General features: G+C 43.9%; 8 protein-coding genes and 1 long non-coding RNA gene across 26 annotated transcripts; 2 read left to right on the top strand and 7 right to left on the bottom strand.

The window, feature by feature from the left end:
- Positions 1–10505: 10505 nt before the first annotated feature.
- On the top strand, positions 10506–55914 carry ZNF433 (zinc finger protein 433). Of its 11 annotated transcripts, XM_054539784.2 has the most exons (7): positions 17820–17956; positions 27050–27092; positions 28761–28875; positions 33413–33539; positions 33755–33815; positions 35135–36879; positions 55676–55914. In XM_054539784.2, the coding sequence occupies exons 4-7, from the start codon at positions 33506–33508 to the stop codon at positions 55897–55899; spliced, it is 2064 nt and encodes a 687-aa protein (XP_054395759.1). In that variant the 5' UTR covers positions 17820–17956; positions 27050–27092; positions 28761–28875; positions 33413–33505; the 3' UTR covers positions 55900–55914. The 11 variants fall into 11 exon arrangements, with proteins under 11 accessions (XP_054395753.2, XP_063576041.1, XP_054395754.1 ...); XM_054539783.2 differs by lacking the exon at positions 27050–27092 and having other exon boundaries at positions 17807–17956; positions 28725–28875; XM_054539785.2 differs by lacking the exon at positions 28761–28875 and having other exon boundaries at positions 17853–17956.
- Positions 55915–62034: 6120 nt separating this feature from the next.
- LOC103893054 (zinc finger protein 763) lies at positions 62035–84220 on the bottom strand. The gene is made up of 4 exons (XM_024237930.3): positions 81008–84220; positions 67873–67999; positions 67607–67667; positions 62035–66916 (listed from the first exon to the last, which is right to left on the bottom strand). Exons 1-4 carry the CDS (start codon positions 81068–81070, stop codon positions 65323–65325), a joined length of 1845 nt encoding a protein of 614 aa, XP_024093698.2. The 5' UTR covers positions 81071–84220; the 3' UTR covers positions 62035–65322.
- An 11264-nt stretch (positions 84221–95484) lies between these two features.
- On the bottom strand, positions 95485–132939 carry LOC103893050 (zinc finger protein 700). 5 transcript variants are annotated; one of them, XM_054539776.2, is made up of 4 exons: positions 132148–132939; positions 98945–99080; positions 98678–98738; positions 95485–97980 (listed from the first exon to the last, which is right to left on the bottom strand). In XM_054539776.2, exons 1-4 carry the CDS (start codon positions 132937–132939, stop codon positions 96003–96005), a joined length of 2967 nt encoding a protein of 988 aa, XP_054395751.1. In that variant the 3' UTR covers positions 95485–96002. The 5 variants fall into 5 exon arrangements, with proteins under 5 accessions (XP_054395751.1, XP_063576039.1, XP_054395752.1 ...); XM_063719969.1 differs by having other exon boundaries at positions 98945–99071; XM_054539777.2 differs by lacking the exon at positions 132148–132939 and adding an exon at positions 118997–119758.
- A 42-nt stretch (positions 132940–132981) lies between these two features.
- On the bottom strand, positions 132982–211883 carry LOC100460710 (zinc finger protein 440-like). The gene is given in 5 exon segments (XM_054539799.2): positions 132982–138929; positions 138931–140208; positions 140892–140952; positions 141159–141285; positions 211209–211883. Coding segments are annotated over 5 exon segments (2478 nt in total). The 3' UTR covers positions 132982–138592.
- ZNF439 (zinc finger protein 439) lies at positions 175688–196062 on the bottom strand (the record flags this gene model as incomplete). Its single annotated transcript, NM_001159802.1, is given in 4 exon segments — positions 175688–177841; positions 178538–178598; positions 178804–178930; positions 195842–196062. A coding segment is annotated over 1 exon segment (786 nt). The 3' UTR covers positions 175688–176884.
- LOC103893049 (zinc finger protein 440) lies at positions 210751–230893 on the bottom strand. 2 transcript variants are annotated; one of them, XM_054539801.2, is made up of 4 exons: positions 230159–230893; positions 214615–214750; positions 214347–214407; positions 210751–213655 (listed from the first exon to the last, which is right to left on the bottom strand). In XM_054539801.2, exons 1-4 carry the CDS (start codon positions 230159–230161, stop codon positions 212188–212190), a joined length of 1668 nt encoding a protein of 555 aa, XP_054395776.2. In that variant the 5' UTR covers positions 230162–230893; the 3' UTR covers positions 210751–212187. The 2 variants fall into 2 exon arrangements, with proteins under 2 accessions (XP_054395776.2, XP_063576049.1); XM_063719979.1 differs by having other exon boundaries at positions 214615–214741.
- Positions 230894–237045: 6152 nt separating this feature from the next.
- LOC103893048 (zinc finger protein 491) lies at positions 237046–247271 on the bottom strand. Its single transcript, XM_054539802.2, is given in 4 exon segments — positions 237046–238485; positions 239935–239995; positions 240202–240328; positions 247116–247271. Coding segments are annotated over 3 exon segments (1416 nt in total). The 5' UTR covers positions 240236–240328; positions 247116–247271; the 3' UTR covers positions 237046–237164.
- Positions 247272–247382: 111 nt separating this feature from the next.
- Positions 247383–267741, top strand: LOC129051884 (uncharacterized). The gene is made up of 3 exons (XR_008516411.2): positions 247383–247740; positions 263411–263521; positions 263943–267741. It is a non-coding gene; the product is annotated as an uncharacterized LOC129051884 (long non-coding RNA).
- On the bottom strand, positions 266443–282493 carry ZNF441 (zinc finger protein 441). 3 transcript variants are annotated; one of them, XM_024236415.3, is made up of 4 exons: positions 282292–282493; positions 272770–272896; positions 272110–272173; positions 266443–270490 (listed from the first exon to the last, which is right to left on the bottom strand). In XM_024236415.3, the coding sequence occupies exons 1-4, from the start codon at positions 282292–282294 to the stop codon at positions 268603–268605; spliced, it is 2082 nt and encodes a 693-aa protein (XP_024092183.1). In that variant the 5' UTR covers positions 282295–282493; the 3' UTR covers positions 266443–268602. The 3 variants fall into 3 exon arrangements, with proteins under 3 accessions (XP_024092183.1, XP_054395764.1, XP_054395765.1); XM_054539789.2 differs by lacking the exon at positions 282292–282493 and adding an exon at positions 281907–282284; XM_054539790.2 differs by lacking the exon at positions 282292–282493 and adding an exon at positions 273119–275693.
- Between the last annotated feature and the right edge of the window lie 5865 nt (positions 282494–288358).

Raw genomic sequence — 288358 nt, 5'->3', positions numbered from 1 at the left:
GTAGATGAGAAAGGAAGAGGCTTGGCTAGAGGTGGACTGTTATGTAGATGATGTCTCCCCCAGAGAATAGACTTTTTTCCTTTTTATGAGACAGGGTCTTGCTCTGTCACCTAGCTTGAGTGTAATGGTGCAATCTCTGCTCACTGCAACCTCCGTCTTCTGGGTTCAAGCAATTCTCCTGCCTCAGCCCCCGGAGTAGCTGGGATCACAGGCGTGTGCCACCAAACCCGGCTTATTTTTGTATTTTTAGTAGAGATGGGGTTTCATCATGCCACCAAACCTGACTTATTTTTGTATTTTTAGTAGAGATGGGGTTTCATCATGTTGGCCAGGCTGGTCTCGAACTACTGACCTCAAGTGATCCACCCGCCTCGGCTTCCCAAAGTGCTGTGATTACAGGCTTGAGCCACGGTGCCTGGCCCTAATCTATTTACTTATCTTTTTAGTAGAGACCTGGTCTCACCAGGCCCGGCCACTTTTTTTTTTTTTTTTTGAGAAGTCTCGCTCTGTAGTCCAGGCTGCAGTGCAGTGGTGCGATCTCTGCTCACTACAAGCTCCACCTCCCGGGTTCACACCATTCTCCTGCCTCAGCCTCCCGAGTAGCTGGGACTACAGGCGCCCGCCACCAGGCCCGGCTAATTTTTTTTTGTATTTTTAGTAGAGACGGGGTTTCACCGTGTTAGCCAGGATGGTCTCCATATCCTGACCTCGTGATCCGCCCGCCTCGGTCTCCCAAAGTGCTGGGATTACAGGCGTGAGCCACTGCGCCCGGCCCGCGCCCGGCCAATTTAAAAATTTTTAAATAATAAAGACAGGGATCGGCGGGCGAGGTGGCTCACGCCTGTAATCCCAGCACTTTAGGAGGCCGAGGAGGGCGGATCACCTGAGGTCGTGAGTTCGAGACCAGCCTGACCAACATGGAGAAACCCCGTCTCTATTAGAAATACAAAATTAACCAGGCATGGTGGCGCATGTCTGTAATCCCAGCTACTTGGGAGGCTGGGGCAGGAGAATCGCTTGAACCTGGGAGGCAGAGGTTGCAGTAAGCCAAGATCGTGCCACTGTGCTCCAGCCTGGACGACAGAGAGAGACTGTCTAAAAAAAAAAAAAAAGACAGGGATCTCGCTGTGTTGATGATGGTGGCCTCAAACTCCTTGCTTCAAGGGATCCTTCCGCCTCAGTTTGCCAATGTGGTGGGATTATAGACATGAGCCACCACGTGCTACCTCTCTTCAGACTTTTAAAGGTGTCAAACTCTCAATAGCTTTTAGATTAGGGAAAGGAAAAGAATGGGGGAGCGGGTAGTGCTTCATTAACGGAGATTCTCTACAAATGTAAATTTCCCCCTCAAAAGACAGTTTTGCAAGGCCACCTTTTGTTTGCTGGCCAAGCAGCAGCCATTTCAAAATTGTCAAAGAAATATATTTTGGCAGGGGAATATCTTGGGGCAAAATATTTTAATGTCTTTCACCTTTTGTGGATACTGAATCTGGAATTCCCTGCACACTTGTGTCCCGTGCAGGATGAAGGAGCAGGGACAGCCCACGGAGTGAGGAAGACGACAGTGCCCCTTCTAGCAGTTCGGAGCAAGTTTGGCCGAAGGCAAACTTGTAAAGGTGGGAGGGAACTTGTAAAGGTGGGAGGGAGGGAGGCAGCTGACCTTGGAAAGTGTGACCAGAACCAGTCACTTCGGCTCCGCAGCGCCCGGTTACCCGGGGCTTCTGCTGTCACTCAGAGAAGGGGGGGAGTCTAGACCCCTATCCAATCAGGGGCGCTAGGGCGGGGCCCTGCCACTGTCCTCCAGGGAAGGGGAGGTTGCATTCCAGCTCTCTTCACTCCTAGGGCTGCTCGCGCTAGTTAAGGTCTGGGTCTTTCCTGCTCCGAGAGGGACCAGTTACTTCCGCCGTCGCTGCTGTTGCTCTGTCGACTACACTGTGACCTGCACTGTTCGCGGGACCTTTAGAGAGGACGCAGGAATACCTGGAAGCCAGGAAATGGTGAGCATGCGGTGCTGGGGAGTCCCAAGGCGAAAGGAGGGACTGGGTGGAACCGAGAGGAACCCGCTGTGGCGAGGCCCGGGCCCCCCTGCAGCGACTCTGGGGTCCAGACACAGTCCCCCTGGCGAAGCTCGGCCCTCGGTGCCCTCGGCCGCTGGGTGGGGCTGGGCCGGCAGCCGGGACCCCGGGCGTCCTGTTCTGTCCCTGCGCGGCGACTGCGGCCCCGGCCCCGGCTCCGGCTCCCTCTCTGAGCAGCTCCGCGCCCGCAGCCCCGCGTCTCCCCAGATTGTGCGTGGACCACGGAAGGGTCATGGGGGGATCCCGCCTCGGGTGTGGGGTTCGTGTGGGAGGAGCTGTGGGCTGTGGGGTCCCCAGTTCCTTTTTTTCTCCGGTTAAAAATTAAACTGAGGCACTGTTAAAAAATGAGAGTTTATTTTAGCAAACAGCGATTAATAAATGAGACACTCCCAGTCCTGGCTTGTGGTTTGGTAACGGAAAAACCCAAACCGTGTAGAATAAGTTTATTCTGAGCCGAATAGGAGAGACCTCGGCTGAGGGAAACACAACCCCACGAAGCCTGGAGTAAGCAATCCCGAGGCAGCTCCTGACAGTTTGGTTTTATTCATTTCAGGGAGACAGGAATTGCAGGAAAATTATGAATCAGTGCCGGGAAGGTGTAAGTTCCTTCGGCCGAAAGGCAGAACACATGGAAGCGGGGTTAGAAGGCACAGGTGGTGGAGGGATTCTGTAGGTGGCAGTTGGTTGAGAGTGTGTAAACTTTGTCTAAAATTTGGAGGCTGTAGGAAGGAGGGCTGTTATCTGCCACGTTATTCCATCCCAGTCCCCACTCCCTTCCCCAAAAGACCTGTTTTTATTTTACCAGATTTTTATATTTTTGAGACGGAGTCTCGCTCCGTCGCCCCAGGCTGAAGTGCTGTGGCGCCATCTCGGCTCACCGCAACCTCCGCCTCCCAGGTTCAAGCCATTCTCTTGCCTCAGCCTCCCGAGTAGCTGGGACTACAAGCGCCAGCCACCACGCCTGGCTAATTTTTGTATTTTTAGTAGAGATGGGTTTCACCATATTGGCCAGGCTGGTCTTGAACTCCTCCTGACTTTGTGATCCGCCCACCTCGGCCTCCCAAGGTACTGGGATTACAGGCGTGAGCCACTGCGCCCGGCCAATTTTTGTATTTTTAGTAGAGACGGGGGTGTCATGATATTGGCCAGGCTGGTCTCGAACTCCTGACCTCGTGATTCACCCGCTTCGGCCTCCCAAAGTGCTGGGATTACAGTGGAATGCCCCACTGCACTCCAGCCATGGTGAAAGAATGAGACTCTGTCTCAAAAAAAAAAAAGTTAAGCTCCTTCTTATATAGGCAAAAAACGAAGAAATTTAATTATCGCAACAATTAGTACAACTAAATTAATTGTACAATTAATACAACTAATTAGTACAACTAAATTAATTGTACAACTAATTTAATACAACTAATTAATACAACTAGATTAATTATACAATTTAGTACAGGTTTGTTTGTTTGTTTTTGTTTTTGTTTTTGAGACGGAGTTTCGCTCTTGTTGCCGAGGCTGGAGTGCAATGGCGCAATCTCGGCTCACGGCAACCTCCGCCTCCCAGGTTCAAGCGATTCTCCTGTATCAGATTACAGGCGTGAGCCACCGCGCCCGGCCCAGGACTTTAAAATTTTCTTCGCAAAAGGTTTTAATTTCTTTTCTTTTCTTTCTTTTTTTTTTTTTTTTTTGTTTTTTGAGACGGAGTCTCGCTCTGTCGCCCAGGCTGGAGTGCAGTGGCGCGATCTCTGCTCACTGCAAGCTCCGCCCCCCGGGTTCACGCCATTCTCCTGCCTCAGCCTCCCCAGTAGCTGGGACTACAGGCGCCCGCCACCGCGCCCAGCTAATTTTTTTTCATTTTTTAGTAGAGACGGGGTTTCACCGTGTTAGCCAGGATGGCCTCGATCTCCTGACCTCGTGATCCGCCCACCTTGGCCTCCCAAAGTGCTGGGATTACAGGCGTGAGCCACCGCGCCCGGCCGGTTTTCAGTTCTTTTCTTATTTAAAAAAATGAATTTAACATTTCCAGCTTCAGAAGATGTGATGGCCATGAAGTCTTTGTGTGAGAAAAGTAAGAGGGAAGTTAGTCTATAATGAAATCAATCCTTAAGAGGGAAGGGGTCTTTCATGACTTGCTTCGGTCATTTAAAATATTTCACAAAACAATATAGGAAGAAAGAAAGCTAATCTGTAATCAGGGAATGGAAGGTTCCCTGGCTGGCTCTGTTACCCTGCCTGTCAGGTGTCTCAACCCCAGAATCGCATTCCTTTAAACCTCAAGATAATTTAGAGTTCTAGCAGCTTAAATTTTTGAATCACCTATTTTCACAGTCTGTACAGGTAAAACTTTTGGTTATGTAATCAGAGATTAATTGACCTATTGTGCCTGGTTAAGCCTAAACGTCATTTACCTATAAATTAGTCATTAGTGATATTGTTTTCTCAGGCCACAGATTAGAAATTTATGTGAACTGGATTTGAATTTGACTTCAGTATGCTTGTGAAGGGTCTTAGTGTTCTATAGCAAGTTCAGTTTAATTGCTTCTTATTTATTTATTTATTTTTGAGGCGGAGTCTCTTTCTGTCGCCCAGGCTGGAGTGCAGTGGCATAATCTCGGCTCACTGCAAACTCCACCTCCTGGGTTCAATCGATTCTCCTGCTTCAGCCTCCCAAGTAGCTGGGACTACAGGCGCATGCCACCATACCTGGCTAATTTTTGTATTTTTAGTAGAGACAGGGTTTCACCATGTTGGCCGGGCTGGTCTCAAACTCCTGATCTCAGGTGATCTGCCTGCTTTGGCCTCCCACAGTGCTGGGATTACAGGCATGAGCCACTGAACCCGGCCAAAATTGGATGTTTTAAAATTGGATGCCATGTCAGTAAGAATATACTCGGGAACACCACCCTGGAAAATGAATAGTCCTTGGGCAGTTGTGGTGTGTTTCTTTGATGTCACCTAACTATGGCACACAAAGGTGGTCAAAATTTTGATTCTTTTGGTTATTCTTTTTTTTTTGGGACGGAGTTTCGCTCTTGTTGCCCAAGCTGGAGTACAATGGCATGATTTCAGCTCACTGCAACCTCCACCTCCCAGGTTCAAGTGCTTCTCCTGCCTCAGCCTCCCGAGTATCTGGGATTACAGGCATGCGCCACCATGCCTGGCTAATTTTTGTATTTTTAGTAGAGACGGGGTTTCACTAGGTTGGCCAAGCTGGTCTTGAACTCCTGACCTCATGCTCCACCCGCCTTGGCTTCCCAAAGTGTTGGGATTACAGGTGTGAGCCATTGTGCCCAGCCTGTTATTCTTTTTTTTTTTTTTTTTTTTGAGAGGGAGTCTGGCTCTGTCACTCAGGCTGGAGTGCAGTGACACCACCTCTGCTAACTACAACTTCTATCTCCCGGGTCCAAGCGATTCTCCTTCCTCAGCCTCCCAAGTAGCTGGGATTACAGGCACCTGCCACCACACCTGACTAATTTTTGTATTTTTAGTAGAGATGGGGTTTCACCACTTTGGCTGGGCTGGTCTTGAACTCCTGACCTCAGGTGATCCACCTCCCAAAGTGCTGGAATTACAGACATGAGCCACTGCACCCAGCCTTCTTTTTGTTATTCTTTGTAGCTGTATTATCTTTTTTTTTTTTTTTTTTGAGATGGAGCTCCCTCTCGCCGAGGCTGGAGTGCAGTGGCGTGATCTCGGCTCACTGCAACGTCTGCCTCCTGGGTTCAAGCGATTCTCCTGCCTCAGCTTCCCGAGTAGCTGGGACTACAGGTGCCTGCCACCACGCCCAGCTAATTTTTATATTTTTAGTAGAGACGGGGTTTCACTATATTGGCCAGGCTGGTCTCAAACTCCTGACTTTGTGATCTGCCCACCTCAGTTTCCCAAAGTGCTGAGGCACCGCGCCCAGCCTTTCTTTCTTTCTTTTCTTTTTTTTTTTGAGACAGAGTCTTGCTCTGTTGCCCAGGCTGGAGTGCAATGAACGATCTTGGCTCATTGTAATCTCCACCTCCCAGATTCAAGTGATTCTCCTGCCTCGGCCCCCCAAGTAGCTGGGATTACAAGCACCTGCCGCCACGCCCAGCTGATATTTGTATTTTTAGTAGAGACGTGGTTTCACCAGGTTGGCCAGGCTGGTCTCGAACTCCTGACCTCAGGTGATCCATCCGCGCCTGCCTCCTAAAGTGCTGGGATTACAGGCGTGAGCCACTGTGCCAGGCCTGCCATATTTTTTCTTTTCTTTTTTTTTTTTTTTTTGAGACGGAGTCTCGCTCAGTCGCCCAGGCTGGAGTGCAGTGGCTCGATCTTGGCTCACTGCAAGCTCTGCCTCCTGGGTTCACACCATTCTCCTGCCTCAGCCTCCCCAGTAGCTGGGACTACAGGCGCCCGCCACCAAGACCGGCTAGTTTTATGTATTTTTAGTAGAGACGGGGTTTCACCGTGCTAGCCAGGATGGTCTCAATCTCCTGACCCCGTGATCCACCCGTCTCGGCCTCCCAAAGTGCCGGGATTACAGGCGTGAACCACCGCACCCGGCCCAGGCCTGCCATATTTTCTTTTATCACAAAGTAGAATTTTGGCTATTTGGAGTTTCCAGTAACTTAGTATTGCAATTAATGTACCTTTCATGTCATACCAAAAGGGTTTGTTTCTGACTTTTTGCCTCATTCTGTTGCAAACGTGCCACTGTGTTGAGTCATGGGTCGCCCAGTTTACTTATGCATTTCACTGCTTAATGGGATTTGGGTTTACAGTTTAGTTTTTGACCTTGGTGACAATGTCATGGTTGGTTTTCTTTGCCATATGAAAATGGAACATAAATTTCTCACATATTGGGGGAAAAGTCACTGGGTTATAGATTATGGATAAATTCCAATTTGAAAGATAATGCCAGTAGAGTGTATGTATGGATCAACCATCTAGCCTTTCATGTGTGTGTCTTTATTTTTGTGGTTTACCAACACTTGGGATTATCTATTAGTGGAGACAGGGTTTCATCATATTGATCAGGCTGGTCTTGAACTGCTGACCTCAGGTGATCTGTCCGCCTTGGCCTCCCAAAGTGCTGGAATTATAGGCATGAGCCACTGTGTCCAGCCCAGTTTAGGTTTTTCTATCCACATACGGTTTCCCAGAAAGGTTTCTTTTCGTGAGTTTTTGTTTTAGTTAGTTATGACTCTCTTATCAATTAGAATTTTTTTTTCTTTTTAACCGATGGAGTCTGGCTCTGTCACCCAGGCTGAAGTGTGGTGGCACATTTTTGGCTCACTGCAACCTCTGCCTCATGGGTTCAAGTGATTCTCCTGCTTCAGCCTCCCAAGTAGCTGGAATTACAGGAGCCCATCACTATGCCTGGCTAATTTTATTATTTTTAGTAGAGACGGGGTTTTGCCCTGTTGGCCAGGTTGGTCTCAAACTCCTGACCTCAGGCTATCCGCCTGCCTTCGCCTCCCAAAGTGCTGAGATTTATAGGCATGAGCCACCGTGCCTGGCCAGACTCTCTTATCAGTTAGATTAATAAAGCCCCTTGCAAAACCCAGTTTTTTTGTTTTTGGCTTCTGCTACTGGAATCAGAACAAAACCCACTTTCTAGTCATCACAAAGGTTAAACTTTGTGAACAGGCGTTTCCAAGAATATGCAGCCTTAGGGCTGCTAACATTAAATTTGTTTTGCTCAGAAATTCAAAGGAGTTTGTTATGACAGGTGCTGCAGATCCACACTTCAGACATTAAGGGCAGTCCAGGCAGCACGCCTTTCTCCCTGGACTCACCAGAAACACACATTTTTCCTATTCTGCTGTTGCTTTACCCCATCCAGAGTTCAATTCTAGCATCAAAATTGTTTTATGGAAGAAAGTGAGTGTAGACAGAGAGTAAGGGATCTGATGACCAAGTCATGGAATAAATGTTTGGAGTCCATACACCACAGCATCCTGAGAACCTCCTAGGAACAGGGTATAGGAACCCAGTGCTGTCAGCCTCACTCATCCTCCTGTCCACATGTGGGATATTTCAGGATTCGGTGGCCTTTGAGGATGTGGCTGTGAACTTCACCCAGGAGGAGTGGGCTTTGCTGGATCCTTCCCAGAAAAATCTCTACAGGAAAGTGATGCAGGAAAGCTTGAGGAACCTGGCCTCCATAGGTAAGAATGACAGTATTACTTCCCTCAGTGAATTAAAGAACAGGTGTTTCTAGCTCATTAGTGCTGTTGAGTGATTCGGAATACGGTCAGGGAATACTTTGGATAAATGAGGCACAGGTGCCATGAGCCATGACATAGAATCAAGTAACTTTTTTTATAATTTTATACTAATTCAGGACTATTTTTCTGGGTCCGCATTTTAGGAAAAAAGTGGAACAACCAGTACATTGAAGATGAGCACCAAAATCCTAGGAGAAACCTAAGGTAACTGGCACTTACAAGAGAAAATAATGTCTCTGTAGACAGAATGGAAGAAAATGTTAAAAAGAAGCAAGCATAAGAAATAAACCTAGTTCCAATGTATTTATTCTTAGAAAAGCTTCCCTAGAAACATATAAAGTGTGACATGGCTTATGTGTATAATCTAGCCCTTTTGGAGGTCAGGATGGTAGATCATTTGAACCTGGGAGTTTTTTGTTTTTTTGTTTTTTTTTTTGAGACGGAGTCTTGCTCTGTCACCCAGGCTGGAGTGCAGTGGCACGATCTTGGCTCACTGCAAGCTCTGCCTCCCAGGTTCACGCCATTCTCCTGCCTCAGCCTCTCGAGTAGCTGGGACCACAGGCGCCCACCACCATGCCCGGCTAATTTTTTGTAGTTTTATTAGAGACGGGGTTTCACCATGTTAGCCAGGATGGTCTCGATCTCCTGACCTTGTGATCCGCCTGCCTCGGCCTCCCAAAGTGCTGGGATTACAGGAGTGAGCCACCGTGCCCGGCAAACCTGGGAGTCTAAGGTTGCACTGAGTCATGATGGCATCACTGGAGGGCAGCCTGGGCCACAGGGTGAGACCCTGACTCAAAAACAAACAGACAAAAAGACAAAGACCATATTTATAAAATAGTTTACTTTAAAATAGCATGTAAAAGCTGGACATGGTGGCTCACACCTGTAATCCCGGCACTTTGGAAGGCTGAGGTGGGTGGATCACGAGCTCAAGAGATCGAGACCATCCTGGCCAACATGGTGAAAGCCTGTTTCTACTAAAAATACAAGAAATTAGCTGGGCGTGGTGGTGCGTGCCTGTAGTCTCTTGGGAGGCTGAGGCAGGAGGATCGCTTGAACCTGGGAGGTGGAGGTTGCAGTGAGCCGAGATGGTGCCACTGCACTCCAACCTGATGACAGAGTGAGACTCGGTCTCATAAATAAATAAATAAATAAATAAATAAATAAAGCATTTAAAATCCCTGTTATCAATATTATCTTTTTTGATAAGAGATATGGCTGGGCCATCTTTTTTTTGTTTGTTTGTTTTTTTGAGACAGAGTCTCGCTCTGTCACCCAGGCTGGAGTACAGTGGTATGATCTCGGCTCACTGCAAGCTCCGCCTCCCAGGTTCACGCCATTCTCCTGCCTCAGCCTCCTGAGTAGCTGGGACTGTAGGTGCCCGCCACCATGCCTGGCTAATTTTTTGTATTTTTTAGTAGAGACAGGGTTTCACCATGTTAGCCAGGATGGTCTCGATCCCCTGACCTCGTGATCCACCTGCCTCGGCCTCCCAAAGTGCTGGGATTACAGGCGTGAGCCACCAGGCCTGGCCTGGCTAGGCCATCTTGTACAGCATGTGTTCCATTCATGTTCAGACAGGACAGAAAGCCTACACTTTGCTGGGCACTGTTAAAAATGCAAGTGTAATACTTGCAAAGGAATTAAAATTAGTGATAAACCCATTATAATGTGCTTTCATTGTTCACAGAAGACTTATAGGAGAGAGACTCTCTGAAAGTAAAGAAAGTCATCAGCATGGAGAAGTTTTGACACAGGTTCCAGATGACACACTGAAGAAGAAAACTCCTGGAGTACAATCATATGAAAGCAGTGTGTGTGGAGACATCAGCATGGGTCTTTCATCCCTTAATAGGCACCTCAGAGCCTTTAGTTATTCCAGTAGCCTTGCAATACATGGAAGAACTCACACTGGGGAAAAGCCTTATGAATGTAAGGAATGTGGGAAAGCATTCAGGTTTCCCAGTTCTGTTCGTAGACATGAAAGAATCCACTCTGCAAAAAAACCCTATGAATGTAAGCAGTGTGGGAAAGCATTCAGTTTTTCCAGTTCTGTTCGTAGACATGAAATAATCCACTCTGCAAAAAAACCCTATGAATGTAAGCAGTGTGGGAAAGCATTCTCTTATCTTGTAAGCTTTCAAACACACATGAGAATGCACACTGGAGAGAGACCTCATAAATGTAACATATGTGGGAAAGCCTTTTTTTCTCCCAGTTCATTAAAAAGACACGAGAAAAGTCACACTGGAGAGAAACGCTATAAATGCAAGCAATGTGGTAAAGCCTTCAATTGTCCCAGTTCCTTTCAATATCATGAAAGGACTCACAGTGGAGAGAAACCCTATGAGTGTACACAATGTAGGAAAGCCTTCAGATCTGTCAAGTACCTGCGAGTACATGAAAGAAAACACACTGGAGAGAAACCCTATGAGTGTAAGCTATGTGGTAAGGGCTTTATTTCTTCCACTTCTTTTCGCTATCACGAAAAGACTCACACTGGAGAGAAACCTTATGAATGTAAGAAATGTGAGAAAGCCTTCAGTTTTGTCAAGGATCTTCGAATACATGAAAGGACACACACTGGAGAGAAACCCTTTGAATGTAAACAATGTGGGAAAACCTTCACTTCTTCTAATTCCTTTCACTATCATGAAAGGACTCACACTGGAGAGAAACCCTATGAGTGTAAGCAATGTGGGAAAGCCTTCAGATCTGCCTCAGTCCTTCAAAAGCACATACGAACTCACACAGGAGAGAAACCCTATGGATGTAAGCAATGTGGTAAAGTCTTTAGAGTTGCCTCACAACTTAAGATGCATGAAAGGACTCACACAGGAGAGAAACCCTATGAGTGTAAGCAATGTGGAAAAGCCTTCATTTATTCTAATTCCATTCGCTATCATAAAAGGACTCACACTGGAGAGAAACCCTATAAATGTAAACAATGTGGGAAAGCCTTCATTTCTTCCAACTCTTTTCTCTATCATGAAAGGATTCACACTGGAGAGAAACCCTATGAGTGTAAGCAATGTGGTAAAGCCTTTAGATCTGCCTCAATCCTTCAAAAGCATGTAAGGACTCATGCTGGCTAGAAACTCTGGTTGTAAGCAATAAGGTAAAGTCCTTAGATGGGACTCAGAAGTAGATGGAAGGACTCACTGCAGAGACACCTGTAATCTCAGCATTTTGGGAAGCCAAGGCAGGAGGATTGCTTAAGCTGAAGAGGTTGAGACCAGCTTGGGCAATATGGTGAGACGTTATCTCTATTACATAATAAAATAAAATAGGCCAGGCACAGTGGCTCACCCCTGTAATCCCAGCACTTTGGGAGGCGGAGGCAGGCAGATCACTTGAGGTCGGGAGTTCGAGACCAGCCTGACCAACATAGAGAAACCCCATCTCTACTAAAAATACAAAATTAGCCAGGTGTGGCAGGCTGAAGCAGGAGAATTTCTTGAACCCAGGAGGCAGAGGTTGCGGTAAGCCGAGATTGTGCCATTGCACTCCAGCCTGGGCAACAAGAGTGAAACTCCGTCTCAAAAATAAATAAATAAATAAATAAGATGAAATATACATATTTATATTCTGTATATAAATATGCATATATATTTTAACGTAACTATATTTAAAATGCATAAGTAAAATATATAGGATATTTATATACATACATACATGTATATATGTATTTGTGTGTGTGTGTGTGTTTTGGGAGACAGGGTGTCCCTCTGTCACCCAGGTTGAAGTGCAGTGGTACAATCATAGTTCCCTGTAGCCTTGAACTCTTGGGCTCAAATGATCCTCTTGCCTTAGCCTTCTGAGTAGCTATGACTACAGACAGGTACCACCATTCTTAGCTCATTTTTCATTCCTTTCATAGAGACAGGTTCCCATTCCATTGCTCAGGCTGGTTGTGAACACCTAGCCGTGAGCAATCCTCCCACCTTAGTTTCCAAAAGTGCTAGGATTACAGCTGTAAGCCACTCTACCTGGCTGATAAACATATTCTGAAAAGTTAACTTTGTGCTGTCCGTGAAGGTACATATCTTGAGGATAAAACAGTTTTGATTTTAAAGAAGGAAGCTACTTCTTTCCTATATGAAAGTAAGAAAGATGTGGGAGAAAGCCTGTCTATTTCCAGCCTTGCGACCAGAGCCCCAGGGGTTGAGGACAGAACTGTGATCCAGTTGCCTTGCCCTGGAAAGCCAGGCATTTACACTGGGGTTTGAAGTCATGTGGAAAAAGCCTTTTATTGCAGAGTCCCAATCAAGGAGGACCACACAGGTATAAAGTCTTTTTTTTTTTTTTTTTTTTGTATTTTTTAGTAGAGACGGGGTTTCACCATGTTAGCCAGGATGGTCTTGATCTCCTGACCTTGTGATCTGCCTGCCTCGGCCTCCCAAAGTGCTGGGATTATAGGCGTGAGCCACTGTGCCCAGCCAAAGTCTTAAATCCTGACCTCCCCCACTGGATTGCAGGCAGGGATTTTTAGAAGCAGGGGTAAGTTTTAGGAATGTAGATGCTACAGGCAAAATAACAAATGAATACATGGAGATTACTCATTGGTTTATGCTTGAAAGGGTGGGATATTTTAAAGCTGGGGCTTACAGGTCATAGGTAGATTTAAAGATTTTCTGATTTGCAATTGGTTAGGGAAGAAAAGCTTTGTTTAAAATTTGGGGGTCAACAGAAAAACGTTACCTGGATAGAGGAAGTGACTTTTCACAAGTCCTTCAGGAAGAAACCTAAAACAAAGGAGGATAATTAGAGTGTAGTCTTCACTTCTGCTTTATCTAGTGTCTAAGTACCAGGGAATTCCTTCAGTGCGGGTCCAAGACTTCGACAACTTAGGGACAAATTCGAAGGTGCTATCCTTAGCTTTTCTGCCTAGTTTGTTTTGTTTGGGACAGTCTCCATCTGTCACTTAGGCTGGAGTGCAGTGGCTTGATCACTGCTCACTGCAGCCTATATCTCCCAGGCCCATGGGATCCTCCCATCTCAGCCTCCCGAATAGCTGGGACTACAAGTGTGAGCCACCACACCTATCTAATTTCTTTCTTTTTCTTTTTTTTTTTTTTTTTTTTGAGACAGTCTCACTCTGTCGCCCAGACTGGAGTGCTGGAGTGCAGTGGTGCGATCTCGCCTCACTGCAAGCTCCACCTCCTGGGTTCACACCATTCTCCTGCCTCAGCCTCCTGAGTAGCTGGGACTACAGGCGCCCGCCACCACGCCCGGCTAGTTTTTTGTAATTTTTAGTAGACATGGGTTTCACTGTGTTAGCCAGGATGGTCTTGATCTCCTGACCTCGTGATCCGCCCGCCTCAGCCTCCCAGAGTGCTGCGATTACAGGCGTGAGCCACTGTGCCCGGCCCATACCCATCTAATTTCTTTTTTCTTTTCTTTCTTTTTTTTTTTTTCTTGAGACGGAGCCTCGCTGTGTCACCCAGGCTGGAATGCAGTGGCACGATCTCGGCTGGGATTACGGGCATGTGCCACCATGCCCGGTTAATTTTGTATTTTTAGTAGAGATGGGGTTTCACCATATTGGCCAGGCTGGTCTCAAACTCCTCACCTTGTGATCTGCTCGCCTCGGCCTCCCAAAGTGCTGGGATTACAGGCGTGAGCCACCGCGCCCAGCCATATTTAGGTACTATTAATTTTGTAAAATATCCAGGTGTGGTGGCATGTGTCTATGGTCACTGCTTGTCAGGAAGCTGAGTCAGGAGAATTAGTTTAATGCTGCACTGTTCCCCAGCCTGGACTAGGTAGGAAGCTCTTGTCTCTAAAAATAAAGAAAAATAAATAAACAAAATTTTAAAATAATAAAAAAGTAGAAATGAAGGCTGGGCATGGTTGCTCACGCCTGTAATCAATCCCAGCACTGTGTGCAAGTCAAGGTGGGTGGATTGCTAGAGCCCATGAGTTTAAGACCAGCCTGGGCAACATAGTGAGAATTTGTGTCTACAAACTAACACAAAAATTAGCCAGGCATGGTGGCATAGGCCTGTGGTCCCAGCTACTCAGGAGGCTGAGGTGAGAGGATTGCTTGAACCCAGGAGGTAGAGGTTGCAGTGAGCTGAGATCATGCTAGTGCACTCCAGCTTGGATGACAGAGTGAGGTTCTGTCTCCAAAAAAATAAAAAATTAAACAAATAGAAGTGAAAATTAAGCTACTGAAAAGAAAACTTGATAAACAACATAAGTCTCCTTTGCCTCTGCGTGACCTCATTGGTCTAGCTATATTCCCATTTATACTCAGTTTTCCATGAGGGAAATAACAATTGCTTAGCTACCTTTGGAGGAGGAAAAAGTGTCAGTGGAAGTACTAATGTACCTGGCAGAACATTACCAGAGGGAAGAAGCAGAGTAGAAAGTTTTTTCGTTTTTTTTTTTGAGACGAAGTCTCGCTCTTGTCCCCCAGGTTGGAGTGCAGTGGTGCGATCTCGGCTCACTGCAACCTCCGCCTCCCAGGTTCAAGCAATTCTCCTGCCTCAGCCTCCTGAGTAGCAGGGATTGCAGGTGCGTACCACCACGCCTGGCTAATTTTTTGTATTTTAAGTAGAGACGGGGTTTCGCCATGTTGGCCAGGCTGGTCTTGAACTCCTGACCTCAGGTAATCCGCCCGCCTCGGCCTCTCAAAGTGCGGGGATTACAGGCGTGAGCCACCGCGCCCAGCCTTTTTTTTTTTTTTTAAAGATAGAGTCTCACACTGTCACCCAGGCTGGAGTGCAGTGGCACGATCTCAGCTCACTGCAGCCTCCACCTCCCAGGTTCAAGCGATTCTCATGCCTCAGCCTCCTGAGTACCTGGGATTACAGGCATGCGCCAGCATGCCCAGCTAATTTTGTATTTTTAATAGAGATGGAGTTTCTCCATGTTGGTCAGGCTGGTCTTGATCTCCCGACCTCAGATGACCTGCCCACCTTGACCTCCCAAAGTGCTGGGATTACATGTGTGAGCCACCGTGCCCAGCCCACACCCAGCTAATTTGTGTGATTTTAGTAGAGATGGGGTTTCGCTGTGTTGTCAAGGCTGGTCTCCTGACCTCACGTGATCTGCCTGCCTTGGCCTCCTAAAATGTTGGGATTATAGGCATGAGCCACTGCACCTGGCCCTCAGAGTGGAATGTTCTTTAGATCACATATTATTGCTGTACTCAGTTTCCATGGCTGAGGAAATAGTGCTGTCAATTAAATCAATAGGGAATGGCACTTCCTCTTGAGGGAACAATTAGTAAACCTTCAACCAATTGTCCTTTTCCAGTCATTTAGTGTCTGTATATGAATTCCAACATCATTCCTGCCAGCAGCTAAAATTATGATTCCATATCTGAAGTCACTTTTGCAAAAAGTATAACATAAGTCTACCTTGTCTCAGAGTGACCCCATCAACCTAGCCATGTTTTCATCTTTGTAGAGTCTTCCATAAGGGAAGTAATTGCTTAGCCACATTTGGAGGAGGAAAAAGTGGCAGTGGAAGTAATAAGGTGTCTGGCAGGACTTCACTAGAGAGAAGCAGCAGAGTGGGAACTTCTTTAGATCATATATCATTGCTATCCTCAGTCTCCATGGCTCAGGAAATAATGCTTTCAGTTAAATCAGTAAGGAGTGCCACTTCTACCTGATGGAGCAGTTAGTAAATCCTCAACCAATTATCCTGTTCCAGTGATTTAGTTGCTGTATATGAGTTCCAACATAAATGTTGCCAGGAGCTAGAAGTATGACGCTACATCTGAAAACCCCTTTGCAAGAATTATAACAGTGAGAAAATTATGACAGTGAAAGAGATCAGATCTAAGCGAACTCCATCTTTTCTTTAGCCTCCAACCTACCCTTGTTTATTCCTGGATATAGGTCTTACTAATGTTGGAAGGAGTTTAGTTTAGCTTTAAAGCAAAAGTCATAACTGCTGCTTCCCTAAAGAAATTGTCTCCTTGCTTGGGAACCAGATTGCCTTTGTAAAACTAAGAAATTAGCCACAAGATTAGAAATTATGGTTCAGGAAATATTCGACCAGAGGAGACAAGATTCCCAACCTTCCCACTTGCTCCTGTGGATAACATTATTGTTGTAACACCTAAGATTGGTGTTTGAGGTATTTTTGAGACCCTTCATTCTGATAAATTTGCTAGCATCACACAGACCAATAAACTGGCTCACCTGCTCCAGTGGCCCCTAGCCAAGAACTGACTCAGTGCAAGAAGACAGCTGAGACTCCCTATGATATCCTTTTCGCGACCAATCAGCATTCCCCATTTTCCAGCCTCCTGCTCACCAAATTATCTTTAAAACCCTAGCCTCGACAGGGTGCCGCCGCTCACGCCTGTAATCCCAGCACTTTGGGAGGCTGGGAGGCCGAGGCGGGCGGATCATGAGGTCAGGAGTTTTGAGACTAGCCTGACCAATATGATAAAACCCCGTCTCTACTAAAAATACAAAAATTAGCTGGGCAGGGTGGCGCATGCCTGTCATCCCAGCTTCTCAGGAGGCTGAGGCAGGAGAATCGCTTGAACCCGGGAGGCGGAGGTTGCAGTGAGCCGAGATTGCGCCACCGTACTCCAGCATGGGCGACAGCGAGACTCCGTCTCAAAAAAAAAAAAAAAAAACAAACAAAAAAACAAAACCTAGCCTCCCATTTTTTAGGGAGGCAGAATTGAATAAAAATAAAACTCCTCTCTTTCATTTAGCCGGCTGTATGTGTATTAAACTCCATTGCAATTCCCTTTTTTTTTTTTTTTTTTTTCGGAGACGGGGTCTCACTCTGACACCCAGCCTGGTAAAATCACAGCTCACTGTGGCCTCGACCTCTCTGGGCTCAGGCGATCCTCTCATCTCAGCCTTCCAAGTAGCTGGGACTACAAACATGCACCACCACGCCCGACTAATATTTGGATTTTTTGTAGAGGCGGGGTTTTGCTATGTTACCCAGGCTGGTCTTAAGTTCCTAGGCTCAAGCAATCTGCCTGCCTTGGCTTCCCAAAGTGGTGGGGTTACAGGCATGAGCTACCCCCCACCCCCACGCCGGATGAGCTAAAGTTTCTATTCAACAGTACTCTATGGCAGGGGTTCCCAAACCCCGGTCCATGGCCTGTAAGGAACCAGCCCGCACAGCAGGAGGTGAGCGGCTAGTGGGCGAGCCAGCGGGCATTATCGCCAGAGATATGCTTCCTGTCAGATCAGCAGAGGCATTAGTGTGTCATAGGAGCCCGAACCCTATTGTGAGCTGCGCATGCGAGGGATCTAGGTTGGGTTCGCCTTATGAGGATAAAATGCCTGATCTGAGGTGGAAGTTTCATTCCGAAACTATCTGCCCCCGTAGGAAAACTGTCTTCCACGAAACCGGTTCTGGTGCTAAAAAGGTTACAGACCTCTGGCTTAAAGAATCTATCGCTGGATCCGGTCAAACGGGTTCTCAGAGCCCCGTTACCAAGGGCTTCTAATGTCACTCACGGCTGAGGGGGCGGGGCCCGGCGCTTCGTCCAATCAGGGGCGCCGGGCGGGGCCTGCCAAGTGTCCATCGGGGAGGGGAAGGCCCTGCTCTCCTCAGTCCCTGGCAGCGGGAGGCGAGCTGAGGTTGGGAGCCTGGTTTTCCCCTCCGAGAGGGTTCAGGTGCCTCTGCCATAGCTTCTGTCACCTATGCTGTGACCCGCACTGGTCGTGGGAGTCACCTGAAAGGCAAGAAATGGTGAGCTTGGGGGCCAGGGGTCCCGAGACGGGGGAGGAGCTGGTTGGAACCGGCCGGAACCGGTTGTTCCGGGGTCTGGGACCCGATTCCCCGTGGGACAGCTCGGCCCTTGGTCCCCTTGGCCCCACGGTGGGGCTGGGCCGGCAGCCGGGACCCGGGCGTCTCGTCCTATCACTGCGCAGTGATTGTCACCCAGTTCCCAGAGCCCTCTCTGGGCAGCTCCGCGCCCGCTGCCCCGCGTCTCCCCAGATTGTGCGGGGACTACGCGAGGGTCATGGGGGGATCCCGCCTCGGTTGTGGGGGTTTGTGTAGGAGGAGGGTGGACTGTGGGGTCCCCAGTAGCTCCTTTCTCCTCTTAAAAATTAAACTGAGACACGTTAACAATTAGAGTTTTGCTTCTCAGAATAGGGTTTTAAAAATATATATTAATAATTAGAGTTCCTTTGAGATTCCTGAATGATAAACACTCAGTCCTGGCTTGTAATTTGTTAACGGAAAATGCCAAACGATGTAAAATAAATAAGTTTATTCAGAGCCGAATAGGAGGCCTCGGCTGAAGAAAACACAACCCCAGGAGGCCTGGAGTAAGTGGTCCCGAGGCGGCTCAAGACAGTTTGTTTTTATTCATTTCAGGGGGACAGGAATTGCAGGGAAAATCATGCATCAATGCCTGGAAGGTGTAAGTTCCTTTGGCAGAAAGGGCAGGACCTGTGGAAGGGGGGTTAGAAGGTGCAGGTGGTTGAGAGATTTTGTAGGTGGCCGTTGGTGGAGAGTGTGAAGCTTTGTCTAAAACTTCGAGGCGGTAGGAAGGATTGCTTAAGTGAAGAGGGTCTGGTATTTCTCATATGATTTCATCCCACCCAAAACAAAAGACCTATTCTTTAGATTTTATGAATTCTAAGATTTGACTTACCTCTTGCCTTGCATGGCCTTAGGTCTTGTTTGTAATTTGGTTTCTTATTGTCACAGAGAGTCTGCGTTTCCAGTCGGTTGATGTCTGTTTTAACATGAAGGTGGGTCAGTGGCTGTGTGTAAACTCCTAAAGGAAGCGGGTATAATGAGGCCTGTCCAGGTATAGTGAAGCCTGTCTGATGGTTAATCTGTAGTCAAGTGTGGGAGGGTTCCAGCTGGCTCTTTCCAGTGTCAGGTGACTCAATTCCAGAATCACATTACTTTAAACTTCAAGATAATTTAGAGTTCCAACAGCTTAAATTTTTGAATTATTTTCACAGACCATACAGCGGAAAATTTTTGGTTGTATAATCAGAGGTTACTCGACCAATTGTACCTGGTTAAGCCCATATTTCATTTCCCAATAAATTAGTAACTTGTTATTGTTTTCTCAGGCCACATACTGTCACATAAGTTAGTACTTTATATGAATAGCATTTGAATTTGATTTCCATGTTCTTGGCGAAGATCTTAGAGTACTGTAGGCATTAAGTTTAATTACTTCTTATTCAAAATTTTCAACACTCCCCAGTTGACTGGTACTTCTCTGCATTTTCCAAATATATAGGAAGCGAGATCTCAAACCCTCCACGCTGTGACCCTGGCCTACCTCTGGAGAGCTTGCGGTACAATACTAAAATTTCAGTTCCTTTGTAAAATTTCCAGACACCAACTCTCCTTCTTCAATTTGTAATATCAACTATTTTTGTTTTTTTTTTGGAGACAGAGTCTTGTTCTGTCGCCCAGGCTGGAGTGCAGTGGCACCATCTCTGCTCACTGCAAGCTCCACCTCCCTGGTTCACGCCATTCTCCTGACTCAGCCTCCCGAGTAGCTGGGACTACAGGCGCCCACCACCACACCTGGCTAATTTTTTGTATTTTTAGTAGAGACGGGGTTTCACTGTGTTAGCCAGGATGGTCTTGATCTCCTGACCTCGTGATCCACCCGCCTCAGCCTCCCAAAGTGCTGGGATTACAGGTGTGAGCCACCGCGCCTGGCCCGTTTTTTTTGTTTTGTTTTGTTTTTTTGAGACGGAGTCTCGCTCTGTCGCCCAGGCTGGAGTGTAGTGGCACGATCTCCGCTCACTGCAAGCTCCACCTCCCAGGTTCATGCCATTCTCCTGCCTCAGCCACGTAAATGAAAATGCACTGGCCAGGTGCAGTGGCTCATGCCTATAATCCCAACACTTTGGGAGGTTGAGGTGGGTAGATCACTTGAGGCCAGGAGTTTGAGACCAGCCTGGCCAATATGGTGAAACCTTGACTCTACTAGAAATACAAAAGAAATTAGCCAGGTGTGGTGGCACACACCTGTAGTCCCAGCTACTCCAGAGGCTGAGGCCCGAGAATTGCTTGGACCTGGGAGGTAGATTCTGCAACGAGTGGAGATCGCACCACTGCACTCCAGCCTGGGCAAGTGAGTGAGACTCTGTCTCAAGAAAGGAAAAACAAAAAAAAAAACAACAACAAAAAAAAAGGAAATGCACTTGGGGCACACAGGGGCACAGTGCAGTGTTGTTGGAAAATAGTCATTCAGCACTTCAGTGAGCAGGATGGGCATAGAGAAATGTCCCATGTGATAGGATGGCCTGTGCTGACACTTGAGTCAAACATCACTGTGTTCTTTCTAGTCAGCATTGCCCCTCTGTGGGTTTGTCTTTTTGTAAATAATTGTTCACTTATTGCAGCTTCAGGGTTTTTATTAATTGTAAATTGAATTTTTCACTAGAGCTTGCAAAATAAGAAAATTTTACACACAGGCCAGAAAGAGGTAGATTTCAGAAAAATGGCTGGATGTGGTGGCTCACACCTGTAATCCCAGCACTTTGAGAGGCCAAGGCAGGTGGATCACCTGAGGTCAGGAGTTCAAGACCAACCTGGCCAACATGATGAAACCCTGTCTCTACTAAGAATACAAAAGTTAGCTGGGTATAGTGGCGCATGCCTATAATCCCAGCTACTTGGGAGACTGAGGCACAAGAATCCCTTGAACCTGGGAGGTGGAGGCTGCAGTGAGCTGACATTGCATCATTGTATTCCAGCCTGCGCTACAGAGTGAGTCTCCATCTCAAAAAAAAATCACTATTTAGTCTTATATTCCATTTCTTAATATGTTTTTTTCTTCTCTACGGACAGTGTAGTACATTTCTCAGGTGTATCCTTTTGTTGTGGGTGATTTCCAATTGTGTTATAGGGACTAGTTTTAGGAATGCTACTGGAGAAAAATAGGGAAAGTTTACTATTTTAACTGGAGAAAAATGAAATAATTTCCACAAGAAAGTATGGTAGATTGGTGAATTACAAAGAGTACCCAAAATATCAGTTCTGGCCGGGCGTGGTAGCTCACGCCTGTAATCCCAACACTTTGGGAGGCCGAGGCGCACAGATCACCAGGTCAGGAGATCGAGATCATCCTGGCCAACATGGTGAAACCCTGTCTCTACTAAAAATACAAAAAATTAGCTGGACATGGTGGCACAAGCCGGTAGTCCCAGCTACTCGGGAGGCTGAGGCAGGAGAATGGTTGAACCTGGGAGGCAGAGATTGCAGTGAGCCGAGATTGCGCCACTGCACTCCAGACTGGGCAACGGTGAAACTCCATCTCAAAAAAAAAAAAAAAAAAAACAGAGAAAGAAAGAAAAAAAAAAAACAGTTCTTTGCAGGATGGAGGACTGGTTTTTTTTTGTTGTTTTTTTTTGTTTTTAAAGGGTCTTGCTGTCACCCAGGCTAGAGTGTACTGGTGTGATCACAGCTCACTGCAGCCTTGACCTCCTGGGTTCAAGCAATCATCGTGAGCCTCCCGAGTAGCTGGGATCACAGGTCCATGCCACTCTGCCCAGCTAGTTATTTTTTGTAGGGATGAGGTCTTCCTATATTGCCCAGATTTCATGTCTTATTTCCACAAAGAGTCTGTTTTGTCTTTTGATATTACTTTATTTTTTAGACAGAGTCTCACTGTGTTGCCTAGGCTGGAGTGCAGTGGCACGATCTTGGCTCACTGCAACCTCCACCTCCTGGGTCCAAGCGATTGTTGTGCCTTAGCCTCCTGAGTAGCTGGTGACTGCCACTACGCCCAGCTAATTTTTTTATTTTTTTTTAGTTGAGACGGGATTTCGCCATGCTGGCTAGGCTGATCTTGAATTCCTAACCTCAAGTGATCCGTCCCCTCTTGGCATCCCAAAGTGCTGGGATTACAGGTGTGAGCCACTGTGCCTGGATTGATATCTATTTTAACATGAATGTTGGTCAGTTGCTTTGTCTTTTTTTTTTTTTTTTTTTGAGATGGAGTCTCACTCTGTCAACAAGCTGGAGTGCAGTGGCGCAATCTCGGCTCACTGCAACCTCCGCCTCCTGGGTTCAAGTGAATCTCCTGCCTCAGCCTCCCAAGTAGCTGGGACTATAGGCGCACACTACCACATCCAGCTAATTGTTGTATTTTTAGTAGAGACGGGGTTTCACCGTGTTGGCCAGAATGGTCTCAATCTCTTGACCTTGTGATCCGCCCACCTCAGCCTCCCAAAGTGCTGGGAGTACAGGCGTGAGCCAGCCACACCACTGCAACCTCCACCTCCCAGGTTCAAGTGATCTTCCTGCTTCAGCTTCCCAAATAGCTAGGACTACAGGTGTGTTCCACCACACCCAGCTAATTTTTGTATTTTTCATAGAGACGGGGTTTCACCATGTTGCTCAGGCTTGTCTCGAATTCATGAGCTCAAGTAATCCTCCTGCCTCCACCTCCAAAAGTGCTGGGATTACAGGCATAAGCCAGTATGCCCAGCTCTTTTAGTTATTTCAAAATGTACAGTATATTATTTTTTACTATAGTCAATCTGTTGTGCTTGCAAATTCTTAGTCTTATTCATTCTTTCTGTGTTTTTGTACCCATAGACCCTCTCCATTGGTCTATATTTCCATCTCTCTGTTATTATCATTTTCTCTTTATTAGTATAGATCTCAAAGCTATGATGTATTCTAGGGCTAGTGCCTGTCTATCTTAGTCATCTTGGACTTTGATATCAAATTCCCATAAACCGGGTGACTTAAAGAATAAACATTTCTAGGCCAGGCGTGGTGGCTCACGCCTGTAATCCCAGCACTTTGGGAGGCTGAGGCAGGTGGATCACGAGGTCAAGAGATCAAGACTATCCTGGCCAACATGGTGAAAGCCCGTCTCTACTAAAAATACAAAAAATTAGCTGGGCATGGTGGTGCACACCTGTAGTCCCAGCTACTCAGGAGGCTGAGGTAGGAGGATCACTTCAACCTGGGAGGCAGAGGTTGCAGTAAGAGATCATGCCACTGCACTCCATCCTGGCAACAGTGAGACTCCGTCTCAAAAAAAAAAAAAAAAAAAGAATCCACATTTCTTTCTGACAGTTCTGGAAGTCTGGAAGTTGTGAAGTCCACGTTCAAGGTGCTGACAGATCTGGTGCCTGGTAAGAGCCTGCTTCCTGGTTTGGAGATGGCTTTTTTTTTTTTTTTTGAGATGGAGTCTTGCTCTGTCACCCAGGCTGGAGTGCAGTGGTGCGATCTCGGCTTACTGCAACCTCTGCCTCTGGGGTTCAAGCAATTTTCCTGCCTCAGCCTTCCGAGTGGCTGGGATTACAGGTGCCTGCTACCATGCCCGGCTAATTTTTTGTATTTTTTAGTAGAGACAGGGTTTCACCATCTTGGCCAGGCTGGTCTCGAACTCCTGACTTCAAGTGATCCACCCACCTCAGGCTCCCAAAGTGCTGGGATTACATGCATGAGCCACCGTGCCCGGCCAGCTATTTTTTTATTTTTTCACATGACAGAGAGAAAGAGAAAACAAGCTATCCTGTGTCTCATAAGAGTACTAATCCCATTCACGAGGGATCTACTCTCATGCTCTAATCTAATTCTAATGACTTCTCAGAGATGCCATCTTAATTCCATCGTATTACAGGTTAGGGTGTCACTGTATGATTTGGAGTGGGAAAATGCAAACATTTATGTCATAACATCCCTTAGTCATATTTTATACAACATCGTGGCTATTCTTTTTTTTTTTTTTTTTTGGAGACAGAGTCTTGCTCTGTCACCGAGGCTGGAGTGCAGTGGTGCAATCTCAGCTCACTGCAACTTCCGCCTCCCAGATTCAAGTAATTCTCCCTGCCTCAGCCTCCCCAGTAGCTGGGAACTACAGGCACATGCCACCATGCCAGGCTAATTTTTGTATTTTTAGTAGAGAGGGGTTTCACCATGTTGGCTAGGCTGGTCTTGAACTCCTGACCTCAGGTGATCCGCCCACCTCCACCTCCCAAAGTGCTGGGATTATAGGTGTGAGCTACCACACCCAGCTTATCCTGGCTATTCTTAGTCATTGTCTTCTATTTCAGTGTTTAGAAGTAGTTTTTCTTAATTTCAATGGAAAAACAAACCTGCTTATGCATTTCATGGAATATAATAAAATACTAGATGTATTTCAGAGAGATTACATCACAGTGATAATCAGTGTGTGTTTAAGGACATATGACATCTTTACATTTATTACATTTTCCATTGATATCTTTCCATGGGTACTTTTTGCATAATAATCATTTTATATCCTTTCTGAGAGTTTTTGGAACTTCAAGAAAATTAATTGCTTTTGGAGGCCGAGGTGGGAGAATGGCTTGAGCCGGGGAGTTTGAGACCAGCCTGGACAACATAAAGAGACCCCGTCTCTACAAAAATTAAGAAATTCACCGTGTGTGGTGGCAGGAGCCTGTATTATCATCTACTCAGGAAGGTAGGGATAGCTTGAGCCTGGGAAGTCAAGGCTACAGTGAGCTGTCATCATGCCCCTGCATCATAGCGTGGGTGACAGAGCAAGAACCTGTCCCTAAACAAAACAAAAATAATAAAAACATTTTTAAAAAGAAAATTAACTGTAATACAAATTTGTTTTAATAGGCTATGTTGTCTTTTTAAAAATTATATTCAACAGGTTGTTGCTGGTATTTCCATGTGCACTGATAGTTATTTCTGCACAGAGTTTCCACTCTAGAAACTAAAAATATTACATATGGTCAAAACACATAAAACAATTTCATAGTGAACCAAAATATTGATGGAGCCAGTATTGCGAATGATAATTATTGTTTTCTTATTTTCTTCATAGTTTCACAACCTGGGTATGCATCCCTATCAGTATATTTTATTTTTACATGTTTTTTATGCAGTTGATATCTGATATGTGATATTTTATATCATGTTTTATTTTTACTTAGTAACGAACCTTCCATGGAATGGTAGTTCACTTTCTTGATTAATGGATTTTGTTTTTTACAGCAGTAGTCATTTGACCATAACATTGAGCAGATAATCTACACGGGTCCCACTTTTTTTTTTCTTAGGTCACAGTTCTTCCTGTGGTACTTCAGTCCTACGTACTGGGGAGGCTGTGGTGGGAGGATAACCTGAGCCCAGGTGGTTGAAGCCACAGTGAAATATGATCATGCCACTGCACTCCAGACTGAGTGACAGCGTGAGACCCTGTCTCAAAAAAACAAAATTGAAAAAAAGCAAAAAAAGATAAAAGGGTATATGGTCATGCCACTCTGAATGCATCTGATCTTAGCAGCTAAGCAGGTTCAGGCCAGGTTAGTAAATGGTTTTCAGAATTCCTGGGAATACTGGTTGCTATAGGCTTAAAAAACAGAAATTGCAAGAGAATTCACCAAATGGAAGAAAGACATGCAAATTCTATACCTGGTCCTGACATATATCTGTATCAGCTGAAGCCTGATACAGGCTTGGTCATGGAGACCCTAACCCAGTGGCGCTAGAGGAATTAAACACACACTCAGAGAAATAATAGAGTGTGGAGTGGCAAAACAGGGGGCTGATGGCCTTTGGAGCTGAAAGCCATGAAAAGAGATTTACCCACATTTATTGACAGCAAGCCAGTAATACGCATTGTTTCTGTAGATTATAGATTAACTAAAAATATTCCTTACGTGAAACAAAGGGATGGGCTCTGGCTAGTTATCTGCAGCAGGAACATGTCCTTAAGGCCCAGATCGCTCATGCTATTGTTTGTGGGTTAGGAACACCTTTAAGCGGTTTTCTGCCCTGGGTGGGCCAGGTGTTCCTTGCCCTCATTCCAGTAAACCAACAACCTTCAGTGTGGGCATCATAGCCATTATGAACATGTCACAGTGCTGCAGAGATTTTGTTTATGGCCAGATTTGGGAGCCTGTCCCCAACATGTTCCCCCTTTTTGTTTTTGCAAGACAATAAAAGCAAAGGTGGCTTTATCATGGTGAGCTACATCTTGCAGGAGTCAGGATCCGCATCTGCAGACTATACAAAGACAACACAGATTAAAAGCACAATCATCATTGAAATCACAGAGCTTCCAAGTGTTTTTATCTATTTTAATGGGTTAATAGCTGCTAATCCATCTGCAGCTCCTCCAAGCACTCCAGTTCCTGGCATTAAGGTCAGGTGTGCCTGGGATGCTTTAAATATTTGTTCTTTTAATTTTGCAATATCCAAGTTTCTAGAGTGTCCTTCTAGATGCTTTTTTATCCTTTCCCAAATTTTGATCTTATTAAGAGCCATTAATAGTTTCCACAAATCCTTATGTTTAGCTCCTACAGTGGGCCATATCATTTGAGGTTGAGGTGCCACTATACCACCATGTTTCCAGATAACTTATCATTTCTACCATCTGACCATTTTGTTCAGACCAGCTGAACATAGTGTGGCCGTGGCAGGCAGACTGAGAGGTGCAATTCAAGCTAAACATCCCCTTAGGGGACCAATCAATAATGACTCCATAGGAATCATTGCATAGCACCTTGCCTGTTCTGCAATGCAATCTTCCCAAAGAAGTACGTTCATTTTTTCTGACTAGGTCTAATCCTGTTTATAAGTAGGTTTTTGAGGGCAGTATGCCTTAATTATAGGAGCAGATTATTATGATAAATACTGAGACCAGAAAGCACGTGTAACTGTGTCATAGAGTGATCACATCCAGGCATTGTTGCCAGCCAAGATTGATAAATATGCCCAATAAGTGTAATTGTTCTCTGTGTCAGCCCTTGTTGAAGGAATACTCATGACAATGGTGATCACTGCTATCATAGCTATCATTAAATTACTCATTGTGACTGGTTGTCCCACTTTTCTCAGGTTTTTCTCCACCATCTGTGACAGCTTCTTGATCTGTCCCCAGGTAGGTGGCTGTGTTCAACAGGTGTTGCTCGTGACAGTTGGGGTCCCCCTCAGCATCAGTCTTGACATGGCTGCAACCAGGGAGTCTTTGGGATCCTCCCAAAACCTCTTCCTGGGTATCCGGCTCATAGTAACGCTTTAGATGTCTCAATGGCACCCAGATTGGCTGTTGATTTGGTCCTGGAGAAACACAAGCATAACCTCTACCCCAAGTTATTATTTCACCTATTTCCCAACTTTTCGTTATCAGCTCTCTCCACCAAACCAGTTGTTCTGCTTCTGTCTTTGCAGCTCGTTTCTGTAGATATTGTTCAGCTGCTGATAGCATCTGGCCTTTAGGCAGGCTCAAAAAATTTAAAGTCAATAATTCTAGATTCAGTTGCATATGGCTGTAACGTCCCCATAGGTTATATAACTGAATTAATGGCTCTTAAGTCAGTTAACATTCTCTGTTTATCTGATTTTTTCTTAATTATGAGAACTGGAGAATTCCAAGGGGGAAATGTTGGAGCTATGTGTCCTTTTTCTAATTGTTCAGTAACTAAGTCCTCTAAAGCCTCCAGTTTTTCTTTACTTAGCTGCCATTGTTCTATCCAAATTGGCTTATCTGTTAACCATTTTAAAGGTATAGTTTCTGGAGGCTTAACAATGGCCACCATCAAAAATGATATCCTAAACCTTGGTGGGAACTTTGTCTTTCTGCTTGGAGCAGTTCCTTCAAACCCTGCAAATTTTTTCCTAGTCCAATACCAGGGACATACCCCATTTCATGCATCATATGTTGACTTTCAGGGCTATATAATTGCTCTGGAATTAGAACTTGTGCTCTCCATTGCTGTAGTAAATCTCTCCCCCATTAATTTATAGGTACAGAAGTTACAATTGATCGAATAGTCCCAGGTTGTCCATCGGGCCCTTCACAATGTAAAATATAGCTACTTTGATATACTTCAGGGCTTTACCAACTCCAACTCTGTTAAATTGAGTGGGTTGAATTGGCCATGCGGACAGCCAGTGGTGTAGAGAAATGATTGAAATGTCTGCTCCTGTATCTACCAATCCTTTAAATTTCTTTCCCTGAATAGTTATTTCACAGGTAGCACATTTATCAGTACTTTGATTCACCCAGTAAGCTGCTTTGCCTTGTTTATTTGTGCTTCCAAATCCTCCTGTTCGTTTAATTTCACTTTTCCCCATTTCCACATATGGCACAATCAGGAGTTGTGATTTCCAGGGAACAGAAGTAGCTATAACAATTTGAATTTCCCATTGTAATCTGAATCAGTGACTCCTGTATGTACTTGCACTCCTTTTAAATTTAAACTAGATCTACCTAGAAGTAATCCGATTGTCCCCACTAGCAAGTGTCCACAGACCCCTGTTGGAAATTTTTGCGGGGGTTCCCCAGGCAGAAGACTCATAGCTTTTGTGCAGCATACATCTACTGTGGCACTACTGGCTGTGGCGGGGGATAGATATTGTACAGGGGTGAGGGAATGGCCTCAGCCGGAAATGCCTTGGTTTGGAAGGGGGCCTGGGACGGGCCCCTCATGCTGTTTCCCAAATTTAAAAGGAAAAGGCTCAAATGTAGCTATAATATTTTCCTGTTGATCTGGGGGTTGTATCCTAACAGGGAACTGCCAAGCCTCTATATCACCCTCTCGTCTAGCTTGGTGAATTCCCGCCTGAATAGAACTGAGAGCCGTTGCTCAAGGTGCTGCTCGAACAGTCATTGGGGAAACTACTTTTCGCCCAGTGTCCTCCAGAAAAGAAAGATCTGGCAGGTCAGGTCACTCTTTTTCTTCAAAATAAGGAGGGGGTGCAGAAGGGTAGGGATGGACTCTTCCTCCTTTGCCGCTTTAGCTTTAGTTGGCAAACAAACCTGCTCTGTCATCTCTTCTGTTACTTCGTTATACTCTCCTTCCTCCTCATCATCAGTGTGAAAAGGTTACAAGATGGAAGGAACCAGAGCCCACACTTGTCCCATTGTTACCCTGATGCTTCCTAGCTCCCCTTCTTACTCACCACGGGCATTGCTTTGGAGTACTCGGGTGTCCTCCAGCTTAGTTCCACGTTCTCCAACTGTTACTCCGGTGACACTTCGACCCAGATTCGAGCCCCACATATGTACACCACTTGCCAAGACCATCCCGGTCGTGGAGACCCTAACCCAGGGGCACTAGAGGAATTAAAGATACACACAGAGAAATATAGAGTGTGGAGTGGCAAATCAGGGGGCTGACAGCCTTCAGAGCTGAGAGCCACGAACAGAAATTTACCCACATATTTACTGACAGCAAGCCAGTGATAAGCATTGTTTCTGTAGATTATAGATTAACTAAAAGTATTCCTTTCGGGAAACAAAGGGATGGGCCGAAACAAAGGGATAGACTCTGGCTAGTTATCTGCAGCAGGAACATGTCCTTAAGGCACAGATCACTCACACTATTGTTTGTGGTTTAGGAACACGTTTAAGTGGTTTTCTGCCCTGGGTGGGCCAGGTGATCCCTGCCCTCATTCTGGTAAACCAACAATCTTCAGTGTGGGTGTCATGGCCATCACAAACATGTCACAGTGCTGCAGAGATTTTGTTTATGGCCAGTTTTGGAGCCAGTTTATAGCCATATTTGGGGCCCTGTTCCCAACACCTAAGTCTCTATCACAGCGTGATGGTTGAATTGGTAGCCAGTACCGCCAGGCATCCTGCATCATCACTGCAGGAGGTAAGCTCTACCCTAGTACCCTGTAGGGGAAATAGTGCACCCACAGTCCCCTATCTTACTAAGTTTGTGGGGTAACAGCAGGGAGTGGTCTTCAGGAGAGAAATCTGACCTGGTGTTTTGGTTTTGTGAGTGGGAGGTATTCTCAGCTGTCTCCCCACAGGGAGAGAGCCTCTTACCCCCTATGCATTCTAGATTTCTGAAGCAGGGTCTCCAGCTTAAGTCCCTATCCCTTAGAGAGATTGTATTGAAAATGTGTTTAAAATATCAAGGAAGGCTTTATTCAGCACAATTGTAATATGTGTCATGAGAACTATAATATGGAGTGAGATTACAGTTCTGTATATTATATTACAGTTCTCACGACATGTAATAGGCTGTCTCCCTGAGTTTAATCTCCCTCCTATATTACAGGGCAAAGCAAGGGAAAGGAAAGGATGGAACTTGGTGAGGTGTCAGCAGTTAGGGAAGACAAAGTTGTTGGATTATCATGAGTGAGGGAAATTGAACTTGATTGGAAATACTAAGTTTTGGTCGGGGGGGATTCTCTGTGCACTGCCTTAAAAGGCTTTTTGCTGTAACTGGGCTCTTCAGAAGAAGGCCAAAGCCTAGACAAGAAGAGGGCTGTGAGCTCAAATTTGGTCAAAGAAGGAGTCCTGGCCAGGTGCAGTGGCTCACAGCTGTAATCCCAGCACTTTGGGAGGCTGAGGTGGGTGAATCATGAGGTCAGGAGTTTGAGACCAGCTTGGCCAACATGGTGAAACCCCCATCTCTACTAAAAATACAAAAAAATTAGCCGGGTGTAGTGGGGGTGCCTGTAATCCCAGCTACTTGGGAAGCTGAGGCAGGAGAATTGCTTGAACCCAGAGGCAGAGGTTGCAGTGAGCCAAGATTGCGCTACTGCTCTCCAGCCCGGGCGGCAGAGTGAGACTACTCCGTCTCAAAAAAACAGAAAAAAAAAAAAAGAAAAAGTAAAGCAGGAGTCCTTAAGACCCCTGTAGCTTAGTGCTGGTTTTTTTTTGTTTTGTTTTGTTTTGTTTTTGAGACAGTCTCACTCTGTCGCCTAGGCTGGAGTGCAATGGCTCAATCTCAGCTCACAGCAACCTCCACCTCCCCAATTCAAGCGATTCTCCTGCCTCAGCCTCCCCAGTAGCTGGTATTACAGGCACCCATCACTACACCCAGCTAATTTTTGTGTTTTTAGTAGAGACAGGGTTTCACCATGTTAGTCAGTCTGGTCTCGAACTCCTGACCTCAGGTGATCTGGCCACCTCTGCCTCCCAAAGTGCTGGGATTACAGGCGTGAGCCACCACGCTCAGCCACCTCTTCTTAGGAATGACAATAAATCCCTAAATTTCTGCTTTCCTCGCTACATTCCAAAACACTCACTCCTCTCTTGAAAGGATGTCTTCAATTATGTGTTTCTCATGATACACTTGAAACAGCTGCAGTATTTATTATTTTTTACTTTAATAAATGGCTATATTTAAAATTTTATTTTATTAATACTTTTCATGAGAGAAAGTGCTCTACACTGTGTAAAATACTTATGCCTGTTGACTCCTGATGTTGAGCACCACTTCATATACTTATTGGTCATTTCTATGTATTGCAGAAATGTCATTCAAATACTTTTCCTCTTTTTTTAATTTTTTTGAGACAGAGTCTTGCTGTCTTGCCCTGGCTGGAGCGCAGTGGCACAATCTCGGCTCACTGTAGTCTCTGCTGCCCAGATTCAAGCGATTCTCCTGCCTCAGCCTCTTGAGTAGCTGGGATTACAGGAATGTGCCATCATGCCCGGCTAATTTTTGTATTTTTAGTAGAGATGGGGTTTCACCATTTTGGCCAGGCTGGTCTTGAGCCCCTGACCTCAAGTCATCCGCCCACCTCGGACTCCCAAAGTGCTAAGATTACAGGTGTGAGCCATCATACCTGGCCTATGCCCATCTTTTAATCAATATCAATTAGTTTTTTTTTTTTACTTGGTACTGTGATTATTTTTAATTATTGTAAAATAATAATCTTCAATTTTACCAGCTTAAGCAGTTTTAAGTGAATAGTTGCACAACACTACATAACTCATCTAAGGTGAATTATACTGTAATTTTCTTTTTGTGACTAGCTTTTTGCAATTACCATAGCATCCTGAAGTTTTGTGATTGTTGTATCATGAGACAGGATAAGATTAATATTTCAATGTATATATATGCCTAGCATATTTTCATTATGCATGCAGCCATCAATGGACATGTGGATTGATCCAGCTTTTTGATTTTGTGAAAAATGGTTTTCAAATATGTCTTCAAGGTTCAGTTTTCAATTTTTTCGAATTTAATATAACTAGACCCAAAAGTGGGATGCTGGAAAATAATTTTATTTTTTTAGGCACTACTGTACTGTTTCCATAGAAGCTGAGCCATTTATTATCCTTTAAACAGAGCACAAGGAGTCCCTTTTCCCTCTGTTGATGGTGTCATTTCATGCACAAAAGTGGTTTTTTTGAGATGGAGTTGTGCTGTTGCCCAAACTGGAGTGCAGTGGCATGATCTCAGCTCACTGCAACCTCCCACTTCTGGGTTCAAGTGATTCTCCTGCCCCAGCCTCCCAAGTAGCGGAATTACAGGTGCGCACCACCACACCCGGCTAATTTTTGTATTTTTAGTAGAGACGGTGTTTCACCATGTTGGCCAGGCTGGTCACCAACTCCTGGCCTCAGGTGATCCACCTGCCTCAGCCTTCCAAAGTGGTGGGGTTACAGGCATGAGCCACCATGCCTGGCCACAAAAGTTTTTAAAAGTTTGATAAATATTTGCCTTTTTGTTGAGACTAGGTGCCTGGAAATTTTTTTTCTTTTTTTTTTTTTTTAAGATGGAGTCTTGCTCTGTCACTCAGGCTGGAGTGTGGTGGTGTGATCTTGGCTCACTGCAGCCTCTGCCTCTCGGATTCCCGCAATTCTCCTGCCTCAGCCTCCCGGATTACAGGCACGCACCACCACACCTGGCTAATTTTATTTTATTATTTTGAGACCGAGTCTCAATCTGTTGCCCAGGATGGAGTGCAGTGGCATGAGCTCATGAGTTTTTGTTTTAGTTATTTATGACTCATCATTTAGATTGATAAGACCTCTTGTAAAATCCAGTTTTTTGGTTTTTGTTTTTGCTGCAGTACTCAGAACAAAATTCACTTTCTAGATAACATCAAAGGTTAAACTTTGTCGATAGGCATTTTTTTCAAGGATATGCAGCCTCAGGACTGCTAATGTTAACTTTTTCTGCACAGGAATTTGGAAGACTTTGTTATGGCAGGTGCTGTACTCCCACTTTACAAACAAACATTAGGGGCAGCCCAGGCAGCACACCTTTCTGGATTTACCAAAAATACACATTTTTCTATTCTCCTGTTGCTTTACCACATGGTTCAATTGTAGCCTCAGAATTACTTTATGGAAGAAACTGAGTGTAGACAGAGAGTATGAGGTCTGATGGTCACGGAATAATTGTTTTGAGTCCACGGCATGATGGGAACTTCTTGGGAATAGAGTATAGGCTCCCAGTGCTGTTAGTCTTATCCATCCTCCTCTATACATGTGAGATATTTCAGGATTCAGTGGCCTTTGAGGATGTGGCTGTGACCTTCACCCAAGAGGAGTGGGCTTTGCTGGATCCTTCCCAGAAAAATCTCTATAGAGATGTGATGCAAGAAACCTTCAGGAACCTGGCCTCTATAGGTAAGGGTGACAATATTACTTCCTTCAGTAAATGAGAGAACAAGTATTTTTTTTTTCTGAGAACAAGTATTTTTAGCTTATGTATTTACAGTGTGGACAGGGAATATTTGATAAATAAAGGAAGCATGCTTGCAGTGTACCATGAACATAGAATCATGTATTTTTAAAATAATTTTATACTAATTTGAGATTATTTTCCTTGTTGTGTGTTGTAGGGAAAAAATGGAAAGCCCAGAACATATATGTAGAGTATGAAAATCTAAGGAGAAACCTAAGGTAACTGGCACTCACAAGACAAAGACATGTCTCTAGAAAATCTTAGAATGGGAGAAAATGTTTAAAAAAAAAAAAAAAGGAAACGAAATAAGCACAATTTTCAATCTATTTATTCTTAGAAAATTTTCTCTAAACACATATTGAAGTGTGATGTAGGCTTGACACAATGGCTCAGGCCTATATTTCAGCCCTTTGGGAGGTTCAGGCTGGAGGATCACTTGAGCCCAGGAGTTTGAGGCCATACTAAGCCATGATGGCATCACTGCACTCCAGCCTGGGCAGGAGTGTGAGACCCTGACCCAAAAACAAATTTAAAAAGACAGATATTTAGTATTTGTAAAATAGTTTACTTTAAAATAGTATTCAGAGGCCAGGCGCGGTGGCTCACGCCTGTAATCCCAGCACTTTGGAAGGCCGAGGGTGGGTCACTTGAGGTCAGGAGTTCAAAAGCAGCCTGGCCAACATAGTGAAACCCCATCTCTACTAAAAATATAAAAATTAGCCAGGCATCCTGATGGACACCTGTTATCCCAGCTACCTGGGAGGCTGAGGCAGGAGAATCGCTTGAACCCAGGAGGTGGAGGTTGCAGTAGCCGAGTTTGCCCCACTGCATTCCAGCCTGGGCAACAGAGTGAGTTTCCATCTCAAAAAAGCAAAACAAAACAAAACAAAACAAAACAAAAAACAGCATTCAGAAGCCTTCTATCATCTTTTTTGATAATAGATATGGCTGGGCCATCTTGTAGAGCCTGTGGTCCGTTCATATTCAAACAATTCAGACAGGGCAGAAAGCCTACAGTTTGCTGGGTGATGTTAAAAATGGAAGTACAGGCCAGGCACGGTGGCTCACACCTGTAATCCCAGCATTTTGGGAAGCCGAGGCAGGTGGATCACCTGAGGTCAGGAGTTCGAGACCAGTCTGGACAACATGGTGAAACCCCGTCTTTACTAAAAATACAAAAATTAATTTTAATCGCAGCACTTTGGGAGGCTGAGGTGGGTGGATCACCTGAGCTCACGAGTTCAAGACCATGCTGGGCAACATGGTGAAAATCCCGTCTACTAAAATACAAAAAATTAGCTGGGTGTGGTGGTATGCACCTGTAGTCCAAACTACTTATGAGGCTGAGGCAGGAAAATTGCTTGAACTCAGGAGGTGGAAGTTGCAGTGAGCCAAGATCGCATCACTACACTCCAGCCTGGGCAAGAGAGTGAGACTCCATCTCAAAAAAAAGAAAAAATGCAAGTGCAATACTTGTGAATGAATATAAAATCACTGATAAGCAAACTCATTATAATGTACTTCTCATTGTTCACAGAATTGTGGGAGAGAGACTCTTTGAAAGTAAAGAAGGTCATCAGCATGGAGAAATTTTGACCCAGGTTCCAGATGACATGCTGAAGAAGAAAACAACTACTAGAGTAAAATCATGTGAAAGCAGTGTGTATGGAGAAGTAGGCAGTGCTCATTCATCTCTTAATAGGCACATCAAAGATGACACTGGACACAAGGCATATGAATATCAAGAATATGGACAGAAACCACATAAATGTAAATACTGTAAAAAACCTTTCAACTGTCTCTCCTCTGTTCAGACACATGAAAGGGCTCATAGTGGAAGGAAACTCTATGTTTGTGAGGAATGCGGAAAAACATTTGTTTCCCATTCAAGCCTTCAAAGACACAGGATAATGCACAGTGGAGATGGACCTTATAAGTGTAAATTTTGTGGGAAAGCCTTGATGTTTCTCAGTTTGTATCTTATCCACAAACGAACTCACACTGGAGAGAAACCATATGAATGTAAACAGTGTGGTAAAGCGTTTAGTCATTCTAGTAGCCTTCGAATACATGAAAGAACTCACACTGGGGAGAAGCCTTATAAATGTAATGAGTGTGGGAAAGCATTCCATAGTTCCACATGCCTTCATGCTCATAAAAGAACTCACACTGGGGAGAAGCCATATGAATGTAAACAGTGTGGGAAAGCCTTCAGCTCTTCCCATTCCTTTCAAATACATGAAAGAACTCACACGGGGGAGAAGCCATATGAATGTAAGGAATGTGGAAAAGCATTCAAGTGTCCCAGTTCTGTTCGTAGACATGAAAGAACCCACTCTAGGAAAAAACTCTATGAATGTAAACATTGTGGGAAAGTATTATCTTATCTTACCAGCTTTCAAAACCACCTGGGAATGCACACTGGAGAGATATCTTATAAATGTAAGATATGTGGGAAAGCCTTTTATTCTCCCAGTTCACTTCAAACACATGAAAAAACTCACACTGGAGAGAAACCCTATAAATGCAACCAATGTGGTAAAGCCTTTAATTCTTCCAGTTCCTTCCGATATCATGAAAGAACTCACACTGGAGAGAAACCTTATGAGTGTAAGCAATGTGGGAAAGCCTTCAGATCTGCCTCACTCCTTCAAACGCATGGTAGGACTCACACGGGAGAGAAACCCTATGCATGTAAGGAATGTGGAAAACCATTTAGTAATTTCTCTTTCTTTCAAATACATGAAAGGATGCACAGAGAAGAGAAGCCATATGAATGTAAGGGTTATGGGAAAGCATTCAGTTTGCCCAGTTTATTTCATAGACATGAAAGGACTCACACTGGAGGGAAAACCTATGAATGCAAGCAGTGTGGCAGATCCTTCAACTGTTCAAGTTCCTTTCGATATCATGGAAGGACTCACACTGGAGAGAAACCCTATGAATGCAAGCAATGTGGAAAAGCCTTCAGATCTGCCTCACAGCTTCAAATTCATGGAAGGACTCACACTGGAGAGAAACCTTATGAATGTAAACAGTGTGGGAAAGCCTTTGGATCTGCCTCGCACCTTCAAATGCATGGAAGGACACATACTGGAGAGAAACCCTATGAATGTAAGCAGTGTGGGAAGTCTTTTGGATGTGCCTCGCGACTTCAAATGCATGGAAGGACTCACACTGGAGAGAAACCGTATAAATGTAAGCAATGTGGGAAAGCTTTTGGATGTCCCTCAAACCTTCGAAGGCATGGAAGGACTCACACTGGAGAGAAACCCTATAAATGTAAGCAATGTGGTAAAGTCTTTAGATGTTCTTCACAACTTCAAGTGCATGGAAGGGCTCACTGCATAGACACCCCATAACCCCAGGCTTTAGGAGGCTGAGGTGGGAGGACTGCTTAAGCCCAGGAGTTCAAGACCAGCCTGGGCAACATGGTGAGACTCTATTCTAAAAATTAAATACATAAGTAAAAAGAGTTGCAGTTGGTGGTGCTGGCAGTTGAGAAATCCGTGGCTGGGATACAATGGCATCTGCTGGGCAGGGCAAAGTCACCGAGGGAGAATGGCTGGGCAGGGGGCTACTGGAACAAAATGGTGGTCCGGGTCTCACAGCAGCCGTGACTTTAAAGGTGAGGGAGAGGTAGGAAAAGGTGAGGGCTCCCAGGATGCAATGCCAGAGACATGGTGATGTCCTTAGGTCCAGGACTGCTGGGGGCGATGGCACCTGAGGGAGGTAGGTGTGGAGCATGAAGGAGCACAGGGTGAAGTTCAAATCATGGCTGAGGCCAGTTCAAGCTGAGGGTAAAGGTGCCTGGGGGAGGGCATGAGAGTCAAGCCAGGTTTGGGGGACAGGGGAGAGAGTTTCTAAGTTGTATGGGTCTGCTGAGGGATCCAGAATGACTGGGTCCAGTCAGGGAGTTAGGAGGATTCAGAGTGAAGGGCTGGATCCTGGACATCTGTGCAGACCAGGAGGGAAGAGGAAGGCAGTGGCAGGGAGCATACAGTCCATGGGTATTGGGTGTGTGTCCCATCAACCTCACATCATGCAAAAACGTAGGACTGAGTTGTGATGAGTTTATTCAAGTGAAAAGCTGGGAATGGCCCTTCAGGAAAACACACACGCCAGAGAAATGGGCACAGGACTCCAAAGACAAGAGTTCTTCCTTAGATTTTCAATGAATCATTTTCACCAGTCCTAACAGTCTTCAGGTCACCTTTCCTTCTGTTCTAACTGCTCTCCTTGTACCCTTGGGAGGGTCTGTGATGCTGTCCTGTTTGGAAAAGCCATGCTGCTCTCTTTACACTTCACAGTAGTTTGGTTTGGATCATTTCTGTGCTGTGCTCAGATGCTCCTTCCTTCATATAAGGTTGAGGAAAAGGAGACACATCTGACCCATCCATGTGTGTTTGTGAAACAGGCAGCAGCAAATAATTATTCAGTTTTAGGAATTAGGCTCACACTGGAGGGAGAGGTCAGAGCCCTTCGGGGGAATATTTATGAACAAATAACAGATGATTAAATTCTCCAAAGCAAACAACTTTTCTACTTGAGAATAAAGTGTTTCTAGTTAAATTATGCAATTCATTCAGCAATCTAATGTTTCATGTAATATTGATGATCCTACTAATTATCCTGATGTTCTCTACTTAATGCTTAATGAAAAATATGGCACTTCAAAATAGCTTCTGCAGCAAGGGAAGATACATTTTAAGACCCTTTTCTGGGGTGGGCACAGTGGCTCACACCTGTAATCCCAACACTTTGGGAGGCCGAGACAGGCGGATCACGAGGTCAGGAGATCAAGACCATGCTGGCTAACATGGTGAAACCCCGTCTCTACTAAAAAAATACAAAAAAATTAGCCAGGCATGGTGGCGGGCACCTGTAGTCCCAGCTATTCGGGAGGCTGAGGCAGGAGAATGGCGTGAACCCGGGAGGCGGAGCTTGCAGTGAGCCAAGATCACACAACTGCACTCCAACCCGGGCGACAGAGCAAGACTCCATCTCAAAAAAAAAAAAAAAAAAAAAAAAAAAAAAAAAAAAAAAAGACCCTTTTCCCCAAAGCATACTGGAATTCACAGTTATAAAGAAATTCACTATTATAAAGAAATGTGGGTCAGGTGCGGTGGCTCATGCCTATAATCTTAGCACACTGAGAGGCCAACCTGGGTGGATTGCCTGAGCTCAGGAGGCAGCCTGGGCAACATGGTGAAACCCCATCTCTATTAAAAATACAAAAAAAAATTAGCTGGGCATAGTGGCGGACACCTGTAGCCTCAGCTACTCAGGAGGATGAGGCACAAGAATTCCTTGAACCCAGGAGGTGGAGGTTGCAGTGAGCTATGATTGCGTCATTTCACTCCAGCCTGGGTGACTGAGCGTCTTGCTCAAAAAAAAAAAAAAAAAAAAAAAAAAGAATGTAGAACAGAACTACAGAACTGAGGTCCACTCATGTTACCCAGGAAAACTGGATATTTACACTGAGGTTTGATGGGCTAGAAAGAAAGGCTTTTATTGCAGAGCCCCAGGCAAGAAGGACCAGGAAGATAAAGGTTCAAATCCTGGCCTCCCCGAAGGCATGGTGGATCATGCCTGTAATCCCAGTGCTTGGGGAGGCTGAGGCAGGTGGATCACCTGAGGTCAGAAGTTTGAGACCAGCCTGGCCAACATGGTGAAACGCCGTCTCTACTAAAAATACCAGATTAGCCAGGTGTGGTGGCGTGCACGTGTAATCCCAGCTACTCAGGCGGCTGAGGCAGGAGAATCACTTGAACCCAGGAGGTGGAGGTTGCAGCGAGCCAAGATCGCGCCATTGCATTCCAGCCTGGGCAAAAAGAGTGAAACTCTGTCTCAAAAAAAATAAAAGATAAAATAAAAAAAATGGTATGCTTTGTTTGTTGTGTGTTTGAGAAAAGATCTCACTCTGTTGCCCAGGCTGGAGTACAGTGGTGCCATCATGGCTCACTGTAGCCTCCAACCCCTGGGCTCAAGCGATCCTCTCACCTCAACCTCCCCAGTAGCTGGGACTACAGGTATTCACCACCACTCCTGGCTAATTTTAATTTTTTTTTTTTTTTGTAGAGATGAGGACTCCCTATGTTGCCTAAACTGGTTTGGAACTCCTGAGCTAACGCGATCTTTCTGGCTAGGTCTCACAAAGTACTGGGATTACACTGGGACCTGATAGCATTCAGAAATATGCCAACAGTGCAAGAGCAAAATTTTTTGGGGGGCAGAGGGAGAAGGGCTATTTTCAATTTCGTTTCAGAGTTAAACTATAAGCTAAATTCCCTCCCAAGGTTAGTTTGGCCTATGCCCAGGAATGAACAAGGACAGCTTGGAGGTTAGAAGCAAGATGGAGCCGGCTGGGTTCGGTGGCTCATGCCTGTAATCCCAGCACTTTGGGAGGCTGAGGCGGGCGAATCACGAGGTCAGGAGTTCGAGACCAGCCTGGCCAACATGGTGAAACCCTGCCTCTACTAAAAATACAAAAAATTAGCTGGGCATAGTGGCGGGTGCCTGTAATCTCAGCTACTCGGGAGGCTGAGGCAGGAGAATCTCTTGAACTTGGGAGGTGGAGGTTGCAGTAAGCTGAGATCATACCACTGCACTCCAGCCCTGGCGACAGAGTAAGACTCCGTCTCAAAAAAAAAAAAGTAAGGTGGAGTCAGGTCGGATCTCTTTTCACTGTACTAACTGTCATATTTATAACTTTTGTAAAGGTAGTTTCAATCTCCCTTTGGGTTTCATAACACCTTATTCTTAAGGTGTGGGCTATAAGGATGGAAAAAGGATGAAGACCACTTTAACTTCTTCCTGTTGACAGGGGATGTAGTGGGGGTAGGTGCTTACCCCAAAGTGTGAGGAGTGGAACCACTTTGCAGCCATCTGAGCATGCTCACATAGGCTGGGTTGGGGTTCGAAGGCTTGCATGACAAAGGCATTAGTATTCTCATCTATAGTTTTAGTACAGTATTAATATTTATGCATACAGCATACTATAGTTTTAGCACAGAACAGTGAACTATAAGGTAAATAATGAGTCCCAGGATAAAGAGTGAAAGTCTTAGCTTCAGAAGCCTTTGTAGAATTGATCTTAAGCTCTGAGGGATATAGGTAAAAAGCCCTGAGAACCGGCCAGGCATGGTGGCTCATGCCTGTAATCCCAGCAATTTGGGAGACCAAGGTGGGTGGATCACCTGAGGTCAGGAGTTCGAGACCAGCCTAGCCAACATCATAAAACCCCGTCTCTACTAAAAATACAAAAAATTAGCTGGGTGTGGTGGCAGGTGCCTGTAATTGGAGCTACTCAGGAAGCTGAGGCAGGAGAATCGCTTGAACCCAGGAAGCGGAGGTTGCAGTGAGCCGAGACCCCACCACTGGACTCCAGTCCAGCCTGGGCAACAAGAGCAAAACTCAATCTAAAAAAAAAAAAACAAAAACAGCTTTGAGAACCAATCAGACATGGGGTCATTAGCAGCGAGAGATTTGGGTCAGAAGTTGTTAGATTGGGATAGACAGAAAAGGGCAAATTTAAATATCTTCTCCCATATCTTTTTAGTCAATTTCCTAGTTCTGAGACTAAATTCTTTTTAAAAATTGGCTTTGTTGAAACTTTGTTCGCTAAGGAATCTGATTATACTTTTTAAAGCCTTGAAGCCCAGCCACAGACTTATCTATACTGCAAATATCCATATGAGTTGAGTGAATTTTCCTCCTGTCAAGGTCCCAAGATAACTTGGGGCTCCTGGGCCTGTCAGAAAGTGACATTCTTTTTTTTTTTTTTTTTTGAGACAGAGTTTCACTCTCGTTGCCCAGGCTACAGTGCAGTGGCATGATCTTGGCTCACTGGAACCTCCACCTCCCAGGGTCAAGCGATTCTCCTGCCTCAGACTCCCAAGTAGCTGGGATTACAGGTGTGCGCTACCATGCCTGACTACTTTTGTATTTTCAGTAGAGACAGGATTTCACCATGTTGGTCAGGCTGGTCTCGAACTCCTGACCTCAGGTGATCTGCCCGCCTCGATCTCCCAAGGTGCTGGGATTACAAGTGTGAGCCACCACCACGTCTGGTCTTTTTTTTAAGGTAATTCAGTTTTATTTTCATCACTTTTTCTTCATAATCCAGATATTTTAAAATGCAAAGAAAATTAACTTTCAATGATATGTTCAGGGACTGGCACTAAAAATTTTAAGACTGCAAATGAGTTATACAAATGAGACTATCAAATGGAGATCCAGTTATCACAATGAAAGCACTCAACATATTAAAAGTTCACAAGTATTTGTATTGAGCACATTAAAAAAGTCAGCTTGCTAACTGCTGTGATTTTAAAGAACTAATGCAGAAGTTTGAAGAAAATAGATTAGTAAACTTATAAAGAGATTAAAGAGCCTGAAACAAGTATTAAAAAGAAATCTGTGCCTTTATTAGAATGTTGTCAGTCTTTATATGCCAATTTTGATAAATTATTGTTGTTTTGTTTTTTATAAGAAATGATACTACAGAACTGCAATACTGGTCCAACACTCTTGTCTTTACTGTTCTTTTAAAGCAAGAAACAGTGGCGTGATCTCGGCTCACTGCAACCTCTGCCTCCCAGGTTCAAGCGATTCTCCTGCCTTAGCCTCCAGAGTAGCTGGGATTACAGGCATGTGCCACAATGCACGGCTAATTTTTGTATTTTTAGCAGAGACAGGGTTTCACCATGTTGGCCAAGCTGGTCTCGAACTCCTGACCTCCAGGACGCCTCCCAGGTTCAAGTGATCCACCTGCCTCTGCCTCCCAAAGTGCTGGGATTACAGGCGTGAGCCACCATGCCTGACCCTATACGGAAATTTTTTTTTTTTTTTTTTTTTTAATACAAAGTCTCGCTCTGTTGACCAGGCTGGAGTGCAGTGGCACGCACGGCTCACTGCAACCTCCGTCTCCTGGGTTCAAGCGATTCTTGTGCCTCAGCCTCCCAAGTAGCTGGGACTACAGGTGAGTACCACCATGCCCAGCTAATTTTTACATTTTTAGTAGAGATGGGGTTTTACCATACTGGCCAGGCTGGTCTCGAACTCCTGACCTCGTGATCCACCCACCTTGACCTCCCAAAGTGCTGGGATTACATGCATGAGCCACTGTGCCTGGCCTGGAAATTCTTAATACTATTTTCCCATAGAGTACTTTACAAATACTAAACCTCTATCATTTTTCTTGAATGGGGGTCATCCTGTTGCCCAGGCTGGAGTATAGTGTCATCATTGTGGTTTACTGCAGCCTCAAACTCCTAGACTGAAGTGATTCTGACTCAGCCTCCTGAGCAGCTAGAACTACAGGTACATGCCACAATGTCTAGCTAGTTCTTTGTTGTTATGAAGTCTTGCTGTTTTGCCCAGGCTGTTCTCAAACTCCAGGCCTCTAGCAATCCTTCCACCTCCACCTCCAAATAGTTGGATTACAGGTGTGACCCACTGTGCCCAGTTTATGTCACACTGAAATACAGGATTTTAGATAAAATGTTTTAAGAGTAAATAAATGTGGCAGCGAGGCACGATGGCTCACACCTGTAATCCGGCACTTTGGGAGGCCAAGGCAGGCGGATCAACAAGGTCAGGAGATCAAGATTGCGCCACCACACTCCTGCCTGAGTGACAGAGCAAGACTGTCTCAAAAAAAAAAAAAAAAAAAAAAAGAAAGAAAAAGAAAAAGTGGCCAGGCGCGGCGGCTAATGCCTGTAATCCCAGCACTTTTGAGAGGCCAGGCCAGGAGTTTAAGACAAGGTGATGAAACCCTGTCTCTACTAAAAATACAAAAATTAGCCAGGGGTAGTAGCGCACTCCTGTAATCCCAGCCACTCAGGAGGCTGAGGCACAAGAATTGCTTTAATCTGGGAAGCAGAGGTTGCAGTGAGCCGAGATCGTGCCACTGCACTCCAGCCTGGGCAACAGTGAAACTCTGTCTCAGAAAGAAAAAATAATTATTATTATAAATAAACAAATTTGATGCTGGGCTTATTTCCTTCATTTGCTTTTCTTTTTTTTTTTTTTTTTTGAGACGGAGTCTCACTCTGTCGCCCAGGCTGGAGTGCGATGGTGAGATCTCGGCTCACTGCCACCACTGCCTCCTGGGTTCAAGCGATTCTCCTGCCTCAGCCTCCCAAGTAGCTGAGACTACAGGTGTGTGCCACCATGCCCAGCTAATTTTTAGTAGAGACGGGGTTTCACCGTGTTAGTCAGGATGGTCTCGATCTCCTGAACTTGTGATCCGCCCGCCTCAGCCTCCCAAAATGCGCTATGAGCCACCGCACCCAGCCTTTTTTTTTTGAAACATAGTCTCACATTCTAAGATTTTCTAGAAAGACATTGCTTTGTTTTGTAAGTGTAAATTACCTTAGAGTTCTGTAGTGATCTTCAATATTCTGGTCTTTCCATTTATTTCCTAAAATACAGAATCAGGAAAATAGTCTTAATTAGTATAAAGCTATAATAAAAATAATATTCTATGTTCATGGTACACTGCATCCATGCCTCATTTATTCACTGACATATTCCTTGTCCATATTCCAAATCACGGAACAGCATTAATGAGCTAAAAACATGTTCTCTGCTGGGTGCGGTGGCTCACGCCTGTAATCCCAGCACTTTGGGAAGCTGAGGCGGGTGGATCACGAGGTCAGGAGATTGAGACCATCCTGGCTAACACAGTGAAACCCTGTCTCTACTAAAAATACAAAAATTAGCTAGGCGCGGTGGCGGGTGCCTGTAGTCCCAGCTACTCGGGAGGCTAAGGCAGGAGAATGGCTTGAACCCAGGAGGCGGAGCTTGCAGTGAGCCAAGATGGCGCCACTGGACTCCAGCCTGGGCGACAGAGCGAGACTCCATCTCAAGAACAAAAAAACAAACAAACAAAAAACAAAAAAACATGTTCTCTAATTCGCTGAAGGAAGTAAGTAATATTGTCACCCTCACCTAGAGAGGACAGGTTCCCGAAGGTTTCCTGCATCACATCTCTGTAGAGATTCTTCTGGGAAGGATCCAGCAAAGCCTACTCCTCCTGGGTGAAGCTCACATCTACATCCTCAAAGACCACTGAGTCCTAAAACATCTCACACGTGTAAAGAAGGATGGGTGAGACTGACAGCACTGGGGGCCTAGACTCTATTCCTAAAAAGTTCCCATGATGCTGTGGACTCCAGACATTTATTCCATGACTTGGTTATCACTTGGTGTACACCCACTTTCTTCCATAAAGCAATTCGGATGCTAAAACTGAACTAAGCAATACCAACAGCAGAACAGGAAATGTCTTTTCAGTGAATCCAGAAAGAAAAGCACGCTGCCTGGGCTGTCCCTAATGTCTGTCTGTAGTGTGTGTCTACAGCACCTGTCATAACAAAGTCCTCTGAATTCATATGCAGAAAAATGTTAACATTAGCAGTCCTGAGAGTGTGTTTCCTTGAAAATGCCTCTTCACAAAGTTTAACCATTGAGGATACCTAAAAGGGAGATTTTGTTCTGATTCAATTAGCAAAAAGAAAAAACAAAAAAGCACAACAACTCGATTTTTGCAAGGGACTCAACCGACCTAACTGACGAGTCATAACTAACTAAATCAAAAACTGAAGAGCAGAAACCTTTGTGAGAAACAGTATTGTGGTAGAAAAACTTAAATTGTAATTGATGAACTGCTGAAGGCTGAATGGGGACAAGGTTCAGAGGTAAAACCTCCAGGGAGCTCAGTCTTAACAAAAAGCAAATGTTTATCAAAATTTAAAACTTTTGCCCATGAGAGGACACTACAAACAGAGGGAAAAGGCACCCTACCGAAATGTGAAAGTTTCCCTCATTCCCCTAGCAGGTGTGTGTTGGGGTTGTGGCTCGCTTCTACAGTGCCCCGTTGCTCAAACCTCTAGGGGAGCATACAGACAGGCAGGCTGTGGGGCTCCGACCCCACAGCAGTGTCAAGGGGTGAATGTTTATAGCTCCTGAAGCCCCAGTGGGCGCGTGTTACAGGTGCTCTCTTAGTTTGCCTATAGGCAGCTTGTGTTAATGAGCTCAATGAGACCCTCTACCTTGTCGCAGGGACAGAAGGCTTTCTGTATCCTGGGTTCTTGCCTTAGTGTACTGGAAGAATCAGATCACACATGGGCTTGGAGAATGAGTGAATAGTTTTATTGAGTGGAAGTGATAGGGGAGCCAGAAGCAAGATGGTCTTCCTGGGAGCTGGGCTGCTCGATGGCCCTGGCTCAGCCAAACTCTGCCTTGTCCTGCCAGTCCCGCCAGTTGACGGGCTGCCTCATCTGCCAGTTGATGGCCTGCTGGCGTGCCAGTGCCTATCGTGTGCTCTTCTGCTGGTGTGCTCCTCTTGACAACCAGCTGTTTGTGTGTCTGCCCACTAGGGTCTGGGGTTTTTATAGGCCCAGGATGGGGCACGGTGGGCCAGGGTGGTCTTGGGAAATGCAACATTGGGGCAGGAAATGACTGTCCTCACCTAGGTCTGTGGGGGTGGAGCCCTAGCCAGGGATCACACCCTCCTCTACCCAGCACTTCCCTTACCCACTTCGGTATTATTTAAAGGGACCACGCTCTTCCCTTCCCGACACGTCCGTATCACCATGACATTGGAGCAAATATAAGTAAGTCATGCATCTGGCAAGGTCTTAATATTCAGAAAATATAATCAACTCCTACACTCAACTACAAAGAAAAAAATTCAAACACCCCAAATATAAAGTTTTGGAAAGAATGTTGAAAAACTGGAACCCATGTGCTCTGTCCAAAGGATTGTAAAATGGTTCAACCTCTATGGAAAACAGTATGGTGGTACTCAAAAGCTAATTTAAAAAATGTTATCTTCCAGCAACCCATTTCCAGGTCTATTTTTATTCAATTCAAATAAATTGAAAATAGGATCTTGAAGAGATATTTGAAAACCATGGTTCACAATAGCCAAGAGGTGGATCAATCCATCAATGTCTACTGATGGCTGAATGGATAACCAAAATGTGGTAAGCATATACATACAATGGGATATTATTTAGCCTTAGAAAATAACATCCTGTTCCATGGTATAAGCAATGGTATACTAATTGCAAAAAGCCAGTCACAAAAATAAAAATACAGTATTATTCATCTTAGAGAAGTAGATTTGTCAAACTATCTTAACTGTACATGTAAAATTCCTTCAGCTGGTACATCTTAAGATTTCTTACAATACTTAACTATAATAAATTATTGTACCAAGTAAAAAACTAATTCCTTAAAAGATGGGAAAGTATCTGAATGACATTTCTGCAAGATACATACAAATGGCTAGTAAGCACGCGAAAGACTGTTGCCATCAGGAGTCATTAGGCACAAGGATTTACACAATGTAGTTGAGTGGTTATTGAATGTTTTCCCCTCATGAAAAATATTTATAAACAAAATTTAAAAATTTACATACAAGTCAGGTGCGGTGGCTCACACCTGTAAATTCCAGCACTTTGGGAGGCTGAGGCAGGTGGATCACTTGAAGTCATGAGTTCAAGACCAGCCTGGCCAGCATGGTGAAACCCTGTCTCTACTAAAAATACAAAAAATTAGCCCAGTATGGTGGCATACATAGGTAATCCAGCTACTCAGGAGGCTGAGGCAGGATAGCAGCTTGAACCCAGGAGGTGGAGGTTGCAGTGAGCCCAGATTGCGTCACTGCACTCCAGCCTGGGCGACAGAGAGAGACTGTCTCAAACTTACACAGAGCCACTTACTGCTGTCAAAAAATAAACAATATTGCAGCAGTTTCAAATGTATCATTGGGGACACATAGTTGATAATGTCCACTAGAGAGAGGAAATGGGTGTTCTGGAATGTGGGGAGGAAACCAGAAATTTAAGGATTTATCATCAGCCCTAGCAAGAATTAGGCTGGGGGAATCTCAAGACTCCTTCCTTGACCAAAGTTGAGTCAGGCTCCTCAGAACCCTCTTCTTGACCAGACTTAGAGCTTAGAATGCCCTCAAACTTGGTATCTAATCAAGTTCCATTTCCCCCATCTATGATAATTAATCAGTCTCCCAACTCTTGACACCTAACCAAATTCCATCCTCTCCCTCACCCTGCCCTTTAGCTATAATTCTCTTGTTGATGCATTCAAGATTGAGTTCAATCTCTTTCCCATATTACAGTTCTCCCAACACATATTGCAATTGTGTTGAATGAAGCCTTCCTTGACATTTTTAACAAGTTTTCAGTGCAATCTCCCTTTGCATGGAATAAGGACTTAGACTTGAGACCCTGCTTCCTATGACTGGAATGGTTGGTGATAAAAAGCTGCCTTTCTTTGGGGAGGAAGGAGGGTGTCCTGGGAGTGTCTGTACTCATAAATCCAAACACAAGGTCAGATTTCTCTCCGGATGACCACTTTGTTGTCATCCCATAAACTGGGAGAGACTGGGGACTGTGGGCACACCACTGCCAGAGAGAACTGCAGGGTAGAGTTCATTTCCTGCAGTAATGGGCCACGATGCCTCAGAGTGCTGGCTACCAATACAGCGTCTACCCTGTGTCATGAAGGGGAATGAACAGATTTTCAATATGGAAGGTTTTCTCTCATTTGGGGAATTCTCTTGTCAAATTCCCCACCCTCTTCTTCTCTTTCTTTGTTTTTTTTTTTTTTTTAAAGCATATAGCACCCAGTATTCCCAGGCATTCTCCATCCATTTACTAACCAGGCCCAATCCTGCTTAGCTATGGCGAACAGATGCGTTTAGGGTGGCATGGCCACACAGGCTTCAATTTCTTGATGGTGTTTTTTGAAGCACAAAAGTTTTTTGTTTTTGTTTTTAGACGGAGTCTTGCTCCGTTGCCGAGGCTGGAGTGCAGTGGCATGATCTCGGCTCACTACAACCTCCACCTCCTGGGTTCAAGCGATTCTCCTGCCTCAGTCTCCTGAGTAGCTGGGATTACAGGCGCGTGACACCACGCTCAGCTGATTTTTCTATTTGTAGTAGAGACGGTGTTTCACTGTGTTGGCCAGGCTGGTCTTGACCTCCTGACCTCGTGATCCACCCACCTACGCATCCCAAAGTGCTGGGATTACAGGTGTGAGCCACCATTCCTGGCCAGATGCACAAAAGTTTTAAATTCTGATGTAGTCTAAATGACATACTTGTTCTTTGATCCTAGGGCTCCTGGTGTCATGTCATAGAATCTTTTTCCTAAGTCCAAGATTATTAAGATTTTTGGCGCCAGGTGTAGTGGCTCACACTTGTAATCCCAGCACTTTGGGAGGCCAAGGTGGGAGGATCGCTTGAGGTCAGGCGTTGGAGACCAGCCTGGCCAACATGGTGAAACCCCAAATCTACTAAAGATACAAAAATTAGCTGGCAATGATGGTGCACGCCTGTAATCCCAGCTACTCGGGAGGCTGAAGCATGATAATCACTTGAACCTGGGAGGCAGAGGTTGCAGTGAGCAGAGATCATGCCCTTGGGCAACACAGCAAGACTCTGTCTCAAAAAAAAAAAAAAAAAAGAAGGCTAGGTGCAGTGGCTCATGCCTGTAATCCCAGCACTCTGGGAGGCCAACGTGGCGGATCACGAGATCAGGAGATCAAGACCATCCTGGCTAACACAGTGAAACCCCATCTCTACTAAAAATACAAAAAAAATTAGCCAGGCATGGTGGCGGGCGCCTGTAGTCCCAGCTACTCGGGATGCTGAGGCAGGAGAATGGTGTGAACCCGAGAGGCGGAGCTTGCAGTCAGCCAAGATTGCACTACTGCACTGCACTCCAGCCTGGGTGACAGAGCGAGACTCTGTCTCAAAAAAAAGAATGTATTCCAATATCAAACAGCAAATTTCAACAATGCAAAGACCACAATTACTTTTGTACCAACTTTTTCCGTTTGTTTTGTTTCCTCCCACACGTTTTGAGTTTTCTCCCTTGGAATGCGTGGGAAAGGCAAAAAAAAAAAAAAAAAAGTTTTCTTTCTTTACATTTCTGAGACAATCCAGAGGACAGGAATCATTTCTCTTTCCTCTCAGGAGCAAAATCCAATTGGCTGACCAGCCATGTATCTCCAAATAATGGAAACTGGGGTTGAGGGAGAAAAGCTGAGCACCCCAAGGGGATTGGTTATCTAGATGAAGAGTATACCAAGAGTCTCCTCCCACCACAAGGCATTCAGCTGCTCCCTTGGGAGGCCCCACTCCTCTACTTCAGGCTGTTCTCTTGGAGGCATGACTCAGGGGCTGATATGCACTAGGCTCTCCAAGAGACATGGCAGTGGTGGGCATCTTGGCTCAGCCTAGGCAGTTCTGAAACCCAGGACCAGGAAAAATTGGAGGGGGAACGGAAGACAGATCATTCTGTAAAGTTTCCAAAAAGGAACCTCAACCCAAAGACATTCTGATGTCTGTGCCTAGGAAAAACAAAAGGAGAGGCACAAAGATTTTGTTCACTGAGATTGTGTGGTGATTTTTCTCTGCCTTCTTCTCATGTGAAATTTTCAGAAATAGCAAACAAATACTTTAAAAAGAATCATCTATTGCTCTGTGATAAAATAATAAACAATTAAAATACACTGCATCTGTTTTAAACAGAATGAATAAATACAATGTTGTACTATAAAGAAGAAATAGTTGATAATATTGTGAACTGGAGAATGGAGTTGATGTTGGAAATGTGGGAGAGAAACTGAACATTTAGGATTTTTACTGCAAGCCCTTGAAGAGTTAGCCTCGGATACAGGGTGGAGAATAGGAGACACTGCATCCAATCTATTTGGAAAGTGTAGGGGGAAACCAGTCCCCAAGGGGAGTGTTAAAAAATTTAAATAGGCCGGGCACGGTGTCTCACGCCTGTAATCCCAGCACTTTGGGAGGCCGAGGTGGGTGGATCACTTGAGGTCAGGAGTTCTTGATCAGCCTGGCCAACATGGTGAAACCCAGTCTCTACTAAAAATACAAAAACTAGCGGGGCGTGGTGGTGTGTGCCTGTAATCCCAGCTACTGGAGAGGCTGAAGCCGAAGAATCACTTGAACTCGGGAGGCGGAGGTTGCAGTGAGCCGAGATCACACCACTGCACTCCAGCCTGGGCAACAGAGCTAGACTCAGTCTCAAAAAACAAAACAAACAAACAAAAAATTAAACGAGGCAATGCACTGTGGCTCACACCTGTAATCCCAGCACTTTGGGTGAGACACAGAGGCAGACGGATCACTTGAGCTCAGGATTTTGAGACTAGACTGGGCAACCTGGCACCTACAAAAAATACAACAATTAAGTCAGGTGTGATGGTGCATGCCTGCAGTCCTGGCTACTCAGGAGGCTGAGGTGGGAGGACTGCTTGCACCCAGAGCCCAGGATGCAGATGTTGCAGTGAGCAAGACCCTGTCTCAAAAATAAATAAATAAATAAATAAATGAGAAACAATAAGACTGAACTGTGTATAGTGCCCTAGGACCTACCTAAGGACCCTGAAATACAACTCAAATACAATTCTGATAAAATAATAATTTATAGGGAAATGAAATTTAGGCTTAACCAACCCAAATCCCCCAATTAACCTGATTACATAACCAGAACATTTTCTACCTGTACAGTCTGTGAAACTAAAGCCAAAAATTTGAGCTGTTCCATCTCTAAATTATCTTGAGCCTTAAAGCAATGTGATTAAGATGGCATTGAGTCACATGACAGGCAGCTGGAACTTTCCTTTCCCAGACTGTGGATCTGCCTTTTTGTCTTCACTCTTACCTATATTGTTTCATAAAATTATGTAAATGTTGAAATGTAAATGTTGAAGGGACCCAGGGAAGACCCTTCCCTCTTCACTCTTGATCTCCATTATAGATGAACTTTCATCTTGCCCTTTCTCACACAAAGACTTCATGGCTATCACACTGTCTTAAGCTGGAATGTTCAACTCACTCCTTTTTTTTTTTTTTTTTTTTTGAGACCAACTCTTGCTCTGTCACCCAGGCTGGAGTGCAGTGACACGATCTCGGCTCACTGCAACCTCCACCTCCTGGGTTCAAGCAATTCTCCTACCTCAGCCTCCCTGAGGCAGAAATTTAAAAAATAAACATGCATTCATTCACTCCAAGAAAAGTAACAGGCAAGGCAAAGGTTAAAAAGAAAAGAACAAGTTTTCCTCTGCCTAGCAAGCTCACTTCAAAGACAGTTATAATGCTGTTTGAGAAGTCAAAGCCAAAAGAATAGGTTCCAGACATCCTCCCTCCAGAATGAAGGTGAAGGAAAAAAAAAAAAGGAAAGAAGTCTGTATTTAGTCAGTTCTTGTTTTTCTTTAAATGCAGCTACAAGGCCACCAGCTATGCAAGGCCACAAGTTATGCTATGCTATCGATTACATGACCTATCACTGTATGATTAACTACTTTTGTTTTGCTTCTGTAAGTTTGCTTATAAAAACCTCGCTCAGTCTTTGTTCAGTGCTCAGCTTTTTAGATGTGAATCCACTGAGCCGGTGCATACCTTAAATAAACAATTCTCCTGTTCCTTGTATCAGTCTCTCTAGTCCTTTATTTCCCACAACATCCCAAGTAACTGGGATTGCAGGTGCACGTTGCCACAGCCAGCTAATTTTGTATTTTAGTAGAGATGGGGCTTCATCGTGTTGCCCAGGCTGGTCTCAAACTCCTGAGCTAAGGCAATCCACCCACCATGGCCTCCCAAAGTTCTAGGATTACAGGCATGAGCCACCGCACCTGGCCAAACTCATTCTTTTAAATTGGGAAAGAAATGAAAATCAGCTGTCAAGAAAATAAAGGCCTAGGAGGAAAAAAGCAAACTGTAACAAATTAAATTGTTGTACCTCATACATCAGCCTTCTATGGAAAATGTAATACTGTTCAATTTCTTTGCCTTTTGCCTATATAGGGAAGAATTTAACATCTGACTTCAGAGCACTGAGCCATTTCTCTGGAGTCTGTGTTTTCCCAAATAGGCCATTCTCAGCTTACTACTTGAATAAATGTTTCAAAACTGGAATCTGATCTTTTCAATTACTTCAAGCTGACAAGTCCAAAGAAGGCGACTGCATCACTGTAACCACTCTAGTATTTAATATGGTTTGGCTCCTCATGCAACATATTGTAAACCAAAAATATTGGAGATGCTTCTGGATCAACTTAGAAGTTTATTTTCCCAAGGTTAAGAACAGACCCAGAAGAAATCAACATGGAATCACAGAAACAGTCTGTGACTTTCTCCAAGGACAATTTTGAGGACTTCAATATATAAAGGGGAAAAGTGTGCTGGATAGGTAAGAGGGAGGGTTAGTATGTAATCCACATATTGCAACAGAAAAGAAGCAGGCAAGAGAACAGTCAGTTAGATATTTGTGTCTCACCCAGTAAATCAACACTTTACATGAGATACAGTTTCCTGTGGAGATATATAACTTTTTTTTTTTTTTTTTTTTTTAGATGTAGTCTCGCTCTGTCACCCAGGCTCGAGTGCAGTGACTCGATCTTGGCTCACTGCAACCTCCGCCTCCCAGGTTCAAGTGAGTCTCCTGCTTTAGCTTCCTGATTAGCTGAGATTACAGGCACAGGCCACCATGCCTGGCTGTTTTGTATTTTTAGTAGAGACAGGGTTTCTCCATTTTGGTCAGGCTGGTCTCAAACTCCTGATCTAGTGATCCGCCTGCCTCAGCCTCCCAGAGTTCTGAGATTACAGGCGTAAGCCACTGTGCCCGGCCCGAGATACATAAATTTTTATCTGTAGCTATTCACTTAGCAACAAAAAGAAAGGCAACTTCTTGCTTGACTCAGCTTTTAGCTTAATATTTTCCTTTTGGTATAAAAATTGGGGTCCTGAGGTTTTATTTTCCTTTCACATTATAAAAGCCTGTCCTCCAACCTATAAGCCGTTAACAAAATTAAGCAGCCCCCCACCAACAACTAAGTGAACTGACCTGCTCTTGGCCAAGATCACCAATAAAAACTCTCAAAATGGAGTTCCCCGTTGTGACGGGAAGATCGGAGTAGCCTCCTTATACTGTCTCCCTTTTAGAATCTATACACAGCAACTGATCTACATTCATGTTCATTAGACATCGATAGACTCACAAAACAGATTCTGTGGCAGTAAGACACGAAATTACAAACATCGTCTAAAGGGACTTAAGAAAAAGTGTAATTCATGTCTCAGAATTCATAAAATCTGGTGACACAGGCCTGTTTTTTGGGCAGGGATGGAATCATGTGACAAATAACAGCGCCTCTTCCTACAGCACTCCTTCCTACCGCCTCTAAAAATTTTAAAAATATATATATATATTTCCATAGGTTTATGGGGAACAGGTGGTATATGGTTACATGAGTAAGTTCTTTAGTGGTGATTTGTGAAAATTTGGTGCACCCATCACTGGAGCAGTATACACTGAACCTAATTTGTAGTCTTTTGGTTTTTGGGTTGTTTTTGAGATGGAGTCTCGCTCTGTCGCCCAGGCTGGAGTGCAGTGGCAGGATCTCGGCTCACTGCAACCTGTGCCTCCTGGGTTCATGCAATTCTCCTGTCTTAGCCTCCCGAGTAACTGGGACTACAGGCATGTGCCACCATGCCCAGCTAACATTTGTATTTTTAGTAGAGATGGGGCTTCACAATATTAGCCAGGCTGGTCTCGAACTCCTGACCTCAGGTGATCTGCCCGCCTCAGCCTCCCAAAGTGCTGGGATTACAGGCGTGAGCCACCACGCCTGGCCCAATTTGTAGTCTTTTATCCCTCACACCCACCTTCCCACCCTCCCCATTCCCCACCGTCCATTGTATCATTCTTAGGCCTTTGCATCCTCATAGCTTAGCTCCCACTTATGAGTGAGAACATAAGTGATGCTTGGTTTTCCATTTTAACGAGCTACTTCACTTAGAATAGTCTCCAATTCCATCCAGGTTGCTGCAAATGCCATTAGTTCGTTCCTTTTTATCCACCTCTAAATTTTAGACCAAAACTTCACACTCTCAACCAACTGCCACCCACAGAATCCCTCAACCACCTGTGCCTTCTAACCCCATTACCACAAGTCCCGCCTTTCGGCCAAAGGAACTCATACCTTCCAAGCACTAAGTCATGATTTTCCCTGCAATTCCTGTCTCCCTGAAATGAATAAAACCAAACTGTCATGAGCTGCCTCGGGACCACTTACTCCAGGCTGCTTGGGGTTGTTTCCCTCGGCCAAGGTGTTTCATAACACTGCAACCTTCATCTCCCAGGTTCAAGCGATCTTCCTGCTTCAGCCTCCGGAGTAGCTGGGATTACTGGTACCCACCACCATGCACAGCTAATTTTCATATTTTTAGACACAGGGTTGTGGGCAGCAAGCCACCCGGGTGCCAAGGCAAGAGACCGAGGGCACAAGCTGTTGCAGTATAATAAAGAAAATATATAGAATGAGAATAGTTATACTAGAAATAGATTATAGATATGATTATATATGAGTATCATTAATCATTAGTTTGTAGCATTGCTCTTTACTCCAATATTATAATAATCTTTGTTCTACAATTATAACCTGGGAAAAACCAGGCCATACAGAGATAGGAGCTGAAGGGACACGATGAGAAGTGACCATCGTGGGGCTTAATTCTTGTCTTCTAGCTTCTAGCTGTATTCCTAAACAGTGATAAGGAGAAGAAATCTGGATTTGCTTGTTCATAAGCCATAAGTTCTACAACAAGTCGTTGGCCATGGCTATCAGGGATAGCTTTTTCTGCTGCGTCTTGAAGATGGGCAATAAAGTCTGCATAGGGTTCATGTCGTCCCTGTCTGACGGCCATAAAAGATGGGCATACCTTGCCATCATCTTGAATCTTATCCCAAGCATCTAGGCAACATTTTCATAATTGTTCAATAACCTCATCATTTAGAATAGGATGATAATTTAACCTTAGATATTTCAAAACTTAAAGAACAAATGTTTGAGGCCTCACAGGCTCATTTAACTACTGTTCCTGATTCAGACATTTTTGAGGGAATAACTAAAGGACTGTCTGATCTTAATGCCTTTAAATGGATCAAACCCCTCAGAGGATCACTGTTGTCACTGGCATTATTAATATTGGTATGTTTATGTTGTCTACTTCTAGTTTGCAGATGTCTCCAAGGAGTCCAAGGACAAGTCCAAAGACAGAGACAAGCAATGATGGCGATGACGATCCTAGTCAATAAAAACGGGGCAGATGTCGGCGGCAAGCCACCCAGGTGCCAAGGCAAGAGACCGAAGGCACAAGCTGTTTCCAGTATAATAAAGAAAATATATAGAATAAGAATAGCTATACTAGAAATAGATTATAGATATGATTATATATGAATATCATTATCATTAGTTTGTAGCATTGCTCTTTATTCCAATATTATAATAATATTTCTTCTACAATTATAACCTAGGAAAAACGAGGCCATACAGAGATAGGAGCTGAAGGGACACGGTAAGAAGTGACCAGAAGACAAGTGTGAGCCCTCTGTTACGCCTGGACAGGGCCACTAGAGGGCTCCCTGGTCTAGCGGTAACGCCAGCGCCTGGGAAGGCACCCGTTACTTAGCAGACTGGGAAAGGGAGTCTCCCTTTCCCCGGGGGAGTTAGAGAAGACTCTGCTCCACCACCTCTTGTGGAAGGCCTGACATCAGCCAGGCCCACCCGCAGCCATCCGGAGGCCTGACCGTCTCCCTGTGATGCTGTGCTTCAGCGGTCACGCTCCTGGTCCGCTTTCATATTCCACCCTGTACACCTGGCTCCGTCTTCTAGATAGCAGCAGCAGAAATAGTGAAAGTACTAAAGTCTTTGAAATGCATAGAAGAAATAATGACATAAGCTGTCCTCTCTCCCCATCTTAGCTACCAAACAGGGAAGGGCCCCCTGTGTGGCGGACACGTGACTCACGTGACTTTACCTATCACTGGAGATGACTCACACTCCCTACCCTCCCCCCTTGTCTTGTATCCAATAAATAACAGCGCAGCCAGGCATTCGGCGCCACTACCGGTCTCCACATCTAGGTGGTAGTGGTCCCCGCGGACGGTCTTTTTTTCTCTTTGTCTTGTGTCTTTATTTCTACGATCTCTTGTCTCCGCACACGAGGAGAAAAACCCACAGGCCCAGTGGGGCTGGACCCTACATAGGGTTTGTTGGCCAGGCTGGTCTCAAACTCCTGACCTCAGGTGATCCACCCACCTCGGCCTGCCAAAGTGCTAGGATTACAGGTACGAGCCGCCAGGTCAAAATAAAACTTCTTTAAGTTATTTTACAGTTTGGCTTTTTTTTTTTTTTCCGTTAACAAACAAGTCATGACCCGGTGTTTCTCCTTCATGATTGGCTGTTTGCCCAAAATAATCTTTACTTGTTAACAGCGTCTCAGTTTAATTTTTAACAGAAGAAACGTGTGACTGGGAACCCCACACATGAGGCGGGATTCCCTCCATGACTTCCGCACAGTTTGGGGAGACGCGGGGCTGCGGGCGCAGAGCTCCCCAGAGACAGCTCCGGGGCAGGGGCCCCAGTCGCCGCGCAGGGACAGCAAGACGCCAGGGATCCCGACTGCCGCCCAGACCCACCCTGAGGCCAAGGGGACCCAGGGCTGAGCTGCGCCAGGGGAACTCGGGCCTCAGACCCCCGAGTCGCAACATGGAGGCCCGCATTCCGCCACAGCCGATTCCGCGGTTCTCACCAGACCGTCCCCTAACCCCCAAGCCCACCTCGGGGTTTCCGGCTCCGCACACTCACCATTTTTCAGCTTCCAGATATTCCGGCGTCTCCTGCAGAACTCCCGTGAGCAGTCCAGGACACGCGCAGGCAACAGAAAGACAAAAGCTACGGAGGAGGCACCTGGTCCCTCTCAGAGCAGGAAAGAAGGAATCCCGACCTCTGCTTGCCTCCAGCAGCCAGGCAATGAGAAGACTGGCAATGCGGAGCCCTCATTCCGGCGGATAAACAGTTGTCAGGGCCCCGCCCCAGCACCCCGATTGGATAGGGCATCCTAACCCGCCCCCTCAGCCCTGAGTGACAGCAGAAGCCCTGGGTAACAGGGCCCTGCAGAGCCGGTCGCTGCTGTTCCAGCCGCAGGTTCTCTAAATGAGCTCACTTTCAGCTCCCTGTTCTTCGGATACTGGCATTTGAGCCAAACTCGCTCCTAACTGCTACAAGGGACACTGTTGTCTTTTTCACTCAATGGGGTCCTTCGTCTTGCACAGGGTCACAAATGTGTGTAGGGAATTCCAGACTCAAGAGTCCAATGGAGGTGAAGGAAATTAAATTTTTTTACCCCAAAATATATTTCTTTGACTTTTTTTTTTTTGACACTGGGTCTCACTTTGTCACCCAGGCTGGAGTGCAGTGGCGCTATCCTGGCTCACGGCAATCTCCACCTCCTGGGTTTAAGCGATTTTACTGTCTCAGCTTCCCTAGTAGCTGGGATTACAGGCGTGCTCCACCACCCCTGCTAATTTTTGTATTTTTAGTAGAGACGGGGTTTCAGCCAGGCTGGTCTCGAACTCCTGAGCTCAAGTGATCCGCCCCAGCCTCCCATAGTGCTAGGATTACAGGCGTGAGCCACCGCGCCCGGTCACTCCTTTGACGTATTTTGAAATCGTGGCCGCTTGGCCAACAGTGTGGTCTTGCAAATGTGCCTTTGGGAGGAAAATGTGCATCTGCGGAGAATCTCCGTTAACAAAGCCATGGCCCCCTCCCTGCTTATTTCCCTTCACCGGAACTAGTAGAGATTCGGGGTCTGACGTCTTTAAAACCTGAACACAGGTAGGAAGCTGTGACTCACGCCTCCAATCCCAGCAATTTCGGAGGCCGAGTCTGGAGGATCCCTTAAAGCAAGCTTGTCCAACCTATGGCCTGTGGGCTAAGGACGGCTTTGAATACAGCCCAACGCAAATTAGTAAACTTTCTTAAAATATTAAAAACTTTTTTTTGCGATTTTCTGCCGTGCACTGTGGGTCACGCCTGTAATCCCAGCACTTTGGGAGGCCGAGGCAGGCAGATCACAAGGTCAGGAGTTCAAAACCAGCCTGGCCAATATGGTGAAACCCCATCTCTACTAAAAATACAAAAATTAGCCAGGTGTGGTGGCAGGCGTCTGTAGTCCCAGGTACTCAGGAGGCTGAGGCAGGAGAATCGCTTGAACCCGGAGGCGGAGGTTGCAGTGAGCCAAGATTTACGCCACTACACTCCAGTGTGGGTGACAGAGTGAGACTCCAGCTAAAAAACAAACAAAAAAAAAAACAAAAACAAAAAAACAGAGTTTTTTGCGATTTTTTTCCTTTTCTTTTTTTTTTTTTTTTAGCTCATCAGCTATCATTAGTGTTAGTGTGTTTTCTGTGTGGCCCAAGACAATTCTTTCAGTGTGGCCCAGGGAAGGCAAAAGATTAAAAGATTGGACATCCCTGCCTTAAAGCAAGGAGTTGAAGGCCTGGTCAACACAGGGAGACTCCCATCTTTATTATTTAAGTATCCAAATAAAAAGAAAAACGTTAAAAAGTTGGAAAAGAAGCATTTCTCTTCTCTCTGTGAGAGCCTTCATTTATATAACAGTCCATCTTTGCTAGCCAAGCCCCTTTCTTTCCCTCTCTCAGAAGATGTCTTGCCACTAAATCCGATTTGCCAACATAACGTGTGATTTTTGGACCATACTGAGTCTGCATTCTTTGCTGTCCTCAGGATGGTATATAAGCTTTTCTGTGTTACTGTTGAGGAGTCTTCATTCTGAAGGCTCTTGTGTGTACATACTAAATAAATTTGTATGCCTTTTCAGAGTTAATCCAACTGCCTCATGTCAGTGAGTTTTCAGCAAACCTTTAGGACAGACACCAAGGGCCTATTGCGCCCACAAAGCCACCCCCTTTGCCTCAGAGCAGGAGGGGAACCCAGACCCGGCCAAGAATGACCGCACCAGGAGGGAGAAGCAGATGTCCTCCGGGGAGCCAGAACTGGAGATGAGGCAAGACCAAGGCTTCCTCATCTTCGCTCCCCTACTCCCACCCCACGCCCCCTCACAGTGTAGAAATGCTCTCTCCTTCCAGATCTTCATTTTCCGCAGCAGGAAACTCTCACCTGGTGACAATTTAAGCTTCTGACCTAAATAAACTGTCAACTTCATAAACCCTTTGTTATAAGACAAACCCAACAAGTCTCACTGAGGCTGACCTTCACAGATTTTCTTCATATGTAATAATTAGTCTGACCCCAGCGACTCTATACATGTCAAAACCAAAACACTTCCCAGAAAATGGCCCCAGGCTCCAGAGGGGCAACCTCAGAAAGGATGGAACCCCCTAAGTACACCTGCACGAGGGTCTCCTGCTTTCCAGGGCCCTGCAGCTTCTCAGAATCCACACTCTGCAGCTGTTCTGGGCAGCTGGAGGCCACCTGCAGGGGAAGGCAGGGGGCCCCGGAAGCCCCCAAGGAGCTCCCTTTCCCTTCCTCTGCAGGCTCCACACTGGCCTCAGGCTCTGCTGCCCCCCTGCAGGTTATTCAGCTGCTTCTCACTTCACTGATCAGTTTCATGAGACAAACACCCTCAATCCCACTGTGTGAATAAGACACCAATAGGGTCCCTGCTCTCCTCATGATTGTGTGTATAAAGTGGGGAAGCCAAATTCTAAGATATTTAAATGCATTAAAAGACTTCTAAATCGCAACGTCGGTAGTGGCAGCTGAAGGCCCTGCAGCAGCAGCTGTTCTAAAGCACAAGCCAGGCAGTGGGACGGGGGCTTCTGGGATGTGGTGCCTGAGGTGGAGAGAGGCAGCAGTGCCCACAGAGCTCGGGCATGGAGGATCTGATGCCCGCCAAAATGGTAGTACCCAAAGTAGAAAGTTCGCATTTTCGGCCGGGCACGGTGGCTCACGTCTGTAATCCCAGCATTTTGGGAGGCCTAGATGGGTGGATAACCCGAGGTCAGGAGTTCCAGACCATCCTGGCCAACATGGCAAAACCCCATCTCTACTAAAAGTACAACGATTAGCTGGGCGTGGTGGCAGGTGCCTGTAATCCCAGCTACTCAGGAGGCTGAGGCAGGAGAATCACTTGAACCTGGGAGGTGGAGGTTGCAGTAAGCCGAGATCAGGCCACTGCACTCCAGCCTAGGCGACAAGACTGAGACCCTTTCTCAAAAAAAAAAGGAAAAAACTTGCACTCATTCTCCAAGCCCACGTGTGATACCATTCTTCCAGTATACCAAGGCAAGAAATTTAGGATACAGAAAGCCCTCTGTCCTTGTGATAAGACAGGGGTCTAACTGAGCATGGTTCATGGTAGCTTGGAATTCCTGGGCTCAAGCCATCCTCCTGCCTCAGCCTCCCAAGTAGCAGGAACTACAGGCAAGTGCCACCATGCGCAGCTAACATTTTTTGTTAATGAGGTGATGTATCATTATGTTGCCTAGGCTGGTCTCACTCCTAGCCTCAAGCAATCATCTGGCTTTGGTCTCCCAAAGGGCTGGGAGTAGAGGTGTGAGCCACTGTGCCTAGCCTATGTCACATTTAAATATTATGTTTTTAGAGAAAATTTTCTAAGAGTAAATAAATGTGATGCTGGTCTTATTTCTTTTATTTGCATATTTTAAACATTTTCAGCCGGGCACAATGGCTCACTCCTGTAATTGCAGCACTTTGGGAGGCCAAGCCGGGCGGATCACCAGAGGACAGGAGTTCGAGACCAGCCTGACCAACATGGAGTAACCCCATCTCTATTAAAAATTCAAAATTAGCCGGACGTGGTGGTGGGCGTCTGTAATCCCAGCTACTCGGGAGGCTGAGGCAGGAGAATCACTTGAACCTGGGAGGCAGAGGTTGCGATGAGCCAAGATTGAGCCATTGCACTCCAGTCTGGGCAACAAGAGTGAAACTCTGTCTCCAAAAAACCAAAACATTTTCAGGCAGTATAAGATTTTCTAGAGAGAGAATGCTTTATTTTGTGAGGGAAAATTACCTTAGATTCTTCCTGAGATTTTTGTACTGATCTTCAATGATCTGGTCTTTCCATTTTTTTCTTAAAATACAGATCCATAAAAAATTGTCCTGATTGCCAGGCACGGTGACTCACACCTGTAATCCCAGCACTTTGGGAGGCCGAGGTGGGCAGATCACAAGGTCAGGAGTTCGAGACCATCCTGGCTAACATGGTGAAACCCCATCTCTACTAACAATACAAAAAAAATTAGTCGGGCGTAGGTGGCGCACGCCTGTAGTCCCAGCTACTTGAGAGGCTGAGGCAGGAGAATGGCGTAAAACCTGGGAGGTGGAGCTTGCAGTGAGCTGAGATCCCGCCACTGCACTCCAGCCTGGGAGACAGAGTGAGACTCCATCTCAAAAAAAAAAAAAAAATAGTCCTGATTATAAAATTATGAGTTTTTTTTTTTTTGGAGATGAGGGTCTCACTCTGTCACCCAGGCTGGAGTGCAATGGCATGATCACAGCTCACTACAGCCTCAAACTCCTGGGTTCAGGTGATTCTCCTACCTCAGCCTCTCAAGTAGCTGGGATTACAGGTGCATGTCACCATTCTGGCTAAAAAGTTTGTAGAGATAGGGTTTCACCATGTTGCCCAGGCTGTTCTCAGACTCCTGGGTTCAAGTCATCCACCCACCTTGGCCTGTCAAAGTGCTGGAACTACAGGCATGAGCCACCATGCCTGGCTATTATAAAATTAGTTTAAATTATTAGATTCTATGTTCACAGCTCACTGCAGCCATGCCTGATTTATCAAAGTTTTCCCTGTCCACGTTCCAAATCACTGAACAGCACTGAAGAGCTAGAAACACTTGTTCTTTAATAAACTGAGGGAAGTAATATTGTCACGTGATAGTTTAAATGTATGTTCCCACCCAATGTCATGAGGAACTGTAATCCCCAATGTTGGAGGTGAGTCCTGATGGGAGTTGTTTGGGTCAGGGGGACCTATGGCTTGTTTCTCTCATGGCTTGTTGCTGTCTTTGTGATAATCAGTGAGTTCTAGTGAGCTGCACCTTCCTACACCACTCTCTCTGTCTCACTCCTGCTTTCGCCATGTGACTGCCTGTTCCCCGTTCACCTTCCGCTATGATTGAAAGCTACCTGAGGCCTTCACCAGAAGCTGAGCAGATGCTGGTGCCATGCTTCCTTTATAGGCAGATGCCAGGCAGACGTCACTGTGAATCACTGTGCCCAGCAATGAATAATTCTTTACAAGGGGACAAACCCTGTCTGGACATGGTGGCTCATGCCTGGAATCCTAGCACTTTGGGAGACTGAGCTGGGAGGATTGCTTGAGACAAAGAATTAGAGAACAGCCTGGGCAACACAGCATAATCCTGACTCTATTACTTAAAATTCTAAATAAAAGTCTGAAAAGCAGCATTTCCCACCTATTCTCTCATCTACATAACAAGGTCTCCTTTGCTAGCCAAGCTTCTTCTTTTCCTATAGCATAATCTGTCTTGCCATTAAAAATGACTTCCCCACCAAACCTGGAATTTTTTTGGCCATGCCAAGTCTGCATTTTTCCTGGCCTCAGAATGGTATGTAAGCTTTTTTGTCTTATTGTTGGGTGGGTCTTCATTCTGAAGGCTCCCATATATACATGTTAAATAAATTTGTATGACTTTTCTCCTATTAATTCGCCTAAGTTCCTTGATCTGAAAATTTTTTTCCTGTTTTCTCACCTTGTTTTATTAAAAAAAGTTCAAAAACAAGCATATCTAAAAATGAGCATTTTCATATCCCAGAAATCAAGGTATTTTCCATATATAACCAGAAAATGCTATTTAGTGATTGCCTAACATCAACACAGAGTGATATTAAAACTTTATTGTGTAAAGTGGAATTCTGGAAGCTTAGCTTTGAATACATTTCACTTTGTCTGTGAAACATTGGAGAGAGTGTGGTGTTATGGTATGTACTGGTTTTCATCCAGGGTAATGTTGGGTATGTTAGGCCTCTGGGGAAGGCCCCTGACCTTCTGCTGCCCTCCTTCCACTCTAATGTTTCCCCACCTTTTTGACTGTGGGTCTTAAAACCCTCCCATGAGAGAGTCCCACTGACTTCATGAAGAGTTTCAGCCTTGGAAATACTCATGATATTCCCTATCTGTAGCTGTGTGTCTGAAGTTAGCTCAGAATAAACCACAAATGTGTAGACTGCTAAAATAACTTACTTCTAAATACTGAAACTCAAAAATTGCAGATTTCTTTGTCTAAGCGGATGCAGAAAAGCATAAGTTATAAAGCATCTGGACTTAAACAGGCACCAACATCACTGCCTTCTAAAATTAGTGGCCTTCCTGGCATATGAACACCCTTTGGGCCTGTGCTCCAGTGTCCTCTTTGGGGTGCTCCTTGGGCTCTTTGTGAAGCATCAAGACACCCCCATAGTCTAGGCCGATGTCAGGCTCTCCAGTGTGTCCTGTTCATCACCCTCAGCCTGCACTTTCATTGTCACTGTCATTGGCCATTCCAACACTGTGTTTGCATCCTGTGGAAAGTCCCATTTGGGGTCAAGTGGATGGTGTTGTTTCTACTCTTTGGTGAAAAGTGTCAGGGTGTATTTGGCCTTCAAGGGAGGATAAGGCAGGGCTGGATTCAGGTGCACCCAACTCTTGTTTTTTTCATTTTGAGACAGAGTCTCGCTCTGTCGACTAGGTTGGAGAGTGCAATGGTGTGATCTCATTTCAGTGTACCAACCGCCTCCCACGCTCAAGCGATTCTCCTGCCTCAGCCTCCTGAGTATCTGGGATTACAGGGATACACAATGATGCCCAACTAATTTATCTATTTTTTAAGGTTTCACCATGTTGGCCAGGCTGGTCTTGAACTCCTGACCTCAAGTGATCCACCCTCCTCGGCCTCCCAAAGTGCTAAGATTACAGGTGTGAGCCACCATACCTGCTCAGGTGCCCCCACCTCTGTCACCGCCCTGTCTTCCCTGCTGTGAGTCATGCTGTGTGATCTGACAATCAATGATTCCACCCTTCACTGATGTGGATACATTATCTGAGACTGGGTATGTCATCTCCACACACAGACAGGGTTTGGTCAGTGATTGATGCTGCATTCTGTGATGCCTGGACTTTGACCTTAGGGAGTTTTAAATAAGCGTTTCTGAAGAGCAGCTTCATTGGAACCTTAATGAAAATGAATTTTTCCATGCCATTGCATAATATATAAAAGTGACTTTTCCATGTTGCAATTAACTTTACACGTCTGAAATAAGCAGGCTGTTGACAAGTTAGTATCAACAGCACATTATCAGAAAAAGAAAAGGCCGTACTTAGACAATTACACAAATTTATTAGCTTCCTGTGACTCACTAAACCAACCTGAAAAAAAAAGCTTTATAAGGCATAAATGAACTTCTATGTTTTAACTAAGGTACTTTCTGGTAAACAGCGCCCATAAATTTTAGGAAATATTTTAGTCTTTAGAGAATAAGTAAGGCAAAAACAGGTCCAGGAGTCTAGAGCTGACATCCTCTCACCACAAGGCCAAGTCTCTTTTTTTTTTTTTTTGAGACGGAGTTTTGCTCCTGTTGCCCAGGCTGGAGTGCAATGGCATGATCTCGGCTCACTGCAACCTCTGCCCCCCAGATTCAAGCGATTCTCCTGTGCCAGCCTCCCAACTAGCTAGGATTACAGGAGCAGCCCACCACACCTGGCCAATTTTTGTATTTTTAGTAGAGACAGGGGTTTCATCATATTGGTCAGGCCGGTCTTGAACTCCTGACCTCAGGTGATTCACCTGCTTTGGCCTGCCTCGGTTTCTATCCAGTGTGAGTCCTACCATGCTTTCGAAGGTGTGAGGTAGATCTGAAGGCTTTTCCACATTGCTTACACTCATAGGGTTTCTCTCCAGTGTGAGTCCTTTCATGATATCGAAAGGAAGTGAAAGAAACAAAGGCTTTACCACATTGCTTACACTCATAGGGTTTCTCTCCAGTGTAAGATTTTTCATGTATTTGAAATGACTTGGCAGAATAAAAGCCTTTTCCACATATCTTACATTTATAAGGTCTTTCTACAGAGTGCATTCTTATGTGTGTTTGTGTCCTTTCATGAATTCGAAGGTTCTTGGCAGATCTGAAGGCTTTCCCACATTCCTTACACTCATGGGGTTTCTCTCCAGTGTGAGTCCTACCATGCATTCGAAGGTGTGGGGCAGATCTGAAGGCTTTCCCACATTGCTTACACTCATAGGGTTTCTCTCCAGTGTGAGTCCTTTCATGGTACCGAAAGGAACTGGAACTACTGAAGGCTTTACCACATTGCTTGCATTCATAGGGTTTCTCTCCAGTGTGAGTTTTTTCATGTCTTTGAAATGACTTGGGAGAATAAAAGCCTTTCCCACATGTCTTACATTTATAAGGTCTTTCTCCAGAGTGCATTCTTACGTGTGTTTGAAAACTTATAAGATAAGATAATGCTTTCCCACATTGCTTACATTCATAAGGTTTTTTCACAGAGTGGGTCCTTTCATGTCTGCGAAGGGAACTGGGATACGTGAATGCTTTTCTACATTTCTTACATTGATAAGGCTTCTCTCCCGTGTGACTCCTTTTATGTCTAAGATAGGATCTGTGACTATGGAATGCTTTATTACATTTGCTACATTCATAGGGCTTCTCCCCAGTGTGAGTTCTTTCATGTATTTGAAAGGAATGACACCAACAGAAGGATTTGCCACACTGTTTACATTCATACGGCTTTGCCCCAGTGTGGGTTCTTTTATGTGCTTGAAAGGAACTGGAATTATGGAATGCTTTCCCACATTGCTGACATTCATAAGGCTTTTCTACAGTGTGAGTTCTTTCATGTACTTGAAGGGTAGCAGAATAACTAAAGGATTTACCACATTGTTTGCATTCATACGGGTTCTCTCCAATGTGAGTTCTTTCATGGATAAGATATAATCTGAGACAATGGAAGGCTTTCCCACAAAACTTACATTTATAAGGTCCATCCCTACTGTGCATTACTATGTGTCTTCGAATGCCTGAATGGGAAATAAAGGTTTTTCCACATTCTTTACAAGCGTAGGGTTTCTCTCCGGTGTGATTCCTTTCTTGTGTTCTAAAGGAGGGGCGATATCTGAAGGCTTTCTTAGGTTGTTGACACTTATATGGCTTTGGTGCATAGTCCTGATACTCGTATGCCTTGTGTCCAATATCACCTCTGATGTTCATATTAAAAGATGAGTTACCTACGCCAACTTCTCCACACACAAAGTTGTCACATGATTTTACTTCAGGAGAAGCTTTCTTCTCCTGGAAGTTCAGCCTGTCATCTGGAACCTGGGTAAAAGTTTCTCCACAATGACTGTCTTCTTTAATTTCATTGACATTCCCTTCTATGAGACTCCTGTCAAAAGTGAGAAGCACATTATGAAGGGTTTATGAGTAATTTTATATTAATCAACAAGTATTGCACTTGCATTTTTAACATGGTCCATCAAAGTGTAGGCTTTCTGCCCTGGCTGAATTGTTTGAAGGTAAATGGACAACATGTTCTACAAGGTTACAGAGTCATACCTATTGTTTAAAAAAATATTCATAAGGGGCTTAATGCTATCCCATGTAAACTATTTTACAAGTACTAAATACTCTGTGTGATTTTTCTTATGAGTCAGGGTTTCGTCCTGTGACCATCCTGGAGTGCAGTGATATTATCATTGCTTACCGCAGCCTTTAACTCCTGGGGGATCGAGTGATCCTTCTGATTCAGCCTCCTGAGTAGCCGGGACTACCGATGCATACCACAATGCCCAGCTAATTTTTTGCTGTTGTTGATTTGTGGTCTCATTATGTTGCACAGGCTGTTCTTGAACTGCTGGCCTCAAGCTATCCTCCTATCTCCACTTCTCAAAGGATTGGGATTACAGGAGTGAGCCCTCAGACTTAGTCACATGTAAATATATGATTTTGAGAAAATATTCTAAGAAGAAATGAATTTGATACTGGACTTAGTTCTTTGTTTTACTTCTCTTCAACATATTCTCATATTCTAAGATTGTGCAGAGAGACACTGCTTTGTCTTGTAAGTGCCAATTACCTGAAGCTTCTTCTGGGGTTTTTGTACTCATACTCAATGTTCTGGTCTTTCCACTTTTTCCCTAAAATACAGACACAGAAAAATAGTCCTGAAGCAATATAAAACTGTGAAAAAATTATTAGATTCTATGTCTATGATTTACTGCAGCCATACCTCATTTATTCATCAAAGTATTTCCTGTCTATGTTCTAAATCACTCAACAGCATTGATGAGCTAGAAACACTGGTTCAGTAATGGACTGAGGGAAGGAATATGTCATCCTTACCTATAGAGGTCAGGTTCCTGAAAGTTTCCAGCATCAGTTCCCTGTAGAGCTTCCTCTGGGAAATATCCAGCAAAGCCCACTCCTCCTGGGTGAACTTCACAGCAACATCCTCAAAGGCCACTGGGTCCTGAAACATCTCACATGTGTAGAGGAGGATGGGTGAGAGTGACAGCACTGGGGGCCTAGACTCTATTCCCAAGAAGTTGCCGTGGACTCCAAACACTTATTCCCTGCTTTGGTCATCACATCCCTTTCTCTCTTTCTATAATTTCTTCCATAAAGCATTTTTGTTGTTGTTGTTTTGAGATGGATTTTCAAAACAACAACTTGTTGCCCAGGGTGGAGTGTAATGGTGTGATCTTGGCTCACCACTGGCGTTCAAGTGATTCTCCTGCCTCAGCCTCCCAAGTAGCTGGGATTACAGGCATGTGCCACCACACCCGGCTAATTTTGTATTTTTAGTAGAGACAGGGTTTCTCCATGTTGGTCAGGCTGGTCTTGATCTCCCAATCTCAGGTGATCTGCCCGCCTCGGCCTCCCAAAGTGCTGAAATTATAGGCGTGAGCCACTGCGCCCGGCCTGCAATTTTTTTTTTTTTTTTTTGAGACAGAGTCTCGTTCTGCTGCCCAGGCTGGAGTGTAGTGGCACGATATTGGCTCACTATAACCTCTTCCTCCTGAGTTCATGCAATTCTTATGACTCAACCTCCTGAGTAGCTGAGACCACAAGCATGTGCCACCATGCTTGGCTAGTTCATAAAGCAATTGTGATGCTAGAACTGAACAAGGGATAAAGCAACAGTAGGTTGGGAAAATGTGTGCATTCACTGAATCTAGGGAGAAAAGGAAGTTGCCTGGGCTGTCCCTAATGTCTCTTTGGTCTGTGGGACTGTAGCACCTGTCATAATAGAGTCCTATGAATTAATATGCAGAAAAATGTTAACATTAGCAGTCCTGAGGCTGTGTATCCTTGAAAATGCCTGTTCCCAAAGTGTAATCTTTGATGACACTGTTAGAGAAGGCAGATAGCTACCCAAGAGCAGGAGGGAGAGCCCCTGGGAAATCCCACACCCCAGGGACCACCCAAATCAGGCATGCTAGATATAAGCAGAGAGGAGGGGAGACACCTAAGTTGAAAGAAACATCCACTATGATGCCCAGGAATCATTCAGTTTGCAGTTATCCTGTCAGAGTGTAGCTAGATAGATGCTGGTAACAAGGGCAGATGGGACATTCCTAAGAAAAACCTGGCATTGTAAGTACACAAGAGGGCAAACAAGAAACTCCTGGTTTATATCCAGGTGTATATATCCAGGTGTAATAAGCATAGATTTAACCACTATACAACCTTCCTGGGGTGGCAGTAATGAGCAGTGCAGCCACCCACATATCCACTGATGACTGAATGGATAAACAAAATGTGGTAAGCATACATATACAATGGGATATTATTTAGTCTTAGAAAGTAACAACTTAAAGGCCGAGCGCGGTGGCTCACACCTGTAATCCCAACACCTTGGTAGGCCGAGGCGGGCGGATCATGAAGTCAGGAGATCGAGACCACGGTGAAACCCCGTCTCTACTAAAAATACGAAAAATTAGCTGGGTGCAGTGGCGGCTGCCTGTAGTCTCAGCTACTCAGGAGGCTGAAGCAGGAGAATGGCATGAACCTGGGAAGCGGAGCTTGCAGTGAGCCGAGATTGCGCCACTGCACTCCAGCCTGGGCGACAGAGCAAGACTTACGTCTCAAAAAAAAAAAAAAGAAAAAAGAAAAAAGAAAATAACATCTTGGCTGGGGCGGTGGCTCACGCCTGTAATCTCAGCACTTTGGGAAGTAGAGGCGGGTGGATCATGAGGTAGGGAGTTTGAGACCAGCCTGGCCAAGATGGTGAAACCCCGTCTCTACTAAAAAATACAACAATTAGCCGTGTGCGGTGGCGGGGTCCTGTAATCCCAGCTACTCGGGAGGATGAGGCAGGAGAATCACTTGAACCCGGGAGGAGGAGATTGCAGTGAGCCGAGATTGTGCCACTGCACTAGCGCCACTAGCCTGAGTGACAGAGCAAGACTCCATCTCAAAAAATAAAAAAACAAAACAAAACAAAAAAAAAACATCAATAACATCTTGGCCGGTCGCGGTGGCTCATACCTGTAATCCCAGAACTTTGCGCAGTGGGGGTGGGGCGGAAATCACCTGAGGTTGGGAGTTCGAGACCAGCCTGACCAACGTGGAGAAACCCCATCTTTACTAAAAATACACAATTTGCCAGGAGTGGTGGCACATGCGTTTTATCTCAGCTACTCGGGAGAACTGAGGCAGGAGAATCGCTTGAACCCGGGAGGCGGAGGTTGTGGTGAGCCTAGATTCCACCATTGCACTCCAGCCTGGGCAACAAGAGTAAAACTCCATCTCAACGAAAAAAAAAAAAAGAAAATAACATCTTGGCCCGTACTATGACGTGCAGGAAACATCAGGATAATTGCAAAAGGCAGAATACAATAGAATTGATCTTAGAGAACTTATGTAGATTTCTCCAACTATCTCAACTGTATATGTAAAATTCCTTAAGCTGTTAGGTTTTAAGTTTTGTTTCACAGTAAGTAATGAAAATCAATCATGGTAGCAGCCAGGTGTGGTGGCTCATGCCTGTAATCTCAGCACTTTGGGAGGCCGAGGCAGGTGTGTCACTTGATGTCAGCAGTTTGAGATCAGCCTGGCCAACATGGTGTAACTCTATCTCCACTAAAAATACAAAAATTAACTAGGTGTGGTGGCGTGTGCCTGTAGTCCCAGTTACTTGGGGGGCTGAGGTGGGAGAATTGTTTGAACCTGGGAGGCGGAGGTTGCAATGAGCCGAGATCATGCCACTGCACTCTAGCCTGGGTGACAGAGTGAGACTCCATCTCAAAACAAAACACAAAAAACCACAAGAATGTCCTAAGAGAGGCAGAAAAGGCATGTGACAAGCCTTAACCTACTTATGCCTAGTGTTCCATTTTTGGAACGCTAAGCATGTGGGAATTATTTATATCCTACTGCTCAAGGTCATCGCCAAAGTCTGATTTTTCACATGTCTGCAATTCAAAAAGTTGAAACCTCCAGCATAAATGGGTTAATATTTCCTCATGATTAAAAACACTCAATAAACTAAATATACCAGAGAAGATTCCATAAGATAAGAAAGGCACTAGGAACATAGAAAAATCTACTACAAAGACATGTATTAAAAACGTAAAACCAGAGGCCAAGGCGGAAAGATCATTTGAGCCCAACAGTTCGAGACCAGCCTGGGCAACACAGGGAGACCCCGTCTCCATAATAAAACAAAACATTAGTCAGGCACGGTGGCGAAAAACAAATGGTACTGAAACACCTGGATTAGCAAATGCAAACAAATGAACTAGACACAGAACTTCACCTTTTTAAAAACTACCTCCTGATGAATCATTTACTTAAATGGAAAATGCAAAACTCACAACTTCTAGAACATAACAGTTGTGAAAACCAAGACAACCTTGGATTTGGCAATAACGTTTCACACACACAAAAAGCATGATCTGTGAATGAGAAAATCAATAAATTGGACTTCATTCAAAATAAAACTGTTTTGGAAAAAACTCAACAGAATAAAAAGACAGGTGGCAGACTGGGACAAATATTTGCAGGACACCTGTCTGATCAAGGACTGGTACCCAAATGGTAGGAAGAACTCAAAATCCTATAAGAAAAAAAATCAACCAATCAAAAAAGAAGCAAAAGACTGGGTGCAGTGGCTCATGCCTGTAATCCCAGCACTTAAGGAGGCTGAGGCGAGTGGATTACCAAGGGCAGGAGTGCCCCTGCACTCCAGCCTGGGCGACAGAGCCAGATTCCAACCCCCCCGAAAAAAAAAGGCAAAATATTTCCAACTATACCTCCCCCTAAAAAATGTAATTATGTCAAACAAACATATGACGGGATGCTCAACATTGCATGTTATTAAAGAGTAAATGAAAACAGGCCGGGGGCAGTGGCTCACGCCTATAATCAAGCATTTTGGGAGGCCAAGGCGGGTGGATCACCTGAGGTCAGGAGTTTGAGACCACCCTGGCCAACATGGTAAAATCTCGTCTCTACTAATAATACAAAAATTTGCCAGGAGTGGAGGCCCACGCCTGTAATTCCAGCTATTTGGGAGGCTGAGTCAGGAGAATTGCTTCAACCCAGGAGGCAGAGGCTGCAGTGAGCTGAGATCATGCCATTGCACTCCAGCCTAGGTAACAAGAACTAGACACAAAACTCCATCTCCAAAGAAAAAAAAAAAAAGAAAGAAAGAAAACAATGAGGCACCAGCAAACACCTGGTGGGGTAGCCTAAATCCCAAACACTGACACTTCCAAATGCTGGAGACAGTGAACTCTCCTTCACTATGGATATGAATGGAAAATTCTACAGCCAATTTGGAAGACAGTCTGTGGAGCTCTGAAGAAAATAAGCATGGTCTTACTGATTCAGAAGTCTCATTCCTACATATTAACCTAAATGAACTGAAAACTGATGTTCACACAAAAGTCCTCCCACAAACATTTTTAGCAGCCTTACTCATAACTGCCAAAAACCAGAATCAAACAAGGTGAGTCTTTAAAAAAAAAAAAAAAAAATTAACGAGGTTTCTCACTGTATCTACCAGGCTGGTCTCTAACTGCTGGCCTCGAGCAATCTTCTCACTTCAGTCTCCCATATGCTGGGAATTCAGGGATGAGGCATCACACCAGGCTCAGGATGAGCCTTTCAATAGGTGAATAAAGAAACAAACTATGGTAACACCCATACAATGGAATGTTAGTGATGAAAGAAAATGAGTGGCCAGACATGGTGGCTCACAAGTGGAATTCAGGCACTTTGGGAAGCTGAGGCGGGAGAATCACCTGAGCTGAGGAGTTTGAGACCCCATCTCTCACAAAACAAAAATTTTTTTAGATAAATAAAAATAAAAAATAAATGAGTCATCAAGCAACAAAGGTATCGAGAGACCTTCAATGCATATTTTCACATGAAAGAAGCAAGTCTGAAATGGCCACTTACAGCATCATTCCAAATATGTGATATTCTGGAAAATGCAAAACGCTAGAGGCAGGAACATCACCATTTGTTTCCAGGGATAAACAGGGGTGGCAAATGAGGGAGGGGAGAGGTATGATTAGGAGGAGCACAGGGGATTTTGAGGGCAGTGAAACGCTTCTGTATAAGACTCTGATGGTGGACACATGACACATGTAGTTGTCTTAAACCACAGAATGAACACAGAGAGTGAAGTTTAAGGTAAAAGATGGACTTTAGGTAATAATGATATTGGCTTCTTCAATTTCCATCATGTTCACATGTAATATATTCTTGCATCAATTGTGGAATACACTACACACAGACAATATGGTTTAAAACAATTTTTTGTTTTTGAGACAGGGTCTTGTTATGTTGCCTAGGCTGGCCTCCAACACTGGAGTTCAAGCTATCCTCCTGCTTCAGCCTCCCTAAGTGGTAGGATTACAGGTATATAAGACACAGCACCTGGCCAGTCAAGATGTTTAAAACAGGGGGAACTATGAGCTTGGAAGAAAAATGTGGGAACTCTGTGGATTATCTGCTCAATGTTTTGGGAAAACAACCACTGTTCTAAATAATAAAATCAACGAAATAAGAAAGTGAATTAACTATCATTCCATGTAAGGTTCATAACTGAGTTAAAATCCGATATAAAATATCACATATTGGTTATCATTTGCATAAAAAACATGCAAAAATAAAATATACTGATGGGGATGCATACCCAGGTTGTGAAAGTATAAAAAGTAAGGCAATTATCTTATTCCCAGTACTGGCTCCATCAATATTTTGATTCATTGTGCAATTCTTTTATGTATTTTGTGCATATGTAATATTTTTACTAAGTTTCTAGAATGTACACTTTATACAGAAATAAATCTCAGTGAATTCCAATTATCAGCAACAACCTGTTGAATGTAATTTTTAAAAGACAGCATACTCTATTGAAACTAATTTTTTTCTTTTTTCTTTTCTTCCCTTTTTTTTTTTGAAACAGGGTCTCAGGCTCATTCTGTTGCCCAGGCTGGAGTGTACTGGTGCAATCATAGCTCACTGCAGCCTCAAACTCCTAGGCTCAACAGATCCTTCCACCTCAGCCTCCTGAGTAGCTGGGACTACAGGTACACATCACAATGACCAGGTATGTTTTTGTATAGACAAGGTTTGCCACGTTACCCAGGCTGGACTAATTTCTTTCTTTCTTTTTTTTTTTTTGAGACAAAGTTTTGCTCTTGTTGCCTGGGCTGGAGTGCAATGACACCATCTTGGCTCACTGCAATCTCTGTCTCCCGGGTACAAGTGATTCTCCTGCCTCAGCCTCCTGAGTAGCTGGGATTACAGGCCTGCGCCACCACGCCTGGCTAATTTTGTATTTTTAGTAGACATGGGGTTTCTCCATGTTTGTCAGGCTGGTCTCAAACTCCTGAACTGAGGCTATCCATCCACATTGGCCTCCCAAAGTGTTGGGATTAGAGGCGTGAGCCACGGCGCCTGGCCACAGATTTCTATTAAAACTAATTTTCTTGAAGTCCAAAAAAGTCTCAGGAAGGATATAAAATGATTATTATGCAAAAAGCCTATACTGAAAAACATCAATATAAAATGCAATAAATGGAAAAATGTCATATGTCCTTAAAAGGAGATTAAATATCACTATGATGTAACCTCTTTGAAATATGACTACAGTTACATTTTATTCCATGAAATTTATAAGGCAGTTTGTTTTTTTCACTAAAATTAAGAAAAAAGTACTTCTAAAAACTGAAATAGAAGACAATGACTAAGAACAGCCAAGATGTTCTATAGAATATTGTTGGAGGGTGTTATGGAGTGAATGTTTGCATCACTCTAAAAAAATCATACATTAATAACCTACCCCCCAATATAGTATTAGAAGTTGACATTTCTGGGAATTAATTAGGATTAGATGACAGCATAAAGGTAGACGCTTTCTGAATGAGATTAGTGCTCTTATAAGAAGACACAGGACAGCCGGCTTCCTCTCTTTTCTGTCATGTGAAGAAACCACAAGAAGACGATCATCTGCAAACCAGGAAGCGGGCCCTTGCTGGACACTAGATCTGCCAGCTCCCTGAACATGAACTTCACAACCTCAAGAACTGCCAGAAAGAAATGTTTATTCTTTAAGTCACCCAGTCTATGGTAACTTGATATAGCAGCCCAAGATGATTAAGATAGAGAAGCAATATCCCTACTACACACTGAAGCTTTGAAGTCTATACTAAGTAAGAGAAAATGGTATTAACAGAGAAATGGAAAGATAGACCAATGGAAAACAGCAAATTGCGAGACCAGGGCATCTAGTTTTTTAGTTTAATTTTTTGAAATGAGGTTTCACTCTTCTTGCCCAGGCTGGAAGGCAAAGGCGGGATCTCGGCTCACTGCAACCTCCACCTCCCAGGTTCAAGCGATTCTCCTGCCTCAGCCTCCCAAGTAGCTGGGATTACAGCCATGTGCTGCCACGCTCAGCTAATGCTGTATTTTCAGTAGAGATGGGGTTTCACTATATTGGTCAGGCTGGTCTCAAACTCCTGACCTTTGGTGATCTGCCAGCCTCAGCCTCCCAAAGTGTGTGAGCCACTGCGCCTGGTCTGGATATCTATTTAAGGTAATATGAAACTATGACAAACCAGGTATTGTCAGCCAATGATACAAGTGGTGAACACTTAACAGAAAAAGCAGGGACAAATGGTTATCTACAGGAGAATAATCAATCTACTACCTATCATCTCCATATACAATAATTTAATTAATTCTAGAGTTACCTGTTATAGTGAGTTATTATATTTATGTTACCTTAGCATGCATTTTCTTTATGGATTTAACGTTGTCATAACAGAAGAAAACTTTACTCAAACTCTGAACAGAGTTTCTAGTTCTCCACCTCCTCCCAGTTCCTCCATGTGGTTAACTCACATATAGGACTTACTTGGCTGCATTCTGGTGACCACCTCCCTGTGGGATAGCTAAATACATCCTTGTTGGGGTGGCCTTTCCTTGTCTTTTGGGATATTTCTCTTTTCACAGTTGAGACAATCCAGAGGACAGGAATCATCTCTGTTTTTCCTCATTAGCAACATCCGATTGGCTGAACAGCCATGTGTCTCCAATTAATGGAAAGTGGAGTTGGGAGAGAGAAGCTGAGCACCCCAAGAATTGGTTATGTAGATGAAGAGTATACCAGGTATCTCCTCCACCATAAGGCATTCAGCTGCTCCCATGGGAGGTCCCACTCCCCTAAGGCACTGATACCCCATGAGACCCTCCAGGAGACATGGCAGTTGTGGGGATCTTGAGGCAGCCCCAGGCAGCTCTAAAACCCCAAACCAGGAAAAGATAGGAGGGTGTACTGAAGACACATCACCCTGTAAAGTTTCCAGAAAGGAACCTCATCCCAAAGACATCCTGATAAAGTATCTGTGTCTAGGAAAGATTAAAAGGAGGAGAGGCAGAAAGGTTTTTTCGGGAAAATGTCTAGCGGTTATTCTCTGCTTTCCTCTCATATGAGATGTTCATAAACAGATTTTACTGCAAGCCCTTGAAGAGTTAGGCTGTGGTATGAGGGTGGGGGATTTGAGACGCTGCATCCCATATATTTGGAAAATGTAAGGGGAAACCAGTTGCCCTGGAGAATGTGAAAAAATTTGAATAAGAAGCAACGAGGCCAAACTGTGTGTAGTGTCCTAAGGTCCTACCTAAGGATCCTGAAATCATATTTAAATACAACTCGTGAAAATTACTAATGTATAGGGAAATGAAATTTATGCTTAATCAGGCACAATCTACCAATTAACCACTGATTACGTAACTAGAAATTTTCTACCTATATAGGCTGCGTGAACAAGTAAGTCAGGCCCGGTGTGGTGGCTCCCACCTGTAATCCCACCACTTTGGGAGGCCAAGGTGGATGGACCACTTGAGGACAGAAGTTTGAGACCAGCCTGGCGAACGTGGTAAAACCCTGTCTTTACTAAAAATAGAAAAATTAGCCGAGTGTAGTGGCACACACCTGTAATCCCAGCTACTTGAAAGGCTGAGGCCAGAGAATTACTTGAACCCAGAAGGCAGAGGCTGCAGTGAGCTGAGATCGCACTGCTGCACTCCAGCCTGTCCGACAGAGTGAGACCCTGTCTCAAAACAAACAAACAAGCAAAAACAACCACGTAATTCTAAGATTTAAACTGATGGATCTCTAAATCATCTTGAAGCAATGTGATTATGGGGTTAAGTCACGTGACACACAGCTTTCACATAGCCAGCTAGAACCCTCCTTTCCCTGATTACAGATTTGCCTTCTTTCTTACCTATAGTGTTTTGTAAAATGTTGCAAATGACTGAAGGGAAACAGGAAAGACCCTTCCCCTCTTCACTATTTTTTTAAATTTAATATGATTTTTCACAATTGAGATGGGGTCTCACTCTGTTGCCCAGGCTGGTCTTCAACTCCTGAGATCAAGCCATCCACCTGCCTCGGCCTCCCAACGTGCTGGGGTTACAGGTGTGAACCATCCCGCCAGGCCCCTCTCTACTACTGATCTCTATAGTAGACTAATTTCCCTTTTAACTTTCTCACATGAAGACTTCATGGCTATCATGTTGTCTTCAGCTAGAATATTAAATTCACTTTTTTAAATTGAAAAGGAAATATAAACCAGCTAGAAAGAGAAGAAAACAAGCTCTGGGGGAAAAAAGCAAACCACTACAAATTAAGTTGTTATCCATGTGCAATTGCTCATGTCTGTAATCCCAGCACTTTTGGAGGCCAAGGAAGGAGGACTGTTTGAGGCCAGGAGCTAGAGACCAGCCTGAGCAACATATCGAGACCCCATCTCTGTAAAATACAAAAAATTAGCCAGGTGTGCTGGTGGGAAACTGTACTCTCAGCTACTGGGGAGGCTGAGGTGCTTGAGCTGGGAAGGTCAAGGCTGCAGTAAGCCGTGACGGCACCACTGCTCCAGCCTGGGCCACAGAGCAAGACATTGTCTCAAAGAAAAAAAAAATTAAATTATTGTACCTCATACATCAGCCTTCTATGGAAAATGTAATCCTGTTATATTTATTTGCCTTTTGCCTATGTAAGTGTCAGGGAAGCAAGTGCCTAGGGGAGCCAGAGAAAGACCAATCAGCTCCATCTTGAGACTAACAAGAAACACTCCGTGCCAGTCACAACCCATGGTCATAAAATGTTTGACATTAAGAAAACAGCCTGAAGATACCTGCAAGTATCCTTACACTCCCACAACAACAGAACATCCGGATGTCCCAATACTCATAATAGTATGTGCTTTCAAGATAATTATAGTTATGTTTTAATGCACTTGTGTGCTAAAAGGTAAAGGATTGTTTTCTTTAAATCAACAGAGTAATAAATTTTGTGACTCTGTCAGCCCACATGAACGTAGGCACAGCTTAGTTTAGTCTTTACATAGACAAGATCCCTACATAAGAAAAACTTAGACAGTACATTCCTCCACTTGCTTTATGAGGATGCCCTACTCTGTAACAGAGAACCTTCCTTCCTTTTCTTTCTTTTTTTTTTTAATAGAGACAGGGGCCGGACACGGTGGCTCATGCCTGTAATCCCAGCACTTTGGGAGGCCGAGGCGGGTGGATCACGAGGTCAGGAGATCGAGACCATCCTGGCTAACACGGTGAAACCCCGTCCCTACTAAAAATACAAAAAATTAGCCGAGCGTGGTGGTGGGTGCCTGTAGTCCCAGCTACTTGGGAGGTTGAGGCAGGAGAATGGCGTGAACCCAGGAGGCGGAGCTTGCAGTGAGCTGAGATTGTGCCACTGCACTCCAGCCTGGGCAACAGAGCGAGACTCCGTCTCAAAAAAAAAAAAAAAAGACAGGGGCTTGCTGTGTTAGCCAGGTTGGTCTTCAACTCTTTCTTGTTTATTTTGTTTTTGTTTTTTGAGATGGGGTCTCACTCTGTTACCCACACTGGAGTGCAGTGGCGAGTCCTCAGCTGGGCTGCAACTTCTGCCTCCCAGGTTCAAGTGATTCTCCCACTTAAGTCTCCCAAGTACCTGCGACTACAGGCACAGGCCACCACACCCGGCTAATTTTTGTTATTTTTGGAAGAGAGGGGGTTTCACTAAGTTGCCCAGGCTGGTCTCGAACTCCTGATCTCAAGTGATCCTCCCGCCTGGGCCTTGCAAAGTGCTTGAATTACAGGCCTAAGCCATCATGCTGGCCCAGAGTTGCTTTCAATAAACTCTCTACACACTGTACATTGCGACTCGTCTTGAATTCCTTCCTATGCGAGATCCAAGAACCCTCTTGGGGTCTGATGAGGACCTCTTTTCCTGGTAATATAAAGCCAGAACTTAACTTCCAATTTTGGAGGACTGAGTCCTTTTCTCTAGAGTCTGTGTTTTTCCTGTTTGGGCCATTGCTATCTTTCTGCTTGAATAAACTCTTCCAACTGAAATCTGAACCTTTTGATTATTTCAGAGTGACAAGTCCAAATAAGGTAACTGCATCTCTGCAACCAATCAAGCATTTATCTCATTTGTCTCCTCATGTACCTTATAAAAGCCCAGCCTTCAACCTGCAAACTTAAAAACATACCTTGCGGCCAGGTGAGGTGGCTCACATCTGTAATCCCCGCACTCTGGGAGGCCGAGGCAGGTGGATCACTTGAGGTCAGGAGTTCGAGAACAGCCTGGCCAACATGGTGAAGCCCGATCTCTACTAAAAATACAAAAATTAGCCGGGCATGGTGGTGTGTGTCTGTAATCCCAGCTACTCAGGAGGCTGAGGCAGGAGAATCACTTGAACCCAGAAGGCAAAGGCTGCTGTGAGCCGAGATCCAGCCATTGTACTCCAGCCTGGGCGACAGGATACTCTGTCTCAAACAAAAACAAAAACAAAGTACCTTCCCAGCTAAGTGAAGTGACTGGCTCTTGGCCAAGGGAACCCCCAAAAAACCCTGAAAATTGAGTGCCTCTGTATGACAGGATGGGAGGTGAGACAGGTCTCCTTATACCCTCTCCCTTTAGGAGTTTAGATGCAGCAACTGACGCACATTCATGTAAAAACAGACATTATCAGACTGGAAAAACAGACTCCTTGTGGCAAGAAGATACCAAATTACAAACAAGACCTAAGGCCACGCAAGGCAAGGGTAAGTCATGCCTTAGAATTCATAAAATCTCGAGAAACAGGTCTGTTTTTTGGCTGGGATGGAATCAAGTGGCAGATAACAGACCCCCTTCCTTCAGCATTCCTTCCTACCTCCTCCAAACTTTAGACAAAGATTCACACTCTCAACCAACCGCCACCTACAGAATCCCTCAACCACCTGTGCCTTCTAACCCCCCTTCCACAGGTCCCGCCCTTTCTGCCAATGGAACTTACACCTTCCAGGCACTGATTCGTGATTTTCCCTGCAATTCCTGTCTCTCTGAATGAATAAAACCAAACTGTCTTGAGCCGCCATGGGACCACTCACTATAGGCTTCTTGGGATTGTGTTTCCCTTGCCAAGGTCTCTCCTATTTGGCTCCGAATAAACTTTATTTTACATTGTTTGGCTTTTTCAGTTGACAAACCACAAGCCAGGACTGGGTGTTTCTCATTACTGAATTGCTGTTTGCTCAAATGAACTCTTTAATTGTTAATGTACTTCAGTTTAATTTTTAACAGGAGAAAGTGGGGACTGGGGGCCCCACAGACCACTGCTCCTCCCACGCACGAACCCTACACCCGAGTCGGGATTTCCCCCATGACCCTCCGGTGGCTTCCGCACAATCTGGGAAGACGCGGGGCTGCGGGCGCGGAACTGCTCAGAGAGGGCTCCGGGGCGGGGCCGCAGTCGCCGCGCGGCGACAAGACAGGACATCCGGGGTCCCGGTTGCCAGCCCAGCCCCAACCAGCGGCCGAGGGGACCGAGGGCCGAGCAGCTCCAGGACTCGGTCCCAGACCCTGGAGTCGCCCGCAGGGAGGCCCGGGTCCCGCCGCAGCCGGTTCCGGTCGGTTCCAGGCAGCCTCTACCCCGTCTCGGGACAACCGGCCATGCACACGCACCATTTCCTGGCTTTCAGATGTCCTGGGGTCCTCTCTACAGCTCCTGTGACTACAGCAGGGCATAGCGCAGGAGACAGAGCGACAGAAACCTGGGTAGAGGCACCAGGTCCCTCTCGGGGATGGATACAGCAGATACCAACCACCAGCTGCGCAGGGACAAAGGTGAGGACAGGAATGCGACCCACTCTGTGCCTGGATAAACAATGGGCAGGGCCCTGTCCCAGCACCTCTGATTGGATGGAATGCTAGGCCCCGCCCCTCACTTCTGAGTGACAGCGGAAGCGTTGGGTATCAGGCCCGGCAGAGCCAGACTGACTTGACGGATTCTAGCCACAGCTTCTCTTAAGGGCGAGGTGCTTCCTGTACTCTGGTTATTGGATATTTGCATTTCAGCCAGACTTGCTACAGATATAAGAGAACACTAGCGTCTTCCTCACTCAAGGGATTTTCCCCGCTCCTTCGTTCTGCACGGGGTCACAGGAATGTGCAGGGAATTTCAGGCTCAGTGTCCATAGAAGCCATCTGCTGGCCTCAGAGCAGCAGGGGAACCGAGACCAGGCCAGGCACGACTGCACCAGGAGAGGCACATGTCCTTGAGCGGGCCGGAATTGGGGATGAGGCATGGCCAAGCCTTGCTCACACACCCCCATCCACTCCTCACAGTGTGAAAATGCTCCCTCCTTGCAGAGCTTCATTTTCACCAGCAGGAAACTCTCACCTGGGGTTAATTTAACCTTCGGACCTAAATAAACTGTCAACTTCATAAACCCTTTATCCAGGTGACGCCACCAAACAATTGTGTCTCTAGCCTGATTTTCACACATTTTCTTTATATATACAAATAACTCTGACCCCAGCGACCCCATGTATGTCAAACCCCAAACCCTGCCCAGAAGACAGCCCCAGGCTCCAGAAGTACACCACCAGAAAGGACAGAACCCCACAAATGCGTCTGCACGTGTCTTCTGCTTTCCAGGGCTCTGCAGCTTCTCGGAATCCACACTCCTTCTGGAGCTGCTCTGAGCGGCTGGAGGCCACTTGTAGGGGAGGGCGGGCTGCCCGGGAAGACCCCAGGGAAACTCTCTTTTTCTTCCTTTGCAGGAACCACACTGGCCTCAACGTGGAGTCACTGGCCTGGGGCTCTGCTGCCCCCTGCAGGTTATTCAGCTATTTCTCATCCCACTGATCAGTCCATGAGACAAACACCCTCAAACCCCTGCTCTCCTCCTGTTTATGTATAAAATGGGGGAGGAAAATTCTAAGATAACTTAAATGCATTTAAAAGACTTTCAGATCGCGGTGGAGGTGGCAGCTGAGGGTCCCCTGGTCAGTGACACTGCAGCAACTCCAGGCCTGGCTGGTCGGAGAGAGGGTGGAGAGCTGGAGCTGGATGTGGACAGGTGGAGGGAGCTGCCCTGGGAACTTGGCTCTACAGCAGCGCGGCTCTAGGGCCCGGAGCCCGGGAGAGCAGAGATGGGGGCTCCTGGGACAGGACGCTTGGGGAGAAGAGAGTCGGGCGGTTTCCATGGGACAGGGGTGCTGTGGCAGCTGGTGTGGGCCTGTGGCTATCATAACTAAGCCCGATTGGGACGTGAAAACTTGGATTCCGTGGGAATTTATGAAGAGGAAGGCTCTGATGACAAATAAGTCATTGATGAGGAGGGGGAAGAGGATCACTGGCAAGCTCGCCCCTTTATGAAAAGAAAAGTGAACACTCAACCACTGCTGCAAAATGGGGTCAAAGGATGAGAGTATCGCTGTCAGAGAATAAACTGCTGCATAACTCTGAGAGATTGCAAAGACCTGTCAACAACAGCCTGGGAGGCCGGGTACCATGGCTCACGCCTGTAATCCCAACATTTCGGGAGGCCAAAGTGGGAGGAGCACTTGAAGACAGAAGCTGGAGATCACCCTGAGCAGTGAAGTGAGACCCTCCCAACTCCATACATTTTTATTTAGAATTAGCCTGGAGAGGTGGTGTGTACCTATAGTCTCAGCTAGTCAGGAGGCTGAGGCAAGAGGATCACTTAAGCCTCAAAGTTTGAGGCTGCTGTGAGCTATGATCAGGCTACTGCACTTCAGCAAGACACTGTCTCTCTCTCTCTCTCTCACACACACACACACACACACACTCTCTCTCTCTCTCTCTCTCTCTCACCAAACTACCTGGGGAAACCCTGACCCCCTTGGATGGTCTAATTGTAAAACACAACAGGTGGTGATATTTCCTCATGGACCAGATCATTCTAGCCACGTAAGAGGCTTGGCCTACTGAGGATTTACCAGGAGGGATGACCTCCTTGCCGTCAATGGAAAAGGCCCCTGGTGAAACCATCCCTTTAAACTTTATCAAATTCATCAGAGAGGAAGGGAGGAGGAAAACTTAAACCAAGCTTGCAGCACCTTCAGCATTAATCATTAAGTCAGTTTGTTCTCTGACCTTCCTCATATTTGTTTCATACCTAGTGTCTTAGAATCCCACAGACCCTAAATGATAGTTCCGGTTAACTGCTCTATAGATATCAACTTGAACATTAGATGTTCTCCCTCTGAAATATATCTGTTTCAGGGCTGGGAGTATTGGTCCATGACTGTAATGTCAGCACTTTGGGAGGCTGAGGTGGGGGGGATCACTTGAGCCTGGGAGTTCAAGAACAGCCTGGGCAATATAGTGAGACTCCATATGTACAAAAAATTTAAAAACAGTCGGGCATGTTGGCATGTGCCTTTATTCCCAGCTACTTGGGAGGCTAAGGCAGGAGGATCCCTTGAGCCCAGGAGTTTCTGCAGTGAGCTATGATCCCACCACTGCACTCCTGCCTGGGAAACAGGACATGGAGATGAAACCAGACAGTCTTGTATTGAACAAGTGCTGGCAGTATATAATGCTTTCCAGCAGGTAGAATCCTTAAGAAAGAACTTTCACTATGAGAGTGGGAGTATCACGCCCGGCTAATTTTTTGTATTTTTAGTAGAGATGGGGTTTCACCATGTTGTCCAGGCTGGTCTTGAACTCCTGAGCTCGGGTGATCCACCCCCCTCAGCCTCCCAAGTGCTGGGATTACAGGTGTGAGCCACTGCGCCCACCCTCCCACTAAGCTTCGTTCGTTTGGCCTGGCACAGTTTCTTACACCTTAATCCCAGCACTGGGGTGGCCAAGGCGGGTAGATCACTGGAGCCCAAAATCTTGGGCTATGACCACCCTGGGCAACATAGTGAGACCTAGTTTCTATTTATTTTTATTTAAAAAAGAAAAAAATATATATGTGTGTGTGTGTGTGTGTAAAAGAGGCCAAGCATGGTGGTTCACACCTATAATCCTAACACTTTGGGAAGCCGAGGCAGGTGGATCACCTGAAGTCAAGAGTTTGAGACCAGCCTGACCAACATGGTGAAACCCCATCTCTAACTAACAATACAGAAATTATCCAGACGTGGTGGCACGCATCTGTAATCCCAGCTACTCTGGAGGCTGAGGCAGGACAATCTCTTGAACTCAGGAGGCAGAAGTTGCAGTGAGTTGAGATCGCGCCATTGTACTCCAGCCTGGGCAACAGAGCACAAACTCCATCTCAGAAAAAGAAAAAAAAAAGTTTCCTTTTTGTCCCTAGTTGTTAGGCTATCACTACTATCACCAGCAGTTTCCTATGAAGCACACCTATTCTCACAATGGGTCCAAGAGGAAAAGCAGAAAATTTGGAGACATTCCAGGTAGATCCAAATGCAGCACTTGTACAATAGTATATGGTTAATGTGAGGACTCTTGGGGTGACTTAGCTCAGGCTGGTATAACAAAATACCATGGACTCAGTTTCTTAAACAGCAGAAATTTGTTTCTCACAGTTCTGGAGCTTGGGGAATCCAACATCTTGCTGCCAGCAATTTTGTTCCTAGTGAAGGCTATCTTCCTGGTTTGCAGCTAGATGCCTTCTTGCTTTGTCCTCACATGCTGGACAGACAGAGTTCTCTCTCTCTTACTAATCCCATTATGAGGGCCCTCCTTTATAAATGTTATATGATATCCTAAAAGGTTCGTGTCCAGATATGACCGTGTTGGGGTTTAGGGCTGGTACGTATTAATTTTGTTTTTGAGACAGGGTCTCCCTCTGTGGCGCAGGCTGGTTTTAAACTCCTGGGCTCAAGGGATCCTCCTGCCTCGGCATCCAAAAGTACTGGGATTACAGGCATAAGCCACTGTACCCAGCCTCTAAGTATATATTTTGAGGAGAGTAAATGCAAGACATGCCAAGGGGCAAATGGAAGTCTATAAAAGAGGCTTTGGAGATGATGTAATAAGACAGGACTTTATCACATAGCAGATGGGGAGTCAAGGAGTGAGGTCCAATTTCAGAATGGCAGAAACAAGGGACATCGAGGTAGCTGTACGACTGCATGAAGCAGCAAAATGCATGTCAGGGCCACTACATGGTAAATTATTTTAATTATCTAGGTAAAAAATGAGAATAAGAAAGAAAAACAAGTAGTCATAATGAAAATGAAAAACAGAATAACCTTGGTTAGTATGCAGTTGTTAAAGATTTTAAATAAAATATTTGTCAGAAACATGTGCGGATATCTTGGTTTAAAAAAAAAAAAAACGCTCATTGCTGAGCGTGGTGGATCATGTCTGCAATCCTAGCACCTTGGGAGGTGAAGGCAGGAGGATTCATTGAGCCCAGGAGTTTGAGACCAGCCTGGGCAAAACACTGAGACCCCTGCCTCTACAAAAAACTTTTAAAAATTAGCTGGGCAGAAAGCTGAGGTGAGAGGATTGCTCAAGCCTAGGAGCTTAATGCTGCACACACTGCACTCCAGCTGGGCTACACAGCAAGGTTGTCTCAAATTAAAAACAAGAAAACAAGAGACGGGCGCGGTGGCTCACACCTGTAATCCCAGCACTTTGGGAGGCCAAGGTGGGCAGATCACGAGTTCAAGAGATTGAGACCATCCTGGCCAAATGGTGAAACCCCATCTCTACTAAAAATACAAAAATTAGCTTGGGGTGGTGGTGTGCGCCCCGGGATGCTGAGGCACAAGAATTATTTGAACCTAGGAGGCAGAGGTTGCAGTGAGGTGAGAACACGCCACTGAACTCCAGCCTGGGCAACAGAGCCAAACTCTGTCTAAAAAAAAAAAAACAAGAAAAAAAATAACTACAAATTAGTCAAATGTAAGGGGATGACTGGAAACTGCTACACAGAAGATGAAAGATCACATAGGAAAAATGCTCAACCAATGGCAACCAGTAAAAAAATACATAATCATACAGAGATTCTATTTAAGAGTAGATGGGCAACAAAAAGTGAGTTAGATAATTCAAAATGTTGACCAATCACAAGAATAAAGACACGTGCATGAAAGGTGAAATGGTTAATTCAGAAGTTACATTCACGCTCTATTGACATTTTGTAGTAAATTTAAATTTATCCATAATCTACAAGCCAGCAATTATTTCCAATTAGGGACAAAAACAAGAAGAGTACTGTCAATAAGATCAAAAGACTTGATCTTATTGACTTGAACAACTCAAGTCCCATTAAACAGTGAAATAAGAGAATCAATTACATGACCCACAACTTCACAGAGCAACATGTTTGCAACAGGCTCAGGCAAAAAACCCAGAAATACACCCTCTCAGCATAATACTAATGGTGTATTAATGGTAAAATTATGTTACTGAGAATTCAAAAGTGGGAAAATTCTGCTTTGTGACAAAGAGATGACAAAGATACAAAGAATAACAAAAAGAATCAAAACTTTGATCACCTTTGCGTATCAAAAATAAGTGAGACCAAGGAGACACACCAGAAATGCCCAAGGCCTATTTATTTTTTGGGGTGGTATGTCTCTGATTATTCATATTGTTATTATTTTGACTTGGCATAAAACAGCTTATTAAAAAACTATTTCCTTCTTCAAAGGTTACCAAACTACTCATTAAGGTTCCAACCAGCTAATTAAAATCCTAACATCCAAATCATAGAATAAAATTCTCAGATGTGGCCAGGTGCAATGGCTCATGCCTGCAATCCCAGAACTCTGGGAGGCCGAGGCAGGTGGATCACTTGAGGTCAGGACTTTGAGACCAGCCTGGTCAACATGGTGAAACCCCGTCACTATTAAAAACACACACAAAAATGAGCAGGGTGTGGTGGCATGTGCCTGTAGTCCCAGCAACTTGGGAGGCTGAGCAAAGAGAATCGCTTGAACCTGGGAGGCAGAGGTTGCAGTGAGCTGAGATCGTGCCACTGCACTCTAGCCTGGGCCACAGAGTGAGATTCTGTCTGAAAAATAAATAAATAAGCAAACAAACAAATGAATTATCAGATGCATGCGGAAAGAGCAATTCCATGGTAGCAAGATTCTATAAAAGAAACAAAATGGAGGCAGCTCAGGGTAGGCAGCCTGCCTCACCCACAGCTCACAAGGAAACCCACACTCCAATAGTTACACATTCCCAAGCTTACGAACCACTTGGACTGTGGAGACCCAGGCCAGGCTGGCCCACTCCTAGGCAGTGTGTGAGGCAAATGTGAGCAGTCAGAAAATTAATTCTGGGACTTCTACTAACACCCTTGTAGCCCCTCCCCACAGTGTGGACACAGTCCTTCCACCAGGGTCTCAATGCCCAGCAAAGACCACTCGCTCACTGTGAGTCAGCGGAAGGTTCTGACCTAGGCTGTCTTTTTTTTCTGACACCAGATGTGTGGTGCTTTCTGAACACCAACCAATTCTCCAGCACTAAGCAGTTATGCAACCACTCAATTCAGAAACCACCCAGAGTTAGCAGGGACTCCATGAGTTCCTGGCTCACCCAACACAGCCCCACTCAGCAGATGCCACTCAAAGCCCCAGGGGACACCTGTACTTCTCAGCAACTGCATCTAGACCTGGGTCCTGTACAACACCTTACTCAAGTTCCATAATTTGATAGAACTACCCACAGTTCACTTACATTTACCCACTTATTATGAAGCATACAACTCAGCAGCAGCCAAATCAAAGACATGGATAGGGACAGAGTGAGGGGTGTAGAAAGGAGATGGGGGTAGGTGGGTAATCCTGAGAATAGCTGTGATTCAAGAAATCCATCCTTTATGTTGTGCAAGGGCACCTTACTGCAATGAAACACCCTTCCCACAATGACTTAGATGATGCCACGTTTGTTATCTATGACAAACCAGACACAGACTAGAAATTGCAGTATTTACTTCACAAACCGTTAGGTGAAAAGCTTTGTCTTTAGTGTTCAGTCAAAATGAAATATCTATTAACCAAAGCATGCTTCAGTTTCTCTCCTTCCTCCAGGTCCCTGAACTTTGTTTTTTTGAGACAGTCTTGTTCTGTCATCCAAGCTAGAGTGCATTAGCACGATCTTGACTCACTGCAACCTCCACCTCCCTGGTTCAAGTGATTCTCATGCCTCAGTCTCCAGAATAGCTGGGGTTACAGGTGTGTGCCACCATGCCCAGCTAATACTTGTATTTTTTGTACAGATGGTGTTTCACCATGCTTGCCAGGGTGGTCTTGAACTCCTGACCTCAAGTGATCTGCTCATCTCAGCCTCCCAAAGTGCTGGGATTACAGGCATGAGCCACCACACCCAGCCACCCCTGAATTTTTGACTGACCCCTTCTAGGCTTATATGCAACACCACTTTATGTATTTATTTAATATTTTTATTTTTACTTGCAAGTTCAGTACCTAGACTCTTTTTATGACCTCTCCTAATGACAAGCTGATTTCAAGGTCTAAAATTAAAAGTTATTTCTTGGCTGGGCACGGTGGCTCACGCCTGTAATCCCAGCACTTTGGGAGGCCGAAGCAGGTGGATCACAAGATCAGGAGATCGAGATCATCCTGGCTAACACGGTGAAACCCCGTCTCTACAAAAAAAAAAAAAATAGAAAAAATTAACCCGGCATGGTGGCAGGCGCCTGTAGTCCCAGCTACTCAGGAGGCTGAGGTAGGAGAATGGCATGAACCCGGGAGGTGGAGGTTGCAGTGAGCTGAGATCGTGCCACTGCACTCCAGCCGGGGTGACAGAGCGAGACCCCATCTCAAAAAAAAAAAAAAAAAAAAAGTTATTTCTTACCTAAACCTACATTTGTTTCACTAGAAACGTCTAGAAAAAGCTCCATGACAAAAACTGTCACTTGCAGAGGGCATCACTGAGTACTGTATCTGCCTGTGGATCCCTAGCTTTCCAGGGATCTGAGGTTCTCTCAGTATAAAGCGCTCCTCCCATGGTCAATTTGAGCAGCTGAAACACCTACAGTGGTGGGGGTACCATGGGAAGAACCAGGTGAGCTTTATTTATTTTTTTGGAGAGAGAGTCTTGCTCTGTCATCCAATCTGAAGTGCAATGGCGTGATCTTGGCTCACTGCAGCCTCTGCCCCGAGTTCAAGCAGTTCTCATGCCTCAGCCTCCCAAATGGCTGAGATTACAGGCTTGAGCCACTACACCTGGCTAATTTTTGTATTTTTAGTAGAGATGGGGTTTTGCCATGTTGGCCAGGTTGGTCTCAAACTCCTTACCTGAGATGATCCATCTGCCTCGGCCTCCCAAAGTGCTGGGATTACAGGTGTGAGCCACTGTGCCTGGTGTGAGCTTTCAATGACCTCTTTTTGTAGGTTTCTCATTGGCCTTAGCTTGCAGTCAGTGGACTCAGGCCTCTGTTTCAATGAGAAAATACCCAGTGTTTGAAGAATCCAGTAAAATCTCTCAAACTCGGTTTATTATAGGCTGGAAGGAAATTATAAGACACTTACCTATCACCCCTCATCAGGGAAAGTATCTAACCCTTTCACTCAATAAACATATTGAGAAATGTGTTTACACTACCATGTAATTGCTCCTTCCGTGTGCATGTCAAAAAGATTAACTCTCTTCCTTGTTCTTGGGCTATAAGTGATTAGAAAACACTGAGAAGTGCCAGAGGTAGGATCCTTTTGACACCACTACCCCTCCTTACAAAAAGTTAAAGCAATCATCCTTGAAATTTGGTAAGCTGCAATTTGGCAAGCGGCAACCAATGAAATCACTGAAATATATGCATTGGCCTTGTATGGAAAATGTAACCCTATTAAGCATCTTCATTTTGCCCTACAGAAGTGAAGACTTAACTTCTCCAGTTAAGAGTGGGAGCAGTGACCCCACTCTTCAGGATGTCTGTTTCCCCAGTGGCTACCCTCAAACTTTGTGTTCACATAAACTCAATATTTAATCATATTCTCTGAATCTTATTATCTTAAGGTGGACATTATTACTTATGATTTCCATAACAAAGTACATACTACACATTAACCATATGTGAACACAAACATATCACAACAGTTGCCAGCCAGGTCTTACCCCATAGATAACAGGAAGAGAAGAGTTATCCACCGTTACAAGTTCTCCAACCTGCAAAGGAGGACTGATATTTTTCTGAATCTTTGTAATTCACTGATTATCTACTATACTTTGTTGTGGAAGTTTATTCATTTTCTCCAGCTGTGATAAAAGATTTTCCCTATTTCTTTTCCCAAGCAGCATTCCCAAAGCTAAGCCCTGAAACTGTTAGAAATGATGCATGAACGTCTAGGCACGGTGGCTCACACCTGTAATCCCAGCACTTTGGGCATGGTGGCGTGCGCCTGTGGTCTCAGCTATTAGGGAGGCTGAGGTGGAAGTATAGCTTAAGCCTGGAAGATGAAGGCTGCAGTGAGCTGAGCTGAGATTGTGCCACTGCATCCCAGCCTGGGCACCAGAGCCAGACCCTGTCTCAAAAAAAAAAAAAGAAAGTAAGAAAAAGAAAAAGAAATCATCCACGAAAAAGGACAGACCAAGAAATGTACTACACGGCCTCTAAGGAAGAAAAAAATTAAACAAGAATTTTCAGGCTGGGCACGGTATCTCACACCTGTATCCCAGAACTTTCGGATGCTGAGGTGGGCGGATCACAAGGTCAGGAATTTGTGACCAGCTTACCCAACATGGTGAAATCCGGTCTCTACTAAAAATACAAAAATTAGCCAGGCATGGTGGCGTGCACCTGTAGTCTCAGCTACTCAGGAGGCTGAGGCAGGGGAATCACTTGAACCTGGGAGGCAGAAGTTGCAGTGAGCGAAGATTGAGCCATTGCATTCCAGCCTGGGCAACAAGAGTAAAACTTTGTCTCAAAAAAAAAAAAAAATTTTTTTTTTTTTGAAACAAATGCTGTATAACACAAATGATATTTTCCTGAAATCTGTCTTTATCTGGGCTCTGTGCAAAATTTTCTTATCTGTCCAATTGTAATGAAAATGCAATTTACAATTCATTTAAAAAATCTGAAGCTGCAATAAGTGAACAATTTTTTTTGTTTTTTGTTTTTTAACAAAGGCTCTCACTCAATTGCCAGGCTGGAGTGCGGGGGCACAATCACAGCTCACTGCAGCATCAACCTCCCAGGCTTCGGTTATCCTTCTGCCTCAGCCTCCTGGATATGGTACGTGCCACCATATCCAGCTAAGTTTTTGTATTTTTTGTAGAGAGAGGGAATCGTCATGTTGCTGTGGCTGGTCTTGAGCTCCTGGGCTCAAGTGATCCTCTTGCCTTGGCCTCCCAAATTGTTGGGATTACAGATGTGAGCCACTGTGCCCAGCAATGAATAATTCTTTATAAGGAGACAAACCCTGTCTGGGCATGGTGGCTCATGCCTAGAATCCCAGCACTTTGGGAGGCTGAGCTGGGAGGATTGCTTGAGACAAACAATTAGAGAGCAGCCGGGGCAACATAGCATAATCCTGTCTCTATTACTTAAAATTCTAAATGAAAGCCTGAATGAAAATCAGAATTTCCCACCTATTCTCTCTGAGGGAGCCTTCATCTACATAACAAGGTCTGCTTTGCTAGCCAAGCTTCTTCCTTTCCTCTTGCAGAATCTGTCTTGCTATTAAACCTGACTTACCCATCAAATCTGGGATTTTTTGGCCATGCCACGTCTGCATTCTTTCCTACCCTGGAATGGTATATACGTTTTTGTCTTATTGTTGGGTGGGTCTTCATTCGGAAGGCTCCCATATACACATGTTAAATAAATTTGTATAACTTTTCTCCTATTAATCTGCTTAACTTCCTTGATCTGAAATTTTTTTCCTCTTTTCACCTTGTTTTATAACAAAGCACAAAAGTAAAACATGCATATGTAAAAATGAGCATTTTCATACCTCATAAATCAAGGTATTTTCCATATATAACCAGAAAATGCTGTTCATATTTAATAATTCCTTAACATCAACACATAGAGTAATATTAAAACCTTATTAATTGTGTAAAGTGGAATTCTGAAAGCTTACCTTTGAATACATTTCATTTTCTCTGTTATACATTGAAGAGACTGTGGTGTTATGGTATGTATTTGTTTTCATCCAGGGTAATGTTGGGTGTGTTAGGCCTCTGGGGAAGGCCCCTGACCTTCTGCTGCCCTCTTTCCACTCAATGTTTCCCCACCTTTTTGACTGTGGGTCTTAAAACCCTCCCATGAGAGGGTCCCACTGACTTCATGAAGAGTTTTAGTCTTGGAAATACTCATGATATTCCCTATCTGTAGCCATGAGAGGGTCCCACTGACTTCGTGAAGAGTTTTAGTCTTGGAAATACTCATGATATTCCCTATCTGTAGCTGTTTGTCTCAAGTTAGTTCAGAATAAACCACGAGTGTGTGGATTGCTAAAATAACTTATTTCTGAATGCTGAAAGTCAAAAATTGCAGATTTCCTTGTCTAACCAGATGCAGAAAAGCATATGTTATAAAGGATCAGGACTCCAACAGGCACCAACATCACTGCCTTCCAAAATTAGTGGCCTTCCTGGCATATGAACACCCTTTGGGCCTGTGCTCCAGTGTCTCTGGGTTGCTCCTTGGGCTCTTTGTGAAGGATCAAGACACCCCCATAGTCTAGGCCAATGTCAGGCTCTCCAGTGTGTCCTGTTCATCACCCTCACCCTGCACTTCTATTGTTACTGTCTTTGGCTATTCCAACACTGTGCTTGCATCCTGTGGAAAGTCCCATTTGGGGTCAAGTGAATGGTGGTGTTTCTACTCTTTGGTGAAAAGTATCAGGGTGCATTTGGCCTTCAAGGCAGAAGGATGAGACAGGGGTTAGATCCAGGTGCACCCAACTCTTTTTTAATTTTTTTTTTGTTGTTGTTATGGAGTCTCGCTCTGTTGATCAGGCTAGAGAGTGCAATGGCATGATCTCAGTTCAGTGTAACATCCGCCTCCCAGGCTCAAGCGATTCTCCTGTCTCAGCCTCCTGAGTAGCTGGGATTACAGGCACACACCATGATGCCCAGCTAATTTTTGTATTTTTACTAGAGATGGGGTTTCACCATGTTGGCCAGGCTGGTCTTGAACTCCTGACCTCAAGTTATCCACCCACCTCAGCCTCCCAAAATGCTGGGATTACAGGTGTTGAGTCACTGCACCTGATCAGGTGCCCCTATTTCTGCCACTGCCCTGTCTTCCCTGCTGTGAGTCACTTTGTGTGATCTGACAATCAATGACTCCACCCTTCACTGATGTGGATACATTATCTGGGACTGGGTATGTCATCTCGACACACAGATAGGGTTTGGTCAATGATTGATGCTGCATCCTTTGGTGCCTGGATTTTGACTTCAGTGTTTTTTAAATAAGGGTTTCTGAAGAGCAGCTTCATTGGTACCTTAAGGGAAGTGACTGAATTGTTCTATGCCATTGCATAATATATAAAAGTTACTTTTCCATGTTGCCGTTAATTTTACACTGCTGAGATAAGCGGGCTGTTGACAAGTTAGCATCAACAGCACATTATCAGAGAAAGAAAGGCTTGTATTCAGACAATTTACACAACGGTATTAGCTTCCTATGACTTAGTAAAGCAATTTGAAAAAATATAGCTTTATAAGGCATAAATGAATTTGTATGTTTTAACTAAGGTAATTTCTAGTAAACAGTGTCCATACATTTTAGGAAATATTTTAGTCTTTAGAGAATAAGTAAGGCAAAAACCAGTCCAAGAGTCTAGAGCTGACCTCCCCTCATCACAAGGCCAAGTCTTTTTTTTTGAGACGGAGTTTCACTCCTGTTGCCCATGCAGGAGTGCAATGGTGCCATCTTGGCTCACTGCAACCTCTGCCCTCCCCCCGGATTCAAGCGATTCTCCTGTCTCAGCCTCCTGACTAGCTAGGATTACAGGAGCATGCAACCATGCCTGGCTAGTTTTTGTATTTTTAGTAGAGACGGGGTTTCATCATATTGGTCAGGCTGGTCTCAAAGTATTGACCTCAGGTGATCCGCCTGCCTCACCCTCCCAATGTGCTGGGATTACAGGTGTGAGCCACAGTGTCCGGCCAAGGCCAAGTCTTTTACCATTGGAGAGACACAAGTCACACATCGGGCATATGAGATGATGCTCCTCAGTGACCATGATGGATCAGGACAAAAAGAGAGAACATTTTATAACTATATTTCTAAATGTGATAAAAGAAAACATATTTCAAATCATAAACATGACCAAAATTTTTCTCTTCTTACTAATGTGACTTGTAATTCCCATACATCCCACAGTCATTTATGACTTGTGGTCATATTTACCACTACAGTATATTACACCCTTGCTGACAGCAGGTATGGCACTGGTGGTTTTGGGGAAGAAGGCACTCAGAGGTATACGAGATAACTTTTGGTATAATGAGTGAATGAAAAATTAGGGTTGAAGCCAGGCCCAGTAGCTCATGTCTGTAATCCTAGCACTTTAGGAAGCTGAGGTGGGCAGATCACAAGGTCCAGAGTTTGAGACCAGTCTGGCTAATATGGTGAAATCCCGTCTCTACTAAAAAATACACATACTAGCTGGGCGAGGTGGGGCATGCCTGTAGTCCCAGCTACTCAGGAGGCTGAAGCAGGAGAATCGCTTGAACCTAGGAGGCGGAGGTGGCAGTGAGCTGAGATTGCGCCACTGCACTCTATCCTGGGCGACAGAATGAGACTATCAAAAAAAAAAAAAAAAAAAACCAGCAAAATTAGGATTGAGATAAAAAATAAGTACATAAGCATGAAAAGTAAAATTTCTTTTTTTTTTTTTGGAGACGGAGTCTTGCTCTGTTGCCAGGCTGGAGTGCAGTGGTGTGATCTCTGCTCCCTGCAACCTCCGCCTCCCAGGTTCAAGCGATTCTCCTGCCTCAGCCTCCCAAAGCTGGGACTACCGGTGCATGCCACCATGCCCAGCTCATTTTTGTATTTTTAGTAGAGACAGGGTTTCACCATGTTGGTCAGAATGGTCTTCATCTCTTCACCTTGTGATCCGCCTGCCTCGGCCTCCCAAAGAGCTGGGATTACAGGCGTGAGCCACTGCACCCGGTGCGAAAAGTAAACTTTCCATGAGGAAAAAGATGCCTGGCATTTTATCCACATGGTAATACTGACTGACAATGTCCAAATAATAACAATGTAACATTATAAGCTTGATCTAATACGTAAAACCAATGGGATATTTTATTATAGCTTCTTATTTAAAAAGAATAACGTTAGTATACAGTTATGATAAAGTTAATTGTTTACATTAATTATCTGTACTCAAAGAATCTTGGCAGATCTGAAGGCTTTCCCATACTGCTTGCATTCATAGAGTTTCTCCCAAGTGTGAACGCTTCCATGCCATTGAAGGTGCGAGGCACATCTGAAGGCTTTCCCACATTGCTTACATTTATAGGGTTTCACTCCAGTGTAAGTCCTTTCATGATATCGAAGAGAACTAGAATACACTCATAGGGTTTCTCTCCTGTGTGAGTCCTTTCATGACGCTGAAAAGAAGTAAAAGATATGAAGGCTTTCCCACACTGCTTACATTGATAGGGTTTCTCCCCAGTGTGAGTCCTTTCATGATATCGAAAAGAACTGGAAAATGTGAAAGCTTTGCTACATTGCTTGCATTCATAGCGTTTCCTTCCAGTGTGAGTCTATTCATGTCCACAAAAGGAACCAGGCTAGCTGAATGCTTTCCCACAATCCTTACATTCATATGGCTTCTCTCCCATATGAGTCCTTGCGTGTATATGCAAGGAAGAAAAATAATTGAATGCTTTTCCGCATTCCTTACATTCATAGTGTTTCTCTCCAACGTGTGTTCTTGCATGTATTTGAAGAATCTTGGCAGATGTGAATCCATTCCCACAATGCTTACATTCATAGGGCTTCTCTCCTCTGTGCTTCCTTTCATGTATTTGAAAAGAAGAGAATTTACAGAACGTTTTTTCACATTCCTTACATTCATAGGGTTTCTCTCCAGTGTGAGTCCTTTCATGCATCTGAAGGTTTGAGGCAGATCTGAAGGCTTTCCCACATTGCTTACACTCATAGGGTTTCTCTCCAGTGTGAGTCCTACCGTGCTTTCGAAGGTTTGAGGCACAACTGAAGGCTTTCCCACATTGCTTACACTCATAGGGTTTCTCTCCAGTGTGAGTCCTTTCATGCATTCGAAGGTGTGAGGCAGATCTGAAGGCTTTCCCACATTGCTTACACTCATAGGGTTTCTCTCCAGTGTGAGTCCTTTGATGATATCGAAGGGAATTACAACATCTGAAGGCTTTACCACATTGGCTGCATTCATAGGGTTTCTCTCCAGTGTGAGTTTTTCCATGTGTTTGAAATGACTTGGCAGAATAAAAGCCTTTCTCACATATATTACATTTATAAGGTCTTTCTCCAGAGGGCATTCTTATGTGTTTTTCTGTCCTTTCATGAATTTGAAGGTGCTTCACATATCTGAAGGCTTTCCCACATTCCTTACATTCATAGGGTTTCTCTCCAGTATGAGTCCTACCATGCACTCGAAGGTGTGAGGTAGATCTGAAGGCTTTCCCACATTCCTTACATTCATAGGGTTTCTCTCCAGTGTGAGTCCCACCGTGCACTCGAAGCTGTGAGGCAGATCTGAAGGCTTTCCCACACTGCTTACACTCATAGGGTTTCTCTCCAGTGTGAATCCTTTCATGATATCGAAAGGAACTGGAAAGATTGAAGGCTTTACCACATTGCTTGCATTTATAGCGTTTCTCTCCAGTGTGAGTTTTTTCATGTGTTTGAAATGACTTGGCAGAATAAAAGCCTTTCCCACATATCTTACATTTATAAGGTCTTTCTCCAGAGTTCATTCTTATGTATGTTTGAAAACTTATAAGATAGGATAAGCCTTCCCCATACTGCTTACATTCATACGGTTTTTTCCCAGAGTGGGTCCTTTCATGTCTACGAACAGAACTGGTATATGCAAATGCTTTTCCACATTCTTTGCATTGATAAGGCTTCTCTCCCATGTGACTCCTTTCATGTCTATGATAGGAACTGGAACTATGAAATGCTTTATCACATTTGCTACATTCATAGGGCTTCTCCCCAGTGTGAGTTCTTTCATGTATTTGAAGGGTAGCAGAATAACTAAAGGATTTACCACATTGTTTACATTCATATGGTTTCTCTCCAGTGTGAGTTCTTTCATGGATAAGATATAAACTGAAAGAATGGAAGGCTTTCCCACAAAATTTACATTTATAAGTTCCATCCCCACTGTGCATTACCATGTGTCTTCGAATGCTTGAATGGAAAATAAAGGTTTTTCCACAGACTTTACAAGCATAGGGTTTCTCTCCAGTGTGATCCCTTTCTTGTGTTCTAATGGAGTGGCGATACCTGAACGCTTTCTTATTTTTAGGTTGTTGACACTTATATGGCTTTGGTCCATATTCCTGATACTCATATGCCTTGTGTCCAGTGTCACCTCTGATGTTCATATTAAAAGATGAGTTACCTACGCCAACTTCTGCACACACAAAGCTGTCACATGATTTTACTTCAGGAGAAGCTTTCTTCTCCTGGAAGTTCAGTCTGTCATCTGGAACCTGGGTAAAAGTTTCTCCACAATGACTGTTGTCTTTAATTTCATTGACTTTCTCTTCTATGAGACTCCTGTAAAACATGAGAAGCACATTATGAAGGGTTTGTTTATAAGTACTTCTATATTAATCAACAAGTATTGCACTTGCATTTTTAACACTGTCCATTGAAGTGTAGGCTTTCTGCCCTGTCTGAATCGTTTGAAGGTGACTGGACATGTTCTACAAGATGACCCAGCCATACCTATTGTTTAAAAAAATATTCATAAAGGGCTTCTTAATACTATTCCCATGTAAACTATTTTACAATTACTAAATGCTGTATGTCATTTTTCTTTTGAGTCCGGTTCTTGCCCTGTTGCCCATGCTGGAGTGCAGTGATATCATCACAGCTTACTGCAGCCTTTAACTCCTGAAGTCTCGAGTGATCCTCCTGCCTTCACCTCCTGAGTAGCTGGGACTACCGATGCATACCACGATGCCCAGCTAATTTTTTGCTGTTGTTGATATGTGGTCTCAATATGTTGCACAGGCTGTTCTTGAACTGCTGGCCTCAAGCTATCCTCCTATCTCCACTTCTCAAAGGATTGGGATTACAGGAGTGAGCCCTCAGCCTCAGTCACATTTAAATATATGTTTTTTGAGAAAATATTCTAAGAAGAAATGAATTTGATGCTGGATTTAGTTCTTTGTTTTACTTCTCTTCAACATATTCTCATATTCTAAGATTGTACAGAGAGACACTGCTTTCTCTTGGAAGTGCAAATTACCTGAAGCTTCTTCTGGGGTTTTGGTACTCATATTCAATGTTCTGGTCTTTCCATTTTTTTCCTAAAATACAGACACAGAAAAATAGTCCTGAAGCAGTATAAAATCGTGAAAAAATTATTAGATTCTATGCCCATGATTTACTGCAGCCATGCCTCATTTATTCATCAAAGCATTTCCTGTCTATGTTCAAAATCACTCAACAGCATTCATGAGCTAGAAACACTGGTTTGCTAATGCACTGAGGGAAGGAATATTGTCATCCTTACCTATAGAGGTCAGGTTCCAGAAAGTTTCCAGCATCACTTCCCTGAAGAGATTCTTCTGGGAAATATCCAGCAATGTCCACTCTTCCTGGGTGAAGTTCACAGCCACATCCTCAAAGGCCACTGGGTCCTGAAACATCTCACATGTGTAGAGGAAGATGGGTGAGAGTGACAGCACTGGAGTCCTAGACCCTATTCCCAAGAAGTTCTCACGATGCCATGGACTCCAAACATTTATTCCCTGCTTTGGTCATCAGATCCCTTTCTCTCCATCTATACTTACTTTCTTCCATAAATCAATTTTTTTTTTTTTTTGAGACAGAGTTTCGCTCTTGTTGCCCAGGCTGGAGTACAATGGCGTAATATTGGCTCACCACCAGGGTTCAAGCGATTCTCCTGCCTCAGCCTCCCAAGTAGCTGGGATTACAGGCATGTACTGCCACGCGTGAGTGACCTTTACCATTTCCCTCTTGTAGTGTGAGTGTTGTCTTGTCTCGAAAGAAAAATGGGTCAGACACAAAGTAAGCCTACCCCACTAGGAACTTTGTTAAAAAAAATTTCAAAAAGGGATTTAAGGGAGACTATGGAGCTACTATAACACCAGGAAAACTTAGAACTTTGTGTGAGACAGACTGGCCAGCATTAGAGGTGGGTTGGCCATCAGAAGGAAGCCTGGATAGGTCCCTTATTTCAAAGGTATGGCACAAGATTACCTGTAAGCCAGGGCATCCAGACAAGTTCCCGTACATAGACACTTACTTACAGCTGGTTTTAGACGCCCCCTCCAGTGGTTGAGAGGACAGGCAGCAGCAGTGTTAGTGGCAAAGGGACAGATAGCCAATGAGGGATCTCTCCCCACCTGCCAAGGGAAGTCAGCCCCTAAAGTTCTATCTGACCCAATGTCAGAGGACCCATGGCAGGAAATGGCACAGCAATGCCCCCCGCCCTTACCTAGAAGAGAGACTCCCCACTCCTGAGCCCACAGCACCTGTGCCTCCTCCGGACAGATACACCCCTAGACCACCCAGAGCAGACAAGAGAGAATGTGAAGCTGTGGGAGAAACCCCTCCCTTGGCAGGTCATTTACGACCTAAGACTGGAAAGACAAATGCCCCCAGTTAAAGAAGAAACAAAATGGCTCCAAGCCAGAGGTCTCAGGCAAGGACGAAAGGGCCTTGTTTAATCTGGCAGAAGGGTTACTGGACTAAGGGGGACCGGGCTCAGGTGCCCCTAACAAGCCCATGGTCAGGACGACAGTCAGGGACAAGGACGTTGAGTTTCTTGTCGATACTGGTGCTGAACATTCAGTAGTAACCACTCCGGTCACCCCCTTATCCAAAAAGACCATTGATATAATCGAAGCCACAGGAGTCTCGGCAAAACAAGCTTTCTGCTTGCCCTCGACTTATACTGTAGGGGGACATGAAGTAATTCATCAGTTCTTGTACATGCCCGACTGCTCCTTGCCCTTGCTGGGAAGGGACTTGCTTAGCAAGCTGAGAGCCACCATCTCTTTTACAAAGCACAGCTCTTTTACAGCTAAAGTCACCTGGAAAGGGAGTCATCACGGCCCTTGCGGTCCCCCAGGAGGAGGAATGAAGACTTTTCTTAACCGAGCCAGGTCAAGAGATAAGACCAGCTCTGGCTAAGCGGTGGTCAAAGTTGTGGGCAGAAGACAACCCTCCAGGGCTGGCAGTCAACCAAACCCCCATACCTATAGAAATTAAGCCTGGGGCCCAGCCGGTGAGGCAAAAACAGTACCCGGTTCCCCAGAGAAGCTCTTGAAGGAATCCAGGTCCATCTCAAGCACCTGAGAGCCTTTGGAATTATAGTCCTTTGTCAGTCTCCATGGAACACTACCCTCCTGCCTGTTCCCAAGCCAGGAACCAAGAACTACAGGCCAGTACAGGACTTGTGCTTGGTCAATCAAGCTCAGAAAGAAAGCAAGTCATCTGCAGCCTACTGCAACCTAAAACCAGAAGGCAGGTGAGAGAATTCTTAGGAACAGTAGGGTTCTGCAGACTGTGGATCCCAAACTTTGCAGTACTGGCCAAACCTCTATATGGGGTCACAAAGGGGGGTGCTGGGAACCTTTTGAATGGAAATCCCAACAACAGTGAGCCTTTCATGAGTTAAAGGAAAAACTTATGTCAGTCCCAGCCCTGGGGCTACCTGATCTGACAAAGCCTTTTACACTGTGTCAGAAAAAGAAAAAGATGGCAGTCGGAGTTCTAACCCAGACTGTAGGGCGCTGGCCAAGGCCAGTGGCCTACCTTGTACCCACTTATTCTAAAGAAGAAAAGGACTTTCTCCAGGCAGAGGGAGGACAGGTGATGGAAGAAGGATGGATCTGGTTACCGGATGGGAGAGTAGTTGTGCCACAGCTGCTGGGAGCCACAGTCATACTGGCTGTGCATAAAACCACCCATCTAGGCCAGGAGTCACTTGAAAAGTTGTTAAGCCGGTACTTCTACATCTCACATTTATCAGCCCTTGCCAAAACAGTGGCACAGCGATGTATTACCTGCCAACAACACAATGCAAGGCAGGGTCCAACCGTCCCACCCAGCATACAAGCTTATGGAGCAGCCCCCTTTGAAGATCTGCAGGTAGACTTCACAGAAATGCCAAAATGTGAAGATAACAAGTATTTACTAGTTCTTGTGTGTACATACTCTGGGTGGGTGGAAGCTTATCCAACGCGAACTGAGAAAGCTGGTGAAGTAACCCGTGTGCTTCTTCAAGATCTTATTCCTAGGTTTGAACTGCCCTTACGAATCGGCTCAGATAACGGGCCAGCATTTGTGGCTGACTTGGTACAGAAGACAGCAAAGGTATTGGGGATCACATGGATACTGCATGCCGCCTACCAACCTCAGAGTTCCGGAAAGGTAGAGTGGATGAATCGGACTATCAAAAATAGTTTAGGGAAAGTGTGTCAAGAAACAGGATTAAAGTGTGTACAAGCTCTCCCTATGGTACTATTTAAGATTAAATTTACCCCTTCTAGAAAAACAGGATATTCCCCTTATGAAATATTATATCATAGCCCTCCTCCCACACTATGGGGACTTCCAGGCACTCCCTGAGAATTAGGTGAAATTAAGTTACAGCGACAGCTACAGGCCTTACGAAAAACTACATGAACAATCTCAGCCTGGGTAAACGAGAAATGCCCCATTAGCTTATTCTCCCCAGTTCACCCTTTCTTCCCAGGTAATCGAGTGTGGATCAAGGACTGGAACGTAGTCCCCTTGTGCCCATGGTGGAAGGGAACCCAGACCACTCACACCACCATGAAGGTAGAGGGAATCCTGGCCTGGATCCACCACAGTCATGTAAAACCTGCGGCTCCTGGGAGGCAGGACCAAGCCTGGAAAACCCCTGCAAAGTGACTCTGAAAAAGACGACAAGCCCTGCTCCTGTCACACCTGGAAGCTGACTGGTCTATGTGCGGCCAAAGCATGAGGAAACTCATCATGGGACTCATTCTCCTTAAAATTTGGACTTGTAGAATAAGGACATCAACTGATTTTCCCCACATGGAAGATTGTTCCCAGTGTATTCATCAGGTTACTGAGGTAGGGCAACAAGTTAAAACAATCTTTCTGTTTTCTAGTTATTATGAATGCCTAGGAACTTTAAAAGGAACTTGCCTGTGTAACACCACTCAGTACAAAGTGCGTAACCGAGGAAATGCCTGACCTGATGTGTACTATAACCCATCTGGGCCTCCCATGATCATAGTCTTTGAAATAAGATTAAAAAGCTAGTTCTTTTCTAGGTAATAGAAGTAAAAAAAAATAGCTAAAACAGAAAAAAAAGAAACCCCCATTTACATGCTCAACCGGATCATATAGTTACAAGCTATCTTAGAAATAATCACTAATAAAACTGGCAGAGCTTTAACTGTTTTAGCCTGGTAAGAAACCCAGATGAAAAATGCTATCTATCAAAATAGATTGGCCCCTAGACTACTTGCTAGCAGCTAAAGGAGGGGTCTATGGAGAATTTAACCTAACCAATTGCTGTCTGCATATAAATAATCAAGGGCAAGTAGTCAAAAATATAGTTACGGACATAACAAAGTTGGCACATGTGCCTGTACAGGTTTGGCATGGGTTTAATCCTAAATCTGTATTTGGAAAATGGTTTCCAGCACTAGGAGGATTTAAAACACTTATAATAGAAATAATAATAGAAACCTGCTTGTTACTCCCCTGCTTGCTACCTGTGCTCCTTCAAATAATGAGAAGCTTTGTCACTACCTTGGTCCACCAAAATGTTTCAGCACAAGTGTATTACATTAACCACTACTGATCTGTCTTACAGGAAGATCTAGGTAGTAAGGATGAAAGTGAGAACCCCCATTAATAAGTGAGATTCTCAAAGGGGGGAATAAGGAAGGAGACCACCTCTCTTATTGTCTCATACCTCAGAAAAAGAAAGACGAAGCAAAAGTTAAAAGAAGGCAGAAATGAGATCAATAGACAGTCTGGTGCCACACTCCAGGCCTGGTAGTTAAAAATCAACCCCTGACCTAACCACTTGTATTATCTATAGATTCCAGACATTGTATGAGAAAGCATTGTGAAAGTCTCTTTTCTGTTCTGCTCTGTCCTGTTACCGATGCATGCAGCCCCAGTTACACACCCCATCCTTGTTTAATTGATCACGATCCTTTCACATGGACCTCCTTGTAAGTCTTTAAAAGGGACAGGAATTTCTCTCTCTCGGGGAGCTCAGTTTTTAAGATGCAAGTCTGCTGATGCTCCCGGCCGAATAAAGCCACTTCCTTCTCTAACCCAGTGTCTGAGAGGTTTTGTCTGCAGCTTGTCCTGCCACAAATCCAGGGAGAAAAGTGAGCTGCCTGGGCTGTCCTTAATGTCTCTTTGGACTGTGGGTCTGTAGCACCTGTCATAACAGAGTCCTATGAATTAATATGCAGAAAAATGTTAACATTAGCAGTCCTGAGGCTGTGTTTCCTTGAAAATGCCTGTTCTCAAAGTGTAATCTTTGATGACATTGTTAGAGAAGGCAGATAGCTAGTCAAGAGCAGGAGGGGAAGTCCAGGAGAAAGCCCACACCCCCAGGGACCACCCAAAACAGGCATGCTAGATATAAGCAGAGAGGAGGGGAGACACCTAACTAGAAATAAACATCCATTATGATGCCTAGGAATCATTCACTTTGCAGTTATCCTGTCAGAATGTAGTTAGATAGATGCTGGTAAGAAGGGCAAAGGAAAGGGGACATTCCTAAGCAAAACCTGGCACCCTAAGTACACAAGAGGGCAAACAAGAAACTCCTAAGAGATACCAGGGTGTAATAAGCACAGATTCAACCACTATACAACCTTCCTGGGGTGGCAGTAATGAGCAATGCAGCCACCCACATATCCACTGATGGCTGAATGCATAAACAAAATGTGGTAAGTATATACATACGATGAGATATTATTTATACTTAGAAAGTAACATCTTGGCCAGGCACTGTGGCTCATGCCTGTAAGCCCGGCACTTTTGGAGGCCGAGGCGGGTCGATCACCTGAGGTTGGAGCTGGAGACCAGTCTGACCAACACGGAGAAACCTCGTCTCTACTAAAAATACAGAATTAGCCAGGCATGGTGGCACATGCCTGTAATCGCAGCTACTCAGGAGGCTGAGGCAGGAGAATTGCTTGAACCTGAAAGGCAGAGGTTGCAGTGAGCCGAGACTGCACCACTGAACTCCAGCCTGCTGTCTCGAAAAAAAAAAAAAAAAGAAAATAACATCTTGTTACATACTACAACATGCATGAAACCTCAGGATAACTGCAATAAGCAAAATACAATAGAATTCATCTTACAGAACTTATGTAGATTTGTCAAACTATCTCAAGTGTACATGTAAAATTCCTTAAGCTGATAAGTTTTAAGTTTTGTTTTCCAATAAGTAATGATAATAAATCATGGTAGCAGCCAGGCGTGGTGACTCATGCCTATAATTCCAGTACTTTGGGAGGCCAAGGCAGGTGCAATTATGGAGGTCAGCAGTTTGAGACCTGCCTGGCCAACATGGTGGAACTCCATCTCTACTAAAAATACAAAAATTAGCCAAGCACAACAGCGTGGTACTGGTACCAAAACAGAGATATAGACCAATGGAAAAGAACAGAGCCCTCAGAAATAATACCACACATCTACAACCACCTGATCTTTGACAAACCTGATAAAAACAAGAAATGGGGAAATGATTCCCTATTTAATAAATGGTGCTGGGAAAACTGGCTAGCCATATGTAGAAAGCTGAAACTGGATCCCTTCCTTACACCATACACAAAAATTAATTCAAGATGGATTAAAGACTTAAATGTTAGACCTAAAACCATAAAAACCCTAGAAGAAAACCTAGGCAATACCATTCAGGACATAGGCATGGGCAAGGACTTCATAACTAAAACACCAAAAGCAATGGCAACAGAAGCCAAAATTGACAAATGGGATCTAATTAAACTAAAGAGCTTCTGCACAGCAAAAGAAACTACCATCAGAGTGAACACGCAACTTACAGAATGGGAGAAAATTTTTACAATCTACCTATCTGACAAAGGGCTACTATCCAGAATCTACAAAGAACTTAAACAAACTTACAAGAAAAAATCAAACAACCCCATCAAAAAGTGGGCAAAGGATATGAACAGACACTTCTCAAAAGAAGACATTTATGCAGCCAACAGACACATGAAAAAATGCTCATCATCACTGGCCATCAGAGAAATGCAAATCAAAACCACAATGAGATACCATCTCACGCCAGTTAGAATGGCGATCACTAAAAAGTCAGGAAACAACATGTGCTGGAGATGATGTGGAGAAATAGGAACACTTTTACACTGTTGGTGGGACTGTAAACTAGTTCAACCATTGTGGAAGACAGTGTGGCAATTCCTCAAGGATCTAGAACTAGAAATACCATTTGACCCAGCCATCCCATTACTGGGTATATACCCAAAGGATTATAAATCATGCTGCTATAAAGACACATGCACATGTATGTTTATTGCAGCACTATTCACAATAGCAAAGACTTGGAACCAACCCAAATGTCTGTCAATGATAGACTAGATTAAGAAAATGTGGCACATATATACATGGAATACTATGCAGCCATAAAAAAGGATAAGCTCATGTCCTTTGTAGGGACATGGATGAAGCTGGAAACCATCATTCTGAGCAAACTATCTCAAGGACAGAAAACCAAACACCACATATTCTCACTCATAGGCGGGAATTGAACAATGAGAACACTTGGACCCAGGGAGGGGAACATCACACACTGGGGCCTGTCGTGGGGTGGGGGGAAGGGAGAGGGATAGCATAAGAAGATATACCTAATGTAAATAACGAGTTAATGGGTGCAGCACACCAACATGTCACATGTATACATGTGTAACAAATCTGCACATTGTGCACATGTACCCTAGAACTTAAAATATAATATTAAAAAAGAAATCAGCCAGGTGTGGTGGTGTGTACCTGTAGTCCCTGTTACTTGGGAAGCTGAGGCAGGAGAATCATTTGAACCTGGGAGATGGAGGTTGCAGTGAGCCGAGATCACACCACTGCACTCCAGCCTGGATGACAGAGTGAGACTTCGCCTCCAAACAAACAAACAAACAAAAAACGACAAGAATGAATAAATAGAGGCAGAAAAGGCATCTGACAAGCCTTAGCCCATTTATGAGTAGTGTTCCATTTTTGGAACGCTAAGCATGTGGGAGTTATTTATATCCTACTGTTCAAGGTTATCGCCAAAGTCTGATTTTTCACACATCTTCAATTCAAAAAATTGCAATCTCCAGCATAAATGGGTTAATATCTCCTCATGATTAAAAACACTCAACGAACTATACAAGAGAAGATTCCATAAGATGACAGAGAGGCACAAGGAACACAGAAAAATCTATAGGCCAGGTGCAGTGGCTCACACCTGTAATCCTAGCACTTTGGGAGGCTGAGGCAGACGGATCACGAGGTCAGGAGATCGAGATCATCCTGGCTAACATGGTGAAACCCCGTCTCTACTAAAAATACAAAAAATTAGCCGAGCGTGGTGGTAGGCACCTGCAGTCTCAGTTACTCGGGAGGCTGAGGCAGGAAAATGGCTTGAACCCAGGAGGTGGAAGTTGCAGTGAGCCGAGATGGCGCCACTGCACTTCAGCCTGGGTGACAGAGTGAGACTCAGTCTCAAAAAAAAAAAAAAAAAAGAAAAATCTACTATAAAGACATGTATTAAAAATTCAAAACCAGAGGCCAAGGCAGACAGGTCATTTGAGCCCAGCAGTTCGAGACCAGCCTGGACAACATAGGGAGACCCCATCTCTATAATAAAATAAATAAATAATTAGACATGGTGGCACACAACAAATGGTACTGAAACACCTGGATTAGCAAATGCAAAGAAATGAATTAGATACAGAACTTCACCTTTTACAAAACTACCTCCTAATGAATCATTTACTTAAATGGAAAATGCAAAACTCACAACTTCTAGAACGTAACACTTGTGAAAATCAAGACAACCTTGGATTTGGCAATAAGGTTTCACACACAACACAAAAAGCATGATCTGTTAATGAGAAAATCGATAAATTGGACTTCAAAGTAAAACTGTCAGTACTGGGACCAAAACAGATATACAGACCAATGGAACATAACAGAGGCCTCAGAAATAACACCACACATCTACAACCATCTGATCTTTGACAAACCTGATAAAAATAAGAAATGGGGAAACGATTCCCTATTTAATAAATGGTGCTGGGAAAACTGGCTAGCCATATGTAGAAAGCTGAAACTGGATCCCTTCCTTACACCTTATACAAAAATTAATTCAAGATGGATTAAAGACTTAAATATTAGACCTAAAACCATAAAAACCCTAGAAGAAAACCTAGGCAATACCATTCAGGACATAGGCATGGGCAAGGACTTCATAACTAAAACACCAAAAGCAATGGCAACAGAAGCCAAAATTGACAAATGGGATCTAATTAAACTAAAGAGCTTCTGCACAGCAAAAGAAACTACCATCAGAGTGAACAGGCAACTTACAGAATGGGAGAAAATTTTTGCAATCTACCCATCCAACAAACGACTAATATCCAGAATATACAAGGAACTCAAACAACCTTCCAAGAAAAAAATCAAACAACCCCATCAAAAAGTGGGCAAAGGACATGAGCAGACATTTCTCAAAAGAAGACATCTATGCCGCCAACAGACACATGAAAAAATGCTCATCAACACTGGTCATCAGAGAAATGCAAATCAAAACCACAATCAGATACCATCTCACACCAGTTAGAATGGCAATCATTAAAAAGTCAGGAAACAACATGTGCTGGAGAGGATGTGGAGAAACAAACAGGAACACTTTTACACTGTTGGTGGGACTGTAAACTAGTTCAACCATTGTGGAAGACAGTGTGGCGATTCCTCAAGGATCTAGAACTAGAAATACCATTTGACCCAGCAATCCCATTACTCGGTATATACCCAAAGGATTATAAATCATGCTACTATAAAGCAATATTCACTATTCACAATAGCAAAGACTTGGAACCAACCCAAATGTCCATCAATGATAGACTGGATTAAGAAAATGTGGCACATACACACCATGGAATACTATGCAGCCATAAAAAAGGATGAGTTCATGTCCTTTGCAGGGACATGGATGAAGCTGGAAACCATCATTCTCAGCAGACTATCACAAGAACAGAAAACCAAACACCGCATATTCTCACTCATAGGTGGGAACTGAACAATGAGACCACTTGGACACAGGGCAGGGGACATCACATACCGGGGCCTGTCAGGGGGTGGAGGGCTGGGAGAAGGATAGCATTAGGAGAAATACCAAATGTAAATGACAAGTTGATGGATGCAACAAACCAACATGGCACATGTTATACCTATGTATCAAACCTGCACGTTGTGCACATGTACCCTAGAACTTAAACTATAATTAAAAAACAAAACAAAGTAAAACTGTCTGTTTTGGAAGTGACTTTGTTAACAGAATAAAAAGGTGACAGACTGGGACAAAATATTTGCAGAACACCTATCTGGTGATGGACTGGTATCCAAAAGGTATGAAGAAGTCCTAAAATTCTATAAGAAAAAAACCAACCAATCAAAAAAGAAGCAAAAACCAGGCACGGTGGCTCACGCCTATAATCCCAACACTTTGGGAGGCTGAGGTGGGTGGATCGTCGAGGTCAGGAGTTCAAGACCAGCCTAACATGGTGAAACCCAGTCTCAACTAAAAATACAAAAATTAGCTGGGCCTGGTGGCGTAAGCCTATAATCCCACCTACTCTGGAGGCTGAGGCAGATGAATCACTTGAACCTGGGAGGCAGATGTTGCAGTGAGCCGAGATTACACCACTGCACTCCAGACTGAGCCAGACACAGTCTCAAAAAAAAAAAAAAAAAAAACAAGATCTTTCCAAGTATACCTCCCCACAAAGACTGTAATTTTTTTTTTTTTTTTTAAGACGGAGTCTCGCTCTGTCGCCCCAAGGCTGGAGTGCAGTGGTGAGATCTCGGCCCACTGCAAGCTCTGCCTCCTGGGTTCATAACATTCTCCTGCCTCAGCCTCCCAGTAGCTGGGACCATAGGTGCCTGCCACCACGCCTGGCTAATTTTTTCTATTTTTAGTAGAGACGGGGTTTCACCATGTTAGCCAGGATGGTCTTGATCTCCTGACCTCGTGATCCGCCCGCCTCATCCTCCCAAAGTGCTGGGATTACAGGCGTGAGCCACCGCGCCCGGCCAAAGACTGTAATTATGGCAAACAAACATATGACAGGATGCTCTATATTACGTGTCATTAAAGAGCGAAATGAAAACAGGCTGGGCGCAGTGGCTCACGCCTGTAATCCACCACATTGGGAAGCCGAGGCAGGAGTTTGAGACCTGCCTGGCCAACATGGTAAAACCTCATCTCTACTAATAATACAAAAATTGGTCAGGAGAGGCAGCGCATGCCTGTAATCCCAGATACTCCTGAGGCTGAGTCAGAAGAATCGTTTGAACCTGGGAGGCAGAGGTTGCAGTGAGCTGAGATTGCGCCATTGCACGCCAGCCTGGGAAACAAAAGCAAAACTGCATCTCAAAAAAAAAAAAAAAACCAAAGAAAAAAGAAAACAATGAGGCAGCAGCAAATACCTGGTGGAGTAGCTAAAATCCAAAACACTGACACTTCCTAATGCCAATGACAGTGAACACTCATTCACTATCGATGTGAATGGAAAATTCTACAGCCAATTTGGAAGACAGTCTGCGGAGGTCTGAAGAAAATAAGCATGGTCTTCCTGATTCAGTAGTCTCAATCCTACAATATTGACCCAAATGAACTGAAAACTGACGTCCACACAAAAGTCCTCCCACAAACGTTTTTAGCAGGCTTACTCATAACTGCCAAAAACTAGACTCAAACAAGGTGAGTCTTTTTTTAAAAAAAAATAGATGAGGTCTCACACTGTATCTACCAGGCTGTTCTCTAACTCCTGGCCTCAAGCAATCTTCTCACCTCCGTCTCCCATGTAGCTGGGAATTCAGGGATGAGGCATCACACCAGGCTCAAGATGAGCCTTTCATTGTTTCAGGTGAATAAAGAAACAAACTATGGTAACACCCATCCAATGTAATGTTACTCAGTGATGAAAGAAAATGAGTGGCCGGACATGATGGCTCACAAGTGGAATCCCAACACTTTGGGAAGCTGAGGTGGGAGGATCACCTGAGCTGGGGTGTTTGAGACCCTGTCTCTAACAAAACAAAAACAAATTTTTTTTTTTTTTTTTGAGATGGAGTCTTGCTCCGTCGCCCAGGCTAGAGTGCAGTGGCGTGATCTCAGCTCACTGCAAGCTCCGCCTCCTGGGTCCACACCATTCAAAAACAAAATTTTTTTTAGATAAATAAATAAAAATAAAAAATACATGAGTTGTCAAGCAACAAAGGTATCGAGAGACCTTCAATGCATATTTTTACATCGAGGAAGCAAGTCTGAAATGGCCACTTACAGCATCATTCCAAATATTTAATATTCTGGAAAATGCAAAACCGAGGCAGGAACATTATCATTTGTTGCCAGGGATAAACAGGGGTGGCAGAAGAGGGAGGGGAGAGCTATGATTAGGAGGAGCACAGGGGATTTTGAGGGCAGTGAAACGCTTCTGTATAAGACTGTGATGGTGGATACATGACACACGTAGTTGCCTTAAACCACAGAACAAAAAGAGTGAAGTTTCATGTAAAAGATGGACTTTAGGTAATAATAATATTGGCTTCTTCAATTTTCATCGTGTTCACATGTAATATATTCTTGCATCTATTATAGGATACACTACACACAGTCAATATGGTTTCCTTGGTTTAAAACATTTTTTTTTTTTTTTTGAAACAGGGTCTTGCTATGTTGCCTAGGCTGGCCTCCAACTCCTGAGGCCAAGCTATCCTCCTGTTTCAGCCTCTCTAAGTGGTAGAATTACAGGTATGAGGCACAGCACCTGGCCAGACAAGATGTTTAAAATAGGGGGAACTATGAGCTTGGAAGAAAAATGTGGGAACTCTGGATTATCTACTCAATGTTTTGGGTAAACAACCACTGTTCTAAATAATAAAATCAACTAAATAAGAAAGTGAATTAACTATCATTCCATGTAAGGTTCATAACTGAGTTTAAATAAAATCCAATATAAAATATCACATATTAGCTGGGCGCAGTGGCTCACGCCTGTAATCCCAGCACTTTGGGAGGCCGAGGCGGGCGGATCACGAGGTCAGGATATAGAGACCATCCTGTCTAACAGGGTGAAACCCCGTCTCTACTAAAAATACAAAAAATTAGCCGGACGGGGTGGCGGGCGCCTGTAGTCCCAGCTACTTGGGAGGCTGAGACAGGAGAATGGCATGAACCCGGGAGACGGAGCTTGCAGTGAGCCGAGATCACGCCACTGCACTCCAGCCTGGGCGACACAGCAACACTCTGTCTCAAAAAAAAAAAAAAAAAAAAAAAAACCACACATTGGTTATCATTTGCATAAAAAACGTGCAAAAATAAAATATACTGATGTGGATGGGTACCCAGGTTGGGGAAGTATAAAGAAAAGTAAGGCAGTTATCGTTCACAGTACTGACTCCATCAATATTTGGATTCATTGTGCAATTCTTTTATGTATTTTGTGCATATGTAATACTTTTAGTTTCTAGAATGCACACTCTATACAGAAATAAATCTCAGTGAATTTTAATTATCAGCAACAACAGCATAGCATATTGAAACTAATTTTTTTGTTTGTTTTCTTTTCTTTTTTCTTGAAACAGGGTCTCGTTCTGTTACCCAGGCTGGAGTGTAGTGGTGCAATCATAGCTCACTGCAGCCTTGAACTCCTAGGCTCAACAGATCCTTCCACCTCAGTCTCCTGAGTAGCTGGGTCTACAGGCACACATCACCATGACCAGGTAAGTTTTTGTATAGACAAGGTTTGCCATGTTGCCCAGGCTGGACTAATTTCTTTTTTTTTTTTTGAGACAAAGTTTCACTCTTGTTGCCTGGGCTGGAGTGCAATGGCATGATCTTGGGATCTTGGCTCACTGCAACCTCCGCCTCCCAGGTTCAAGCGATTCTCCTGCCTCAGCCTCCTGAGTAGCTGGGATTACAGGCCTCTGCCACCACGCCTGGCTAATTTTGTGTTTTTAGTAGAGATGGGGTTTCTCCATGCTCGTCAGGGTGATCTTGAACTCCTGAACTCAGGCTATCTGCATGCATTGACCTCCCAAAGTGCTGGGATTACAGGCGTGAGCCACCGTGCCTGGCCACTAATTTTAAAACTAATGTTCTTCAAGTCCAAAAAAGTCTCAAGAAGGATAAAAAATGATTATTATGCAAAAAGTTTATACTGAAAAACATCAATATAAAATGCAATAAATGGAAAAATGCCATGTGTCCTTAAAAGGAGATTAAGTATCACTATGATGTAACCTCTCTGAAATATGCCTACAGTTATATTTTATGAAATTTACAAGGAAGTTTGTTTCCCTCACTAAAATTAAGAAAAAGGTACTTCTAAAAACTGAAATAGAAGACAATGACTAAAAATAGACAAGATCCTCTATAGAATATTGTTGGGAGGTGTTATGGCATGAATATTTGCATCAATCCAAAAAAATCATACACTAATAACCTACCCCCAATATAGTATTAGAAGTTGACATCTCTAGGAAGTAATTAGGATTAGATGAGAGCATAGGAGTAAATCCTTTCTGAATGAGATTGGTGCTCTTATAAGAAAACACAGGAGAGCCGGCTTCCTCTCTTCTGTCATGTGAAGAAACCACAAGAAGACGATCATCTGCAAACCAGGAAGTGGGCCCCTGCTGGACACTAGATCTGCCAGCTCTCTGAAGATGGACTTCATGACCTCAAGAACTGCCAGAAATAAATGTTTATTCTTTAAGTCACCCAGTCTATGGTAATTTGATATAGCAGCCCAAGATGACTAAGATAGAGAGGCACTATCCCTACTACACACTGCAGCTTTGTACTCTATACTAATTAAGAGAAAATGGTATTAACAGAGAGATGGAAAGACAGACCAATGGAAAACAGCAAACTGTGAAACGAGGGCATCTATGTTGTTGTTGTTTTTTTTTTTTAGACGGAATTTTGCTCTTGTTGCCCTGGCTAGAGAGCAATGGCACAATCTCGGCTCACCGCAAACTCCACCTCCCAGGTTCAAGTGATTCTCCTGCCTCAGCCTCCCCAGTAGCTAGGATTACAGCCATGCACCACTATGCTTGGCTAATTTTGAATTTTAATAGACATGGAGTTTCACCATATTGGTCAGGCTGGTCTCAAACTCCTGACCTCAGGTGATATGCCAGTCTCAGCCTCCCAAAGTGCTGGTATTACAGGTGTGAGCCACTGCACCCAGTCTGGGCATCTATTTAAGGTAATGTGAAACTATGACAAACCAGGTATTTCAGCCAATGATACAAGTGGTGAACACTTAACAGAAAAAGCAGGGACAAATGGTTATCTACAGGAGAATAATCTACTACCCATCATCTCCATATACAATAATTTAATTAATTCTAGAGTTGCCGGTTATAGTGAGTTCTTATATTGATATGTTACCTTAGCATGCATTTTGATTATGGATTTAACATTCTCATAACAGAAGAAAACTTTACTCAAACTCAGCAGAGTTGCCAGTTCTCCACCTCCTCCCAGTTCCTCCATGTGGTCAACTCACATATATTTGTTACACAACTGCATTTTGGTGACCACCTCCCTGTAGGACAGCTAAATACAACCCTGTTGGGGTGGTCTTTCCTCGTCTTTTGGGATATTTCTCTCTTCACAGTTGAGACAATCCAAAGGACAATAACCATTTCTGTTTTTCCTCAGTAGCAACATCCGATTAGCTGATCAGCCATGTGTCTCCAATTAATGGAGACTGAAGTTGGGAGAGAGAAGCTGAGCACCCACGAACTGGGTATCTAGATGAAAAGTATACCAGGCATCTCCTCCACCACTAGTCATTCAGCTGCTCCCTTGGGAGGCCCCACTCCCCTAGGCACAGATACCCACTAGACCCTCCAAGAGACATGGCAATTGTGGGGGTCTTGGGTCAGCTACAGGCAGTTCTAAAACTCAAAATCTGGAAAAGATAGGAGTGTGTACTGAAGACATATCACCCTGCAAAGTTTCCAGAAAGGAACCTCATCCCAAAGACGTCCTGATAAGGTGTCTGTGTCTAGAAAAGATAAAAGGAGGAGAAGCAGAAAGGATTTTTCAGGAAAATGTCTAGTGGTTATTCTCTGCTTTCTTGTCATGTTAAATGTTCAGAAACAGATTTTACTGCAAGCCCTTGAAGAGTTAGGCTGTGGTATGAGGGTGGAGGATTTGAGATCCGGCATCCCATATATTTGAAAAATGTAAGGGGAAACCAGTTGCCCTGGAAAAGCGTGGAAAAATTTAAATAAGAAGCAATGAGACCGAACTGTGTGTAGTGTCCTAAGGTCCTACCTAAGGACCCTGAAATCAAATTTAAATACAACTCTTGGAAATTACTAATTTGTAGGGAAATAAAATTCATGCTTAACCAGGCACAATTTACCTACCTTGTAATTACATACCTAGAAATTTTCTACCTACATAGGCTGTTTGAACAAGTAAGTCAGGCTGGGCGCAGTGGTTCACACCCGTAATCCCACCACTTTGCGAGGCCAAGGTGGGTGGATCACTTGAGGACAGGAGTTTGAGACTAGCCTGGCCAGCGTGGTAAAACCCTGTCTTTACTAAAAATACAAAAATCAGCTGAGTGTGGCAGCACATGCCTGTAATCCCAGCTACCTGGGAGGCTGAGGCAGGAGAATTACTTGAACTCAGGAGGCGGAGGCTGCAGTGAGCTGAGATCGCGCCTGCACTCCAGCCTGGGTGACAGAGTAAGACCCTATCTCAAAACAAACAACAAAAACAACAAAGTAATTCAAAAATTTAAGCTGGTAGATCTCTAAATTATCTTGAAGCAATGTGATCATGGAGTTGAGTCACCTGACACACAGCTTTCACATAGCTAGCTGGAATCCTCCATTCCCTGATTACAGATTCACCTTCTTTCTTACCTGTAGTGTTTTGTAAAATGTTGTAAATGACTGAAGGGAAACAGGAAAGACCTTTTCCCTCTTCACTATTTTTTTTAACTTATATTAATATGATTTTTCACAAATGAGATGGGGTCTCAATATGTTGCCCAGGCTGGTCCTGAACTCGTGAGATCAAGCCATCCACCTGCCTTGGCCTCCCAAAGTGCTGGGGTTACAGGTGTGAGCCATCCTGCCAGACCCCTCTTCACTACTGATCTCTGTAGTAGACTACAGAGACCACTTTCTCACACAAAGATTTCATGGCTATCAGATTGTCTTCAGCTAGAATGTTAAATTCACTCTTTTAAATTGAAAAGGAAACAAAAACCAGCTAGAAAGAAAACAAGCTCTGGGAGAAAAAAGTAAACCATTACGAATTAAGTTGTTAGCCAGGTGCAGTGGCTGATTATCTGGATCTGTAATCCCAGCACGTTTGGAGGCCAAGGAAGCAGGACTGTTTGAGGCCAGGAGCCAGAGACCAGCCTGGGCAACATAACGAGACCTAACCTCTGTAAAAAATAAAAAATTACCCAGGTGTGCTGGTGGGCAACTGTAGTCTCAGCTACTTGGGAGGCTGAGGTGCTTGAGCAGGGGAGGTCAAGGCTGCAGTAAGCCATCATCGCTGGGTCACAGAGCAAGACATTGTCTCAAAAAAAAAAAAAAATTAAATTGTTGTATCTCATACATCAGCCTTCTATGGAAAATGTAATCCTGTTACATTTATTTGCCTTTTGCCTATATAAGTGTTAGGGAAGCAGGTGCCTAAGGGAGCCAGAGTAACACCAATTTAAGTTTAGCTCCATCTTGAGACTAACAAGAAACATTCCTTGCCAGTCACAACCCATGATCATAAAGTTTCCCATGAAGAAAACAGCCTGAAGATGCCTGCAAGTATCCTTACACTCCCACAACGACAGAATGTCCCGATGTCCCAATACCCATAACAATATGTGCTTTCAAGATAATTACAGTTGTTTTAATGCACTTGGGTGCTAAAATGTAAAGGATAGTTTTCTTTAAATCAACAGAGTAATAAATTTTGTGATGCTGTCAGCCCACATGCAGGTAGGCACAGCTTAGTTTAGTCTTTACATAGACAAGATCCCTACGTAAGAAAAACTTAGTGCGTTCCTCCACTTGCTGTATGAGGATGCCCTACTCTGAAACAGAGAAGCTTTTTCTTTCTTTTTCCTTTTCTCTAAATAGAGAAAGAGTCTCGCTGTGTTGGTCAGGTTGGTCTTGAACTCTTTCTTGTTTTGTTTTTTGAGATGGGGTCTCACTCTGTTACTCACACTGGAGTGCAGTGGTGCATTCTCGGCTGGGCTGCAAACTCTGCCTCCGGGGTTCAAGTGATTCTCTCACCTCAGCCTCCTGAGTACCTGGGACTACAGGTGCAGGCCACCACACCCGGCTAATTTTTGCTAGTTTTGGAAGAGATGGGGTTTCACTATGTTGCCCAGGCTGGTCTCGAACTCCGGACCTCAAGTGATCCTCCCACCTTGGCCTCCCAAAGTGCTTGGATTACAGGCCTAAGCCATCATGCTGGCCCACAGTAGCTTTCAATAAACTCTCTTCTCACTGCACTTTGTGACTCGTCTTGAATTCGTTCCTGTGTGAGATTCAAGAACTCTCCTGGGGTCTAATCAGGACCTCATTTCCCAGTAATACAAGCAAGAACTTAACTTCCAATTTTGGAGTACTGAGTCCATTTCCCCAGAGTCTGTGTTTTTCCCAAACGGGCGATTGCTATCTTTCCACTTGAATAAACTCTTCAAACTGAAATCTTGACCTTTCGATTATTTTGGAGTGACAAGTCCAAATAAGGCAACTGCATCTCTGCAACCAATCAAGCATTTATCTGGTTTGTCTCCTCACGTAACTTATAAAAGCCTACCCCTAAACTGGTAGACTAAAAATAAAAACATACCTCTGGCCTGGCGAGATGGCTCACATCTGTAATCCCAGCACTTTGGGAGGCTGAGGTGGGTGGATCACTTGAGGTCAGGAGTTCGAGACCAGCCCGGCCAACATGGTGAAACCTCATCTCTACTAAAAATACAAAAATTAGGAGGGCATAGTGGTGCATGCCTGTAATCCCAGCTACTCAGGAGGCTGAGGCAGGAGAATCACTTGAACCCAGAAGGCGGAGGTTGCAGTGAGCCGAGATCAGGCCATTGCACTCCGTCTCAAACAAAAACAAAAACAAAAACAAAGTACCTTCCCAGCTAAGTGAAGTGACCGGCTCTTGGCCAAGGAGACCCCCAAAAAACCCTGAAAATTGAGTGCCTCTGTATGACAGGATGGGAGGTGAGACAGGTCTCCTTATACCCTCTCCCACACATTCATGTAAAAATAGATATCATCAGAATGGAAAAACAGACTCCTTGTGGCAAGAAGATACTAACTTACAAACAAGACCTAAGGCCACGCAAGGCAAAAGTAAAGTCACGCCTCAGAATTCATAAAATCTCGAGAAACAGGTCTGTTTTTTGGCTGGGATGGAATCAAGTGGCAGATAACAGACCCCCTTCCTTCAGCATTCCTTCCTACCTCCTCCAAACTTTAGACAAAGATTCAACACTCTCAACCAACTGCCACCTACAGAATCCCTCAACCACCTGTGCCTCTAACGCACCTTCCACAGGTCCCGCCCTTTCTGCCAATGGAACTTAACACCTTTCAGGCACTGATTCATGATTTTCTCTGCAATTCCTGTCTCTCTGAAATGAATAAAACCAAACTGTCTTGAGCCGCCTCGGGACCACTTACTCCAGGCTGCTTGGGGTTGTGTTTCCGTCGGCCAAGGTCTCTCCTATTCGGCTCTGAATAAACTTTATTTTACATAGTTTGGCTTTTTCCGTTGACAAACCACAAGCCAGGACGGGGTGTTTCTCATTCGTGAATCGCTGTTTGCTCAAATGAACTCTTTAATTGTTAACGTACCTCAGTTTAATTTTTAACAGGAGAAAGTGGGGACTGGGGGCCTCACAGACCACTGCTCCTCCCACGCACGCACCCCACACCCGAGTCAGGATGCCCCCATGACCCTCCCGTTGCTTCCGCACAATCTGGGGAGACGCGGGGCTGCGGGAGCGGAACTGCCCAGAGAGGGCTCCGGGGCCGGGGCCGGGGCCGCAGTCGCCGGGCAGGGACGGGACAGGACGCCCGGGTCCTGGCTGCCGGCCCAGCCCCATCCAGCGGCCAAGGGGACCAAGGGCCGAGCTGCTCAAGGAGGACTCGGTCCCAGACCCCGGAGTCGCCCACAGGGAGGCCCGGGTCCCGCCACAGCCGGTTCCCGCCTGTTCCAGGCAGCCCCTCCCCCGTCTCACGACACCTGGTCCCGCACACGCACCATTTCCCGGCTTTCAGATGTCCCGGGGTCCTCTCTACAGCTCCTGTGACTACAGCAGGGCATAGCGCAGGCGACAGAGCGACAGAAGCCTGGGTACAGGAACCAGGTCCCTCTTGGGCTGGACAGACCGGTTCCCAACCGCCGCCCGCGCAGCTAGGAAGGTGAGGAAAGCGACCCCCTTCATTTCCGGATGAACTGTGGGCAGGGCCACGCCCCAGCACCTCTGATTGGATGAAATGCTAGGTCCCGCCCCCCACATCTGAGTGACAGATGAAGCCCTGGGTATCAGGCCCCGTAGAGCCAGACTGATGGATTCTAGCCACAGCTTCTCTAAGGGCGAGCTGCTTTCTGCACTCTGGTTATTGGATATTTGCATTTCAGCCAAACTTGCTATTGATATAAGAGAACACTAGCGTCATCCTCACTCAAGGGACTGTCCCCGCTCCTTCGTTCTGCACGGGGTCACAGGAGTGTGCAGGGAATTTCAGACTCAGTGTCCATAGGAGCCATCTGCTGGCCTCAGAGCAGCAGGGGAACCGAGACCAGGCCAGGCACGACTGCACCAGGAGGAGAGGCATGTGTCCTCGAGCGAGCCGGAATTGGGGATGAGGCGTGGCCAAGCCTTGCTCACACACCCCCATTCCCTTGTGAAAATGCTTCCTCCTTTCAGATCTTCATTTTCACCAGCAGGAAACTCTCACCAGGTTTTGTTTCTGACCTAAGTAAACTGTCAACTTCATGAATCCTTTATCCAGGTGACGCCACCAAACAATTCTTTCTCTAGCTCTAGCCTGATCTTCACACATTTTCTTTCTTTTTTTTTTTTTTTTTTTTGAGACGGAGTCTTGCTCTGTAGCCCAGGCTGGAGTGCAGTGGTGCGATCTCGACTCACTGCAAGCTCCGCCTCCCGAGTTCACGCCATTCTGTTACCTCAGCCTCAGGAGTAGCTGAGATTAAAGGCGCCCGCCAACACGCCCGGCTAATATTTTGTATTTTCAGTGGAGACGGAGTTTCACCGTGTTAGCCAGGATGGTGTCGATCTCCTGACCTCTTGATCCGCCCGCCTCGGCCCCCCAAAGTGCTGGGATTACAGGCGTGAGCCACCGCGCCCGGCCACACATTTTCTTTATCTATACAAATAACTCTGACCCCAACGACCCCATGCATGTCAAACCCCAAACCCTGCCCAGAAGACAGCTCCAGAGGTACAACACCAGAAAGGACAGAGACGCCACAAATGCATCTGCACGTGGGTCTTCCGCTTTCCAGGGCTCTGCAGCTTCTCGGAATCCACACCCTTTCTGGAGCTGCTCTGAGCAGCTGGAGGCCACTTGTAGAAGGGGGTGGGCTGCCCGCGAAGCCCCCAGGGAAACTCTCTTTCCCTCCCTTTGCAGGCTCCAGAGACTGTCCTCAACGTGGAATCACTGGCCTTGGGCTCTGCTGCCCCCTGCAGGTTATTCCGCTACTTCTCACCCCATCGATTAGTTTCGCGAGACAAACACCTTCAATCCCATTGTATAAATAAGACACCAGCAGAGTCCCTGCTCTCCTCCTATGCTTATGTATAAAGTGGGGGAGGAAAAATCTAAGGTAACTTAAGTGCATTTGAAAGACTTCCAGATCGCAGTGGAGGTGGCAGCTGAGGGACTCGCAGTCAATGACCACTGCAGCACCTCCAGGCCAGGCTGGTGGGAGAGGGTGGAGAGCTGGAGATGGATGTGGATAGGTGGAGGGAGCTGCCCTGGGAACTGGGCTCTGCAGCAGCGCGGCTCTAGGGCCCGGAGCCCGGGAGAACAGAGATGGGGGCTCCCAGAACAGGAAACTCAGGGAGGAGAGAGTCTGGTGGCTTCCATGGGACGGGGTGCTGTTGCAGCTTTTGTGAGTCAGTAGCTATCATAACTAAGCCCAATCGGGACGTGAAAACTTGGATTCCGTGGGAATTTATGAAGAGGAAGGCTCTGATGACAAAGAAGTCATCGATGAGGAGGGGGATGAGGGTCACTGGCAAGCTCGCTTCCTTATGGAAAGAAAAGTGAACGCTCAACTACTGCTGCAAAATGGGGTCAAAGGATGAGACTCTCGCTGTTACGGAATAAACTGCTGCAGAACTCTTAGAGACTGCAAAGATCTTTCAATAACAGCCTGGGAGGCCGGGTGCCATGGCTCATGCCTGCAATCCCAACATTTTGGGAGGCCAAAGTGGCAGGATCACTTGAAGCCCGAAGTTGAAGACCACCCTGAGCAGTGAATTGAGACACTCCCATCTCCATAAATTTATTTTTTAATTAGCCAGGAGAGGTGGTGTGTACCTATAGTCACAGCTACTCAGGAGGCTGAGGCAGGAGGATCACTTGAGCCCCAAAGTTTGAGGCTGCTGTGAGCTGTGATCAGGTTACTGAACTTCAGCAAGACACTGTCTCAAAAAAAAAAAAAAAAATCAAAAACAAAAAAACCCATAAAAAGCCCACCAAACTCCCTGGGGAAACCCTGACCCCCTTGGATGGTCTAATTGTAAAACACAACAGGTGGTGATATTTCCTCATGGACTGGAGCATTCTAGCCACGTTAAGAGGCTTGGCCTACTGAGGATTTACCAGGCGGGATGACCTCCTTGCAGTCAATGGAAAAGGCCCCTGGTGAAACCATCCCTTTAAACTTTATCAAATTCATCAGGGAGGAAGGGAGGAGGAAAACTTAAACCAAGCTGGCAGCACCTTCAGCATTAATCATTAAGTCAGCTTGTTCCCTGACCTTCCTCATATTTGCTTCATACCTAGTGTCCTAGAATCCCATTGTTGCGGTAAACTGAGGAAGGAGAGACCAATATGGAGTACAGGAGGATTTGCTTATATTTTAGGTACGCACCGGCTCAGACGATTTATATCCAAAAAGCTGAGCATTGAACAAAGACAAAGCAGGGTTTTTATAAGCTGCCTTACAGATGCAAAACAAAAGCAGTTAATCATAGAGTAACAGGTCATGTAATCTATAGCATAACATAATTTATGACCTTGCATAGCCAGTGTCCTTGTAGCTGCATTGAAAGAAAAACAAGAATTGGCTAAATACAGACATTTGTAAAACATAATAATGCTTAAGAAGACTTGGAAAAGAGTAACAGTAAAAGAGTCTCTTTTTTTTTTTTTTCCTTCAACCTTGCTCTGGAAGGGAGGGGTGCCTGGAGCTTATTCCTTTGGCCTTGGCTATTTGGACATCGTTATCTTCTTGATAAGGTCCTGGAAGTGAGCTGCTAGGCAGAGGAAAACTTGTGCTTTTCTTTTCTTTTTAACCCTTGCCTTGCCACACTCTGGGCCTTAGCTTTTACTTTTCTTGGAGTAAATAAATTCAGTACTTATTATTTTTAAATTTCTGCCTCACGATGGACCCTAAATGATAGTTCCTGTTAACTGCTCTGTAGATAACAACTTGAACGTTAGAGGTTTTCCCTTTGAAATATTTCCATTTCAGGGCCGAGCGCAGTGGCTCACGCCTGTAATCCCAGCACTTTGGGAGCCCGAGGTGGGTGGATCACCTGAGGTCAGGAGTTCAAGACTAGCATGGCCAAGATGGTGAAACCCTGTCTCTACTAAAAATACAAAAATTAGCCAGGCATAGTGGCGGGTGCCTGTAATCCCAGCTACTCAGGAGGCTGAGGCAGAGAATCGCTTGAACCCGGGAGTTGGAAGGTTGCAGTGAGCCGAGATCATGCCACTGCACTCCAGCCTGGATGACAGAGTGAGACTCTGTCTCAAAAAACAAACGAACAAACAAAATAAATATTTCCATTTCAGGGCTGGGAGCATTGGTTCATGACTGTAATCTCAGCACTTTGAGAGGCTGAGGTAGGGGGATCACTTGAGCCTGGGAGTTCAAGAACAGCCTGGGCAATATAGTGAGACTCCATCTGTACAAAAAAATTTAAAAACAGCCAGGCATGGTGGCATGTGCCTTTATTCCCAGCTACTTGGGAGGCTGAGGCAGGAGAATCCCTTGGGCCTAGGAGTTTCTGCAGTGAGCTATGATCCCACCACTGCACTCCAGCCTGGGAAACAGAACCATACTCTGTTTCTTAAAGGAAAAAAGAAATCCAGACATTTGTTAGTCTTTGGATTATTGGAGAGCATTTATCTGACACTTAGTCCAATGTTTGAGACCAATATATAGACTTATTAGAAAGGGGCACTTTGGGACTGGGACACAGCTCTGCAGGAAGCTTTGGACATATTAACATGTTAGTATGGCAGGCACAAGCCTCAGGCACATCTTTAGAGGGTAGAGCTGTAACTTGGGATGTTACAGCTGCTGCTGAGGGTAAAAATTGGGCCTTATGGCAACCACAATGTGGTAAATCAGTCCCTTTAGGATTTTGGTTGTAATTATGACATGGAGATGAAACCAGACACTCTTGAATTGAACAAGTTCTGGTAGTATATAATGCTTTCCAGCAGGTGGAATCCTTAAGAAAGAACCTTTCTGTGACTGTGAGAATGGGACTACCATGCCTGGCTAATTTTTTGTATTTTTGGTAGAGACGCGGTTTCACCATGTTGTCCAGGCTGGTCTTGAACTCCTGAGCTCAGGTGATCCACCCCCTCAGCCTCCCAAAGTGCTGGGGTTACAGGTGTGAACCACCACGCCCGGCCTCCCACTAAGTCTCTTTCATTTGGCCTGGCACAGTTTCCCATGCCTTAATCCCAGCACGTTGAGTGGTCGAGGCAGGTAGATTGCTTGAGCCCAAAAGTTTGGCCTATGACCACCTTGGGCAACATAGTGAGACCCAGTCTCTATTTTATTAAAAAGAGAAATACACACACACACACACACACACACACGCACACAGACACACACACACGCACACAGACACACACACACACACATTTATATACATAAAACAGGGTGAGCATGGTGGCTCATGCCTGTAATCCAAGAACTTTGGGAGGCCAAAGTGAGTGGATCACCTGATATCAAGAGTTCAAGACCAGCCTGGCCAACATGGTGAAACCTTGTCTCTAACTACCAATACAAAAATTATCGGGACGTGGTAATGCACACCTGTAATCCTGGCTATTCGGGAGGCAGAGGCAGTAGAATCGCTTGAACCCAGGAGGCAGAAGTTGCAGTGAGCTGAGATCACGCCATTGCACTCCAGCCTGGGCAAAAGAGCACAAACTCCATCTCAGGAAGAAAAAAAAAACAAAAAGTAAAAGTTCCTTTTTTGTCCCAGGTTGTTATGGGCTATCACTACTATCACCAGTAGTTGCCTATGAAGCAAAACCTATTCTCACAGTGGGTCCAAGAGGAAAAGTAGAAGATTTGGAGACATTCCAGGTAGATCCAAATGCAGCACTTATACGATAGTATATGGTTAATGTGAGGACTCTTGGGGTGACTTAGCTGAGGCTAGTATAATAAAATACCATGGACACAGTTTCTTAAACAGCAGAATTTGTTTCTCACAGTTCTGGAGCTTCGGGAGTCCAACATCTTGCTGCCAGCAATTTTGTTCCTAGTGAAGGCTATCTTCCTGGTTTGCAGCTAGATGCCTTCTTGCTTTGTCCTCACATGCTGGACAGACAGAGTTCTCTCTCTCTCTCACTAATCCCATTATGAGGGCCCTCCTCTATAAATGTATGTGATCTCCTAATGGGTTCGTGTCCAAATATGACTGTGTTGGGGTTTAGGGCTTACAAGTATAAATTTTGTTTTTGAGACAGGGTCTCCCTCTGTGGCGCAGGCTGGTTTTAAACTCCTGGGCTCAAGGATCCTCATACCTCAGCCTCCCAAACACTGGGATTACAGGCGTGAGCCACCACACCTGGCCTCCAAGTATATATTCCGAGGAGAGTAAATACAGGACACGCCAAGGGGTAAACAAAGAGGCTTTGGAGACAATGTAATCAGACAGGACTTTATCACATAGCAGATAGGGAGCAAGAGTCACAAAGGAGTGAAGTCCAATTTCAGAATGGCAGAGAGAAGGGACATCGAGGTAGCTGTATGACTGCATGAAGGATGAAAATGCATGCCAGGGCCACTACATGGAAAATTATTGTAATTATCTAGGAAAAAATGAGAATAAAAAAGAAAAACAAGGAGCCGGGTGCGGTGGCTCACGCCTGTAATCCCAGCACTTTGGGAGGCCGAGGCAGGTGGATCACGAGGTCAGGAGATCGAGACCATCCTGGCTAACATGGTGAAACCCCATCTCTACTAAAAATACAAAAAATTAGCCGGGCGTGGTAGCAGATGCCTGTAGTCCCAGCTACTCAGGAGGCTGAGGCAGGAGAATGGTGTGAACCCAGGAGGCGGAGCTTGCAGTGAGTGGAGATCGCACCACTGCACTCCGGCCTGGGCGACAGAGCGAGACTCTGTCTCAAAAAAAAAAAAAAAGAAAAGAAAAACAAGTAATCATAATGAAAATGAAAAACAGAATAACCTTGGTTAGTATACAGTTGTTAAAGATTTTAAATAAAATATTTGTCAGAAACATGTACAGATATCTTGGTTTAAAAAAAAAAAAAACCCTAATTGCTGAGCATGGTGGATCATGTTTGCAATCCCAGCACTTTGGGAGCCCAAGGCAAGAGGATTGATTGAACCCAGGAGTTCGAGACCAGCCTGGGCAAAACCGTGACACCCTTGTCTCTACAAAAAATTTTTAAAAATTAGCTGGGCAGAAAGCTGAGGTGGGAGGATTGCTCAAGCCCAGGAGCTTGATGCTGCAGTGAGTGACCAGACCACTGCACTCCAGCTGGGCTACAGAGCAAGGCTGTCTCAAATTAAAATAAAAGAAAACGAGGAAAAAAAAAGAGAAATAACTACAAATTAGTCAAATGTAAGAGGATGACTGGATACTGCTACACAGAAGATGAAAGATTATATAAGAAAAATGCTCAACCAATGGCAACAAATAAAAAGCAATACATAATCACACACAGATTCTGTTTAAGAGTAAATGGGCGACGAAAAGTGAGTTAGATAATTCAAAGTGTTGGGTCACAAGAATAAAGACACATGCATGAAAGGTGAGATGGTTAATTCATAAGTTACATTCATACTCTATTGACATTTCCTAGTAAATTTGAATTTATCCATAATCTACAACCCAGCAATTATTTCCCAATGTGTAAAACTTTGTGTTGTATTTCCAATTAGGAATAAAAACAAGAAAAACATTGTCAATAAGATCAAGAGATAGGCTGGGCATGGTGGCTCATGCCTGTAATCTCAGCACTTTGGGAGGCCGAGGCGGGTGGATCACCTGAGGTCAGGAGTTCGAGACCAGCCTGGACAACATGGTGAAACCGTCTCTACTAAAAATGCAAAAATTAGCTGGGTGTGGTTGCAGGTGCCTATAATCCCAGCTACTCAGGAGGCTGAGGTAGGAGAGTTGCTTGAGCCCAGGAGACAAATGTTGCAGTGAGCCGAGATCCCGCCACTGCACTCCAGCTTGGGCGACAGAGCAAGACTCTGTCTCAAAAAAAAAAAAAAAAAAAAAAAATCAAAAGACAGAGTTGAACCAACTCAAGTGCCATTAAGTAGTGGAATGGGCGAGTCAATTACATGACCCATAACTTCACAGAGCAGCATGTTTGCAACAGGCTCAGGCAAGAAAACCAGAAAGACACCCTCTCAGCATAATACTAATGGTGTATCATGGTAATATTCTGTTACCAAAAAATTCAAAAGCGGCAAAATTCTGCTTTGTGACAGAGATGACAAAGTTACAAAGAACAATAAAAAGAATCAAAACTTTGATCACCTTTGCATAGCAGAAATAAGTGAGACCAAGGAGACACACCAGAAATGCCCAAGGCCTATTTATTTTTTGGGATGGTATGTCTCTGAGTATTCATATTTCTATTATTTTGACTTGGCATAAAACAGCTTATTTCAAGAACTCGATTTCCTTCTTCAAACATTATCAAACTGTTGACTAAGGTTCCAATCAGCTAATTAAAATCCTAACACCCAAATCACAGAATAAAATTCTTAGATGCGGTCAGTGCAGCGGTTCATGCCTGTAATCCCAGAACTTTGGGGAGGCTGAGACAGGTGGATCACTTGAAGTCAGTACTTTGAGACCACCCTGGTCAACATGGTGAAAACTTGTCATAACTAAAAATACAAAAAAAAAAACAACAAAAAAAAAACGAAAAAACAGGGCGTGGTGGCATGTGCCAATAGTCCCGGCTACCCAGGAAGCTGAGCCAGGAGAATCTGGGAGGCAAGTTGCAGTGAGCTGAGATCGCGCCACTGATCCAGCCTTGGCCACAGAGTGAGATTCTATCTGAAAAATATACAAACAAACAAATAAATAAATTCTCAGATGCATGGGGAAAGAGCAATTCCATGGCAGCAAGATTCTGTAAAAAAACAAAAGGGAGGCAGCTCAGGTAGGCAGCCTGCCTCACCCACAGCTCACAAGGAAACTCACACTCCAATAGTTACACATTCCCAAGCTTAGGAACCACTTGGACCGTGGAGACACAGGCCAGGCTGGCCCACTCCTAGGCAGTATGTGAAGGAAATGTGAGCAGCCAGAAAATTACTTCTGGGACTTCCACACACACCCTGCTGGCCCATCCCCACAGTGTGGACACAGTCCTTCTACCTGGGTCTCAATGCCCAGCAAAGACCACTCGCTCACTGTGAGTCCGTGGAAGGTTCTGACCTAGGCTGTCTTTTTTTCTGACATCAAATGTGTGGTGCTTGCTGAACACCAACCAATTCTCCAGCACTAAGCAGTTATGCGACCACTCAATTCAGAAGCCACCCAGAGTTAGCAGAGACTCCACAAGTTCCTGGTTCACCCAACACAGCCCCACTCGGCAGATGCAAGTCAAAGCCCCAGGGGCCACGTGTACTTCTCAGCAACCGCATCTAGATCTGGGTCCTGTACAACAGCCTCCTCAAGTTCCATAATTTGATAGAACTACCCACAGTTCACTTACATTTACCCACTTACTATGAAGGATACAACTCAGGACCAGTCAAATCAAAGACATGGATAGAAAAAGAGTAAGGGGTGTGGAAAGGAGATGGGGGTGGGTGGGCAATCCTGAAAATGGCTGTGATTCATGAACTCCCCAATCCTTTGTGTTGTGCAAGAGCACCTTACTACAATGAAACAAGCTTCCCATGATGACTTAGATGGTGCCACGTTTGTTACCTATGACAAACCAGACACAGACTAGAAATCGCAGTATTTACCTCACAAACCATTAGGTGAATAGTTTTCTCTTTAGTGATCAGTCAAAATGAAATATCTATTAACCAAAGCATGCTTCAGTTTCTCTCCTTCCTCCAGGTTCCTGAACTTTTTTGTTTTTTTGAGACAGAGTCTTGTTCTGTAGCCCAGGCTGGAGTGCAGTAGCACGATCTTGGCTCACTGCAACCTCCGCCTCCCTGGTTCAAGTGATTCTCATGCCTCAGTCTCTGGAGTAGCTGGTGTTACAGGTGTGTGCCACCACGCCCAGCTAATTTTTATATTTTTCATAGAGATAGTGTTTCACCATGCTGGCCAGGGTGGTCTTTAACTCCTGACCTCAAGTGATCTACCTGCCTCAGCCTCCCAAAGTGCTGGGATTACAGGCATGAGCCAATCTGCCCAGCGGCCCCCGAATTTTTGACTGACCCCTTCTAAGCCTATATACAAGCACATTTTATGTGTTTATTTAATATCTTATTAAATATTTATTTAATATTTTTATTTTTACTTGCAAGTTCAGTACCTAGACTTTTTTGCTATGAACTGTTTTAATGACAAGCTGACTTCAAGGTCTAGAATTAATTTCTTACCTAAACCCACATTTGTTTTACTAGAACGTCTGGAAAAAGCCCCATGACAAAAACTATCACTTGTGGACGGCATCACTGACTACTGCATCTGCCTGTGGATCCCTAGCTTTCCAAGGCTCTGAGGTTCTCTCAGCATAAAGGGCTCCTCCCATGGTCAATGTGAGTAGCTGGTACACCTGCAGTGGGGGCACCAGGGGAAGAACCAAGTGAGCATTTTTTTTCTTTTTTGGAGACAGTCTCGCTCTGTCACCCAGGCTGAAGTGCAATGGCGCAATCTCAGCACACTGCAACCTCCGCCTTGTGAGTTTAAGCTATTCTCGTGCGTCAGCCTCCCGACTGGCTGGGATTACAGGCATGAGCCACTACACCCAGCTACTTTTTGTATTTGTAGTAGAGATGGAGTTTTGCCATGCTGGCCTGGTTGGTCTCAAACTCCCAACCTCAGATGATCCACCCACCTCAGCCTCCCAAAGTGCTGGGATTATAGGCGTGAGCCACCCCGCCTGGTGTGAGCTTTCAATGATCACTCTTTGTAGGATCAGGACTCAAACAGGCACCAATGTCCCTGACTTCCAAAATTAGTGGCCTTCCTGGCATATGAACACCCTTTGGGCCTGTGCTCCAGTGTCCTCTTTGGGGGTGCTCCTTGGGCTCTTTGTGAAGGATCAAGACACCCCCATAGTCTAGGCCGATGTCAGGCTCTCCAGTGTGTCCTGTTCATCACCCTCAGCCTGCACTTTCATTGTCACTGTCATTGGCCATTCCAACACTGTGCTTGCATCCTGTGGAAAGTCACATTTGGGGTCAAGTGGATGGTGTTGTTTCTACTCTTTGGTGAAAAGTATCAGGGTGTATTTGGCCTTCAAGGGAAAGGGATGAGACAGGGGTTGGATTCAGGTGCACCCAACTTTTTTTTTTTTTTTCTTGAGACAGAGTCTCGCTGTGTCGACTAGGCTGGAGAGTGTAATGATGTGATCTCAGTTCACTGTAACCTCTGTCTCCAGGCTCAAGCCATTCTCCTGCCTCAGCCTCCTGATTAGCTGGGATTACAGGCACACACCACGATGCCCAGCTAATTTTTCTATTTTTAGTAGAGACAGGGTTTCACCATGTTGGCCAGGCTTGTCTTGAACTCCTGACCTCAAGTGATCCACCCACTTTGGACTAGCAAAGTGGTGGGATTACAGGTGTGAGCCACCATGCCTGGCCAGGTTTCACTGCCCTGTCTTCCCTGCTCTGAGTCACTTTGTGTGATCTGACAATCGATGACTCCACTCTTCACTGATGTGGATACATTATCTGGAACTGGGTATGTCACCTCCACACACAGACAGGGTTTGGTCAGTGGCTGATGCTGCATCTTGTGGTGCCTGGATTTTGACCTTAGGGAGTTTTAAATAAGCGTTTCTGAAGAGCAGCTTCATTGGTACCTTAAAAGAAATGACTGAATTGTTCTATGCCGTTGCATAATATATAAAAGAAACTTTTCCGTGTTGCTGTTAACTTTGCACTGCTGAGATAAGCAGGCTGTTGACAAGTTAGCATCAACAGCACGTTATCAGAGAAAGACAGGCTTGTATTTAGACAATTTACACAAATTTATTAGCCTCTTATGACTCAGTAAAGCAATTTGAAAAAATATAGCTTTATAAGGCATAAATGAATTTGTATGTTTTAACTAAGGTACTTTCTGGTAAACGGTGCCCATACATTTTAGGAAATATTTCAGTCTTTAGACAATAAGTAAGGCAAAAACAGGTCCAGGAGTCTACAGATGACCTCCCCTCACCACAAGGCCAAGCCTTTTTTGTTTTTTTGAGATGGAGTTTCGCTCTTGTTGCCCAGGCTGGAGTGAATGGTGTGACCTCGGCTCACTGCAACCTCTGCCTCCCATATTCATGCGATTCTCCTGTGTTAGCCTCCTGAATAGCTAGGATTACAGGAGCATGCCACCACACCCTGCTAATTTTTGTAATTTTAGTAGGGACGGGGTTTGATCATATTGCTCAGAATGGTCTCTAACTCCTGACCTCGGCCTCCCAAAGTGCTGGGATTACAGGCGTGAGCCACCATGCCCAGCCAAGGCCAAGTCTTTTACTGCTGGAGAGACACGTGTCACATATCAGGCATATGAGACGCTCCTCAGTGACCATGATGAATCAGGACAAAACCAAGGGCATTTTGTAACTATATTTCTAAATGTGATAGAGGAAAACATATTTCAAATCATAAACATGGCCAAAATTTTTCTCTTCTTACTAATGTGACTTGTAATTCTCATACATCTCACAGTCATTTGTGGCTTTTGGTCATATTTATCACTATGGTATATTACACCCTTGCTGACAGCAGGTATGGCACTGCTGGTTTTGGGGAAGAAGGCACTCAGAGGTACATGAGATAACTATTGGTATTATGACTGAATAAAAAATTAGGGTTGCGGCTGGGCATGATGGCTCATGTCTGTAATCCCAGCATTTTGGGAGGCCAAGGCAGGGGAATCATGACGTCCGGAGTTCAAGACCAGCCTGGCCAATATGGTGAAACCCTGTCTCTACTAAAAAATACAAAAAATTAGCCTGGCATGGTGGTGCATGCCTGTAGTTCCAGCTACTCAGGAGGCTAAAGCAGGGGAACTGCTTGAACCCTGGAGGCGGAGGTTGCAGCGACCCGAGATCATGCCACCGCACTCCAGCCTGGGTGACAGAGTGAGATTTTTTTCTGGAAAAAAAAAAAAAAAGATAAGAAAAATTAGGGTTGAAATAAAATTTTAAGTACATAAGCATGAAAAGTAAAATTTCTGAAAAAAAAGATGCCTGGCATTTTATCCACATGGTTATACTGACTTACAATGTCCAAATAATAACAATTTAACAGTATAAGGTTGATCTAATACATGACACCAGTGGGATATTTTATTATAGCTTTTTTTTTGAAATGGAGTCTCACTCTGTCGCCTAGACTGGAGTGCAGTGGCACAATCTTGGCTCACTGCAAGCTCCACCTCCTGGGTTCACGCCATTCTCCTGCCTCAGCCTCCCGAGTAGCTGGGACTACAGGCGCCCACCACCATGCCTGGCTAATTTTTTGTATTTTTAGTAGAGACGGGGTTTCACCATGTTAGCCAGGATGGTCTCGATCTCCTGACCTCGTGATCTGCCCACCTTGGCCTCCCAAAGTGGTGGGATTACAAGCGTGAGCCACGGCACCCAGCCTTACTATTATAGCTTCTTCATTATTTAAAAATAACATTTGTTAGTATACAGTTATTATAAACAGTTAATTGTTTACATTCATTATCTGTATTCAAAGAATCTTGTCAGATCTGAATGCTTTCTCATACTGCTTACATTCATAGGGTTTCTCTCCAGTGTGAGTCCTTCCATGCATTTGAAGGTGTGAGGCTGATCTGAAGGCGTTCCCACATTGCTTATATTCATAGGGCTTCTCTCCAGTGTGAGTCCTTTCATGATATCGAAGGGAACTAGAAGAAATGAAGGCTTTCCCACATGGCATACACTCATAGGGTTTCTCTCCCATGTGAGTCCTTTCATGATATTGAAAAGAAGTGGAAGAAATAAAGGCTTTCGCACATTGCTTACATTGATAGGGTTTCTCCCTAGTGTGAGTTCTTTCATGATATTGAAAAGAACCGGAAGAAGTGAAAGCTTTGCTACATTGCTTGCCTTCATAGGGTTTCCTTGCAGTGTGAGTCTTTTCATGTCTATGAAAGGAAGTAGGCAAGCTGAATGCTTTTCTGCATTCTTTACATTCATAGGGTTTCTCTCCAGTGTGTGTTCTTGCATGTATTCAAAGGACCTTGGCAGATATGAATGCTTTCCCACAATGCTTACATTCACAGGGCTTCTCTCCTCTGTGCATCCTTTCATGTATTTGCAAAGAAGAGAAATTGTGGAACGCTTTTCCATATTTCTTACCTTCATAGGGTTTCTCTCCAGTGTGTGTCCTTTTATGAATTCAAAGATTTTTGACAGATCTGAAGGCTTTCCCACATTGCTTACACTCATAGGGTTTCTCTCCAGTGTGAGTCCTTTCATGATATCAAAAGGAAGTGAAAGAAACAAAGGCTTTACCACATTGCTTACACTCATAGGGTTTTTCTCCAGTGAAAGATTTTTCATATATTTGAAATGACTTGGCAGAATAAAAGCCTTTCCCACATATCTTACATTTATAAGGTCTTTCTACAGAGTGCATTCTTTTTTTTTTTTTTATACTTTAAGTTCTAGGGTACATGTGCACAACATGCAGGTTTGTTACATATGTATACATGCGCCATGTTGGTGTGCTGCACCCATTAACTCGTCATTTATATTAGGTGTATCTCCTAATGCTATCCCTCTCCCCTCCCCCTATCCCACGACAGGCCCCAGTGTGTGATGTTCCCCTTTCTGTGTCCAAGTGTTCTCATTGTTCAGTTCTCTCCTATGAGTGAGAACATGCAGTGTTTGGTTTTCTGTCCTTGTGATAGTTTGCTCAGAATGATGGTTTCCAGCTTCATCCATGTCCCTACAAAGGAAATGAACTCATCCTTTTTTAAGGCTGCATAGCATTCCATGGTGTACATGTGCCACATTTTCTTAATCCAGTCTATCACTGATGGACGTTTGGGTTGGTTCCAAGTCTTTGCTATTGTGAATAGTGCTGCAATAAACATACGTGTGCATGTGTCTTTATAGCAGCATGATTTATAATCCTTTGGTTATATACCGAGTAATGGGATCGCTGGGTCAAATGGTATTTCTAGTTCTAGATTCTTGAGGAATCACCACACTGTCTTCCACAATGGCTGAACTAGTTTACAGTCCCACCAACAGTGTAAAAGTGTTCCTATTTCTCCACATGCTCTCCAGCACCTGTTTTTTCCTGACTTTTTAATGATTGCCATTCTAACTGGTGTGAGATGGTATCTCGTTGTGGTTTTGATTTGCATTTCTCTGATGGCCAGTGATGATAAGCATTTTTTCATGTGTCTGTTCACCGCATAAATGTCTTCTTTTGAGAAGTGTCTGTTCATATACTTTGCCCATTTTTTGATGGGGTTGTTTGATTTTTTCTTGTAAATTTGTTTAAGTTCTTCGTAGATTCTGGATATTAGCCCTTTGTCAGATGGGTAGATTGTAAAAATTTTCTCCCATTCTGTAGGTTGCCTGTTCACTCTGATGGTAGTTTCTTTTGCTGTGCAGAAGCTCTTTAGTTTAATTAGATCCCATTTGTCAATTTTGGCTTTTGTTGCCATTGCTTTTGGTGTTTTAGTCATGAAGTTGTTGCCCATACCTATGTCCTGAATGTTACTGCCTAGGTTTTCTTCTAGGGTTTTTATGGTTTTAGGTCTAACATTTAAGTCTTTAATCCATCTGGAATTTAATTTTTATATAAGGTGTAAGGAAGGGATCCAGTTTCAGCTTTCTACACATGGCTAGCCGGTTTTCCCAGCACCATTTATTAAATAGGGAATCCTTTCCCCATTTCTTGTTTTTGTCAGGTTTGTCAAAGATCAGATGGTTGTAGATGTGTGGTATTATTTCTGAGGGCTCTGTTCTGTTCCATTGGTCTATATCTCTGTTTTGGTACTGGTACCATGCTGTTTTGGTTACTGTAGCCTTGTAGTATAGTTTGAAGTCAGGTAGCCTGATGCCTTCAGCTTTGTTCTTTTAGCTTAGGATTGTCTTGGCAATGCGGGCTCTCTTTTGGTTCCATATGAACTTTAAAGTAGTTTTTTCCAATTCTGTGAAGAAAGTCATCAGTAGCTTGATGGGGGTGGCATTGAATCTACAAATTACCTTGGGCAGTAAGGCCATTTTCATGAATTGATTCTTCCTATCCATGAGCATGGAACTTTCTTCCATTTGTTTATGTCCTCTTTGATTTCATTGAGCAGTGGTTTGTAGTTCTCTTTGAAGAGGTCCTTCACATCCCTTCTAAGTTGGATTCTTAGGTATTTTATTCTTTGAAGCAATTGTGAATGGGAGTTCACTCATGATTTGGCTGTTTGTCTGTTATTGGTGTATAGGAATGCTTGTGATTTTTGCACATTGATTTTGTATCCTGAGACTTTGCTGAAGTTGCTTATCAGCTTAAGGAGATTTTGGGCTCAGATGATGGGGTTTTCTAAATATACAATCATGTCATCTGCAAACAGGGACAATTTGACTTCCTCTTTTCCTACTTGAATACCCTTTATTTCTTTGTCCTGCCTGATTGCCCTGGCCAGAACTTCCAACACTACGTTGAATAGGAGTGGTGAGAGAGGGCATTCCTGTCTTGTGCCAGTTTTCAAAGGGAATGCTTCCAGTTTTTGCCCATTCAGTATGATATTGGCTGTAGGTTTGTCATAAATAGCTCTTATTATTCTGAGATACATCCCATCAATACCTAGTTTTTTGAGAGTTTTTAGCATAAAGGGCTGTTGAATTTTGTCAAAGCTTTTCTGCATCTATTCAGATAATCCTGTGGTTTTTGTCTTTGGTTCTGTTTATATGATGGATTACGTTTATTGATTTGCGTATGTTGAACCAGCCTTGCATCCCAGGGATGAAGCCAACTTGATCATGGTGGATAAGCTTTTTGATGTGCTGCTGGATTTGGTTTGCCAGTATTTTATTGAGGATTTTTGCATCGATGTTCATCAGGTATATTGGTCTAAAATTCTTTTTGTTGTGTCTCTGCCAGACTTTGGTATCAGGATGATGCTGGCCTCATAAAATGAGTTAGGGAGGATTCCCTTTTTTTCTATTGATTGGAATAGTTTCAGAAGTAATGGTACCAGCTCCTCTTTGTACCTCTGGTAGAATACAGCTGTGAATCCATCTGGTCCTTGACTTTTTTTGGTTGGTAGGCTATTAATTATTGCCTCAATTTCAGAGCCTGTTATTGGTCTATTCAGGGATTCAACTTCTTCCTGGTTTAGTCTTGGGAGGGTGTATGTGTCAAGGGATTTATCCATTTTAGCTAGATTTTCTAGTTTATTTCCATAGAGGTGTTTCTAGTATTCTCTGATGGTAGTTTGTATTTCTGTGGGACCGGTGGTCATATCCCCCTTATCATTTTTTATTGCATCTATTTGATTCTTCTCTCTTTTCTTCTTTATTAGTCTTGCTAGTGGTCTATCAATTTTGTTGATCTTTTCAAAAAAACAGCTCCTGGATTCATTGATTTTTTGAAGGGTTTTTTTTGTGTCTCTATCTCCTTCAGTTCTGCTCTGATCTTAGTTATTTCTTGCCTTCTGCTAGCTTTTGAATGTGTTTGCTCTTGCTTCTCTAGTTCTTTTAATTGTGATGTTAGGGTGTCAATTTCAGATATTTCCTGCTTTCTCTTGTGGGCATTTAGTGCTATAAATTTCCCTCTACAAACTGCTTTAAATGTGTCCCAGAGATTCTGGTATGTTGTGTCTTTGTTCTTGTCGGTTTCAAAGAACATCTTTATTTCTGCCTTCATTTTGTTATGTACCCAGGAGTCATTCAGGAGCAGGTTGTTCAGTTTCCATGTAGTTGAGTGGTTTAGAGTGAGTTTCTTCACCTGAGTTCTAGTTTGATTGCTCTGTGGTCTAAGAGACAGTTTGTTATAATTTCTGTTCTTTTACATTTGCTGAGGAGTGCTTTACTTCCAACTATGTGGTCAATTTTGGAATAAGTGTGATGTGGTGCTGAGAAGAATGTATATTCTGTTGACTTGGGGTGGAGAGTTCTGTAGATGTCTATTAGGTCCTCTTGGCGAAGAGATGAGTTCAATTCCTGGATATCCTTGTTAACTTTCTGTCTCATTGATCTGTCTAATGTTGACAGTGGGATATTAAAGTCTCCCATTATTATCGTGTGTCAGTCTAAGTCTCTTTGTAGGTCTCTAAGGACTTGCTTTATGAATCTGGGTGCTCCCGTATTGGGTGCATAAATATTTAGGATAGTTAGCTCTTCTTGTTGAATTGATCCCTTTACCATTATGTAATGGCCTTGTCTCTTTTGATCTTTGCTGGTTTAAAGTCTATTTTATCAGAGACTAGGATTGCAACCCCTGCTTTTTTTTTTTTTTTTTTTTTTTTTGGTTTCCATTTGCTTGGTAGATCTTCCTCCATCCCTTTATTTTGAGCCTATGTATGTCTCTGCACGTGAGATGGGTCTCCTGAATACAGCACACTGATGGGTCTTGATTCTTTATCCAATTTGCCAGTCTGTGTCTTTTAATTGGAGCATTTAGCCCATTTACATTGAAGGCTAATACTGTTATGTGTGAATTTGATCATGTCATTATGATGTTAACTGGTTATTTTGCTCGTTAGTTGATGCAGTTTCTTCCTACCCTTGATGGTCTTTACAATTTGGCATGTTTTTGCAGTGGCTGGTACCAGTTGTTCCTTTCCATGTTTAGTGCTTCCTTCAGGAGCTCTTGTAAGGCAGGCCTGGTGGTGACAAAATCTCTCAGCATTTGTATCTGTAAAGGATTTTATTTCTCCTTCACTTATGAAGCTTAGTATGGCTGGATTTGAAATTCTAGGTTGAAAATTCTTTTCTTTAAGAATGTTGAATATTGGACCCCGCTCTCTTCTGCCTTGTAGAGTTTCTGCCGAGAGATCCGCTGTTAGTGTGATGGGCTTCCCTTTGTGGGTAATCCGACCTTTCTCTCTGGCTGCCCTTAACATTTTTTCCTTCATTTCAACTTTGGTGAATCTGACAATTATATGTCTTGCAGTTGCTCTTCTTGAGGAGTATCTTTGTGGCGTTCTCTGTATTTCCTGAATTTGAATGTTGGTCTGCCTTGCTAGGTTGGGAAAGTTCTCCTGGATAATATCCCGAAGAGTGTTTCCCAACTTGGTTCCATCCCTGTCACTTTCAGGTACACCAATCAGACATAGATTTGGTCTTTTCACATAGTCCCATATTTCTTGGAGGCTTTTTCATTTCTTTTTACTATTTTTTCTCTAAACTTCTCTTCTCACTTCATTTCATTCATTTGACCTTCAATTACCGATACCCTTTCTTCCACTTGATCGAATTGGCTACTGAAGCTTGTGCATGCGTCACGCAGTTCTCGTGCCATGGTTTTCAGCTCCATCGGGTCATTTAAGGTCTTCTCTACACTGTTTATTCTAGTTAGCCATTTTGTCTAATCTTTTTTCAAGGTTTTTAGCTTCTTTGTGATGGGTTCGAACATCCTCCTTTAGCTTGGAGAAGTTTGTTATTACCGATCATCTGAAGCCTTCTCTCAACTCCTCAAAGTCATTCTCCATCCAGCTTTGTTCCATTGCTGGCGAGGAGCTGCGTTCCTTTGGAGGAGAAGAGGCGCTCTGATGTTTAGAATTTTCAGCTTTTCTGCTCTGGTTTCTCCCCATCTTTGTGGTTTTATCTACTTTTGGTCTTTGATGATGGTGACGTACAGATGGGTTTTGGTGTGGTTGTCCTTTCTGTTTGTTAGTTTTCCTTCTAACAGTCAGGACCCTCAGCTGAGGTCTGTTGGATTTTGCTTGAGGTCCACTCCAGACCCTGTTTGCCTGGGTATCACCAGCGGAGGCTGCAGAACAGCAAATATTGCAGAATGGCAAATGTTGCTGCCTGATCCTTCCTCTGGAAGCTTCATCACAGAGGGGCACACGGCCGTATGAGGTAGTTGGCCCCTACTGGGAAGTGCCTCCCAGTTAGGCTACTTGGAGGTCAGGGACCCACTTGAGGAGGCAGACTGTCCGTTCTCAGATCTCAAACTCCATGCTGGGAGGACTGCTACTCTCTTCAAAGCTGGCAGACTGGGACATTTAAGTCTGCAGAAGTTTCTGCTGCCTTTTGTTCAGCTATCTGGAGTGCATTCTTTTGTGTGCTTGGGTCCTTTACTGAATTCGAAGGTTCTGGGCAGATCCAAAGGGTTTCCCACATTCTTTACATTCATAGGGTTTCTCTCCACTGTGTGTCCTACCATGCATTCAAAGGTGTGAGGCAGATCTGAAGACTTTCCCTCATTGCTTACACTCATAGGGTTTATCTTCAGGGTGAGTCCTACCATGCATTCGAAGGATTGAGGCAGCTCTGAAGGCTTTCCCACATTGCTTGCATTTATACGGTTTCTCTCCAGTGTGAGTCCTTTCATGATATCGAAAGGAACTGGAACTACTGAAGGCTTCACCACATTGCTTGCATTCATAGAGTTTATCTCCAGTGTGAGTTTTTTCATGTCTTTGCAATGATTTGGGACAATAAAAGCCTTTCCCACATAGCTTACATTTATACGGTCTTTCTCCAGAGTGTATTCTTACGTGTGTTTGTGTCCTTTCATGACTTTGAAGGTTCTTCATAGATCTGAAGGCTTTCCCACATTCCTGACATTCATACGGTTTCTCTCCAGTGTGAGTCCTACCATGCAATTGAAGGTGTGAGGAAGACCTGAAGGCTTTCCCACATTGCTTACACTCGTAGGGTTTCTCTCCAGTGTGAATCCTTTCATGATATCGAAGGGAACTGGAATGAATGAAGGCTTTACCACATTGCTTGCATTTATAGGGTTTCTCTCCACTGTGAGTTTTTTCATGTCTTTGAAATGAATTGGCAGAACAAAAGCCTTTCGCACATATCTTACATTCATAAGGTCTTTCTCCAGAGTGCAATCTTATGTGTGTTTGAAAACTTGTAAGAGAGGATAATGCTTTCCCACATTGCGTACATTCATAGGGTTTTTTCCCAGAGTGGGTCTTTTCATGTATACGAACATATTGGGGACACGTGAATGCTTTTCCACATTCCTTACATTGATAAGCCTTCTCTCCCGTGTGAATCCTTTCATGTCTACGATAGCATCTGGGACTATGAAATGCTTTCCCACATTCCTGACACTCATAAGGCTTTTCTCCAGTGTGAGTTCTTTCGTGTATTCGAAGGGTAGCAGAATAACTAAAGGATTTACCACATTGTTTACATTCATATGGTTTCTCTCCAGTGTGAGTTCTTTCATGGATAAGATATAAACTGAGACAATGGAAGGCTTTCCCACAAAATTTACATTTATAAGGTCCATCCCCACTGTGCATTACCATGTGTCTTTGAATGCTTGAATGGGAAATAAAGGTTTTTCCAAATTCTTTACAAGCATTGGGTTTCTCTCCAGTGTGATCCCTTTGTTGTGTTCTAAAGGAGGGGTGGTATCTGAAGGCTTTTTTAGGTTGTTGACACTTACATGGCTTCGGTCCATATTCCTGATACTCATAGGCCTTGTGTCCAGTGTCACCTCTGATGTTCATATTAAAAGATGAGTTACCTAGGCCAACTTCTCCACACACAAAGCTTTCACATGATTTTACTTCAGGAGAAGCTTTCTTCTCCTGGAAGTTCAGCCTGTCATCTGGAACCTGGGTAAAAGTTTCTCCACAATGACTGTCTTCTTTAATTTCATTGACTTTCTTTTCTATGACACTCCTGTCAAAAATGAGAAGCACATTACGAAGGGTTTATAAGTAATTTTATATTCATCAACAAGTATTGCACTTGCATTTTTAACACTCTCCATCAAAGTGTAGGCTTTCTGCCCTGTCTGAATCGTTTGAAGGTGACTGGACAACATATTCTACAAGGTGACCCAGCCATAACTATTATTTAAAAAAATGTTTATATGGGGTTTCTTAATACTCTTCCCATGTAAACTATTTTACAAATACTAAATACTCTGTGTCATTTTTCTTTTATTTCAGGGTCTTGTCCTGTTGCCCACACTGGAGTGCAGTGATATCATAATAGCTTACTATAGCCTTTACTGGTTCAAGTGATCCTCCTGCCTCAGCCTCCTGAGTATCTGGGACTATAGACCACAATGCCCAGCTAATTTTTTGCTGTTGTTGATATGTGGTCTCGTTATGTTGCCCAGGCTGTTCTTGAACTGCTGACCTCAAGCTATCCTCCTATCTCCACTTCTCAAAGGATTGGGATTACAGGAGTGAGCCCACAGCCTAGGTCACATTTACATATATGTTTTTTGATCAAATATTCTAAAAATAAATGAATTTGGTCCTGGACTTAGTTCTTTGTTTTACTTATTTTTAATATATTGTCATATTCTAAGATTGTCTAGAGAGACACTGTTTTGTCTTGTAAGTACAAATTACCTGAATTTTCTCCTGGGGTTTTGGTACTCATATTCAATGTTCTGGTCTTTCCAACTTTTTCCTAAAATATAGACACAGAAAAATAGTCCTGAGGCATTATAAAATTGTGAAAAAATTATTAGATTCTATGCCCATGATTTATTGCAGCCATACCTCATTTATTCATCAAAGTATTTCCTGTCTATGTTCTAAATCACTCAATAGCATTCATGAGCTAGAAACACTGGTTCACTAATGGACTGAGGGGAGGAATACTGTCATCCTTACCTATAGAGGTCAGGTTCCTGAAAGTTTCCAGCATCACTTCCCTGTAGAGTTTCCTCTGGGAAATATCCAGCAAAGCCCACTCCTCCTGGGTGAAGTTCACAGCAACATCATCAAAGGCCACTGGGTCCTGAAACATCTCACATGTGTAGAGGAGGATAGGTGAGAGTGACAGCACTGGGGGCCTAGACTCTATTCTCAAGAAGTTCTCAGGATGCTGTGGACTCCAAGTGTCATCAGATCCCTTTCTCCCTGTGTATACTTACTTTCTTCCATAAAGCAACATTTTTTTCACGCTTGTTGCCCAGGCTGCAGTGCAATGGCGTAATCTCGCCTCACTGCTGGGGTTCTAGCACTTCTTCTTCCTCAGCCTCCTGAGTAGCTAAGATTACAGGCATGTGCCACCATACCTGGCTAATGTTATATTTTTAGTAGAGACAGAGTTTCTCCATGTTGGTCAGGCTGCCGACCTCAGGTGATCTGCCTGCCTCAGCCTCCCAAAGTTCTGGGATTACAGGCATGAGCCACCATGCCCGGCTAGCAGTTGTTTTTTTTTCAAGACAGCGTCTCCTTCTGTTACCCAGGCTGGAGTGTAGTGGCACCATCTTGGCTCACTACAACCTCTTACTCCTGGGTTCATGCAATTCTCATGCCTCAGCCTCCTGAGTAGTTGAGACCACAGGCATGTGCCACCACACCTGGCTAGTTCATAAAGCAATTGTGATGCTAGAACTGAACAAGGGGTAAAGCCACAGCAGGATAGGAAATGTATTACTCATCCCAGGGAGAAAAGTGAGTTGCCTGGGCTCACTTTTGTTAACAAAGTTAACATTAGCAGTCCTGAGGCTGTGTATCCTTGAAAATGCCTGTTCCCAAAGTGTAATCTTTGATGATATTGTCAGAGGAAGCACATAGGTAGCTAAGAGCAGGAGGGGGAGCACCTGGGAAATCCCACACCCCCAGGGACCACCCAAATCAGGCATGCTAGATATAAGCAGAGAGGAGGGGAATCACCTAGGTAGAAAGAAACTTCCATTATGATGCCCAGGAATCATTCACTTTGCAGTTATCCTGTCAGAATGTAGCTAGATAGATGCTGATAGGGCAAAGGGGACATTCCTAAGCAAAACCTGGCACCGTATGTACACAAGAGGGCAAACAAGAAACTCCTAAGAGATACCCAGGTGTCATAAGCACAGATTTAACCACTATACGAACTTCCTGAGGTGGCAGTAATGAGCAATGCAGCCACCCACATATCCATTGATGGCTGAATGGATAAACAAAATGTGGTAAGCATATACATAAAATGGGATACTATTTGCTCTTAGAAAATGACATCTTAGCCAGGCATGGTGGTTCACGCCTGTAATCCCAGCACTTTGGAAGGCCGAGGTGGGCGGATCACCTGAGGGTTGGAGTTCAAGATCAGCCTGACCAGCATGGAGAAACTCCATTTCTATTAAAAATACAAAATTACCCGGGCATGGTGGCGCGTGCTTGTAAACCCAGCTACTCGGGAGGCTGAGGCAGGAGAATTGCTTGAATCTGGGAGGTGGAGGTTGTGGTGAGCCAAGATTGCACCATTGCACTCCAGCCTGGGCAACAAGAGTGAAACTCCTATTCAAAAACAAAACAAAACAAAAAAAAAGAAAAAGAAAAAGAAAAAGAAAAAATAACATCTTGGCCTAAACTACAACATGCATGAAACCTCAGGATAATTGAAAAAAGCAAAATACAATAGAATTCATCTTAGAGAACTTATGTAGATTTGTCAAACTATCTCAACTGTACCTGTAAAATTTCTTAAGCTGATAAGTTTTACATTTTGTTTTAAGATAAGTAATGATAATAAATCATGGTAGCAGCCAGGCATGGTGGCTCACGCCTGTAATCCCAGCACTTTGGGAGGTTGAGGCGGGCAGATCACTTGGGGTCGGCAGTTTGAGACCACTCTGGTCAACATGGTGGAACTCCATCTCTAAAAAATACAAAAATTAGCCAGGCATGGTGGCATGTGTAGTCCCAGTTACTTGAGAGGCTGACGCGGGAGAATCATTTGAACCTGGGAGGCAGAGGTTGCAGTGAGCCGAGATCATGCCACTGCACTCCAGCCAGGGCAACAGAGTGAGACTCTTAAAACAAACAAACAAAACACCATAAGAATGTCCTAATAGAGGCAGAAAAGGCATCTGGCAAGCCTTAACCAATTTATGCCTAGTGTTCCATTTTTGGAACGCTAAGAATGTGGGAGTTGTTTATATCCTACTGCTTAAGGTCATGGCCAAAGTCTGATTTTTCACACGTCGGCAATTCAAAAAAGTGCAACCTCCGGCATAAATAAGTTAATATCTCCTCATGATTAAAAATGCTCAATAAACTAAATATACAAGAGAAGATTCCATAAGATGACAAGAGAGGCACTAGGAACATAGAAAAATCTACTATAAAGACATGTATTAAAAATGCAAAGCCGGAGGCCAAGGTGGACAGATCATTTGAGCCCCACAGTTCGAGACCAGCCTGGGCAACATAAGGAGACCCCGTCTCCATAATAAAATAAAAAATTAGGCATGGTAGCACAAAACAAATGGTATTGAAACAACTGAATTAGCAAATGCAAAGAAATGAATTAGACACAGAACTGTACCTTTTACAAAACTACTTCCTAATGAATCATTTACTTATATGGAAAATGCAAAACTCACAATTTCACACTTGTCAAAACCAAGACAACCTTGGATTTGGCAATAAGATTTCACACACAACACAAAAAGCATGATCTGTGAATGAGAAAATCGATAAATTGGACTTCATTCAAAACAAAAATGTTTTGGAAAAGACTCTGTTAAAAGAATAAAAAGACAGGCAGCAGACTGGGACAAAATATTTGCAGAACACCTATCTGATCAAGGACTGGTACCCAAGAGGTATGAAGAACTCCTAAAATTCTATTAAAAAAACCAACCGATCAAAAAATAAGCAAAAGGCCGGGTGCGGTGGCTCATGCCTTAATCCCAGCACTTTGGGAAGCAAAGACGGGTGGATCACCGACGTCAGGAGTTTGAGACCAGCCTGACTAACAAGGTGAAATCCCTTCTCTAGTAAAAATACAAAAATTAGCTGGGCCTGGTGGCGTGAGCCTGTAATCCCAGCTACTCAGGAGGCTGAGGCAGGAGAATCGCTGGAAACCAGGAGACAGAGGTTGCAGTGAGCCGAGATCGCGCCACTGCCCTCCAGCCTGGGTGACATAGTCAGACTCAGTCTCAAAAAAAAAAAAAAAAAAAGCCCAATCTTTCCAAGTATACCTACCTCTAAAGAATGTAATTATGGCAAACAAACATATGACAGGATGCTCTATATTACATGTTATTAAAGACCAAATGAAAACAGGCCGGGCGCAGTGGCTCACGCCTGTAATCCAGCCCTTTGGGAAGCTGAGTCAGGTGGATCACCTACGGTCAAAAGTTTGAGACCAGCCTTGCCAACATGGTGAAACCCTGTCTCTATTAATAATATGAACAGCGGCCATGCGTGGCAGCGTACACCTGTAATCCCAGTTACTCGGGAGTCTGAGTCAGGAGAACACTTGAACCCAGGAGGCAGAGGCTGCAGTGAGCTGAGATTGCGCCACTGTACTCCAGTCTGGGCAAAAAGAATATGAAACTCTGTCTCCAAAGAAAAAAAAAAGGAAAAAAAAAAAAAAGCACTAGTAAGTATCTGGTAGAGTAGTTAAAATCCAAAACACTGACACTTCCAAATGCTGGAGACAGTGAACTCTCCTTCACTAGGGATGTGAATGGAAAATTCTACAGCCAATTTGGAAGACAGTCTGAGGAGCTCTGAAGAAAATAAGCATGGTCTTACTGATTCAGTAGTCTCATTCCTACATATTGACCCAAATGCACTGAAAACTGATGTCCACACAAAAGTCCTCCCACAAATGTTTTTAGCGGCCTTACTCATAACTGCCAAAAACTAGAATCAAACAAGGTGAGTCTTAAAAAAAAAAAATAGACAAGATCTCACACTGTATCTACCAGGCTGTTCTCTAACTTCTGGCCTTAAGCAATCTTCTCACCTCAGTCTCCCATGTGCTGGGAACTCAGGGATGAGGCATCACACCAGGCTCAAGATGAGTCTTTCAATAGATGAATAAAGAAACAAACTATGGTAACATCCGTACAATGGAATGTTACTCAGTAATGAAAGAAAATGAATGGCCGGACATGGTGGCTCACAAGTGGAATCCAGGCACTTTGGGAAGCTGAGGCGGGAGGATCACCTGAGCTGGGGAGTTTGAGACCCCATCTCTCACAAAACAAAAATCTTTAGATAAAGAAAGAAAAATTAAAAATAAATGAGTTGTCAAGCAACAAAGGTATCAAGAGACCTTCAATGCATATATTTACATGAAAGAGGCAAGTCTGAAATGGCCACTTACAGCATCATTCCAAATATGTGATATTCTGGAAAATGCAAACTCTAGAGGCAGGAACATCATCATTTGTTGCCAGGGATAAACAGGGGTGGCAAAAGAGGGAGGGGAGAGCTATGATTAGGAGGAGCACAGGGGATTTTGAGGGCAGTGAAACGCTTCTGTGTAAGACTGTGATGGTGGATACATGACACACGTAGTTGTCTTAAACCACAGAACACAAAGAGTGAAGCCTAATGTAAAAGATGGACTTCAGGTAATAATAACATTGGCTTCTTCAATTTTCATCATGTTCACATGTAATATGTTCTTGCATAAGTTGTAGGATACACTACACAAATTCAATATGGTTATTTTGGTTTAAAACAATTTTTTTTTTTGAAACAGGGTCTTGCTATGTTGCCTAGGCTGGCCTCCAACTCCCGAGTCCAAGCTATCCTCCTGCTTTGGCCTACCTAAGTGGTAGGATTACAGGTATGAGGCTCAGCACCTGGCCAGTCAAGATGTTTAAAATAGTGGGAACTATGCTGGGCGCGGTGGCTCACGCCCGTAATCCCAGCACTTTGGAAGGCTGAGGTGGGCGAATTACGAGGTTGGGAGTTCAAGACCAGCCTGGTCAATACGGTGAAACCCTCTCTCTACTAAAAATACAAAAATTAGTTGGGTTTGTTGGTGTACGCCTGTATTCCCAGCTAATCGGGAGGCTGAGGCAGAAGAATTGCTAGAACCCAGGAGGCGGAGGTTGCAGTGAGCCGAGATCATGCCACTGCCCTCCAGCCTGGGCAACAGAGCGAGATTCTGTCTCAAAAAAAAGAAAAAAAAAAAAAAGCTGGGGGGAACTATGAGCCTGGAAGAAAAATGAGGGAACTCTGTGGATTATCTGCTCAATGTTTTGGGGAAACAACCACTGTTCTAAATAATAAAATCCATTAAATAAGAAAGTGAATTAACTATCATTCCATATAAGGTTCATAACTGAGTAAAAATAAAATCCGATATGAAATATCACATATTGGTTATCATTTGCATAAAAAACATGCAAAAATAAAACATACTGATGAGGATGCGTACCCAGGTTGTGAAAGTATAAGGAAAAGTAAGGCAGTTATCTTATTCCCAATACTGTCTCCATCATTATTTGGATTAATTGTGCAATTCTTTTATGTATTTTGTGCATATGTAATATTTTTAGTAAGATTCTAGAATGCACACTTTATACAGAAATAACTATCAGTGAATTTTAATTATCAGCAACAATCTGCTGAATATAATTTTTAAAAGACAGCATACTTAATTGAAACTAATTTTTTTCTTTTTTCTTTTCTTTTTTTTTTTTTTTGAGATGGAGTCTCGCTCTGTCACCCAGGCTGGAGTGCAGTGGCGCCATCTCGGCTCACTGCAACCTCCGCCTCCCGGGTGCACGCCATTCTCCTGCCTCAGCCTCCCGAGTAGCTGGGACTACAGGCATCCGCCACCACGCCCGGCTAATTTTTTATATTTTTAGTAGAGGCGGGGATTCACCATGTTAGCCAGGATGGTCTCGATCTGCTGACCTTGTGATCCCCCCACCTCGGCCTCCCAGAGTGCTGGCATTAGAGACGTGAGCCACCACACCTGACCCTTTTCTTTTTTTTTTTCAAACAGGGTCTCATTCTGTTGCCCAGGCTGGAGTGTAGTGGTGCAATCATAGCTCACTGCAGCCTCGAACTCTTAGGCTCAACAGATCCTTCTACCTCAGCCTCCTGAGTAGCTGGGACTACAGGCACACATCACAGTGACTAGGTAATTTTTTGTATAGGCAAAGTTTGCCATGTTGCTGATGCTGGAATAATCTCTTTATTTTTATTTTTATTTTTTTGAGATGGAGTTTCACTCTTGTTGCCCAGGCTGGTGTGCAATGGTGCGATCTTGGCTCACCGCAACCTTGGCCTCCCGGGTTCAAGTGATTCTCCTGCCTCAGCCTCCCAAATAGCTGGGATTATAGGTATGTGCCACCAGGCCTGGCTAATTTTGTATTTTTAGTAGAGACAGGGTTTTTCCATGTTCATCAGGCTGGTCTTGAACTCCTGACCTCAGGTGATCCACCTACCTTGGCCTCCCAAATATTGGGATTACAGGCATGAGCCACCATGCCCAGCCACTAATTTCTATTAAAACTAATTTTCTTGAAGTCCAAAAAAGTCTCAGGAAGGATATAAAATGATTATTATGCAAAAAGTCTACAAAGAAAAACATCAATATAAAATGAAATAAATGGAAAAATGTCATGTGTCCTTAAAAGGAGATTAAATAGCACTATGATGTAGCCTTTCTGAAATATGACTACAGTTATATTTTAGTCCATGAAATTTACAAGGCAGTTTGTTTTATTCACTAATATTAAGAAAAAACTACTTCTAAAAACTGAAATACAACACAATGACTAAGAATAGCCAAGATGCTCTATAGAATACGGTTGGGGGAGGTTATGGCATGAATATTTGCATCACTCCAAAAAAACACACGTTAATAACCTACCCCCCAATATAGTATTAAAAGTTGACATCTCTGAAAAGTAATTAGGATTAGATGACAGCATAAGAGTCGATCCTTTCTAGATGAGATTAGTCTTTCTAGATGAGAAGACACAGGAGAGCTGGCTTCCTCTCTTTTCTGTCACGTGAAGAAACACAAGAAGATGACCATCTGCAAACCAGGAAGCGGGACCTTACCATACACTAGATCTGCCAGCTCCCTGAACATGGATTTCACAACCTCAAGAACTGCCAGAAATAAATGTTTATTCCTTAAGTCATCCAGTCTATGGCAATTTGATATAGCAGCCCAAGATGACTAAGATAGACAGGCAATATACCCACTAAACACTGCAGCTTTGAACGCTATACTAATTAAGAGAAAATGGTATTATTAGAGAGATGGAAAGATAGACCAATGGAAAACAGCAAATTGTGAAACCAGGGCATCTTTTTTTTTTTTTTTTTTTTTTTTTTTTAATGGAGTTTCGCTCTTGTTGCCCAGGCTGGAGAGCAATGGTGTGATCTCGGCTCACTGCAACCTCCACCTCCCAGGTTCTCGTGATTCAGAGAACCTGTTTCAGCCTCCCGAGTAGCTGGGATTACAGCCATGCGCCACCATGCTTGGCTAATTTTGTACTTTTAGTAGCGACGGGGTTTCACCATATTGGTCAGGCTGATCTTGAACTCCTGACCTCGGGTGTTCCGCCCGCTTCTGCCTCCCAAAGTGCTGGGATTAAAGGCATGAGCCACCGTGCCCAGTCTGGGCATCTGTTTAAGGTAATGTGAAACTATGACAAACCAGGTATTGCCAGCCAATGATACAAGTGGTGAACACTTAACAGAAAAAGCAAGGACAAATGGTTATCTACAGGAGAATAATCAGTTTACTACCCATCATCTCCATATACAATAATTTAATTAATTCTGGAGTTGCCTGTTATACTGAGTTCTTATAATCATATGCTACCTTAGCATGCATTTTCTTTATGGATTTAACTTTCTCATAACAAGAAGACTTTATTCAAACTCAACAGAGTTTCTAGTTTTCCACTTTCTCCCAGTTCCTCCATGTGGTCAACTCACATATCTTTCTTACACGACTGTATTCTGGTGACCATCTCCCTGTGGGACAGCTAGATATAACCAATTTGACTTGTTCCACTAACCCTTACACCCCATACGGATGGCACAAACCACCTCTTAATCACAGTACGACTTCACAGAACTAGTGCCTGCTTGCTCTAAATCCACCAGAAACAACTCCCTGAGCGACATCTCCTTGTTCCATTCCCTGGACCCTGAGAAAAGCTTTGGCCCACAGGTCCCTATCTGTCTTGCTCCCCACCTGCTGGTTGAATGTGCATCCTGGATGTTCCCCCCCACTCTGTGTTGCTCTCATCTCAGCACAGCTCAGCAGTGCTGCCCTCATCTCCTAGGATTGTGAGCCATGCACTGTATGTCATGGGCTTTGTTGAGTTGCCTCTTCCGTGTCTTACCTGATCTATGCAATCATTCTTGGATTTGGCTCTAGTGACAAATGCAATGTAAAGTTAACTTGAAACACTCAAGCGGCAATCTATGAACAATTTTTTACAAGGGACAAGCCCACAGAGGGGCAATACTGGCTGGAACACAGTGATGTCTGACTCGTGTGTCAGCACAGGTCACCCTATCACATGAGACATCTCTCTACCCCCATCCTGCTCACCAAAGCGCTCATGACTACTTTCCACCAACACCACACTATGCCCCCCTGTGAACCTCAATTTCATATTTCTGATTTGCAGGCTACTGGTCCACCCCATTGGGGTGGGCTTTCCTTGTCTTTTGGGGTTTTGTCTTCCTTCACAGTTGACACAATCCAGAGGACAGGAATCATTTCTCCTTTCCCTCAACAGCACCATCCAACTGGCTGACCAGCCATGTGTCTCCAACTTATGAAAACTGGGACTGGGAAAGAAAAGCTGAGCATCTCAAGGGGTTGGCTATCTAGATGCAGAGTATACTAGGAGTCTCCTTCCATCATAAGGCATTCAGCTGCTTTCTTGGGAGTCCCCATTCTCCTACCTCAGTCTGTCCCCTGGGAAGAGTGACTCAGGGGCTGATACTAGACCCTCCAAGAGACATGGCAGCTGTGGGCATATAAGGTCACCCCAATTCTGCCACCCAGGACCAAGAAAACATAGGAGAGTGTGCTGAAGACACAATACTCTTCGAAGTTTCCAAAGGGGAGCCTCAACCAAAAGACAATCTGATAAGATCTCTGTTTTTAGGCCAGGTGCGGTATCTCACGCCTGTAATCCCAGCACTTTGGGAGGCCAAGGCGGGTGGATCACGAGGTCAGGAGATGGAGACCATCCTGGCTAACATGGTGAAACCCTGTCTCTACTAAAAGGCGCCTGTAGTCACAGCTACTCCAGAGGCTGAGGAAGGAGAATGGCGTGAACCAGGGAGGCGGAGCTTGCAGTGAGCCGAGGTCGCGCCACTGCACTCCAGCCTGGGCGACTGAGCAAGACTGTCTCAAAAAAAGAGATCTCTGTTTTTAGGATAGATGAAAGGAGGAGACGCATACAAATTTTCACACGGGAGTGTCTGGTGGTGATTCTCTGAACATTTCACATGAGAGGAAAGGAGAAGTGCTCAATGACTATTTCCCACCAATACGGCATTGTGTCCCCTGTGTACCCCCATGTATATCTTGCTTTGCAGGCTATTGCTCCACTATGTTGGAGTGGCTTTTCCTTGTCTTTTGGGATATTTCTCCCTTCACAGTTGAGACAATCCAGAGGACAGGAATCATTTCTCTTTTTCCTCAATAGCAACATCCGATTGGCTGACTGTCTATGTGTCTCCAATTAATGGAAACTGGAGTTGGGAGAGAGAAGTTCAGCATCCCAAGAATTGGTTATCTAGATGAAGAGTATACCAGGCATCTCCTCCACCATAAGGCATTCAGCTGCTGCCTCGGGAGGCCCCACTCCCCTAAGGCACTGATACCCACTAGACCCTCCAGGAGACATGGCAGTTGTGGGGATCTTGCGTCAGCCCCAGGCAGTTCTAAAACCCCAAACCAGGAAAAGATAGGAGGGTGTACTGAAGACACATCACCCTGTACAGTTTCTAGAAAGGAACCTCATCCCAAAGACATCCTGATAAGGTGTCTGTGTCTAGGAAAGAAAAGGAGGAGAGGCAGAAAGGATTTTTTCGGGAAAATGTCTAGTGGTTATTCTCTGCTTTCCTCTCATGTGAAATGTTCAGAAACAGATTTCACTGCAAGCCCTTGAAGAGTTAGGCATGGTATGAGGGTGGAAGATTTGAGGCCCTGCATCCCATATATTTGGAAAATGCCAGGGTAAAACAGTCTCCCTGGAGATTGTGGAAAAATTTAAATAGAAAACAATGAGACTGAACTGTATGCAGTGTCCGAAGGTCCTACTTAAAGACCCTGAAATAAAATTTAAATACAACTCTTCAAAATTACTAATTTATAGGGAAACAAAATTTATGCTTAATCAGGCAGAATCCACCAATTAACCTCTGATTACATAACTAGAAAATTTCTACCAAAGTCAGGCCAGGCAAGCTGGCTTATACCTGTAATCCCACCACTTTGGGAGGCCAAGGTGGGTGGACCACTTGAGGACAGGAGTTCGAGACCAGCCTGGCCAACGTGGTAAAACCCCATGTTTACTAAAAATACAAAAATTAGCCGAGTGTAGTGGCACATGCATGTAATCCCAGCTACTTGGGAGGCTGAAGCAGGAGAATTAGTTGAACCCAGGAGGCAAAGGCTGCAGTCAACTGAGATGGTGCCACTGCACTCCAACCTGGGCTACAGAGTGAGACCCTGTCTCAAAACAAACAAACAAACAAAAACAAAGTAATTCAAATATTTAAGCTGGTGGATCTCTATCTTGAAGCAATGCGATCATGGGATTGAGTCACATAACACACAGCTTTTACATAGCCAGCTGGAACTCTCCTTTCCCTGATTACAGATTCGCCTTCTTTCTTACCTATACTGTTTTGTAAAATGTTGTAAATGACTGAGGGAAACGGGAAAGACCCTTTCCCTCTTCACTTTTTAAAAATTTATTTAATATGATTTTTCACAATTGAGATGGTGTCTCACTATGTTGCCCTGGCTGGTCTTGAACTCCTGAGATCAAGCCATCCACCTGCCTCAGCCTCCCAAAGTGCTGGGGTTACAGGTGTGAGCCATCCCACTAGGCCCCTCTTCACTACTGATCTCTATAGTAGACTAACTTCCCTCTTAACTTTCTCACACAAAGACTTCATGGTTATCACATTGTCTTCAGCTGGAATGTTAAATTCACTCTTTTACATTGAAAAGGAAATAAAAACCAGCTAGAAAGAAAAGAAAACAAGCGCTGGGGGAAAAAAGCAAACCCTAACGAATTAAGTTGTTAGCCAGGTGCACTGGCTAACGTCTGTGATCGCAGCACTTTTGGAGGTCAAGGAAGCAGGACTGTTTGAGGCCAGGAGCTAGAGACCAGCCTAGGCAACATATCAAGATGCCACCTCCGTAAAAAAAAAAAAAAATCAGCCAGGCGTGCTGGTGTGCGACTGTAGTCTCAGCTACTTGGGAGGCGGAGGTGCTTGAGCCAGGGAGGTCAAGGCTGCAGCAAGCCATGATCGCACCACTGCTCCAGCCTGGGCCACAGAACAAGACATTAGCTCAAAGAAAAAAATAAAATTAAATTATTGTACCTCATACATCAGCCTTCTACGGAAAATGCAATCCTATTATATTTATTTGCCATTTCCCTATACAAGTGTTAGGGAAGCAGGTGCCTAGGGGAGCCAGAGTAACACCAATTTAAGTTCAGCTCCATCTTGAAACTAACAAGAAACACTCCTTGCCAGTCACAACCCGTGATCATAAAATGTTTCCCATGAAGAAAACAGCCTGAAGATGCCTGCAAGTATCCTTACACTCCCACAACGACAGAATGTCCCGATGTCCCAATACCCATAACAATATGTGCTTTCAAGATAATTACAGTTGTTTTAATGCACTTGGGTGCTAACATGTAAAGGGTAGTTTTCTTTAAATCAACAGAGTAATAAATTTTGTGATGCTGTTAGCCCACATGCAGGTAGGCACAGCTTAGTTTAGTCTTTACATAGAGAAGACTCCTACATAAGAAAAACTTAGTGCGTTCCTCCACTTGCTTTATGAGGATGCTGTACTCTGTAACAGAGAATCACTCTCTTCCTTCCTTCCTTTCTTCTTTCCTTCCTTCCTTTTCTTTTTCTTTCTTCCTTCCTTCCTCCTTCCTTCCCTCCCTCCTTCCTTCTCTCCCTCCCTTCCGTTCTTTCTTTTCTTTTCTTTTTTTTTAAAATAGAGACAGGGTCTCACTGCATTGGCCAGCTGGGTCTTGAACTCTTGCCTCCCGAGTACATGGGACTACAGGTGCAGGCCACCACAACCGGCTAATTTTTGTTATTTTTGGAAAAGATGGGGTTTCCCTATGTTGCCCAGGCTGGTCTCGAACTGCTGACTAGAAGTGATCCTCCTGCCTTGGCCTCCCAATGTGCTCGGAAAACAGATCTAAGCCACCATGCGGGCCCAGAGTAGCTTTCAACAAACTCCCTTCACACTGCACTTTGTGACTCGTCTTGAATTCCTTCCTGTGTGAGATCCAAGAACTCTCTTGGGGTCTGATCAGGACCTCTTTTCCTGGTAATATAAGCAAGAACTCAACTTCTAATTGTACAGTACTGAGTCCATTTCTCTGGAGTCTGTTTTTTTTTCCTGAATGGGCCATTGCTATCTTTCTGCTTGAATAAACTCTTCAAACTGAAATCTGAACCTTTGAATTACTTCGGGTTGGCAAGTCCAAATAAGGCAACTGCATCTCTGCAACCAATCAAGCATTTATCTGGTTTGTCTCCTCATGTACCTTATAAAAGCCGAGCCTTCAACCTATCAACTAAAAATAAAAATATACCTTCTGGCCTGGCGAGGTGGCTCACATCTGTAATCTCAGCACTTTGGGAGGCCAAGGCGGGTGGGTCACTTGAGGTCAGGAGTTCGAGAACAGCCTGGCCAACATGGTGAAACCCCATCTCTACTAAAAACACAAAAATTAGGCGGGCGTGGTGGTGCATGTGGGGAAAAGAAAGAGAGATCAGATTGTTACTGTGTCTATGTAGAAAAGGAAGACATAAGAAACTCCGTTTTGGTATGTACTAAGAAAAATTGTTCTTCTTTGAGATGCTGTTAATCTGTAATTTTAGCTCCAACCCTGTGCTCACAGAGACCTGTGCTGTATTGAATCAAGGTTTAATGGATTTAGGGCTGTGCAGGATGTGCCTTGTTAACAATATGTTTGCAGGCAGTATGCCTGGTAAAAGTCATCGCCATTCTCCACTCTCTGTTAACCAGGGGCACAATGCACCGCGGAAAGCTGCAGGCACCTCTGCCCAACAAAGCCTGGGTATTGTCCAAGGTTTTCCCCCCACTGAGACAGCCTGAGATCTGGCCTCGTGGGAAAGGAAAGTCCTTACCATCCCCCAGCCTGACACCTCTAAAGGGTCTGTGCTGAGGAGGAGTAGTGAAAGAGGGAGGCCTCTTTGCAGTTGAGATAAGAGGAAAGCGTCTGTCTCCTGCTCGCTCCGGGGGAATGGAATGTCTCGGTGTAAAGCCGACCATTCATTCTATTCTGAAATAGGAGAAAACCGCCCTGTGGGAGGCGAGATATGCTGGCAGCAATACTGCTCTGTTATTCTTTGCTACGCTGAGATATTTGTGTAAAGTGAAACATAAATCTGGCCTACGTGCACATCCAGACACAGTAACTTTCCTTGAATTTATTCATGATACAGGTTCCTTTGCTCACATGATTCCCTGCTGACCTTCTCCCCATCACCCTGTTGCTCTGCCACACTCCCCTCGCCAAGAGAGTAAAAATAGTGATCAATAAATACTGAGGGAACTCAGAGACCAGCGCCGGTGCAGGCCCTCGCATGTTGAGTGCCGGTCCCCTGGGCCCACTGTTCTTTCCCTATACCTTGTCTCTGTGTCTTATTTCTTTTCTCAGTCTCTTGTCTCTACCTGACAAGAAATACCCACGGGGTGGAGGGGCAGGCCCCCTTCAGGTGCGTGCCTGTAATCCCAGCTACTCGGGAGGCTGAGGCTAGAGAATCGCTTGAATCTGGAAGGTGGAGTTTGCAATGAGCCGAGATTGAGCCACTGCACTCCAGCCTGAGTGACAGAAGGAGACTCCGCTTCAAATAAAAACAAAAACCAAGTACCTTCCCAGGTAAGTGAAGTGACTGGCTCTTGGCCAAGGGAACCCCCAAAAAACCCTGAAAATTGAGTGCCTCTGTATGACAGGATGGGAGGTGAGACAGGCCTCCTTATACCCTCTCCCTTTAGGAGTTTAGATGCAGCAACTGACGCACATTCATGTAAAAACAGACATTATCAGACTGGAAAAACAGACTCCTTGTGGCAAGAAGATACCAAATTACAAACAAGACCTAAGGCCACGCAAGGCAAGGGTAAGTCACACCTTAGAATTCATAAAATCTAGAGAAACACGTCTGTTTTTTGGCTGGGATGGAATCAAGCGGCAGATAACAGACCCCCTTCCTTCAGCATTCCTTCCTACCTCCTCCAAACTTTAGACAAAGATTCACACTCTCAACCAGCTGCCACCTACAGAATCCCTCAACCACCTGTGCCTTCTAACCCCCCTTCCACAGGTCCCGCCCTTTCTGTTTTTCGTTTTTGTTTTGTTTTTTTTTGAGACAGAGTCTCACTCTGTCGCCGAGGCTGGAGTGCAGTGGCACTGTGTGGGCTCACTGCAACCTCCGTCTCCTGGGTTCAAGTAATTCTCTTGTCTCAGCCTCCCGAGTAGCTGGGATTACAGGCGTCCACCATCAGGCCCGGCTAGTTTCTTTTTTATATTTTTAGTAGAGACGGGGTTTCACCACGTTGGCCAGGCTGGTCTTGAACTCCTGACCTCAGGTGATCCGCCTGCCTTGGCCTCCCAAAGTGCTGGGATTACAGGCGTGAGCCACCGTGCCCGGCCAGGTCCCGCCCTTTCTGCCAAAGGAACTTACACCTTCCAGGCACTAATTCATGATTTTCCCTGCAATTCCTGTCTCTCTAAAATGAATAAAACCAAACTGTCTTGAGCCGCCTCGGGACCACTTACTCCAGGCTGCTTGGGGTTGTTTTTCCCTCGGCCAAGGTCTCTCCTGTTCGACTCCGAATAAATTTCTTTATTTTACATAGTTTGGCTTTTTCCTTTGACAAACCACAAGCCAGGACTGGGTGTGTCTCATTCGTGAATCGCTGTTTGCTCAAATGAACTCTTTGTTAACGTTCCTCAGTTTAATTTTTAACAGGAGAAAAAGTGGACACTGGGGGCCTCACAGACCGCTGCTCCTCCCACGCACGAACCCCACACCCGAGTCGGGATCACCCATATGACCCTCTCGTGGCCCCCGCACAATCTGGGTAGACGCGTGGCTGCGGGCGCGGAGCTGCCCAGAGAGGGCTCGGGAACCGCAGGCGCCGCGCAGGGACGGAACAGGACGCCTGGTGTCCCGGCTGCCGGCCCAGCCATACCGAGCAGCCGAGGGGACCGAGGGCCGAGCGACTCCAGGAGGACTCGGTCCCAGATCCCAAAGTCGCCCGCAGGAAGGCCCGGGTCTCGCCACAGTCGGTTCCGGTCGGTCCAGGCAGCCCCTCCCCCGTCTCACGACACCCGGCCCCAGACACGCACCATTTCCTGGCTTTCAGATGTCCCGGGGTCCTCTCTACAACTCCTGTGACTACAGCAGGGCATAGCGTAGGTGACAGAGCGACAGAAGCCTGGGTAAAGGAACCACGTCCCTCTCAGGGCTGGAAAGACCGCGGCCCGCGCAGGGACAAAGGTGCGGGAAGGAATGCGACCCGCTCCGTGTCTGGATGAACAGTGGGCACGGAACCGCCCCAGTGCCTCTGATTGGATGGAATGCTAGGCCCCGCCCCCTATGTCTGAGTGACAGCGGAAGCCCTGGGTATCAGGCCCTGCAGAGCCAGACTGACGGATTCTAACCACAGCTTCTCTAAGGGCGAGCTCCTTCCTGCACTCTGGTTATTGGATATTTGCATTTCAGCCAAACTTGCTATTGATAGAGGAGAACACTAGCGTCTTCCTCACTCAAGGGACTGTCCCTGCTCCTTCGTTCTGCACGGGGTCACAGGAGTGTGTAGGAAATTTCAGACTCAGTGTCCACAGGAGCCATCTCCTGCCTCACAGCAGCAGTGGAACGGAGACCAGGCCAAGCACGACTGTACCAGGAGGAGAAGCATATGTCCTGGAGCGGGCCGCAACTGGGGATGAGGCATGGCTAAGACTTGCTCTCACACCCCCATCCCCTCCTAACAGTGTGAAAATGCTCCCTCCTTCCAGATCTTCATTTTCACCAGCAGGAAACTCTCTCCAGGGGTTAATTTAAGCTTTTGACCTAAATAAACTGTCAACTTCATGAACCCTTTATCCAGGTGACGCTCCCAAACAATTCTGGCTCTAGCCTGATATTCACACATTTTCTTTTCTTTTTTTTTTTTTTTTGAGACAGAGTCTCGCTCTGTCCCCCCAGGCTGGAACGCAGTGGCACGATCTCTGCTCGCTGCAACCTCCGCCTCCTGGGTTCAAGTGATTCTCCTGCCTCAGCCTCCCCAGCAGCTAGGATTACAGGCACATGCCACCGCGCCCGGCTAATTTTTTGTATTTTTAGTAGAGACAAGGTTTCACCATGTTGACCAGACTGGTCTCGAACTCCTGACCTCAAGTGATCCACCAGCCTGGGCCACCCAAAGTTCTGGGATTACAGGCGTGAGCCACCGCGCCCGGCCCACAATTTCTTTATATATATGAATATCTCTGTTGGATATAAAATGCTTTAGGAATAAATTCTTGGTCCCACGAAGTAAAACTAGCACTTAGGGAAAAGTTTAATTTGTTTAGCAAGGCAATTTACTTCTGCAGAAGGGTGCCACTTGTGTCAATCAAGATTACAAGAGCACAGAGAACAAAGGTCACCAGGGGGTTTTTATCCTTAACGCAGTCCCTATCTCCGTGTCACTCCTTCATGGGCTGGGGTTCGACCACACAGTCTGAGCTGACCCGATTGGCTGCTTGTACATATTTTTCTAAATATAGAAGGAGAGGGGAACGTGAGGTACAGAGATGGAGAGTGTGAGACGTGCAGTTTCGGGGGAACAATGGGTACAGCTAACCAAGGGAACAGATGTGAGTTATTGATTAGAGCTGACGGGAAGGGGGTAGGCTGTTTTACAGTAACTAGGGGCAAGGAGGAACAGGAAAGTTGAGCTTGAGAACAAAAGACAAGGAAGTTAGCAGGCTAAGTCTTTGAAGAGAAACTCAGAGAGGCCAGGCACGGTGGCTCACGCCTGTAATCCCAGCACTTTGGAAGGCCGAGGCAGGTGGATCATGAGGTCAGGAGATCGAGACCATCCTGGCTAACACGGTGAAACCCCGTCTCTACTAAAAAATACAAAAAATTATCCGGGCGTAGTGGCCGGTGTCTGTACTCCCAGCTACTTGGGGAGGCTGAGGCAGGAGAATGGCATGAATCCGGGAGGTGGAGCTTGCAGTGAGCCGAGATCGCGCCACTGCACTCCAGCCTGGGTGACAGAGCGAGACTCCGTCTCAAAAACAAACAAACAAAAAGAAACTCGGAGAAATTTACTGTATGTTACAATTCCTCCCTTTTAATTTTCTTACGATTTTTTCTCTTTAAACTTTTTTAACATGTTTTGGCTTTGCTGTTTGATTTGATCTTTTAAAAGGAAAAGCTTACTTGAACAAGGTGGAGGAGAACTAAGGGAGGTTTCAGTAAGTGCTGTTTGTACAGTCCTTTGTATTAGCCTATGGATGCATGGTATGACACAATGCCTAACAGGAATAAGTACACCTGTTACGCCTGTAAAAGAAAGAAGTATTGAGGCTATGATTCTTTACTGACTGAACTCCTTTCCTAGCCATCTTGAAATAGGGTCATTGACTCCAGAATTTTTAGCTAATTCATTGGATAAAGCAGAAGTCCTTTGTTATGCTCTCACTGGGGGCACTGTTGTTTGGGATGAAGGTACAACATTGGGTTTTAATCATAACACAAACTCCACCTTTTTCGGCTAATAATATGTCTAGAGCCATACTGGTTCTTTTTTTTCATTTTTTGAGATGGAGTCTCGCTCTGTCGCCCAGCCTGGAGTGCAGTGGCGCAATCTCGGCTCACTGCAAGCTCCGCGTCCCGGGTTCACGCCATTCTCCTGCCTCAGCCTCCCCAGTAGCTGGGACTACAGGCGCCCGCCACCACGTCCGGATAATTTTTTTGTATTTTTTAGTAGAGACGGGGTTTCACTGTGTTAGCCAGGATGGTCTCGATCTCCTGACCTCGTGATCCGCCCACCTCGGCCTCCCAAAGTGCTGGGATTACAGGTGTGAGCCACCACGCCCAGTCAAGCGATTCTGTTTTCTTAAGCCATTTAGCTAGTAGGCCTTAATTGGTCAGCTATTTTTTGATAAGATCCTTGGTGTAATTCATAAACTGCTGCTAATTATAATAGATGTAATTTATCTAAGCTACATTTTTATTAATAGTTATTCAGGGAAATATGGATTTAAATCTTGCAGTTATTTGGTCTCAGGTTTTGAACTTGTTAGGCACTCCCCATGGGACTCTAATGGCCTTTATGTAAACTTGAGAGTCAAAAGACTTATAAGGGGCTTCTCTTATTTTTTGGTGTTGTGGCTTTTCTTTTTTTTTGGTTGACGAAATGCCAGTGTGAAAGAGATCGCCAATTGGACAAGAGTGCAAGTGCCGCTCCAGTTACTTGGCAGAGTATCCAGTAAAGGTCCACTATAATACCACCATACATCTGCTTGAGGATGACTAAGGGCAGACTGATGGGTACGTTTTTGGAAGGGCTTAAGCTTATTCCATCTTGTTAAGCTTCTTAGGAACACTAGATTCTCCTCTTGTCGTGAGAGACATGAGGTGAAATTGACCTCAGGAGAAGGAAGCTGAATGGCATTTGGGGGCTGGCCTGCAGTTGTTGGACTTCGGGATATAGCAGAGAGAGAGCTTGGCATGATTTGCTGCCCCAGGCTGTGGAATTTTGGAAAAGAGCTACCATACAGCCTATGCCTGGTCGACTGAAGGGCTATCCTAGTGGAAAGGAAACAGTCTGGGTCTCTGGTCTGCCATGCATACAAGCGTAACAATTGCTTTTGTTCAATGCGCAGGCGGAATATTGAATCCATTCCAACCAGGCATTTATATCTTGATATCCTGTTTTAATTGCTAGGGTTTGTCTTAAATCTTTTACTTTTACAATATTTACTTTAGTATTATCATTAGGTAGAAAAGAGGTGGCAGTCTGATTAGAAGAAAGCTTAGAAGGTGAAGAGAAGGAAGGGAGTGAAGAGAATGAAGGATTAATAAAACGCATTTCAAAAGATCTTATGAGGTCTGTGCTGGCCAAGTTGGCTCCTGTGCCATAGAAGTGACTTAAAGTAGGTTTAGGGTCAGTAGAGGTGGAAATTTGTATGAGATTACATTGATTATACTGGCAATTGGGGGAGGTGCTTTTTTTAGTGAAACGAATGTATGGTTTTAAGGATATACAGCCACCTGCTGATGAGGTCTAGCCTTGATATTTGGTTGTCCATAGGACATCATTCTAGCTATGACAGACTTGTTTTCTTATATTTGTTAAGGAACAAGAGTCTTGGTAGGGGGAGCCTTTCACCTTAAAGGGGCAGAGATACTTTTCTGAGGCTGAGACTTGTCTTTGACTTTGGAGATCTTTACAGGGTATGACTAGACATAGCATTAAATGTGATAACTTGGGGTGAGTTTGATTGAGTTACATTAATGACAAGGTGGTCAGCATTGCAAGGGGAAAAGAAGAGAGTAATAGAATAGATGGAAGAGAGTTAAATTTTTCTTAGCTTTAGTTTGAGGGGGTTTTCCCCTGGAATAATGGTCTATGACTTTGGGGGTGGCGGTGTTTTCTTGACTTGGGTGTGATGGGTCTATCCTTTCTCTGCTGTCTGGACTGCAGTTTCAATGGTGGGAAGTACTAGGCCAGCTCCTCAGGCCGGTGTTGATGTACTGGGAACTCTAGGGGTGGCACCTGTACTGGAAAATTATGAGTTTTGAGGGAAGAGAAAGTGGAAGATAAACCAAGTACGTAGGAATATTGGCAGTGGATTGTTTTGAGAGGTAGTTTGGATTAATAGGAAGACAGAAGACATTTGAGTTATGGCAACTAAGTTTCTAGACTTGTTTGGCTAAGGGTATACATTTTTATACACGTATAAACTTTAACTGTGCTATACATAGCTTGAGGTCTTTAATGGGTCCTCTAATGTAGGTGGGATAGGACTTCTTTCATAAGAGGTTTAAATAACATTTGAGTTCCCTTCAGCCCCTACAGGAGAAACGGCAGCTGGTTCGGATTATCTGATTTGCTAGGTTATTTTCTTCACTCTTGAAAGACAGGCTTTTTTGGTGCCTGGGGACATGGAAAATAGCTTTTTTTTTCTGGTAACTGAAGATTATTTAACACTTGGGTTATTAACTCTTCATGAACAAGGGTTTGACCTTTATTATTGTCTGAAATTTTCTAAATGTATGAGCCACTATAAAGGTGTATTTAGAACAATATAGATTAGTATAGATGGTTCCTTTGCAGTTACTTTAAAGCTTGACTAAGTGCAAACAGCTTACAAATTTGGGTAAACTAATTATTATACAATTTTTTAAATTTTATTTCTCTAGGAACTTCTCTATTATTGAACATCTGTTGAATCCTTTTTCCTTTAATCGTTTTTGAAGGGGGTTTCTCTTAAGTTTGGCCGGACATTTGTATGGTAATCAGTTAAATCTAAACATGTGTGCTTCCTTTTTAGATTTGGATCTTTCGTTAAGAAACTTGTTAGGTTAAGCAAATTACTAGTAATGTTAAACTATCTTTTTTTTTTTTTTTTTTTTTTTGAGACGGAGTCTGGCTCTATTGCCCAGGCTGGAGTGCAGTGGCGCCATCTCGGCTCACTGCAAGCTCCGCCTCCGGGGTTTACGCCAGTCTCCTGCCTCAGCCTCCCAAGTAGCTGGGACTAACAGGCGCCCGCCACCACGCCCGGCTAATTTTTTGTATTTTTAGTAGAGATGGGATTTCACCATGTTAGCCAGGATGGTCTCGATCTCCTGACCTCGTGATCCATCCGCCTTAGCCTCCCAAAGTGCTGGGATTACAGGCGTGAGCCACTGCGCCCGGCCTAAACTATCATTTTTAACAGAATAGCCTCATATTTATATACATGTAATTCTTTTTTGGTGGCACATTTTAATATAGGTGACTTTAAAGAATCAGAGTTCTTTTCTGGTGGATATTTTCACTTTTAACACTGGCCTGACTATAATAAATGCTAATGGATATATCCGCTGAAAGATTATCTACTTCTTGCTCAGAAAACTTAGCTGCGGGGATGCCAGGCTGCTTGGAGCCATCGCTGAAGCCCCGTATTACTTGGCCTCGGCAAAGTAAGGCAGATATCCTATAATGTAGTTTGCACGGGGCATAGGCTGGGGCCTGGCTTGCATGTCATGCAGAGCCGCCGTCAATACAGTGCCAGGACCTTGGACCAGCCAGTGGGCAGGAGCATGGGCTTTGCCTGCTGCGGGGGTGCACTATGGGCCAGACAATGCTGACAACATGTTGCGGTGGATCCTTCATGTTGCTAGCCTGGCAAAAGCCATCTGGTGAATTAGGAGCTTGAAGTTCTTTAGGGGAGGGGGACTTAGGCTGGGGAAGAACAGACTTACTGAGCGATGCCTGAGGGGAAGGGTTGGGTATATTAGGTGGGGAATGGTCTAGGGGATCTTGCATGCTGTTCTTTTTGCTAGGATCCCCCGAGCCCCTTCCTTCACTGTCTTTTTCATTCAAGATGGTTCTATCTTAATAAGGCACGTGTGCAACTCATTTTCCTCCAAAGATTAGTTTTTGACTTGCTCCTTTCAATCCTTGGAGGAGGGGAAAGGACAACTCCTTGCCACTAACATAGAGCATAATTTATTTCTTCTTGGGAGGCAGATCTTCTACTAGCAACATTTTCTATTAGAAGTTCACAAATCCGTCCCTCATTCGACTTAAATTCTGGCCAGAAAACTAAGGGTTCAAGGATTGGTTCTTGAGTCTAAATGGAGCAGCAATATTTTATCACTAATTGCTTTTTCTTATGTTTAGTCTTTTCATTATCTTTCTAATGTTTTCACATGAGACCTAGGGGACTATTAGGGGGGATATCTTTGTTGCTAACTTTGTCTTTTTTGCTTGTAATATTTCCTATTCTGGGTCCTGGCTAGGCTCAATCCCTCGTAATAGGAATTTCTTGCCTAGGGGGGCTTGCTGTGGCTCAACCCCTCATATTAAGGATCTCTTGCCTATTTGGGGGGTTCCTTGTGGCTCAACCCCTCATATTAAGGATCTCTTGCCTATTTGGGGGGTTCCTTGTGGCTCAACCCCTCATATTACGGGGTCTTTTGCCTATCCCTCACTGGAAGCGTTGCTAAGGTTCCATTCGACTATCCTTTAGCTCCACCTGCTGGAGGTTCCTTGAACCCTTCTTTCGCTTCATCCACTCTGGCCGCTTCCCTCGCAGGTTTGTTTCAGGTTCCTCTTAGCATTTATGGCAGGTCAGTATAAACCTGTGACAGGACCCCCGAAGGGCTGCCCTAAGCCGTGTGAGGTGACCACAGAACCGCAGATTGGACTCACTCGCTCCGCACAGCAGTAGTGCTTGTTACCATTCATGAGCTTTCAACCCCCAGAATGCCCTGACACACCCCTCCGACTACCAAAGAATTACTTAGTTGCCCCTGCGACGTTTCCCACCTTGGTCTGTGTACAGAGTTTACCTGTTGGCCACGGTATTGCAAGCCTGTCTTCCCCGCGTTGCTGAGAGTCCGAGTTTATTCGTCAAAATGGGTGGGTCTCGATATCCTGTCCCTGAGGCCACAGCAATGGGGCAGTGGGACGCATCTCCCCAGGGTAGGGTGACTGAAGAACCCTTCCAAAAGGAGCATGGGGATCTCGGACGATCCCCCAGAATTGTTGGATATAAAATGCTCCCGGAATAAAAGCTCGGTGCCGTGAAGTAAAACCAGCACTCAGGTAAAAGTTTAATCCTCTCAGCAAGGCAATTTACTACTGCAGAAGGGTGCCACTTGGCGTCAATCAAGATCACAAGAGCACAGAGAACAAAGGAGACCAGGAGGTTTTTATCCTTAACGCAGTCCCTATCTCTGTGTCACTCCTTCATGGGCTGGGGTCGGACCACACAATCTGAGCTGACCCGATTGGCTGCTTGTACATATTTTTCTAAATAGCTGAGGTACAGAGGTGGAGCGTGAGACGCGCAGTTTCAGGGGAACAATGGGTACAGGTAACCAAGGGAACAGATGTGAGTTATTGATTAGAGCTGACGGGAAGGGGGTAGGCTGTTTTACAGTAACTAGGGGCAAGGAGGAACAGGAAAGTTGAGTTTGAGAACAAAAGACAAGGAAGTTAGCAGGCTAAATCTTTAAAGAAAAACTGAAAGAAATTCACTGTATCTTACAAATCTGATCCCAGTGGCCCCATGCATGTCAAACTCCAAACCCTGCCCAGAAGACAGCCCCAGGCTCCAGGGGTACAACACTAGAAAGGACAGAACCCCCACACGTACGTGTGCATGTGGGTCTTCTGCTTTCCGGGGCTCTTCAGCTTCTCGGAATCCACACTCCTTCTGGAGCTGCTCTGAGCAGCTGGAGGCCACCTGTAGGGGAGGGCGGGCTGCCAGGAAGCCCCCAGGAAAGGTTCCCTTTCCCTTCCTTTGCAGGCTCCAGACTGGCCTCAGCGTGGAGTCACTGGCCTCGGGCTCTGCTGCCCCCTGCAGGTTATTCAGCTACTTCTCACCCATTGATCAGTTACACAAACACCCTCAATCCCACTGTGTGAATAAGACACCAGTAGCGTCCCTGCTGTCCTCCTATGTTTACGTATAAAGTGGGGAAGGAAAATTCTAAGATAACTTAAGTGCATTCAAAAGATTTCCAGATCGTGGTGGAGGTGGCAGCTGAGGGACCCACGTTCAGTGACACTGCAGCATCTCCAGGCCTGGCTGGTGGGAGAGAGGGTGGAGAGCTGAAGATGGATGTGGATACGTGGAGGAGCAGCCCTGGGAACCGGGCTCTGCAGCAGCGTGGCTCTAGGGCCTGGAACCCGGGGGAGCAGAGATGATGGGGACTCCCGGGACAGGACACTTGGGGAGGAGAGAGTCGGATGGCTTCCATGGGACGGGGGTGCTGTGGAAACTGGTGTGGGCCAGTAGCTATCATAACTAAGCCCGATTGGAATGTGAAAACTTGGATTTCATGGGAATTTATGAAGAGGAAGGCTCTGATGACGTAGTCATCAATGAAGGGGGGATGAGGGTCACTGGCAAGCTCACCCCCTTATGGAAAGAAAAGTGAACACTCAACTACTGCTGCAAAATGGGATCAAAGGATGAGACTCTCACTGTCACGGAATAAACTGCTGCAGAACTCTTAGAGATTGCAAAGACCTTCAAACAACAGCCGGGGAGGCCGGGTGCCATGACTCATGCCTGTAATCCCAACATTTTGGGAGGCCAAAGTGGGAGGATCACTTGAAGCCCAAGGTTGGAGACCACCCTGAGCCGTGAAGTGAGACCCTCCCATCTCCATAAAAAAATTTTAATTACCAAGGAGAAGTGTGTGTACCTCCAGTCTCAGCTACTCAGGAGGCTGAGACAGGAGAGTCACTTGAACCTCAAAGTTTGAGGCTGCTGTGAGCTATAATTGGGTACTGCGCTTCAGCAAGACACTGTCTCAAAACAAACAAAAAAAATTAAAATCCCACCAAACTCCCTGGGGAAACCCTGTACCCCTTTAATGGTCAAAGTGTAAAATACACCAGGTGGTGACATTTCCTTATGGACCGGATCATTCTAGCCACGTAAAAGGCTTGGACTACTGAGGATTTACCAGGAGGGATGACCTCCTTGCCGTCAATGGAAAAGGCCCCTGGTGAAACCATCCCTTTAAACTTTATCAAATTCATCAGGGAGGAAGGGAGGAGGAAAACTTAAACCAAGCTGGCAGCACCTTCAGCATTAATCATCAAGTCAGCTTGTTCTCTGAACTTCCTCATATTTGTTTCATACCTAATGACCTAGAATCCCATAGACCCTATATGATAGTTCCCGTTAACTGCTCTATACACAACAATTTGAACATTAGATGTTTTCCCTTAGAAATATTCCTTTTTGAGGTCTGGGTGCATTGGTTCATAACTGTAATCTCAGCAGTTTGGGAGGCTGAGGTGGGAGGATCACTTGAGCCTTGGAGTTCAAGAACAGCCTGGGCAATGGAGTGAGACTCCATCTGCAAAAAAATTTAAAAACGGCCTCGCATGGTGGCATGTGCCTTTATTCCACGCTACTTGTGAGGCTGAGGCAGGAGGATCCCTTGAGCCCAGGAGTTTCTACAGTGAGCTATGATCCCACCACTGCACTCCAGCCTGGGAAACAGAGCCATACTATTTCCCTTAAGAAAAAAAAAAAGAAATTCAGACATTTTTTGGTCTTTGGATTATTGGACAGTATTTACCTGACACTTAGCCCAATGTTTTAGAAAGGGGCACTTTGGGACTGGGACACAGCTCTGAAGGAAGCTTTGGACAGGTTAATGTGTTAGTATGGCAGGCACAAGCCTCAGGCACACCTTTAGAGGGTAGAGCTGTGACTTGGGATGATACAGTTGCTGCTGAGGGCACAATTTGGGCCTTATGGCAACCACAGTGTGGTAAATCAGTCCCTTTAGGATTGTAGTTGTAATTATGACATGGACGTGAAACCAGACACTCTTGAATCAGTGCAGGCAGTATATAATGCTTTCTAGCAGGTGGAATCCTTAAGAAAGAGCTTTTGCATGACTGTGAGAGTGGGAGTACCATGCCCAGCTAATTTTTTTGTATTTTTAGTAGAGATGTGGTTTCACCATGTTGTCCAGGCTGGTCTTGAACTCCTGAGCTGAGGTGATCCACCCGCCTCAGCCCCACAAAGTGCTAGGATTACAGGTGTGAGCCACCATGCCTGGCCTCCCACTAAATTTCTTTCATTTGCCCTGGCACAGTTTCTCATGCCTTAATCCCAGCATTTTGGGTGGCTGAGGCGAGTAAATCACTTGAGCCCAAAAGTTTGGGCTATGACCACACGGGGCAACATAGACCTAGTCTCTATTTTTTTAAAAAACAGAAAATATATATATATCTGTATGAATGAGAGGCCAAGTGTGGTGGTTTACGCATGTAATCCTAGTGCTTTGGGAGGCCAAGGCAGGTGGATCACCTGAGATCAAGAGTTCGAGAGCCACCTGGCCAACATGTTGAAACTCCATCTCTAACTAACAGTTCAAAAATTATCCGGATGTGGTGGCACGCACCTGTAAACCCAGCTACTTGGGAGGCTGAGGCAGGAGAATCATTTGAACCTGGGAGTCAGAACTGGCAGTGAGCCGAGATTGCATCATTGCACTCCAGCCTGGGTAACAGAGCAAAAACTCCATCTCAAAAAAAAAAGCAAGAAAAAAAAAAAAAAGAAAAACTTTCTTTTTAGTCCCTAGTTGGTAGGCTATCACTAATATCACCAGCAGTTGTCTATGAGGCAAACCTATTCTCACAATGGGTCCAAGAGGAAAAGTAGATCTGGAGACATTCCAGGTAGATCCAAATGCAGCACTTGTACGACAGTATATGGTTAATGTGAGGACTCGGGGTGACTTAGCTCAGGCTGATATAACGAAATACCGTGGACTCAGTTTCTTAAACAGCAGAAATTTGTTTCTCACAGTTCTGAAGCTTGGGAAGTCCGAAATCTTGCTGCCAGCAATTTTGTTCCTAGTGAAGGCTATCTTCCTGGCTTGCAGCTAGATGCCTTCTTGCTTTGTCCTCACATGCTGGACAGACAGAGTTCTCTCTCTCTCACTAATCCCATTATGAGGGCCCTCCTCTATAAATGTGTGTGATCTCCTAAAAGGTTCGTGTCCAGATATGACCCTGTTGGGGTTTAGGACTTGTAAGTATAAATGTTTTTGAGACAGGGTCTCCCTATGTGACCCAGGCTGGTTTTAAACTCCTGGGCTCAAGGATCCTCCTGCCTCGGCATCCAAAAGTACTGAGATTACAGGCGTGAGCCACCGCACCTGGCCTCTAAGTATATATTTTGAGGAGAGTAAATGCAGGGCACGCCAAGGGGTAAATAGAAGTCCATAAAAGAGGCTTTGGAGATGATGTAATCAGACAGGACTTTATCACAATAGCAGATGGGGAGCAAGAGTCACAAAGGAGTGAGGTCCAATTTCAGAATAGCAGAGAGAAGGGACATCGAGGTAGCTGTATAATTGCATGAAGGATGAAAATGCATGCCAGGGCCCCTACATGGAAAAGTATTGTAATTATCTAGGAAAAAATGAGAATAAAAAAGAAAAACAAGTAATCATAATGAAAATGTAAAACAGAAAATGAAAAACAGAACAGAATAACCTTTGTTAGTATGCAGTTCTTAAAGATTTTAATAAAATATTGGTCAGAAACGTGGTTTAAAAAAAAGAAAAAACCCTATTGCTGAGAATGGTGGCTCATGTCTGCAATCCCAGCACTTTGTGAGGCCAAGGCAGAGGGCTGATTGAGCCCAGGAGTTCAAGAGCAGCCTGGGCAAAACAGTGAGACCTCTGTCTCTACAAAAACAATTTTTTAATTAGCTGGGCAGAAAGCTGAGGTGGGAGGATTGCTCAAGCCCAGGAGCTTGATGCTGCAGGGAGCAGTGAGTGACCACTGCACTCCAGCTGGGCTACAGAGCAAGGCTGTGTCAAATTAACAAAAAAGAAAGAAAGAAAGAAAAATAACTACCAATTAGTCAAATGTAAGAGGATGACCGGAAACAGCTACACAGGAGATGAAAGGTCATATAGGAAAAATGCTCAACCAATGGCAACCAGTAAAAAGCAATACATAATCACACAGAGATTGTGTTTCAGAGTAAATGGGCAACAAAAAGTACGTTAGATAATTCAAAGTGTTGGAAAATCACAAGAATAAAGACACATCCATGAAAGGTGAGATGGTTAATCCATAAGTTACATTCATACTCTGTCGACATTTCCTAGTAATTTTGAATTTACTCATAATCTACAACCCAGGAATTTTTTCCCAACGTGTAAGAATTTGTGTTGTATTTCCAATTTGGACCAAAAACAAGAAGAGCATTGTCAATAAGATCAAAGATAGACTTGAACCAACTCAAGTCCCATTAAGCAGGGAAATAGGCAAGTCAATTACATGACCCACAACTTCACAGAGCAGCATGTTTGCAACAGGCTCAGGGAAAAACCCAGAAATACACCCTCTCAGCATAATACTAATGGTGTACTAATGGTAATATTCTGTTACTAAAAATTCAAAAGTGGCAAAATTCTGCTTTGTGACACAGAGATGACAAAGTTACAAAAAATAACAAAAAGAATCAAAACTTTGATCACCTTTGTGTATCAAAAATAAGCGAGACCAAGGAGACACACCAGAACTGCCCAAGGCCTATCCATTTTGGGGTGATGTGTCTCTGAGTATTCATATTGTTAATATTTTGACTTGGCACAAAACAGCTTATTTCAAGAACTCGATTTCCTTCTTCAAAGATTATCAAACTATTCACTAAGTTTCCAACCAGCTAGTTAAAATTATAACACGCAAATCATAGAATAAAATTCTTAGATGTGGCCAGGTGCAGTGGCTCATGCCTTTATTCCCAGAACTTTGGAAGGTTGAGGTGGGTGGATAACTTGAGGTCAGTACTTTGAGACTAGCCTGGTCAACTTGGTGAAAATTGCCATAACTAAAAATACAAAAAAAAAAAAAAAAAAGAAAGAAAGAAAAGAAAAAAAAAAAAAAGAGCAGTGTGTGGTGGCATGTGCCTGTAGTCCAACTATTTGGGAAGCTGAGCCAGGAGAATTGCTTGAACCTGGAGGGCAAAGGTTGCAGTGAGCCGAGATTGCGCCACTGCACTCCAGCTTTAGCGACAGAGTGAGATTTTGTCTGAAAAATAAATAAATAAATAAAGTAAGTAAATAAGTAAATAAAATAAAATAAATTCTCAGATGCGTGGGGAAAGAGCAATTCCATGGCAGCAAGATTCTGTAAAAGAAACAAAAGGGAGGCAGCTCAGGTAGGCAGCCTGCCTCACCCACAGCTCGCAAGGAAACCCACACCCCAATCGTTATACATTCCCAAGCTTAGGAACCACTGGGACTGTGCAGACACAGGCCAGGCTGGCCCACTCCTAGGTAGTGTGTGAGGGAAACGTGAGCAGCCAGAAAATTACTTCTGGGACTTCCACACACACCCTGCTGGCCCATCCCCACAGTGTGGACACAGTCCTTCCACCAGGGTCTCAATGCCCAGCAAAGACCACTCGCTCACTGTGAGTCAGTGGAAGGTTCTGACCTAGGCTGTCTTTTTTTCTGACATCAAATGTGTGGTGCTTGCTGAACACCAACCAATTCTCCAGCACTAAGCAATTATGCAGCCATTCAATTCAGAAGCCACCCAGAGTTAGCAGAGACTCCATGAGTTCCTGGCTCATCCAACACAGCCCCACTCGGCAGATGCCACTCAAAGCCCTAGGGGACACCTGTACTTCTCAGCAACTCCATCTAGACCTGGGTCCTGTACAACACCCTCCTCAAGTTCCATAATTTGATAGAACTACCCACAGTTCACTTACATTTACCGACTTATTATGAAGGATACAACTCAGGAGCAGCCAAATCAAAGACATGGATAAAGAGAGAGTAAGGGTGTGGAAAGGAGATGGGGGTGGGGGGGTGGGTCATCCTGAAAATAGCTGCGATTCAAGAAATCCCCCATCCTTTGTGTTGTGCAAGAGCACCTTACTACAACAAAACACCCTTCCCCTTATGACTTCGATGATGCCATGTTTGTTACCTATGACAAACCAGACACAGACTAGAAATTCCAATATTCACCTCACAAACCATTAGGTGAATAGCTTTGTCTTTAGTGATCAGTCAAAATCAAAGATCTATTAATCAAAGCATGCTTCAGTTTCTCTCCTTCCTCCAGGTCCCTGAACTTTTTTAAAATTTTTTTATTTTTTTATTTTTGAGACAGAGTCTTGTTCTGTAGCCCAGGCTGGAGTGCAGTAGCATGATCTTGGCTCACTGCAACCTCTGCCTCCCTGGTTCAAGTGATTCTCATGCCTCATTCTCTGGAGTAGCTGGGGTTACAGGTGTGTGCCATCACGCCCAGCTAATTTTTGTATTTTTTTTTATAGAGATGGTGTTTCACTATGCTGGGTGTTTCACCCATGTTTCAAGGGTGGTCTTGAACTCCTGACCTCAAGTGATCTGCCCAAAGTGCTGGAATTACAGGTATGAGCCACCACACCCAGCGGCCCCTGAATTTTTGACTGACTCCTTCTAAGCCTATATACAACCCCATTTTAGGTATTTAATCTTTTTATTTTTACTTACAAGTCCAGTACCTAGACTTTTTTTTTAATGACCTCTTTTAATGACAAGCTGACTTCAAGGTCTAGAATTGAAAGTTATTTCTTACCTAAACCCACATTTGTTTCACTAGAAGTGTCTAGAAAAAGCCCCATGACAAAAATTATCACTTGCGGACAGCATCACTGACTACTGCATCTGCCTGTGGATCCCTAGCTTTCCAGGATTCTGAGATTCTTGTATTATAAAGGGCTCCTCCCATGGTCAACGTGAGTAGCTGGTACACCTGCAGTGGGGGCACCATGGGAAGAACGAAGTGAGCTTTTTTTTTCTTCTTTTTTTTGGAGACAGAGTCTTGCTCTGTCACCCAGGCTGAAGTGCAATGGCGCGATCTCGGCGCACTGTAACCTCTGCCTCCTGAATGGCTGGGGACTGCAGGCATGAGCCACTACACCTGGCTAATTTTGGTGTTTTTAGTAGAGATGGGTTTTGCCGTGTTGGCCAGGTTGGTCTCGAACTCCCGACCTCAGATGATCTGCCTGTCTCAGCCTCCCAAAGTGCTGGGATTACAGGTGTGAGTCACTGCCTGACGTGAGCTTTCAATTACCTCTCTTTGTAGGCTTCTCATTGTCCTTAGCTTGCAGTCACTGGACTCTGGACTCTGTTTCAACGAGAAAATACCCAGCATTTGAAGAATCCAGCAAAATCTCTCAAACTCGGTTTATGTTTATAGGCTAGAAGGAAATTATAAGGTACTTACCTTTCATCCCTAATGAGGGAAAGTAGAAGTATCTAACCCTTTCAGCCAATAAACATATTGAGAACTGTTTACACTACCATGTAATTGCTCCTTTCCTGCGAATATCAAAAAGATTAATTCTTTTTGTTGTTCTTGGGCTGTAAATGATTAGAAAAGACTGAGAAGTGACAGAGGTAGGATCCTTTTGAGACCACTACCCCTCCTTACAAAAAGTTAAGGCAATCATCATTGAAATTTGGTAGCTTCAACCAACCAAATCACTGAAATGTGTGCACTGGCCTTGTATGGAAAATGTCACCCTGTTAAGCATCTTCATTTTGCCTTATAGAAGTGAAGACTCAACTTCCCTGTGTTAGAGCACTGACCCCCCTCTTCAGGATATCTGTTTCCCCAGTGGCTATCCTCAAACTTTGTGCTCAGATATACTCAATATTTAATCATCTTCTCTGAATCTTATCTTATTAAGGTGGACAATATTATTTCATTATGATTTCCATGATAACAAAGCACAAACTACACATTAATCATATGTGAACACAAACATATGACAACAGTTGCCAGCCAGGTCTTACTCCACAGATAAGAGGAAGAGAAGAGTTATCCACTGTTACAAGTTCTCCAACCTGCAAAGGAGGACTGATATTTTGCTAAATCTTTGTAATTTACCGATTCATCTACTATACTTTGTTGTGGAAGTTTATTCATTTTTCTCAAGCTGTAAGAAAAGATTTTCCCTATTTCTTCTCCCAAAGCTAAACCCACCAACATCACTGACTTCCAAAATTAGTGGCCTTCCTGGTATACGAAGATCCTTTGGGCCTGTGCTCCAGTGTCCTCTTTGGGGCGCTCCTTGGGCTCTTTGTGAGGGATCAAGACACCCCAGTATCTAGCCTGTCAGGCTCTCCAGTGTGTCCTGTTCATCACCCTCACCCTGCACTTTCATTGTCACTGTCATTGGCCATTCCAACACTGTGCTTGCATCCTGTGGAAAGTCCCATTTGGGGTCAAGTGGATGGTGTTATTTCAACTCTTTGGTGAAAAGTATCAGGGTGCATTTGGCCTTCAATTCAGAAGGATGAGGCAGGGGTTGGATTCAGGTGCACCCAACTTTTTTTTTTTTTTTTTTTTTTTTTTTTTTTGTGTGTGTGTTAGAGTCTCACTCTGTTGACTAGCCTGGAGAGTGCAATGGTGTGATCTCAGTTTACTGTAACCTCCACCTCCCAAGCTCAAGCGATTCTCCTGCCTCAGCCTCCTGAGTAGCTGGGATTACAGGCACACACCATGATGCCCAGCTATTTTTTGTATTTTTAGAAGAGACAGGGTTTCACCATGTTGGCCAGGCTGGTCTTGAACTGCTGACCTCAAGTGATCCACCTGCCTCAGCCTCCCAAAGTGCTGGGATTACAGGTGTGAGCCACCATGCCTGGCCAGGTTTCACTACCCTGTCTTCCCTGCTCTGAGTCACTTTGTGTGATCTGACAATCAATGACTCCACCCTTCACTGATGTGGATACATTATCTGGGACTGGGTATGTCATCTCCACACACAGACAGGGCTTGGTCAGTGATTGATTCTGCATCCTGTGGTGCCTGGATTTTGACTATAAGGATTTTAAATAACTTTCTGAAGAGCAGCTTCACTGGTACCTTACAGGAAGTGACTGAATTGTTCTAGCCATTGCATTATATATAAAAGTGACTTTTCCATGTTACCGTTAACTTTACACTGCTGAGATAAGCAGGCTGTTGACAAGTTAGCATCAACTTTACCAGCACATTACCAGAGAAAGAAAGGCTTTTATTTAGACAATTTACACAAATTTATTAGCCTCCTATGACTCAGTAAAGCAATTTGAAAAAAATATAGCTTTATAAAGCGTACATGAATTTATATATTTTAACCAAGGTACCTTCTAGTAAACAGTGCCCATACATTTTAGAAAATATTTTAGCCTTTAGAGAATAAGTAAGGCAAAAACAGGTCCAAGAGTCTAGAGCTGACCTCCCCTCACCACCAGGCCAAGTTGTTTTTGTTTTTGCTTTTTTCAGAAAAAGTTTCGCTCTTGTTGACTAAGCTAGAGTGCAATGGTGGGATCTCAGCTCACTGCAACCTCTGCTTCCCAGATTCAAGTGATTCCCCTTTCTCAGCCTCCTGACTAGCTAGGATTACAGGAGCATGCCACCATGCCTGACTAAGTTTTGTATTTTTAGTTGAGACAGGGTTTCATCATATTGGTCAGGGTGTTCTTGAACTCCTGACCTCAGGTGATCTGCCTGCCTCAGCCTCCCAATGTGCTGGGATTACAGGCATGAGCCACTGCACCCAGCCAAGGCCAAGTCTTTTACTGTTGGAGAGACACATGTTACATACAAGCACATGAGATGGTGCTCCTCAGTGATCACAACGGACCAGGACAAAAACAAGGGCATTTTGTAACTGTACTTCTAAAACTGATAGAAGAAAATATATTTCAAATCATGAACATGACCAAAATTTTTATCTTCTTACCAATGTGACTTGTAATTCTCATACATCCCACAGTCATTTATGTCTTTGGGTCATATTTATCACTATGGTATATTACATCCTTGCTGACAGCAGGTATGGCACTGCTGGTTTTGGGGAAGAAGGTACTCAGAGGTACATGAGATAACTTTTGGTATTATGAGTGAAAGAAAAATTAGGGTTGCGGCTGGGCACAGTGGCTCATGTCTGTAAATCCAGCACTTTGAGAGGCCGAGGCAGGAGGATCACAAGGTCCAGAGTTCGAGACCAGCCTAGCCAATAGGGTGAAATCCCGTCTCTACTAAATAATACACAAAATTAGCCGGGTGAGGTGGTGCATGCCTGTAGTCCCAGCTACTCAAAAGGCTGAAGCAGGAGAATTGTTTGAACCTGGGAGGCAGAGGTTGCAGCAAGTCAAGATCACACCACTGCACTCCAGCCTGGACAACAGAGTGAGCCTCTTTCTAAAAAAAAAAAAAAGAAAAAAGAAAAAGGAAAAAAAAAGAAAAATTAGGGTTGAAATAAAAATTTAAGTACTTAAGCATGAAAAGTAAAATTTACATAAGGAAAAATATGCCTGGCATTTTATCCACATGGTAATGCTGATTCACAATGTCCAAATAATAATCATGTAACATTATAAGCTTGATTTAATACATGACACCAATGGGATATTTTACTATAGCTTCTTAATTATTTAAAAAGAATAACATTTGTTAGTATACAGTTATTATAAACAGTTAATTGTTTACATTCATTATTTGTATTCAAAGAATCCTGGCCAATCTGAAGGCTTTCCCATACTGCTTACATTCATAGAGTTTCTGCCAAGTATGAGTGCTTCCATGCATTTGAAGTCATGAGGCTGATCTGAAGGCTTTCCCACATTGCTTACATCGATACGGTTTCTCCCCAGTGTGAGCCCTTTCATGATATTGAAAAGAACTGGAAGAAGTGAAAGGTTTTGCCACATTGCTTGCATTCATAGGGTTTCCTTCCAGTGTGTTTTTACATGTCTATGAAAGCAACTAAGCAAGCTGAATGCTTTCCCACAATCCTTACATTCATACGGATTCTCTCTCATATGAGTCCTTTCATGTATATGCAAGGAAGAAAAATAATTGAATGCTTGTCCACATTCCTTACATTCATAGGGTTTCTCTCCAGTGTGTGTTTTGCATGTATTCAAAGGATCTTGGCAGATATGAATGCTTTCCTACAATGCTTACATTCTTAGGGCATCTCTCCTCTGTGCACCTTTCATGTATTTGAAAAGAAGAGAAATTACAGAATGCTTTTCCACGTTTCTTACATTCATAGGGTTTCTCTCCAGTGTGTGTCCTTTCATGAATTGAAAGGTTCTTGACAGATCTGAAGGCTTTCCCACATTGCTTACACTCATAGAGTTTTTCTCCACTGTGAGTCCTTTTAGATATCGAAAGGAACTGGAACAATTAAGGCTTTACCACATTGCTTGCATTTATAGGGTTTCTCTCCAGTGTGAATTTTTCATGTGTTTGAAATAACTTGGCAGAATAAAAGTGTTTCCCATATATCTTGTATTTATAAGGTCTTTCTCCAGAGTGCATTCTTATGTGTTTGTGTCCTTTCATGAAATTGAAAGTTCTGGACATATCTGAAGGCTTTCCCACATTCCTTACATTCATACGGTTTCTCTCCAGTGTGAATTCTACAATGCATTCGAAGTTGTGAGGCAGATCTGAAGGCTTTCCCACATTCCTTACATTGATACGGTTTCTCTCCAGTGTGAGTCCTACCATGCAATTGAAGGTTTGGGGCAGATCTGAAGGCTTTCCCACATTGCTTACACTCATAGGGTTTCTCTCCAGTGTGAGTCCTTTCATGATATCAAAAGGAACTGGAACGAGTGAAAGCTTTACCACATTGCTTGCATTTATAGGGTTTCTCTCCACTGTGAGTTTTTTCATCTCTTTGAAATGACTTGGCAGAATAAAAGCCTTTCCCGCATGTCTTACATTCATAAAGTCTTTCTCCAGAGTGCATTCTTATGTGTGTTTGAAAACTTGTAAGAGAGGATAATGCTTTCCCACACTGCTTACATTCATAAAGTTTTTTCCTAGAGTGGGTCCTTTCATGTCTACGAACATAACGGGGACACATGGATGCTTTTCCACATTCCTTACATTGATAAGCCTTCTCTGTCGTGTGACTCCTTTCATGTCTGTGACAGGATCTGGGACTATGGAATGCTTTCCCACACTCCTGACATTCATAAGGCTTTTCTCCAATGTGAGTTCTTTCATGTATTCGATGGGTAGCAGAATAACTAAAAGATTTACCACATTGTTTACATTCATATGGTTTCTCTCCAGTGTGAGTTCTTTCATGGATAAGATATAAACTGAGACAATGGAACACTTTCCCACAAAACTTACATTTATAAGGTCCATCCCCACTGTGCATTACCATGTGTCTTTGAGTGCTTGAATGGTAAATAACGTTTTTTCCACATTCCTTACAAGCATAGGGTTTCTTTCCAGTGTGATCCCTTTCTTGTGTTCTCAAGGAGGGGTTATATCTGAAGGTTTTTTTAGGTTGTTGACTCTTACATGGCTTCAGTCCATATTCCTGATATTCATATGCCTTGTGTCCAGTGTCACCTCTGATGTTCATATTAAAAGATGAGTTACCTAGGCCAACTTCACACACAAGCTTTCACATGATTTTACTTCAGGAGAAGCTTTCTTCTCCTGGAAGTTCAGCCTGTCATCTGGAACCATGGTAAAAGTTTCTCCACAATGACTGTCTTCTTTAATTTCATTGACTCTTTCTTCTATGACACTCCTGTCAAAAATGAGAAACAAATTATGAAGGGTTTGTTTATAAGTAATTTTATATTAATCAACAAGTATTGTACTTGCATTTTTAACACTGTCCATCAAAGTGTAGGTTTTCTGCCCTGTCTGAATTGTTTGAAGGTGACTGGACAACATATTCTACAAGGTGACCCAGCCATACCTATTATTTAAAAAAATGTTTATATGGAGCTTAATACTCTTCCCATGTAAACTATTTTACAAATACTAAATACTCTGTGTCATTTTTCTTTTCTTTCAGGGTCTTGTCCTGTTGCCCACGCTGGAGTGCAGTGATATCATCATAGCTTACTGCAGCCTTTAACTCCTGGGGGCTCAAGTGATCCTCGTGTCTCAGTCTCCTGAGTAGCTGGGACTACGGATGCATACCACAATGCCCAGCTAATTTTTTGCTGTTGTTGATGTGTGGTCTCGTTATGTTGCGCACGCTGTTGTTGAACTGCTGGCCTCAAGCTATCCTCCTATCTCCATGTCTCAAAGGACTGGGATTACAGGACTGAGCTCTCAGCCTTGATCACATTTAAATATATATTTTTGATAAAATATTGTATGAATAAATGAATTTGGTCCTGGACTTAGTTCTTTGTTTTACTTATTTTTAACATAGTCTCATATTCTAAGATCATGTAGAGAGACACTGCTTTCTCTTATAAGTGCAAATTACCTGAAGTTTCTCCTGGGGTTTTGGTATTCATATTCAATGTTCTGGTCTTTCCACTTTTTTCCTAAAATACAAACACAGAAAAATAATCCTGAGGCAGTATAAAATTGTGAAAAAATTATTAGACCTATGCCCATGATTTACAGCAGCCATGCCTCATTTATTCATCAAAGTATTTCCTGTCTGTGTTCCAAATCACTCAACAGCATTGGTGAGCTAGAAACATTGGTAAACTAATGGACTGAGGGAAGGAATATTGTCATCCTTACCTGTAGAGGTCAGGTTCCTGAAAGTTTCCAGCATCACTTCCCTGTAGAGATTCTTCTGGGAAATATCCAGCAAAGCCCACTCCTCCTGGGTGAAGTTCACAGCTACATCCTTAAAGGCCACTGGGTCCTGAAACATCCCGCATGTGTAAAGAAGGATGGGTGAGAGTGACAGCACTGGGTGCCTAGACTCTATTCCCAAGATGTTCTCAGGATGCCGTGGACTCCAAACATTTATTCCCTGCTTTGGTCATCAGATCCCTTTCTCTCTGTCTATACTTACTTTCTTCCATAATGCATTTTTTTTTATTTTTTTGAGACAGAATTTCACTCTTGTTGCCCAGGCTGGAGTACAATGGTGCAATCTCGGCTCACCACCGGGGTTCAAGTGCTTCTTCTGCCTCAGCCTCCCAAGTAGCTGGGATTATAGGCATGCGCCAGCATACCCGGCTAATTTTGTATTTTTAGTAGAGACAGGGTTTCTCCATGTTGGTCAGGCTGGTCTCAAACTCCCAACCTCAGGTGATCCACCTGCCTCAGACTCCCAAAGTGCTGGGATTACAGGCATGAGCCACCATACCCAGATAGCAATTGTTTTGTTTTGTTTTGTTTTGTTTTTGAGATAGTGTATCGCTCTGTCAGCTGCCTGGGCTGTCCCTAATGTCTCTTTGGACTGTGGGTCTGTAGCACCTGTCATAATAGGATCCTATGAATTCATATGCAGAAAAAAGTTAACATTAGCAGTCCTGGGGCTGTGTATCCTTGAAAACGCCTGTTCCCAAAGTGTAATCTTTGATGACATTGTTAGAGAAGGCAGATAGCTAGCCAAGAGCAGGAAGGGGAGCCCCTGGGAAATCCCACACCCCCAGAGACCACCCAAAACAGGCATGCTAGATATAAGCAGAGAGGAGAGGAGACACCTAAGTAGAAAGAAACATCCATTATGATGCCCAGGAATCATTCAGTTTGCAGTTATCCTGTCAGAATGTAGCTAGATAGATGCTGACAAGAAGGGCAAACAGGACATTACTAAAAAAAAACGAGACCGTAATTACACAAGAGGGCAAACAAGAAACTACTAAGAGATACCCAGTGTAATGAGCACAGATTTAACCACTATACGACCTCCCTGGGGTGGCAGTAATGAGCAATGCAGCCACCCACTTATCCATTGATGGCTGAATGGATAAACAAAAAGTGGTAAGCATATACATACAATGGAATATTATTTAGTCTTAGAAAATAGCATCTTGGCCTGGCGCGGTGGCTCATGCCTGTAATCCCAGCACTTTGGGAGGTGGAGGCAGGCAGATCACCTGAGGCTGGGAGTTCAAGACCAGTGTGATCAACATAGAGAAACCTCGTCTCTACTAAAAATACAAAATTAGCTGGGCATGGTGGCTCATGCCTGTAATCCCAGCACTTTAGGAGGCCAAGGCAGGCGGTTCACTTGAGGTCAGCAGTGTGAGACCAGCCTAGCTAACATGGTGGAACTCCATCTCTACTAAAAACACAAAAACTAGCCAGGCATGCAGCGCGTGCCTGTATTCTCCGTTATTTGGAAGGCTGAGGTGGGAGAATCCTTTGAACCCAGGAGGCAGAGGTTGCAGTGAGCCAAAATCCCACCATTGCACTCCAGATTGGGTGACAGAGTGAGACTCTGTCTCAAATCAAACAAAAAATGAAAAGAATGTCCTAATAGAGGCAGAAAAGGCAAGTGACAAGCCTTAACCCATTTGAGCCCAGTGTTCCATTTCTGGAACGCTAAGCATGTGGGAGTTATTTGTATCCTACTGTTCAAGGTCATTACCAAAGTCTGATTTTTCACACGTCTGCAATTCAAAAAATTGCATCCTCCAGCATAAATGGGTTGATATCTCCTCATGATTAAAAACACTTAATAAACTAAATATACAAGAGAAGATTCCATATGATCACAAGAGGGGCACTAGGAACATAGAAAAATCTACTATAAAGACATGTATTAAACATGCAAAACCAGAGGCCAAGGTGGACAGATCATTTAGCCCAGCAGTTCGAGACCAGCCTGGGCAACATAGGGAGACCCCGTCTCCATAATAAAATAAATAATTAGACATGGTGGCACAAAACAAATGGTACTGAAACACCTGGATTAGCAAATGCAAAGAAATGAATTAGACACAGAACTTCACCTTTTACAAAACTACCTCCTGATGAATCATTTACTTAAATAGAAAATGCAAATCTCACAACTTCTAGAACTTAACACTTGTGAAAACAAAGACAACCTTGGATTTGGCGATAAGGTTTCACACACAACACAAAAAACATGATCTGTGAATGAGAAAATCGATAAATTGGATTTCATTCAAAATAAAACTCTGGGAAAAGAGTCTCTTAAGAGAATAAAAAGACAGGTGGCAGACAGGGACAAAATATTTGCAGGACACCTATCTGATCAAGGACTGGTACCCAAAAGGTATGAAGAACTCCTAGAATTCTATAAGAAAAAAACCAACTAATCAAAAAATAAAAAGGCTGGGCATGGTGGCTCATGTTTGTAATCCCAGTACTTTGGGAGGCTGAGGAGGGTAGATCACCGGGGTCAGGAGGTTGAGACCAGCCTGGCTAACATGGTGAAACCCCACCTCTACTAAAAATACAAAAATTAGCTGGGCGTGGTGGCATGAGCCTGTAATCCCAGCTACTCGGGAGGCTGAGGCAGGAAAATCGCTTGATCCCGGGAGGCAGAGGTTGCAGTGAGCTGAGCCAAGACTGTGCCACGGCACTCCAGCCTGGGCCAGAGAGCCAGACTACATCTCAAAAAAAAAAAAAAAAAAAAAAGCAAAATCTTTCCAAGTATACCTCTCTCTAAAGAACATAATTATGGCAAACAAACATATGACAGAATGCTCTACATTACATGTTATTAAAGAGCAAATGAAAACAGGCCGGGCACAGTGGCTCATGCCTATAATCCAACACTTTGGGAGGCCGAGGCGGGTGGATCACCTGAGGTCAGGAGTTTGAGACTAGCATGACCAACAAGGTAAAACCTCGTCCCTACTAATAATACAAAAATTGGCTGGGCATGGCAGTACATGCCTGTGATCCCAGCTACTTAGGAGGCTGAGGCAGAAGAATCACTTGAACCGGGAGGCAGAGGCTGCAGTGAGCCGAGATCACGCCATTGCACTCCAGCCTGGGCAACAAGAGCGAAACTCCGTCTCCGAAAAAAGAAAAAAAAAAAAAAAGAAAAGAAAATAACAATGAGGCAATGTTGCAGTAGATGAAATCCAAAACACTAATACTTCCAAATGCTGGAGACAGTGAACTCTCATTCACTATGGATATGAATGGAAAATTCTACAGCCAATTTGAAAGACAGTCTGTGGAGTTCCGAAGAAAATAAGCGTGGTCTTACGGATTCAGTAGTTTCATTCCTACATATTGACCCAAGTGAACTGAAAACTGATGTCCACATAAAAATCCTCCCACAAACATTTTTAACGGCCTTACTCATAACTACCAAAATTAGAATCAAACAAGGTGAGTCTTAAAAAAAAAAAAATAGAGGAGTTCTCACACTGTATCTACCAGGCTGGTCTCTAACTGCTGGCCTCAAGCAATCTTCTCACCTCAGTCTCCCATGTGCTGGGAACTCAGGGATGAGGCATCACACCAGGCTCAAGGTGAGCCTTTCAATAGGTGAATAAAGAAACAAACTATGGTAACATCCGTACAATGGAATGTTACTCAGTGATGCAAAAAAATGAGTGGCCGGACATGGTGGCTCACAAGTGGAATCCAGGCACTTTGGGAAGCTGAGGCGGGAGGATCACCTGAGCTGGGGAGTTTGAGACCCTGTCTCTCACAAAACAAAATTTTTTTTTAGATAAATAAATAAAAATAAAAACTAAATAAGTTGTCAAGCAGCAAAGGTATCAAGAGACCTTCAATGCATATTTTTACATGAAAGAAGCAAGTCACCCCGATTCTGTGCACTAAAGACACAATACTCCTTTATGTTTCCAAAGGGGAGCCTCAACCAAAAGACAATCTGATCTCTGTTTCCAGGATAGGTGAAAGGAGGAGCAGCACACATACTTTTACAGGAGAGTGTCTGGTGGTGATTCCCTGAACATTCCACATGAGAGAAAAGGAGAAGCACTCAATGACGATTTCCCACCAACACTGCATTGTGTCCCCTGTGTACCCCCATGTATATTTTGCTTTTGCAGGCTATTGCTCCACCCTGTTGAGGTGGCCTTTCCTTTTCTTTTGGGATATTTCTCTCTTCACAGTTGAGACAATCCAGAAGACAGGAATCATTTCTGTTTTCCCTCAATAGCAACATGGGATTGGCTGACTGGCCATGTGTCTCCAATTAATGGAAACTGGAGTTGGGAGGGAGAAGCTGAGCACTCCAAGAACTGGTTATCTAGATGAAGAGTATACCAGGCATCTCTGCCACCATAAGGCATTCAGCTGCTCCCTTGGGAGGCCCCACTCCCCTAAGGCACTGATACCCACTAGACCCTCCAGGAGACATGGCAGTTGTGGCGATCTTGCGTCAGCCCAAGGCAGTTCTAAAACCCAAAACCAGGAAAAGATAGGAGGGTGTAGGGCCGGGCACAGTGGCCAGATTACACCTGTAATCCCAGCACTTTGGGAGGCCGAGGCGGGCGGATCACGAGGTCAGGAGATCCTCCAGGAGACATGGCAGTTGTGGGGATCTTGAGTCAGTCCCAGGCAGTTCTAAAACCCAAAACCAGGAAAAGATAGGAGGGTGTACTGAAGACACATCACCCTGTGCAGTTTCCAGAAAGGAACCTCATCCCAGAGATATCCTGATAAGGCCTCTGTGTCTCGGAAAGATAAGCGGAGGAGAGGCAGAAAGGTTTTTTCAGGAAAATGTCTAGTGGTTATTCTCTGCTTTCCTGTCATGTGAAATGTTCAGAAACAGATTTTACTGCAAGCCCTTGAAGAGTTAGGCTGTGGTATGAGGTTGGAGGATTTGCGGCCCTGCATCTCATATATTTGGAGAATGCAGGGGCAAACCAGTCGCCCTGGAGAGTATGAACAAATTTAAATAAGAAGCAAGGAGACCCAACTGTGTGTAGTGTTCTAAGGTCCTACCTAAGGGTTGGGAGTCGAAGGCCTGAGGGTCGTGACCAACTCAGCATTCCACTGGAGGTTATATGATCATACAGTAAACTGTTTATCATCAGTGCAGAATGTGGGCAAACTCGCATCTGCACCTGCCGCCAGAAGGTACACTGAGGACAATCACTCCCTGGTGCCGTGCTGCTTGAGGTTATCTACTGGGACATCTGGAGCCTATTGTTCAAAGAATGCAGTCATGCAGGCCTGCTCTAAATCAAGCAGCTGACCTACAACTATCCCCTTCTAACTCCTTTAATCAGTAAATACGAAGGGCATTAGAAGCTCAGGGCCCTTGTTCACTAGAAGCAAGGTGCTCCTGACCCCTTGTTCCAAACATATTATTTTGTCTTTGTCTTTATTCCCGCATTCGTCCTCCTTTGTTCAGTACAGTAGGGTCCATGGCAAAGTGGTGCCCGTGAACAGGGACTTGAGGACGTGAACAAAGAAAGCCTGCTGGAGCAGAGGAAGTGAAATTCACCAGACGAATGGGGACCCTGGGATGAGTCTGCCGGCAGCCGATATAAGGTCTGTGCTCTAAAGAGATACTGATCAGTGCCCTAAAGAGGTACTGGGAGCAATTATAAGGTAGGTGTTCTAAAAAAGTACTGGGAACAGGAAGTTTCTGAATCAGGGTAACATGGGGCAGTATTTGTCTATTGAGGAGCAATAGACAATTTTTTTTGTTTTTTTTTATATTTTTAGTAAAGACGGGGTTTCACCATGTTAGGCAGGATAGTCTTGATCTCCTGACCTCATGATCCACCCGCCTTGGCCTCCCAAAGTGCTGGGATTGAGGAGCAACATTATGTGCAGTTGTTTAAAGTTTTACTTAAACAATCTGGTGCTCAGGTTAGTTCTCAGACACTAACTAAGATGCTGCAGGAGGTTATTATGCATAACCCATGGTTTCCACAGACAGGCACTTTTGATGTGGAAAACTGGGACACAGAAGGTGAAGGATTAAAATGGGCTCATCATTTTAATTTTAAAGTTGATCCTTCTGTTTTCTCCACTTGGAGTTTAGTCCATACTGTCCTTCTGCCATTATCTCCTTCTTATTCTGCTGGACAGCTGGAATCATGCTCTGAGTCTAAAAATCTGAAAGAATCTTTTGTCCCACCCATGGTACCAACTGAAAATAATAAACAGGAGAAGGCGGATAAAAATTGGCCTATACTGCCCCCTCCAATAGGAGAAAGATCTGTACCGCCTCCTTCGGTAGCAGAAATAGAGACCCCAAAACAAACAATTTTACACTCTGCTGCCATAGCTGGAGAGCCCTTAGGACCTTGCGTTTTTCCTATTTCCATAAGGCCTGATTCAAATAATCCACAACAGTTTATTCATGAACACACCCCCACTAGAGTTTAAGTTGTTGGAGGAATTAAAAGCTAGTGTAGTTAATAATGGAGTACAGAGCCCACTTACTTTAGGATTACCAGAATCTGTATTTGGTGCTATGTGCCTTATACCCTTTGATGTAAAGCATTTGGCTCGGACTTGTTTGTCTGCTAGTGCAAACCTAACATGGAATTTAAATTGGCAAGAAATGTGTGCAGACCAGGCTAGACAGAATCGTGCTACTTGACATGGAGACATTACAAAGGATATGCTGTTGGGTAATGGCCCTTATTCAGACCTGGAACATCAAATGGCACTCCCAGACGCTGCTTATAAGCAGTGTGCACTGGCCGCTAAACGCGCCTGGGCCACAATTCCAGAGAAGGGGTTCCAGTACAATCCTTTTTACATATCACGCAAGGGTTGCAGGAGTCCTGTGCACATTTTCTTGGAAGATTACAAGAGGCAGTGAAGCAACAGATTCCTCAAACCCTGGCTGCAGAGATGCAAACCTTAACTTTAGCTTTTGAGAATGCAAATGTGGATTGTAAATGTGCATTAGCATCTGTGAAGTACACAAAAGAGTTGGGAAATTTTCTCAGAGCTTCTCAGGATATAGGAACTGAGCTTTATCGTTCTACAATGTTAGGTCAAGCAATGGCTAATTTAGTAGTTGACAAATCTAAAAAGAGCCAAGGGTCAAACCCTAAAATGGGATATCAGAGCAGGAAAGGCTTAGGAATGTCCCTACAGGGAAACCCTGATCCTATATCAATAAGTGGGCAAACAGATAGAAAAGAGCTAGGAGTCAGGATTTCTGATGGGGGTCATTGATACTTCTCCTTCACCTATGGCCTTACCGTTAGAATGGCTCAGTGACAAACCTGTGTGGGTGGATCAATGGCCCCTATCACAGGAGAAACTAACTCAACTTCAGCACTAGAAAAAGAGCAATTGGATGCAGGACATAAAGAGGAGTCAGTGAGCTACCAGAATTCACCAGTGTTTGTAATTCCAAAGAAGTCAGGAAGATGGCGACTGCTGCATGATTTGAGAGGTATTAATGCACAAATTAAACTGATGGGTGCATTACAACAAGGCTTGCCATCTGCAGCAGTCATTCCTAAGACTGGCCTCTTGTAGTAATAGACCTTTCTTTTTTTTTTTTTTTTTTTTTCAAGACGGAGTCTCGCTCTGTCACCCAGGCTGGAGTGCAGTGGTGCGATCTCGGCTCACTGCAAGCTCCGCCTCCCGGGTTCATGCCATTCTCCTGCGTCAGCCTCCCAAGTAGCTGGGACTACAGGTGGCTGCCACCACGCCCGGCTAATTTTTTTTTTTTTTTGGTATTTTAGGTAAAGACGGGGTTTCACCATGTTAGGCAGGATGGTCTTGATCTCCTGACCTCATGATCCGCCCGCCTCGGCCTCCCAAAGTGGTGGGATTACAGGCATGAGCCGTCATGCCCGGCATAGACCTTTCTTTACTATACCCTTACACGAGAAGGATAAGCCTGGATCTGCCTTCTCTGCGCCTTCTATTCATCCAAGAGAACCTGTTTCTCGTTATCAATGGAAAGTTTTACCCCAAGACATGCTTAACAGTCCTACGCTATGTCAGCATTTTGTAGGACAAACATTGAAGGAGCCTCTGAATATGTTTCCTACGGCTCACATCATTCATTTCATGGATGACATTCTTTTGGCCACTCCTACAGATCAAATCTTACATCAGTTATTCAGAGAAAGAAAGCAGGCTTTGACTAAATGGAATCTCAAAATTGGTCCAGAGAAAGTACAAACAACTTCCCCATACCATTACTTAGGCACTATTGTTACTGAAAGAAGTGTACGGCCTCAGAAAGTAGTTCTCCCTAAAGACAGGTTACAGACTTTAAATGATTTTCAACAGTTGTTAGGGGATATTAATTGGCTGCACCCAATGCTAGGTATTGCAAATTATCGACTCAAACATCTTTATCAAACCCTGCAAGGAGATTCTTCATTAGATTTCCCCGCAGCAATTGACCAAAGAGGCAGAAGCTGAGTTGCAACTTGTAGAACAGATGCTTCAGCAGAGACACGCCTCGTGGCTGTAGCCGCAAAAGCCTTTGCTTATTCTTCGTATCCCTCATTCTCCAGCAGGACTCCTGGGCCAGTGCTTAGACACGTCTGTATCAGTAATAGAATGGCTCTTTCTACCTAATCAAACAGTAAAAACCTTGCAAGTCTATCTTCCTTTAATTACACAACTTGTGCCTATAGGTAGGCATAAATTAAAAGTGCTTATGGGATATGATCCAGACACAATTATTGTTCCCTTGGATTCCCAACAACAGGCCACAGCGTGGGAAATATCCACTGTGTGGCAAATTGCTCTTGCAGATATTGTGGAAATAATAGACAACTACTCTCCATCAGACAAAGTTTTACAATTTTATAATGTCCATTCTTTTGTCTTCCCTGTGATTACTCATCACGAGCCTATTCCAGGTGGTCAGACCTATTTTACCGATGGCTCTTCCAAAGGGCGTGCAGCTATGTTGGGACCTAAACATACTCAAACAATAAGGATCCCTGGACTTTCAGCTCAACGCTCAGAGTTAATTACAGTCATTCTAGTTTTAGAGCTCACAGCTTCAACTCCTATTAACATTGTCTGTGATTCAGCCTATGTTGTAAATGTAGCCAGTAGCATAGAAACTGCTACAATTAAAAGCACACTAGAGCCAGAACTGCTTACCTTATTCCTAAGATTTCAACAAGCTGTTCGCTCTCATGCTGCTCCTTTACATATTTCTCATATTCGCTCTCACACACAATTCCCTGGACCACTATCTCTAGGTAATGATAGAGCAGATAAACTGATTGGTTCTGTATTTCAACAAGCTCAAACTTCTCATGCAATACTGCATCAAAACACCTCGGCCCTTACTCGTATGTTTCACCTACCTCACAGCCAGGCTCGAACTATAGCGCAAGCCTGTCCCACTTGTCAGCAAGTCCCTGGTGTTATACCTGTGGAACGATGCAATCCACAAGGCTTGGCTCCAAATGAAATTTGGCAGATGGATGTTACACATATAGCAGCCTTTGGCAAGCTTAGCTATGTTCATGTAACTATAGACACTTAATCTCATATGCTGCATTCTACACACCAAACAGGTGAGACAGCTGGTCATGTGCGGTGACATTGTCTGTCGTCATTTGCTCATATGGGGATCCCTAAATAATTAAAAACTGACAATGGACCTGCTTATACTTAGTCATGTTTTTCAAAAATTTTACAGTTATGGGCAATCACCCACAAAACAGGAATACCTTACAATCCCCGAGGACAAGGCATTATAGAGCGGGCACATTAAACATTACAATGCATGTTGAAAAAACAGAAAGGGGGTATAGGAGACCAGCTACCACCTCAAACAAAATTACATTTACCCTTATTTACTTTAAATTTTTTGACTCCTGGTCCAGATGGTAAGACTCCAGCAGAAAGACATTGGCAAGTGTTAGAGGAAAAGAGGAAAGTTTATCTGAAAGTGTTAAGGAAATCCCCAGAAGAAGGACAGTGGAAGGGTCCGGTGAATTTACTGACATGGGGATGAAGTTATGCTTGTGTTTCTACAGGAGATGGGCACACCATGTGGGTGCCCTCAAGGTGCATGCGACCATGGAACGGGAGACTGGAGGGACCCATGGTGGCCAACAATGGGCTTGGTCCCTCCGGTACAACCCATGAGCCAGCTGAGCCTGAGTGTGAGAGAAGGCTGACCAGAGTCACAACAACATCAACCCCCATAACCTGGGGACAACTCAAGAAAACCATGCAGGACGCTGAGAAACTACTGGAGCGTCAAGGACAGGCAAAAACCCCTGATTCCATGTTCTTGGCCTGTCAGCCATAATGTCCTGTGCGGTATGTTTTCCCGGTACAGAGGTAAAAACATATTGGGCATATGTTCCCAATCCCCCAGCAGTACAGCCTATACTTCAGAGTGACACTCTTTCTGAAATCTATCGTGATCAGGGAGCGTGGGCTCCAGGACCCCTAACTCCCCATGACATAGAACAGTTAGACTCTTAGAACAATGTCATCAGTTATACCACCCCACTAGAAGGACTCCCTTTGTGTACCACCACAGAGATGTCACTCAACAGTAGCTGTCTTATAATTCAAGCTCAAGCATGGTGGAATCACTATGGAAAAGTTATGTACTTATTATGTCTTGGTTCCATCGTGTAACTGGTGTGCTAACCAACCATTCCCAGCCCAATCGCCCCAACTGTGCTGACTATATGGAATGGATTCCCTTCCATAGTTCCTACCCACCTCCATGGACCCAGTGTCTTGGCCCATAGAAAACAATCTATGTTAACTGCAGACACTGTGGATTGAGGACCTAAAGGTCAACTAGATGGAAAAGATGAAAATCAGAAATCATGGCACAAACTTGGCTGGCATTGGTGGTAAGCTTTTAATGCTTCTTCTTTATACCACACCGGGATCCAATCCCAGTCTGCTGCCCAGATTGCTTGGCATGAAGCAGGCTTTAGCTCGCCTCTTCCTCAGTGGCATTATCTAGGGAGGCAAGGACCAATCCAAAAGACGTTATGGAAGGCAGCACCTTCATTTATGAATGGCAGCATTGGGGTTGGGATACTATCCAATAATAGCAATAGTAAGCAACACAGTTTTAATGCTACACTTGTAAAGAATATCACCACTCAATTTACGGTTTGTGTTTTTAATCCTTATGTCTTTTTGGCAGCTAAGAAGGACTAGCTCCTGGTAAACAATACCCAGTTGACCTGTAAATCTTGTCAGTTATATCACTACATTAATCATAGCACATTGCAGACACATAATATCTCTCTTTTTTTTTTTTTTTTTTTTTTTTGAGACAGAGCCTTGCTCTGTTGCCAGGTTTGAGTTCAGTGGCGCAATCCCGGCTCACTGCAACCTCGCCTCCAGGTTCAAGCAATTCTCCTGCCTCAGCCTCCTGAGTAGCCGGAATTACAGGCACCCGCCACCACACCCAGCTAATTTTTGTATTCTTAGTAGAGACGGGGTTTCACCATGTTGGCCAGACTGGTCTCAAACTCCTGACCTCATAATCCGCCCGCCTCGGCCTCCCAAAGTGCTGAGATTAGAGGTGTGAGCCACCGTGCCCGGCCACGAACACATAATATCTCTACTTTGATGATTTTGGGTTGCATCCCTGGGCTATGGATTCCCGTTAATCTGTCCGAGGCTTGGGCTGCCACCCCTGCTTTGCACTTAGTGAAACTTCTTCTAACTCAGCTTACTCATCGTGCCCATACAGCCTTAGGCACGATAATTTTGGCTATTGTTTCCTTGGTCACACTAATAACTTCTGTTGTGATGTCCTCCCTCACTTTGCATAGTTCTATTCAAACAGCTCAGTACGTGCAGAACTGGATGCGTACAGCCAAGTGTGGCTACTTCAGAATAGAATTAACACTGAGTTACAAACTGAAGTGGCAATGTTGAAATCCATAGTTCTATGGTCAGGGGAGCAACTACAAAGCTTACAATTGCAACAGCAATTGTACTGTCATCTTAATCCCACTCATATTTGTGTAACCAACTTAGAATATAACCAAAGTGAGCATCCACAGGATCTTTGACATTGGTGAACTGCAAAACAAAATTCTTGACTTAAATAAGCAAACTCAAGAGTTTCAGCCTTCCTTAGAAGTCTGGACTGAATTCCTGCAAGGCCTAGAGAGCCTCAATAGTTGGACCTATCTAAAACACTACATTAACATCTCATATGTAGTTATTGGAATGATGTTTAGACTGTTTTTTGTTCATAGTCTGTAAAATCAGATGGACTGCCAATCAGAGAATGAAAGCCGCCCAACCTGGCTTTACGTTCATTCAATTAATGCATAAACAGAAAGGGAGAGATGTTGGGAGCCCAAGGCCTGAAGGTCGTGACCAACTCAGCATTCCACTGGAGGCTATATGATAAACAGTGAACTGTTTATCATGAATGCAGAATGTGGGCAAACTCACATCTGCGCCTGCTGCCAGAAGGTATACTGAGGACAATCACTCCCTGGTGCTGTGCTGCTTGAGGTTATCTACTGGGACATCTGGAGCCTATTGTTTGAAAAATGCAGTCATGCAGGCCTGCTCTAAATCAAGCAGCTGACCTACAACCACCTGCTTCTCTCTATCCCCTTTACTCAATAAATATGAAGGGCGCTAGAAGCTCGGGGCCCATGTTCACTACAAGCAAGGAGCCCCCTGACCCCTTGTTCCAAACATATTATTTTGTCTTTGTCTTTATTCCCGCATTCATCCTCCTTTGTTCAGTCCAGTAGGGTCTGTGGTACCTAAAGACCATGAAATCAAATTGAAATACAACTCTTGAAAATTACTAATTTAGGCCGGGGGTGGCTCACACCTGTAATCCCAGCACTTTGAGAGGCCAAGGCGGGTGGATCACAAGGTCAAGAGTTCAAGACTAGCCTGGCCAACATGGTGAAACCAAGTCTCTACTAAAAATACAAAAATTAGCCAGGCGTGGTGGCAGGCACCTGCAATCCCAGCTTCTCAGGAGGCTGAGGCAGAAGAATCGCTTGAAACAAGAAAGCAGAGGTTGCAGTGAGCTGAGATTGCACCACTGCACACCAGCCTAGGCAACAAGAGTGAAACTTCACCTCAAAATAAATAAATAAATAAAATTACTAATTTATAGGAAAATGAAATTTATGCTTAATCAGGCACAACCCACCAATTAACCACTGATTACATAATTAGAAATTTTCTACCTATATAGGCTGTGGGAAGAAGTAAGTCAGGCCAGGCATGGTGGCTCACACCTGTAATCCCACCACTTTGGGAGGCCAAGGTGGGTGGACCACTCGAGGACAGGAGTTCGAGACCAGCCTGGCCAACGTGGTAAAACCCCGTCTTTACTAAAAATACAAAAATTAGCCGAGTGTGGTGGCATGCACCTATAATCCCAGCTACTTGGGAGGCTGAGGCAGGAGAATTACTTGAACCCAGGAGGTGGAGGCTGCAGTGAGCTGAGATCACGCCGCTGCACTCCAGCCTGGGTGACAGAGTGAGACCCTGTCTCAAAACAAACAAAAACAACCAAGTAATTCAAATATTTAAGCTGGTAGATCTCTAAACTATCTTGAAGCAATGTGATCATGGGGTTGAGTCATCTGACACACAGCTTTCAAACAGCCAGCTGGAACACATCTTTCCCTGACTATAGATTCACCTTCTTTCTTACCTATAGTGTTTTTTTTGTTTTTTGTTTGTTTGTTTGTTTGTATTTTTAGTAGAGACAAAGTTTCACCGTGTTAGCCAGGATGGTCTTGATCTCCTGACCTTGTGATCTGCCCGCCTCGGCCTCCCAAAGTGCTGGGATTATAGGCGTGAGCCACCATGCCCAGCCACCTATAGTGTGTTGTAAAATGTTGTAAATGACTGAAGGAAAACAGGAAAGACCCTTTCCCTATTCGCTATTTTTTATTTATTTAATATGATTTTTCACAATTGAGATGGGGTCTCACTATGTTGCCCAGGCTGGTCTTGAACTCCTGAGATCAAGCCATCCACCTGCCTCAGCCTCCCAAAGTGCTGGGGTTACAGGTGTGAGCCATCCTGTCAGGCCCCTCTTCACTACTGATCTCTGTAGTAGACTAACTTCCCTCTTAACTTTCTCACACAAAGACTTCATGGCTATCACGTTGTCTTCAGCTGGAATGTTAAATTCACTCTTTTATGTTGAAAAGGAAATAAAAACCAGCTAGAAAGAAAAGAAAACAAGCTCTGGGGGAAAAAAAACAAACCATAACGAATTGTTAGCCGGGTGCACTGGCTAACGCCTGTAATCCCAAGACTTGTGGAGGCCAAAGAAGGAGGACTGTTTGAGGCCAAGAGCTAGAGACAAGCCTGGGCAACATATCCAGACCCCACCTCCATAAAAAATAAAAAATTAGCCAGGTGTGGTAGTGGGCGACTATAGTCTCAGCTACTTGGGAGGCGGAGGTGCTCGAGACAGGGAAGTAAAGGCTGCAGTAAGCCGTGATGGCACCACTGCTCCAGCCTGGGCCACAAAGCAAGACATTGTCTCAAAAAAAAAAAAAAAAAAAAATTAAATTGTTGTGCTTCATACATCAGCCTTCTATGGAAAACGTAATCCTGTTACATTTATTTGCCTTTTGCCTATATAAGTGTTAGGGAAGCAGGTGCCTAGGGGAGCCAGAATAACACCAATTTCAGTTCAGCTCCATCTTGAGACTAACAAGAAACACTCCTTGCCAGTCACAACCCATGACCATAAAATGTTTCCCATGAAGAAAACAGCCTGAAGATGCCTGCAAGCATCCTTACACTCCCACAACAACAGAACATCCAGATTTCCCAGTACCCATGACAATATGTGCTTGTTTGTTTGATTTTTGGTTTTTGAGATGGGGTCTCACTCTGTTACCCAGGTTGGAGTGCAGTGGCGCATCCTCAGCTGGGCTGCAACCTCTGCCTCCCAGGTTCAGATGATTCTCCCATCTCAGCCTCCTGAGTAACTGAGACTATAGGCGCAGGCCACCACACTTGGCTAATTTTTGTTATTTTTGGAAGAGACGGGGTTTCGCTAAGTTGCCCAGGCTGGTCTCGAACTCCTGACCTCAAGTGATCCTTCCACCTGGGCCTTGCAAAGTGCTTGGATTACAGGCCTAAGCCATCATGCTGGCCCAGAGTAGCTTTCAATAAACTCTCTTCGCACTGTACTTTGTGACTCGTCTTGAATTCCTTCCTGTGTGAGATCCAAGAACTCTCTTGGGATCTAATCAGGACCTCTTTTTTCAGTAATATAAGCAAGAACATAACTTCCAATTTTGGAGTACTGAGTCCACTTTTCTGGAGTCTGTATTTTGGTCATTGCTATCTTTTTGCTTGAATAAACTCTTCCAACTGAAATCTAAAGATTTCGATTATTTCAGGTTGGCAAGTCCAAATAAGGCGACTGCATCTCTGCAACCAATCAAGCATTTATCTGGTTTCTCCCTCATGTGCCTTATAAAAGCCTAGCCTTAAACATGTAAACCAAAAATAAAAACATACCTTCTGGCATGGCGAGGTGGCTCACATCTGTAATCCCAGCACTTTGGGAGGCCAAGAGGGGTGGATCAATTGAGGTCAGGAGTTTGAGAACAGCCTGGCCAACTTGGTGAAACCCCATCTCTACTAAAATTACAAAAATTAGCTGGGGGTGGTGGTGTGTGCCTGTAATCTCAGCTACTCAGGAGGCTGAGGCAGGAGAATCGCTTGAACCCAGAAGGCGGAGGTTGCAGTGAGCGGAGATCGAGCCATTGCACTCCAGCCTGGGCAACATAAGAAGACTCCGTCTCAAACAAAAACAAAAACAAATAAAGTACCTTCCCAGTTAAGTGAAGTGACTGGCACTTGGCCAAGGGAACCCCCAAAAAACCCTGAAAATTGAGTGCCTCTGTATGACAGGATGGGAGGTGAGACAGGTCTCCTTATACCCTCTCCCTTTAGGAGTTTAGATGCAGCAACTGACGCACATTCATGTAAAAATAGATATCATCAGACTGGAAAAACAGACTCCTTGTGGCAAGAAGATACCAAATTACAAACAAGACCTAAGGCCACGCAAGGCAAGGGTAAGTCACGCCTTGGAATTCATAAAATCTAGAGAAACAGGACTGTTTTTTGGCTGGGATAGAATCAAGTGGCAGATAACAGACCCCCTTCCTTCAGCATTCCTTCCTACCTCCTCCAAACTTTAGCCAAAGCTTCACACTCTCAACCAGCTGCCACCTACAGAATCCCTCAACCACCTGTGCCTTCTAACCCCCCTTCCACAGGTCCCGCCCTTTCTGCCAATGGAACTTACACCTTCCAGCCTTGATCTATCATTTTCCCTGCAATTCCTGTCTCTCTAAAATTAATAAAACCAAACTGTCTTGAGCCGCCTCGGGACCACTTACTCCAGGTTGCTTGGGATTGTGTTTCCCTCGGCCAAGGTCTCTCCTACTCGGCTCTGAATACACTTCTGTATTTTACATAGTTTGGTTTTTTTCCGTTGACAAACCACAAGCCAGGACTGGGTGTTTCTCATTCGTGAATGGCTGTTTCCTCAAATGAACTCTTTGTACCTCAGTATAATTTTTAACAGGAGAAATTGGAGGCTGTGGGCCCCACAGACCGCTGTTCCTCCCACGGACGAAATCCACACCCGATTCGAAATCCGCCCATGACCCTCCCGTGGCCCCCGCACAATCTGGGGAGACGTTGGGCTGCGGGCGCGGAGCTGCACAAAAGGGCTTCGGGGCCAAGGCCGCAGTCGACGGGCAGGGACGGGACAGGACTCCCGGAGTCCCGGCTGCCGGCCCACCCACATCCAGCGGCCGCGGGGACCGAGGGCCGAGCAGCTCCAGGAGGAGTCGGTCCCAGACACCAGAGTCGCCCACAGGGAGGCCCGGGTCCCGCCAGTTCCAGGCAGCCCCTCCCCCATCTCACCACTCCCGGCCCGCACACGCACCATTTCCCGGCTTTCAGTTGTCCCGGGGTCCTCTCTACAGCTCCTGTGAGTACAGCAGGGCATAGCGCAGGTGACAGAGCGACAGAAACCTGGGTAGAGGCACTAGGTCCCTCTCGGGGCTGGAAAGGCCAGATCCCACTCGCCACCCGCGCAGCGACAAAGGTGAGGGCAGGAATGCGACATCCTCTGTGCCTGGATGCACAGTGGGCAGGGCCCCGCCGCAGCGCCTCTGATTGGATGGAATGTTCGGCCCCGCCCCCCCCCCACGTCTGAGTGACAGCCGAAGCCCTGGGTATCAGGCCCTGCGGAGCCAGACTGACAGATTCTAGCAACAGCTTCTCTAAGCTTACACGAGCTGCTTCCTGCACTCGGGTTATTCGATAGTTGCATTTCAGCCAAACTTGCTATTGTTAGAAGAGAACACTAGGGTCTTCCTTACTCAAGGGACTGTCTCTGCTCCTTCGTTCTGCACGGGGTCACAGTAGTGTGCCGGGAATTTCAGACTCAGTGTCCACAGGAGCCATCTCCTGCCTCAGAGCAGCCGGGGAACCGAGACCAGGCCGGGCACGACTGCACCAGGAGAGGCACATGTCCTTGAGCGGGCCGGAATTGGGGATGAGGCATGGCCAAGCCTTGTTCACACACCCCCATCCCCTCCTCACAGCGTGAAAATGCTCCGTCCTTGCAGAGCTTCATTTTCACCAGCAGGAAACTCTCACCTGGGGTTAAGCTTCTGACCTAAATAAACTGTCAACTTCATAAACCCTTTATCCAGGTGACGCCACCAAACCATTGTATCTCTAGCCTGATTTTCACACATTTTCTTTATATATACAAATAACTCTGACCCCAGCGACCCCATGTATGTCAAACCCCAAACCCTGCCCAGAAGACAGCCCCAGGCTCCAGAGGTACAATACCAGAAAGGACAGAACCCCACAAATGCGTCTGCACGTAGGTCTTCTGCTTTCCAGGGCTCTACAGCTTCTCGGAATCCACACTCCTTCTGGAGCTGCTCTGAGCAGCTGGAGGCCACCTGTAGGGGAGGGCGGGCTGCCAGGAAGCCCCCAGGAAAGGCTCCCTTTCCCTTCCTTTGCAGGCTCCAGACTGGCCTCAGCGTGGAGTCACTGGCCTCGGGCTCTGCTGCCCCTGCAGGTTATTTAGCTACTTCTCACCCCATCGATCAGTTCCATGACACAAACACCCTCAATCCCATTGTGTGAATAAGACACCAGCAGAGTCCCTGCTCTCCTCCTATGTTTATGTATAAAGTGGGGAAGGAAAAAGTAAGATAAGTACATTTAAAAGACTTCCAGATCGCGGTGGAGGTGGCAGCAGAGGTACCCACGGTCAATGACACTGCAGCACCTCCAGGCCTGGCTGGTCGGAGAGAGGGTGGAAAACTGGAGATGGATGTGGATACATGGAGGGAGCAGCCCTGGGAACTGGGCTCTGCAGCAGCGCGGCTCTAGGGCCTGGAGCCCAGGAGAGCACAGATTGGGGCTCCTGGGACAGGACGCTCAAAGAAGAGTCAGGTGGCTTCCATGAAATGGGGTGCTAGGCAGCTGGTGAGGGCCTGTGGCTATCATAATTTGGGACGTGAAAACTTGGATTTCATGGGAATTTATGAAGAGGAAGGCTCTGATGACAAAGAAGTCATCGATGAGGAGGGGGATGAGGGTCACTGGCAAGCTCGCCCCCTTATGGAAAGAAAAGTGAACACTCAACTACTGCTGCAAAATGGGGTCAAAGGATGAGACTCTCGCTGTCAGGGAATAAACTGCTGCAGAACTCTTAGAGATTGCAAAAACCTTTCAACAACAGCCTGGGAAAGTGAGGCCATGCCTCACACCTCTAATCCCAACATTTTAGAAGGCCAAAGTGGCAGGATCACTTGAAGCCCGAAGTTGAAGACCACCCTGAGCAGTGAAGTGAGACACTCCCATCGCCATAATTTTTTTTTTTCTTAGCCTGGAGATATGGTGTGTACCTATAGTCTCAGCTACTCAGGAGCCTGAGGCAGGAGGATTACTCAAGCCCCAAAGTTTGAGGCTGCTGTGAGCTTTGATCAGGCTACTGCACTTCAGCAAGACACGGTCTCAAAAAAAATAAAATAAAAAAATCCCACCAAACTTCCTGGGGAAACCCTGACCCTCTTGGATGGTCTAATTGTAAAACACAGAGGGTGGTGACATTTCCTTATGGACTGGATCATTCTAGCCATGTAAGAGGCTTGGACTACTGAGGATTTACCAGGAGGGATGACCTCCTTGAAGTCAATGGAAAAGGCCCCTGGTGAAACCATCCCTTTAAACTTTATCAAATTCATCAGGGAGGAAGGGAGGAGGAAAATTTAAACCAAGCTGGCAGCACCTTCAGCATTAATCATTAAGTCAGCTTGTTCCCTGACCTTCCTCATATTTGCTTCATACCTAGTGTCCTAGAATCCCACAGACCCTAAATGATAGTTTCCGTTAACTGCTCTGTAGACATCAATTTGAACATTAGATGTTCTCCCTTTGAATTTCCATTTGAAATATTTCCTTTTCAGGGCTGGGTGCATTGGTTCATGACTGTAATCTCAGCACTTTGGGAGGCTGAGGTTGGGGGATCACTTGAGTCTGGGCATTCAAGAACAGCCTGGAAAATACAGTGAGACTCCATCTGTACAAAAAAATTTATAAACAATCGGGCATGGTGGCATGTGCCTTTATTCCCTGCTACTTGGGAGGCTGAGGCAGGAGGATCCCTTGAGCCCAGGAGTTTCTGCAGCCAGCTATGATCCCACCACTGTACTCCAGCCTAGGAAACAGAACCATACTATGTCTCTTAAAAAACAAAAAAGAAAAAAGAAATCCAGACATTTGTTGGTCTTTGGATTATTGGAGAGCATTTATCTGACACTTAGCCCAAAGTTTGACACCAGTATAAAGAATTATTAGAAAGGGGCACTTTGGGACTGGGACACAGCTCTGCAGGAAGCTTTCGACAGGTTAATGTGTTAGTATGCTGCCATACTAACTTCAGCAAGACCTGGTCTCAAAAAAAAAAAATCCCACAAAACTCTCTGGGGAAACCCTGACACCCTTGGATGGTCCAATTATAAAACACAGCAGGTGGTGATATTTCCCTATGGACTGGATCACAAGCCTCAGGCACACCTTCAGAGGGTAGAGCTGTGACTTGGGATGGATGATACAGCTGCTGCTGCAGGTACAAATTGGGCCTTATGGCAAACACAGTGTGGTAAACCAGTTCCTTTAGGATTTTGGTTGTAATTATGACATAGAGATGAAACCAGACACTCTTGAATTGAACAAGTGCTGGCAGTATATAATGCTCTCAAGTAGGTAGAATCCTTAAAAAAGAACCTTTCTATGACTGTGAGAATGGGACTACCATGCCCAGCTAATTTTTTGTATTTTTAGTAAAGACAGGGTTTCAACATGCTGTCCAGACTGGTCTTGAATTCCTGAGCTCAAGTGATCCACCCACCTCAGCCTCCCAAAGTGCTGGGATTACAGGTGTGAGCCACTGTGCCAGGCCTCCCACTAAGTTTCTTTCATTTGGCCTGGCACAGTTTCTCACGCCTTAATCCCAGCACTTTGGGTGAGCAAGGCGGGTAGATCGCTTGAGCCCAAAATCTTGGGCATGACCACCCTGGGCAACATAGTAAGACCTAGTTTCTATTTATTTTTATTATAAAGAAAAAATATATATACACACACATACAAAGAGGTCAAGCGCAGTGGTTCACCTATAATCCTTTATAGGACCTATAATCCTAGAGCTTTGGGAGGCCAAGGTAGGTGGATCACCTGAGGTCAAGAGTTTGAGACCAGGCTGGCCAACATGGGGAAACCTCGTCTGTAACTAACAAAATGAAAATTATCCAGGCGTGGTGGTGCGCACTTGTAATCCAAGCTACTCGGGAGGCTGACGCAGGAGAATCGCTTGAACCCAGGAGGCAGAAGTTGCAGTGACCCGATATCGCACCATTGCACTCCAGCCTGGGCCACAGAGCAAAAACTCCATTTCAAAAACAGAGACAGAGAGAGAGAAAGGAAGTTTCTTTAACTCCCTAGTTGTTATGGGCTATCACTACTATCACCAGTAGTTTCCCATGAAGCAAAACCTATTCTCACAATGGGTCCAAGAGGAAAAGTAGAAGACTTGGAGACATTCCAGGTAGATCCAAACGCAGCACTTGTACAACAGTATATGGTTAATGTGAGGACTCTTGGGGTGACTTAGCTCAGGCTGGTATAACAAAATACCATGGACTCAGTTTCTTAAACGGCAAACATTTGTTTCTCACAGTTCTGGAGTGTGGGAATCCAAAATCTTGCTGCCAGCAATTTTGTTCCCAGTGAAGGCTATCTTCCTGGCTTGCAGCTAGATGCCTTCTTGCTTTGTCCTCACATGCTGGACAGACAGAGTTCTCTCTCTCTTACTAATCCCATTATGAGGGCCCTCCTCTATAAATGTATGTGATCTCCTAAAAGGTCCATGTCCAAATATGACCCTGTTGGGGTTTAGGGCTTGTAAGTATACATTTTGTTTTAGAGACAGGGTCTCCCAATGTGGCCCAGGCTGGTTTTAAACTCCTAGGCTCAAGGGATCCTCCTGCCTTGGCCTCCCGAAGTACTGGGATTACAGGCATGAACCACCGCACCCAGCCTGTAAGTATACATTTTGAGGAGAATAAATGCAGGACACGCCAAGGGGTAAATAGAAGTCCATAAAAGAGGCTTTGGAATCAATGTAATCAGAGAGTGTTGGAGGCTGAAAGGATGGGGGTCCTGATCAACTCAGTGTACCACTGGAGGCTATATGAGCAAACAGCAAACTCTTCTCATGAATGCAGGTTGTTGGCAAACTGACAGACTACGTCTGCCACGCCCCAAGCGCAGTGTTTCTTGTGATTATCTACAGGCACATCTGAAGCCTGTTGTACAAAGAAAGTAATCATGTGAACCTGTGATAAATGAAGCGGCTGACCAACTGTTACCTCCTCCTCCCTGCTCTTTCTACCCAATAAAAACAAAGGGCTATAGAAGCTCAGGGCTCTTGCTCACTAGAAGCAAGGAGCCCCCTGATCCCTTCTTTAACATAGATCTTTTGTCTTTATTTCTGCATCTGTCCTTCTTCGTTCAGTCCCATAGTAACCATCACAAGACAGGACTTTATCAATAGCAGATGTGGAGCTAGAGTCAAAAAGGAGTGAGGTCCAATTTCAGAATGGCAGAGAGAACGGACATCGAGGTAGCTATATGATTGCATGAAGGATCAAAATGCATGCCAGGGCCACTACATGGAAAATTATTGTAATGATCTAGGAAAAAAATGAGAATAAGAAGGAAAAACAAGTAGTCATAATGAAAATGGAAAACAGAAAATGAAGAACAGAATAACCTTTGTTAATATGCAGTTCTTAAAGATTTTAAATAAAATATTGGTCAGAAACATGTACAGATATCTCGTTTTAAAAAAAAAAAAAAAAAAACCCTCATTGCTGAGTATAGTGGCTCCTGTTTGCAATCCCAGCACTTTGGGAGGCCGAGGCAGGAGAATTGATTGAGCCCAGGAGTTCAAGAGCAGCCTGGGCAAAACAGTGAGATCCCTGTCACCACAAAAAAATTTTTAAAAATTAACTGGGCAGAAAGCTGAGGTGGGAGGATTGCTCAAGCTCACGAGCCTGATGCTGCAGTGAGCAGTGAGTGACCACTGCACTTCTTCTGGGCTACAGAGCAAGACTGTCTCAAATAAAAAAAAAAAGAAAAAAGGAAAAAAAAACCCTACAAATTAGTCAAATGTAAGAGGATGACTGGAATCTGCTACACAGAAGATGAAAGATCATATAAGAAAAATGCTCAACCAACGGCAACCAGTAAAAAGCAAAAAGAAACAGAGATTCTGTCTAAGAGTAGACAGGCAACAAAAAGTGAGTTAGATAATTCAAAGTGTTGGCAAATCACAAGAATAAAGACACATGCATGAAAGGTGAGATGGTTAACTCATAAGTTACATTCATACTCTATCCGCATTTCCTAGTAAATTTGAATTTATCCATAATCTACAACCCAGCAATTGTTTCCCAATGTGTAAAAATTTGTGTTGTATTTCCAATTAGGAATAAAAACAAGAAGAGCATTGTCAATAAGATCAAAAGATAAACTTGAACCAACTCAAGTCCCATTAAGCAGTGGAATGGGCAAGTCGCTTACGTGACCCACAGCTTCACAGAGCAGCATGTTTGCAACAGGCTCAGGCAAGAAAACCAGAAAGACACCCTCTCAGCATAATACTAATGGTGTATTCATGGTAATATTCTGTTACTAAAAATTCAAAAGTGGCAAAATTCTGCTTTGTGACAAAGAGATGACAAAGCTACAAAGAATAACAAAAAGAATCAAAACTTTGATCACCTTTGTGTATCAAAAATAAGTGAGACACACCAGAAATGCCCAAGGCCTGTTTATTTTTTGGGGTGGTATGTGTCTGAGTATTCATATTTTTATTATTTTGACTTGGCATAAAACAGCTTATTTCAAGAACTCAATTTCCTTCTTCAAACATTATCAAACTATTCACTAAGGTTCCAACCAGCTAATTAAAATCCTAACACCCAAATCATAAAATAAAATTCTTAAATGTGGCCAGATGCAATGGCTAATTCCTGTAATCCCAGAACTTTGGGAGGCCGAGGCAGGTGGATCACTTGAGGTCAGGACTTTGAGACCAGCCTTATCAACACGGTGAAACTCCGTCACTACTAAAAACACACACAAAAATGAGCAGGGTGAGGTGGCATGTGCCTGTAGTCCCAGCTACTCAGGAGGCTGAGCAAGGAGAATCGCTTGAACCTGGGAGGCAGAGGTTGCAGTGAGCCGAGATTGTGCCACTCTACTCCACCCTGGGCAACAGAGCGAGACTCTGTCTCAAAAAAAAGAAAAAAGAAAAAAAAAAAAAAGAAATCCCCCATCCTTTGTGTTGTGCAAGAGCACCTTACTGCAATGAAACACCCTTCGCATTATGACTTAGATGGTGCCACGTTTGTTACCTATGACAAACCAGATACAGACTAGACATTCCAGTATTTACCTCACAAACCATTAGGTGAATAGCTTTGTCTTTAGTGATCAGTCAAAATGAAATATCTATTAACCAAAGCATGCTTCAGTTTCTCTCCTTCCTCCAGGTCCCTGAACTTTTTTCTTTTTTTGAGACAGTCTTGTTCTGTAGCCCAGGCTGGAGTGCAGTAGCATGATCTTGGCTCACTGCAACCTCCGCCTCCCTGGTTCAAGTGATTCTCATGCCTCAGTCGCCAGAGTAGCTGGGTTTACAGGTGTGTGCCATCATGCCCAGTTAATTTTTATATTTTTCATAGAGATGGGGTTTCATCATGCTGGCCATGCTTGTCTTCTGACCTCAAGTGATCTGCCCACCTCAGCCTCCCCAAGTGCTGAGATTAAGGGCATGAGCCACCACGACCAGTGGCCCCTGAATTTTTGACTGACCCATTCTAAGCTTATATACAATCCCATTTATTTATTGATTTTATTATTTTTTTTTTCGGGGGTACGAAGTCTAGCTCTTCTCCCCAGGCTGGATTACAATGGCGTGATCTTGGCTCACTGCAACCTCCACCTCTCGGGTTCAAGCGATTCTTCTGCCTCAGCCTTCCGAGTAGCTGGGACTACAGGTGCCCGCCACCACACCCAGCGAATTTTTGTATTTTTAGTAGAGACAGGGTTTCTCCATGTTGGCCAGGATGGTCTTGAACTCCTGACTTGGGGTGATCTGCCCGCCTCAGCCTCCTGAAGTGCTGGGATTACAGGTGTGAGCCACTGGGCCTGGCCTTATTTAATATTTTTATTTTTAGTTACAAGTTCAGTACCTAGACTCCTTTTATGACCTCTCCTAATGGCAAGCTGACGTTTTTTTGTCTTTTCTTTGATACAGAGTCTCGCTCTGTCGCCAGGCTGAAGTGCAGTGGCATGATCTCGGCTGACTGCAACCTCTGCCTCCCATGGTCAAGCGATTCTCCTGCCTTAGCCTCCCGAGTAGCTGGGACTACATGCATGTGCAACTACACCCAGCTAAATTTTGTATTTTTAGTAGAGACAGGGTTTCACCATGTTGGCCGGGATGGTTTCAATCTCTTGACCTCGTCATCAACCTGCCTGGGCCTCCCAAAGTGCTGGGATTACAGGCATGAGCCACCGTGCTCAGCCCCCAGGACAAGCTGGCTTCAAGGTCTAGAATTAAAAGTTATTTCTTACCTAAACTCACATTTGTTTCACTACAAATGTCTAGGAAAAGCCCCATGACAAAAATTATCACTTGCGGAGGGCATCACTGACTACTGTATCTGCCTGTGGATCCCTAGCTTTCCAGGGATCTCAGATTCTCTCAGTATAAAGGGCTCCTCCCATGGTCAATGTGAGTAGCTGGGGCACCTACAGGGGAAGAACCATGGTAAGAATCAAGTGAGCTTTCTTTTTCTTTTTTTCCTTTGAGACTGAGTCTAGCTCTGTCGCCCAGGCTAGAATGCAAAGACGTGATCTCAGCTCACTGTAACCTCCGCCTCCCGAGTTCAAGCCATTCTCATGCCGCAGCCTCCTAAGGGATGGGATTACAGGCGTGAGCCAATACACCTGGCTAATTTTTGTATTTTTAGTAGAGATGGGGTTTCGTCATGTTGACCAGATTGGTCTCGAACTCCTGACCTCAGATGATTTGCCCACCTTGGCCTCCCAAAGTGCTGGGATTATAAGTGTGAGCCAATGCGCCTGGTGTGGGCGTTCAATGACCTCTCTTTGTAGGCTTGTCATTGGCCTTAGCTTGCAGTCGCTGTGTACATTTGAATGAGATATTGATGTAGAAATGGATCTCACTAACTTTATAAACATGAAAGATATAGTGTGATTTTGGGGTCTCGGGTGTGATTTAGAGGTTTAATTTGAATGAGATATTTATGTAGATACAGATCTTATTAACTTTGTAAACACAAAAGATATAGTGTGATTTTGGGGACTTTTAATCTGCTTTTTAAAAACAGCTTGTCGAAGTATAATTGTCAAATAAAAACTGCATATATTTAAGGTGTAAAACTTCACATCTTGATATACATATACGTTATGAAATGATCACCACAATTTAGCTAATTAACATATCCATCACCTAACATACTTAATATTTTAGTCCCTGGACTCAGGCCTCTGTTTCAATGAGAAAATACCCACTGTTTGAAGAATCCAGCAAAATCTCTCAAACTCAGTTTATGTTTACAGGCAGGCAGGAATTTATAAGGCACTTACCTTTCATCCTCATCAGGGAAAGTAAAAGTATCTAACCCTTCCAGTCAATAAACATATTGAGAAATGTATTTACACTACTATGTAATTGCTCCTTCCCTGTGCATGTCAAAAAGATTCTCTTCCTTGTTCTTAGGCTGTAAATGATTAGAAAAGACAGAGAAGTGCCAGAGGTAGGATCCTTTTGAGACCACTACCCCTCCTTACAAAAAGTTAAAGCAGGCCGGCTGCAGTGGCTCACGCCTGTAATCCCAGCACTTTGGGAGGCTGAGGCAGGCGGATCATGAGGTCAGGAGTTTGAGACCAGCCTGACCAACATGGTGAACTCCGTCTCTACTAAAAATACTAAAATTAGCCGGGTGTGGTGGCACGTGCCTGTAATCCCAGCTACTCAGGAGTCTGAGGCAGGAGAATTGCTTGAACTCGGGAGGTGGAGGTTGCAGTGAGCTGAGATTGCGCTATTGCACTACAGCCTGGGTGGACCAAACAAGACTCCGTCCAAAAAAAAAGTTAAAGCAATCATCCTTGAAATTTGGTAGCTGCAACCTATCAAATCACTGAAATGTGTGCACTGGCCTTGTATGGAAAATGTCACCCTGTTAAGCTTCTTCATTTTGCCCTATAGAAGAGAAGACTCAAATTCCCCGTGTTGGAGCACTGCCCCCACTCTTCAGGATATCTGTTTCCCCAGTGGCTATCCTCAAACTATGTGCTCAGATAAACTCAGCATTTCCTCATATTCTCTGAATCTTATTATCTTATTAAGGTGCACAATATTATTTCATTATTATTTCCATGATAACAAAGCACATACTACACATTAATCATATGTGAACACAAACAAAACAGTTGCCAACCAGGTCTTACCCCACAGGTAACAGGAAGAAGAAGAGTTATCCACCATTACAAGTTCTCCAGCCTGCAAAGGAGGACTGGTATTTTGCTGAATCTTTGTAATTCACCAATTTATCTACTATACTTTGTTGTGGAAGATTATTCATTTTCTCAAGCTGTAATAAAAGATTTTCCCTATTTCTTTTCCCAATCAGCATTCTCAACGCTATGCCCTGAAACTCTGTTACAAGTCATCCACAAATGGCCATGCACTGTGGCTCAAACTTGTAATACCAGCACTTTGGGTGTGGTGGCATGCACCTGTGGTCTCAGCTACTACAGAGGCTGAGGTGGGAGGATAGCTTGTGCCTGGAAGATGGAGATTGCAGTGAGCTGAGATTGTGCTACTGCATCCCAGCCTGGGCAACAAAGCCAGACCCTATCTTAAAAAAAAAAAAAAGGAAAGAAAGAAAGAAAAAGAAATAATCATCCACAAAAAAGGACAGACTTAAGAAATGTACTACACCACATCTGAAGAAGAAAATAATTAAGAATTTTGAGTGAGGTGCGGTGGCTCACACCTGTAATCCCAGCACTTTGGGAGGCCAAGGCTTGTGGATAACAAGGCCAGGAGTTCGAGACCAGCTTGGCCAATATCGTGAAACCCCATCTCTACTAAAAATATAAAAATTAGCCAGGTGTGGTGGCACGTGCCTGTGATCCCAGCTACTCAGGAGGCTGAGGCAGGAGAATCACTTGAACCCAGGAGGCAGAGGTTGCAATGCCCCGAGATCACACCACTGCATTCCAGCCTGGGTGAGAGAGCAAGATTTTGTCTCAAAAAAAAAAAAAGAAATTTTTTTTTTGGAAACGAATGCTATATAAGACTAATGATTTATTTCTGACATCTATTTTTATCTTGGCTCTGTGCAAAATTTTCTTATTTTTCCAGCTGTAGTGAAAATGCAATTTACAATTAATTTTAAAAATCTGAAGCTGCAATAAGTGAACAAATATATATATATATATGTATATATTTTTTAGAAGGGCTCTCACTCTGTGACCCAGGCTGGAGTGCAGTGGTACAATCACAGTTCACCGCAGCATCAATCTCCCAGGCTCAGGTTATCCTTCTGCCTCAGCCTCTCGGATAGCTGGGATTACAGGTACATGCCACCATCTCCAGCTAATTTTTTGTATTTTTTGTAGAGAGGGGGTTTCGTCATGTTGCCATGGCAGGTCTTGAGCTCCTGGCCTCAAGTGGTCTTCCTTCCTTGGCCCCCCAAAGTGCTGGGATTATAGTCATGAGCCATTGTGTCCAGCAATGAATAATTCTTTACAAGGGAACAAACTCTGTCTGGGCATGGTGGCTCATGCTTGTAATCCTAGCACTTTTGGAGACTGAGCTGGGAGGATTGCTTGAGAAAAAGAATTAGAGAACAGCCTGGGCAACATAGCATAATCCTGTCCCTATTACTTAAAATTCTAAATAAAAGTCTGAAAAGCAGCATTTCCCACCTATTCTCTATGAGGGAGCCTTCATCTACATAACAAGGTCTCCTTAGCTACACATGAGGCCAAGCTTCTTCCTTTCCTCTTCCCTAATCTGTCTTGCCATTAAACCTGACTTACCCACCAAACCTGGGATTTTTTGGCCAGCCAAGTCTGCATTCCTTCCTGGCCTCAGAATTGTATATAAGCTTTTTTGTCTTATTGTTGGTTGGGTCTTCATTCTGAAGGCTCCCATATATAAACGTTAGATAAATTTGTATGACTTTTCTCCTATTAATCCAAGTTCCATGATCTGAAAAAATTTTTCCTGTCTTTTCACCTTATTTTATTAAAAAAGTGCAAGACCCTGTATATCTAAAAATGAGCATTTTCATATCTCAGAAATCAAGATATTTTCCATCTGTAACCAGAAAATAGCATTCATATTTAAAAATGAGGGATATTAAAACATCATTAATAGTGTAAAGTGGAATTCTGGAAGCTTAGCTTTGAATACATTTCATTTTGTCTGTTAAACATTGAAGAGAATATGTGGTGTTAGGATATGTATTTGGTTTTCATCTAGGGTAATAATGTTGGGTACGTTAGGCCTCCGGGAAAGTCCTTGACCTTCTCCTGCCCTTCTTCCACTCTAATTTAGTTTCCCCACATTTTGATTTTGGGTCTTAAAACCCTCCCATGAGAGGGTCCCACTGACTTCATGAAGTTTTTTCCTACAGAGTGTAGCCTTGGAAATACTCATTATATTCCCTATCTGTAGCTGTGTGTCTGAAGGTAGTTCCAGAATAAAACATAAGTGTGAGGATTGCTTAAATAACTTATTTCTAAATGCTGTAACAAAAATTTCAGATTTCCTTGTCTAACCAGATGCAGAAAAGCATATGTTATAGATAAAGCATCAGAACTCAAACAGGCACCAATGTCCCTGACTTCCAAAATTAGTGGCCTTCCTGGCATATGAACACCCTTTGGGCCTGTGCTCCAGTGTCCTCTTTGGGGTGCTCCTTGGGCTCTTTGTGAAGCATCAAGACACCCCCATAGTCTAGGCCAATGTCAGGCTCTCCAGTGTGTCCTGTTCATCACCCTCAGCCTGCACTTTCATTGTCACTGTCATTGGCCATTCCAACACTGTGCTTGCATCCTGTGGAAAGTCACATTTGGGGTCAAGTGGATGGTGTTGTTTCTACTCTTTGGTGAAAAGTATAAGGGTGTATTTGGCCTTCAAGGGAGAGGGATGAGGCAGGGGTTGGATTCAGGTGCACTCAACTCTTTTTTTTTTTTTTTCTTGAGACAGAGTCTCGCTGTGTCGACTAGGCTGGAGAGTGCAATGATGTGATCTCAGTTCACTGTAACCTCTGTCTCCAGGCTCAAGCCATTCTCCTGCCTCAGCATCCTGATTAGCTGGGATTACAGGCACACACCACGATGCCCAGCTAATTTTTCTATTTTTAGTAGAGACAGGGTTTCACCATGTTGGCCAGGCTTGTCTTGAACTCCTGACCTCAAGTGATCCACCCACTTTGGACTAGCAAAGTGGTGGGATTACAGGTGTGAGCCACCGTGCCTGGCCAGGTTTCACTGCCCTGTCTTCCCTGCTCTGAGTCACTTTGTGTGATCTGACAATTGATGACTCCACCCTTCACTGATGTGGATACATTATCTGGAACTGGGTATGTCACCTCCACACACAGACAAGGTTTGGTCAGTGGCTGATGCTGCATCTTGTGGTGTCTGGATTTTGACCTTAGGGAGTTTTAAATAAGCGTTTCTGAAGAGCAGCTTCATTGGTACCTTAAAGGAAATGACTGAATTGTTCTATGCCGTTGCATAATATATAAAAGAAACTTTTCCATGTTGCTGTTAACTTTGCACTGCTGAGATAAGCAGGCTGTTGACAAGTTAGCATCAACAGCACGTTATCAGAGAAAGACAGGCTTGTATTTAGACAATTTACACAAATTTATTAGCCTCTTATGACTCAGTAAAGCAATTTGAAAAAATATAGCTTTATAAGGCATAAATGAATTTGTATGTTTTAACTAAGGTACTTTCTGGTAAACGGTGCCCATACATTTTAGGAAATATTTCAGTCTTTAGAGAATAAGTAAGGCAAAAACAGGTCCAGGAGTCTACAGATGACCTCCCCTCACCACAAGGCCAAGCCTTTTTTGTTTTTTTGAGATGGAGTTTCGCTCTTGTTGCCCAGGCTGGAGTGAATGGTGTGACCTCGGCTCACTGCAACCTCTGCCTCCCATATTCACGTGATTCTCCTGTGTTAGCCTCCTGAATAGCTACGATTACAGGAGCATGCCACCACACCCTGCTAATTTTTGTATTTTTAGTAGGGACGGGGTTTGATCATATTGCTCAGAATGGTCTCTAACTCCTGACCTCGGCCTCCCAAAGTGCTGGGATTACAGGCGTGAGCCACCATGCCCAGCCAAGGCCAAGTCTTTTACTGCTGGAGAGACACGTGTCACATATCAGGCATATGAGACGCTCCTCAGTGACCATGATGAATCAGGACAAAACCAAGGGCATTTTGTAACTATATTTCTAAATGTGATAGAGGAAAACATATTTCAAATCATAAACATGGCCAAAATTTTTCTCTTCTTACTAATGTGACTTGTAATTCTCATACATCTCACAGTCATTTGTGGCTTTTGGTCATATTTATCACTATGGTATATTACACCCTTGCTGACAGCAGGTATGGCACTGCTGGTTTTGGGGAAGAAGGCACTCAGAGGTACATGAGATAACTATTGGTATTATGACTGAATGAAAAATTAGGGTTGCGGCTGGGCATGATGGCTCATGTCTGTAATCCCAGCATTTTGGGAGGCCAAGGCAGACGTCCAGAGTTCAAGACCAGCCTGGCCAATATGGTGAAACCCTGTCTCTACTAAAAAATACAAAAAATTAGCCTGGCATGGTGGTGCATGCCTGTAGTCCCAGCTACTCAGGAGGCTGAAGCAGGGGAATTGCTTGAACCCTGGAGGCAGAGGTTGCAGCGACCTGAGATCATGCCACTGCACTCCAGCCTGGGTGACAGAGTGAGATTTTTTTCTGGAAAAAAAAAAAAAAAAGATAAGAAAATTAGGGTTGAAATAAAATTTTAAGTACATAAGCATGAAAAGTAAAATTTCCAAAAAAAAAGATGCCTGGCATTTTATCCACATGGTTATACTGACTTACAATGTCCAAATAATAACAATTTAACAGTATAAGGTTGATCTAATACATGACACCAATGGGATATTTTATTATAGCTTTTCTTTTTAAATGGAGTCTCGCTCTGTCGCCTAGACTGGAGTGCAGTGGCACAATCTTGGCTCACTGCAAGCTCCACCTCCTGGGTTCACACCATTCTCCTGCCTCAGCCTCCCGAGTAGCTGGGACTACAGGCGCCCACCACCATGCCTGGCTAATTTTTTGTATTTTTAGTAGAGACGGGGTTTCACCATGTTAGCCAGGATGGTCTCGATCTCCTGACCTCGTGATCTGCCCACCTTGGCCTCCCAAAGTGGTGGGATTACAAGCATGAGCCACGGCACCTGGCCTTACTATTATACCTTCTTCATTATTTAAAAATAAGATTTATTAGTATACAGTTATTATAAACAGTTAATTGTTTACATTCATTATCTGTATTCAAAGAATCTTGTCAGGTCTGAATGCTTTCTCATACTGCTTACATTCATATGGTTTCTCTCCAGTGTGAGTCCTTCCATGCATTTGAAGGTGCGAGGCTGATCTGAAGGCTTTCCCACATTGCTTATACTCTTAGGGCTTCTCTCCAGTGTGAGTCCTTTCATGATATCGAAGGGAACTAGAAGAAATGAAGGTTTTCCCACATGGCATACACTCATAGGGTTTCTCTCCCATGTGAGTCCTTTCATGATATTGAAAAGAAGTGGAAGAAATAAAGGCTTTTGCACACTGCTTACATTGATAGGGTTTCTCCCTAGTGTGAGTTGTTTCATGATATTGAAAAGAACTGGAAGAAGTGAAAGCTTTGCTACATTGCTTGCATTCATAGTGTTTCCTTCCAGTGTGAGTCTTTTCATGTCTATGAAAGGAAGTAGGCAGGCTGAATGCTTTTCTGCATTCTTTACATTCATAGGGTTTCTCTCCATTGTGTGTTCTTGCATGTATTCAAAGGACCTTGGCAGATATGAATGCTTTCCCACAATGCTTACATTCACAGGGCTTCTCTCCTCTGTGCATCCTTTCACGTATTTGCAAAGAGAAATTATGGAACGCTTTTCCACATTTCTTACATTCATAGGGTTTCTCTCCAGTGTGTGTCCTTTTATGAATTCGAAGATTTTTGACAGATCTGAAGGCTTTCCCACATTGCTTACACTCATAGGGGTTCTCTCCAGTGTGAGTCCTTTCATGATATCGAAAGGAAGTGAAAGAAACAAAGGCTTTACCACACTGCTTATACTCATAGGGTTTCTCTCCAGTGTAAGATTTTTCATGTATTTGAAATGACTTGGCAGAATAAAAGCCTCTCCCACATATCTTACATTTATAAGGTCTTTCTACAGAGTGCATTCTTATGTGTGTTTGTGTCCTTTCATGAATTCGAAGGTTCTGGGCAGATCCGAAGGGTTTCCCACATTCCTTACATTCATAGGGTTTCTCTCCACTGTGTGTCCTACCATGCATTCAAAGGTGTGGGGCAGATCTGTTTCCCACATTGCTTACATTCATAGGGTTTCTCTTCAGGGTAGGTCCTGCCATGCATTTGAAGTTTTGAGGCAGCTCTGAAGGCTTTCCCACATTGCTCACATTTATACAGTTTCTCTCCAGTGTGAGTCCTTTCATGACATCAAAAGGAACTGGAACTACTGAATGTTGCTTGCATTCATAGGGTTTCTCTCCAGTGTGAGTTTTTTCATGTCTTTGAAATGATTTGGGACAATAAAAGCCTTTTCCACATAGCTTACATTTATAACGTCTTTCTCCAGAGTGTATTCTTATGTGTGTTTGTGTCCTTTCATGACTTTGAAGGTTATTCACATATCTGAAGGCTTTCCCACATTCCTTACATTCATACGGTTTCTCTCCAGTGTGAGTCCTACCATGCACTCGAAGGTGTGAGGCAGATCTGAAGGCTTTCCCACATTGCTTACACTCATAGGGTTTCTCTCCAGTGTGAGTCCTTTCATGATACCGAAGGGAACTGGAATGAGGGAAAGCTTTACCACACTGCTTACATTTATAGGGTTTCTCTCCACTGTGAATTTTTTCATGTCTTTGAAATGAATTCATAGAACAAAAGTCTTTTCCACATATCTTACATTCATAAGGTCTTTCTCCAGAGTGCAATCTTATGTGTGTTTGAAAACTTGTAAGAGAGGATAATGCTTTCCCACACTGCTTACATTCATAAAGTTTTCTCCTAGAGTGGGTCCTTTCATGTATATGAACATAACGGGGACACGTGAATGCTTTTCCACATTCCTTACACTGATAAGCCTTCTCTCCCGTGTGACTCCTTTCATGTCTACGATAGGATCTGGGACTATGAAATGCTTTCTCACATTCCTGATGTTCATGAGGCTTTTCTCCAGTGTGAGTTCTTTTATGTATTCGAAGGGTAGCAGAATAACTAAAGGATTTACCACATTGTTTACATTCACATGGTTTCTCTCCAGTGTGAATTCTTTCATGGATAAGATATAAACTGAGACAATGGAAGGCTTTCCCACAAAATTTACATTTATAAGGTCCATCCCCACTGTGCATTACCATGTGTCTTCGAACGCTTGAATGGGAAATAAAGGTTTTTCCAAATTCTTTACAAGCATTGGGTTTCTCTCCAGTGTGATCCCTTTCTTGTGTTCTAAAGGAGGGGCGGTATCTGAAGGCTTTTTTAGGTTGTTGACACTTACATGGCTTTGGTCCATATTCCTGATACTCATATGCCTTGTGTCCAGTGACACCTCTGATGTTCATATTAAAAGATGAGTTACCTAGGCCAACTTCTCCACACACAAAGCTTTCACATGATTTTACTTCAGGAGAAGCTTTCTTCTCCTGGAAGTTCAGCCTGTCATCTGGAACCGGGGTAAAAGTTTCTCCACAATGACTGTCTTCTTTAATTTCATTGACTTTCTTTTCTATGACACTCCTGTCAAAAATGAGAAGCACATTACGAAGGGTTTGTTTATAAGTAATTTTATATTCATCAACAAGTATTGCACTTGCATTTTTAACACTGTCCATCAAAGTGTAGGCTTTCTGCCCTGTCTGCATTGTTTGAAGGTAACTGGACAACATATTCTACAAGGTGACCCAGCCATAACTATTATTTAAAAAAATGTTTATATGGGGCTTCTTAATACTCTTCCCATGTAAACTATTTTACAAATACTAAATACTCTGTGTCATTTTTCTTTTATTTCAGGGTCTTGTCCTGTTGCCCACACTGGAGTGCGGTGATATCATAATAGCTTACTGCAGCCTTTACTGGCTCAAGTGATCCTCCTGCCTCACTCAGCCTCCTGAGTAGCTGGGACTACAGACCACAATGCCCAGCTAATTTTTTGCTGTTGTTGATATGTGGTCTCGTTATGTTGCCCAGGCTGTTCTTGAACTGCTGGCCTCAAGCTATCCTCCTATCTCCACTTCTCAAAGGATTGGGATTACAGGAGTGAGCCCACAGCCTAGGTCACATTTACATATATGTTTTTTGATCAAATATTCTAAAAATAAATGAATTTGATCCTGGACTTAGTCCTTTGTTTTACTTATTTTTAATATATTGTCATATTCTAAGATTGTCTAGAGAGACACTGCTTTGTCTTGTAAGTACAAATTACCTGAAGTTTCTCCTGGGGTTTTGGTACTCATATTCAATGTTCTGGTCTTTCCACCTTTTTCCTAAAATATAGACACAGAAAAAATAGTCCTGAGGCAGTATAAAATTGTGAAAATATTATTAGATTCTATGCCCATGATTTACTGCAGCCATACCTCATTTATTCATCAAAATATTTCCTGTCTATGTTCTAAATCACTCAACAGCATTAATGAGCCAGAAACACTGGCTCACTAATGGACTGAAGGAAGGAATATTGTCATCCTTACCTATAGAGGTCAGGTTCCTGAAAGTTTCCAGCATCACTTCCCTGTAGAGCTTCCTCTGGGAAATATCCAGCAAAGCCCACTCCTCCTGGGTGAAGTTCACAGCAACATCATCAAAGGCCACTGGGTCCTGAAACATCTCACACGTGTAGAGGAGGATAGGTGAGAGTGACAGCACTGGGGGCCTAGACTCTATTCCCAGGAAGTTCTCAGGATGCCGTGGACTCCAAACATTTATTCCCTGCTTTGGTTATCAGATCCCTTTCTCCCTGTGTATACTTACTTTCTTCCATAAAGCAACTCTTTTTTTTTTCACTCTTGTTGCCCAGGCTGCAGTGCAATGGCGTGATCTCGCCTCACTGCCGGGGTTCTAGCACTTCTTCTTCCTCAGCCTCCTGAGTAGCTAAGATTACAGGCATGTGCCACCATACTTGGCTAATGTTGTATTTTTAGTAGAGACAGAGTTTCTCCATGTTGGTCAGGCTGCCGACCTCAGGTGATCCACCTGCCTCAGCCTCCCAAAGTTCTGGAATTACAGGCATGAGCCACCATGCCCGGCTAGCAGTTGTTTTTTTTTCAAGACAGCGTCTCCTTCTGTTACCCAGGCTGGAGTGTAGTGGCACCATCTTGGCTCACTACAACCTCTTACTCCTGGGTTCATGCAATTCTCATGCCTCAGCCTCCTGAGTAGTTGAGACCACAGGCATGTGCCACCACACCTGGCTAGTTCATAAAGCAATTGTGATGCTAGAACTGAACAAGGGGTAAAGCCACAGCAGGATAGGAAATGTATTTACTCATCCCAGGGAGAAAAGTGAGTTGCCTGGGCTGTCCCTAATGTCTCTTTGGACTGTGGGTCTGTAGCACCTGTCACGATAGAGTCCTATGAATTCATATGCAGAACAAAGTTAACATTAGCAGTCCTGAGGCTGTGTATCCTTGAAAATGCCTGTTCCCAAAGTGTAATCTTTGATGATATTGTCAGAGGAAGCACATAGGTAGCTAAGAGCAGGAGGGGGAGCACCTGGGAAATCCCACACCCCCAGGGACCACCCAAATCAGGCATGCTAGATATAAGCAGAGAGGAGGGGAATCACCTAGGTTTCTACTAAAAATACAAAATTATCCGGGTGTAGTGGCGCTTTCCTGTAAACCCAGCTACTCAGGAGGCTGAGGCAGGAGAATTGCTTGAACCTGGGAGGTGGAGGTTGTGGTGAGTCAAGATTGCACTATTGCACTCCAGCCTGGGCAACAGGAGTGAAACTCCTATTCGAAAAAAAAAAAAAAAAAAAAAAGAAAAAGAAAAAGAAAAAATAACATCTTGGCCTAAACTACAACATGCATGAAACCTCAGGATAATTGAAAAAAGCAAAACACAATAGAATTCATCTTAGAGAACTTATGTAGATTTGTCAAACTATCTCAACTGTACCTGTAAAATTTTTCTTAAGCTGATAAGTTTTACATTTTGTTTTAAGATAAGTAATGATAATAAATCATGGTAGCAGCCAGGCATGGTGGCTCACGCCTGTAATCCCAGCACTTTGGGAGGTTGAGGCAGGCGGATCACTTGAGGCCAGCAGTTTGAGACCGGCCTGGCCAACGTGGTGGAACTCCATCTCTAAAAAATACAAAAATTAGCCAGGCGTGGTGGCATGTGTAGTCCCAGTTACTTGAGAGGCTGACGCGGGAGAATCATTTGAATCTGGGAGGCGGAGGTTACAGTGAACCGAGATTGCGCTACTGCACTCCAGCCGGGGCGACAGAGTGAGACTCTATCTTTAAACAAACAAACAAAACACCACAAGAATGTCCTTAATAGAGGCAGAAAAGGCATCTGACAAGCCTTAACCAATTTATGCCTAGTGTTCCATTTTTGGAACGCTAAGCATGTGTGAGTTATTTATATCCTACTGCTCAAGGTCATGGCCAAAGTCTGATTTTTCACACGTCGGCAATTCAAAAAAGTGCAACCTCCAGCATAAATAAGTTAACATCTCCTGATGATTAGAAACACTCAATAAACTAAATATACAAGAGAAGATTCCATAAGATGACAAGAGAGGCACTAGGAACATAGAAAAATCTACTATAAAGACATGTATTAAAAATGGAAGCCGGCGGCCAAGGCAGACAGATCATTTGAGCCCCGCAGTTCGAGACCAGCCTGGGCAACATAAGGAGACCCCGTCTCCATAATAAAATAAAAAATTAGGCATGGTAGCACAAAACAAATGGTATTGAAACAACTGAATTAGCAAATGCAAAGAAATGAATTAGACACAGAACTGCACCTTTTACAAAACCGCTTCCTAATGAATCATTTACTTAAATGGAAAATGCAAAACTCACAATTTCACACTTGTCAAAACCAAGACGACCTTGGATTTGGCAATAAGATTTCACACACAACACAAAAAGCATGATCTGTGAATGAGAAAATCGATAAATTGGACTTCATTCAAAACAAAAATGTTTTGGAAAAGACTGTTAACAGAATAAAAAGACAGGTGGCAGACTGGGACAAAATATTTGCAGAACACCTATCTGATCAAGAACTGGTACCCAAAAGGTATGAAGAACTCCTAAAATTCTATAAGAAAAAAACCACCAACCAATCAAAAAATAAGCAAAAGGCCGGGTGCGGTGGCTCATGCCTTAATCCCAGCACTTTGGGAGGCAGAGACGGGTGGATCACTGAGGTCAGGAGTTTAAGACCAGCCTGACTAACATGGTGAAACCCCGTCTCTAGTAAAAATACAAAAATTAGCTGGGCCTGGTGGCGTGAGCCTGTAATCCCAGTTACTCAGGAGGCTGAGGCAGGAGAATCGCTGGAACCCGGGAGACAGAGGTTGCAGTGAGCCAAGATCACGCCACTGCCCTCCAGCCTCAGTGACAGAGCCAGATTCAGTCTCAAAAAAAAAAAGCCCAATCTTTCCAAGTATACCTCCCCCTAAAGAATGTAATTATGGCAAACAAACATATGACAGGATGCTCTACATTACATGTTATGAAAGACCAAATGAAAACAGCCTGGGCGCAGTGGCTCACGCCTGTAATCCAGCCCTTTGGGAAGCTGAGGCAGGTTGATCACCTGAGGTCAAAAGTTTGAGACCAGCCTGGCCAACATGATGAAACTCTGTCTCTACTAATGATACAAACAGTGGCCATGTGTGGTAGCGTACACCTGTAATCCCAGCTACTCGGGAGTCTGAGTCAGGAGAATCGCTTAAACCCGGGAGGCAGAGGCTTCGGTGAGCTGAGATCGCGCCATTGTACTCCAGTCTGGGCAACAAGAATATGAAACTCTGTCTCCAAAAAAAAAAAAAAAAAAAGGAAAAAAAATTAAAAAAGGAAAACAACAATGAAGCACCAGCAAACACCTGGTGGAGTAGCTAAAATCCAAAACACTGACACTTCCAAATGCTGGAGACAGTGAACTCTCCTTCACTAGGGATGTGAATGGAAAATTCTACAGCCAATTTGGAAGACAGTCTGAGGAGCTCTGAAGAAAATAAGCATGGTCTTACTGATTCAGTAGTCTCATTCCTACATACTGCCTCAAATGAACCGAAAACTGATGTCCACAGAAAAGTCCTCCCACAAACGTTTTTAGCAGCCTTACTCATAACTGCCAAAAACTAGAATCAAACAAGGTGAGTCTTTAAAAAAAAAAAAAATAGACAAGATCTCACACTGTATCTACCAGGCTGTTCTCTAACTTCTGGCCTTAAGCAATCTCATATCAGTCTCCCATGTGCTGGGAACTCAGGGATGAGGCGTGACACCAGGCTCAAGATGAGCCTTTCAATAGGTGAATAAAGAAACAAACTATGGTAACATCCGTACAATAGAATGTTACTCAGTGATGAAAGAAAATGAGTGGCCCTGGCCAGGCGCGGTGGCTCACACCTGTAATCCCAGCACTTTGGGAGGCCGAGGCAGGTGGATCACCTGAGGTCAGGAGTTCGAGACCAGCCTCAACATGGAGAAACCCCGTCTCTACTAAAAATCCAAAATTAGCTGGGCGTGGTGGTGCATGCCTGTAATCCCAGCTACTCGGGAGGCTGAGGCAGGAGAACTGCTTGAACCTGGGAGGTGGAGGTTGCGGTGAGCCGAGATCGCACTAGTGAACTCCAGCCTGGGCAACAAGAGTGAAACTCCGTCTCAAAAAAAAAAAAAAAAAAAAAAGAAAAGAAAAGAAAAGAAAAAAAAAGAAAATGAATGAATGGCCGGACATGGTGGCTCACAAGTGGAATTCAGGCACTTTGGGAAGCTGAGGCGGGAGGATCACCTGAGCTGGGGAGTTTGAGACCCTGTCTCTCACAAAACAAAAATCTTTAGATAAAGAAAGAAAAATAAAAAATAAATGAGCTGTCAAGCAACAAAGGTATTTAGAGACCTTCAAAGCATATTTTTATATGAAAGAAGCAAGTCTGAAATGGCCACTTACAGTATCATTCCAAATATGTGATAGTCTGGAAAATGCAAAACTCTAGAGGCAGGAACATCATCATTTGTTGCCAGGGATAAACAGGGGTGGCAAAAGAGGGAGGGGAGAGGTATGATGAGAAGGAGCACAGGGGATTTTGAGGGCAGTAAAACACTTCTGTATAAGACTGTGATGGTGGACACATGACACATGTAGTTGTCTTAAACCACAGAACACAAAGAGTGAAGCCTAATGTAAAAGACGGACTTTAGGTAAACATTGGCTTCTTCAATTTCCATCATGTTCACATGTAATATATTCTTGCATCAGTTGCAGGATACACTACACAAAGTCAATATGGTTTCTTTGGTTTCAAACAGTTTTTATTTTTTATTTTTTTTTATTTTTTTTATTTTTGGAAACAGGGTCTTGCTATGTTGCCTAGACTGGCCTCCAACTCCCGAGTCCAAGCTATCCTCCTGCTTTGGCCTACCTAAGTGGTAAGATTACAGGTATGAGGCTCAGCACCTGGCCAGTCAAGATGTTTAAAATAGGGGGAACTATGCTGGGTACAGTGGCTCATGCCTGTAATCCCAGCACTTTGGGAGGCTGAGGTGGGCGAATCACAAGGTCAGGAGTTCGAGACCAGCCTGGTCAATATGATGAAACCCTCTCTCTACTAAAAAATACAGAAATTAGTCGGGTGTGGTGGTGTGCACCTATATTCCCAGCTACTCGGGAGGCTGAGGCAGAAGAATTGCTAGAACCTAGGAGGCGGAGGTTGCAGTGAGCCGAGATTGTGCCACTGCACTCCAGCCTGGGCAACAGAGCGAGATTCTGTCTCAAAAAAAAAAAAAAAAGGTGGTGGGGGGAACTATGAGCCTGGAAGAAAAACGCTGGAACTCTGTGGATTATCTGCTCAATGTTTTGGGGAAACAACCACTGTTCTAAATAATAAAATCCATTAAATAAGAAAGTGAATTAACTATCATTCCATATAAGGTTCATAACTGAGTTAAAATAAAATCCGATATAAAATATCACATATCGGTTATCATTTGCATAAAAAACATGCAAAAATAAAACATATCGATGAGGATGCACACCCAGGTTGAGAAAGTATAAGGAAAAGTAAGGCAGTTATCTTATTCCCAATACTGGCTCCATCATTATTTGGATTAATTGTGCAATTCTTTTCTGTATTTTGTGCATATGTAATATTTTTAGTAAGTTTCTAGAATGCACACTCTATACAGAAATAAATCTCAGCGAATTTTAATTATCAGCAACAATCTGCTGAATGTAATTTTTAAAAGACAGCATACCCTATTGAAACTAATTTTTTTCTTTTTTCCTTTCCTTTTTTTTTTTTTTTTGAAACAGGGTCTCATTCTGTTGCCCAGGCTGTAGTGTAGTGGTGCAATCATAGCTCACTGCAGCCTCGAACTCTTAGGTTCAACAGATCCTTCTACCTCAGCCTCCTGAGTAGCTGGGACTACAGGCACACATCACAGTGACTAGGTAATTTTTTGTATAGGCAAAGTTTGCCATGTTGCCGATGCTGGAATAATCTCTTTATTTTTATTTTTATTTTTTTGAGATGGAGTTTCACTCTTGTTGCCCAGGCTGGAGTGCAATGGTGCGATCTTGGCTCACCGCAACCTTGGCCTCCCGGGTTCAAGTGATTCTCCTGCCTCAGCCTCCCAAATAGCTGGGATTACAGGCATGTGCCACCAGGCCTGGCTAATTTTGTATTTTTAGTAGAGACAGGGTTTCTCCATGTTCATCAGGCTGGTCTCGAACTCCTGACCTCAGGTAATCCACCCACCTTGGCCTCCCAAATATTGGGATTACAGGCATGAGCCACCATGCCCAGCCACTAATTTCTATTAAAACTAATTTTCTTGAAGTCCAAAAAAGTCTCAGGAAGGATATAAAATGATTATTATGCAAAAAGTCTACACTGAAAAATATCAATATAAAATGAAATAAATGGAAAAATGTCATGTGTCCTTAAAAGGAGATTAAATAGCACTATGATGTAACCTCTCTGAAATATGACTACAGTTATATTTTAGTCCGTGAAATTTACAAGGCAGTTTGTTTTTTTCACTAATATTAAGAAAAAACTACTTCTAAAAACTGAAATACAACACAATGACTAAGAATAGCCAAGATGCTCTATAGAATATGGTTGGGGGGTATTATGGTATGAATATTTGCATCACTCCAAAAAAATCACACATTAATAACCTACCCCCCAATATAGTATCAGAAGTTGACATCTCTGAAAAGTAACTAGGATTAGATGACAGCATAAGAGTCGATCCTTTCTGAATGAGATTGGTGCTCTTATAAGAAGACACAGGAGAGCCAGCTTCCTCTCTTCTGTCATGTGAAGAAACCACAAGAAGACGATCATCTGCAAACCAGGAAGTGGGCCCTTGCTGGACACTAGATCTGCCAGCTCCCTGAACATGGACTTCACAACCTCAAGAACTGCCAGAAAGAAATGTTTATTCTTTAAGTCATCCAGTCTATGGTAATTTGATATAGCAGCCCAAGATGACTAAGATAGACAGGCAATATACCCACTAAACACTGCAGCTTTGAACTCTATACTAATTAAGAGAAAATGGTATTATCAGAGAGATGGAAAGATAGACCAATGGAAAACGGCAAATTGTGAAACCAGGGCATCTTTTTTTTTTTTTTTTTTTTTTTTAAACGGAGTTTCACTTGTTGCCCAGGCTGGAGAGCAATGGTGTGATCTCGGCTCACTGAACCTCCACCTCCCAGGTTCTCATGATTCTCCTGTTTCAGCCTCCCAAGTAGCTGGGATTACAGCCATGTACCACCATGCTTGGCTAATTTTGTACTTTCAGTAGAGACAGGGTTTCACCATATTGGTCAGGCTGATCTTGAACTCCTGACCTCGGGTGTTCCGCCCGCTTCTGCCTCCCAAAGCGCTGGGATTAAAGGCGTGAGCCACCGTGCCCAGTCTGGGCATCTGTTTAAGGTAATGTGAAACTATGACAAACCAGGTATTGCCAGCCAATGATACAAGTGGTGAACACTTAACAGAAAAAGCAGGGACAAATGGTTATCTACAGGAGAATAATCAATCTACTACCTATCATCTCCATATACAATAATTTAATTAATTCTGGAGTTGCCTGTTATACTGAGTTCTTATATGTTACCTTAGCATGCATTTTCTTTATGGATTTAACTTTCTCATAACGGAAGAAAACTTTATTCAAACTCAACAGAGTTTCTAGTTCTCCACTTTCTCCCAGTTCCTCCATGTAGTCAACTCACATATATTTCTTACATGACTGCATTCTGGTGACCACCTCCCTGTGGGACAGCTAGATATAACCAATTTGACTTGTCCCACTGACCCTTACACCCCACATGGATGGCACAGACCACCTCTTAATCACAGTGCGACTTCACAGAACTAGTGCCTGCTTGCTCTAAATCCACCAGAAACAACTCCCCAAGAGACACCTCCTTGTTCAATTCCCTGGACCCTCAGAAAAGCTTTGGCCCACAGGTCCCTGTCTGTCTTGCTCCCCACCTGCTGGTTGAATGTGCATCCTGGATGTTCCCCCCACTCTGTGTTGCTCTGCAGCTGTGCTGCCCTCATCTCCTGGGATTGTGAGCCATGCACTGTATGTCATGGGCTTTGTTGAGTTGCCTCTTCTGTGTCTCACTGACCTACCCAATCATTCTTGGATTTGGCTCTAGTGACAAATGCAATGTAAAGTTAATTTGAAACACTCAAGCTGCAATCTATGAACAATTCTTTACAAGGGACAAGCCCACAGAAGGGCAGTGCTGGCTGGAACACAGTGATGTCTGACTTACGTGTCAGCACAGGTCACCCTATCACATGATAGGTGACCACCCCCATCCTGCTCACCGAAGTGCTCAATGACTACTTTCCACCAACACCGCACTATACCCCCCTGTGTACCCCCTTTCATATTCTGATTTGCAGGCTACTGGTCCACCCTGCTGGGGCGGGCTTTGTTTTTTGGGGTTTTGTCTCCCTTCACAGTTGACACAATCCAGAGGACAGGAATCATTTCTCTTTTCTCTCAATAGCACCATCCAACTGGCTGACCAGCTATGTGTCTCCAAGTTCAGGAAACTGGGGTTTGGAAAAAGCTGAGCATCTCGAGGGGTTGGCTATCTAGATGCAGAGTATACTAGAGTCTTCTTCCATCATAAGGCATTCAGCTGCTCTCTTGGGGGTCCCCATTCTCCTACCTCAGTCTGTCCCCTGGGAGGAGTGACTCAGGGGCTAATACTCACTAGACCCTCCAAGAGACATGGCAGCTGTGGGCATATTAGGTCACCCCAATTCTGCCACCCAGGACCAAGAAAACATAGGAGAGTGTGCTGAAGACACAATACCCTTTGAAGTTTCCAAAGGGGAGCCTCAACCAAAAGACAATCTGATAAAATCTGTTTCCAGAACAGATAAAAGGAGGAGAAGCATGCATATTTTGACAGGAGAGTGTCTGGTGGTGATTCCCTGAACATTTCACATAAGAGGAAAGGAGAAGTGCTCAATGACTATTTCCCACCAACACTGCATTGTGTCCCCTGTGTACCCCCATGTATATTTTGCTTTGCAGGCTATTGCTCCACCCCATTGAAGTGGCCTTTCCTTGTCTTTTGGGATAGTTCTCTCTTCACAGATGAGACAGTCCAGAAGATAGGAATCATTTCTCCTTTTCCTCAATAGCAACATCCAATTGGCTGACGGCCAAGTGTCTCCAATGAATGGAAACTGGAGTTGGGAGAAAGAAGCTGAGCACCCCAAGAATTGGTTATTTAGATGAAGAGTATACCAGGCATCTCCTCTACCATTAGTCATTCAGCTGCTCCCTCAGGAGGCCCCACTCCCCTAGGCGCTGATAGCCACTAGACCCTCCAGGACACAGGGCAGTCGTGGGTATTTTGAGTCATCCCCAGGCAGTTCTAAAACCCAAAACCTGGAAAAGACAGGAGGGTGTAGGGCCGGGCACGGTGGCTGGATTACGTCTGTAATCCCAGCACTTTGGGAGGCCGAGGTGGGTGGATCACAAGGTCATGAGATCGAGAACATCCTGGCTAACACAGTAAAACCCCGTCTCTACAAAAAATACAAAAAAAATTAGCCGGGCATGGTGGTGGGCACCTGTAGTCCCAGCTACTCGGGAGGCTGAGGCAGGAGAATGGTACGAACCCGGGAAGCGGAGTTTGCAGTGAGCTGAGATCACGCCACTGCACTCCAGCCTGGGTGACAGAGTGAGACTCCGTCTCAAAAACAAACAAACAAACAAACAAACAAAAAGGATACTGTGTACTGAAGACACAACACCCTGTAAAGTTTCCACAAAGGAACCTCATCCCAAAGACATCCTGATAAGGTGTCTGTGTCTAGGAAAGATAAAAGGAGGAGAGGCAGAAAGGTTTTTTCGGGAAAATGTCTGGTGGTTATTCTCTGCTTTCCTCTCATGTGAAATGTTCAGACACAGATTTTACTACAAGCCCTTGAAGAGTTAGGCTGTGGTATGAGGGTGATGGATTTGAGGCCCTGCATCTATGAGGGTGATGGATTTGAGGCCCTGCATCCCATATATTTGGAAATTGTAGTGGGAAACCACTCACCCTGGAAAGTGTGAAAAAATTTAAATAAGAAGCAATGAGATCAAACCGTGTGTAGTATCCTAAGGTCCTACCTAAGGATACTAAAAATCAAATTTAAATAAAACTCTTGAAAATTACTAATTTATAGGGAAATGAAATTTATGCTTAATTAGGCACAATGCACCAATTAACCTGTGATTACATGACTAGAAATCTTCTACCTATATAGGCTGTGTGAACAAGTAAGTCAGGCCAGGCGTGGTGGCTCACTCCCATAATCCCAACACTTTGGAAGGCCAAGGCGGATGGATCACTTGAGGCCAGGAGTTTGAGGCCAGCCTGGCCAACATGGTGAAACCCCCACCTTTACTAATAATATAAAAATTAGCCAGGTGTGGTGGTACACACCTGTAATCCCAGATACTTGGGAGGCTGAGGCAGGAGAATTACTTTAACCCAGGAGGCGGAGGCTGCAGTGGGCCGAGATGGTGCCACCGCACTCCAGCCTGGGTGACAGAGTGAGATCCTGTCTCAAAAAAAATAAAAAAACAAACAAACAAAAAAAACACAAGTAATTAAAAAATTTAATCTGGTGGATCTCTAAATTATCTTCAAGCAATGTGATAATGGAGTTGAGTCACCTGACACACAGCTTTTACACAGCCAGCTGGAACCCTCCTTTCCCTGATTACAGACTCACCTTCTTTCTTACCTATACTGTTTTGTAAAATGTTGTAAATGACTGAAGGAAAACAGGAAAGACCCTTTCCCTCGTCACTATGTTTTTAAAATTTAATATGATTTTTCATAATTGAGATGGGCAGGGGGGGCGCTCTCACTATGTTGCCCAGGCTGGTCTTGAACTCCTGAGATCAAGCCATCCACCTGCCTTGGCCTCCCAAAGTGCTGGGGTTACAGGTGTGAGCCATCCCACTGCGCCCCTCTTCACTACTGATCTCTGTAGTAGACTAACTTCCCTCTTAACCTTCTCACACAAAGACTTCACGGCTATCACACTGTCTTCAGCTGGAATGTTAAATTCACTCTTAAATTGAAAAGGAAATAAAAACCAGCTAGAAAGAAAACAACCTCTGGGGGAAAAAAACCATAATGAATTAGGTTGTTAGCCAGGTGCAGTGGCTCACGCCTGTAATCCCAACTATTTTGGAAGCCAAAGAAGGAAGACTGTTTGAGGCCGGGAGCTAGAGACCAGCCTGAGCACCATATTGGGACCCCACCTCTGTAAAAAATAAAAAATTAGCCAGGTGTGCTGGTGGGCGACTATAGTCTCAGCTACTTGGGAGGCGGAGGTGCTTGAGCCGGGGAGGTCAAGGCTGCAGTAAGCCATGATCGCACCACTGCTCCAGCCTGGGCCACAGAGCAAGACATTGTCTCAATAATAATAATAATAATAATAATAATAATAATAATAAAATTGTTGTACCTCATACATCAGCCTTCTATGGAAAATGTAATCCTGTTATATTTATTTGCCTTTTGCCTATATAAGTGTTAGGGAAGCAGGTGCCTAGGGGAACCAGAGTAACACCAATTTAATTTCAGCTCCATCTTGAGACTAACAAGAAACACTCCTTGCCAGTCACAACCCATGATCATAAAATGTTTCCCATGAAGGAGACAGCCTGAAGATGCCTGCAAGTATCCTTACACTCCCACAACGACAGAATGTCCCAATGTTCCAATACCCATAATAATATGCACTTTCGAGATAATTATAGTTTTTTGTTTGTTTCATTTTGTTCTTTTTTGAGACGGAGTTTCACTCTTGTTGCCCAGGCTGGAGTGCAATGGCGCAATCGCGGCTCACTGCAACCTCCGCCTCCCGAGTTCAAGCGATTCTCTTGTCTCAGCCTCCCAAGTAGCTGGGATTACAGGCACATGCCACCATGCCCAGTTAATTTTTTTTGTATTTTTAGTAGAGCCAGGGTTTCATCAGGCTGGTATCGAACCCTTGACCTCAGGTGATCCGCCCACCTCGGTCTCCCAAAGTGCTGGGATTACAGGCGTGAGCCACCACACCTGGCCTGATAATTATAGTTATGTTTTAATGCACTTGTGTGCTAAAAGGTAAAGGATTGTTTTCTTTAAATCAACAGAGTAATAAATTTTGTGACTCTGTCAGCCCACATGAACGTAGGCACAGCTCAGTTTAGTCTTTACATAGACAAGATCCCTACATAAGAACAACTTAGACAGTACATTCCTCCACTTGCTTTATGAGGACGCCCTACTCTGTAACAGAGAGGCTTTCTTTCTTTCCTTTTTTTTTTTTTTTTTTAAATAGAGACAGGGTCTCTCTGTGTTGGCCAGGTTGGTCTTGAACTCTTTCTTGTTTGTCTGTTTTGCTTTTGGTTTTTGAGATGGGGTCTCACTCTGTTACCCAGGCTGGAGTGCAGTGGCGTGTCCTCGGCTGGGCTGCAACCTCTGCCTCCCGGGTTCAAGTGATTGTCCCACCTCAGCCTCCTGAGTACCTGGGACTACAGGTGCAGGCCACCACACCCGGCTAATTTTTGTTATTTTTGGAAGAGATGGGGTTTTACTATATTGCCCAGGCTGGTCTCAAACTCCTGACCTCAAGTGATCCTCCCACCTCGGCCTCCCAAAGTGCTTGGATTACAGGCCTAAGCCATCATGCTGGCCCACAGTAGCTTTCAATAAACTCTCTTCGCACTGCACTTTGCGACTCATCTTGAATTCCTTCCTGTATGAGATCCAAGAACTCTCTTGGGATCTGATCAGGACCTCTTTTCCCGGTAATATAAGCAAGAACTTTACTTCCAATTTTGGAGTACTGAGTCCATTTCTCTGGAGTCTGTGTTATTCCCAAATGGGCCATTGCTATCTTTTTGCTTGAATAAACTCTTCCAGTTGAAATCTGAAACTTTTGATTATTTCGGGTTGACAAGTCCAAATAAGGTGACTGCATCTCTGCAACCAATCAAGCATTTATCTGGTTTGTCTCCTCATGTACCTTATAAAAGCCTAGCCTTCAACCTGTAAACTAAAAATAAAAACATACCTTCTGGCCTGGTGAGGTGGCTCACACATGTAATCCCAGCATTTTGAGAGGCCGAGGCCGGTGGATCACTTGAGGTCAGGAGTTCAAGAACAGCCTGGCCAACATGGTGAAACCCCATCTCTACTAAAAATACAAAAATTAGGCGGGTGTGGTGGCACATGCCTGTAATGCCAGCTACTCGGGAAGTTGAGGCAGGAGAATCGCTTGAACCCGTAAAGTGGAGGTTGCAGTGAGCCAAGATAGAGCCACTGCACACCAGCCTGGGTGACAGAAGGAGACTCTGTCTCAAACAAAAACAAAAACAAAGTACCTTCCCAGCTAAGTGAAGTGACTGGCTCTTGGCCAAGGGGACCCCCAAAAAACACTGAAAATTGAGTGCCTCTCTATGACAGGATGGGAGGTGAGACAGGTCTCCTTATACCCTCTCCCACACATTCATGTAAAAATAGATATCATCAGAATGGAAAAACAGACTCCTTGTGGCAAGAAGATACTAACTTACAAACAAGACCTAAGGCCACGCAAAGCAAAGGTAAAGTTACGCCTTAGAATTCATAAAATCTCGAGAAACAGGTCTGTTTTTTGGCTGGGATGGAATCAAGTGGCAGATAACAGACCCCCTTCCTTCAGCATTCCTTCTTACCTCCTCCAAACTTTAGACAAAGATTCAACACTCTCAACCAACTGCCACCTACAGAATCCCTCAACCACCTGTGCCTTCTAACGCACCTTCCACAGGTCCCGCCCTTTCTGCCAATGGAACTTACACCTTTCAGGCACTGATTCATGATTTTCTCTGCAATTCCTGTCTCTCTGAAATGAATAAAACCAAACTGTCTTGAGCCGCCTCGGGACCACTTACTCCAGGCTGCTTGGGGTTGTGTTTCCCTCGGCCAACGGCTCTCCCATTCGGCTCCTAATAAACTTCTTTATTTTACATAGCTTGGCTTTTTCCGTTGACAAACCACACTGGGTGTTTCTCATTCGTGAATCGTTGTTGTTGTTTTGAGAAGGAGTCTCGCTCTGTTGCCAGGCTGGAGTGACGCGGTCTTGGCTCACTGCAACCGCCGCCTCCTGGGTTCAAGCGATTCTCCTGCCTCAGCCTCCCAAGTAGCTGGGATTACAGGCACGTGCCACCATGCCCAGCTAATTTTTGTATTTTTAGTAGAGATGGGGTTTCACCATGTTGGCCAGGCTGCTCTTGAACTCCTGACCTCCTGATCCGCCCGCCTCGGCCTCCCAAAGTGCTGGGATTACAGGCGTGAGTCACCGCGCCCGGCCCTAAACTCTTTGTTAACGTACCTCAGTTTAATTTTTAACAGAAAAAAGTGGGCACTGGGGACCCCAAAGACCGCTGCTCCTCCCACACGAACCTGTCAGAGATGATAAATTCCTTCTCTAAAAGCTTTAGTTCGCTGTTCTTTGTTTCTTGAGACCGACTTCCTTGTCTCCTAGCTACCTGTTCTGTAACAACCTTCCCGTTTTTGCCGCGCCCAGACAAGTCCAGATACGCCTTCCCGGCTAGTAACGGACGGTCCCTGTTCCTTCCCGTCTCATAGACCCTATTTAATTTGTGTGTGTGTATGTGTGACGGAGTTGCCCAGTTGTCTCGCTGTGTCGCCCAGGCTGGAGTGCAGTGGCGCGATCTCGGCTCACTGCAAGCTCCGCCTCCAGGAGCCTCCGCCATTCTCCTGCCTCAGCCTCCCGAGTAGCTGGGACTACAGGCGCCCGCCACCACACCCAGCTAATTTTTTTGTATTTTTAGTAGAGACGGGGTTTCACCGTGTTAGCCAGGGATGGTCTCGATCTCCTGACCTCGTGATCCGCCTGCCTCGGCCTCCCAAAGTGCTGGGGTTACAGGCGTGACCCCCCGCACCGGCCAGACCCTATTTAATTTTAAACCTTAGCCAATCGAGTTAGCTTAGATTGTGAGGTCCAACCCTAGCCAATGAGGAAAGGACACAGAAGTGCTAGGAACTGCGTTAAGGAGAAAAACCCCTGCCCTACCCCGCTCGGTGTGCTCTTGTGACTGGCGCAAGCTGCACCCTTGTGTAGAAATAAATTTGCCTTGCTGAGGAATTTTCTGCCTAGATGCTGGTTTTCTTTGCGGCACCGGGCACTTGTTTCTAACAAACCCCACACCCAAGGCGGGATCCCCCCATATCCCTCCCGTGGCCCCCGCATAATGTGGGGAGACGCGGAGCTGCCCAGGTTGGGCTCCGGGGCCGGGGCCGCTGTCGCCGTGAAGGGACGGGACGGGACAGGAGGCCCGGGGTCCCGGCTGCCGGCCCAGCCCCACCCTGCTACCGAGGGGACTCGCGTCCCAGACCTCGGAGTCGCCGCGTGGAGGCCCAGGTCCCGCCTCAGCCGGTTCCGGCCGATTCCAGCCCCTCTCCCAGTCGCCTGGACGCCAGCCCCCTCACACACACCATTTCTCCGCTTCCAGGGTGTTCCGGCGTCCTCTGCGTGGCTCCCGCGACTGGTGTAGGCCACAGTGCAGGTTACAGAGCGACAGAAGCTCTGGTGGAGGCACCTAGTCCCTCTCGGAGCAAGAAAGCCGAGACCCTGACCGCAGTCGGCGCAGCACTAAAGGAATGGACGGAGGGCGACTGTCCCTTCCCCCTTCCCCGGATGCAGTTGACAGGGCCCCGCCCCAGCACCCCTGATTGGATGGGGAGCCAGGCCCCGCCTCCTCCGTCCTGAGTGACCGCAGAAGCCCTAGGTAACCGGGTCCTGCAGATCATGTGTGACTTGTTCTGGCCACAGCCTCTCTAAGCGAGCAGCCTCTCTAAGCGAGCGCCTTCCTTGCGCCCTGCTCATCAGATATTTGCATTTCAAGGCGACTTGCTCCTTACTGTTAGAAGAGGCACTGTTAGCTTCCTCATTCAAGGGGCTGTCCCTGCTCCTTCCTTCTGCACGGGATCACAAGTGTGTGCAGGGCATTTCAGACTCAGTGTTCAATGGAGAGATATGCTTGCCTCAGAGCAGGAGAGGAGCCCAGACCAGGCAAGGCACGACTGCACCAGGAGAGAGAGGCAGATGTCTTCCAGGGTGCGGGAAATGGGATGAGACATGGCCAAGGCTTCCTCACACTGCTATGGACTGCAGAAAGGTTTTCCTTGTAAGGGAGCTAACCAAGCCAGAACTTATTAAAGATTTAGAGGCTCTCACTACTATGTATATCTATCCCTGGTGCATTGACAGTGACTGAAGACCCATTTTTCAGGACATGCTGTGCAGGACTGAGTCAGGGAACATGATATATAGCATGGCACTTTTATCTCACATATAACCCCCAAGGAGCAGGGTTAACTGAAATGAAAGATGGTCTCAGGGGAAGCTGTAAATGAGAAATTCTGTCATAGAAATTATGACTTAGGCAGGCCGGGCGCGGTGGCTCATGCCTGTAATCCCAGCACTTTGAGAGGCTGAGGCAGGCAGATCACGAGATCAGGAGTTCAAGACCAGCCTGGCCAACATGGTGAAACGCTGTCTCTACTAAAAATACAAAAATTAGCCAGGAATGGTGGCGCATGCCTGTAATCCCAGCTACTTGAAAGGCTGAGGTAAGAGAATTGCTTGAACTGGGAGGCAGAGGTTGCAGTAAGCCAAGATCGTGCCACTGCATTCCAGCCTGAGACAGAGTGAGACTCCGTCTCAAAAATATATATATATATGTTTTAGCCATCTTTTTTTGAGACGGGGTCTCACTCTGTCGCCCAAGCTGGAGTGCAGTGGTGCGATCACTGCTCACTGCAGCCTCAACCTCCCAGGATCAAGCAATCCTCCCACCTCAGCCTCCTAAGTAGGTGGGACTGCAAGTGCATGCCACCATGCCTGGCTAGTTTTTTATTTTTGGTAGAGATGGGGTCTCATTCGGTTGTTCAGGTTGATCTCAAACTCCTGAGCTTAAGTGATCCTCCAGCCTCAGCCTCCAAAAGTGTTGGGATTACAGGTGTGAGCCTGGCCTCTTGGGCATCTTCATTGCTCCACACCTTACAATGATAAATTCAATATTCCGTGAACATTGCCTGGAGGAATTAGCACAGCTATAACTTGTGATAAGGCAAATCAGGTGTTGAAATTTGAACATTCCTGGAAACTTCATTTAATAAACTTAATTTTGCTTATGTGTGAAAGTACTCATACATATTCATTGTTCAGACACAGATAACCATGGCAAGAAGATGAGGGGCTATGAAAAACTATGTTGGGACAACAGGTACTATCAAGGATTATCGTTGGCAAACCAGGACACATGGTCAGATGATTTCTGAGGCAGTTTTGTACCTTATATAAAGGTAGAAAGTGTTGGAACTAGAAGACATCGAGCTGGAGTCAGTTGCAGAATTAATGCTTTGCTTGGTATGTGGGGGACACTTCTCAAATATTTGCATTTGGTCACAGAAGTATTCCATGTTGTGTGAGAGCAGAGGAAAAAGAGTAACTTTTTTTCCACTCTTAAGTCTCAGCACAACTCAGAAGAAATCCAGTGCCCCAGACAGGATGTGTGGATGTTAAAGTCACCCTCACCACAAGAGGGAGCTTCATTGACTTCCCCTATCTGGAAAATGGCTCAAAGCTGTTTTCTAAAGGACTTTTTAATATAAGGCATATCAGTTAGAAATAAAGGCAGGACAGGTGTGGTGGCTCACGCCAGTAATCCCAGCACTTTGGAAGGCCAAGGTAGGAGGATTACTTGAGGCCAGGAATTTGAGACCAGCCTGGGCAACATAGTGTGACCCTGTCTCTACCAAAAAAAGAAAAAAAGTTAACGTAACATCACTGAATTTGGTTTCATTTACATGATTTTTCTTTTCTTTTTTCTTTTTTTTTTTTTTTGACAAGGTCTCGCTCTGTCACCCAGGCTGGAGTACAGTGGCGCAAACAGAGCTCACTGCAGCCTTGATCTTCTGGACTCAAGCAATTCTCCCACCTCAGCCTCCCAAGTAGCTGGGACCACAGGTGTGTGCCACCACGCCCAGGGAATTTTTGTATTTTTTGTACAGATGGGATTTCACTGTGTTGCCCAGACTGCTCTCCAACTCCTGGCCTCAAGTGATCCTCCCACCTTAGCTTCCTAAAGTGCTGGGATTATAGGTTCTGAGGCACCATGCCTGGCCAATTTAACTTTTCATAGATTGATTTTTAAAAAGTAATGAACCTGGCTGGGCATAGTGGTCATGCCTGTAATCCCAGCACTTTGGGAGGCTGAGGTGGGTGGATCACCTGAGGTTGGGAGTTCGAGACCAGCCTAGCCAACATGGTGAAACCCCATCTCTACTAAAAATACAAAAATTAGCTGAGTGTGGTGGTGCATGCCTGTAATCCCAGCTACTCAGGGGTCTGAAGCAGGAGAATTGCTTGAACCCAGAAGGTGGAGGTTGCAGTGAGCCAAGATTGCACCATTGCACTCCAGCCTGGGCAGCGACAAAGCGAGACTCTGTCTCAAAAAAAGAAAAAGCAATAAACCCTGTGAACTTTGATTGGATTTCCCAGATCCTAAAAAGTGCAGTGTAACAAAAAACTGAATGGAAAGAAGTAGGACTAACTGAGGTGAGAGGAAGAACCCTCTGTGGAGGTGACATTTGAGGTGACCTGATATAATGTATTAGTAAAAAGGAAATGTTAAAATGAAAATTATGGGAGGCCATTGTTTTGGACTGAGCTTCTGCACTAGGCACTTAGAAACCAGACCAGACCAAAATGGAGTCACTCATGCTAAATGCCACATAATGAAACTGAAACTTAAAGGAAGCGAATAGATCCCTATACAGATGAGTTTTTCCATTGAAAACCAGTTCAATTTCCTGTTGGCCAGACTGGTCTCAATTTGAGAAACATCAAGACACCTCCATAGTCAAGGCTAATAATGTCCAGGCTGTGTCCTGTTCATCACCTAAACCTGCACCTCTAGTGTTCCCTTACCTTCACTGGCCATCCCAACACAGTGCCTGCCTCCTGTAGAAAATAACATCTGGAGTGAAGTGGGTGGCGTTGTTTGTGCTCTAACCAAACTCTCAGAGTGCACTTGGCCTTCGAGGCAGAAGGATGAGGCCGTGTTTGGTTTCAGATACACCTAACTCTGTATCACCATCTCTTTCTTGATCTAAGCGACACTCTATAAAAACTGACAGGCAATGGGCTGGGTGCAGTAGCTCATGCCTGTAATCCCAGCACTTTGGGAGGCCGAGGCAGGCAGATCACAAGATCAGGAGTTCAAGACTAGCCTGGCCAACATGGTGAAACTCCGTCTCTACTAAAAATACAAAAATTAGCCGGGTGTGGTGGCAGGCACCTGTAATCCCAGCTACTTGGGAGGCTGAGGCAGGACAATAGTTTGAACCCAGGAGGTAGAGGTTGCAGTGAGCCAAGATCGTGCCACTGCACTCCAGCCTGGGTGACAAAGTGAGACTCAGTCTCAAAAAAAAAAAAAAGTGACAGGCAATGACAGTACCTTTCACTTATGTTGATACATAATCTGGGGATGGATGTGTCATCTGCACATAGAGTCAGGGGTTGGTCACTCATTGCTGCTCTGTCCTGTGGTACCAGGTTTTGACTCTAGGGAGTTTCAGACAGGCTTCTCTGAAGAACAGTTTGGCTGGCACTTCAAAAAAGTGATTGGATTGGTCCATGCCACTGTATAATATATAAAACTAACTTTTCCATGTTGCCTATTAATTTACAGTGGTGGCATAAAAGGGTTGCTGAAATCCTGTTCGAGATCAGCCTGGGCAACATGGTGAAACCTTGTCTCTAAAAAAAAAATACAAAAATTAGCTGGTCCCAGCTACTTGGGAGGCTAAGGTGGGAGGATCACTTGAGCCCAGGAGGTGGAGATTGCAGTGAGCCGAGATCACGCCACTGCACTCCACATAGCCTGGGTGATAGAATGAGACCCTGTGTCAAAAAGAAAAAGAGGGTTGCATCAAGAGCATATTATCTGAGCAAGAAAGGCTTGGCTGGAATAGTGATGCTGACTTTCATCTTTCCTAGGCGTGCATTCAGACAGTTACATAAATATATTGACCGCATTTGACTCAGTAAGGACATTTCTTTAAAAGTATTATATAGCTTCCTAAGGAGTAAGTGACTTTATACATTTTTAACTGGAGCATTTTGTGGAACAGTGTTCATACACTGTAAGAAATATCTTAGGTTTTGGAGAATAAGTAAAACAAAAACAGGTCCACAAGTCTGGGAGCTGCCTCCCCTCACCACAAGTCCAAATCTTAAGCCATGTCAGACACCTGCAATGTGAAACAGTGCTCCTCAGTGACCATGATGAAGCAGGACAAAAACGAGGGCATTCTGTAACCACGTCCCTAGATGGGATAGAAGAAAACATTTCAAATCATAAAAATAACCAAAAATTCCAATTCCCCTCTTCTCATAATGTGACTGACCAGCAATTGTCTTCAATTAGGTTTACCTCCAATCCATTCTTTCTCCTTCTAGGTGAGAACTACTATGATTAGCAGTGGTACAATTAAGTTCACATCCTGACAGCATCCAATATACAAAAATGACTCACCTCCTTGAATAGAGAACAATGCACCTAAAACAGAAATCCTGTAAGAAATTCTACGGAGAACCCTCTTATTGATATGTCCTGCAGTCATTTATGGCTTGTGGTCATACTTATTACTACAATTTATTACATCCTCTTTGACAACAGTTTTTTCAGTACTGGTGGTTTTGGGCAAGAGAGCACTCATAACAGCAAGATTTAACTTCAGGGATTATAAAAGAACGACAGATTATGGTCAAGATAAAAATTGTGGCTGGGAACAGTGGCTCACACCTATAATCTCAGCACTTTGGAAGACCGAGACAGAAGGATTGCTTTGGCCCAGGAGTTGGAGACTAGCCTGGGGAGCATAACAAGACCTCCTCTGCACTAAAAATTAAAAAAAAAATTAGCCAGGCATGATGGTGCACACCTGTAGTCCCAGCGACTCAGAAGGCTGAGGCAGGAGGATTGCTTAAGCCCAGGAGCTCAGAGCTGCAATGAGCTATGATTGCACCACTGCACTCCAGCCTGGGTTATAGAGCAAGACCCTGTCTCAAAAGAAAAAAAGGTAAAAATTATAAGTAGATATGCATGAAATGTACAATTTACATCAGGAAATAAATGAGGTTTATACACATGGTGATATTGACTCACAATACCAAACAAATAATTTGGTAACAGTATACATTTGATCTGATCCATGTTGACAAGGGATATTTTAATAGAGCTTCTCAGTATACAAAAAAAAGAGAACAACATTTGTAAGTATACAACTGAAAAACAGTGAGTAAACTTTTTTTTTTTTTTTTTTCTGAGACAGAGTCTTTCTCTGTCGCCCAGGCTGGAGTACAGTGGCATGATCTTGGCTCACTGCAACCTCCGCCTCCCAGGTTCAGGAGATTCTCCTGCCTCCCGAGTAGCTGGGATTACAGGCACCCACTACCACACCCGGCTAATTTTGGTACTTTTAGTAGAGATGAGGTTTCACCATGTTGGCCAGGCTGGCCTCAAACTCCTGACCTCATGATCTGCCCGCCTCAGCCTCCCAAAGTGCTGGGGTTACAGGCGTGAGCCACTGCGCCCGGCTGAATAAACTATTTTTAAGAAATATGTACGGAAATCTTTGCTCCCTCAAAAATACAAGTTGTCAATCACATATAAACAAAGATAATTGAAAACGAACTGAGGCATTACATTCTCCTGTGGATAACAGGGAACACTGGACATTTCCTGACCAGAGCAAGGTGTTCCTCCTCACATGAGTGTCCTGGATGAGACCAGTCACTGCACATGGCAGCAGAGCTCTCATCAAGTTGGTTCTGATGGCAGCATAGTAGCTGTCAGGCTGAATCAAGAACAAGGTCACTACCAGCAGGAACAAAGGTGCATGTAAACAAATCACACCTCCTACCAACTTAATCTGCAGACTGGGGGAGTTGAGCATCAGAGAACATTCCCCACCCATGACAGTCTGCATTATCTCTCTGGTAGGGACATTACAATACTTAAAGAAAAACCAAACTGTAGATAGAACTTGAATGTGGAGCTTCTGGGGACATCTTTGGAAACCTACACCTCTGAGAAAAGGAAAGTCAAGAGATTTGGAGGATACTCTTGATTGACAAGCCAGAGAATCAGGAAAATGGGCTAGAATCAGGGGGCCACACAGCCCATGTGAATTTGGCTGGCTCTAAAATGTGACTAAGGCCTTCCTCATGTCTGCCTTCGAAATCATATGTAAGATAGGCCACTGGGAATCCCAGCGTGGCATCACCTAACTCCATCTCTACATTTATTGCTTTCCTTTATTGAGACCTCAAGCTGGGAGGGATGCTTGAGGCCAGGAGTTCAAGACCAACCTGGACAAGATAGTGAGACCCTGTCTCTACAAAAATAAAAATTAAAAAATAGCATTTCTCTCATATATTAATAGTGTGCGTTCTTTCATGTTTTCGACAGTAACTGGAACGAATGAAGGCTTTCCCACATTCCTTACATTGGTAAGGTTTCTCTCCAGTGTGAATTCTTTCATGTATTCTAATATACATGGAACAAGTGAAGGCTTTCCCACAATGCTTACATTCATAAGGTTTTTCTCCAGTGTGAGTCCTTTCATGTCTACGGAAGGAGCTGACACAATGAAATGCTTTCCCACATTGCTTACATTCATAGGGTTTCTAACCAGTGTGAGTCCTTCCATGTATCTGAATGTACTTGGCAGATCTGAAGGCTTTCCCACATTGCTTACACCCATAGGGTTTCTCTCCAGTGTGAGTCCTTTCATGATATTGAAACGAAGTGGAACAAGTGAAGGCTTTCTCACATTACTTGCATTTGTAGGGTTTCTCTCCAGTGTGACTTCTTTCATGTCTTTGAAATGAACTGGGAGAGTAAAAGGCTTTCCCACATATCTTACATTTATGAGGCCTCACTCCAGTGTGCATTCTCATGTGTCTTCGAAAGCTTATAAGGCGAGATAATGCTTTCCCACATAGTTTACATTCATAGGGTTTTTCTCCTGTGTGAGTCCTTTCATGCCTGTGAAAAGAACTGGGACAATTGAAGGCTTTCCCACATTCCTTACATTTATACGGCTTCTCTCCTGTGTGTGTCCTTTCATGTCTGCGAAAGGAACTGGAAAAATTGAATGATTTCCCACACTCCTTACATTCATATGGCTTCTCCCCATTGTGAGTTCTTTCATGGATTCGAACAGAACTGTGCCAACTGAAGGCTTTACCACATTGTTTACATTCATATGGTTTCTCTCCAGTGTGAGTTCGTTTGTGGGTAAGATACAAACTGAGAAACATCAAGGCTTTCCCACAAAATTTACATTTATAAGGTCCATCTCCACTGTGCATTACCATATGTCTTCCAATGCTTGCAGGAGAAATGAAAGATTTTCCACATTCCTCACAATCAAAAGGTTTCTCTCTAGTGTGAGGCCTTTCATGTGTTCGAAAGCAGTGGCTATGGCTCAAGGCTTTCCCACGTTGTTTATGTTTATATGGCTTCTCTAAAAATTTCTGACACTTATATGGTTGGTGTCCAGCGTCAGTTCTGATGTTCCTATTAAGGGATGAATGTCCCATGAAGATTTCCCCACATGTACCGCTTTCACACGATTTTACTCCAGGAAGAGTTTTCTTGTTCAGCATGTCTTCTGGAACCTGGGTGAAAGTTTCTCCACACTGACTACATTCTGTACTCTCAAAGAGTCTCTCTCCCATAAAAGTTCTGTGAAAAATGCCAAGCACATAATTAAGGGTCTGTTTATAAGTGATTTAATATTCATTAATAAGTATTACACTTGCATTTTTAATGTTTTTGTTTCTTTGGTACGAAGTCTAACTCTGTTACCCAGGCTGGAGTGCAGCGGCATGATCATAACACAGCAGCCTTCACCTCCTGGGCTCAAGTGATCCTCCCACCTCAGGCTCCCCAGAAAGTTGGACTACAGGTGTGTGCCACCATGCCCAGCTAATTTTTTATTTTTGGTAGAGATAAGAGTCTTGCTGTGTTTCCCAGGCTGATCTTGGGCTGTTGACCTTAAGTGGTCCTCTTGTCTTGGTCTCCCAAAGTGCTGAGATTACAGGCATGAGCCACCATGTCCAGCTGCATTTTTAACATTATCCCACAAAGTGTAGGATTTCTGCCCTGTCTGAATTGTTTAAACATGAATGGATCACACATTCTACAAGATGGCCTGTCTATATCTATCATCAAAAAAAGAATATTTACTTGAGGTTTCTTTTTTTTTTTGAGATGGAGTTTTGCTCTTGTTGCCCAGGCTAGAGTGCCATGGTGCCATCTCCGTTCACTGCAACCTCCGCCTTCCGGATTCAAGCGATTCTCCTGCCTCAACCTCCCGAGTAGCTGGGATTACAGGCATGTGCCACCATGCCTGGCTAATTTTGTATTTTTACTAGCAACAGGGTTTGTCCATGTTGGTCAGACTGGTCTTGAACTCCCGACCTCAGGTGATCCACTCACCTTGGCCTCCCAAAGTGCTGGGATTACAGGCATGAGCCAACATGTCCAGCTGCATTTTTAACATTATCCCACGAAGTGTAGGCTTTCTGCCCTGTCTGAATTGTTTAAACATGAATGGATCACACATTCTACAAGATGGCCTGTCTATATCTATCATCAAAAAAAGAATACTTACATGAGGTTTCTTTTTCTTTTTTTTTTTTGAGATAAGAGTTTTGCCCTTGTTGCCCAGGCTAGAGTGCCATGGTGCGATCTCAGCTCACTGCAACCTCCGCCTTCTGGATTCAAGCGATTCTCCTGCCTCAACCTCCCGAGTAGCTGGGATTACAGGCATATGCCACCACGCCTGGCTAATTTTGTATTTTTACTAGTGACAGGGTTTGTCCATGTTGGTCAGACTGGTCTTGAACTCCCGACCTCAGGTGATCCACTCACCTTGGCCTCCCAAAGTGCCGAGATTACAGGCGTGAGCCACCATGGCCAGCCAAGGTTTCTTAATAGTATTTCCAAGTAAACTATTTTATGAACATTAAACCTCTATATCACATTGAAATATATGTTTTTCGAGAAAACTTTCTAAGAATAAATACATTTTATGCTGAGCTTATTTCATTCGTTGGCTTCTTTTTAACAATTTCTGACAATCTGAGATTTTCTTCAGAGACATTTCTTTGTCTTGTGAGTGTAAATTACCTTAGATTTCTCCTGGGATGTCTGTACTGATCTTCAACGTTCCGGTCTTTCCATTTATTCCCTAAAATACAGACCCAGAAAAATAGTCCTGAATTAGTATAAGATTATTTAAAAATCATTAGATTCCATGTTTATGGGACACTGCAGCCATGCCTGATTTGTTCATCGAGGGATTGCCTATCCATATTCCGAATCCCTGAATAGCACTGATGAGCTAGAAACACGTGTTCTTCAATTCACTGAGGGAGGTAATATTGTCACCCCTACCTATAGAGATGAGGTTCCTGAAGGTTTCCTGCATCACATCTCTGTAGAGATTCTTCTGGAAAGGATTCAACAAGGCCCACTCCTCCTGGGTGAAGTTCACAGCCACATCCTCAAAGGCCACTGGGTCCTGAAACATCTCACATTGTAGAGGAGGATGGGTGAGAGTGACAGCACTGGGGGTCTAGACTCTATTCCTAAGAAATTCTCATGATGCTGTGGACTCCAAACATTTATTCCCTGCCTCTGTCATCAGACCTCTTACTCCCCTGTCTACATTCACTTCCTCTCAAACAGCAATTTTGATGCCAGAGTGTAACTATGGGTAAAGCAACAGCAGAATAGGAAAATGTAGCCTTCTGGCACATGAGGACACAGCAAGAGGATAGAGTTCACGGGCAACGGACCCTCTGGACATGGTACCTGCCAGTGCCTTGATCTTTTTTTTTTTTTTCTGAGATGGGGTCTCACCCTGTCGCCCAGGCTGGAGTGCAGTGGCACGATCTTGGCTCACTGCAACCTCTGCCTCCCGGGTTCAAGCAGTTCTCCTGCCTCAGCCTCCTGAGTAGCTGGGATTACAGGCACATGCCACCATGCCCAGCTAATTTTTGATTTTTAGTAGAGACGGGGTTTCACCATGTTGGTCAGGCTGGTCTCAAACTCCTGATCTCGTGATCTGCCCGCCTTGGCCTCCCAAAGTGTTGGGATTATAGGCGTGAGCCACCACACCCGGTGTGCCTTGATCTTAGACTTCCCAGCCTTCAGAACTATGGAGCCGAATTGGCCCTCCTCCCTTGGACCTGTGTTGGACTTAGTGACTCACTTCCAAAGAACAGAGTATGGAAAGGGGAAAAAATAGTAACTTTAAAGTGGAGAAACCTGACAAACACTGCTTCAATCAAGTGATCAAGGTTACTGTCACCAGGTGTATCAAGTGATGAGCCTGGACACTTCACCTTTGTGGCATTCTCCCGCAAAACACCTAACTCCAGTCTAATCACGAGAAAAATTCCAAATTGAGGAACATTCTATGGAATACCTGACCAGCACCCTTAAAACTGTCAAAGTGATTTAAAAAAAAAAAAGGAAAGACTGAGAAATTGTCACAAAGCAGATCAAGGAGACATAAGAACTAAATACAGTGGGGTATACCGGATTGGGTACTGGAATAGAAAAAGGATATTAGTGGAAAAACTGTTGAAAATCTGGAATTTCATTAATAGTAATATACAAATGATAACTTCTTAGTTTTGATGGACCATGGTTATGTAAGATGCTCACATTAGAAGAAAATGGGTGACGGGTATATGGGAACTTTGTAGATTATCTTTGCAAGTTTTCTATAAATCTAAAATTATTCCAAAATAACAAATTTATGGCCAGGCATGGTGGCTCATGCCTGCAATCCTAGCACTTTGGGAGGCCAAGGCGGGCAGATCACCTGAGGTTAGGAGTTCAAAACCAGGCTGGCCAATGTGGCAAAACCCCATCTCTACTAAAAATACAAAAATTAGCCGGGTGTGGTGGCAGGCACCTGTAATCCCAGCTACTCAGGGAGGCTGAGGCATGAGAATCGCTTGAACCCAGGAGGCAGAGGTTGCAGTGAGCCAAGATAGAGCCACTGCACTCCAGCCTGGACAACAGAGTGAGACTCCATCTTGAAAAAAAAAAAAAAGAATAGGAAAATGTCTCTTTTTGGTGAAACCAGAGAGAAAGATGTGTTTCCTGGGTACCCCAATGTCTCTCTGTACATTGGGTGTGTAGCATCTTTCATAACAGAGTCCTACTAATTCATGTGCAGAAAAAAAGCTCACAACAGCAGTCCTGAGACTACATATACTTGAAAATGTTTTTTCACAAAGTTTAACCTTTGATGGTGTCCGGAAAGTGGATTTGATTCTGATTCAAACAGCACAGGCAAATCCAAAAACAAACAAAAACCAAATTTTGCATGGGATCTCACCAACCCAACTGATTAAGAGAGTCATAACTAACTGAAACAGAAACCCATGACCAAAACCATTGTGGGAAATAATACTGGGGTAAGACAACATAAGTTGTAATTGATGAAGTGCTGAAGGCTGAATGGGGACAAGGTTTAGAGGTAAAAACTCCATGGGGGGCAGTCTTAACAAAAAGATAATGTGATTTATGAAAATTAAGAACTTTTGTGCAGGGGAACACACTATCAACAAGGGAAAAGAAAACTCATCAATTTGGAGAAAATGTTGGTAAATCATATATCTGGTATGGTCTTAATATTCAGCAAATATAAAGAACTTCCATGATTCAACTATAAAAAACACATCAAACACACCAAATGGAAAGCTTTGATGAGCATGCTGACAAACTGGAACCTATGTACACTGTCCAAGGGATTGTAAAATGGCTTAGCTATGGAAAACAGTATGGCGGTGCCTCAAAAATTAAAAACAAAATTACCAAATGTTCCAGCAACCCACTTTTGGGTTGAATTATATTCAATTCAAAAGAATTGAAAGGAGGATCTCAAAGAAATATTTGAAAACCATCAATGGCTGGGGTACAGTGGCTGATGCCTGTAACCCCAACACTTTTAGGAGGCTGAGGCAGGAAGATCAATTGAGCCCAGGAGTTTGAGACCAGCCTAGGCAACAGAGTGAGATCCAATCTCTATAAAAAATAAAATAAAATAAATTGAAATCCATTGTTCACAACATCCAACAGGTAGATCAACCTAAATGCCAATCAATGGATGAATGGATAATGAAAATGTATATATATACACAACAGGATATTATTTATTCTTATAAAATGACATCCTGTCCCATACTACAAGAGGCATGAAACTTCATGATACTATGCTAACTGCAAAAGACCAGTCAGAAAAAGAAAAATGCGGTATGACTCATCTTAGAGAAGTTATATAAAATTGTCAAACTAACTCAACGGTACACTTAAAATGCTTGAGCTAGTAAAATTTTTAAGGTTTTTCTTATTGTAATTAACTAGAAAAATTATTGTACCAAATAAGAAAACTAATTGACTAAAATATGGGCAATGGCGCGATCTTGGCTCACTGCAACCTCTGCCTCCCAGGTTCAAGCAATTCTCCTGCCTCAGCCTCCTGAGTAGCTGGGACTATAGGCACGCACCACCATGCCCAGCTAATTTTTGTATTTTTAGTAAAGACAGGGTTTCACTATGTTGGCCAGGCTGGTCTTGAACTCCTGACCTCGTGATCCACCCGCCTTGGCCTCCCAAAGTGCTGAGATTACAGGCGTGAGCCACCACATCCAGCCAAGCAATGGATTTTAATGACATTTCTCCCAGACATACACAAATGGCCAACAAGCACATGAAAAGATGATCAATGTCAAGAATCAGGCATGCAGTTTTACCCAATGTTGTTTTGGGTAGTTACTGAATAGTTTCCTCCCATAAAAAATATTCATAAACAAAATATAATTTTTTTCTTTTTAAAATTTTATTTATTTATTTAATAGAGACAGAGTCTCTCTATGTTGCTGAGCTGGTCTTAAACTTCTGGACTCAAGTGATCCTCCCACCTCGGCCTGCCAAAGTGCTGGGATTACAGGTGTAAGCCAGCATGCCAAGCCCTAAAGTTTTTGTTTTTTTGAGGAAAATTTTCACCCTGTCTCCCAGGCTGGAGTGCAGTGGTGCCCTCAAGGCTCACTGCAGCCTTGGATCTTCAGGGCTCAAGCAATCCTCCCGCCTTAGTCTCCCAAGTATGGTAGCTGAGACTACAGAAATATGCCACCATGCCCAGCTATTTTGTTTGTTTGTTTTCAGTAGAGATCTTGCTATGTTGCCTGGCCCACTCTGTTCTTGAACTCCTAGGCTCAAGCAATCCTCCCACCTGGGCCTCTGAAAGTGCTGGGATTACAGGAGTGAGTCACTATGCCTGGACTAAAATTTTTAAAAAACGTTTTCTTTCCTGTGTCTCTACTAAAAATACAAAAATCAGCCAGGCATGTTGGTATATGCCTGTAATCCCAGCTACTTGGGAGGCTGAGGCAGGGGAATCGCTTAAACCCAGGAGGCGGAGGTTGCAGTGAGCCAAGATAGCACCATTGCACTCCAGCCTGGGCGACGACAGAGTGAGACTGTCTCAAAAACCAAAAAAAAAAAAGTTTTCCTTCTTTTCAGAGGTGTTGGTAACATTTTTAAATAGTGCCATTTATTTGTCTGTGGAAAAATAAAATATGGCAGCTGTTTCAAATGTAGCATGGGAAACATAATTGATAAGGATGTCAATTGGCAAGGGGAAGTTGGTGTTTCTGAATGTGAGGAGAAAACCAGAAATTTAGGGATTTACTGTCATAACTGGGAAAAACTAGGCTGGGGAAGGGGTCCCAAAAACTCCCTCCTTGATCAAACTAGAGTCAGGCTCCTCAGAGCCCCCCTCTTCTTGACTAGACTTTGGCCTTTTCCTGCAGAGCCCTGTGGTAGCAAAAACTCTTCTAAGGGAGTTTAGAGAAAATTCCCCCAAACCTGATATCCAATCGAGTCCCTTTTCCCTACGTTTGACAATCTCTTCCCTAATTATTGACACTAAACCAACTTCCATCCTCTCCCTCACCTTGCCCATTAGCTGTAAATTCAATACTGTCATTGATGCAGCCTTCACCTCCTGGGCTCAAGCAATTCTCCTGCCTCAGCCTCCAGACTAGCTGGGACTACATACAGGAGAGGCCATCATACCTGACTAATTTTTTTTTTTTTTTTTTTTTTAAACAGAGTCTCGCTGTGTCGCCAGGCTGGAGTGCAGTGGCACCATCTCGGCTCACTGCAACCTCCGCCTCCTGCGTTCAAGCGATTGTCTTGCTTCAGCCTCCCCAGTAGCCGGATTACAGGCACGTGCCACCACGCCCAGCTAATTTTTGTATTTTTGGTAGAGTCGGGGTTTCACCATGTTGGCCAGGATGGTCTCAAATTCCTGACCTCGTCATCCGCCCGCCTCGGCCTCCCAAAGTGCTGGGATTATAGACGTGAGCCACTGCGCCCGGCTATACCCGACTAATTTTTTAAATATTTTGTACAGACGGGGTTTCGCCATGTTGTCCAAGCTGGCATCACCTTGCCTTACGCTGGAATGTTAAATATACTCTTTTAAATTGGAAAGGAAATGAAACCCAACTGTAAAGAGAGAGAGAAAAAAAAAAAAAAAAAAAAAAAAAAACAAGCTCTATGGGGGCGGGGGGGGGCGGTGGGGGGCGGGGGGGGGTGCGGCGGGCCAAACTCTAACTAATTAAATTGTGCCTCACAAACTAGCCTTGTATAAAAAACGTTGTAATCCTATTAAATTTCTTGGCCTTTTGCCTATATAAGCAAGAACTTAAACTTTTAAATTTGAAGCACTGAGCCCATTTCCGTGGATCCTGTGTTTTCCCAAATGGGCCATTCCCAGCTTCTTGCTTGAGTAAACTTTTAAAAACTGGAATCTGATTCTTTTATTTCAGGTTGACAAGTCCACATACGGCGACTGCATCACTGTAACTAATCGAGTATTTAATCCTGTTTGCCTCCTCATGCAACTTATAAAATCCTTTTCTTCAATCACAAGCCATGACCGGGTGTTTCTCACTCAGGAATCGCTGTTTGCTCCAACAAACTCTTTAACTGTTAACAGACCTTCAGTTTAATTTTTAACAGAAGAAAGGTGGGACACACCCGACCCTCCATGACTCTCCCGTGGCCCCCCGCACAATCTGGGAAGACGCCGGGCTGCGAGCGCGGAGCTGCCCAGAGAGGGCTCCTGGGCCGGGGCCGCAGTCGCCGCGTAGGGACGGGACAGGACGCCCGGGGTCCCAGCTGCGGGGCCAGCCCCACCTGGCGGCCGAGGGCACCGAGGGCCAAGCCGCGCCATGGGGTACGCGGGTCCCAATCTCCGGGGTCGCCCGAGCGGAGGCCTGGGTCCCGCCACAGCAGGATCCTGTTGGTTCCACCCAGCCCCTCTTCCACGTATCTGGACGCTAGGCCGGGCACTTTACCATTTCCCTGCTTCTGGGTGTCCCGGCGTCCTCTTTATGACTCCGGAGCAGGTCACAGCGCAGGTGACAGCGTCACAGGAGCCGTGACGGAGGCACCTGGGGCCTCTCGGAGCAGCAAGGACTGGATGCGGAGCGTAACGGACCCCAGCAACAAAGGAGTGCAGAGACTCTGAGTGCGGCCTTCTGCTTCCCCGGATTGACAGTTGGGCAGGGCCCCGACCCAGGGAACCTGATTGGATGGGGTTCCAGGCTCCGCCCCTCAGCCCTGAGTGACAGGGGAAGCCCTGAGTAACGGAGCCCTGCAGAGCCCGGCTGATCAGTCCTAGCTACGGCCTTTCTAAGGCTAAGCTCACTCCCTGAGCCCTGGTCATTGGATATCTGCATTTCAGCCAAACTTGCTACTTATTGTTAGAAGGGGCACTGTTAGCTTCCTCGATCTTTCAGAAATGTGTGCTGGGAATTCCAGACTCGGTGTTCAATGGAGTCATTCCTTTGCCTCATAGAAGGAAGGAAATCTAGGCCAAGCCAGGCAAGACTGCACCAGGAGGGAGAGGCAGGTGTCCTCTACAGGGCGGGAATGGGGATAAGACTTCCTCACACTCCCCCCGTCCCACCCCTGAATATGGAACTGCTTCCTCCCCCTAGACTTCATTTTCACCAGCAGAAGTTCTCACCTGGGGTCAGTTTAAGCTTCTAACCTAAGTAAACTATTACCTTCATAAACCCTTTCTCCAGGTGACATGTCAGACAAGTCTTACTGAGCCTGACCTTCATAGATTGTCTTTGTATGTACAAATTACAGTCTGTCGCCAGGACCCTTTGCATGTAAAAACCAAACACTGCCCCTGCAAAACGTCCCTAGGCTCTAGGTACAACCCCAGTTAAGGACAGAACTTCCCCCCAACCCCCCTACACAAAGTGCACCTGCACGTGAGTCTCCTGATTTCCAGGGCTCTGTAGCTTCTCAGGATCCACATTCCTTCTGCAGCTGTTCTGAGCAGCTGGATGCCACCCGCAGTAGAGAGCAGGCTGCCCAGGAAACACCCCGGGGAGCTCCCTTTCCCTCCCTTTGCAGGCTCCAGACTGGCCCTCAGCGGGGAGTCACTGGCCTTAGGCTCTGCTGCCTCCTGCAGGTTATTCACCTCATTGATCGGTTACCTGAGACAAACACCCTCAATTCCACTGTATGTATGTATAAAGTGGGGAAGGAAAATTCTAAGATAACTGAAGTGAATTAAAAGACTTCCAGGCAGGGTGCGGGGGCTCACGCCTATAATCCCAACCCTTTTGGAGGCTGAAACGGGAGGACTGCTTGAACCCAGGAGTTCATCATCCTGGAAAACGTAGCCACACCGCGTCTGTACTAAAAATTTAAAAATTGGCAGTGCATGGCGTCCTGAACCTGCAGTCCCAGCTACTCAGGAGGCTGAGGTGGGAAGACGTTGAGCCCGGGAGTTCGAAGCTTCAATGACCTATGATCTCGCCACTGTGCTTCAGCCTGGGCAACAGAGCAAGACCCCATTTCTGAAAACAAAAATACAAAATTCCTGTGAGTGCTTTTCTTTTCTTCCCAGCCAATTGTAGCACATTACTAATTTTCAGGTAATCTAAAGTTTATTTTGGGAAGTGCTCCACCAGAATGTCAGATTTTTGAAAGGCTTCTATTAAAAACAGTAGTTTTTGCAGATAGTGAGATAGTAGTGAGACAGTGTCAAGTGCAGTATAGGGAAATGGATTGGAACTTGGCCATAGTAGGCATTGTGAAATTTTTGGAAACCAAACCACAGAATGAAATTCAGATCCTGCAGTTAGACATACGTGCTGGTGCTGCACTGCATTATGATGCCTATAGTTTCTTAGACTGTAGTTCAGTATTTGTAGAGGAAGTCAGCAGTGTCTCTTCTATCCTACTGTTGGATATAAAATGCTCCAGTAATAAATGCTCTGTGCCGAAAGTAAAACCAACACTCAGGCAAAAGTTTAATCCTCTCAGCAAGGCAATTTATTTTTTGCAGAAGGGTGTCACTCGCGTCAATTAAGATCGCAAGTGTACAGAGAATAAAGGAGACCAGGGGGTTTTTATCCTTAACACAGTCCCTGCCTCTGTGTTACTCTCCCATGGGCTGGGGTCAGACTACACAATCTGAGCTGACCCGATTGGCTACTTGTACATATTTTCCTAAATACAGAAGGGGAGAGGGATGTGAGGTACAGAGGTGGAGTGTATGAGACGTGCAGTTTCAGGGGAACAATGGGTACAGGTAACCAAGGGAACAGATGTGAGTTATTGATTAGAGCTGAAGGGAAGGGGGTAGGCTGTTTACGTTAACTAGGGGCAAGGAGGAACAGGAAAGTTGAGTTTGAGAACAAAGGATAAGGGAGTTAACAGGCTAAACCCTTTGAAGAGAAACTTAGATTTATTGTATCTTACACTACTTACAAAAAAGTACAGCCAGTGGGCTTCTGGTATGTTACCAGCAATAGTCCTAGCAACATTCCTAGGCACTTTGAGTCTGGTTGGGATGAACTTTCATTCATGTGAGCCCAAGTGGATATTCAAGAATATACCTTATAAACTTCACTTACAGATGCTGAAATTTTCAGTGAATCCCAGCATTTAGATTTTTTTTTCTGGAACTGATACTTCTAGAGCAAAATCCTAAAGAAGGCTATCAGAAATGGAAGTTTAAGAACAACAATAGAATTGTAAAGATTATGGGTATATGAACCTGAAAAGTATACAGGGAAGGGAAGTTTTTTATTTTCCTTCTTTCTTTTAGAGATAGGGTCTCACTTTGTTGTCCAAGCTAGAGTGTGGTGGTATGATCACAGCTCACTGTAACCTTGAACTCCTGGCCTCAAGTGATCCTCCCATCTCAGCCTCCCAAAGTGCTGGAATTACAGGCATGAGCCACTATGCCTGGTCTGGGAATTTTTTTATATTTGAAATCTGCTTTTTTTTTTTTTTTTTTTTTTTTTACAGTCTTGCTCTGTCGCCAGGCTGGAGTGCAGTGGTGTAATCTTGGCTCACTGCAACCTCTGCCTCCCTGATTCAAGCAATTCTCCTGCCTCAGCCTCCTGAGTAGCTGGGATTACAGGCGCCTGCCACCACACCCAGCTAATTTTTTGTATTTTTAGTAGAGATGGGGTTTCACCATGTTGGCCAGGCTGGTCTCAAACTCCTGACTTCATGATCCACCCGCCTTAGCCTCCCAAAGTGCTGGGATTACAGGCATGAGCCACCTCACGCCTGTTCTTTAGTTGCTGCGGGCTCAAAACTCTGGACTCATATTTTATTCTTCTTTCTTCCTCACCACCTCATGTAATCGTTCACTAAATTGTATATCCTGCCATTTAAGCACCGTTTTTTTTGTCGTTCATTTGTTTGTTTGTTTGTTTGTTTGTTTGTTTGAGAAGGAGTCTCACTCTGTAGCCCAAGCTGGAGTGCAGTGGTACAATCTTGGCTCAGTGCCCACCTCCAGGGCTCAAGCGATTCTCATGCCTCAGCCTTCCCAGTAGCTGGGACTGGCTAATTAGCCAGTGCCTGGCTAATTTTTTTGTATTTTAGTAGAGACCAGGTTTCATCATGTTGCCTACAGTGGTCTCGAACTCCTGAGCTCAGGCAGTCTGCCTACCTCGGCCTCTCAAAGTGCTGGGATTACAGGCGTGAGCCACCGCGCCTGGCCTAAGCCTCGTTTTTTATGATGTAGTTCAGGTCGTCATCTTCCGTATACTGCAATAACCTCATGGTTAATGCCACTTTCTATATTCTATACTATAATATATACTGCTGCTATATTATTATACTTTTTATTTATTCTTAGCTAATATTTATTGAACACTTACGTATCAGGCCAGTCATGGTTGCTGTTCTGTTGGGATTTGTAGTCTAGTGGGGAAGGCAACCAATGAATGTATGATTATAAACTGAATGCTCTGAAAGAAAAGAATTTGGTTCTGTAAGAGGATGTAACAAAGAAACCCAATGAATACTTTTTTTTTTTAAGACAGGCTGAGTGCATTGGCATAATCATGGCTCACTGCAGTTTTGACCTCCTGGCCTTAAGTAATCCTCCCACCTCAGCCTCCTGAGTAGCTGGGACTACAGCCACGTGCCACCATGACTGGCTAATTATTGATTTTTTGTAGAGGCCAGGTCTCACTATGTTGCCCAGGTTGGTCTTAAACTCCTAGACTCAAGCAATCCTCCCACCTTGGCCTCCTCAAAGGGCTGGGATTACAGATGTGAGGCGCTATGCCTGGCCCAGAAACTTTTAAAGTTACAATTCTAATTATTTTACTTCTCGCTGAAAAATGTTTAATGGCTCTCATTACCTACATAGGCCAACATCCAAGATCCTGTATGACTTGACCAAACCTGGGTTTCTTCATTTCTTCAGTCTTATTCCTTACCTCTCACTCTATTCATATCTCCTACAGCCTTTCCGCCAACTTAGCCCTGCATTTTTCAGTCTCTACATTTTCATTTTGTTCCTATTCTCTTCAGTGGAATGCCCTTCCTTGCTGCTCAAGCATTCAACTCTCAAATTCTACCCCTTCTTTCAATCTAATAAAAAATTTCTTCTCCTTCTTGAAGCCTTTCTTACCTCACTTTTTCCTACCAACTATCTCCAGAATTAATTTCATCTTTGTATCTCTGTGACTTTTTGCTAGGGGCACTGTTATAGCCCTTTACTCACATATTGTCTTTATTATTATTATTTTGAGACAGTCTCGTTCTGTCACCCAGGCTGGAGTGCAATGGTGCAATCTCAGCTCACTGCAACCTCTGCCTCCCGGGCTCAAGTGATTCTTCTGCCTCAGCCTCCAGAGTAGCTGGGATTAATGGTGCGTGCCACCATGCCCAGCTAATTTTTGTATTTTAGTAGAAAGGGGTTTTACCATGTTGGCCAGCTGGTCTCAAACTTCTGACCTCAAGTGATCTGCCCGCCTCAGCCTCCCAAAGTGCTGGGATTACAGGCATGAGCCACCATGGCCAGTGGCATGTTGTCTTTAATTATAATTATTTGTAAATGTATATTCTTCCTCTCTCATTCTAAACTCCCTAAGAGACCTGTATCTCCTCCATGCCCCTGAAATTCCAGTCCAATGCTTTAAATGTAACTTTATGCTTAGTTAATGCTTTCCAAATTGAATTAAAATTTGATTTTTTTTGTTTGTTTGTTTTATTTTGTTTTGTTTTTTGAGGCCGAGTCTCACTTATCACCCAGGCTAGGGTGCAGTGGCGAGATATCGGCGCACTGCAACCTCCGCCTCCCAGGTTCAAGGGATTCTCGTGCCTCAGCCTCCCAAGTAGCTGGGAATACAGGCGCCCACCACCATGCCCAGCTAATTTTTGTATTTTTGGTAGAGATGGGGTTTCATCATGTTGGCTAGGCTGTTCTCAAACTCCTGACCTCAAGAGATCCACCCATCTTGGCCTCCCAAAGTGTTGGGATTACAGGCATGAGCCACGACGCTCAGTCTGGTGTATATATATATATATATATATATATATATATTTTTTTTTTTTTTTTTTTTTTTTTTTTTTTAAAGACAGGGTCTCGCTTTGTCTGCAATACAGTGGTATGATCATAGCTCACTGTAGCCTGGAACTCCTGGGCTCAAGTGATCCTCCCATTTCAGCCTCCCAAGTAGCTGGGACTACAGGTGCACACCACCATGCCTAGCTTGCTTTTTTTTTTGCAGAAATAATCTTTTTTATTTTATTTATTTATTTATTGGTAGAATCGCTATGTTGCCCAGGCTGAGAACTTGATTCTTGAAAAAAGAAACTCCTTGTGATTTTTTAAAAGACCTTCTTTTACGATAAGATAACTTCCATTCAAGATGTTCTATCCCAAACTGAATAAACTAGGAAGAAGGCAGATTGTGAAAGCCTGGCAGAAATAATAATAATAATAAATCCAAGTTTAGCAAGAGATTTAGACATCCACATATGGGAGAACCAATGATCCCTCGGAAGATACACTGCAGAAACAACTTCACCAAGGCATACTGTCATCAGACTGTCTAAAGTAAATGTGAAAAAGAGAATTTTTAAAATCAGCAAGAGAAACGCATCTAGTCAAAAGGAAACCTCACCAAACTAACAGCGGACTTCTTTGCAGAAACCTTACAAACCAGAAGAGAATGTAGCAGGATTTTCAAAGTGGTAAAAGAAAAAAACTGCCACCCAAAAAATTTATATCCAACTTAATGAAGCTTCATAAATGAAGGAGAAATTAAGTATCTCCGAGACAAGCAAATGCTGACAGAATTTATCACCACTAGAAAAAACCAACAATGCTGGGCGCGGTGGCTCATGCCTGTAATCCCAGCACTTTGGGAGGCCGAGGCGGGCAGATCACCTGAGGTCAGGAGTTCGAGACCAGCCTGACCAACATGGAGAAACCCTGTCTCTACTAAAAATACAAAATTAGCTGGGCGTGGTGACACATGCCTGTAATCCCAGCTACTCGGGAGGCTGAGGCAGGACAATTGCTTGAACCTGGGAGGTGGAGGTTGTGGTGAGCTGAGATCGTGCCATTGCACTTCAGCCTGGGCAACAATGGCAAAACTCCGTCTCAAAAAGAAAAAAAGAAAATAAAAAAAGAAAAAACCTACAATGAATGCTCAAAGGAGCCCTGAACATGTAAATAAAAGGTTGATATTCACCATAAATTGAAACACTCAAAAGAATAAAACCCACAGGTCTTATTAGACAATCACATAGATGAGGAAAAGAAAAAAATCAAATGGGAGCACAAAAGAATTCCACCAAACCAGAAAATCAAACATCAGAGAAAAAGAAACAAACACAGAATTTATAAAAACAACTAGATGGCCAGGTGCAGTGGCTCACGCCTGTAATCCTAGCAATTTGGGAGGCCAAGGTGGGCGGATCACGAGGTCAAGAGATTGAGATCATCCTGGCCAACATGGTGAAACCCCGTCTCTACTAAAAATACAAAAATTAGCTGGGTGTGGTGGTGGGCGCCTGTAGTCCCAGCTACTTGAGAGGCTGAGGCCGGATAATCACTTGAACCTGGGAGGCAGAGGTTGCAGTAAGCTGACGTCACGCCACTACACTCCAACCTGGTGACAGAGTGAGACTCCATCTAAAAACAAACAAACAAACAAAAACCCAACTAGATAACAATTAACAACATGACAGGAACAAAACCTCACATATCAATATTAACCTTGAATGTAAATGGATTAAATGGTTCCATTAAAAGATATAGACTGGTGGAATGAATTTTTAAAATATGATCCAACTATATGCTCCCTACAAGAAACTTACCTTACCTATAAAGACACATATAAACTGAAAGTAAAGAGGTGTAAAAACATATTCCATGCAATGGGAAACCAAAAGTGAGCAAGAGTTGTGATAGTTGTATCAGATAAAAGAGACTTTAAATAAAAAACAGTACAAAAAGACAAAGAAGATCATGAGATACTGATAACAGAATCAATTCAGCAAGATAATATAATACTAAATATATATGCATCCAACATTGGAGAGGCCCAGTTAATAAAGCAAATATTCGTAGACCTAAAGAAAGATACAGATACCAATACAATAATAGTAGGGGACTTCAGCACCTCACACACAGTAGTAGATACATCATCAAGACAGACAATCAAAACAATTGGACTTAAGATGGACTTTGGACCAAATGAAGCTAACAGACATTTACAGAACCAACAATTTCAGGATATACATTCTTCTCATCAGTACGTGAAACATTCTCCAAGATAGACCATGTTAGGCCACAAAACTAGTCTTGACAAATTTTAAAGTCAAAATCATTTCAAGCATCTTCTCAGACCGCTGAATAAAACTAAAAATCAATACCAAGAGGAACTTTGAAAACGATATAAATACATGGAAATTAAACAATGTGCTCCTGAATGATCTCTGAGTCAAAGAAGAAATAAAAACAGAAAATAAAAATTTTGTTTGAAATGAACAAAAATGGCCACACAACATATCAAAACCTCTGGGATATAGGAAAAGTCATGCTAAGAGGGAAGTTTATAGAATTATATGCCTCTGTCAAAAAAGTAGAAAGATAAAAAATTAACAACCTAACATGTTACCCCACGGAACTAGGAAAACAAAAACAAAATAAATCCAAAGTTAGCAGAAAAGAAGAAATAACAAAGATCAGAGCAGAATTAAACAAAATCAGACTAAAAAACAACACAAATGATGAACGAAACAAAAAGTTGGTTCTTTGAAAATATCAACAAAAGTAATAAACTGCTGGCTAGACAAACCAAGAAAAAAAGAAGATTCAAATGAACAAAACCAGAATTGAAAAAGAAGACATTGCACCAATACCACAGAAATACCACCAGAGACTACTATGAACAACTATATGCTCACAACCTAGAAAACCTATAGGTTTTTTTGAAACGTATAACCTCCCAAGATTGAACCAAGAAGAAACAGATATCCTGAATAGACCAATAATAAGTAGCAACATTGAATCAGCAATAAAAAATTTCCCAAAAATGAAAGCTCTGGGCCACATGGATTTATACCTAAATTGTACCAAATAGGCCAGATGTGGTGGCTCATGCCTGTAATCATAGCACTGTAGAGCCTGAGACAGGAGGATTGCTTGAGGCCAGGAGTTTGAGACCACCCTGGCCAACATAACAAGACCCCATCTCTAAGTAAAAAAATAAAAATTTAAAAATTAACATTAAAAAAAATTATACCAAACATACAAAAAGAACTATACTTATACTCCTGAAACTGTTCCTAAAAATCACAGAGGAGGGAAATCTCCCTAACTCATTCTATGAGGCCAGTAACATCCTAATACCAAAAACAGACAAGGACACAACAACAAAACTACAGACCAATATCCCCAATGAACACAGATGTGAAAATCCCCAACAAAACACTAGCAAACTGAACCCAACCGCACATTAAAAAGATAATACAGCATGATAAAGTAGGTTTTATACCAGGAATGCAAAAATGATCCAACATACACAAGTTAATATATGTAACACATCACAAAAACAGAATGAAGAATAAAAACCATATGATCATCTCAATAGATTTAGAAAACACACTTGATAAAATTCAGCATCCTTCATGATAAAAGCTCAAAAAACTAGGTATAGAATGAACATATCTCAAAATAATAAAAGCCACACATGATAAACACACAGCCAACATCATACTGAATGGGTAAACAGTTGAATGATAAAAACTAGAACAAGATTAAGGATGCCTACTTTCACCACTCTTATTCAACCCTAGTATAGGAAGTCCTGGCCAGAGCAATCAGGCAAGAGAAAGAAATAAAAGACATGCAAATTGGAAAAGAGGAGGTCAAATTATTCCTGTTCAGTGATATATAATCTTACATCTAGAAAACCCTTAAGACTCCACCAAAAATCTCTTAGATTAGATAAATTAATTCAGGAGTTTCAGGATACAAAGTCAATGTACAAAAGTCAGCAGCATTTCTATACACCAATAACAATCTAGCTGAGAACCAAATAGAGAAAGCAATACCACTTACGAGAGCTACCAAATAACACCCCACCCTACATAGGAATATATTGCACCAAGGAGGTGAAAGGCCTCTACAAAAAGAAAAAATCTATAAAACACTGATTAAAGAATTATAGATGACACAAACAAATGGAAAAAACATTTCATGCTTATGGAAAGAACTAATATCAGAAGAATTAATTTCATTAATTATTCAGAAAGAATTAATATCATTAAAATGACTATACTTCCCAAAGCAATCTACAGAGTCAATGCAATCCTTGTCAAAATACCAATGTTAGTTTTCACACAATTAGGAAAAACAATCCTAAAATTCATATAGAACCAAAAAAGAGCCCGAATAACCAAAGCAATCCTAAACAAAAAGAACAAAGTTGGAGGCAATGTTACAGGACAGGGGTCCCAATCCAGACCCCAAGAGAGGGTTTTCGAATTTCCTGCAAGAAGGAGTTCAAGGCGAGTCTGCAGTGCAAAGTAAAAGCAAGTTTATTAAGAAAGTAAAGTGGTGAAAGAACAGCTACTCCATAGAAAGAGTTGGACGTTTCTGTAAGTAAGAGGAGGAACGCATCCACCCTAGGTACAATGCTTGTATATATGGGGAGATGTGCTCTGCTACAAGGGTTCATGATAAAGGATTAATTTTCTTAATTACTATATTTTGCAAAAATCGATATTATTATCTTTAAAGCAAAATTAGAAATGCCTTTGTTCTCCAGATATTGGGATATCTGAACACTACCAAGTCCGGATCTGCTTAATAAACATTATTAATTTGTTCCTTTAACTGTAAACATCTAGAGGCTAGTTATGCCTAACTTTCCAGGAATGAAGCCCAGCAATTCCCAGCCTCACTTTCCTAGCCCTCAGAATGGAGTCGCTCTGGTTCGAATGCCTCTGACAGCAACACATTACCTAACTTCAAGTTATACTACAAGGCTATTGCAATCAAATCAGCATGTTACTGGTATAAAAATATACACATAAATAAATGAAACAGAATAGAGAACCTAGAACTAAATCCACATATTTACATCCAACTGGTTTTTTACAAAGTCAACAAGAACATACATTGGGGTAAGGACACCCTTTTCAATAAATGGTGCTGGGAACATTGGATTGCCATACGGAGAAGACTGAAGCTGGACCCTGATCTCTCTCCATATACAAAAATCAATTCAAAATGTACTTAAATGTAAATCCCAAAACTATAAAAATACTAGAAGGAAATCTAAGGAATTCTCTTCTGGACATTGGTCTAGGCAAAAAATGCCTGATTAAGACCTCAAAAGCACAGGCAACAATAACAAAATAGACAAATCTGACTTAAGTAAATGGAAAAGCTTCTGCACAGCAAAATAAATAATCAATAAAGTGAACAAACAACCTGAAGAATGGGAGAAATTAATTGCAAACTATACATTAACAAAACACTAATATCCAGAATATACAAGGAACTCAAACAACTCAACAACAAAAACAACCCCATTAAGAAGTGGTAAAGGCTGGGCGTGGTGGCTCACATTTGTAATCCCAGCACTTCGAGAGGCCGAGGTAGGCGGATCACCCGAAGTCAGGAGTTCGGGACCAGTCTGGCCAACATAGTGAAACCCTATCTCTACTAAAAATACAAAAATCAGCCGGGTGTGGTGGCAGGTGCCTGTAATCCCAGCTACTCAAGAGGCTGAGGCAGGAGAATCACTTGAACCTGGGAGGCAGAGGTTGCAGTGAGCTGAGATCACGCCACTGCACTCCAGCCTGGGTGAGAGACTCTGTCTCAAAAAAAAAAAAAAAAAAAAGTAAAAAGTGGTCTAAGGACATAAATAGACATTTTTCCTTCCTTCCTTCCTTTCTTTTCTCCCTCCCTCCCCCTTTCTTCCTTCCTTCTTCCTTCCTTTCCTTTCTTTTCCTTTCCCTTCCTTTCTTTTCTTTCTTTCTTTCTCTCTCTCTTTCTCTTTTCCTTCCTTCCTTCTTCTCTCTTTCTTCCTTTCTTTTTTTTCTCTCTCTCTTCTTTCTTTCTTTCTTTCTCTCTTTCTTTCTTCTTTCTCTTTCCTTTCTTTTCTTTTTTCAGAGACAGTGTCTCCCTCTGTCGCCCAAGCTAGAATTCACTGGTACAATATTAGCTCACTCAAATTCCTGGGCTCAAGAGATCCACCTGCCTCAGTCTTCTGAGTAGCTGGGATTACAGGCACATGCCATGACACCCAGTTAATTTTTTTTTTTTTAAGAGACAGGGTTGGGCCAGGTGTGGTGGCTCACGCCTGTAATCCCAGCACTTTGGGAGGCTGAGGCGGGCAGATCATGAGGTCAGGAGTTCAAGTAAAGCCTGACCAACATGGTGAAACCCTGTCTCTACTAAAAATACAAAAATTAGCCAGGCATGGTGGCACGTGCCTGTAATCGCAGCTACTCAGGAGGCTGAGGCAGGAGAATCGCTTGAACCCAGGAGCCGGAGGTTGCAGCGAGCTGGGATTGCGCCACTGCACTCCAGCCTGGGCAACAGAGTGAGACTGTGTCTCAAAAAAAAAAAAAAAAAAGAAGAGACAGGTCTCACTGTGTTGCCCAGGCTAGTCTCAAACTCCTGGCCTCAAGCAATTCTCCTGCCTTGGCCTCCCAAAGTGTGGGAATTACAGGCGTGAGCCACCATGCCCAGCTGACATTTTTCAAAAGAAGACATACAAATAGTTAACAAGCATATGAAAAAATGCTCAGCATCCCTAACATCAGAGAAATGCAAATTAAAGCCAAAATGAGATATCATCTTACACCAGTCAGAATGGTTATTATTAAAAAGAGGGAAAAAAATAACAGATGTTGGTGAGGATGCAGAGAAAACGGAATGTTTACATGCTGTTGATGGGGATGTAAATTAGTACAATCTTTATGGAAAACAGTACAGAGATTTCTCAAAGAACTAAAAATAGAACTACCCTTTGATGCAGCAATCCCACTATTGGGTATCTACCCAAAAACCAAGAAATCAAGATACCTATACTTGTATGTTTATCACAGCAGTATTCACAATAGCAAACATGTGGAATCAACCTAAGTGTCCATCAGTAGATGACTGGATAAAGAAAATGTGTTATATATACACAATAGAATACTATTCAGCCATAAAAAGAATAAAATTATATCTTTTGCAGCAACATGAATAGAAGTGGAGGCCCAATCTTAAGTGAAACAACTCAGACATAGAAAGACAAACACCGCATGTTCTCACATATAAGTGGGAGCTAAATAATGTGTACACATAAACATAGAGTGTGAAATAATAGATAGTGGAGACTTAGAAGGGTGGGGAATGGGAAGGGAGGGGACAATGAGAAATTACCTAATGAATACAATGTACTTTTTTCCAGTGATGGATACACTCAAAGCCCTGTCTTCACCACTATGCAATTATATCCATGTTACAAAATTACACTAGTACTACATAAATTTTTTTTTTTTTTTTTTTTTTTTTTGAGATGGAGTCTCACTCTGTCACCCAGGCTGGAGTGCAGTGGTGGGATCTCGGCTCACTGCAACCTCTGCTGCCCGGGTTCAAGTGATTCTCCTGCCTCAGCCTCCCAAGTAGCTGGGACTACAGGCACCACAACTGGCTAATTTTTTTTATTTTAGTAGAGACGGGGTTTCACCATGTTGCCCAGACTGATCTCCAACTCCTGAGCTCAGGCAATCCGCCCACCTCGGCCTCCCCAACTGCTAGGATTACAGGGGTGAGCCATCGCACCTGGCCTTACATAAATTTATATGAATAAAATTTAAAATGTTTTCTTTTCCTTTCTTTTTTTATTTTTAATTTTCTGGGTACATAGTAAGTGTATATATTTATGGGTTACATGAGATATTTTGAAAGAGGCATGCGGTGCATAATAATCACATCAGGGTAAATGGGGTCATCACCTCAAGTATTTACCCTTTGTGTTACAAACAATCCAATTATACTCTTTTAGTTATTTAAAAATGTACAACTAAATTATTTTTTACTATAGTCACCCTGTTGTGCTAACAAACACTAGGTCTTATTCATTCTTTCTCTTTTTTTTTGTACCCATTAACCATTCCCATTCCCCACCCCCTCTACCCTTCTCAGCCTTTGATAATCATCTTTCTACTCTCTATCTCAATGAGTTCAATTGTTGCAATTTGTAGCTCCCACAAATAAGTGAGAACATGTGAAGTTTGTCTTTCTGCACTTGGCTTATTTCACTTAACATAATGACCTTCAGTTACATCCATGTTCTTGCAAATGACATAATTTCATTATTTTTATGGCTGAATAGTATTCTATTGTGTATATATAACACATTTTCTTTATCCAATCATCATTGATGGACACTTAAGTTGATTTCATATGTTTGCTATTGTAATAAATAAATATGGGAGTGCAGATATCTCTTTGATATACTGATTTCCTTTCCTTCTCTTTGATATATTGATTTCCAATCCCACCCAGCTGTGGGATTGCTGGATTGTTTGGTAGCTCTATTTTCAGTTTTATGAGAATCTTCCAAACTGTTGTCCATAGTGGTTGTACTAATTTACACTCCCACTAACAGTGTACAAGGGTTCCTTTTTCTCTACATCCTCACCAGCATTTGTTCTTGCCTGTCTTTTGGGTAAAAGCTATTTTAATTGAGGTAAGGTGATATCTCATTGTAGTTTTGATTTGCATTTCTCTGATGGTCAGTGATGTTGAGCACTTTTTTATATGTCTGTTTGCCATTTGTATGTCTTATTTTAAGAAATGTCTATTCAGATCTTCTGCCCATTTTAAAATCAGATTATTAGATTTTTTTCTATAGAGTTGTTTGAACTCCTTATATATCCTGGATATTAATCTATTGTCAGATGGATAGTTTGCAAATGTTTTCTCCTATTCTATGGTTTGTCTCTTTCCTTTACTGTGTTGTTTCTTTTTTAACTTGATGTGATCCCATTTGTCCATTTTTGCTTTCATTGCCTATGCTTGTGGGGTATTACCTAAGAAATCTTTGCCTACTCCAATGTCCTGGAGACGTTCCTCAATGTTTTATTTCAGTAGTTTCATAGCTTGAGGTCTTGGGTTTAAATCTTTAATCATTTTGATTTGATTTTTGTATATGGTAAGAGATAGGGGTCTAGGTTCTTTTTCCTGCATATGAACATTCCGTTTTCCCAGCACCATTTACTAAAGAGATTGTCCTTTCCCCAATGTACATTCTTGGCACTTTTGTCAAAAATGGGTTCACTGTAAATGTATAGATTTATTTCTAGGTTCTCTATTCTGTTCCAGTGGTCTATGTATCTGTTTTTATGCCAGAACCATGCTGTTCTGGTTACTATAGCTCTGTAGTATAATCTGAGGTCAAGTAATGTGATTCCCCCAGTTTTGTTCTTTTTGATCAGGATAGCTTTGGCTATTCCAGGTCTTTTGTGGTTCCATATAAATTTCAGGATTATTTTTTCTATTTCTGTGAAGAATGTCCTTGGTATTTTGATAGGAATTGTATTTAATCTGTAGGTTGCTTTGGGCAGTAAGCACATTTTAACATATTTATTCTTCCAATCCATGAACATGGAATATCTTTCCATTTTTTGTCCTTTTCAATTTCTTGCATCAATGGTTTATGGTTTTCATTGTAGAGATCTTTCACTTATTTCTTAGGTTAAATTAATTCCTAGGCATTTTATTTTATTTGTAGCTATTGTAAAGAGGACTTTCTTGATTTCTTTTTCAGATTGTTTACTGTTAGCATATAGAAATGCTATTCATTTTTGGCTTTTCAATTTTTATTTTTTTTTCTCCCAGTGATCCTTGTTCTGAAGAAATGCTACTGATTTTTATATGTTGATTTTGTATCCTGCAACTTTACTGAATTTATTGGTTCTAGTAGTTTTTTTGTGAAGTCTTTAGGTTTTTCCCAAATATAAGATCATGTGATCTGCAAAGAAGGATAATTTGACTTCTTCCTTTCCAGTTTGGATGCCCTTTATTTCTTTCTCTTAACTGATTGTTCTAACTAGGACTTCAAATACTAAGTTGAATAACAGTGGTGACAGTGGGCATCTTTGTCCTGTTCCAGATTTTAGAGGAAAGGCTGTTTTTCTCCATTCAGTATACTAGTTGTGGGTCTGTCACATATGACTTTTTATTATGTTGAGGTATGTTCTTTGTATACTTGGTTTTGAAGGTTTTTTTTTATCATAAAGGGATGTCAAATTTTATCAAATGCATTTTCAGCATTATTAAAATGATCATATAGTTTTTGTCCTTCATTCTGTTGATATGATGTATCACATACTATCCTTGCATCCCTGGGATAAATCTCACTTGGTCATGATAAATTATCTGTTTGATGTGTTGTTGAATTCGGTTGCTAGTATTTTGTTGAGGATGTTTGCATGAATATTCATCAGGGATACTGACCTATAGTTTTCTTAAAGTGTCTTTGCCTGGTTTTGGTATCTGGGTAATACTGGACTCATAGAATGAGTTTGAAAGTATTCCTTCCTCCTCTATTTTTTTTTTTTTCTTGAGGCGGAGTCTTGCTCTTTCTCCCAGGCTGGAGTGCAGTGGTGCGATCTCAGCTCATTGCAACCTCTGCGTCTCAGGTTCAAGCGATTCTCCTAACTCAGCCTCATGGGTAGCTGGGATTACAGGCACGTGCCACCACGCCTGGCTAATTTTTGTATTTTTAGTAGAGATGGGGTTTCACCATGTTGGTCAGGCTGGTCTCGAGCTCGTGTCCTCGTGATCTGCCCGCCTCAGCCTCCCAAAGTGCTGGGATTACAGGCGTGAGCCAGCGCACCTGGCCTCCTCCTCTATTTTTCAGAATAATTTGAGTAGGATTGGTATTAGTTCTTTAAATGTTTGGCTCATGCCTGTAATCCTAGCACTTTCAGAGGCTGAGGTAGGTGGATTGCTTGAGCCCAGCAGTCTGAGACCAGCCTGGGCAACACTGTAAAGCCTTGTCTCTATAAAAATTAGTTGGACATGGTGGCATGCACCTGTGGTCTCAGCTACTCAGGAGGCTGAGGCAGGAGGATCACCTGAGCCTAGGAGGTCAAGGCTTCAATGAACCATGATTGCACAACTGCACTCCAGCCTGGGCGACACAGCGAGACCGTCTCAAAAAAAAAAAAAAAAAAAAAAAGAGTGGACATGGTTTAGTTTGAAAAGTCCTTTGGTAAGTTCAAGCCAAAGGCTGAGGGCTATTTAAAAACATTAGTCATGGAGTGGCAGAAAATTGTTTTGTTGTGAATTAGCAAACTGAATGTTGATCATATAAACTGGGTCATTCTTGCCAAACTCAACTATAAGAGTCAACAGGCCAAGGGGGAAAAGCACTCAGGGCACATACCAATGCTCCAAGCATGTCATTCTCTGCCAAGCTGCTGAAACAGCCAGCTGTATCCTGAAACCGGTTTTATCTAATAGTTACTGAAACAACTTGCTGTGACTCTAAGAATAGTTTTACTCATTGCCATCATTTCCCGATCAGAACTTTCCAACTCCCAAAAACCTTACTAGTGCCAATGAACTTTCTTGAAGAACCATATGTAACACTTCTCCTTTTCATGAAACCTCCAATGTTCTCTGTTTTTCAGACATACCAAAGACCACGTGGTCTGTGTGTATGCCCTGAATTACAAGTATTTCTTCCCAAATAAAATGTTTTAATTTCAGAAATTCATCTTCGACAAATCTGGCTTTCTGACATCAGACACTTCCATGAGTCTACAGTCCCTTTTCTTCAGTTCTACAAACGAAAAAGCTCTGAAAACTCTTTTTTGTAAGGTAGGGATGAACCTGACATCAAGAAATAAGAGGCTATTTATTGGCTTTTTTGTTCTGTTTCAAGTATTTACTCACTTTGTTATAGGAATATTAATGAGTTTGATCTCAGAGTGCTGTTTCAGTTTCTACTGGGAACACTACATTATCTACGATATATTAATTATCTCAGCTTCTTACAGATGAAATAACAGGCTCAAAGAGGTGCAGTGACTTGCCCAAGGTTGTTTCACATCTAGGGAGAGTAAAGAGTAGAATTGAGGTCTTCTGCCCCCTTCATTTGTTTTTTGTTGTTTTTTCCTCATTGCACTGTACTGCTTCCTCATGATATTACCTCTGAAGACCATCTTGATCAATTCTTCTGTGTGGAAGAGTTTAAGCAATCACATTCATCTTATTTGACATTTTCTTCTATTTGAGACAGGGTCTCACTGTGTCACCCAGGCTGGAGTGCAGTGACACCATCACGGATCATTGCAGCCTCAACCTCCTAGGCTCAAGCAATCCTCCCACCTCATTCTCTGGAGTAGCTAGGACTACAGGTACATGTCACTATGCCTGGATCATTAGAAAGAAAAATTTTTTGGTAGAAATTAGGTCTTGGTATGTTGCTCAGGCTGGTCATTCACAGGTGTTTAAAGTGTGATAAATGGATGATTTAAGTCTGATAGAACTTTTACACATATTATACATTTAAGTATATACACATGGAAGCTCCTAGGAGTTGGTTATGTTTACGTGGTGGAAAAAAAAACCCTTCGAAATAATTATTAGTTTGAGAAAAAGACGTCAATAAATAATTTCTACGTCAACACATTGTTTTTGGTTGTTGTTGTTGTCGAGACGGAGTCTCGCACTGTTGCCCATGCTGGAGTGCAGTGGTGCCATCTCGGCTCACTGCAAGCTCCACCTCCTGGGTTCATGCCATTCTCCTGCCTCAGCCTCCCGAGTAGCTGGGACTACAGGCGCGTGCCAACACGCCCAGCTAATTTTTTGTATTTTTAGTAGAGACAAGGTCTCGCCGTGTTAGCCAGGATGGTCTCGATCTCCTGACCTCGTGATCCACCCGCCTAAACTTCCCAAAGTGCTGGGATTACAGGCGTGAGCCACCGCTCCCAGCCTTGTCAACACATTGTTATATGTAAAAAAGCTAATTAAATGTGAGCTTCCAACAATTCCCTCTGCTTCATTCTTCTGACTCTCAACAGATCATGGTTAACACCAAGGGCTCTGTGTCTGAGGTTTCACATGTTTACATCACCTATTTTAAACGGTCTCAACCTCACTCCACCACCACTGACCCATCAAATCATTTCCGCAGCTAAATCCGAAGTGTTCTGTAAACAGCTTTCCCTTTCAAGGAGTCTAACTGGACTCAGGTTGAACTCCCTTGTGGCTTTCTCATGTTCCTTGATTTATTCATTTGAAATTGTCTTCCAGGAGAGATTGTGATATCCTAAATGAGGACCTCATCCATTTTATTTGCTTCTCTTCTCCCTAACCTGCTACACCACCTGTTCATTGAAGGCACAGAATATTTTAAACTGACCATCACTTGCTGTAAATTCTGGAGATCTCAGCACAATTCAGAAATCCACACCCTAAAGGAGTTATGTGTGGATGTTAATGCCATCCTCACCACAAGAGGGAGCTCATTGTCTCTTTTTCTGCAAATCGGTGCAAAACAGTTTTCTTTTCTTTTTTTTTCTTTTGAGACGAAGTTTCGCTCTTGTTGCCCAGGCTGGAGCGCAATGGCGCGATCTCGGCTCACTGCAACCTCCGCCTCCCGGGTTCAAGCAATTCTCCTGCCTCAGCCTCCCGAGTAGCTGGGATTACAGGCGCCCGCCACCACGCCCGGCTAATTTTTGTATATTTAGTAGAGATGGGATTTCACCATGTTGACCAGGCTGGTCTTGAACTTCTGACCTCAGGTGATCCACCCTCCTTGTCCTCCCAAAGTGCTGGGATTACAGGCGTGAGCCACCGCGCCCGGCTTTTTTTTTTTTTAATCTACGGGATAACACTTCATAAAAGTAACAGTGACACTATTCAGTTTGGTTCATTTATATGATTTGACTTTTCATAGGTTGTTAAGAAAGCAGTAAAGTCTGTGAACCTAATTGGATTTCCCTGACTCTGAAAAGTGTATTGAAGAAAAAAATGTATATATGGAAAGGAGTAACTGAGGTGACAGAAAGACTTGCTGAGGAGGTGACATGTGGGATGGGACCTGAAGTAATGTATTAGTATAAAAAGTCAGGTCAGAGGATTCAAGGAAGATGGCAGAATAAAAAGCATGAAGAATCTGTATCCCCCACCTGGATTTGCATTGGCAGAATCCAACTGATGTAGCTATTTTGAAACTGTGGATACTATTAAAAGCTTGCAGCTTCCAGGGAAATAATTGGCTAATAAAATTTGGTTAATTTCGGTCAATTTCAACTCTTAGTTGAGTCAGCAGCCCTGACTCATTCCCCCTCCTCAGCTCCATGACAGGTAGCTATGCATAAGTTCTAACAGCAATTTGCATGCAGTTTTGGGGGGCCAGGGTGGACACAAAGGACCTGTCTTCCAAATATTGGGGATCTGCGCACTGCTTGATAATTGTTACTTCTGATCACAGAGTTACAAAGAAGTGGTGGTGACTGTTGCTGCTGCATCTCTCTCCATTTTTCGAAGGCCTTTCCCCTCCATCTGAAGTGACTTCCAGGCTGGTGCCTTTTATTTTTCCCTTAATGTTTTTATTCCTCTCCTTTTGAGAGCCACTGAAGATTAGGTTGTGCAAAAATAACCATACATACAGAGAAAATTAGACAGTTACCACACATGCCCAGGGACAGGTGCAACTAAGAAAAGACCTGAGAAGAACTTAAGTTTACACCTTAGGCTGTTCCTCAGCCCACAGACACCTGACAATAGTGTTATTTTAAAACTATGTTACATATTTTCTTTTATTGATACATATTTTACATATATATAAGGTACACATGAGTATTTGTTGCATGCATAGAATGTGTAATGGTCAAGTCAGTGTATTTGGGGTATCCATGATCTTGAGTATTTACCATTTCTATGTGTTGGTAACATTTCAAGTCCTCTCTTCCAACTACTTTGAAATATGCAATATATTGTTGCTAACTATAGTTCGCTCTAGTCTGCTTTCTAACATCAGAACTTATTCCTTTGATCTAAATGGAAATTTGTACGTATTCACCAATTTCTCTTCATTTCCCCTTCTCAGCCTCTGATAACTGTTATTCTATTCCCTATCTCCATGAGATCAAGTTTTTCACCTCCCACATGTAAGTGAGAACATGTGGTATTTGTCTTTCTGTGCCTGGCTTATTTCACTTACCATAATGACCTCAAGTTCCATCCATGTTGTTAGCAATAACATTTTACTCTTTTTTTATGGCCAAATAGTATTCCACTGTGTACATAAACATTTTCTTTATCCATGTGTCCACTGATGGATGCCTAGGTTAATTCCATATCTTTGTTATCATGAATAGTGCTGTGATAAATATGCAAGTGCAAGTATCTCTTTGATATACTGATTTCTTTTCCTGTGGATATACTTGGTTTGCTGGATCATATGGTGGTTCTATTTTTAGGTTTTTGAGAAATCTACATACTGTTTTCCATAGTAGTTGTTCTAATTTATACTTTCACCAACAGTGAAAGTTCTTTTCTCCACATCCTCATCAGCATTTGTTGTTTCTTATCTTTTTTAGTAAGAATAATTCTGAGTATCTCATTGTGGTTTCAATTTGCATTTTCCTAATCATTAGTGATGTTGAACATATTTCCATATACTTTTTGGCCATTTGCATGTCTTCTTTTGAGAACTGTCTGTTCACATCCTTTTCCCACTTTAATGGGATTATGTATATTTTTTGCTGTTGAGATGTTTGAGTTCCTTGTATATTTGGATATCAGTCCCTTGTCATATAGTTTGCAAATATTTTCTCATATTCAACAGGTTTTCTCTGCACTCTTGTTGTTCCCTTTACTTTACACAGCTACTTTTTAGTGTAATATAGTCTCATTTGTCTATTTTTGTCTTTGTTGCCTGTGCTTTGAGGTATTAGCCATAAAATCTTTGCCTAAACCAATGTCCTGAAGTATTTTCAATATGTTTTCTTCTAGTAGTTTTACAGATTCAGTAGGTACAATTGTTAAAGAATGTGATCTTCAGGTACAATCCTGTCATGCAACAAAGGCTCCAGGTCACTTGAAGGATAACAAAATGCCTATAACCACTGGAAGGTTTGGTGATGTAAAGAAAAAGAAGGAACAGCTTCCTATAATATTTGTAGCTAAAGCAGCTGCAATTATGGAGATGAAACCTTCAACACTTAAAGATCTTATACTCACAAACTCCACAGATCCTGACATTGTTGCTGACATGTACATGTACTTAGGACAATGACAGTTGTATTTGTACTGAATATGTAGACTTTTTTCTTGTCATGATTCCCTAAACAATACAAAAGCAACTTATACAGAATTTACAATGCATTGTGTATTATAAGTAATCTAGAAATGATTTAAAATATACAGAAAAATGTGCCTAGGTTATATGCAAATATGCTGTTTAATATCAGGGACTTAAATATCTCTGAATATAGGTATTCCTGAGGGTGCTGGAATCAATTCACCTCAGAAACTAGGGAGGACTGTATTCAAAAGAAACTGAAGCTACTAAATGCTTTACCACATTGTTTACATTCATAGTGGTTCTCTGCAGTTTGAAATCTTTCATGTAACTGAAATGAATTAGGACTAGTAAATGCATTTCTACATTCCTTACAGTAGTAAGGTCCATTGCTAGTATGTCATAATATCCACCTTCGAAAGTTTGCTAGAGAAAGCAAGCTTTTTCATATTCCTCACATTCATTATATATATTTTTTGAAGTATGAGTTTGGTCATGTTTTCAAAAGGTACTGAAAAAAATGGAAGGTTTTAGTACATTTTTATATTCATACAACTTTTTTCAGTGTGAGTCTCTTTTATGTATTTGTAAGAAGCTGAAAGTACTTAAGGCTTTCCCACATGTTCAACACTCATAGGGGTTTTCTCTAGTGAGTCATTTCATGTTTATGAAAGGAACTGATACAATGAAATGCTTCCCCACATTCTTTACACTTATAGGGTTTCTCCATACTGTGGGTCCTTTCATGTTTATGAAAGGCACTGGGACAATGGAATGGTTTCCCACATTCCTTACATTTATACGGCTTCTCTCCAGTATGAACTCTTTCGTGTATTCGTAAGTAACTTGAATGACTGAAGGCTTTACCACATTCCTTGCATTCATAGGGTTTCTCTCCAGTGTGAGTTCTTTCATGTCTTTGCACTGAACTGGGATAATCAAAGCCTTTCCCACATATCTTACATTTATGAGGTCCATTTCCAGTATGTGTTATCATGTGTCTTCGAAAGCTTGAGAGATCAGATAATGCTTTCCCACATTGCTGACAACCATAGGGTTTCTCTCCAGTGTGAGTCCTTTCATGTAGTTGAATGTAACTGGAAGACCTGAAGCCTTTCCCACATAGTTTACACTTATAGGGTCTCTCCCCAGTGTGAATTCTTTCATGTCTTCGAAATGAACTGGGAGAATCAAAGCTTTTCCCACATATCTTACATTTATGAGGTCCATCTCCAGTGTGCATTATCATGTGTCTCTGAAAGCTTTTCAGATGAGAAAGTGCTTTTCCACACTGCTTACATTCATAGGGCTTTTCTCCAGTGTGAGTCTTTTCATGTACTCGAATGTAATTGGAAGACCTGAAGGCTTTTCCACATTGTTTACATTTATAGGGCCTCTCACCAGTGTGAATTCTTTCATGTATTTGAAGGTAAGTACAACAAATGAAGGCTTTTCCACATTGTTTACATTTATATGGCTTCTCTCCAGTGTGAGTAGTTTCATGATTTCGAAAGTAATAGAAATCACTAAAGGCTTTCCCACATTCACATTTATAGGGTTTCTCCCCAGTATGAGTTGTTTCATGCCTTCGACATAAACTGGGAGAATCAAAGGCTTTCCCACATACCTTGCATTTATGAGGTCCATCTCCAGTGTGTGTTATCATGTGTCTTCGAAAACCTGTGCAATCAGAGAATGCTTTCCCACAATACTTACATTCATATGGTTTCTCTCCAGTGTGAGTTCTTTTATGTCTTCGAACTGAACTGGGAGAAAGAAAGCCTTTTCCACATATCTTACATTTATGAGGTCCATCTCCAGTGTGCACTATCATGTGTCTTTGAAAGCTTCCAAGATGATAAAATGCTTTCCCACATTGCTTACATTCATAGGATTGTTCTCCAGTGTGAGTCCTTTCATATAGTTGAGTGTAACAGGAACAACTGAAGGCTTTCCCACATTGTTTACACTGATAGGGTTTCTCTCCACTGTGTGTTCTTTCATGTCTTAGAGTGGAACTATAAGCAGGAAACGCTGTAGAACACTGCTCATATTCATATGGTTTCTCTTCAGTGTGAGTTCTTCTAAGCATATGAAATAAATTAGGCCAAATAAAGGCGTTTCCACACAACTTACATATACAAGGTCCATCTCCATGGTGTGCTGCCATGTGTCTTTGAAGGTTTTCAAGAGAACTGAAGGTTGCACATTCCTTACAATCATAGAGTTTCTTTCCATGCTGAGGCCTTTCATGTATTTGAAAGCAGGGCTGATAACTGAAAGCTGTCCCACATTGTGTATGTGTATACGGCTTCTCTCCATATTCTTGATACTCACATGGTTTGTGTTCACTGTCAACTCTAATGTAGCAATTAAGAGATGAACGATCCATGAGGACGTCTGTACACTCACTGCTTTCCCATGGATCTACTCCAGGTATTTTCTTGTTCACAATACTGTCTTGAATCCGGGTAAAGGGTCCTCCACATTGACTATTATCTTTAATTTCACAAGATCTCTCTACCATATGACATCTGTAAAAAATAAGAAGTACATTAGTAAAGGTTTGTTTATAAATGATTTTGTATTAATAAGTATTGGATTTACATTTCTTTTCTTTTTTCTTTTTTTTCTGAGACAGTTTCTTGCTCTGTTGCCCAGGCTGGAGTGCAGTGGTGTGATCTCAGCTCACTGCAACCTCCACCTCCTGGACTCAAACCATCCTCCCACCTCAGCCTCTCAAATAGCTGGGACTACAGGCATATGCCACCATGCCTGGCCGATTTTTTTTTTTTTTTTTTTTTTTGAGATGGAGTCTCGCTCTGTTGCCCAGGCTGGAGTGCAGTGGCGCAATCTCGGCTCACTGCAAGCTCTACCTCCCCTGGGTTCACACCATTCTCCTGCCTCAGCTTCCCAAGTAGCTGGGACCACAGGCGCCTACCACCACGCCTGGCTAATTTTTTGTATTTTTAGTAGAGACGGGGTTTCACCATGTTAGCCAGGATGGTCTCGATCTCCTGACCTCGTGATCTGCCCATCTCGGCCTCCCAAAGTGCTGAGATTAGATTTTTGTATTTTTTATAGAGACAAGATTTCACCATGTTGCCCAGGCTAGTCTTGAACTCCTGAGCTCAAGCAATCTGCCCACCTTGACCTCTTGTAGTGCTGGGATTACAAGGGTGAGCCACCATACCCAGGTTTTCTTTTTCTTTTTCTTTTTTTTTTTTTTTTTTTGAAACTGGGTTTTTCTCTGTTGCCCAGGCTGGAGTATAGTGATGTGAACATGGCTTACTGTGGCCTTGACCTCCTGGGCTCAAGCAACCTTCCTGTCTCAGCCTCCCAAGTAACTGAAACCACAAGCACAGGCCACCATGCCTAGCTAATTTTTGTATTTTTTGTAGAAAGGATGTCTTGCCACATTGCCCAGGCCGATTGAACACCTGGGCTCAAGCAGTCTTCCTGCCTCAGCTTCCCAAATAGTTGGGATTACAGGTGTGAGCTATTGCAACTGGCCTGGATTTACATTTCTAACATTATCATGCAAAGTGTAGGTTTCATGCCCTCTTTGAGCATGAATGGACAGAATGATGTACAAGATAACTCGACCCCAGCTGTTTTGAAGATAGTGACATTTATATGGGAATTCTTAATACTGCTACCAAGGGAACTATTTTGCAGGCACTGAATAGCCATGTCACATTTAAGTATACATTTTTGAAGAAAATTTTCTAAGAATAAATAAATTTAAGATGGGCTTGTTAATTTTCCTTGCTTCTTTTTAAAATTTTGGGCTGGTCACAGTGGCTCATGGCTGCAATACCTGCCTTTTGAGAGGCCAAGGCAGGAGGAACGCTTAAGGACAGGAGCTTGAGATGAGTCTGGTCAAACATAGCAAGACCCTATTTCTACAAAAACTAAATATGTAGCCACATGTGGTGGTGCATGCCTGTAACCCTAGCTACTCAGAAGGCTGAAATGGGAGGACCATTGAGCACAGGAGTCTGAGGCTACAGTGAGCTATGATCATACCACTGTACTCCAGCCTGAGCAACAAAGTGAGACACTGTCTCTAAAACAAACAAAATAAAATAAAATTTCTGGCATACTATGAATCACTCCAAGGACACAACTTTCTCTTGTGAGTGCCAATTACCTTAGATTTCTTCTGAGATCTTTGTACTGATCTTCTTCTATATCATGATTTTGCCATATCATTCCTAAAAGTTAGAACCAGAAAAATGACTATAAATTATTATAAAATTATAGAAAGACTGTAAGATTTTATGTACACTGCAATCATGCATGATTCACACACCAAACTACAGTTGAGTCTTCAACACAGGTTTGAAATGCACAGGTCTACTTACATATGAATTTCTTCAGTCTCTGCTACTCTTGAGACAGCAAGACCAACCCCTCCTCTTATTCAGTCTACTCAATGTAAAGACAATCAGAATGAAAACTTTGTAATGATGCACTTTCTATGAATACTAAATAATGTTCCACTTCCCTATGGTTTCCTAATGAATATTTTCTTTTTCTAGCTTACTTTACTGTGAGAATATATAGCATGTAATAAATATGACATATAATACATGTATTAATCAACTGTTTATGTTACCAGTAATGCTGCCAGTAAACGGTAGGCTACTAGTGGTTAAGTTGTGGAGGAGAAGAAGATGTATGACTGCTTGGGTAGCTGGTTCAAGCGCCAATTATATACCCTTTCCATATTTCAAATAATTGAACAGCATTGATGACCAAGAAACAAATGTCTCTATTTGACTAAGTGAAGGCACGATGACATCCTTACCTATACAGTCCAGGTTTCTGATGGTTTCCTGCATCACATCTCTGTAGAGACTCTTCTGTGATGGACCCAGCAAAGCCCACTCCTCACAGGTGAAGTTTATAGCCACATCCTCAAATGCCACTGAGTCCTGAAACATTCCACATGTGCAGAGGAGGAAGATTAAAACTGAAGGCACTGGGAATGTATATTCACTTCATCACCTTCACATGATGCTGTGGTTTCCAAGCATTTATTCAAGAACATGGTAAACCCACTCTTATTCTCTCTTTACATTCATTTTATCCTACACAACAATTCTGATGCTAGAATTGAACATGTTTTGTAAAGTAACAGTTGAATAGGAACACACCTCTTGTTGGTGAGTTAAGAAAGTGAGTCTTATTGCCTGAATCACTCCTCATTTCTATTTCTACAGTGGGTCTGCAGTTCTTGTCATGACAAAGTCCTGCTACCTATTGTGCAAAAGAGAGTTACCAGCAAGAAGGCTCTCACCAGATGCCCAACCTTGATGCTGGGCTTCCCACCCTCCAGAAGTGTAAAAAATAAATATCATTTCTTATAAATTACTCAGGTTAAAGTATTCTGTTATAAGCAACAAAAAACAGACTAAGACAGCCATGAAAAAAATACTCTGAGGCCAGGCGCAGTGGCGCACACCTGTAATCCCAGCACTTTGGGAGGCCGAGGCAGGCAGATCACCTGAGGTCAGGAGTTCGAGACCAGCCTGATCAACATGGAGAAATCCTGTCTCTACTAAAAATACAAAAAATTAGCCAGGCATGGTGGCGCATGCTTGTAATCCCAGCTACTCGGGAGGCTGCGGCAGGAGAATTGCTTGAACCCAGGAGGCGAAGGTTGCGGTGAGCCGAGATCGCGCCATTGCACTCCAGCCTGGGCAACAAGAGAGAAACTCCGTCTCAAAAAAAAAAAAAAAAAAGGAAAAAACACTCTGGTCACTGTGTCTGTAATGAGTGACCCTTGTGCCTTGGGGGATTTAGCCTGTGCTATGTGACTATACTAAGAGAGAACATTTGGAAGCTAGCAACTGGTTTACTGTAGAACAAATGTAGTTAAGTATGACAAAAGACTAATAAGGATATTTTACCATCCTAATGGAAAAATTAAACTTTATTAAGTAATGTCAAAGAAGAAGAAAAGAAGGGCAAAGATTGCATATGTTCTTAGAAAAAAACTCAATGTCACCTCTCATGAATATCTATATTTCCCTAAATCCCTAAACAGACCTTTTTGTCATCATTAAAAATTACATGACCAAATCTAATAGAAGTCACAAACATCTAAAAATGCTAAAATCCTTCTAACCAAGAAAGCAACAGCTTTCCAAAAACAGATAAAGTGTTGTGAATATATTATATTCAGCACCCTGTACTATTAACACAGAGATAAACAAATAGAATAAGGAAGGTGACAAATAGTAGGAAAGCTTTGTGGAGTTTTTATTCGTCCTTGTCCCAATCCCTCCTCACATCAGAGCCAGTCTTGAAGACAGCAGACCAAATTTCCAATGTGGATCCCTAGAGAGAGCAGATCAGATCTTATTTGTAAGTTATTGCACCTTCGTATTTTTCAATCCATCTGTGGACTATCCAAAGGTCTGAAAGAAAGCTCTCTTTTTTATTTAATCAATGATGGAGCCTAATTAGGTCGAGCTTGGCAGGAACTGCTTCAAATTGTTGCAAAATACATAAAAAACCTTCAAACAACTGCGACAACAAATTACGATTAAGACATATGGTAGAACATCTAAGTCCTGGGAATAAAAAAGGAGAGAACAATTTCCCTCAGAAATTAGGGCATTCAGGCTGAGTGCGGTAGCTCACGTTTGTAATCCCAGCACTTTGGGAGGCCGAGGCAGGTGGATCACCTGAGGTCAGGAGTTCGAGACCAGCCTGGCCAACATGTCGAAACCCCGTCTCTACTAAGAATACAAAAATTAGTCAGGTGTGGTGGTGGGCACCTGTAGTTCCAGCTACTTGAGAGGCTTAGGGACGAGAATCACTTGAACCTGGGAATCGGAGGTTTCAGTGAGCCAAGATGGAGCCACTGCACTCCAGCCTGGGCGATAAAGCGAGATTCCGTCACCAAAAAAAAAAAAAAAAAAGGCTGGGTGCGGTGGCTTATGCCTGTAATCCCAGCACTTTGGGAGGCTGAGGTGGGCGGATCACGAGGTCAGGAGATCGAGACCATCCTGGCTAACATTAGCCAGGCGTGGTGGTGGGCACCTGTAGTCCCAGGTACTCAGGAGGCTGAGGCAGGAGAATGGCGTTAACCCGGGAGGCGGAGCTTGCAGTGAGCCGAGATTGCGCCACTACACCCCAGCCTGGGCGACAGCACGAGACTCCATCTCAAAAAAAAGGGGGCATTCAAAAGCACTCAAGTGTTTTGGGGAATTGAGAATGCATGCACTGGAAATGCATGCACCGGAAAAAACACATTTTCACAAAAGACCTGGGGAGGCCCTCATTTTCAGCTCTGCATCATCTCTCAGTTTAGTAAAACAGAAAGGGAAGGCTAAAGCAGAGTTTTAAGCAGTCTGGCTAAGGGTTCACCAAATACTACATCACAAACCCATCCACAAAGACTGGAAGAGGTCAGCTTTTTGTTTGGCATGTCTTTTTTACTTTTAGCTGCTAGCATTCAGGAAATCTATCAGAATACTGGATGAACACAAGCTAAGGGAACAGAGACTTCAGTGACTACACTGGATACAGAATACAGTCTCTGCAGACATGCTCTGAAAATGTTACTAAACAAATGAATAATTAAAACCTTCCACAAACCAGAAGGGCAAACAGTGAAGGGGAATCTGATTTCCAGATTATAACATTCAAATGTCTGCTTTACAACACAAAAAATCCAGAGACTATAAAGAAGAATAAAAATATAGCTCATCAATGGAAAAAAATTTAATTTAGATAAACCATCTCTGAGAACCTCAGACATTAGACTTATTGAATAAAAACTTTAAAGCAACTGTCTTAAATATGTTCAATGAGGTAAAGGCAATTATGAACAAAGAACTAAAAGAAAACCAGAAAAGGGATGTATGGATAAAATCATATCAATACAAAATTAGAAATTGGACCATATTTAATTTATGCAACTGCAAAGGACAACATCTAAAATGAAAATTTCTCTATAGATGTTCAACAGATGTGAGCAATCAAAGTAAAAAATCAGCTAAAATGAAGATAGAACAATTGAAGTTATTTAGACTAAGGAGAAAAAAAGAAAAAGGAATGAAATTGATAGAATGTATGACTGATACAACTGCCTTGCCAGTAATGTTAAAAGAAGTTCATCGGAGAGAAGAAAAATTATATAGATTAGAAATTTGGATCAACACACACACGAAGAGTCTTAGAATTAAATGAAGACATTTGAAATTCTTTAGTTTTCTTATACCTATCTGATCTAATATAATAGATACAGGTTTGTTCAACATAATAATATCAGCAATGTATTGGGCAATACAATAGAGGAATTCAGAATAGTTTGTTATACCAGCACTACCCCTGAAGCCGGTATAGTGTTATTTGAAACTGTAGGCTCATTAGTTGTGAATGGTATTCTACAAACTCTAGTGAATTCACTAATAAAATTTAAGAAACAAATAGATTTACTATACTCATAGAAGCAAGCAAATGGAATCATATACATGCTCAGTCAAAATGAAAGAAGGCAGAAAGGAGAAAGTTGAAAAAAACAGATAATGTACAATAAACAGAAAACAATAACATATATGTGATATTAATCCAATTATATGAGTTATGACATAGAATGTGTATTACCTATATTCAACAGTAAAAAAGGCAGGGACTGGCAGAGTATAATGAAAAAGAAGGCCCATTGATGTGCACAAGAAAACCATTTTAAACAGAAAGGTTTGGATAAATATATGCAATTCTAGCCCTAATCAAAAGAAATATGGAACACCGATACTAAATTCAGACAAATAAGATTTTAGGTCAAAAAAATTACACACGATGGAGATATTTCATAATGATAAAGAGGTCAATCCTACAAGACATAATAATCCTTAACATTTATGCCCATAAACACAGATCATGAAAATACATAAGGCAAAAACTTATAAAACCACAAGACAAAATACACAAATCTACAACTATAGTTGGAGAAAAACAACTCACCTCTTTCAATAATTGACAGATCAGTTTGGCAGAAAATTACTAATGATACAAGTGAACTCAAGAATACTATTAATCAACTAGATTTAATTGATGTGTATTTACAGATTCTTTCATTTTACACCAGCAGGCTACACATTATTTTCAAGCCCACATGAAGTACACACCAAGATAGACCATATTCTGAATCATAAAACACACTTGAACACATTTTTAAAAATAGAAATTCTATAAAATATGCAATCAAACTGTATTATAATTAAGGTAGCAATAAATAACAGAAACATACTTGAAAAGCCTAAAAAATCTGGAGATTTAAGTCACAAGCCTCTCAACTATAAAAGTGTCAAACAGAATTCTCAAGCAAATGTAAATATTGCAATGTTGATAAAAAAGAGTATATCATAGCAAAATTTTTAGAATGTGCTTAGGAGGAAACGTAAAGAATTGAATGCAGGCCGGGCATGGTGGCTCATGCCTGTAATCCCAGCACTTTGGGAGGCCAAGACGGGCGGATCACAAGGTCAAGAGATCGAGACTATCCTGGTTAACAAGGTGAAACCCTGTCTCTACTAAAAATACAAAAAATTAGTCGGGCGTGGTGGCAGGCGCCTGTAGTCCCAGCTACTCGGGAGCTGAGGTAGGAGAATGGTGTGAATCCAGGAGGAGTTTTGCTTTGTTGTCCAGGCTGAAGTGCAGTGTCATGATCTCACTGCAACTTCTGCCTCCTGGGATCAAGTGATCCTCCCACCTCAGCCTCCTGAGTGGCTGGAACTCCCACTACAGCCTCCTGAGTGGCTGGATGTGCCACCCCATCCTGCTAATTATTTGTGTTTTCTGTAGAGATGGGGTTTCACCATGTTGCCCAGGCTGGTCTTGAACTCCTGGGTTCAAGCAGTCTGCCGATCTTGGCCTCCCAAAGTGCTGGGATTGTGGAAGGTTTTAATTATTCATTTGTTTAGTAACATTTTCAGAGTATGTTTGCAGAGACTGTATTCTCTGTCCAGTGTAGTCACTGAAGTCTCTGTTCCCTTAGCTTGTGTTCATCCAGTATTCTGATAGATTTCCTGAATGCTAGCAGCTAAAAGTGCTGGGATTACACGTGTGAGCCACCACACCTAGCCTACCAGTGCACCCAGCCTGGCCTGGGACTTTTATTATTTATTGATTAAATTTCTTCAATAGTTATAAGCCTTTTCATATTAATTAGTTATCCTTTTGTGAGTTTTGGTAGCTTGTGTCATTCAAGGAATTGGTCCATTCCATGTAATTTATCAACTATGTGGGCATGCAGTTGTTCCTAATACTCCTTTGAGGCCCTTTAATGTACACAAGATGAGTAATCATAACCCCCCTTTCTTCTGAGTTAGCTTGCCTATGGGCTTATTCATTTTATTGATCTTTTGAAGGAACCAGCTTTTGGTTTGTTGATGTTTTCTACCAATTTCTTGCTTACTATTTCATTAATGCCTTCTCTCATTGTTATTTTCCTCTGCTCAATTTACATATATCCTGCTATTCTTTCTTCAGTTTCCTAAAGTGGAAGGTTTTTAAGCATTGGTTTTGTATCTTTGCTTTCTAGAGATTGCATTCTTTTTTTTTTTTTTTTTTTTTTTTTTTTTTGAGACGGAGTCTTGCTCTGTCGCCCAGGCTATAGTGCAGTGGTAGGCTAGGCGTGGTGGCTCACACGTGTAATCCCAGAACTATGGGAGGCCAAGATCGGCAGACTGCTCGAGCCCAGGAGTTCAAGACCAGCCTGGGCAACATGGTGAAACCCCATCTCTACAGAAAACACAAAAAATTAGCAGGATGGGGTGGCACATCCAGCCACTCAGGAGGCTGTAGTGGGAGTTCCAGCCACTCAGGTGGCTGAGGTGGGAGGATCACTTGATCCCAGGAGGCAGAAGTTGCAGTGAGATCATGACACTGCACTTCAGCCTGGACAACAAAGCAAAACTCCATTTCAAGCAAACAAACAAAAAGTCCCAAGAAAAAGGAACAGGCCAGCATGGTTTCACTGTTGAATTCCGGAAAACACTTATGGAAGAAATGACACCAATTCTCTATAATCTCTTTCAGAAAATAGAAGCAGAGGGAACACTTTCTAATTCATGTTGTAAGGCCAACACTGATAATATGGTTTGGCTCTTTGTTGCCACCCAAATCTAATCTTGAACTGTAATCCCCATAATCCCCATGTATCAAGGGAGGGACCTGTGGGAGGTGACTGGTTCATGGGGGCAGTTTCCCCCATGCTGTTCTTGTGATAATGGGTTCTCATGAAATCTGACGGTTTTATAAGTGTTTGACAGTTCCTCCTTCACATGCTGTCTTGCCTGTCACCGTATAAGAAGTGCCTGCTTCCCCTTCCGCCATGACTGTAAGTTTCCTGAGGCCTCCCCAGCCATGAGGAACTGTGAGTCAATTAAACCTCTTTTCTGGTAGTTCTTTATAGCAGTGTGAAAATGGACTAATGCAACTGCCTTAATACCAAAACTAGACAGACATTACAGACATATCTCCACCATGTGAGGGCATAACAGGAAGAATGCCATCTGCAAATCAAGAAAGAGGCCCAGGCTGGGCACAGTGGCTCACACCTGTAATCCCAGCACTTTGGGAGGCCGAGGTGGGCAGATCATGAGGTCAGGAGATCGAGACCATTCTGGCTAACACAGTGAAACACCGTCTCTACTAAAAATATAAAAAATTAGCTGGGTGTGGTGGCATGTGCCTGTAGTCCCAGCTACTTGGGAAGCTGAGGCAGGAGAATCACTTGAACCCAGGAGGTGGAGGTTGCAGTGAGCTGAGATCATGCCACTGTACTCCAGCCTGGGCAACAGAACAAGACTCCATCTCAAAAAAAAAAAAAAAAAGAAAGAAAGAGGCCCTTACTAGACAACTGACCTGCTCCTTGAAACTGAATTCTCAGCCTCTACAGTTTTGAGAAATGAATATCTGTTGTTTAAGGCATGCAGTCTGTGGTAATTTGTTATAGCAACCCAAAGGACTAAGTTAGGAAGGGTCTTTACCACACATCAAGGCTTTGAAGACTATAGTAATCAGGAGAGTATGATATTAGCAGACTGATGGATACATAAACCAATGAAAAATAGCAAATTCTGGAACAAGAGCATCTACTTAAGGTACAAGAACCTATGACACAGCAGGTATTGCCAGGCAGTGATACAAATGAGGGACACTTCAACAGAAATGATGGAGACAAATGGTTACCTACAGGAGAATAATCCATCTTCTGCCCAGCATCTCCATATACAATGATCAACTAACTATAGACTTTACAGTTTTCATTAATTTTTACTCAGTTTGTTACCTCAGCTTCCATTTTGAATGTGGTTTTGTTTTTTCATACCAAAAAAGGGGTTTTATGGCCCTTGACACAGTTTCTAGTTCTCTATCTTCTCCCAGTTCTTCAATTTGGTTGATCCATATGCATTCCTTATACCATCATCTCCTTTCACCACCTCCCTATGGGTGCAGAGTGTGTCAAGTCAGGTCCTCCTATCACCTGGAACATCCCCCATCCCCACGCTGCTGACCAAAGTGCTCAGTAACCGCGATCCCAGGAAACACTACACTGTTAGATTTTCAGGTTCTTGCACCACCTCAGTGGGGTTGGTTTTCCTGTCCTTAGGGATAGTTTTCTCCCTTCATTAGTCTGAGAACATCAGAAGGGAAGAATCATTTCAGTCCTGTCCCCTTAATACCACCATCCAATTGGCTGACCAGCCATATATCCCCAAGGAAGGGATCGGGGAAGAAAAGCTGAGTGTTCTAAGGAAGTAGCTTCTTGAGGAAGGGTATACCAGAAGACTCCTCCCACTACAGGGCATCATACTGCTTCCCTACAAGGTCCCACCATCTCCACCTCAGGGTGTCCTCTGGGAGGAGTGACAAAGGGACTGATATTCACTTGACAATACAAGAGACTTGGCAGCTGTGGGCATCTTGGGGTAGCCCCAGGCAGCTCTGAAACCCAGGACCAGGAAACCATAGAGGATGGGCTGGGGACTCATCACTCTGTAACGTTTCCAAAGAGGAACCTTAATCCAAAGACATTCTCAAAAGGTGTCTCTGTCTAGGGATGATGAAGGGAGGACAGTAACAAAGATTTTATTTATTAATATTCATTTTTTTTACAGCGAAATGTCTGGTGGTTTTTCTCTGCTTCCTCACATGTGAAATGTTCACAAACACAAAACCTTTTACAAACAGCCATATATTGCTATGTATAAACAAAATGACAATTAAAATACTAGCCTCTGTTTGAAATATAAACTGGGGGACAAGGAGTTCATAAAGTTGCTGTGAATTGAGGAGAGAAAGCCTGAGGAAGGCTCTGGAAGCCAAGGGATTTTCTGTCGGCCCTAGGAGGAGTTAGGATGAGAGAAAACAGTGGTGGATTTGAGACCCTGCTGCCCACATCTTTGGAAGACTCGAAGGGGAACGGGTCGCCCTTGGGAAGAAAGAAGGGACAGGGGACCACACAGACCACAGCTCTTCCCACACACAAACCCCACACACGAGTCTGCCTGGTGACCCGTCGTCACCGTGCAGCCTCCTCACCGGGGTCACAGGAACTGCGAGCCATTCTGGAGGCGAGATTGCAGTTAGATATTAACCAGGTGCCCTCAGCCCCGCTGCCTCGCGGGGCCGCCTCCCCAAGAGTCAGGCCACAGCAGACGCTGACCGCCGGCTTCCCCATTGTGCTTGGGGATGAGATCTCTGAGAGTTGCTCAAGAGTCGCCTGAGTTCTTTCTCAGATCCTGAATTCCAGCGGAAAGGCTGGCGCCAAGCAGGCTGAAGACCCCACGAGGGAACCCACTCAGCAGAAGAATGCGGTTTCTTCACCTCCAGTCCCAGGAGTCACCCCTCACTTCCCCACCATCCAGCGATCGCACGCCCCAGCCGCCCCCGTCCACACCCCTAAACACCCCATCCCCAAACCTCTCAGGAAGGCGGATCTGGGGTGTCCTCCCCTCTCCCCGTATTAAACTGTTTCTGCTGCAGCCCTCGGCGTCTCGGTGCACTGACTCGGGCCGCGAACCTGTGCCGGTTACAGCCGCACAATCTGGGGAGACGCGGGACTGCGAGCGCGGAGCTGCCCAGACAGGCCGCCAGGGCCAGGGCCGCAGTGGCCGCGCAGGGACGGGACAGGACGCCCGAGGTCCCGGCTGCCGCCCCAGCCCCATCCTGCGGCCGAGGGGACCGAGGGCCAAGCTGCGCCAGGGTGTCGCCGGCAGGGAAGCCCTGGTGCCACCACAGCCGGTTCCGGCCGGTTCCAACCAGTCTCTCCTCTCACGCGTCGGGACACCAGACCTCACACACTCACCATTTCCCGGCTTCCGGTGTCCAGGTTCCTCCCTCTGTCTCCCGCTGTCAGTGCGGGTCCCAGCGAGACCAAGCTGTCACAGACGTTCCAGGGCGTCTCTCAGTGACAGAACCCGGAGCCCAGTGCAGGGGCGTGGAGAAGACTCGGCGGGCTCTTTGAACCTTGCACCCTCCTCCGGTCAGCGCGCCTGATTGACAGCTCTCACGACCCCGCCCCGCGGCCCTGATTGGATAGTGCGCCAGGTCCCTCCCCCGGGGACTGAGTAACGGAAGAAGCGATCTCGGGCAGCGGAGTGGAGCCTGATAAACAGATTCCAGACAGGCCTTGAGAGGACTAGCTTCCTCTCTGCGCTGTGACCTGACCCTCTCCCAGGGGACGTTTGCATTTAGGCAGTATGTCCTGACCTTCCTCCTTTTTCCTCCTGGACAGGGACCCACAAGTCTGTGCAGGAAATTCCAGACTCGCTGTCCAGTGGAGCTATCCCCTGATTTGAGAGCAGGAAGGGAGCCCAGGCCACACTGCAGCAGAAGGGAGGGGCTGATGTCCTCCAGGAATCAGGAGTTTTGGATGAGGCTGTTGGCTGCACAGGCCAAGCCTTTCTCCCACCTTGTGTCTCAATCTACTAATTTTCAGTGCAGAAGATAAAAACACCCCAACAATGCCGGGTGCGGTGGCTCACACCTGTAATCCCAGCACTTTGGGAGGCCGAGGCAGGTGGATCACCTGAGGTCAGAAATTCGAGACCAGTCTGGCCAACATGGTGAAATCCCGTCTCTAAAATACAAAAATTAGCCGGATGTGGTGGCACACGCCTGTAGTCCCAGCTACTCAGGAGACTGAGACAGAGGAATCGCTTGAACCCGGAAGGCAGAGGCTGCAGTGAGAGAGTGGGCGAGACAGAGGGAGACTCCGTCTCAAAAAAAAAAAAAAAAGAAAAAGAAAAAAGAAAAAAAGAAAATTGTTAAATGTGTGGAAAAACTGGAATTATATGGCGGCAATATTTTATAAAGCAAAAACTTGAACTAGCTCAGATAAGCAGCCTGCTGCATCCACAGTTCACAAGTCAACCCCTTTCAGGAGGCCAAAAATATTCCAAAGCTAGGAGGCCAGACGATCATTCCTGAAATGGAGCCCTAGGGTGGATCAGAACCTGGGGATGATCCAGGGGCACTAATGGATTTAACTCTGGGAGTTCAATTTTCCCTCCTGTCTCCTAAACACAGTGTGGAAATAATGCTCCCTCCATCAAGCCTTTAAATGTTATTGAATTAAATGCTTCAATCAAAGGCTGAGACATTAGACTTTGAATTTGAAAACATTCATCTTCATATTTTTATGAAGAATACCAGATATAAAAGCATTATGAGGCCAGGCATCATGGCTCATGCCTGCAATCCCACCACTTTGGGAGGCTGAGGTGGGTGGATTGCTTGAGCTCAGGAGCTCAAGACCAGCCTGGGCAATGTGGTGAAACCTCCATCTCTATTTAAAAGCAAACAAAAAAAAGCATTATGAACTGGGAGCTGGCACCCATGGCGATACAAAGAAAAGGAGGTTTAATTGACTCACAGTTCAGCATGGTTGGGGAGGCCTCACAATCATGGTGGAAGGCAAAGGAGAAGCAAAAGCAAATGTTACGTGGCAGCAGGCAAGAGACCATGTGCAGGGGAACCGCCCTTTATAAAGCCATCAGATCTCATGAGACTTATTCACCCAAATCTCATTTTGAATTGTAGCTCCCATAATCCCCACATGTCGTGGGAATGATCCAGCGGGAGGTAATTGAATCATGGGGGCGGTTTTCCCACGCTGTTCTCGTGATAGTGAATAAGTCTCATGAAATCTGATGGCTTTATAAAGGGCAGTTTCCCTGTACATGCTCTCTTGCCTGCCGCCATGTAACATTTGCAAAATCATATCAACTGCACTCTCAGACCACAGTGCAATAAAAATAGAAATCAAGACTAAGAAGATCTCCCCAAACCATACAATTATGTCAAAATTAAATGACCTGGTTCAGAATGACTTCTGAGTAAATAATGAAATTAACACCAAAATCAAGAAATTCTTCGAAACTGAGAAGAAAGATGCAACATACCAGAATCTCTGGGACACAGCTAAAGAAGTGTTAAGATGGAAATTTATAGCACTAACTGCCCAAATCAAAAAGAAAGATCTGAAATTAATAACCCAACATCACAACTAGAAGAACTAGAGAAGCAAGAGCAAACGAATCCCAAAGCTAGCAGAAGACAAGAAATGACCAAAATCAGAGCTAAAATGACCAAAATCAGAGCTAAACTGAAGGAAATTGAGATACAAAAAAACATGCAAAAGATCAGCAAATGCAAGAGTTGGTTCTTGGAAAAAAATAACTTAAAAAATCCCAAATAGTCAAGGCAATCCTAAGCAAAAAGAACAAAGCTGGAGGCATCATGCTACCAGACTTCAAACTATATACTACAGGGCTACAGTAACCAAAACAGCATGATATTTTTACAAAAACTGACACATTACCAATGGAACAGAATAGAGAGCCCAGAAATAATGCTGCACGCCTTCAACCATCTGATCTTTCACAAAACTGACAAAAACAAGCAGTGGGGAAGGACTCATCAATGGTGCTGGGATAACTGGCTAGCCATATGCAAAAGATTGAAACTGAACCCCTTTCTTAAACCATATACAAAAATCAACTCAAGATGGATTAAAGACACTTTTCAAAAGAAGACATGCATGTAATCAACAAGCAAATGAAAAAAAAAATGCCCAATATCACTAATCATTAGAGAAATGCACATCAAAACCACAATGAGATACCATTTCACACCAGTTAGAATGGCCATTAATAAAAAGTCAAAAAATAACAGATGCTGGCAAGGTTGTGGAGAAAAGGGAATGCTTATACTCTGCTGGTGGGAGTTTTAGTTCAACCATTATGGAAAGCAGTGTGGTGATTCCTCAAAGCACTAAAAACTGAATTACCATTTGACCCAGCAATCCAATACCCCAGTAAATGGGTATTGGATCCACATACCCAAAGGAATATGAATCATTCTACCATAAAGACACATGCACACCTATGTTCATTGCAGCACTGTTCACAATAGCAAATATATGAAATCAACCTAAATGCCTATTAACAATAGACTGAATAAAGAACATTTGGCACATATACACCAAGAAATACTATGCAGCCGTAAAAAAGAACAAGATTACGCCTTTGCAGAAACTTGGCTGGAGCTGGAGGCTATTGTCCTTAACAAACTAACACAGGAACAGAAAACCAAATATCACATGTTCTCACTTAATAAGTGGGAGTTACATAATGGGAACATGTGAACACAAAGAAGGGAACAACAGACACTGGGGCCTACTTAAGGGTGGGAGGAGGAAAAGGATAAGAAAAAATAACTTTCAGGTATCATGCTTAGTACCTGGGTGATGAAATAATCTGTACACCAAACTCCCATGACACAAGTTCATCTATATAAAAAAACTGCATCTGTACCCTGGAACCTAAAATAAAGGTTAAAACTAGACATTTGAATATTATAAGAAGAGTAACTCTGTAAATCAAATTCTCCCCCTTCTTTTTTATGCTATTTATGTTCACTGAAGGCTGTAATTGCTTATTTGTTTGGTAATCTTGTTTATTTCAGAAGTGTATTTATAGAGACTGTATTCCCTGTCCAGTGTAGTCACTGAAGTCTCTGTTCCCTTAGCTTATATTCACCCAGTGTTTTGACAATGCCAGAAACTAAAAGAAAAGGAGAAAATGCAATAAGCAAAAAATTGACCTCTGTCAGTCTCTGTGAATGGATCTGAGCTGGAGAATTCCTCGAATCCTTAGCCCAGCTGCTTAAAGCTCTGCTTCACCCTTCTCTTTCTGTTTAACCAAGCCTCAAGATCTGCCACATCTGAAAACGATGGTCTTGGGTCTTTTGTGAAAACGTGTTTTTTTTTCCTTTGACTGCATGGGGCTTTCTTAATTCCTCAGTATACCCTGGTGCTTTTTTTTTTTTTTTTTTTTTCCAGGTCTCAGGAAACTACCTCCTATAACTGGGTGCTTTATTTTATTTTAAATAAGTAATTAATTATACTTATTTATTTATTTATTTTTATAGGGTCTTGCTCTGTTACCCAGGCTGGAGTGCAGTGGCACAATTATAGCTCACTACAGCCTCGAACTCCTGGGCTCAAGTGATCCTTCTGCATCTGCTTCCCAAATAGCTGAGCTTGTAGGGACATGCCACCATGCCTGGCTAATTTGGGAGCTTTTGAATATCCCAATTTCTGAGGTAAATTTTCTCTCCAGCTTTTCTTCCTGACCATTAGATGGTCAGTGTATGTCTTAATCATAATCTGTAGTCCAATGCAGTTGCAGGCTTTTTATGTATTTCGTAAAATTTTTAAGATGTTCCTGCTAATGTTGATTCTAATTGGCTTCCAACATAGATGAAACAGAGAAAATAGCCTTGTTTGAGACCTCTGGGTAGGCCCAAAACAGATTGTAACATACAAAGGCAATCATTTGCACATTAAATCTGATCTGCTCTCTTTAGAATCGGTTACCAGGATCTCACACTGGGAACCTAGGCTGTTGTCCTCAAGACTGACACTGAAGTGGAGGAAAGATTAGAATAAGAAGAAATTTTAAAAACTCTGCTAGGCTTTCCTACCATTATTCACATTCCTATTTCTATTTGTTTATCTCTCGATTAATAGTATAGTGTCTTGCATATTTCACCCTTGAATCCTATATGTATTTCAGGCAAGATTTCGTGTTTCTGTTCCAACATTTTTCTCACTTTTAGACATTTGTGATTCCTACTAGATTTGCTAATGTAATTTTTGTTCACTATTAAAACAACTGTTTTAGGGATTTAGGGACTAGCATAGATATTTATGAGAGGTGATATTGAGTTTTTTCCTTTTTTCTTTTTTTTGAGATGGAGTTTCGCTCTTGTTGCCCAGGCTGGCGTGCAATGGCGTGATCTCAGCTCACCGCAACCTCCACCTCCCAGGTTCTTCAAGCGAATCTCCTATCTCAACCTCCCGAGTAACTGGGATTACAGGCATGCGCCACCATGCCCGGCTAATTTTTTGTATTTTTAGTAGATATGGGGTTTCTCCATGTTGGTCAGGCTGCTCTTGAACTCCCAACCTCAGGTGATTCACTCGCCTCAGCCTCCCAAAGTGCTGGGATTACAGGCGTGAACATGTGCAGTCTTTTTCCTTCTTTATTCTCCTTTGTAATTACCCAATAAAAAGCTTAAGTTTCCCATTGGGATAGTGAGACATCTTTCATTAGTCTTTTGTCATACTTAACTGAATTTGGTCTAGAGGAAAGCAGATGCCACCTTCCAAATATTTTCCTATAATGTATTCAGATTGGATGGGCTTTATCCCTTAAGTAACAAGTTGTGACAAAATGTGGGAAATGTTATCTACCAAAAAAAGTTCGTAAGAGACCCAGTGCTGAGTGGTTTTTTCATGCTTATCCTAGTATGTTTTCTGTTGCTTATAACAGAATACTAGAAGCTGAGTAATTTGTTTAAAAAACAATATTTCTTCCAGCCTGGCCAACATAGTGAAACCTTGTCTCTATTAAAAATACAAAAATTATCCAAGTGTGGTAGCATGTACCTGTAGTCCCAGTTACTTAGGAAGCTGAGACAGGAGAATTGCTTGAACCCAGGAGGCAGAGGTTGCAGTGAGCCGAGATCGTGCCACTGCACTCCCACCTGGGCAGCAAAGCGAGAGTCCATCTTAAAAAAAGCCAAAAAACAAAAAAAATATTTATTTATTATAGTTCTGGAACCTAGCAAGTAAGAGGGCTTCATCTGGTGAAAGCCTTCTTGGTCATGGGGACTGTGCAGAGTTTCTAGGTGGTTGAAGGTATCACATGGAGAATGGGCTGAATGTGGTAGCTCGGTTCCCTTCTTTTTTAATACGGCCATCAGTCCCACTCCTGAGATAACTCATTAATTCAGTAAGCCATGAATTCATGAATGGATTAATTTATTTATGAGGTCTGAACTCTTAAGATCTACTCACCTCTTAA

This window comes from Pongo abelii, chromosome 20 (genome assembly GCF_028885655.2).
Source record: "Pongo abelii isolate AG06213 chromosome 20, NHGRI_mPonAbe1-v2.0_pri, whole genome shotgun sequence".
NCBI lineage: Eukaryota > Metazoa > Chordata > Mammalia > Primates > Hominidae > Pongo > Pongo abelii.
This window is presented reverse-complemented; position numbering and strand designations above follow the sequence as displayed.

Excerpts from the sequence above, each read along its gene's own strand:
- LOC103893049 (XM_054539801.2), bottom strand. Across the intron at positions 214,408-214,614 it reads CAGGAACCTGACCTCTATAG|GAAAAAGGTGGAAAGACCAG; the intron begins GTAAGGATGACA and ends TCTATATTTTAG. Across the intron at positions 213,656-214,346 it reads AACCCCAGGAGAAACTTCAG|GAGTGTCATAGAAAAGAAAG; the intron begins GTAATTTGTACT and ends CATTTTTGACAG.
- ZNF433 (XM_054539778.2), top strand. The coding sequence starts at position 10,589 with ATGAAAGGACTCACAGTGGAGAGAAACCCTATGAGTGTACACAATGTA. Across the intron at positions 11,213-33,412 it reads TGGAGAGAAACCCTATAAAT|GATTCAGTGGCCTTTGAGGA; the intron begins GTAAACAATGTG and ends GAGATATTTCAG. Across the intron at positions 36,880-55,675 it reads TGGAGAGAAACCCTATAAAT|TTTGCAGATGTCTCCAAGGA; the intron begins GTAAGCAATGTG and ends GTCTACTTCTAG.
- LOC103893050 (XM_054539776.2), bottom strand. The coding sequence starts at position 132,939 with ATGAAAAATCTTTCACTGGAGAAAAACCCTATGAGTGTAAGCAATGTG. Across the intron at positions 99,081-132,147 it reads TGGAGAGAAACCCTATGAAT|ATGTTTCAGGACCCAGTGGC; the intron begins GTAAGCAGTATG and ends TACACATGTGAG. Across the intron at positions 97,981-98,677 it reads AACCCCAGAAGAAGCTTCAG|GAGTCTCATAGAAGAGAAAG; the intron begins GTAATTTGCACT and ends CATGTTTTACAG.
- ZNF441 (XM_024236415.3), bottom strand. Across the intron at positions 272,174-272,769 it reads CAGAAACCTGGACTGTATAG|GAATGATATGGCAAAATCAT; the intron begins GTAAGGATGTCA and ends TCTAACTTTTAG. Across the intron at positions 270,491-272,109 it reads GATCTCAGAAGAAATCTAAG|ATGTCATATGGTAGAGAGAT; the intron begins GTAATTGGCACT and ends TATTTTTTACAG.
- LOC103893054 (XM_024237930.3), bottom strand. The coding sequence starts at position 81,070 with ATGCCCTGCTGTAGTCACAGGAGCTGTAGAGAGGACCCCAGGACATCT. Across the intron at positions 67,668-67,872 it reads CAGGAACCTGACCTCTATAG|GGAAAAAGTGGAAAGACCAG; the intron begins GTAAGGATGACA and ends TCTGTATTTTAG. Across the intron at positions 66,917-67,606 it reads AACCCCAGAAGAAGCTTCAG|GAGTCTCATAGAAGGGAATG; the intron begins GTAATTGGCACT and ends CACTTTTGACAG.